The following is a 288,358-nucleotide window of genomic DNA, read 5'->3' as shown; positions in this document are numbered from 1 at the left end:
TCCCTTTTATTCTGAGCCATGTGGATGACAGGGTCTTGGTCCTCCGGCCGCGTGTCAGGCCTGTGCCTCTGAGGTGGGAGAACCGACTTCAGGATATTGGTCCACCAGAGACCTCCCAGATCCACGTACTATCAAATGGCAAAAATCTCCCAGAGATCTCCATCTCAATGAGAAGACCCAGCTCCACCCAATGACCAGCAAGCTACAGGGCTGGAAACCCTATGCCAAACAACTGGCAAGACAGGAACACAACCCCACCCATTAGCAGAGAGGCTGCCTAAAATCATAATAAGGTCACAGACACCCCAAAAAACACCATTGGATGTGGACCTGCCCACCAGAAAGAGAAGATCCAGCCTCAACCACCAGAAAACAGGCACTAGTCCACTCCACCAGGAAGCCTACACAACCCACTGAACCAACCTTAGCCACTGGGGGCAGACACCAAGACAACAGGAACTACGAACCTGCAGCCTGAAAAAAGGAGACCCCAAACACAGTAAGTTAAGCAAAATGAGGAGACAGAAAAACACACAGCAGATGAAGGAGCAAGGTACAAACCCACTAGACCAAACAAATGAAGAGGAAATAGGCAGTCTACCTGAAAAAGAATTCAGAAAAATGATAGCAAAGATGATCCAAAATCTTGGAAATAGAATGGAGAAAATACAAGAAATCTTTAACAACGACCTAGAAGAACTAACGAGCAAACAAACAATGATGAACAACACAATGAATGAAATTTAAAAATCTCTAGAAGGAATCAATAGCAGAATAACTGAGGCAGAAGAATGGATAAGTGACCTGCATGATAAAATACTGGAAATAACTACTGCAGAGCAGAATAAAGAAAAAAGAATGAAAAGAACTGAGGACAGTCTCAGAGACCTCTGGGACAACACTAAATACACCAACATTCGAATTATAGGGGTCCCAGAAGAAGAAGAGAAAAAGAAAGGGACTGAGAAAATTTTTGAAGAGATTATAGTTGAAAATTCCCCTAATATGGGAAACGAAATAGTTAGTCAAGTCCAGGAAGCGCAGATATTTCCATACAGGATAAATCCAAAGAGAAACACACCAAGACACATATTAATCACACTATCAAAAAGTAAATACAAAGAAAAAATATTAAAAGCGGCAAGGGAAAGACAACAAATAACATAAAAGGGAATCCCCATAAGGTTAACAGCTGATCTTTCAGCAGAAACTCTGCAAGCTACAAGGGAGTGGCAGGACATATTTAAAGTGATGAAAGGGAAAAACCTACAATCAAGATTCTCTATCCAGCAAGGATCTCATTCAGATTTGACAGAGAAATTAAAACCTCTATAGGCAAGCAAAAGCTAAGAGAATTCAGCACCACCAAACCAGCTTTACAACAAATGCTAAAGGAACGCCCCAAGGCAGAAAACACAAGAGAAGGAAAAGACATACAATAACAAACCCAAAACAATTAAGAAAATGGTACTAGGAACATACATATCAATAACTACCTTAAATGTAAATGGATTAAATGCTCCAAGCAGAAGAGACAGCCTGGCTGAATAGATACAAAAACAAGACCCATATATATGCTGTCTACAAGAGACCCACTTCAGACCTAGGGACACATATAGACTGAAAGTGAGGGGGTGGAAAAGATATTCCATGCAAATGGAAATCAAAAGAAAGCTGGAGTAGCAATTCTCGTATCAGACAAAATAGACTTTAAAACAAAGACTATTACAAGAGACAAAGAAGGACACTACATAATGATCAAGGATCAATCCAAGAAGAAGATGTAACGATTGTAAATATTTATGCACCCAACATAGGAGCACCTCAATATATAAGGCAAATGCTAACAGCCATAAAAGGGGAAATTGACAGTAACACAATCATAGTAGGGGACTTTAACACCCCACTTTCACCAATGGACAGATCACCCAAAATGAAAATAAATAAGGAAACACTAGCTTTAAGTGATACATTAAACAAGATGAACTAAATTGATATTTACAAGACATTCCATCCAAAAACAACAAAATTCACTTTCTTCTCAAGTGCTCATGGAACATTCTCCAGGATAGATCATATCTTGGGTCACAAATCAAGCCTTGGTAAAGTTAAGAAAATTGAAATCATATCAAGTATATTTTCTTACCATAACGCTATGAGACTAGATATCAATTACAGGAAAAAATCTGTAAAAAATACAACACATGGAAGTTAAACACTACACAACTTATTAACCAAGAGCTCACTGAAGAGATCAAAGAGGAAATCAAAAAATACCTAGAAACAAATGACAATGAAAATACAATGACCCAAAATCTATGGGATGGAGCAAAAGCAGTTCTAAGAGGAAAGTTTATAGCAATAAAATCCTACCTCAAGAAAAAAGAATCATCTCAAATAAACAACCTAACCTTACACCTAAAGCAATTAGAGAAAGAAGAACAAAAAACCCCCAAAGTTAGCAGAAGGAAAGAAATAATAAAGATCAGATCAGAAATAAATGAAAAAGAAATGAAGGAAACAATAGCAAAGATCAATAAAATTAAAGCTGGCATTCTGAGAAGATAAACAAAAGTGATAAACCATTAGCCAGACTTATCAACAAAGAAAGGGAGAAGACTCAATAGAATTAGAAATGAAAAAGGAGAACTAACAACTGGCACTGCAGAAATACAAAGGATCGTGAGAGATTACTACAAGAAACTATATGCCATTACAATGGACAACCTGGAAGAACTAGACAAATTCTTAGAAAAGCACAACCTTCTGAGACTGAACCAGGAAGAAATAGAAAATATAAACAGACCAACACAAGCACTGAAATTGAAACTGTGATTAAAAGCCTTCCAACAGGGCTTCACTGATGGCGTAGTGTTTGAGAGTCCACCTGCCGATGCAGGGGACACAGGTTCATGCCCTGGTCCGGGAAGATCCCACATGCCGCGGAGCGGCTAGGCCCGTGAGCCATGGCCGCTGAGCCTGCGTGTCTGGAGGCTGTGCTCCGCAACGGGAGAGGCCACAACAGTGAGAGGCCCGTGTACGCAAAAAAACCAAAAACCAAAACAAAACAAAAAAACCCTTCCAACAAACGAAAGCCCAGGACCAGATGGCTTCACAGGTGAATTCTATCAAACATTTAGGGAAGAACTAACACCTATCCTTCTCAAACTCTTCCAAAATATGGCACAGGGAGGAATACTCCCAAACTCATTTTACAAGGCCACCATCACCCTGATACCAAAACCAGACAAAGATGTAACAAAGAAAGAAAACTACAGGCCAATATCACTGATGAACACAGATGCAAAAATCTTCAACAAAATACTAGCAAACAGAATCCAACAGCACATTAAAAGGATCATACATCATGATCAAGTGGGGTTTATCCCAGGAAAGCTAGGATTCTTCAATATACGCAAATCAATCAATGTGATACACCATATTAAGAAATTGAAAAATGAAAACCATATGATCATCTCAATAGATGCAGAGAAAGCTTTCGACAAAATTCAACACCCATTTATGATAAAAACCCTCCAAAAGTAGGCATAGAGGGAACTTACCTCAACATAATAAAGGCCATATATAACAAACCCACAGCCAACATCATCCTCAATGGTGAAAAACTGAAACCATTTCGACTAAGATCAGGAAACAAGACAAGGTTGCCCACTCTCACCACTAATATTCAACATTGTTTTGGAAGTTTTAGCCACAGCAATCAAGAAGAAAAAGAAATAAAAGGAATCCAAATCAGAAAAGAGGAAGTAAAGCTGTCGCTGTTTGCAGATGACATGATACTATACATAGCGAATCCTAAAGATGCAACCAGGAAACTACTAGGGCTAATCAAAGAATTTGGTAAAGTAGTTTACAAAACTAATGCACAGAAATCTCTAGCATTCCTATACACTAATGATGAAAAATCTGAAAGAGAAATTAAGGAAACACTCCCATTTACCATTGCAACAAAAAGAATAAAATACATAGGCATAAACCTACCTAAGGAGACAAAACACACGTATGCAGAAAACTCTAAGACAGTGATGAAAGAAATTAAAGATGATACAAACAGATGGAGAGATATACCTTGTTCTTGGATGGGAAGAATCAACATTGCGAAAATGACTCTACTACCCAAAGCAATCTACAGTTTCCATGCAATCCCTATCAAACTACCACTGGCATTTTTCACAGAACTAGAATAAAAAATTTCACAATTTGTATGGAACACAAAAGACCCCAAATAGCCAAAGCAATCTTGAGAAAGAAAAACGGAACTGGAGGAATCAGGCTCCCTGACTTCAAACTATACTACAAAGCTACAGTAATCAAGACAGTATGGTACTGGCACAAAAACAGATATATAGATCAATAGAACAGGATAGAAATCCCAGAGATAAGCCCATGCACATGTGGTCACCTTATTTTTGATAAAGGAGGCAAGAATATACAATGGAGAAAAGACAGCCTCTTCAATAAGTGGTGCTGGGAAAACTGGACAGCTACATGTAAAAGAATGAAATTAGAACACTCTAAATTACCACACACAAAAATAAACTCAAAATGGATTAAAGACCTAAATGTAAGGCCAGACACTATCAAACTCTTAGAGGAAAACATCGGCAGAACACTCTATGACATAAGTCACAGCAAGATCCTTTTTGACCCATGACCTAGAGAATGGAAACAAAAATAAACAAATGGGACCTAATGAAACTTAAAAGCTTTTGCACAGCAAAGGAAACCATAAACAAGATGAAAAGACCACCCTCAGAATGGGAGAAAATATTTGCAAATGAAGCAACTGACAAAGGATTAATCTCCAAAATTTACAAGCAGCTCAATATCAAAAAACAAACAACCCAATCCCAAAATGGGCAGAAGACCTAAACAGACATTTCCCCAAAGAAGATATACAGATTGCCAACAAACACATGAATGAATGCCCAACATCATTAATCATTAGAGAAATGCAAATCAAAACTACAATGAGGTATCGCCCTCACACCAGTCAGAATGGCCATCATCAAAAAATCCACAAACAGTAAATGCTGGAGAGGGTGTGGAGAAAGGGAACCCTCTTGCACTGTTGGTGGGAATGTAAATTGATACAGCCACTATGGAGAACAGTACGGAGGTTCCTTAAGAAACTAACAATAGAACTACCGTACGACCCAGCAACCCCACTTCTGGGCATATACCCTGAGAAAACCACAATTCAAAAAGAGTCATGTACCAAAATGTTCATTGCAGCTCTATTTACAATAGCCAGGACATGGAAGCAACCTAAATGTCCATCGACAGATGAGTAGATAAAGAAGATGTGGCACATATATACAATGGATATTACTCAGCCATAAAAAGAAATGAAACTGAGTTATCTGTAGTGAGTTGGATGGACCTAGTGTCTGTCATACAGAGTGAAGTAAGTCAGAAAGAGAAAAACTAATACCATATGCTAACACATATATATGGAATCTTAAAAAAAAAAAAAATGGTCATGAAGAACCTAGGGGCAGGATGGGAATGGAGATGCAGACCTACTAGAGAATGGACTTGGGGACACGGGGAGTTGTTTTGTTTTGTTTTTTTTACAAAGTAAACTGTGATTTTATTGTGAAAATCTCATAGATGGAACATTAAATTGAATATTTATTCTGTCCATTTCATTTTACAATAATCTTACCACTTATTTTTGTACCGTGTATTTCAATTGCCTGTTTAGTGAAAATAAAGAAACCTATAGTTTTGGGCTTGTTTTAGCTTAAATTTTACCATTGAATTAAAGACCGCACCATGAAATGCGTTGCCAACAGCCACATCCCAGCCCCTAAGTAAAGAATGTTTTGGCTGCTAGTTCAACCCCAAGAAAACAATCTTTGACTTCTATCACCTTAAAATGCCAGTGTTACTAGCAAAAGATTTTTGTTCCCCACAATAAAAACCAACCCTAGGATCTTTAAGGTCCTAGTTAACAAAATTTTCACGTGTGCAAAGTTCGACTGAAATAAATATATTTCTCTCATTTATCCTTCCCACCCAGCATTCCTGTTTTCAGCTAATTTTAAGGGATATAATTTCTAAAATTAGGGCAAAGAGTAAATTTCCTGCTTTCTACTTCAATGCTTTAACTCTCCTCCAACCTACACAGTTGTGGAGGATAAAAGAGCTGACATCTGACGCCAAGCATGAAGAAACAATATTAGCACATGTTAGTCTAACCATCTGCCAATTAGGGAAGGGTAAGCTGGGACAAAGTGAGAGAGTGGCATGGACATATATACACTACCAAATGTAAAACGGAGAGCTAGTGGGAAGCAGCCGCATAGCACAGGGAGATCAGCTCGGTGCTTTGTGACCACCTAGAGGGGTGGGATAGGGAGGGTGGGAGGGAGGGAGACGCAAGAGGGAGGAGATATAGGGATATATGTATATGTATAGCTGATTCACTCTGTTATAAAGCAGAAGCCTACACACCATTGTAAAGCAATTATCCTCCAATAAACTGTTAATAAATAAATAAATAAATAAAAAGAAGAAGTAAAGTGGAATTCTTCCACTTGGGGGAGAAGAAACAGGAAAGAAAATAGTATCAGAGGGAAGATCCCAGAATCAGGAAATGGCATTGCTTCTAAAACACACCAACTGGGGCACAAGGTCAATTTCACGAGGTCAAAATGCCTGGCCCTTAGAAGGGCAATGTTAATGTTATTAATTTACTTAATATTTTCCCATCCTTCTTAGTTCTCCCTTCCAGCCTCTTATATCAGTTCGCCTGAACCACTGTTGTCTTCTTCCATTTGACCTGACTTTCGTTTGCTTGGTTTCTGATTTATTCTTTCACTCTTTCTTTTACTTTTTTTAAGAAAAAAATATTTAAAAAATAATAGAGTACTTATATATGTAGGTTACAGAAAATACATACATAGACGCAAAAGAAGATAAAAATCAAGGAAATGTACCCAGCTCACATGGCTAATAAATTGGTTAGCATGCATTCTTCTAGATGTTCTTCTTTGTAAACATATATAAGCATATAAACTGCATTTAAAAGTCACACAATTATAACCTACTTTTTTCACTTTTTATATGTTGATCATCTTTCCATATTACTATTTATACACCTACAGTGAAAAGTACACTAAGTAGAGTAAGATGGTTTGGATTCAAATCTTGACTGTACCAGCTACTAGCTGTGTGATATTAGACAAGTTATTCAGGTGCCTGGAGTCTCAGTAAAACCACATAAATAGCATCCTCAAAAGTCTGTTGCCAAGTTTTAGACAAATCAAGTAATGTGCCTGGCACAGAGTAAGCACTCAGTAAATCCTAGCTATTCTGCATCTATAGTTTTCGTGACTCCATAGTAAACCCCTGTATGGGTGTAACTTATATGTTTAAATTTCTGATTAGTAGCCATTTAAGTGCATCTGAGGTTTTCACTGTTATAAGCAGTATTGCAACATGCATCCTGTCCATACATCTTTCCATACTCCTGTAATATTCCCCATAAAGTTTAGTTTGTATGGGCCCTTGGACTTCTGACACTTACGTGGACTACTCTGTATCCTCCTTTGTCTCCATGACCACCATAGTCACTTTCTAGAATATCAGCTCCATTTATGACTTTAAAGTAAGGACAACTGCAGGCACAAATTCTCCTCTGAAAAGTGAGGAATAGCTCCGTGTGCCAAGGAGTCTGAATCACCAACTTCAGTCATTTATTTGAAATGATTATTTTCAGAGGATGGATTCCCCACTCCCACTCCATCCAGCCAATGGAAGGAATGAAGTAAGTGGTCTCTATTGACCCTCCTTGTGTATAATTCCTCATACAGTCCTAATTTACCAACTGGCACTCATGGGAACTAGTATCAGAGAGGCTACTTCCACTGTTAACCTGTGTTTTGTTAGATCTAATATAAGGAAATCACTTTTCGGTAGAATTTAAATGCATTAGAATTAAGGTTGCTAGCTACAATTATGTTGACATGATTTCACCTGGTGCTATTTGCTAGGGTCACCAGTCGGCAGGTCAGAGATAAACTCTTCTCATTAGAGTGAAATTTCTCAAGTTTGTAGAATAAGCTGTATGAATACTGAGTATTGCTAATCATATCTCAAAGGGAGGTGGTAAAAGACGTCAACAGAAGTATGGGACTCCACTAAGGATTAGAACTTCCTCATTTCTCAGCATCCTCTTTACCATGGTCCCTCCCAATATCTTCCTATGTCTCTCCTCTTTGCTCATTTCTTTTCTTCATGCATCCTTTTCCACATTCTGTCTTCCCTTTATCATCCCTCCCCCACCCCTTCTAACCTTTCTCTTCACCCTGCCTTTCTCTAGCTCCCACACCGTTTCAATACTGTCCTCCATTCTCACCCTTCTTAAGAGTGGTCCTTCATTTCTACTCCTCTCCTTAGCCTCTTATCTCTTTAAGCCCCTCCTGAATGTGGCTTCCATCCCCAAGACTATAGAAACTGCGTTCCCAGAATTCACAAATGGTAAATAAATGGTCATGTTTGACCCTAGTTTTCTTCCTAATTCTGGCTGATTTCTTTTCTTGGCTTGTCTTGGGCTGTTGATGTCAGGGTCCCTAGGGCTCTCCCTTCTATCCATTTCTTCACTAGCCCTTCCCACTCACCCTGAACAATTTTACCTAATTCCACAGTCTGCTGATGCCTCCTAAGCTGACCTCTCAGCCGAGCTGCACCCAACGGTGGCTTGCTGCCCGTGCCCGAATTATGACCCTCAATGCTTCTTTACTTGTACTATTACAGCAACATTTTAACTGCACTTTTTGCCTCTGTTTTCACCCTCTTCTAGTCAATTTTCCACTCTGACGCTATGATTTTCTAGCACACAGGTCTGACCATTGTCAGGTCCCTTCTTAAAACAGCAAACAGACCTCAGGATGTCCATCAAAGCCTTTGCTCTCTGTCCACAGTCTTTCTCTCTCTCATTCTGCTTCACATATCATATACTACTTTAGCACGTGAGACTACCTGCTCCTTCTAGAAAATACCTTCTAATTCCATGGTGGTTCTGAGATTTTCTTCTTGCTGTTAGCTCTTGCTGTAACATATTTCTTCCTTGTCATTTTCCTAGTAAAATCCTGCTCAGGCTTCCAGTCCCAGATCTGATCTCCTCACTTACTTTGCTAGGCAAATATTTTCTCTCCCTTATTCATGTTGCTATTCACATTTGCTCATACTATTAGTATGGTTGTTATGACCTTGTATTACCATCTAGATTATGATCTTCTGAATGACAGGTCTGTATTTTATTAAATTTTTGAAACTTAGTTTTTAGAAAATAGTTTATTAATAAACATTTGGTAAATTGAATTCTCTCCTCTCTCTTAGCCCTGGGTTTCCAACTATCAGGAAATAAAAAATGAACCACAAAAAAGGATAAAAGTAATTTGCAAAGTTAAGATAATATCTGATTTACATGAGTTGGCCAGCATTTGCTTTGGGAGTAATTATATTCAGTTGAGGCAAAGAACGGAAATAAATGTGTGTTTTTAGTAAGAAACCTGAGTACACAAGTACAAAGAATTTTGTCTCTGTAAGTTATGAAAAATCTGAAAAATGTTAAAACATTTTCTCCCCAGATGTGTATTAAAATTCACATGGATTTCAAAACAATTCTATATCCAGATGTACTCAACCTGCTTCTAAAACGTCAGGAATTAGTGGAGAAGATTTATTTTCTTCTCTCTGTGTTTCCATGCAGAGGGACATCCTTAGATAACAATCCCAGCTTCTCTCTCCACCCCTTCCTTACTCCTGCAGGGTGAGTTATTTGATTGGTGAGGTTAGGAAAATGCACTGGTCACACTCATCAGCTCTCTTCTCTCTCCTGGAGAAAACATGAGTCATGTACCACTCTGTGCCATGCTCTAAGTGTCCTGCCCCAGCGGGGGTCAGGACTGCACTTGAGCTGCTGTGACTAAATGCGTTTGTAAAATTCAGGGTTAGTTATTAGCAATCACACTAGGCTGCAGACCTGAGGCACATTCTTCACATAGCTTTATCATTTCTATCTGTTTGACACCTGTGTCTATCTTTCAATTGGTTCCTAACTGGGCCTGGGAATGTCAACGTCTGGAAAGAATGTAGTTCAAAAATTTCACTTAATAAACTTAATAAACATTCACTGAGGGATGCCAATGTGCAATCCACTGTGCAAGGTATGGGGTGTACAAAGGTGAAATGAGAGATTAAAAATGGTGAAATGCAATTACTTCCAGATGGAAGCCCAGACAAAGCATCACATCTCTGACGTACCTTTCCTAAATACCAGGTTCCTATTAGATGTGAGGGCACAGATGGTATGATTTGGATCACAGTTTTCTTTGGCTGTATTATTTTTCATTTCAGTGAATGATGTTTTCCAAGCAATCTGATTAATTTCACCATCACTCATGCTTAAACCAAGGAAAGCAGTTATTTTCTTTATGGTTTTAGAAGGATCCTGAGCAAAAAGCAAATAAATACATTATATATATATATATATATATATATATATATAAAGTATATCTCATCAAAACACTAAATTCATTCTCTGAAACCTGAAAACGGAATTCATTGATTGATTTCCTGTTTTAACTTAATTCTACTTAAATTTTCATCATTGAAATGGTAGAAAGGACTTACTTTCTTCATTTCTTCATAGGATATAATTAGAATGTTCTTAGCATTTTTGTGTTCTTCCCAGCTTAAAACGTGATCAAACCAGGATCCATATACGACTAGAAGAAAAGTGAATTGTTGTGCTAATATTAAATGTTATAAAAAAGCTTTCATTGAACATTATAACTTTGCATCCCTGGGTTCTTCGCACTTCAGTGAAGTAGTCAAAGTAAGGCACACACATATTAGACTCCGGAGGGCAAGAGTTTTCCTTCAGAGAGCTCAATTTCACTATTTCAAATAAATATAATATTGTGAAATGAAGCTGGATGGCCCCCTCTTTTAATTAGGCTGAGGTGTTTTTTTCTTATTTTTAGTAAATATTCTTTTATCATCAGAAGTGACAGCAGAGGGACTTCCCTGGTGGTCCGGTGGTTAGAACTCTGTGCTTCCACCGCAGGGGGCGCGGGTTCCAGCTCTGGTCAGGGAACAAAGATCCCGCAAGCCACGAGGCCAAAAAAAAACAGTGACAGCAGGACTACAAAGATACATATTTTCCCAAGAATTGTGTTTTGATATCTACCTTGGATCTTGGGAGAAATAGGGAAACCATAAGAATTTATCATTTTCTTCCTGTAAAATGACATGCTTTTCATAATGATAAGTTCTTAGTACAGAAAGTTTATAAACATCCTCAAAACAAATTTTGTTCACTTACCTTAGCTCAAGGCTGAAAAATACAGTCTTAGAGATTTCTCTGTAGTTGATATTATTCCTTTATCGTTTCATTAAATTGACAGCCTTAAAAATCTCCAGGGTTTAAAAGTAAAATATTAAAAATGGGACTTCCCTGGTGGTGCAGTGGTTAGGAATCCACCTGCCAATGCAGGGGACATGGGTTCAACACCTGGTCTGGGAAGATCCCACATGCTGCAGAGCAACTAAGCCCATGCGCCACAACTACTGAGCCTGCGCTCTAGAGCCCGCAAGCCACAACTACTGACCCCACGCACTGCAACTACTGAAGCCCAAGCACCTACAGTCCGTGCTCCACAAGAGAAGCCACCACAGTGAGAAGCCTGCGCACCATAACAGAGTAGTCCCAGCTCGCCACAATTAGAGAAAGCCCACTCACAGCAACGAAGACCCAACACAGCCAAAAAAAAAAAAATTTTGTATGCCACAGCAATAACCAAGTTTCTTTGTCAATTGCATTGTAATCAGATCTTTAACTGTGGCTTCTTAAATCTTTTGTCATTTGTAGACAGTTATTGTTTGTACTCTGATGCTTTTCCCAAAATGCTTCATCTTCAAGATTCACAGGAGGAACCTTCTGACAAGTACAGGTTTCTGATAGCTTTCAGATTATACTGCTGAACTGAAGAAATTAAAGAAATCTAATGGAAAATCTGATAGCTTAATAAAACTGTTAACAGAAGATTAAGATCAAGGATTAGTCACATAGGACTGAACAAATTGATGAATATGGTTATAATTTTTTAGTTTTTGTCTGAAATATTACTGGTTTTCAATCTGTGTTTTGAGCTATAAGGAAACCCTTCCCTTCAAGCTAATTATGACTTACAGCAATTTGGTAAGTTGTACCTTTGTAAGTAGAATTGAAATACTTATCTTTTCTCTCTACATGACCCCTCCAGAAATTGGAAACTCTTAGGTTCCCAGCAGCTTTATCAGGTGAATATGAAAGGCTGCCTCCTGGCAGGTGTAGGAATCTTGGGATATTTGGGGGACTTAGAGAAGAGAGGAGTCCATCCAAATCTATAGATATCATAGGTGGAATCTGACGTCAAGCCCTTGGTGTGGCTTTCCTGGGCTTGAGAGGCCTTTTTAAAGTTCAATTTGATATTCTTTATAAAAAGTTCCAGCAGAGCCACCTTAAAAGAACCTGTATGATCAATTACACTTATGTAAATAATCAAGCTGAGTTTATTAAAACCAGACTTATTTTGCAAATAAATTAGTCTTAATTTGGCTACATTTGGTAGAAATGAAGGTAATTTTAGTAGACATAAAAAAAAATCATGTTGGGTTTCCCTGGTGGTGCAGTGGTTAAGAATCTGCCTGCCAATGCAGGGGACACAGGTTCGAGCCCTGGTCCGGGAAGATCCCACATACCGTGGAGCAGCTAAGCCTGTGCGCTACAACTACTGAGCCTGCGCTCTAGAGACTGCGCACCACAACTACTGAAGCCCGCACGCCTAGGGCCTGTGCTCTGCAACAAGAGAAGCCAGCACAGTGAGAAGCCCACTCTCTGCAACTAGAGAAAGCCTGTTTGCAACAAACAAGACACAACACAGCCAAAAATAAAATAAATAGAATAAAATAAATTTACAAAAAAAATCATGTTTTAGTGGACATTAAGTTCTGTGGTTGTTGTCTTTGAGATTTTTTGTATTTACCACCTAAGACTCACTTCTCAGACGGCTCCTTCTTGCTGTGTTACATTACCAGAAAGACTTTTTTCTGAAACTTACTATCACAGTAACCTATCTTTGGAAGAAGAATAGATGCCCCATGACCTGCAACCAGGACACTGTGCACGCTGGAAAAGACGTCAGTTAAAGGAATCTTTACAGCCACGTTGGGAAGAACCCTATCAGGCCTCCTCTCCTGAATGAACTGCAAATCCTGTTTCTAACACCTGACTAAGACCATCACTACCAGACCAGGATGAGAAGACAACATCTTAAGTGGACAGCTGACCCAAGATGCTGGACAAGGCTCATATAGCAATTACTCTGATAGCTGTTCATACTTTTACTGATGAACCAAATGTATTTCTTCCCTGGACTCAACTGTTTTCCAGTTTGAAAAAGTCAATCCAATTGCTGTGTTTGTGGCCAACTGCCTGTGTCCAATACTCCTAGTTTACCTTGGTAGATTTATCTTCTCCAGGATTCTAACTGGATGGCTCTTAGAAATTTTATTTTAGAAGAAAGAAATTCTAGTTTCATGCAAGCTAATGCTACCACCAGTATCAATAAGTGAGACCCTCTTACCTGACCAACTAATGACACTTGTTCTGAACCTGGCCATAAATACTCCTTTACACTAAATGTTAAATACTGGGTAGCAGTGGATTTATGGAACAAGTTTATGGCCTTGGCTTTCCCCAGGTTGGTTAGGAAGATGCACAATTGATTTCTTTTGGGCTCAAGGTCACTTACAGGAAGCCTTGAGACAGCCCCTGCCAATCTGCCTTTAATGTGAGCATGCTGGGTTTCAATGAGTTTTCCAATAGTATGACCATTTGGCTGTGACACTCTTGTCTTCACTAGGGATAGAAGATATCATTAATCACATGTAGGCTTTAACAAAATTTACTCAGCAAGCTTTGAATGATAATAATCAAGCCATTAGCTTGCTCAATTTGGAAGTCTCCATGATGAGAAAAGTGGTCCTACAGGATTGCATGGCCCTGGATATTCTAACTGCTTCTTGGGGGGGAACTTGTGCTATAAAACATACTAAATGTTGGGTTTTTATACCTGATGGGTCTTCTAATGTGACCTGTATTATGACACATGAAGAATCAAATTTCCCCTATGAAAGATCCTCTTCCCAATCTAAGTGAAATACTAGGGAAATGGTTTGGTTTAGGAAGATCTTGGCTTCAGTCTTTACTAATGACATTGTTACTCCTATTGGCAACTTTGACTACAGTTTGTGTGATTTATAAAGCGATAGTTTCTTGCCTCTCAAGCTGTGTATCAACTTCTACTAAGATAATGGTATCTAAACTTGAAACTATCATATCTATAGTTCTCTATAACTTAATGAATGTGCACAGTGCACATGCAAGGTAAAATTGGCACCAGTCCTATTGGACAACTTGGAATTGACTGTTACTCTTGACTGTCATATACCTTACTAGTACAACCCCCTAAAAGGAAAGAAAGAACCGAGCTATTAAGACCTGACATCAAGGGACATGGTGGACTCAGGCTAGGTAAGCAACCACCCTGGCATCAAGGGACCAAATATATGATTACCTAATGCTTTCTATTAAAAGATTAATGATCAAAAGCAGGAAATTGATGAATTAAAATTCATATTTTATGGCAAGATGAGAAAAATTTAAACATAAAAGTTTTCTCTGCCTGTTTGGAGCTCCTCCCTCCCCTTTAGAGTGTCTGCATTAACCAGACATCCTTAGGAGAAAACATTCCTTCTTAATCTTGTAAGAAGTCATGATGACTCATGACTCACTTTGTACGTGTAGATCTGGATCTGTAAACTATCAATAATACGTCATTTGACATATAACCCCTTGTCTCAAAACTTATATAACTGTGCTTTGACCTCTAACGGATGGAACTGTCCTCAGAGCTTTCTGAAAGACTGTCTCCTGGGTTTTAATCCTCAGATTGGCTTAAATAAAATTTTCCATTTTTTCTTAGGCTATTGACTAATTTTTTGTCGACATCTCCTTATCATCCAAAGATTTAATACTAGCTAATGCCTCAATCATAAAAGAGCTACTCTACTAGTGATTTCCTGAAGATCTGCTGACTGTTGATTCATTTTAATAAACATTTATTAAGCCATTATTGTCTTCCAAACATTGTGCTATACATTTAGGACATTAAATCTTTGAATAAATTGAAGTATAATTAACTCCAAACTAACTGCAGTTTTTCATGACTTCAGCTCCTGGGGAAGCAAAGGGCAAAAAAATAATGTATTTTTTTTGGCTGTATCATATGGCATGCAGGATCTTAGTTCCCTGACCAGGGGTCGAACCTTTGTCCCTTGCACTGGGAGCACAGAGTCTTAACCACTGGACCACCAGGGAAGTCCCATAATGTATTTTTAAAACAAGAATTTCCAGGACTACAGTGGTATCATTATAGTGTTAGCCCAATTTTCTGCTCCATGGGCCCAGAAGACTATGTAATAAGAATCGGTGCCAAGAGGAGCTGCCCTGATACAATCTTCAGTTACTAGCAATCTCACTGCTATTTCAATGACTTACATAATACTTTATCTTAGAATTACCCAAATTACCATATCAGTGGTAAGAAGTTTATCTTCTAAGAATGGCCAACGTTTTCTAAGGCACAAAACACATGGTAGGAGAAAGATTGATTTTCTCTCAAATTTAGGAAGTCTCTAGAACCCCAGACTATGCTCATAGTCTCAACCCGCCTCTCCACCTCCGCTCAGCAGCTACAGCCCAGCCCTGGTGATTAATGTCACTGCCTAGAGTTGCTGATGCTATGGAAGCTCCCAATACTGTCAGGGGAGCCCATGCTTCTATAGCCAGGAGGCTGAGGAGGGATAGAGACCCAGTGCCATACCCAGTGATTAGATGTAATTGACCTTGTTTTTTTTATGGTTTTTGGTTTTTTGGTTTTCGGTTTTTGGTTTTTGGCTTTTTATGGTTTTATGACCTTGTTTTTTTTATGGTTTTTCAGTAGGAAATATATTCCAACATGCCCGAAATAGATTTAAGAATAAACTTTGCATAATAGCCTGATCATAATTTGAGACCCAGCTATTCTACTGACTAATTAATTTATTCTCCACCTTGTTCCAAAAGGACTTAAGCCAGCCAAAAGAATCTAAAGAAATTCACTGCCTGTGGCTTCCTTACTAATATAGGGAATTACAGTTTTGGTTCATTTTTTAATCAGAATCCTCATTGTCTAGGTCATGAGTAGACCTATGGCTTTAAAGAAAATACAGCTTCTAAAACAGATTTGAAATATTCCTTTAATGAAAAATGTTTTTCTGCACATTGTTCACGAAATTACAGAATTATTCCACCACCTCCTGGCCTTAACATATGCCTGGATGGCCCCTCTTCTGCTATCCAAAATTACTCATTCCTCTGAAATGCCCCTAAATAGAAGTTGCTCTTTCTCAACCAACCCGTGTCTCTTAGGGTCTGGAGAGTGAGTCAGAAATCTCACTGCTTCCCACCCACTTCTAGAACGCCTCCCTCCTACAGAATCCAGGCTCCTTTGGGAATCATGTTTTTGAATATACTACTCTTGCCATCCTTGTCTCAGTCAGAAATCAGCCTTGGGATCTCTCTCCCACAGTCACTGAAGATTCTGATTTTCGACCAAAATCTTAATGGGTAGCTTCTACAATCTCCTATTCTGACCATTTTTTTCACTTCCTTCCTTTTATTCATCCCCTCAACAACTGACTTGCCAATACCTTCTTATTTGCCCTCTAATTGTTTCTTTCAACCACCAAAAAGCACCCAGTGTTAAACTAAAGCATTTCCTCTTCTCTTCCTCTCTCTCCTTGCTGCTGAGTTCTGCTGAAGAAATTTACACAACTCTATGTATTTATACCACTGCAAATTCATTTTTCCAACTTGAAGGGCTCCAGAGCTGCCTGGCAAACCTATTTGTCCTGCATGAACACATTCTCTTATTCTTCACATCAGCTATTTCAAACCTCCCACATTTCCTGCAAACCCTGTGCCCTACTCTTATATCCAGTTATAATGAGGATCTTAGTTTCTAGTTTCTAGAAAGTACTCTGATGATCGATAACTGTGCAGAAAACAAAACTCGCTGGGATGAAGTGGCCTAGGAAATATAAAGTTCTAAAGTTGTCTCCAGTTCTAATATAAAACTGGACAGGGGGCCGTAGGGGGAAAAAGTAAAATGCTAATACTGCATTGAGAGATTAATCTGTCAGGATGTTGCCAGAACGCAATTCATAGTTATTATGTAATTTGAAAACCTAAAACGTATTTGTAAACTGAAAGAGAAAATTAAATGATTAGACAAATGTGTAGCTATGCATACCTTTACTGTCCTGTCTGGTCATATCATGTGTATTTATGTTTACGGTTTGGAATTGGGTACAGGGTGTCATGATGCCTCAGTCATAAGGTAATCTTTCTGGATAAATATCTGCTTGTAACATTTCCACCCTAATGTGAAACTATGTAAGTCTGTGTGTGTTTAAATGTCTACGTTTAATAGAATAAGTGAGTAGGTTTCTACAGGAAACTTTAGCCATCACATAATTATAACCTCTAAATAATTCTACAAAATAGATAGTTTTGTTAGTCCTATTCTACATTAGGAATCTGAACCTCAGAACAGCTAAGCTACTTGTCCAAAGCCATACAGGGAATAAAATAGAGTCAGGACTTCATCCCAGTTCTTCTTGTCTCCGTAGCCTGTTCTTTCTAATATATCATGTCATTTGCACGTAACCCTCCCCTCAAATAGACACTGAAGAACATCCCTGACACGCAATCACATACATACAAACATCCCCTACCCCGCACACACAGGAAAACAAATACCCTATCTTATAAATAGTAAAAAGGGAAGCTACCACTCAAATAAATTTAACTAAAGCTTTAGCGGTTCAGTGACTATTCGTCTTGTGACACAGTTGGCCTAGATTGGATTACGTGACTGTAGAATACTTACAAGTCAAATCCCTATGAACTCAGCGAAGAAGGTGTGAAAGAATCATCTGAAATACTTTTTCTGACTACACTCTGCCCTTCCCAGATATTCTGCCAGGACTCCTGACAATGGTAGCAAAGGTGGATGCTCCGTGGTCGCTAGTTTGCTTCCCTGCGTGTGGCCTGGGTTGTGGCTGCCCTCATAGACAAACACTCTCTACAAGAGGAGCAGGCCCTAGTCAGACCATACCCAGAGGAAGCTTTGCCTTCCAGCACGACAAAATAATAGAGATATCGCCAAAGGAGAGCTCATGCAGTGCTAAGGGGTGGTGAACCAGTCTGTAATAGTTGGAGATGAACACAGCTTTTCTTTTTTTGAGGAAAAGCAGACTCAAGATCTGTTTTTTAAAAAATAATTTATGTATTTAAACTCTGCTTATTCCAAAAATGGAATTGAGGCAGAGTGAGGCATGCTAACTATCTTCAAATATTTAGAAGGCCATCAGGTGGAAGATGAATTAATGATCGGGGACAGTTTTTTTGCTGGACGAGTTAAGGCACAGCGGTCAGAGCAAAGATTTTGGAGCTCACACTTGAATTATATCTTGGCTCTCCTCCTTATTAGTTATGCATCTGTGGATAAGATATTTGGCCTCCCAAGGCCTGCATTCCCCTCACCTGTAAAGTGAGGATAATAAGATCTACCTCATTTGTTCTAGTGAGGATGAAATGAGATCGTGTTTTCATAGCACTTAGCTGAATGGCTGTATCACATGGTACGTGCACAATCTATATCACATGGTAAGATTTTTTAAAACATCTTAGCAGTACCAATATTGAATGTGTTGCTTTGGGGCAAGAGGGAAGGGTGTGAACTTGTTGTCGAGGGTAAGAAGTTCAAGCTTAGCCTCTACAATTCCTGGGGATGTTGTAAAGGTGATTCAAACATCAGGTGGGTGTTTTAACCAGATGACCTATAATATACCTGTCATTTCTGAAATTTGATGGTTCTATCAAATATGTGCCATTAGATAGGGAGCAAAATAGAAAGAGGAGTTGAAACAGTGTGAGCACAGTATATTCTTCCTTAGGGATTACAGCAAAACAAAATATTAAACCCTGTAGCTGGGACTTCCCTGGTGGCGCAGTGGTTGAGAATCCGCCTGCCAATGCAGGGGACACGGGTTTGAGCCCCAGTCCGGGAAGATCCCACCTGCCACGGAGCAACTAAGCCCATGCGCCACAACTACTGAGCCCGCGTGCTGCAACTACTGATGCCCATGCACCTGGAGCTCGTGCTCCGCAACAAGAGAAGCCACTGCAATGAGAAGCCTGCACACGGCAACGAAGAGTAGCCCCGGCTCGCCGCAACTAAAGAAAGTCTGCGCAGCAACAAAGATCCAACGCAGCCAAAAATAAAAACAAACAAAAAAAAAACCCAGTTGCTGGTGAGTTTCCAATGTCCTCATGTTAAGGTTATGCTTGCTGTGGCCTCTCTTAAATTAACAAGTAAAAGCTTAACAATTTGCAAGTAAAACAGTGAAAGTAGCAATTAAGTCCAGTGAGAGATAAGATCCTCAAGGAACACACCATTTCTAAATCATGTCTCTTCTAGATTCTGAATCATCTTGGTATATTATTTTTGTTTAATGAAAGCCTTGGGAATTCAGAAGAGTTTTTGTTTTGTTTTGTTTTCTGTAAGTGCTCCAGACACCACTGAGTCAGGGAAAAAAGAATAAATCCAAAGGTCACACATGGTGGCAGGCCCAGCATGTGCTGCGCAGCTCAATAAATGATGTATCACTGTGGTGTTTTCAGAATAAATTACTTTCTGCCAAGTGTTAAGATGGCAAATTCTTTGTTATAATTGGGGAATTGGGTGTGTGTGTGTGTACTGTTTGACTTGTTTTATTTTCTGTGCAGGTATATATAAGGCATGTTTCAAACTACCTGTCTAGCTTTCAGCTGTATCTCACTGTACTCTAATCAGTGAATAATTACTTCACTGAAAAGACTGATGGTATATGAAAAAAAGAAATGCTTGATCAGAATTAATCTGTTCTGAAGACATTAAAACCAGCTAATAAGTCATTGCTCTTATGTACTTACTACCCATTGGTGATTAGAAAAACTGTGAGGGAGCAAAGTGAGAAAGAATTTGCTTAGAAGAAGCAAAAGAATAATCTATTCAAATCTATTTCTGAAAATAGGCAGTTAGGATTCATTTGAACTTTTGGAAAATGCTTTCATTTTGGGCAGAAATATTCCCTGTATATTATGAATAAAAATCATTGTTGTATTTACCATCTCCTCTTAGGAACAGCTCAAACAATTCATGCCACGTTTCAATGCCAGGGAGATTAGGGTTCTCTCTGTAGTAGTGGAAGAGTGAAACAGCTGTATCTTTTGGATTCCTAGTGATGTAGATAATCTGTTAAAAAAATATATCCATTTATTTTTGGAGGGAAATAGCCCCAACACAAAACATTTCCTAAAAGAAAGTAGCAGCCAAACTCACCTGTGCAAGTCACAACTTTTTGGTAGCTTCAGCTGATTATTAAACACAGACTTAGACCAGTGTTTCTCAAAACTTAAGGTGCAAAAGGTGCATAAAAATCACCAGGGGATCTTGTTAAAATGCAGATTCTCATTCCGAAGTTCCAGGATGAGGCCTGGCATTCTGCATTTCTAACAAGCTCCCAGGCGATGTTGATGCTGCCAGCCCACTGACCACACTTTTTGAATTTATGTGACAAAATTTGTAGTAATATTTTAGGGGCAGACTTGGAGAGACCCTACTCATTTGAAGGACGAGATTAATTTTTTAATATCCATGTATTACAAAACATGATTTACATACAAGAAGATTTCTTACAAATTGTTCATATTTATAGGAAGAAGAATGCTTTGGAATTCCTTTTTGTACAATTTGATCCTCCAAAGAGCAGGGAATCTGTGATACCCTCCCACTTTATACAAATACTGCAACTGCAAGTTAATTTGATTCAATAAATATTAATTTAGTACCTATTATATACCAGGTAGTGTGCAGTGTTCCAGAGGCAAGGAATAATGAGCAAGACAGAAATGATTCCAGCCCTCTCAAAACTTGCAGTCAAGTGAGGGAAGCAGATAATTAAACACACTCTTGACAGTGCAGTGTTACGAAGGCTATAACAGCGAAGTACAGAGAGCTTTAGGAGCATGTAAGAAACCTCTGGAAACCAGTGTGAGAAGTCTGGATGTAACAGGACTGTCCTCAATCATGGTCAGCATCGCTTGAGTACCAGATACTCTACTTGCTTTTTAAGTGAAAATCAAGGTGGACGCATTTTACTTAGATAAGGAGGTTTTCACTGAGTCATTTTTAATACATATCTTTCCCTACTGTGTTCACAGTCCAGGTTGTGACCCTAATGCACAGCATCTGCTGCTCTTTACTTGAAAGATACACAAAGACCATGACACGCAGGAATGAAGAGCCACCTTTAACCCCACCATTATCTTCTCTTCATCCCAAGAGATAATTGTGGAGTAACCCAGCACCTCAGGCTTCCTCTAAATGCCCTAAGCTTCCTGAGCAGATTCACAAAACCCCAAGGCCCAGAGATGACAGTTTAAAAATCCACTGCCTTAACAAAAAGGAATAAATGGCCAAATTTTAAACCTTAGACATCCAGATGGAGACTTTTTTTTTTGGTAGAGAGAAGAATTTTTTAGGGCCTTTGGAGAACCCTCCCTCAAAGCTGCATGTCAGTACGATCCAGTGGGAAGGGCAGCACAACCCATTAACACATATTTTACCAAAAGAGGTTAAAAGAATGTGTTCTGTAACTATGCATGGTGACGAATGTTAAGTAGACAGTGTGGTGATAGTTTCGCAATACACATGAATATGGAATCACTATGTCATACATCTGAAACTAATATACTGTTATATGTCAATTACACTCAATAAACACGCAGATGTAGAGAACAAGGTATGGACACCAAGGGAGGTGGGGAAAGCGGTGGGGGCGTGATGGGATGAATTGGGAGATTGGGATTGACATATATACACTAATATGTATAAAATAGATAACTAATAAGAACCTGCTGTATAAAAAAATAAAATTAAATTAAAAAAAAACCACACACACACATCAAGGATGTACTCTAAGAAACTGTAAGAAACATTAGGGGGAGGTTGAGGGATATGAAGGGAAGGCAGAATAGTACTCTGGAGAAAAAATTAAATATTAACTAAATATTTAAAAAATTAAATTTTTTTAAAAATTAAAATTCTATTTAAAAAATTAAATATTAACTTATCATGAAATGAGCTGAAAACATAAATTTCACATAAGAAAGTTGGGAAACATTATTAAAGGAGAGACAAAGGTTAGAAATAAAATATAGGAGGCCAAGTAGGGTCAAGAGCTGATAGGGAAAGATCGGAGGAGGAACTTACTCTCTGACTGGCCCTCCTGGGGCATTTAAGGCTTGTCCATCCCCCAAGCTCTCAGGGCGTGGCCATCAACAAGAGGGGACAGGTCATCCTCTACGGAGACCAAGGGCAACCAGACAGTGTCAGTCCCCATTAAGGGTCACACTGAAATGATTGTACCTTCAGGCTGTACTGTTAGTGTGGTGGTTTTAAGACACACCCTAACCTATCTGAGTTTCTTTACTTATAAGAGGAAAAATACCTACTCATGTCATTGTTGTAATGTTTATAAAGCACAGCTTAATCCCTGGTAGCATTTTTTATCAGTTTTACTGTATTGCCCTGAGTAAGGGTAATTGAGCTTATCAGACTCCTTTCCTCCCCAAACCTCTCTCTCCTTGTCTTAGGGACAGTCTGTTTGAAATGAAGATGCTCCGTTGAGTCAAAATGTACTCAGGTTAGTATACTTTCACCTGTTCTGATAGATTTGCTTGGGATAAAAACAAAACTTCACGGCATTTGCCTCTCATTGTGTCTACTTTATTTGGGTGGAAGAGTAGATATGATGCACGTGGAAACACTGTGGTCGCAGAGTTATAATCATCAGAAGATCTGCTTCAATTTATGCACATTTGGTAGGGTTTTTTTTGTTTTTCTGGGAATATGGCTGACATTGTATAAAGAGGCTTCATTACTGGGAAATTGTTCACAGTGGACACATGTATCTTGCCTTTGCTTTACAAATATTATTCTCTTTTTTTTCTGATCATGCATTTCTCCATGAAAACAAATTTGAATAAGAAGTATATGAAGATAGAGATATTCTTTAAAATTAGAAGTAACTTCTTTGGTTTTTTTTTGGCTCTGTTGGGTCTTCGTTGCTGCACGCAGGCTTTCTCTAGTTGCGGCGAGCGGGGGCTACTCTTCCTTGTGGTGTCCGGGCTTCTCATTGCCGTGGCTTCTCCTGTTGTGGAGCACAGGCTCTAGGCGCGCGGGCTTCAGTAGTTGCAACACGTGGGCTCAGTAGTTGTGGTGCACTGGCTTAGCTGCTCCACGGCATGTGGGATCTTCCCGGACCAGGGCTCAAACCTGTGTCCCCTGCATTGGCAGGCAGATTCTTAACCTCCGCACCACCAGGGAAGTCCCAGAAGTAACTTAAAATAATAATGTGGGGACTTTAAAAACGGCTTGAGGTAAATATTCTTTAGTGTTTTATATTATAGTTTTATTTTTTCTTTTCCTATATAATCTTTTGCAAAAATTATAGATAAAATAATTAAAATAAAATTATTAAGGCAGTTTTTCTTTCTCTAGACATCAATATTTAAAGTAAAATGACTCAAACCAGATTCAGAATAGAATAAGACATTGTCTAGCGTAATTACAGTTGACATACTGATTCAGATTTCTTTCATTACTGAAAGATAATAATTTTTTATGAGCTAGATACTGTGGTAACACCTATACACTCATTATCTTGTTTCATCTTCATCACACTATATGAGATGAATATTATCCCTGTATTAAATGAGGAAACCAAAGCTCAGAGAGCATCAGCAATTTTCAAAGGTCATATAGCTTGAAAGTGACACAGCAAGAATCCAAGTGCAGGTTTGTGTAACCCCGAGCCCCTGCCCTTAACCATTGAACTTACCTTGCATTGTTTTTGTTTAATATTCATTGGTAGCACGTTGTAGTTCAAATGCGGTGGGATAACTCTTCTCACAGTACATTTTTAGCTCTTCAAATTTAGAAATGTCTCCCAATTCAATAGAGGTGTTAGGGTTATTCTAGCCTTGGTAATATTCTCAATGGTTTTTGCAATCCAGTGAGTGCCTTCATAAGAAAATAAAATGAAATGTATTTTATAATTAAGTGATACTCGAAATGAATATAGAAAATTAGTATGAGGTTATAAAAGCAATGAATGCATTAATTTTATTATAAATAGTTATCACCTCTTGACACCAATTGAAACCTGTTGAAACCTTTGAGATGTTAATTCACTTTACAGGAGGAATCACATTTTAAAGAGCATGAAGAGTTATGAAAATTGTATATACTGTTTCCTCAGCTTGAAATACTCTTCTATGTTACCACTCACTTCTAGTACCTTCTCTAATTCACAAACACACAGATCTTTTTCATTCACGATTCCTACCGGTCCTGCAAGCTCATGCTGTATTAAAATCTGTCTTCTGAATCCCCACTCCCCTCTCAGAATTGCTCTCTCTTTCTGTCCCTTGGAAGCAGCATACACCAGAAGAGAGCTGCCACTGCTTGCATTCATGTCGGTCTCCCTATTTCCCCCTTGAATATAGACACAGAATCTTATCTTTGTTTGTATGCAAATACAGAGTAGTTGCACAAACAAAGCATTTGAACAATGAACGAATGCCATATTCAAATGTCATGGAGATGCATACCTACTACCATGAAGTCTGGAAGAAATATCACTTTATGTTTACCTAAAGCAAATGAAGATATGCTCCAGTGCTGTAGACTATAGTAAATTGGAGCGAAGAGGTAGAAGTTTGGCTGGGAGGGTGTTTCACTAATTTGAAAGCAATGCCCATAAAGGGTTTAAATGAGGCCTAGTTTCCATTTATCTCATTGTAAGTCCAATTAGATACAATATCAACAAATTTACAATTGACTAAATATTTAAACAGTGCTCTCTTTAACACTATATGTTTTAAATTTAAGAAAATTTTAGATTATAATGTTAATAAGTCTTAAATATGTATAATTATAATAGTCATATAAATGTGACTCATATAGTAGTGATATTTGCATTATTTTAATTAAACATACTGATTTATTCTGATGAAGAAGAAAGAATACACAGCTTTGTGTTGTTGAAAGGGACCTCCTGGCAACTAGTGGAAGATGTCAATTTATAGGCACCAATACTTCCAGTGGAAGCCTTAAATATGGTTGTTTGTATATGGTATAAATTAGCCACCTGTTCTTATCAGCCCAGAAGAAAACAATTATTTATAAATCAATCATTAAGTACAAATTGAACAAAAACTATTTATTTATCACTATGCCTGGCTCAAAGTATGAAGAGAATTCATAATGTTATAGATATTATGCTTATTATATGTATTAACATCTGTATGCCTTCATGAATAAAATAGAAACGAAAGTGTAGTAAAGCTCTAATTTCTCCAGTTGAATTTTCTCAAAGCACATCTTTTGGCTTTCTAATGTCAAGATTTTTCTTTAAAATAAGCATTTAAGGTACTCTAATTTCCTGTGGAAAAATTCTGAAAAATAAATGTTTGATAAAATTTATTATTATGTGTATTATTATTATTGTTTTTCTACATTATAAAATATATTAAAATAAGCTTTACCAGATTTTGGATAGGACACCAGAAACACATCATCTTCTCTTGTCTCAGAAGAATCCAGGGAATTTAAAAGTTCTTCTGAAGACATGGTAGAAAAGAGGATTCCCTTGAATTTATGAAGAACACTTGACTGGCTCTCGGATGTCATGTTTCATCAAATCAATCAAAAAGTATTTACCAAACACTAACTTTACACAAGGCACAGAGCAAGGGTTGTCCTTGATTTTAATCCTAGCTCACTGGCAATGTAATCACTGAGCTGATATTCCAATCAGAGGAACATATATATACCTTTTGCAATTCTTCACAAGAGTAATTTTTAAATGATAACTGAGCCAAAGGCTACTGTGAAGATGATGTTATCTGAATTTTGCTGACAACACATGTTACAAAATATTCCCTCCAACTTGACTCAGATAGTTTACATACACAGCTATCAAGTTATCAGAGTGTTATCATTATATTAAGGGACTAAGGTTCATCAAATCCTTTGTCCTAAATAAGGAGAGACTTTTAGTGGCTATATGGATTATATCATTGTGGAAGTGACTGGAAAAATTGAGCTTCTTCTGGCTAATATTAACACACAGTAGAGGAAGCAGCTAGTATTGCATTTCAGGAAGAAAAGAGGAATGGAGTAAGAAAATATAAATTTTTCTAGGAATTGGCAGATAAATTTGTGACTAAATATAAACCCCACAGGAAATACTTTAAATAAAAAGTACAAAAGATAATATGGGAATCAGGAAACCCAAGCAAAAAACAAACAAACAAAAATCTTGAGCTTTGATGTACACAGGAAGTTTTCTGGTTGAACTAATAAACTCTTGTTTGAGTCATTCTTAGCTTCTGTCACCAATATTGTTATATTCTGGATTGAATTAGATATAGCAATGAAGTGCCCAGTTACTTCAATGAACCACATTTGAATCTTTTTTGTTTGCTCGTCTAAACATTAAAAAGAAATGTACACCAACGAAGAAATAATCAGCATTTTAGTTGAGCACAAAAAAGTAGAGGTCAATTGTCAAAGAACTAATTGAAGAAGATAAAAATGGAGTTGAGGAAGATGGCGGAAGAGTTAGACGCGGGGATCACCTTCCTCCCCACAGATACATCAGAAATACATCTACACGTGGAACTGCTCCTACAGAACACCCACTGAACGCTGTCAGAAAACCTCAGACCTCCCAAAAGACAAGAACCCCACCACCACCACGTACCTGGGTAGGGCAAAAGAAAAAACAGACACAAAAGAATAGGGACGGGACCTGCACCAGTGGGTGGGAGCTGTGAAGGAAACTAGAAGCCCCTTCCCTGGCAGAGACTGCGGGTGGCAGAGGGGGTAAGCTTCGGAGTCCCGGAGGAGAGCACAGCCACAGGGGTGCAGGGGCAAAGCGGAGAGATTCCCGCACACAGAGGATCGGTGCCGACCGACACTCACCAGCCGAAAGGCTTGTCTGCTCACCCGCCAGGACGGGCGGGGCTGGGAGCTGAGGCTCAGGCTTCGGTCAAATCCCAGGGAGAGGGCTGGGGTTGGCTGCCTGAACACAGCCTGAAGGGGTTAGTGCAACACAGCTACCCCCCAGGGAGTCCGGGAAAAGTCTGGAGCTTCCAAAGAGGCAAGACACTTTCTGGTGTCGTAGTGCGCGAGGGGAGGGGATTAACAGCGCTGCTTAAAGGAGCTCCAGAGACAGGCGCGAGCCGCGGCTAAAAGTGCCAACCCCAGAGACGGGCATGAGACGCTAAGGCTGCTACTACAGCCACCAAGAAACCTGTGTGCGGGCACAGGTCACTATCCACACCCCCTTTCCGGGGAGCCTGTGCAGCCCGCCACTGCCAGGGTCCCGGGATCCAGGAACAACTTCCCCGGGAGAACGCACGGCGTGCCTCAGGCTGCTGCAACATCACGCCGGCCTCTGCCGTCGCGGGCTCGCCCCGCACTCCATGCCCCTCCGTGCCCCCCCTGCCCCTCGCCCCCCGGCCTGAGTGAGCAAAAGCCCCAGAATCAGCGGCTCCTTTAACCCCATCCTCTCTGAGCGAAGAACAGATGCCCTCAGGCGACCTACGCGCAGAGGCGGGGCCAAATCCAAAGCTGAACCCGGGAGCTGTGCGAACAAAGAAGAGAAAGGGAAATCTCTCCCAGCAGCCTCAGGAGCAGCGGATTAAAGCTCCATAATTAGCTTGATGTACGTGCATCTGTGGAATACATGAATAGACAATGAATCATCCCAAATTGAGGAGGTGGACTCTGAGAGCAAGGTTTATGATTGTTTTCCCCTTTGCCTCTTTTTGTGAGTGTGTATGTGTATGCTTCTGTATGAGATTTTGTCTGTATAGCTTTGCTTTCACCATTTGTCCTAGGGTTCTGTCCGTCCGATTTTGGTTTTGTTTTACATTTTTTAAAAAAATTTTTCTTAATAATTATTTTTTATTTTAATAACTTTATTTTACTTTATCTTACTTTATTTTATTTTATCCTCTTTCTTTCTTTCCCCTTCCTCCCTTCCTCCCTTCCTCCCTTCCTTTCTTCCTTTCTTTCTTTCTTCTTTTTCTCCCTTTTATTCTGAGCCGTGTGGATGAAAGGCTCTTGGTGCTTCAGCGAGGAGTCAGGGCTGTGCCTCTGAAGTAGGAGAGCCAACTTCAGGACACTGGTCCACAAGAGACCTCCCAGCTCCACGTAATATCAAACGGCAAAAATCTCCCAGAGATCTCCATCTCAACACCAGCACCCAGCTTCACTCAACGACCAGCAAGCTACAGTGCTGGACACCCTATGCCAAACAACTAGCAGGACAGGAACACAACCCCATCCATTAGCAGAGAGGCTGCCTAAAATCATAATAAGTCCACAGACACCCCAAAACACACCACCAGACATGGACCCACCCACCAGAAAGACAAGATCCAGCCTCATCCACCAGAACAAAGGCACTAGTCCACTCCACCAGGAAGCCTACACAACCCACTGAACCAACCTTAGCCACTGGGGACCGCCACCAAAAACAATGGGAACTACGAACCTGTAGCCTGAAAAAAGGAGGCCCCAAACACAGTAAGATAAGCAAAATGAGAAGACAGAAAAACACACAGCAGATGAAGGAGCAAGATAAAAACCCACCAGACCTAACAAATGGAGAGGAAATAGGCAGTCTACCTGAAAAGGAATTCAGAGTAATGACAGTAAAGATGATCTAAAATCTTGGAAATAGAATAAAGAAAATGCAAGAAATATTTAACAAGGACCTGGAAGAACTAAAAAGGAAACAGGCAACAATGAACAACACAATAAATGAAATTAAAAATACTCTAGAAGGGATCAATAGCAGAATAATGGAGGCAGAAAAACGGATAAGTGACCTGGGATATAAAATAGTGGAAATAACTACTGCAGAACAGAATAAATAAAAATGAATGAAAAGAACTGAGGACAGTCTTAGAGACCTCTGGGACAACATTAAACGCACCAACATTTGAATTATAGGCGTCCCAGAAGAAGAAGAGAAAAAGAAAGGGACTGAGAAAATATTTGAAGAGATTATAGTTGAAAACTTCCCTAATATAGGAAAGGAAATAGCCAATCAAGTCCAGGAAGTGCAGGGTTCCATACAGGATAAATCCAAGAAGAAATATTGCAAGACACATATTAATCAAACTATCAAAAATTAAATACAAAGTAAACATATTAAAAGCAGCAAGGAAAAAAAAACAAATAACAAGCAAGGGAATCCCCATAAGGTTAACAGCTGATCCTTCAGCAGAAACTCTGCAAGGCAGAAGGGAGTGGCAGGAAATATTTAAAGTGATGAAGGAGAAAAACCTACAACCAAGATTACTCTACCAGCAAGAATCTCATTCAGATTTGATGGAGAAATTAAAACCTCTATAGGCAAGCAAAAGCTAAGAGAATTCAGCACCACCAAACCAGCTTTACAACAAATGCTAAAGGAACTTCTCTAGGCAGGAAACACAAGAGAAGGAAAAGACCTACAATAACAAACACAAAACAATTAAGAAAATGGGAATAGGAACATACATATCGATAATTACCTTAAATGTAAATGGATTATATGCTTCCACCAAAAGACACAGACTGGCTGAATAGATACAAAAACAAGACCCATATATATGCTGTCTACAAGAGACCCACTTCAGACTTAGGGACACATACAGACTGAAAGTGAGGGGATGGAAAAAGATATTCCATGCAAATGGAAATCACAAGAAAGCTGGAGTAGCAATTCTCATATCAGACAAAATAGACTTTAAAATAAAGACTATTACAAGAGACAAAGAAGGACACTAAATAATGATCAAGGGATCAATCCAAGAAGAATATATAACAATTGTAAATATTTATGCACCCAACATAGAAGCACCTCAATACATAAGGCAAATAGTAACAGCCATAAAAGAGGAAATCGACAGTAACACAATCAAAGTAGGGGACTTTAACACACCACTTTCACCAATGGACAGATCATCATAAATGAAAATAAATAAGAAAACACAAGCTTTAAATGATACATTAAACAAGATGGACTTAATAGATATTTATAGGACATTCCATCCAAAAACAACAGAATACACATTTTTCTTAAGTGCTCATGGAACATTCTCCAGGATAGATCATATCTTGGGTCACAAATTAAGCCTTGGTAAATTTAAGAAAATTGAAATCGTATCAAGTATCTTTTCTGACCACAACACTATGAGACTAGATATCAATTACAGGAAGAAATCTGTCAAAAATACAAACACATGGAGGCTAAACAATACACTACTTAATAACCAAGTGATCATGAAGAAATCAAAGAATACCTAGAAACAAATGACAATGGAGACATGACGGCCCAAAACCTATGGGATGCAGCAAAAGCAGTTCTAAGAGGGAAGTTTATAGCAATACAATCCTACCTTAAGATACCGGAAACATCTCAAATAAACAACCTAACCTTGTACCTAAAGCAATTAGAGAAAGGAGAACAAAAAAACCCAAAGTTAGCAGAAGGAAAGAAATCATAAACATCAGATCAGAAATAATTGAAAAAGAAATGAAGGAAATGATACCAAAGATCAATAAAACTAAAAGCTGGTTCTTTGAGAAGATAAACAAAATTGATAAACCATTAGCCAGACTCATCATGAAAAAAAGGGAGAAGACTCAAATCAATACAATTAGAAGTGAAAAAGGAGAGGTAACAACTGACACTGCAGAAATACAAAGGATCATGAGAGATTACTACAAGCAACTCCATGCCAATAAAATGGACAACCTGGTAGAAATGGACAAATTCTTAGAAATGCATAACCTGCCGAGACTGAACGGGGAAGAAATAGAAAATATGAACAGACCAATCACAAGCACTGAAATTGAAACTGTGATTAAAAATCTTCCAACAAACAAAGGCCCAGGACCAAATGGCTTCACAGACAAATTCTATCAAACATTTAAAGAAGAGCTAACACCTATCCTTCTCAAACTCTTCCAAAATATAGCAGAGGGAGGAACACTCCCAAACTCATTGTATGAGGCCACCATCATCCTGATACCAAAACCAGACAAAGGTGTCGCAAAGAAAGAAAACTACAGGCTAATATCACTGATGAACATAGATGCAAAAATCTTCAACAAAATACTAGCAAACAGAATCCACAGCACATTAAAAGGATCATACACCATGATCAAGTGGGGTTTATTCCAGGAATGCAAGGATTCTTCAATATACGCAAATCAACGTGATACACCATATTAACAAATTGAAGGAGAAAAACCATATGATCATCTCAATCGATGCAGAGAAAACTTTTGACAAAATTCAACACCCATTTATGATAAAAGCCCTGCAGAAAGTAGGCATAGAGGGAACTTTCCTCAACATAATAAAGGCCATATATAACAAACCCACAGCTAACATTGTCCTCAATGGTGAAAACCTGAAACCCTTTCCACTAAGATCAGGAACAAGATAAGGTTGCCCACTCTCACCACTATTATTCAACAGAGTTTTGGAAGTTTTAGCCACAGAAATCAGAGAAGAAAAAGAAATAAAAGGAATACAAATCAGAAGAGAAGAAGTAAACTGTCACTGTTTGCAGATGACATGATAATATACATAGAGAATTCTAAAGATGCTATAAGAAAACTACTAGAGCTAATCAATGAATTTGGTAAAGTAGCAGGATACAAAATTTATGCACAGAAATCTGGCATTCCTATACACTAATGATGAAAAATCTGAAAGTGAAATTAAGAAAACACTCCCATTTGCCATTGTAACAAAAAGAATAAAATACCTAGGAATAAACCTACCTAAGGAGACAAAAGACCTGTATGCAGAAAATTATAAGACACTGATGAAAGAAATTAATGATGATACAAATAGATGGAGAGATATACCATGTTCTTGGATTGGAAGAATCAATATTGTGAAAATGACTCTACTACCCAAAGCAATCTACAGATTCAATGCAATCCCTATCAAACTACCACTGGCATTTTTCACAGAACTAGAACAAAAAATTTCACAATTTGTATGGAAACACAAAAGACCCCGAATAGCCAAAGCAATCTTGAGAAAGAAAAACGGAACTGGAGGAATCAGGCTCCCTGACTTCAGACTATACTACAAAGTGACAGTAATCAAGACAGTATGGTACTGGCACAAAAACAGAAAGATAGATCAGTGGAACAGGATAGAAAGCCCAGAGATAAACCCATGCATCTCTGGTCACCTTATCTTTGATAAAGGAGGCAAGAATATACAGTGGAGCAAAGACAACCTCTTCAATAAGTGGTGCTGGGAAAACTGGACAGGTACATGTAAAAGTATGAAATTAGAACACTCCCTAACACCATACACAAAAATAAACTCAAAATGGATTAAAGACCTAAATGTAAGGCCAGACACTATCAAACTCTTAGAGGAAAACATAGGCAAAACACTCTATGACATAAATCACAGCAAGATCCTTTTTGACCCAGCTCCTAGAGAAATGGAAATAAAACCAAAAATAAACAAATGGGACCTAATGAAACTTAAAACCTTTTGCACAGCAAAGGAAACCATAAACAAGACCAAAAGACAACCCTCAGAATGGGAGAAAATATTTGCAAATGAAGCAGCTGCCAAAGGATTAATCTCCAAGATTTACAAGCAGCTCATGCAGCTCAATAACAAAAAACAAACAACCCAATCCAAAAATGAGCAGAAGACCTAAATAGACATTTCTCCAAAGAAGATATACAGATTGCCAACAAACACATGAAAGAATGCTCAACATCACTAATCATTAGGGAAATGCAAATCAAAACTACATTGAGGTATCACCTCACACCGGTCAGAATGGCCATCATTAGAAAATCCACAAACAGTAAATGCTGGAGAGGTTGTGGAGAAAGGGAACCCTCTTGCACTGTTGGTGGGAATGTAAATTGATACAGCCACTATGGAGAACAGTATGGAGGTTCCTCAAAAAACTAAAAATAGAACTACCAAATGACCCAGCAATCCCACTATTGGTCATATACCCTGAGAAAACCATAATTCAAAAAGAGTCATGTACCACAATGTTAATTGCAGCTCTATTTACAATAGCCAGGACATGGAAGCAACCTAAGTGTCCATTATCGGACGAATGGATAAAGAAGATGTGGCACATATATATAATGGAATATTACTCAGCCATAAAAGGAAACGAAATTGAGATATTTGTAGTGAGATGGATGGACCTAGAGTCTGTCATACAGAGTGAAGTAAGTCAGAAAGAGAAAAACAAATACTGTATGCTAACCCATATATATGGAATCTAAGAGAAAAAAAAAAAAAAGGTCATGAAGAATCTAGGGGTAAGATGGGAATAAAGATACTAGAGAATGGACTTGAGGATATGGGGAGGGGGAAGGGTAAGCTGTGACAAAGTGAGAGAGTGGCATGGACATATATACACTACTAAATGTAAAATAGATAGCTAGTGGGAAGCAGCTGCATAGCACAGAGAGATCAGCTTGGTGGTTTGTGACCACCTAGAGGGGTGGGATAGGGAGGGGGGGAGGGAGGGAGTCGCAAGAGGGAAGAGATATGGAAACATATGTATATGTATAACTGATTCACTTTGTTATAAAGCAGAAACTAACACAACATTGTAAAGCAATTATACTCCAATAAAGATGTTAAAGAACAAAAGAAGATACAAATGATGGGAGCAGAAATAAAATTTTAAATGATTATACACCAAAAAACCCCTCAAAGAATCTACAAACAATTAAAATGAATATGTAAATTGATCATGGTTGCTGGATTATGAGGGCAATACATGGAAGTAAATTGTATTTATGTATTCTAGCAACAACCAATTGAAAAATAAAATTTGAAAAACAATACTATTTATAATAATATGAAAAAATTAAATCTCTAGAAATAAATCTAATAAAATATGTGAAAGGCACTGAAAACTACAAAGCATTAATGAGATGGGTTAAAGAAGACCTAATAAAGAACAATATCATGTTCATGGACTGGATGACTCAATATTATTAAAATGTCAAGGGACTTCCATGACAGCCCAGTGGTTAAAGCTCTGTGCTTCCAATACAGGGGGCGCCGGTTCAATCCCTGGTCAGGGAACTACGATCCCACATGCCGCAGGATGAAGCCAAATAAAAACCCCCAAAAAACCAAAAAATAATCAAACAAAAAAATAAAATGTCAAAATTCTCCTTATTGGTCTATGAAGTCCATTTAGTTAGATCAAAATCCTAACAGGCGTGTGTATGTGTCTTTGTGTCTGTGTGTGTGTGCATGTGTATAAATTGACAAGCATTTGTATGGAAGTGCAAAGGTCCCAGAATGGTCTCTTAAAGAAGAACAAAGCTATAAGACTTAGATGGTCAGATTTCAAGATTTACCATAAAACAGCACTAATTAAGATAATGTGGTCTGAGCCCAACGTTGCACATGTAGATCAACGGAACAAAGTAAAGAGTACAGAAAAAGATCCACACATAAATGTTCACTTGATTCATGACAAAGGTGCAATTCAGTAAGGAGAAAAAAACATCGTCTTTTTTAGTGAATGGTGCTTATTCAATGGGATCCATATTGGGGGAAAGAATGAATCTTACTTCTTATCATACACAAAGAAAAATTCAAGATGGATCGTAGAATTAAACTAAAAAAAAAGTTTCTAGAAGAAGATGTAGGAGAATATCTTCATGATTTTGGGAAGGCAAAGATTTCTTAAACATGATTCACAAAAGAACTATCCATTAAAGAAAAAAATTATACCTTGACTTCATTAAATTAAGAACCTTTGTTGATTAAAAGTCGCCATTAAGTGAGTAAAAAAGGTAAGCCACAGACTGGAAGAAAGTGTTGTGATACATATATTCAACACTGTACTCAGTTTTAGACCCTTTAAAGGACTCCTACTAATCTTTTTTTAATCATCAAACAACTCAACACAAAAAAAAGAGCAAAAGACCTGAATAAGCCTTTGAAAAATTTTCAACATCATTAGTTGCTGAGGAAATGCTAATTAAAATGAACCTCGTGGGACTTCCCTGGTGGTCCAATGGTTAAGAATCCGCCTTCCAATGCAGGGGACATGGGTTCAATCCCTGGTCAGGGAACTAAGATCCCACATGCTGTGGGGCAAACTAAGCCCAGGCTCCGCAACTACTGAGCCTGTGCTCTAGAGCCCACACACCACAGCTAGAGAGAAGCCCACATGCTGCAACGAAAGGTGCCGCATGCTGCAGTGAAGATCCTGTGTGCCAAAACTAAGACTCAACGCAGACAAATAAATAAATAAATGAATAAATAAATAAATATTTTTTTAAAAAACGAACCTCGTAAGGGGATCCACTTCCAGAATGTTGGCATGAGGAGCTCTGTAGATCCACTCCCTGAAAAAACAACCATGAATGGTGACAATTATTTTTAAAATAAAATAAATAGGGACTTCCCTGGCAGCCCAGTGGTTAAGACTCTAAGCTTCCAAAGCAGGGGGTGTTGGTTCAATCCCTGGTCGGGTAACTAAGACCCCACATGCCATGCAATGTGGCCAAATAAATAAATAAATATTTAAAATCTCTAGAAATTGTCCTAAAAGCATACAGCAAATGAAAAAATAGTTATTCAAGAAAAATGCACTGAATATTTATAAGAACAGCCAGACTCTATCACACTTGAGCAACAATTGGTTCCCTACCTCCACTGCCCCTGCCAGCTAAGCATCAAAGCTCCACTCCAAGAAGTTATGGCCAAGAAGATGGGGCTTCCTCTTCCCCTGGCTTCTAGGCAATAATTTGAAAAAAAAAAAAAAAATCCCTAAAAATACCTCCCCAGTACTTCCCTGGGAGGAGCAAGCCACCAACATTTCTCATCCCTTCCAACTCTATCTAAATTCCAGGTGACTGCAGGCAAGAGGTTGAGGGCTTCCTTTCTCCATTCAGTTCCCACTCATAGGGTGGAGGCCCTCCTGCTGGTGTGTCAGGCTAAAAACATTGGGGCCCTGATTGCCTTTGGCCCAGCTTGCTTATAGGTCAGAGCTTCCATATCAGGAGAGGAAAGTCAAGAAGACCAGGGGCTTTCATCATTTACCAAATCCCTGCACAAAAAAAAAGGTGTGTCACTCCAAGAGAAATGGACCACTGTCCTCACACCCAACTCCACAGTAAATGGTTCAGAGATTTTTTTTCCCCAAAGCATGAAGCTGGGCATTAGAACAAAGAGCTCTGAAGCTCTTCCTAAAGAAACTGACTTTATTTAGAAAAGAATGAGGGGGAATTCAAGGATAAAAATGCTCTAGAAAACAACAGAGATTTCTGTAGTAAGCAATTAGCTCCACGAAAGCAATAAAATAAATTGTACACTAACTTGTTTATCATAGAGAACCAGGGAAAGAGGTTAAAAAAAAAAAAAAAAGATCTCCTGGGATAGAAAAACTACCTCCACAAGTGGCCCAAATTTAATTGGGTTAGACTGTGGATCAATTTATATACTGAGGCATTGCTGAAAACAATAGAGCAACCAGCCAGCAGTTATTGGAGTCAAATAGCTGGGTGTGATGCCAACAGAGGCAGACAGCTTAACAGAAAGATCAAGGTAAGAGACAGTCAAAAAGAGCCCTGCTGAAACCATTGTCATTCCAGAGTGACTGTGTACATGCCCAAGGATGCACCCTCTGAGGAGTGACATCATAGAAGGTTTGAACAACACTATATACCAACTAGACTTAATGCACATCCATACAACACTTAACCCAATAGCAGCAGAATACACATTCTTCTCAAGTACACCTGGAACATTCTTCAGTATAGACCATATGCTATGCTATACAACAAGCCTCAATAAATTTTCAAGTATTAAAATCATACAAAGTATGTTCTCTGACCACAGTGGTATTAAATTAAAAATCAGTAATAGTAGGAAAGCTGGAAAATTAACACATATTGGAAATTAAACAACACATTCCTAACTAAGCAATGGGGCAAAGAAAGTTGGGTCAAAAAAGAAATTAAAAGAACATTAGAAAATAATTTTTTTAAATACCAAATTTATGGGACTCAGTTAAGGCAGTGCTTACAGGGAAATTTATTGCTATAAATACATATTGATAAAAGAAAAAAGATCTCAAATCAGTAGTCTAAACTTCTACCTTAAGGTGCTAAATAAAAGAAGGCAAACTAAACCTAAAAGAAGCAGAAGGAAAAAACTATAAAGATTAGAGTGAAAATTAATGAAATAGAGAATAACAAAAAAATGCAGAAAATCAATAAAAACAAAACTTGCATATTTTAGCTGAACTGATGGGGGGAGGGGTGGGCAATGGCAGGAACAGAACGTTACAACTGACTTTAAAGGAATAAAAAGGATTCTAGGGGAATACTATGAAATTGTTTTCAGTCAAATTAGTTAACTTAGATAAAATGGACCAATTCCTAGAAAGACACAAACTACCAAAACTGACTCAAGAAGAAAAAGAAAATCTGAGTAGACTATAAGTTAATAGATTGAATTTGTAATCAAAAATTTTCCACCAATAAAATTCCAGATGGCTGCAGTAATAAACTTTACCAAACATTTAAAGAAGACTTAACACCAATTCTTCATAAACTCTTCCAAAGAACAGAAGAGGAGGGAATACTTCCCAACTATTCTATGAAACCAGTATCACCCTGATACCAAAATCAGATAAAGATCACAAGAAAACTACATACCAATGTCCCTTAGTAAAAGTTCTCAATGGAATATTATCAAATCAAATCCAGCAAAAGAATTATACACTGTGACAAAATTCTTGGTAGCTATCCCAAGAATGCAAAATTGATTTAACAACTGAAAATCAATTAACCTAATACCCCATTTAAATAGAATAAAAACAAAAACCATACGATCCTCTCAACAGATGGAGAGATACATTTGACAAAGTCCAACATACCTTTATGATAAAAAAGAAAAACAACCTAGGAATAGAAGGGAACTTAAGCTGGCAAAGGTCATCTACAAGAAAATGAGCAGCTAACGTCATGTATAATAGTGAAAGACTTAATGCTTTCCCACAGAAACAAGAAAAAGATGTCTGCTCTTGTCACTTCTATTCAATATTGTACTGAGGTTTTTGCCAGGGCAATTAGGCAAGAAAATTGAAAAAAAAAAAAAAACTTTCCAGATGGAAAGGAAAGAAATAAAACTATCTCTATTTAGAGATGGCATGATCCTGTATCTAGAAAATCCTAAGGATGTGAGAGCCAATGCAATCTGGAAATACTGATCATGTCCTAAGATTCTCAAGTGTTGCTAGTGAGTCTGTGTCCAAGGACTATAGATTAAGTATAAATATTGAACATATTTATATATTTAATACAGATGAATATTAAAATAGCCCTGCTGGTTTCAGCTTAGAGAGGCAGTTCATCAGCTTAGTGGGAATAGATCTCTTCAGAGTTTTGGTAATTGGGTTCTAAGAATGAAATCCCAGGGAAAACTACAGTGATTAGATGTCATTAGAGCTATGCAAAGTTTTCCTTATTGTAATGACAACAAAGCAGAGTTTTCAAGTGGTCTTTTACATTTGGCAATAGACTGGGTAAATAACTATTGAAGAAAATCTTGATGGTAGAACAGTTTGTAATTCTGAAGTTTTTTTGTTGTTTTCTCTCTGGACTGATGGAATATATCTGAGACCAGAATTTCTTTGTGCATTTGAGTTTAGATTTCAGTTTTATATTTGTTGGGACTATTATGCTTTGAAAATATGAAGAATTTGGGAACCTAGTTATACACAGAGGGCAAAATTTTAATTACTTAGAGAAATATTTTTAAAGAAAACTAACACAGGAAGAATCTATTTTTAATTTTACAATGTATCCTACATGTTTAAAAACACAGAATATGTTTGAAAGAAAAACAACCCTTTTCTTTTCTAAATACAAGTAATATGTGTTTATCAGAGAAATTAAAAAATGCTAAAAAAAACCCCCAGAAAATTATCTCATAATTTTATCATCCAAAGGTAACAGCTAGAAGTTGATATACACCTTTGAGACTTTTTTTTCCTATGGCTATTTGTAATATGTGTGTGTTTACAAAAATGTTACCATTCTTTTTTGCAACCTGTTTGACAAAACTATAAATATCACTATAAATATGGAAATACAAGTAACATACTATAAATATGGTAAGCACAATCTTTAGTGGAGCCTTAGTATTCTGTTGTATTTAATTAATGTATTTAATCAATTCTCACTGTAGAAACTTTGTTTCTAATTTTTTGTCATAATAAATGAAAAAAATTTGAATAGACATTTCACCAAAGATATACAAATGAATAATAACTACGTGAAAATTGGCTCAACATCATTAACCATCAGTGAAATACAAATCAAAACCACAGTAAGATGACTTCACACCACCAGGATGCCTATAATAAACAAGGCAGATAATAACAAATGTTGACAATTTTGGAGAGCATGGAACCCTCAAACACTGCTGGCGGGAATATAAAATGGTACAAAGCTTCGGGAAACAGTCTGGCAGTTTCTTAAAATGGTAAACATAGAGTTATCATATAATGCAACAATTCCACTCCTAACTATATACCCCCAAATGAAAACATGTCCAAACAAAAATTTGTAAACAAATGTTCACAGCAGCATTATTCACAGTAGCCGTAAAGTGAAAACTACTCAGATGTCCATCAACTAATGAATATATATATATATATATATATGAATATAAACGTGTGTGTATAGAGATAGATGTATACATGCACATATATGTATGATGCTGTATATCTGTATGTATTAGTTTCCTGTTGCTGCTGTAACACTGTAAACAGTGTCTTAAAGCAACACAAGTTTATAGTATTTTAATTCTGGAGGTCAGAGGTCCTAAAATGATGTTCTCAAGGCTGTGCTCCTTTTTGGGGCTGTGGGGAGGAATTCCATTTCCTTGTCTTTCCAACTTCTAAAGACTTCCCTCGTTCCTTAGCTCATGGCCTTGCATCTCAAACCTTTTCCCCCTCTGCTTCTATAGTCACATCGCTTCCTGTCTAATTTTGACCCTGTAGCCTCCCTCTTACAATGTTCCTGTGATTCTAGTGGGTGCACCCAAATACTTCAGGATAATTTCCTCATCTCAAGATCCATAACTTAATTATTTCTTCAAACTCTCTTGTGCCACATAAGGCAACATATGCATAGGTTCTGGGGATTAGGATATGGACATCTTTTGAGTGCCATTATTCCATCTATCACACTATAAAATGGAATATTATTCAGCAATGAAAGGTAACTAAATACTGACACATGCTTCACCGTGGGTAAACACTGAAAACACATTAACTGAAAGAAAGCATTTGCAAAAGACTACATATTTTATGATTCCATTTATAGGAAATGCCCAGAACATGCAAATCTACAAAGACAAAAGTAGGTTAGTGGTTGCCTTCAGCTGGAGAAGTTGGAGGGAAATGGGGCGTGACTACTAATACATATGGGATTTCTTTTTTTGAGATGATAAAAATGTTCCAAATCTGACTGTGATCTGCTTGCACAACTCTGTGAATATACTATAAACCATTGAATTGTGCACTTTAAACGGCTGGATTCTGGGGTATGTGATTTTATATAAATAAATCTGTCATATTAAGAGAAACAACTAGGACTGTACATCCCCTAGAATCACCCGCCAGCAACATGTAAGAATCCTAGTTGATTCATACCCTTGCCAGCATGTGATACTGTCACACTTGATTGGGAGTATGTCAATTGGCTGCAAACACATTGGAAAAGTGTTTGGTTGTATTCTATTTGCCTATTTCTGGTAACAAACCACTATGAATTGTAATGAGTTAAAGGCAACCATTTGTTGTTGGTTGACCATGTTCAGCTGGGTAGTTCTCGCTTAGGCCTCTGGTGTAGTCGCTGTCAGATGGCAGTAAGCGCTGGGTTTCTCTGAAGACTTAACTGGGCTTGACATAGAAGACAGCTTGCTCGCATGGCTGGCGGCTGATCTGGCTGTTTGCTGTAGTTTAGCTGGGGCTCTCTATCACAGTGCTTATATGTGCTTTTCGATGCGGTTCAGGCTTTTTACAGCATGGCAGCTGGATTATAAGAGACAGCATTCCAAGAATGAGTGTTCCAAGAGACCAAAGCAGAAACTACAAGGCTTCTTATGACAGACTCTTGCGAGTCATGTGGCAACACTTCAACAACATTCTATGAGCTACATAGGGCCAGCCCAGATTCAGTGGGGAGAGAACTACACAGAACTTGAATACTGGGAAGTGTAGTTCACGGGGGCCGTCATGGGAAACTGGTTCTTACCGTCTTCCTCTAACCTCCATGATTCATTTCCCATCTAGCAACAAAATGCTCTCACAACCTTCCTAAGACCTCCAAATCCTCACTCTATTAAGTCATCAAGGTCAGGCTTGAAGCCTGTGATCTCATTACCCAAATCAGGTCTAAATATAAATGGAGCTCCTTGGGGACAGCTCCCTCTACTGAAGGTCCCCGAGTGTAGCTCCTAGAGCATGATTCTCTTAATCTGAAGACCTGTGAATTAAAGAGACAGGTTATCTTCTGATACACACCCAATGTACAATGCTAAGACAGGGAGAAGATAACTGTAGGAGACATTTCTATGTAAAAAGGAGAAGAATAGGAAGCACATAAGTGTTAGTGAGCTAGAGAAATTTTGTTGAGTCCAATCCTCCTCCCTATAAGTGATTCTTTGAAGTTCTGGGCTCTGCTTCCCGGGCTCTCGGTTCTGCACTCTGAGCCATCTTTCCTCCTTAAGAAATAGCACTCTTCACAGCTGAGCATATTTCTCAGACCGACTCGTGCCTGTAGAAGGTCAGGGGTTATAAGGGCTCTTTTTCTTGAACTGTCTCTGTCCCTGAAGTCTGAGTAGGTGGTTGTTTTTGTTTGGTTTTGATTTTTTTTTTTGCCAACGTAATGCTCTTAAAAAATGGTGTAAGCTTTCTGTGATTATTATTGTTGCTCTGTCCATGTGACAAAAAGACACACCCATAAATATCTCCGGGATAGGCCCCATTCTTCTTTGGAATGAGGAACAGCGCGCTTTGAGATGATGTCTTTGAGATTCTTAGAAGCCTTTTTGTCTAGCAGATAAGAGAGTCACGCCCTTAAGATTCTTAAAAGCCTATTGTCTACCTCTACCTCTACCTTCCTTCTTTCTCCCTTCCACCTTCTTTCCTTTCTTTCTCTCTCTTTGATACTTTGAGACTTTAGTCTTTGCAGTGAGGAAACTTGGGAGGAGAGAGGCCTCATCCTGGTGTCTTGATCAGATGTTGACAATTTGTCAGCAGGTGTGTTTCTGGCCCACAGGAGCAGAGCATGATGCATCTCCCACCACTGGTAGGTTTATGCCACATGGGATCCCTAAAGCTTGGTTTGAGCCCTAAGGCTGTAAAACCATGAATAAGTGATGGATAATTACAATCCATCAGCCAGCAGCCAGAAAGAAGAATAACGAACAGAACTCCCAGACTTGGAAGAATTTCATGGATTAGAATTGCTGGTAGAGATAATTGACAACTTAAATTTAGAAAATAAATAATAAGAGCATTTAGGGAGATTCTATTAAAACCTTTTTAAAAAGACCTTTAAAAATGATTTACAATTACAAAGTCAGCAAGTAAATCAAAGGAGAGATTGGCTCCTGATGAATACCCAACAGGTGACCTGTAAGAGCCACTCGAAGAAAAATCACAAAACGCAGAGCAAAAATTAAAAGAAATAAAGCATTAATAATAAAAATGGAGGGCAGATCCAGGAGGCTTAATAGTTTACTACAAGATGTGAAAGAAAAAGTAGACATATTTGACTAGATAGAAAATGTTTAATGGGAAAAGGCATCATAAATTACAAGATAAATTAAGATAGTGAAAAATATTTCCAAACACTATGGCTGATAGCATTTTTATCTATAATAAAAAGATTTTAAATTGATTTTAAAAAAAGAAAAATTGACAGAAAGCATGAGACAAACTACAGATCCAAATCAAAGTAAATATATAATAGAAGCCTTACTTCCATCAAAAAGGAAGTGGTTGTATAAATTTGGATACAGTCATACTGTGAAATATTATGTTACCTTAAAAAGATACATTAAAGGCATAAGCAGCATAAAAAGAAATGTACACATTATGATCCCATTTTTATAAAGCAAGCAGTTTCCCCAAAGCCTTACATTTCTACACATGTATGTATGGGTACACATATGTATGTCTGTATATGACAATATGAGCCAAAGACACATATGAAAATTTATGACACATGGACGTTATGACTGCATAAGAAGAAAGAGGGAGGGAGAAGTAATTAAAAAAGAACAAGAAGATTGTTTCTGAGAAAAACAGCAAACATGACATGATATAAATTATGTAAAATTATATAGACATATATGTGTGTCTATATGCAGAAAGAGATATATGAAAGGAGAAGCATTAAATTTCAATTGTAGTTATCTCAGTCTGGAGGAATTTCAAGTATCAGTTTCTTACTTACATACATGTTAATGATGGCTTGAATTTTTTTTTTTTTTTTACAGACAACATCCTCATATCCTCAAAATTGAGGAGATGAAGGCTAAATTTTGAATGAACACATCTTGAGATAGAAAAGGTCTGAAAGGTTGCCCGGTTGACCATCAGGAAGAAATGTGCTTGGATGCAGTACTGAGTGGTCCTGCAAGAGAGCCTTGATAGCTCAAGAACTGAAAGTTGGCCAAAATAGCTCTTAATTGTTTGGGAAGGTAAACCCCTTCCAGCATCATACTGAGGAATGCTTTCCTCTTGCCTGAGAGAGGGTTGGGAACCCTTGTGGGTGTGATGGCTGAGCCAATAGCAGTATTGGAATGAGGGGAGGGAGAGTATCAGTGTGTGTGACAGTGATGACTGAGAAATGACAACTGCCAAAAGCAACACATGTCAAACCCTGAACTCCTCTCTCACTCCCTCTCCTTCCTCCCATAATCCCTTGGGGCCAGAAAGGGGCAGACCCTCTTCCTTAGTCTTCTTGTCTAGATCCCCTTAAGGAAGACCCTAACCTGTAAGGCTTGGTTAGGAAGATAAAGAAGCTAGCCTTGGGAATTCCCTGGCGGTCCAGTGGTTAGGACTCTGCGCTTTCACTGCTGAGGGCACGGGGTTCGATCCCTGGTTGGGGAACTGAGACACTGCAAGCTGCATGGCCCAGCTGAAAAAAAGTGGGGAGGGAAGAATATTAAGGAAACGTTTAAGCCTTCTTCCAAAATGATAATCTGGTTCACTAGGTTATGTCTTAATGCATAATTCTATTTTCAATGTCGAATGTGGAAAATGATCTTTTATTTGCTTTCTTTTGTAACATAGCATAATTCTCTTTTCCTACCTCTGAGAGCACTGAGGTAAAGTTCATGTGCATAGAAAGTCAAAAGAGGAAAGTATAGAAATTATTTTTTAAAATGTTACCCCTGTCACAAGTACCATTTACAGTGTACTTATTACACGCCAGGCACAGTACTGTGTTCTATGTGCACACCGTTACAACAACACTATAAAAGAAATATTATTAAACTCATTTATTTTAGTGAAAAGAAACAGACTCAATGGGATTAAGTAAGGATACACTTAGTCAGAATAGCACAGTCAGTGGTAAATATGATTAACTTGAAAGCACATGCTCTGAATCATTGTGTAATAGCCCTCCTAGTCGTATCCATGGAAGAGAGAGTGTGTGTGTATATGTGTGTGTGTGTGCACGTCTGTGCTCATGTATGAGTAAAATGTCCTCAGTAGTCTGTAAATATCAGAATTTTGGTCTGCTATTTAATATACTAATAAGTAACTTCTCTTCATTCTCTCCATTTCTGAAAGCAAGATTTGCATCTTTGGGGCCTTCCAGAAGCCTAGACATGACCTCCAGTGGGGAACTAAAACCAAGAGCAGATCCAGGCTCCATAAGTGAGGGAGAAACACGGTGCTCTGTCAGCTGAGTTAAGGGAGAGCACATCTGATGAACAGTCAGTAACGGCTCCTGGAGAGGGTGGCCTTTGACCAGGGACTCGAAGATTTTCACAGACAAAGGGTAGGTGGACCAGGATTTCGGAAAGGAGGTGGGGTGGGGGGTACTGAGGATAAGAGGGAGATTTAGGCCTAGAGGACAGTGGCTGAGAAGTGCAGCTACAACAACTTGGGCTGGAGATAGGATAGGAGCAGTAGAAGATGAGGTTAAAAGTCAGACTGTCCAGGTCTCTGCCCCAGACAGTCCTGGATGCCCAAGTGAGGAGTCTGTTCTCAATCTGAAATATAACAGGAAAGGGTCTCAAATTCTCACCCTCACAGAGGCCAGGTAAGTAAAGTATGTGGGCAAAGAGGGCCAAGTATAAGACACAGACATATACTTAATTTATATTAAACACTTAGAAATTATCTTCACTTCCCTAAGCAAATATGTTGCCTTTCAATTATAATTTAAATATGTAGCTTCTCAGGTTATCTTTCATCTTCTTATGTTTGAAATCGATATGAGGAAAGAGAAATATTTCTCCGCTCTAAGAAAAACAACAGCACAAACACAACCATAAATAACAAACTACACTTGGTCCCAGCATCAGGAATAGATAGGGAGAGCGAGGACTCAGACAAACTGGAGTGGATTTGCTTTGTCTCTGGAGGTACTCAACACTCAGCTCCTTACTGCCTCATGAGAGACTGGGCCCAGTACTTGCAGATCTTTTAGGTTTTCGTGAAAATTAGAAATTCTGATTTTGATATAAAATCCTTTGATTATTTAACAATGGCTAAAAAATGTGTTTTAAAAACTGAGTAAGCCAAACAAACAAAACATATATCCCATCTAAATTAGAACCGTGGGCTCCTAATTTGCCACCTTGCTTAGGAAATAATTAATGTTTTTTGAATAGAAGGATAATACATTTAGAATTTACTTTAGGAATATTATCTGGGGGTCATATATGAAATTAACTAAAGAAAAAGGAGAACTCGAAGCAGATAGACCAATTAAGGCATCTTTCAAAAAGCTTGGCTTGAACTGAGCAGGAAGCTGAGGAAATGGAAATGTGTTTTCAGGTATAGGACTGTGAAAGAGAGAAGGTCTGCAATTTGGTAGCAGGATATGGGGAGTAAAAAAAACAAAAAACAAAACACAACATGAAGTGCAGTGGCTGTTTACAGTAATAAAAATCTCAAGGAAAAAGATTTCTTTTTCTTTCTCCCACGATGTTGATACCAAGGGAGGGTATGACAGTGACTTCAAGTGCCAGGATAAAACAAACCCCAGAACAGGAAATGTGAAGCAACAGGAACAGTAACAGACAGAAAGATATCAGATAAGAATAAGATTTCAGGAAAGGTTCACAGGTAATACAAACAATGAAGTCACAAGGAATGTGGACGTCAGTGAATATGGAGCTGCCTTGTGATATTAATTTTTTTTATGTTGCCTTTTCTTTTAGAACACTTTCTTTTAAAGCAACAGTTGTTCCAAGGTCAGAGTCAGAAAATACTCCTCTGACATATTTTATCAAGTACTTCTAATGCACCAGACATTATTCTGGCTACAGGAAATAGAATCTGAATATGATTGTAAAGTATATACTTTCATGGAGAGAATTCTAGTTCAGAAGACCGATAATTTTTTTTAAAAATAGACAATGAGGGCTTCCCTGGTGGCGCAGTGGTTGAGAGTCTGCCTGCCGATGCAAGGGACACAGGTTCGTGCCCCAGTCTGGGAAGATCCCACATGCCGCGGAGCTGCTGGGGCCGTGAGCCATGGCCACTGAGCCTGAGCGTCCGGAGCCTGTGCTCCTCAACGGGAGAGGCCACAACAGTGAGAGGCCCGCGTACCGCAAAAAAAAAAAAAAAAGACAATGAGAAAATATCAAGTTATGATAAGTAAAATACAAATAACAAAACCACAGTGATGCAATATAGAATAACTAGGGGGTTACTTTAATTTGGGTGGTCAGGAAAGGTTTCTCTGTGAGGGGCCAGTTTCCATTTTCCACATTCAAGAGGAGGTCCTCATCTAGAGTCTAAACCCATACTGTTGTCTAAGTGAAAAGAAAATTATCTTGGGCCAAGGAGTACAGATACTGAGGAATTTGCTGAGAGAGTTCTGACACTGTTAAACTGTCCTCACTGGTAGGACAAATTCTCAGCTGATCTCAGATTATTACAGTGCAGTATTAGCACATGAATATTTGTTTTTATTTGTTTACTTCATTGTTTTATTTTTCTCTCATGGAGCATTTTCTTGCCTTTAATATAAGTTGAAGGAGGCTTCTGGCAAAGATGGAGTTAATGGGAGCTGGCTTACTTTCAACTTGAAACAAAAGAACAAAATATGACTTTCCTGGCAGGGGTTAAGAATCTGCCTGCCAATGCAGGGGTCACAGGTTCAATCCCTGGTCCTGGAAGATCCCACATGCTGCAGAGCAACTTAGCCCGTGCACCACAACTACTGAGCCTGCACTCTAGAGCCTGTGAGCCACAACTACTGAAGCCCGTTTGCACTAGAGCTTGCACGCCGCAACTACTGAGCCCATGTGCTTCAACTACTGAGCCCACGCGCTGCAACTACTGAAGCCCGTGTGCCCTAGGGCCAGTGTTCTGCAACAAGAGAAGCCACCACAATGAGAAGGCCGTGCACTGCAATGAAGAGTAGCCCCCGCTCGCCACAACTAGAGAAAGCACGCAAGCAGAGTGAAGACCCAACACAGCCATAAATAAATAAATAAACAAATAAATATTCTTTTCCATTATGAAAAAAAATAAAGAACAAAATAGTAGATCTAAGAAGCAATGGGGATGTAAAACAGTTTGGTAGTTTCTTAAAAAGTTAAACATATTCCTGCTGCATGACCCAGACATTCCACATGTAGGTATGAGAAATGAAAACAAACATCCACACAGACATATACATAAAGCTCATAGCGATTTGATTTGTAATAGCCAAAAACTGAAAAACAAAACAACATATGTCCATCAGGAGGCAAATGCATAAACAAACTATGGTATAGCCATATGACAGACTACTATTCACCAATAAAAAGGAACAAAGAACTGATACATGCAACTACATGGATGAATCTCAAAATAGTTTTGCTAGATAAAAAGTCAGAAAACAAAGGGTATATACTGTGTGATTTTATTTCTAGAGAGTTCTAAAAAATGTAAATTTGTCTATAATAACAGAATATAGATCAGTGTTTGCCTGGGGCTGGGAAGGAGGTGGGGAGAGGCAGGAAGCAGCCATAGAAAGGGGTACAAGGAAACTTTTGGGTGTGATTAATATGCTTGTTATGGTGATGTTTTTCACAGGTGTGTACATATGCCAACTGTATACTTTAAATATGTGCAATTTACTGTATACCAATTGTACCTCAATGAAGCTGTTAAAATTATCGAGGAAAATAGTTCTATATCCAGAATCTGAAATCAAAGATTACTGCAAACTCTTTCCTATTTAATGTGAGTGTGTTTTCAATATGAAGTGTGTCTTGACCCAATGCTACTGAAATTATTTGATAAATCACTTATCTTTATAAGTTGTTTAAAAGTTTTTTTATTTAGAAATTTAATTAGCAGTTTTAAAATTAATAAGGCCATACTATTGGAATATCATGTAATTATGTTGGTGTCTTTCTTGCTAAAGTTATTATTATTTGCACAGTTAAAAGCTTTTTAAGTAAATGATGAATATGCAGTACAGTATGGGGGATGAAAGTTCATCTGGAAATAAAATACAACAAATTATTCACAGTGGTTCTCTCTGGGGTAGAATTACAAGCTCCATGGCTGATTTAATACATGGCCCTACTGTTTTTATTTTTAAAAATTAACATGCTTTATAATCTCCAAAAACGGATCTTTCCATTTTAAGAGAAAACAAAGAACTTCAGGTAAAGTTCCTGACACAGTGACTGGCACAAGACACTCACTGAACTGTAGCTATTACCTAAACCTCAGGTAACTGGCAGCCTTCCTGGGAACGCTGGAGCATCTTCAAAGAAACCCTATTCTAGTTCTCTACACAGACCCAGAGGCAAGACAACATGGAGAGTCTATTTATTCAACAGCCGCTTTGAAGACAAATACATCCCCTCAGTAGTCTGAGGGGATATATTTCCCCTATTTCTACTTCAGTCCTTTTCCACAAATTTCTGTCCTTTGCGGGCTAGATCCTGACGCAAAAAAAGACAGTTGTCCTAGATATACACAATCTTTGAGGGCACAGTTTGGAGATGCACAGGACCCTTGTAAAAGTGGGACAGCAGAGTCTCACCGTAGCCCACAAGGAAGTAGAACCTGTGCACAGGCAGTTACCTCAGGACCAGAGCACAAACCTCCACCTGGTTAGCCTGGCGCTTTAGAATAAGCTGGTCAGGGAGGCAGCCGGGGAAGACCCCAGCAGAAACTGGCGAAGGAAAACATCTTCCACCGTTCGCTCCGTAGCCTGGCCCTCCCCATCCAGGTTACCTGTGTGCAGTGATAGCCAGTCCTTGCGGTGGGTGACGTGGTGTGGCGCGTGCGTCTCCTCGCAGCTCACTAGCTTCTTCCCCTTGCCCAGTCGGACTCGAGCCGCCCGGTTCTCGGCGCCGACCTCGCTGGTGTTCAAGTCTCGCGAGACGCCCGGCAGCTTCCAGTTCTAGAGTGCATGTGGGCGCCGCCATCTTGGACCCTAAAGTTATCGATTTTTTAATGTTTGTCTTTTCAGGGGCTAAATATGCCCTTATTTTCTCCACCTTCCGGGTCTGCCACGCTCCTCTCCTCCCCGTGTCCTTTCCGTGTGTTATTTTCTATCAACCAAAAAAAAAAAAGTACCATCTGAAAAGCAAACTGAACCAAAGCATCACTGACTTTAAATATCAGGGCTTTATTTCCTCATTTAGCCATTGAATCAGAGATAACACTTCATGCAGATGAGGTTCAGTTTTGGAAAGTGTTTTATACCGGAACAGTGAATATCTCTCTAGTACTGACGATTAATTGCTGTTCTCTCACATGTATTGATTCTTTTGAATCTCTCACATGTATTGATTCATAGCAACCAAGAAGCTTAGCTTTTTTTTTTCTTCTTTTTTTTGCGGTACGCAGGCCTCTCACTGTTGTGGCCTCTCCCGTTGCGGAGCACAGGCTCCGGACGCGCAGGCTCAGCGGCCATGGCTCACGGGCCCAGCCGCTCCGCGGCATGTGGGATCTTCCCGGACCGGGTCACAAACCCGTGTCCCCTGCATCGGCAGGCGGACTCTCAACCACTGTGCCACCAGGGAAGCCCAGAAGCTTAGCTTTGAATACAAGTATGGTAGGGATTGATTTGTGCCAGGGTTATTAGATGTTTCAATCACGTGGATCTTCCTTTATTTCATCAGCTCGGTTTGTACACCGGGCTCATACACAGAGTCTCAAAGGTTGCTAAAAGTAGCCATAACACAGAGTGAAATCAGTGCTAAATTAAGTATCAAAGATGCAGTTACTTTTTTTTCTCCTAAACCTTGGAAGAGACACCTATGACACAGTGAAAAGTTAAGACGGTATGGGATCAACTCTTTAATAAAATCATTGGCGCGATGTGCCCCCTGACAAATCAAGAACCCAGAGAGAAAAGACAATTTAATAAATGACGGCATTTATACCCCTCCCCTATATAACACTTACAACACTTGTTCAGAATACATTTATTTGGAAAGGTAGAGTTAAACTTTGTACTCAGAGTTCTTTTCTTTTTAAGAACTAACCACTGATCCCAATATAGCTTTCCAAGGGAGAAAGAAGCTTACTCTAAAATGGAGAGTAATTTCTTTGGAAGGTACAGAATCCTTGTCACAGAAGGTTTACAAAAAGTTATTTGACAGTAAGGATAGAACTTATAAAAATGATGTCTTGCGATTCCCACAGATGCTATAATTCTGCCATTCTTTGGGAATTAGTACATTGGCATAGTAAGAAGACCAATTTTAAACGTCAAACTAGAAATTGCATTTTATTTAAAATTAGAGGAATTCAGTTTTACTTATAATCTATATATATTCAGGCCATTTATCCTGAATTGGATTATATTAAAAATGAGAAATCTCTAATCTACCACAGGGATACTACCAGTATTTTCTTCCTTCCAAACACAAATGTGTACATACCATATGATTCCATTTGTGTGAAATTCTAGAGTACAAAAACCTAACCTATAGTTTCAGAAAGCAAACAGTGTTTTTCTGAGGCCAGGATTGGGGGAATTTACTGAGAAGGAGAACAAGAAACTTTTTAGAGTGATGGACATAGTCTATACCTTACATCATGTGTCAAAAACTCATCACACTGTGCACTTAAAATGTATTCATGTTATTACTTTTAAATTCTACTTCAAAAAAGATTTTTAAAACTATATTAAGATACCATTTTTTACCTATCACATTGGCAATAAATTCAAAAGCTTGACAACACACTTTTTTGGTGAGGTTGTGAGGTAATGAACACTCTCACATTGCTTAGGGAAGAAAAAAACTTTTGAAGCCCTAAGAAGGGGAATCATATGCCTCTTGATACAATAGTTGCAGAATATGTAGCCTTCCTGCCAAGAAATGCATTAACAGAATCTAATCATGTAAGACTATCAGACAAACCCAAATTCAGAGACATTCAATTGATCTGAACTCTTAAAATTTTTCAATGTTAAAGACAGAGGAATAGTTCCAGATTGAAGGAGACTAAAGAGTTATGACAACTAAATGCAATATGTGCTCCTAGATTGGATCTTAGAACAGAAAAAAAAAAAAAAAAAAAACAGTTATAAAGGACACAAATGGGACAATTGATAAAATATGAAGAGAAACTTATGTAAGATAATGCTGTTATATCAACATTAAATTTCTGAAATTATCTTTACACTATGGTTATGCAGGAAAATGTCTTTGTTGTTAGGAGATATACACTGAAGAATTTGGGATTAAAGGATTATTGTGTCTGCAATTTACTCTCAAATATTTCATCAATAATAATAGTGGCAATGATTAGAGAGATAAATAAAGCAGATATGGGCAAAACATTAATGACTGTTGTCTCTGAGTAAAGGTTATATGGGAGTAGGATTTTTAAGTTCAACTTAAAACAACTTTTTAAGTTCGATGGTTCTTTTAAATTTGGATTTTTAAATAAATAATTAAAATGAATCTTCAAATAGCAGTTTCTCAATTGAGAAGGAAAGCCAAAAGAGAAAGGAGAGAATTTTTTTTCCTTGGGCTCTTAGAATTGAGTAGACCTCTTGGATTCTCGGGAAAAACTTCAAAATGTCCCAAAGATTATAGCTTTGGGGTGTGTCTAGGAGCTCAGAAAGTAAGGCCAGAAAATAGCCTGGGTAGAAAGTGGGCAAAAATGCATATGCATGATGGTAATGGAAGGAGGACAGTATTTCTGCAGGATTATTTCTGCTCCTGCTTTGCCAGTTTGCTTCTCTAATTCAGGGGGCTATGAACATTTCATTGCAATTTTGGCAACACTGGAAAATGTACATACAGTAATATTAGTAAGAGGTGTTGATGGCCACAATAATTCCCTGGGAAGAAAAACATGTTACAGAATTTACCTTGAAACTGGGGTGGACAACTTCTTTAGTCCACAATGCAACCCTTAAGATTAAGACTGTATATTAGAGTTGCTGACAGATCATTATGGTTTGGAATATCCCAAGAAAGAAGACAAAGATAGAAGGGAATTCTGTGAAAAAAAAAGGGAAGAAGGGAGAGAAAGACAAGAATAAGCACGTGCTGCCAGCACTACCTCAGCTGCCCCTCGAAGGCACTAGCAAGAGGTGGTTGCTTCTGCTCTTACCCCTCCTACAAACCTCAGAGAGGACGATTGCCTGAAACACAGGGGCTGGCTACTGCATTAGGGAGATGACACTTTTTTCAAGTCAAAGAAATTTAAACTGGGCAAGGGCTCACTACTCCTTTGAATTTTTATACTTCTTTGTTCTAGTTTGTCAACACTTGTCTCATGCCTCCCTTTATTTTAATTTTTTTTTTTTTTTTTTTTTTTTTTTTGCGGTACGCGGGCCTCTCACTGTTGTGGCCTCTCCCGTTGCGGAGCACAGGCTCCGGACGCGCAGGCTCAGCGGCCATGGCTCACGGGCCCAGCCGCTCCGTGGCATGTGGCATCTTCCCAGACCGCGGCACGAACCCGCGTCCCCTCATCGGCAGGCGGACTCTCAACCACTGCGCCACCAGGGAAGCCCTATTTTAATTTTTATACATGTTTTATCTCCCTTATCAATAGATCTCCTACAGGCTGAGTACAGAACATAGTAATTTTTATGCTCCTCAAAAAGTTCAGTAAAATGCCTAACAACTCATGCTCAATAAATATTTATTGAGGGAACATGACATTAAAAAAAACAAAAACAGGGCTCGAAGGGAAGATGGCGGAAGAGTAAGACGCGGAGATCACCTTCCTCTCCACAGATACACCAGAAATACATCTACACGTGGAACAACTCCTGCAGAACACCTACTGAAGGCTGGCAGAAGACCTCAGACCTCCCAAAAGGCAAGAAACTCCCCACGTACCTGGGTAGGGCAAAAGGAAAAAAGAATAAACAGAGACAAAAGAATAGGGACGGCACCTGCACCAGTGGGAGGGAGCTGTGAAGGAGGAAAAGTTTCCACACACTAGGAAGCCCCTTCGCGGGCGGAGACTGCGGGAGGCGGAGGGGGGAGCTTCGAAGCCGCGGAGGAGTGCACAGCAACGGGTGCGGAGGGCAAAGCGGGGAGATTCCCGCACAGAGGATCGGTGCCGACCGGCACTCACCAGCCCGAGAGGCTTGTCTGCTCACCCGCCGGGACGGGCGGGGCTGCGAGCTGAGGCGCTGAGGCTAGGGTTTCGGTTTCGGACGGAGCGCAGGGAGAGGACTGGGGTTGGCGGCTTGAACATAGCCTGAAGGGGTTAGTACACCACAGCTAGCCGGGAGGGAGTCCGGGGAAAAGCCTGCACCTGCCGAAGAGGCAAGAGACTTTTTTCTTCCCTCTTTGTTTCCTGGTGCGTGAGGAGAGGGGTTTAAGAACGCTGCTTAAAGGAACTCCAGAGACGGGCGCGAGCCGCGGCTAAAAGCGCGAACCCCAGTGACGGGCGCGAGCCGCGGCTAAAAGCGCGGACCCCAGAGACGGGCGCGAGCCGCGGCTGAAAGCGCGGACCCCAGAGACGGGCGCGAGCCGCGGCTGAAAGCGCGGACCCCAGAGACGGGCGCGAGCCGCGGCTGAGGGCGCGGACCCCAGAGACGGGCGCGAGCCGCGGCTGAGGGCGCGGACCCCAGAGACGGGCGCGAGCCGCGGCTGAGGGCGCTGACTCCAGAGACGGGCGCAAGCCGCGGCTGGAGGCGCGGACCCCAAGGCGGGCGGGAGACGTTGGGGCTGCTGCTGCCGCCACCAAGGGGCCTGTGTGCGAGCGCAGGTCGCTCTCCACTCCCCTCTTCCGCGGAGCCTGTGCAGCCCGCCACTGCCGGGTTCCCGGGATCCGGAGACGACTTCCCCGGGAGAGCGCACGGCGGGCCTCGGGCTGGTGCAGAGTCACGCCGGACTTTGCCGCCGCAGGCCCGCCCCGCATTCCGTGCCCCTCCCTCCCCGCCGCCGGCCCCCGTACGCCAGAACCCCCGAATCAGCGGCTCCTTTAACCCCGTCCTGTCTGAGCAAAAAACAGACGCCCTCCAGCGACCTACACGCAGAGGCAGGGCCAAATCCAAAGCTGAGCCCCTGGGAGCTGTGAGAACAAAGAAGAGAAAGGGAAATCTCTCCCAGCAGCCTCAGAAGCAGCGGATTAAAGCTCCACAATCAACTTGATGTACCCTGCATCTGTGGAATACATGAATAGACAGCCAATCATCCCAAATTAAGGAGGTGGACTTTGGGAGCAAGATCTATGATTTTTCTCCCTATTCCTCTTTTTGTGAATGTGTATGTGTATGCTTCGGTGTGAGATCTTGTCTGTATAGTCTTGCTTCCACCATTTGTCCTAGGTTCTATCCGTCCATGGTTTTTTCTTAAAATTTTTTTTCTTAATAATCAATTTTAATTTTAAGAACGTTATTATACTTTACCTTCGTCCTTTCTTTCTTTCTTTCTTTCCTTCCTTCCTTCCCTCCTTTAGACAACGAATCATCCCAAATTGAGGAGGTGGTCTCTGACAGCAAGATTTATGATTTTTCCCCCTTTACCTCTTTTTGTGAGGGTGTATGTGTACGCTTCTGTGTAAGACTTTGTCTGTACAGCTTTGCTTCCAACATTTGTCCTAAGGTTCTATCCGTCCTTTTTTTTTTTTTTTTCTAATTAAGAATTTTTTAATTCAATAACTTTATTATACTTTATTTTATTTTTACTGTATCTTCTTTCTTTTTGTTTTTCCTTCTTTCCCTCCTTCCTTCCTCCCTCCCTCCCTCCCTCCTTTCGTTCCTTCTTGCCTTCTTTCCTTCTTTGCTTCTTTCTTTCTTTCTTCCTTCCTTCCTTCCTTCCTTCCCTCCTTCCTTCCCTCCTTTCCTTCTTTCTTTCCTCATACGTCTACTAATTCCCTCTACTTTTTCTCCCTTTTATTCTGAGCTGTGTGGATGAAAGGCTCTTGGTGCTCCAGCCAGGAGGCAGGGCTCTCCCTCTGAGGTAGGAGAGCCAACTTCAAGACACTGGTTCACAAGAGACCTCCCAGCTCCAGATAATATCAAACGGCGAAAATCTCCCAGAGACCTCCATCTTAACACCAGCACCCAGCTTCACTCAACGACCAGCAAGCCACAGTGCTGGACAACCTGTGCCAAACAACTAGCAAAACAGGAACACAACCCCACCCATTAGCAGAGAGGCTGCCTAAAATCATAATAAGGCCACAGACACCCCAAAACACACCACCAGATGTGAACCTGCCCACTAGAGAGACAAGATCCAGCCTCTTCCACCACAACACAGGCACTAGTCCCCTCCACCAGGAAGCCTACACAACCCACTGAACCAACCTTAGCCACTGGAGACAGACATCAAAAACAGGAGGAACTACGAACCTGCAGCCTGCAAAAAGGAGACCCCAAACACAGTAAGATAAGCAAAATGAGAAAACAGAAAAACACACAGCAGATAAAGGAGCAAGATAAAAATGCACCAGACCTAACAAATGAAGAGGAAATAGGCAGTCTACCTGAAAAAGAATTCAGAATAATGATAGTAAGGTTGATCCGAAATCTTGGAGATAGAATGGACAATAGAATGGACAAAATGCAAGAATCAGTTAACAAGGACCTAGAAGAACTAAAGATGAAACAAGCAACGATGAACAACACAATAAATGAAATTAAAAATACTCTAGATGGGATCAATAGCAGAATAACTGAGGCAGAAGAACGGATAAGTGACCTGGAAGATAAAATAGTGGAAATAACTACTGCAGAGCAGAATAAAGAAAAAAGAATGAAAAGAACTGAGGACAGTCTCAGAGACCTCTGGGACAACATTAAACGCACCAACATTCGAATTATAGGGGTTCCAGAAGAAGAAGAGAAAAAGAAAGGGACTGAGAAAATATTTGAAGAGATTATAGTTGAAAACTTCCCTAATATGGGAAAGGAAATAGTTAATCAAGTCCAGGAAGCACAGAGAGTCCCATACAGGATAAACCCAAGGAGAAACACGCCCAGACACATATTAATCAAACTGTCAAAAATTAAATACAAAGAAAGCATATTAAAAGCAGCAAGGGAAAAACAACAAATAACACATAAGGGAATCCCATAAGGTTAACAGCTGATCTTTCAGCAGAAACCCTACAAGCCAGAAGGGAGTGGCAGGACATACTGAAAGTGATGAAGGAGAAAAACCTGCAACCAAGACTACTCTACCCAGCAAGGATCTCATTCAGATTTGATGGAGAAATAAAAACCTTTACAGACAAGCAAAAGCTGAGAGAGTTCAGCACCACCAAACCAGCTTTACAACAAATGCTAAAGGATCTTCTCTAGGCAAGAAACACAAGAGAAGGAAAAGACCTATAATAACGAACCCAAAACAATATAGAAAATGGGAATAGGAACATACATATCGATAATTACCTTAAATGTAAATGGACTAAATGCTCCCACCAAAAGACACAGATTAGCTGAATGGATACAAAAACAAGACCCTTACATATGCTGTCTACAAGAGACCCACTTCAGACCTAGAGACACATACAGACTAAAAGTAAGGGGATGGAAAAAGATATTCCATGCAAATGGAAACCAAAAGAAAGCTGGAGTAGCAATTCTCATATCAGACAAAATAGACTTTAAAATAAGGACTATTAAAAGAGACAAAGAAGGACACTACATAATGATCAAGGGATCGATCCAAGAAGAAGATATAACAATTGTAAATATTTATGCACCCAACATAGGAGCACCTCAATACATAAGGCAAATACTAACAGCCATAAAAGGGGAAATTGACAGTAACACATTCATAGTAGGGGACTTAAACACCCCACTTTCACCCATGGACAGATCATCCAAAATGAAAATAAATAAGGAAACACAAGCTTTAAATGATACATTAAACAAGATGGACTTAATTGATATTTATAGGACACTCCATCCAAAAACAACAGAATACACATTTTTCTCAAGTGCTCACGGAACATTCTCCAGGATAGATCATATCTTGGGTCACAAATCAAGCCTTGGCAAATTTAAGAAAATTGAAATTGTATCAAGTATCTTTTCTGACCACAACGCCATGAGACTAGATATCAATTACAGGAAAAGATCTGTAAAAAATACAAACACATGGAGGCTAAACAATACACTACTTAATAATGAAGTGATCACTGAAGAAATCAAAGAGGAAATCAAAAAATACCTAGAAACAAATGACAATGGAGACACAACGACCCAAAACCTGTGGGATGCAGCAAAAGCAGTTCTAAGGGGGAAGTTTATAGCAATACAAGCCCACCTTAAGAAGCAGGAAACATCTAGAATAAACAACCTAACCTTGCACCTCAAGCAATTAGAGAAAGAAGAACCAAAAAACCCCAAAGCTAGCAGAAGGAAAGAAATCATAAAAATCAGATCAGAAATAAATGAAAAAGAAATGAAGGAAACAATAGCAAAGATCAATGAAACTAAAAGCTGGTTCTTTGAGAAGATAAACAAAATAGATAAACCACTAGCCAGACTTATCAAGAAAAAAAGGGAGAAGACTCAAATCAATAGAATTAGAAATGAAAAAAGAGAGGTAACAACTGACACTGCAGAAATAAAAGAGATCATGAGAGATTACTACAAGCAACTCTATGCCAATAAAATGGACAATCTGGAAGAAATGGACAAATTCTTAGAAATGCACAACCTGCCAAGACTGAATCAGGAAGAAATAGAAAATATGAACAGACCAATCACAAGCACTGAAATTGAAACTGTGATTAAAAATCTTCCAACAAAGAAAAGCCCAGGACCAGATGGCTTCACAGGCGAATTCTATCAAACATTTAGAGAAGAGCTAACACCTATCCTTCTCAAACTCTTCCAAAATATAGCAGAGGGAGGAACACTCCCAAACTCATTCTACGAGGCCACCATCACCTTGATACCAAAACCAGGCAAGGATGTCACAAAGAAAGAAAACTACAGACCAATATCACTGATGAACATAGATGCAAAAATCCTCAACAAAATACTAGCAAACAGAATCCAACAGCACATTAAAAGGATCATACACCATGATCAGGTGGGGTTTGTTCCAGGAATGCAAGGATTCTTCAATATACGCAAATCTATCAATGTGATAAACCATATTAACAAACTGAAGGAGAAAAACCATATGATCATCTCAATAGATGCAGAGAAAGCTTTTGACAAAATTCAACACCCATTTATGATAAAAACCCTGCAGAAAGTAGGCATAGAGGGAACTTTCCTCAACATAATAAAGGCCATATACGACAAGCCCACAGCAAACATCATCCTCAATGGTGAAAAACTGAAAGCATTTCCACTAAGATCAGGAACAAGACAAGGGTGCCCACTCTCACCACTCTTATTCAACATAGTTTTGGAAGTTTTAGCCACAGCAATCAGAGAAGAGAAGGAAATAAAAGGAATACAAATCGGAAAAGAAGAAGTAAAGCTGTCACTGTTTGCAGATGACATGATCCTATACATAGAGAATCCTAAAGATGCTACCAGAAAACTACTAGAGCTAATCAATGAATTTGGTAAAGTAGCAGGATACAAAATTAATGCACAGAAATCTCTGGCATTCCTATATACTAATGATGAAAAATCTGAAAGTGAAATCAAGAAAACACTCCCATTTACCATTGCAACAAAAAGAATAAAATATCTAGGAATAAACCTACCTAAGGAGACAAAAGACCTGTATGCAGAAAACTATAAGACACTGATGAAAGAAATTAAAGATGATACAAATAGATGGAGACATATACCATGTTCTTGGATTGGAAGAATCAACATTGTGAAAATGACTCTACTACCCAAAGCAATCTATAGATTCAATGCAATCCCTATCAAACTACCACTGGCATTTTTCACAGAACTAGAACAAAAAATTTCGCAATTTGTATGGAAACACAAAATACCCCGAATAGCCAAAGCAATCTTGAGAACAAAAAAAGGAACTGGAGGAATCAGGCTTCCTGACTTCAGACTATACTACAAAGCTACAGTTATCAAGACAGTATGGTACTGGCACAAAAACAGAAAGATAGATCAATGGAACAGGATAGAAAGCCCAGAGATAAACCCATGCACATATGGACACCTTATCTTTGATAAAGGTGGCAGGAATGTACAGTGGAAAAAGGACAGCCTCTTCAATAAATGGTGCTGGGAAAACTGGACAGGTACATGTAAAAGAATGAAATTAGAACACTCCCTAACACCATACACAAAAATAAGCTCAAAATGGATTAAAGACCTAAATATAAGGCCAGAAACTATCAAACTATTAGAGGAAAACATAGGCAGAACACTCTATGACATAAATCACAGCAAGATTCTTTCTGACCCACCCCCTAGAGTAATGGAAATAAAAACAAAAATAAACAAATGGGACCTAATGAAACTTCAAAGCTTTTGCACAGCAACGGAAACCATAAACAAGACCAAAAGACAACCCTCAGAATGGGAGAAAATATTTGCAAATGAAGCAACTGACAAAGGATTAATCTCCAAAATTTACAAGCAGCTCATGCAGCTCAACAACAAAAAAACAAACAACCCAATCCAAAAATGGGCAGAAGACCTAAATAGACATTTCTCCAAAGAAGATATACAGACTGCCAACAAACACATGAAAGAATGCTCAACATCATTAATCATTAGAGAAATGCAAATCAAAACTACAATGAGATATCATCTCACACCAGTCAGAATGGCCATCATCAATAAATCTAGAAACAATAAATGCTGGAGAGGGTGTGGAGAAAAGGGAACCCTCTTGCACTGCTGGTGGGAATGTGAATTGGTTCAGCCACTATGGAGAACAGTATGGAGGTTCCTTAAAAAACTACAAATAGAACTACCATATGACCCAGCAATCCCACTACTGGGCATATACCCTGAGAAAACCGAAATTCAAAAAGAGTCATGTACCAAAATGTTCATCGCAGCTCTATTTACAATAGCCCGGAGATGGAAACAACCTAAGTGCCCATCATCGGATGAATGGATAAAGAAGATGTGGCACATATATACAATGGAATATTACTCAGCCATAAAAAGAAACAAAATTGAGCTATTTGTAATGAGGTGGATAGACCTAGAGTCTGTCATACACAGTGAAGTAAGTCAGAAAGAAAAAGACAAATACAGTATGCTAACACATATATATGGAATTTAAGAAAAAAAAAATGTCATGAAGAACCTAGGGGTAAGGCAGGAATAAAGACGCAGACCTCCTAGAGAACGGACTTGAGGTTATGGGGAGGGGGAAGGGTGAGCTGTGACGGGGCGAGAGAGAGTCATGGACATATACACACTAACAAACGTAGTAAGGTAGATAGCTAGTGGGAAGCAGCCGCATGGCACGGGGATATTGGCTCGGTGCTCTGTGACAGCCTGGAGGGGTGGGATAGGGAGGGTGGGAGGGAGGGAGACGCAAGAGGGAAGAGATATGGGAACATATGTATATGTATAACTGATTCACTTTGTTATAAAGCAGAAACTAACACACAATTGTAAAGTAATTATACCCCAATAAAGATGTTAAAAAAAAAAAAAAAAAAAAAACAAAAACAAAAAAAATCTAGGCCATCAATATTTCACTTGACGTGTTGTTGTGTGTGAGAGCCCCCTAGTGGGCAAAAAGAGCTGTGTGAAGGAGCCCAGATCAACAGGAATTTAAGCAAGTTTTCAAGGGAATGATCTTGGACTCACTTCTTTAATTCAAGATGCTTTTCTTTTCTTATCTCTCTGATTTATTCTTCTGAGGGGAAAGATCAGTTTCGAATATTAAAACTCATTAATTCTCCAGGACAGCAGCACTGACTGTGCTTCTGACTCCTTCCCAAAGGCCTTTTCATTCAACCCATTAATGGAAGATAAAGTGTGGCATTGATTCTAAGATGTCTTTTCACATTTTAACATTTCTGACAAACAACGTCTTATCGATGCCTTTCAAGGTCACTCTTTGCTAAGCAGTCATCATGGCATTGTTGCCACTGCCTACATGTGTGCACACTCGGTTATGGCACTCCTCACATCAGTTATGAGCATTGTTTCTAGCAAGTCTGTTAAATTTAACTGTCGCTTGAATATATTTTAAAAGATATATACTAAGATACACTAACTGCATATCTATATCTATATTTATACATGCACACACATACACATACACATAGAAAGACAGAGCCATACTTGGCTTTAAAACACAAAGCTATTGTGTATGCAAAAAAGGCAAGAAAATTATGTAGTGAGATGTAAATCAGTTCGTGTAAATTGATTATTTTTTGAAAGAATTCCAGATTGTGCTGCAAAACAACAAGTTTCCTACAAGGCCTAAGAAGGGAAGAGACCCAGAAATCGATAGAGCTGTGTTGCATTCTATTACTGAGATACATGCAAAAAGATTGCTTATTATGTGCCAAGCAATGCAGCCAGAAGTGGGAAAATGTGCAACTCTCCCTCTGAATAGATAAAAGAAACTCCAAAGTAATGAGTGACTGATGTGACCTATTTGCGCATTGCGCAGACTATCAGTAAGATGTTAACTTGTCAGCACCTTCCTGATTTTTTGGAACAGAAGTGGTTTACTTGTAATGATACATGATTCATTTGAGGTAAAAATGGAAACAGTAATAATGGTAAATTGAAAATCCTGGTGAATCTCAAGGTAGAAACACTTCTCAAAATCATATTGACAATGTTAGAAGTATTAAAAAGATCAAGATAGTGAGCACAAGTAATAAAAATCAGCGTATCTACAGCCACTATGGAAAACAGTGTGGAGGATCCTCAAAGAATTAAAAATAGAACTACCATATGATCCAGCAATTCTGCTTCTGGGAATATACCCAGAGGTGACAAAAGCACTAACTGGAAAAGATATTTGCACCCCTGTGTTTATAGCAGCATTATTTACAATAGCCAAGACATAGAAACAACCTAACTGTCCATCAATGGATGAATGTATAAAGAAGTTGTGATATATTATATATATATATATATATATATATATATATATATACACACACATGTATATATATATGTATGATGGAATGTTATATATATAATGTTATATATATACATATATATATATATATATATATATGATGGAATGTTATTCAGCCATAAAAGCAACAACAACAAAAACGAGGAAACTCTACCATTTGCAAGAACATGGATGGACCTTGAAGGCATTATGCTAAGTGAAATAAGTCAGATAGAGAAAAACAAATACTATATGATCTCACTTACATGTGGAATCTAAAAAAACCCCATAAAAACCTAGAAAACTAAACTCTTAGAAAAAGAGATCAGATTTGTGGTTACCAAAGGTGGAGGGGAGGGGGAGGGGGAATTGGAGGAAGGTGGTCAAAAGCTACAAAGTTCCAGTTATAAGATAAGTAAGTACTAAGTATGTAACATATGACTATAGCTAACACCATTGTATGATATATAGGAAAATTAAGAGAGTAAATCCTAAGAGTTCTCATCACAAGAAGAAAAATTATATTCTTTTCTTCTTTTCTTTTTATTGTGTCTATATAAGGAGATGGATGTTAGCTGAACTTATTTTAATTATTTCACAATATATGCAAATCAAACCATCATGCTGTATGCTATACACTTATACAGTGATGTATATCAATTATTTCTCAATAAACTGAAAAAATCAGCATGTCACTATGATAATATGCATAATTACTGATGACCGAACAATTATCTCCATATATTTAAGCCACAACATGAAATCTAACAATGAGATCTTCTCCAAAAGCGCATTATGTATAAATGGCAAAATAATTGGATGGATAATGGTTGAGTTAATGGTGGGCTAGCTAAAAGTTACTTGGAATTGGTGTCAACAGCTACCCATAACTCACACAGTAGTTTGATTTCTGATGCATTTCATGCCCATGTATCTTAATGGTTAAAGGAGAAGCTCATTGAAAACTACTTCAGTTGCTTTGGCTATTCTTGATTCTTTCTTTTTCCATATAAATTACAAGTTAAGTTACACAACAAACTCTCTAGGTCTAGATCAATTTTAGGAGCAATGACATCTTTAAGATATTGAATCTTTTTGTTCATGAATATAGTGCATCTCTCAATTAATGTAGATCTTCTTTACTGTCAATAAATTTTATAATTACTTTGTAAAAGACCTCAGAAATTTTTGTTGTATTTGTCATGGATTGACATTTCATTATTTTTGTTGCTATGAAATAAAGTAATTTTATTTTTCAAATTGTATTTTCTAGCTGTTAGAAAGTAGTAGTGATAAAAAATAAAATTGACTTTCATATGTTGATCTTATATCTGGTAACCTTGCTAGATTTCTGCATTAATTTTTAAACTTGTCAAATATTGGTAGGTGAATTTGGTAATTTTGGGTTTCCTGTCATTTTTTAAAAGAAGAGTTTTGTTTTTCCTTTCAAATTATTTTATTTGTATTTATTTATCTATTTATTTATTTTAAACTAATTTTTATTGGAGTATAGTTGACTTACATGTTGTGTTAGTTTCTGCTGTACAGCAAAGTGAATCAGTTATACATATATCCACTCTTTTTTAGATTCTTTTTCCATATAGGTCATTATAGAGTATTGAGTAGTGTTCCTTCTTAGTTATTAAGTTCTTATTAGTTATCTATTTTATATATAGCAGTGTGTATATGTCAATCCCAGTCTCCCAATTTATCCCTCCCCACCCCTTTCCTCCTTGGTAACCATAAGTTTGTTTTCTACATTTGTGACTCTATATCTCTTTGGTAAATAAGTTCATTTGTATCATTTTTTTAGATTCCACATATAAGTGATATCATATATTTGTCATTCTCTGTCTGATTTATACATCACTCAGTATGACAGTCTCTAGGTCCATCCATGTCACTGAAAATGGCATTATTTCGTTTTGGTTTGTTTTATAGCTGAGTAACTTTCCACTGTATATATGTACCACATCTTCTATATCCATTCATCTGTCAATGGACACATAGGTTGCTTCCATGTCCTGGGTATTGTAAATAGTGCTGCAATGAACACTGGGGTGCATGTATCTTTTCGAATTATGGTTTTCTCCAGATATATGCCCAGGAGTGGGATTGCTGGATCATATGGTAGCTCTATTTTTCGTTTTTTAAAGAACCTCTGTACTGTTTTCCATAGTTGCTGTACCACTCTGCTTTCAGAAAGCAGAGGTAGAAACACATCCTAACTTATTTTATGAAGTCAGTTTTACCCTAATATCAAAGCCAGACAAAGATATCACAAGGAAGCAAACATCCAAATGAACGCATTCTTCATGAACATGGAAACAAAATTCTTACTAAAATATTAGCAAACCAAATCCTGAAACACATAAAAACTTTAAACGACATGAGAAAGTGGAGTTTATCACAGTTATGCAAGGTTGGTTTAATATCTTAAAACTTGATTCATTTAATACACCACATTAATAAAATAAAGAAAATAAAGTTGTTCATCTCAATAGGTACACAGTAATGCATTTGTAAGTAGCAATAGTCATCCATGGTAACAACTCTCAAAAAACTAGGAATAGAATTCAAATTTTTCATTCTGATAAGTAGCATATACAAAAAAAAACTAGAGCTAGTATTGTATTAATGCTGAAAGATGAAATGTTTTTATTTAAGATCAGGAATAAGGCAAAGATGTATATTCTCAGCATTTCTATTCAACATTGTGCTTGTGGTTCTAGCCAGTTCAGTAAGGCAAGAATAAAATTAAAGACATACTTATTGAAAAAAAGAAATACATGTGTCTTCACTTGCAGCTGACATCAAAAGCACTATCTTTAAGGAAAAACATAAAATCAACTTCGTAAAAATGAACATTTTTTATTTTCAAGAGACATTAATAAAATGAAGAAATAATTCAAACAAGGAAAAATATTTGCAAATATTATACCTGAGAAAGGATGTGCATACAAAATATTTTTTAAATCTAAGAACTCAATAATAAGAGGAAACACTCCCCCCTCCAAATGTGCAGTGCAAAGGATTTTAATAGACAGTTCACCAAAGAAGATATATAAGTGACTAATAAGCACTGAAAACATACTCAATTAGTCATTAGGGAAAAGAAAATTAAAACTCCATAGAGATACCATTACACACTAAGAAGGATATTTTTATTTATTTTATTTTTTATCATTATAATTTTTTACTATGGTAAGAACCATATAAAATGATATATACCCTCTTCACAGAGGTTTAAGTATGCAGTATAATATTATGAACTATAGGCACAATGTTGTACAGAAGTTCTCTAGAACTTTTTCACTCTATACCCATTGAGAAGAGGGATATTTTTAAAAAGACTAACAATACCAACTCTTATTGAGTATGTGAAGAAACAATCATACATTTATGTTGGGTGTGTAAAATGTGTATAACTACTTTGAAAAACAGTTTTAGTAGTTTCTTAAAAGGAAAATCTTACCATGTGGATCAGCAATATACACACAAGTGTTTATAGCAGCATTATTCAAAATAGCCAAGGGCCTAAACTGGCCCAAATGTACATCAACTGTTGAATTAATAAGCAAAATGTGTTAAATGAATGCAATGGAATGCTATTCAGCAATAAAAAGGAACAAACTATTGATACATGCAATGACAGGGATGAATCTCAAAAACATTCTAATAAATGAAAGAAGCCAGACATAAATGACTGAATACTATATTATCCCATTTATATAAAGTTTCCAGAAAAGGCAAAACTGTAGAGGCTGGAAGCAGATCCACAGTTGTCTGGGGTTAGGGCTGAGAGCCAGGGTTGACTACTGGAATTAGGAAACTTTGGAGGATGATAGAAGGGTTATAAAATTGGACTCTGATAATGGTTTCACAACTATAAATTTTGCTAAAAATCATCAAACTGTACATTTACAACGGGTTAATTGTGTGGTACATAAAATACCCCAAAATAAAATAATAAAATAATAAATAATAAAATAATAAATAAAATAATAATAAAAATAATAAAAAAAATAAATAAATAAAATAATAAAATAATAAAATAATTGTGTGGTACATAAAATACCCCAAAATAAAAAATTTTTATTAGCAACCTAATTTATTAGCAACCTAATTTTGTTTTAACTAAAGTGTAATGTTCATGTCCCACACAGATCTTGGGTAGCTTGTCTATTAAATAATAATAATGATAACAACAATAATAATAAACTTGTCAAGCTATTAGCAAGCGGAGCAGAGGGGACTGGAAAAATCCTCAGGTGCAACAGGGGACTGGAAAAATCCTCAGGTGCAACAGTAATTTACTTGGCCTGACATCTCCCTGCTTACTAAACCACCATAAGAACCATTTTGATGTGAAAAGGTTAGTTAAGCTGGGCCTGAAAAACACAAGAACTTACATAGTTTTGCACATTCTGGTGATGCCTAGAACTGGAGACTGCTGCTGCTAAATCCAAAGGTAAAACCTCTGTCAAGGTGCTGAAACTCAAAGATAAAAAAATTCTAAAAGAACTAGAGGGTGAAAAAGAAGCTGAAATCACATATATGACAATAATTTTAGCAAAATCCTCATCAAGTACAAGGCAAACCAGAAGACAATGGAATGACATAGTTTAAATGTTAAAGTAAAAACTGTCAAGCTATATTTCTATACCCAGTAAAACACCTTTCAAAAATGAAAATGAACTATAGACATTTTCAGATAAACAAAAGCTGTGAGAGATTTTACTGCCAGCACTACCAGAAAAGCTAAAGGAATTTCATCAAGCTGTTGAGAAATGATACCAGTTCTACAGAAAGGATGATAAAGCATGAAATTAGTACATGGGGGTAAACAAGCAAAGTATATTTTAATATCCCAATTTCTTTGAAAGACTAAGCAAAACAACCATACTGTATTACAGGGTTTATAAAATACATGGTAATAATACACATGTTGTCTTCATGTCAGTTTGAGCTGCTATAACAAAGTACCATAGACTGGGTGGCTTTTTTAAGCCACCACTGGGTGGCTTATAAACAACAAAAAAATTACACACAAAAAATCTCACATTTCTGTAGGCTGGAAGTCTGAGATCAGTGTGCCACCATGGTCAAGTTCTGGTGAGGCCTCTCTTCCAGGTTTCAGATTTCTGATTTCTTGTTGTGTCTTCATATGATAGCAGAGAGAGGAAGCAAACTCTCTGGTGGCTCTTATAAGTGCACTAATCCCATTCATGAGGGCTCTACCCTCATGACCTCATTGAATCCTAATTACTATCAAAAGCCCCACGTCCTAATACCATCACATCGTAGGTAGAGTTTCAATGTATGAATTTTGGGTGAATGTAAACATTTACTTCACAACACACAACAATAGGAAAAAAAAGACAGGAGAGACAGAGTAAAGTGACTTATACTATTGCAAACTTCTCATATTATATATAAGGTGGTATATTAATTCAAGTTATGCTGTGATTAAAGGTACATATTATAATTCCTAGAGCAACAACTAAAATAAAAGCATAGATTGAAATCCGATAAGGGAGATAAATAAGACACTAAGAAAACACATGATTAATCTAAAAGAAAACAAGAAAGCAACATGGAAGGAAAAAAGGAACAGAGCAAGCCAACAGAAAACAAATAGCAAGATGGCAGACTTAAACCCACCCATATCAACAATTACGTTAAGTATAAAGGGGTTAAACATTCCAATTAAAGGATAGAATTGTCAAAATAGATACAAAGCTAAACAAGACCCAACTATAAGTTGTTTACAAGTGATGCATTTTAAAAATAAATATAACAATAAGGAAAGTAAAAAAATGGATAAAGATATACCATGAAAATAGCAATCATAAGGAATCTTGTGAGTCTATATTAATGTCAGACAGAGTAGACTTCAAAACAAGGTTTATGACCAGAAGTAAAGGACAACATTTTATTGATATATTTATCTTGATATTTATTTAGAGCATAATATTTATATTGTTATAAATGTTAATACAGGTATCCTCCACTTTTCAAAAATTTGCTTTACACCATTTTGCTTCTATGAAAGACATATATTAGTACCTGTTTTCGCTAATGGAGGGAATTCTGAAGAGAATTTTTGCTTTTACAAAAAAAAAAGGCAAAAACTAAAAATAACATTCAGTTTTTGTCTTTTTTTTTTAAACATCTTTATTGGAGTATAATTGCTTTACAGTGTTGTGTTAGTTTCTGCTGTATAACAAAGCGAGTTAGCTACATGCATACGTATATCCCCATATCCCCTGCCTCTTGTGTCTCCCTCTCACCCTCCTTATCCCACCCGTCTAGGTGGTCGCAAAGTACCCAGCTGATCTCCCTGTGCCGTGCAGCTGCTTCCTTTTGTTTTGCAGTGAACTGTTATAGAGGCTGCCCACACCCCAGGCACTGACAGTGGCACCTCCAAGATCCTTCTCCAGGAACTACACTCAACATCTCAGCATCAAGCTGCCATAGCTTTGAACTATGTCTGTGAGCATCTGAGCTTTATCTCAATTTATTTTGTGCATCTGTTTTCAAGATGTGTCCTAAGGGAATTGCGTCTTCACTTCATGCCATTTCTGATTACAAAAGGTTTCGTAAGAATGCTCTGCTTTTGGAGAGCAGGGGAAGCCTGTAATAAAGGGTCAATTCATGAAGAAAACATAACAGTCTTAAAAACTTTCTCAAGCAGTCAGCTGCCGAGGTGATCAATTAGGACAATGAACCAACTTGTAAGTAGCAAGCAAGCCTTTATTCACTTATTGTGTCATCGCAAACAAGAGGCAAAAACAAGTACCAGTTCCTAAGGGTTTCACTTTTCCTCATGGGACGGCACTGGACGAGAGTCGGATGGATGCAGTGCAGATGGGGGAGTCATCTCACTACCAAGGAGCCCTAAGCAAAAGGCTTCTGCCTCTTTATGTCCCTATGGGCCCGGAGGAGGGAGAGAGAGAAGGGCTAGGAGCAGAAAGGCACTGAGTTAAAGTGGAGAAAAGTGCCTTAACCCAGACCCCTGATTAGGAGGATATGTATTGGGCTAGGAATGCAGACATGCACCTGAGAATGGTTGTCCCAGGAGGTCCTGAGCCCCTGACTGCAATTCACTCCAGAAAATCAATGCATCAGCTCTGTACAAACCTGGTGTGGCCGGGACAGCTTTGTCCCCACGAGGCCTGCCGGGCAAAGCCTTGGAATGACCTGTGGTCAGGGCATGAAGGATCAGACAGTCATTTGACCTGGAGTCAGACTCCTCAGGGTATGTAGTTTACAAGAGAATGGGCATACACTTGGAGAATTTAACGTTTCTTTTTTCTGTAATTGAAGGAGCAAACCGAAAAAACTGTCAGTAAGGATACACTTGACCTAGTAAACATTTTTAGCACGCTCCTGCCAACAACTGTGCTCATGGAAGCTGGGCCATAAGACAAGGCTCAATAAATTTCAAAAACTTTAAATCATACGTAGTATATTTTCTGATCATGACAGAATTAAGTCAGAAAGAGATACCAAAAAGATACTAGTAAACACTACACATATTTGGAAGTTAAAATATACACTTCTAAAAACCCATGGGTTAAAGAAGAATCACAAGGGAATTAGAAAATATTTTGAATTAAACAGTAATACAAGCACTACATATCACAACTGCGGCGGCCACTTCTACTTCCATTCCTTGGTTCCCCAGATCCAAATATTCTAAATACAATCCAAATATCTAAATATAAAAGAAACTGGTTACTGTCCAAAACATACACCACGTCTTGTAAGATGGTACCACAACTTCCTAAGATACTGTCTCTCAGATGGTCCTTAAAGTGAATCTCTATTAGGCCCTGCCAGCTTTCTGTAAGGCAACTGCTTTTAGGTCAGTGTTTCTCAAACTTTTTTCATTATCCCCCCGACCCTTATTCCAAGGAAATTAAAAAAATTTTTGCCCCTAATCATTATAATATCTACGATTTTTTGGCCCCTTAAAACAATCTTTTGCCTTTTGTGGAGGCAGTGTCACTCCCATTGAGAATGAGTGTTCCCCATGATATGGTAAAGAGCAATACTTGTTAAGTCCATGGGCAAAAGCTCATTTCTATACTTCTTTTGCTGTAAAATGTGTCCGTGGTCAAAAGGATGTTGTGTGTTGTATATGCCAATATGGTACATAAGTCCTTCTGTAGATGGTGGTGTACATAAGTCATGGTGGTGATGGCAGAAGCATTGAGGACAGGAAAGACAAATCCAGAATAAGTGTCTATTTCAGTGAGAACAAATTGCTGCATCTCCATGATGGAAAGCACTGATAACCACTCTTGACCTTTCAAGGCATTAACTGTCCTATCTCAGTCTTAACCTTTATAAGAGATCGAGGCAAAACAGTATGTTGAATAGATACCAGTTAATCTCTTTTCTCAGTTACCCCACTACTTTCTCTATAGGCTTCTACACAGAGTTGTTTTGCTAGCAGGTATGGACGTTATGCATGGAATCAATAACCTGGCTTCCACCACTGCTGAGTGCCCAAGCAGTAATAGCATGCACCAATATAAAGATATACAGATTGCCAACAAACACATGAAAGGATGCTCAACATCACTAATCATTAGAGAAATGCAAACCAAAACTACAATCAGGTATCATCTCACACCAGTCAGAACGGCCATCATCAAAAAATCTACAAATAATAAATGCTGGAGAGGGTGTGGAGAAAAGGGAACCCTCTTGCAGTGTTGGTGGGAATGTAAATTGATACAGCCACTATGGAGAACAGCATGGAGGTTCCTCAAAAAACTAAAAATAGAACTACCGGGCTTCCCTGGTGGCTCAGTGGTTGAGAGTCCGCCTGCCAATGCAGGGGACACAGGTTCGTGCCCCGATCCGGGAAGATCCCACATGCTGCGGAGCGGCTAGGCCCGTGAGCCCTGGCCGTTGAGCCTGCGCATCTGGAGCCTGTGCTCCGCAATGGGAGAGGCCACACAGTGAGAGGCCCATGTACCAAAAAACATATATATATATATATATATATATATATATATATATATAAAAATATAAATAGAACTACCATACGACCCAGCAATCCCACTACTGAGCATATACCCTGAGAAAACCATAATTCAAAAAGAGTCATGTACCACAATGTTCACTGCAGCTCTATTTACAATAGCCAGGACATGGAAGCAATCTAAGTGTCCACCAACAGATGAATGGATAAAGAAGATGTGGCACATATATACAATGGATATTAGCCATAAAAAGAAACGAAATTGAGCTATTTGTAGTGAGATGGATGGACCTAGAGTCTGTCATACAGAGTGAAGTAAGTCAGAAAGAGAAAAACAAATACTGTATGCTAACACATGTATATGGAATCTAAAAAAAAAAAAAAAAAAATGATCCTGAAGAACCTAGGGGCAGGACAGGAATAAAGACGCAGACATAGAGCATGGACTTGAGGACACAGGGAGGGGGAAGGGTTAAGCTGGGATGAAGTGAGAGAGTGGCACTGACATATATACACTACCAAGTGTAAAATAGATAGCTAGTGGGAAGCAGCCGCATAGCACAGGGAGATCAGCTCGGTGCTTTGTGACCACCTAGAGGGGTGGGATAGGGAGGGTGGGAGGGAGACTCAAAAGGGAGGGGATATGGGGATGTGTGTATACGTATACTGATTCACTTCGCTATAAAGCAGAAACTAACACACAATTTTAAACAATTATACTCCAATAAAGATGTAAAAAAAAAAAAGACTGGGGTTACTCTGAAATATATTTTGTATGAGAGACTGCCAAGTAAACTTACACTGTTATGTTCTTGAGTTTATCACTCACAATAAACTTCACAAGATTCAATTCAATCATCCTACATCTTTAGTCTTTCATACCATCAAGAATCTAACTGTATATTCAAATAATAAGTTTTCAAACAAAAATATAGACTGTGACTTGTAATTACACTTCTTTTAGGTTTAGGAATTCTTGAGTAATTAATGCCTTTGGATTCTTAATATCTGTTTTGAACGCTTAAACCAAAATAAAGTAGAACAGCAGGACTCAGTAATATCTGGATTTTTTTACTTAATGATAGTTGGTGAAAACAAGTGAGATCTGTTTTCCTCATGTGATCTGAGAATAGATTAGAGCAACCCACATTTATGCTGGAGCTGTGCCCTTTTCCCCCAAATGATTCAGCTAAACCTCATGAAGATTTAACATTAGGTAATAGAATGTCCTTTCCTAAAATAGCTTTAGTCCAAAAAAGCTGTTATGTGAGAATGAAGTTCAGAGAATTAATAAGGAGATCTGCACAAAGCACCATGACCAATTTCTGAGGAGAAATGTGTGGTAAAGGATGGACAAAGGTGACTTTTCCTGATATCTCTCCCTCTTGAGAAAGTGGCAGAATGGGGCCACGAGAGTTCAAGGTAAATGGGAGTTTGAAGCAATTATCTAAATAATTCAGACAAGAAGGCACACTTGGGCTTGTCAAAGTCACTGAACCTAAATATTTTGAATCCTGTTAGAAATTTGTTAAAGTATCTCTAGGGCACACATACCGATATTGACTCATTGCGTGAAGGAAAAATGTTATCCCTGGAAAAAGTAGGCTCATGTACATATACCGTGTTAAATAAACGCTCAGTTTTCTTTCTGCTTTACTTTGCCCGGTAGATAGTGCCTTTCACCTGCATAAGAAGTACGAATAATGTCCTTATATCCTATTCATAGCATTTATACTTCCGTATTTCTAAAATAATTTTATAAGTAGTATGAGTGTTCACCCAGAAGAAAAAAAATCAGTGTAGCTGATATGAATACAAAATAAAGGAAGAAAAGAAAAGGAAATAGAATTACCCACACGCTTCTGGGAAATAAAAAGACTTCACAAGCTATAAAAAAAATCATTTTATTCACAGGGTACATTTCCAAAATTTCTCCAAGTAAGGGAGGTAGAGAAATTGAGACTTACTGAACCTTCCCAGTACCAGCCATAATTACAATGAACACAGCAAAGAAAAAGACATGTTTTTACAGCAAACCTCCTCCTATGACATTGCATTTAAATTCTGTGGAAAGAACAACTCAGCAGAACCAACAGAGATACTGTTTTTCTCAAGTCATATTATAAAAAGTACCAATTAAAGTTCTTTCTTACCTGCTACATATTCTATGAAACTAAAAAAAGAAGAAATGAAGAGCACAGATTTTCCCCACACCTACTGCCAGTGGAGTTTGGTTTTATTAGGAAGAAGTAACTCCAGGTACACTTCAAAAGTGATTTCAATTTTATGGTCTAATCTAACATCTTTTCTAGAATTACTGCATCTATGGACTTTTAGACTACTGTATGAGGAAGAATATTTGAATTTTTCTATATTTTCTTAGCCCCAGTCTCTGCAAGTTTGCTCTTGAAAGACAGCCTGTATACATGTGGAATACTATATAATGTGCAATCATTGAGTTAAGGAGAAACTTTCTTTTTCAAAGCTTGTCAGACTAACTATGCTGTATGGTTAACTGGAGTTCTAATCATGTTCCAGACTTTTAAAAATTTAGGCAAGTTTTCAGTGGAGCTCTCCTTGTCTGTTCTCGCCCCCTTCCTTCTAGTGTTTCTGTCTTTGACGTACCCCAGTGGCCATCAACCGTCACAAATTGTGAATTCTATATATTATGAAAGAGTTGTCTCTAGTAACCTACCAACAAGAAAGTCCAAAGGATTGGTGCTAAAGAATGAATGAGAAACAGAAAAAAATTGTTTCCTTGATTCCACGAATGCTAGAATTTGCTGGAAAAACAAATATTTTTAGTCTATGTGTCCCCCTGTGGCTATCACCTAAGGCGTTCCCTATGAGAAGGTTCTACTACTTCAACAAAGGGTATTTACATACTGTTATCAGACGTCTCCAAGGCCTATATACTATTGTGCATTTATATAAAATAGTCACATTCACTACACTTACAAGAGTTCTTGCTGATGATAAAGATACAACTTGGAACAAACATGGTTACACCTCTAGAGTGATGGGGTACATGAAGGAAATACACAAGGAAGTGGGAGCCAAGCCAGAAAAAGTTAAGGCACCCTCTGCCACCCCCCACCAGGTCAGCCATCTTTTTCTTTTCAATGGGCATAACTAATGCAAGGGGTGTGTGTGTGTTTACACTAGAACACAGGGGAGAAAATACATCTATGTCTGCCTAAGTAATCATGAATATAAAAGCCTTTTACTGAGGTATAATTTTGGAAGCAGTGGACTAAAGCTAACTCTGTGCATAGCATAGGGTGATCGTGTTTCAAAGGGTCAAGTTCAAGGTAACACTTCCTACTATCGCTGCTGCATCATGACCAAAGATCTAAATAATCTTAGTGGAGATGGAAGAGGGGTGTGAGAATGGGAGTGTTTGCATATTCAGGCTCAAACACCAAGGAAAGCCCAACTTGGAGAAGGCAGAAAGGGGGGTAGCATTTAGACCGTGAGGGTCCAAGTAGGTAAATAAGCGCCACTTCTGCTTTCTTCCCTAAGCGTCTCACAGTCTCACGTTGCTTTCTCTAGTGTCTCTCCGTCATTAGCCGTAACAACCGCATGACAATGTATTTCTTTTAAAATGTTTTGAAAAGGTTCTTGAGGCTGACACAAGGACAGCAGCCTCTGTGCTCTCTCTTTGCTGCACACTAAGATCCTTCCCAGTGGCCCCTCTCCATTAAAGCCCTGATTTTTATCTGTATCTTTTTCCTTCTGGTTAAACCACTTTTTTAAGATTATAATTTTCCATTTCTCTTACTATGTAGAGAAAAACAGACATATCTATCTCCTGACTTTCTCTGCCCTGGATAAAAATCACATCTCTTAGATGTTTATTGGTATCATGTGAAACGTAAGCTTTTAAAATGACAAATAACTGGAGAAAATCTAATTACACAGAAGCAGAAAGAGACACGATCAATATATTTAGACACTATTCTATAAAACTCCCAGATAGCTTCGTATCATTGATTCTATCCCACAGCTTCAATAGGAAAACAAATCAGAAAGAATTTTAGCACAATGTAGAGATCAATACAAACACAGGAGGTAGGTAAATTAGTGACCATAACCAAAATATAATTCCTCTTTTGTGCTTTAAAAAGTTATAGTTATGGGTTTTGGCTATCATACAAATGCTCACAGGTATTGTAAGTCAATTTATAGTAAGTTATTTACTCCTTATTTGTTAGAGATGGAAGAAATCAGAAATGCTGGCACCAGAAAATCAGAAGAAGGAGACAGAAGCATATATTTTTTCTTTATTGCAATGACAAGCAGAATTTTTGTGTTATGTTTGAATGAACTTTCCATTCATGTATTCATTTCAATCTCTCACCCCTAGGATGTAGGTAAAAACTTCAGAGAAGCCTAGGCTGGGGGTAAAGGCAGTAGTATCCATTTTCTTATGCTAGGAAGGAAAAAGGTATAGCAATTGCAGATTCACACAAATCTCCTTTCACTTACAGAATAGGAATTTTATGATGCTCAACCTAAACACTGTGGCTTCACATTTAGGATTTTATAAACAGACCGTCTAGGCTTCAGGATGCCTTTGGAGGAGTCTCCAGGGTTTTCAAAGAGGCTACAGAACTTTCTCTAGGCTACTAGAGAACTAGTAGGATATGTGCTATCTTCCCAGCTTCAAGAACTCAGAAAATGCATCAGAGTAGAGAAAAAAAGCTCTATTTTTAATAAACACTGGCAAAGCCATAATCAGGTCAGGGATGACCAGAATTCTGTCACAAGACACCCAAATTTAGAAAGCACAGGTTTAAGCATCTCAGCAAATTTCCACACCAACTCTCTAGTCTCAAGGCTACTAGTTCGACCCCGGAGCCAGGCCAGCTTCCTTGGTAGTGGACAGAGATAGAGAGTGCTGGAAAGCCAAGGCCAAGGGCAGAGACTTCTCTGACCCTTTGTATCCGGAAAGCGTGGGGACTGTGGCGTTGTTCTTCCTTCCGACTTGCCTCTTCCTTGTCCCAGCACTCAATTCACTGAAGCTGTCAAAATTGCTCCTTGTGTTTAGTTGTTGTTACTGCTCACTTTGTAAGAGGCTTGACCTATGTTGCAGGTGCGTCGGAGTTGTCTGCACACTTCCATCCCTGCTGTGTGCCCACTAAAATCAGATCATCGCAGAGGAGACCTCTACACTGGGAAGATGAAGAAATAAAAAGCACAGTATTGGGGCTTCCCTGGTGGCGCAGTGGTTGAGAGTCCGCCTGCCGATGCAGGGGACACGGGTTCGTGCCCCGGTCCGGGAAGATCCCACATGCCGCGGTTCGGCTGGGCCCGTGAGCCATGGCCGCTGAGCCTGCGCGTCCGGAGCCTGTGCTCCGCAACGGGAGAGGCCACAACAGTGAGAGGCCCGCGTACCGCAAAAAAAAAAAAAAAAAAAAAAAAAGCACAGTATTGTTCTCAACACTTATTCCTCTACATGCTCATCCTCAAGTTCCCACAAACGTCCTTACAGCTCTTGATCTTTGAAACTCTACAGACAGAGAGCAGTTATTACCTGGTTCTGGTGGGAAAGTTTTTATACAACACAGTAAGAATTTCCTGAAGCTTTCAGTGGACTGTGATATTTTTTCCTCTTAGGTCCCTCCTAACAAGGATTTATCAGTTAAAAATTTCACAAAGTCGGTATTTTTAAACATAGAAATGAAAACTCTAGGTGGCTGATTTTCAAAACAGAGAAATAGGAGGTGGTATAGAATAAAATTACAACCTACCATAGTTGCCAAGAAGAAATGTTACTGATATCATTTCTATTTGAAATTATCTGTAACATTCCTGTAAATCTTTTGACTAACCTCAGAATACTTTTGGCAAATTCAGAGTCCTAGGATTTTCCCAGTTATTTTCCATGTAGATATTTAAGCCATGTTGCCCATTGCTTCAGGTACAAGTTATATTTAACCGAAACAAGGTTTTTAACCCAGAAAAGGGCATAAATCATCACAAAGCCAAACACAGAGTACTGTTTGAACATCTGTCACTTTGGATCATTGGATCATTTTGGATCATCTGCCCTTGTTAAAATAGCTAAAAGTGAATTCTATAGAAACAAAATCCAGGAAGCACTCCTTAACTTCCTGTGTTACTTACAGTTTAGATGCACAATGTTGTATAAACTTGGTCAAATACTCTATATAAAGCACATGTGTCCAGTGTCCTCTTCCATATAAAAATCTTTCATACTTTCAAAATTTCATAAAAAATCTTTCATACTTTCAAAATTTCATAAAAAATTACTTTTGTTATGGAATGACTTAATCCTTTAGCCATCTTTATTTGACCAAAGTCTAATTAAAATCAAACAGAGGTCATCCTTACTCATGATCCTTAACATCAGTGCAATTCTCCAGTTGGAGCTAATAAAAACAAAAATTCACAACAGGTCCTCATTTTCAGTCTCTTCAACCCCTCTTTTATCCCCATGGAGCAACCTAATTTTTGTCACTAAAAAGCAATTTAAAAATTACACTGATGTCAGAGGGTGACACCTTCTCTTGGCAGATGTATCAAAAATGATGAAATACTTTCATATTAAATGTGTCTGCCATAACTTGAATCTCTTCTGAGCTGCATCTTAAAGGTCAGTAATATTAAAATGTAATCAACCAAATTTGACAAAGAAAGAGGTCCAATGCTGAAGGTCTCAATTTCAAATAAACAAAATAAAAGAATGGGAGTTTAAATTCAACTTCTTGATGTGGCACATATATACAATGGAATATTACTCAGCCATGAAAAGGAACGAAATTGAGTTATTTGTGGTGAGGTGGATGGACCTAGAGTCTGTCATACAGAGTGAAGTCAGAAAGAGAAAAACAAATACAGTATGCTAATGCATATATATGGAATCTAAAAATATGGTACTGATGAACCTAGCGGCAGGGCAGGAATAAAGACACAGACATAGAGAACAGACCTGAGGACATGGAGGGGGTTGGGAGGGGAAGATGGGACAAAGTGAGAGAGTAGCACTGACATATATACACTACCAACTGTAAAATAGATAGCTAGTGGGAAGCAGCTGCATAGCACAGGGAGATCAGCTCGGTGCTTTGTGATGACCTAGAGGGGTGGGATAGAGAGGGTGGGAGGGAGACGCAAGAGCGAGGAGATATGGAGATATATGTATACGTATAGCTGATTCATTTTGTTATACAGCAGAAACTAACACAACATTGTAAAGCAATTATACTCCAATAAAGATGAAAAAAATAAAAAAGAATTCAACTTCTTAAGAGTAATAGAGTATGCCAGAGTACTCTGAAAGATAATTCTAGAAAGATCCTCACTTAGGAAAACACATATTTCAATAAGGATGGGTATATATAACTTTATGCTACACACACGTACACACACACAGACACTCAAAACTCCTAGGTTTAGATACATCTATCTAACCACAGAAAAGGGAATATGTACGCCATACCTAAGGATTATCACTATAAAATAATGCCAAACTGTAACCTACTCTAAGAAAATATTCTCATTAAATTGTAGTCCTGCTTTGAGTGATGTGAGCATGTATGTGTATCCTTAACTGAAGACAATACAGAACAATCAAAATATCACTTTGGTCTAATCCAGGGTTTCTCAGCCTTGGCACTATTGGCATTTTCAAGTGGGGAATTCTTTGCTGGGGGGGCAGGGTGCGCTGCTCCGTGCATCGTAGGATGTTTAGCAGGATCCCGGGTCTCTAGCCACTAGACGCTGGCAGCACCCTCCAAATCATGAAATCAAAAATGTCTCCAGGGCTTCCCTGGTGGCGCAGTGGTTGAGCATCTGCCTGCCAATGCAGGGGACACGGGTTCGAGCCCTGGTCTGGGAAGATCCCACATGCCGCGGAGCAGCTAGGCCCGTGAGCCACAATTACTGAGCCTGCGCATCTGGAGCCTGTGCTCCGCAACAAGAGAGGCCGCGATAGTGAGAGGCCCGCACACCGCGATGAAGAGTGGCCCCCACTTGCTGCAACTAGAGAAAGCCCTCGCACAGAAACGAAGACCCAATACAGCCATAAATAAATAAAAATTAAAAAAAAAAAACGTCTCCAGACATTGCCAAGTGTCAGCAGACGGGGGAGGGGAATCACCCCATTAAGAAGCCCTGATCTAATGACACTTTATCGATTTGGGCCATTTCTGTGTTGCCTTTCAGAAACCCAAAATGTATAGACTAACCACTGTACAAACCTATTGCATAAACATAGCCCAGGAATCATAAGATGTAAAATTTCCAGAAGGCGTCTCCAATGGAACTGTGACACGTGCGTTCTATGGAGCTCATTAGTTACACCTGAACAGTTTTAATACTTAAAGCACTAATCTGAGTGATACATATTTTATTAACTTTTATGTACGCTTTTTGTTAGGCCTTTTATATTTTGATGAAACATATACCTAAAAATATATTTCTTTTTAAGGTAGTTATTAAGTAATAACAATAGCTCAAAAGAGGAAATATATTCAGGGTTGTACACACAGTGAATATTTAATGCAACTCCCTCATAGTACATTCTCATTACATTTTTGCTGCCAAATAGGATCAAAAGAGAAAATGAGATCTGCAGAGAACCAATACTCTCAAATTCTTAACTTTCTAAGTATCAACAGACTCTGTGTTACGTCAACCAGCTGTATTTTAACTGCTGATCTCTATAATAATCTCAATATTCAATCATCTTTAGAAATTGGCTATTCCAATGATGTAGAATTTTTCCAAGGGCTTTGTTACCTTGGTATCTTTTAAATTAACCCACTAAAAACTGCCACCTGTTTAACTGTTTCAGTCTATATTGTATACCAAGTCTCTACCTTTAAAAATGAAGCAGAACTTTTGGGTACAGTTTACCTACATTTTGGTGACACTTAAAAGTAAAGTTAGTGATTTCTACTGTCTCCTTTTAGATTAAGGCATCCCAAAGCCCAAAGACCATGTGAGGTTTCTTTTCCCTTTCTCTTATATGTAAACACATCTGACTGCTTGTAATCTGTCAACAGAGTTTGTGTGCAGTTGTGTCGAAGTTGAGGTAACAAGCCTTCTAAGCAGTCCTACCTGTTACTAAGGGAATAAACAGCTACTAATTCACATCCCTTTACTGGTGTGAACCATGCCTTGATGACCATGCTTAACACAGCACTTACTCATGAGATGCTGGGAAGAGTCACATTGACTAAACCAATTCTGCTCATTTGGAGTGATTTGGGGGTAAGGCTTGCATCTCATACTGGTTTGAGCATTACAGCAGCATGCAGTAAGCTGGCTTCTCTCCTATCAAGGTGTAGTAGGTAGTACCTAATGCATTTGTAGCTCTCCAACACCAGTTACAGATTTTTGCCACCCAGGTCATGTGGGTTCGGCTTTCATAGTCACACAGGAATGAGCTTTGTTTAACAGTGTGTGTGTGAGAGACTATGTATGAGGGTACGCAAATATATGCATTCTTTTATGTGTGCATGCATATTCTTTATCTTGGAGGGAACATACCATGGCAGATAGAAAAGGATATGCCTTCCGATCTATCTTCCAGAGACTAAGCTTTATGTCATTGTGCTTTACTTCATCTCCAAACATTAAATTATGAAGACAATTCTGCCAATTTGCAAATAAATAATGCACTCACATTTGCAGTTTTGGGCACTAAAATAATAATAATGCAAACAGGTTACATAATGCACACCTAAAATTGAGTTTATGCCCTAAATTCTGAGGAGGGAAAGTGGCTCTTCATCCTGACAATGAATCAACCCAGACTAAATTCAACAATGCTTCACATTGTCTAAGTAGACCTGACAAAAGGGGAGGAGGTCATTCTTACTTAACGTTTTTTAAATGGAAGGGAAGGGAACTCTAGTTAACATAGACTTGGTTCAACAAATCACAATAATCAGCTGTAGCATTTTGGGTCCATATTATTCAGTAAGGGATTTTTAAAATCTACCCCATCACCTACTCACTGCCCTTAAACAAGGCAAAAATAAATAATAATTTTTTAAAAACCTATAGCTCTAATGTTAGTCTTAATAAGATAGCTTTTTTTTAATTAAGCCAGTTCATGTTGATAATCACTAACACTTTGATCCTGGCATTTCGTTTACTATACCTTGATTAATTCCTCAGCTTCAACCATTAGAGTTTTGTCTTGTTTGTGAACTGGGTCATCTCTATTTGAAGCATGAAAATGTGCTTTACCAACATCATTTCATCAGCAGGTTACTAGGTGCATATCCACCATGTGCTATAAAAGATTTCATAGGACATTTCACTTCTTTTTTTTCCTTCCAGCCAACAGTAAAAGTAGAGTTCCCCTTGAGTTTTTGTTGTCGTTTTTACCAAGTGGCCCACGCAAATCCATGAAACGACCTGACCATTCCCTATTGGAGTCACGTAGAAAACCTAACAAAAATACCCTGGCTCAGTCCTTTCTTTTTCCACAGTCCCTAGGAAGTGGGTGGGAGTGAGGTGTCCTCACATGGGTCTAACTGCATTCTCAGTGCACCAATTTTATGAAGATACCAGAGTTGGAGAAATTCCTCCGGCATGGCATGGAAGCCAGAAAAGGGCAGGACATTATCATAGTAGTGGTGGCTGATGGGTTGTTCATGCATATTCACAGAGAAGGGCCAGAAGCCATAGATGGCCACCTCTTCACAGAGGCCCAGGGCCGCGCTCACCAGAAAGAGTCCTGTGGACAGGCGCTTGGCATGAATTCCCCTACTTTTCCAGAACTTCCCAATGCTACGCAGAAAGTTGGGGTTGGCAAAGAGCACTGTTTGATTGGCACCAACATCTGACAGTGTGTAATAAACCCGGAGGGATGGCTCTGTTCCCGTCTTCATAGAAAAGGCAGGCATGTAGATGTAACTGTGGTTATACACTTTCATGTGGTCCACAAACGTCTTTCTGGACCATAGCAGGTTCTGAAACCTATCAAAAAGAAGAAGCTCAGTTAAACCTGGAGAAAAGAAACTCATCAATACCCACTCTATTGTTCTTCTGATGGCCCTGATAGCTCATATCATCTCAGCAAAAAACAAGAAAAACACTTCTCTTGTATTTAAAATCCACCTTGAACTTACCAGTTCTCTCTCATCAAGTAGCCTGACTTTTCCCCACCGCAACATCTTAAACTCCAGTTAAGATTCTTTAATGAGATGCCCTCTGAACTAAAATGCATTGTACATTTTTGTTCTCTTTTAGAATTTACTTGCCTGGAATGTAAAAATGATTTAATATTCATGAATTCACAAAGATTGTTGGTTGTTGCATAGGCTTTTGATAAAAGCTATTTGTGTGGTAGACGTAAGCACAGGACTGGTTTTCTCATCTGCAAATCAAAGGAATCACTTCTAAGATACTTCTTACCATTGAAATTCTATAAGTATGCAGCTTAATCAGTGAATGCTATATTATAATAATACATGGAAAAAGAAAGACTTGTCTCTATTATAAAATGCTACTAAGCGTTGCCCATATTGCTTGCTCCAATGCTTTCCTATGTTCTTTCAGTTTGGATTACATAGAAAGAGGATCTCTGATTCAAATGTATTCAGCTAAAATTAATGATACACATCCTATGCATCAGGCATTGGGGAAGTAAGATTTTAATGACCCAATTTTTGATCTCAGGAAATTCCAGTCCAGTTGTGAAACAAAAATATAAGTGAGCACAATATAATGTTCTAAGTACAACTGCTGATATTTGTATAAATTACTATGGAATACAGATGAAAAAATAATTCTGCCTTGGGAGACAGAGTGGGTTCCTAGAAAGCTACAGACAGGGAATGACATTTAAATACATCTCCTTAGGGGAACAACAGGAAGAACAACCACTAAACTATAAAGGACACTTTGGTCATAGGCAAGGGTGCAGTGTCCTGAAACAATGATGAGTATTCTGTGTCCCTGGAACGAGCGAGACAGGGATTGTGGAGACAGTGATGGGAGATGAGGTATGTTGCAAAAACCCTTGTGTCTCTAATTTGTTTGGGCTGCACTCTGTGATGACTGAGAACCTTCACAGAAGTGAGTACTTAGAGCACTTACTATCTGGATTATAAATATTTCATCATTTGTTTAGTTGTCAATCTGTGTCAAAAAAAGTGACTCTGGTGATCTGGGGAAGGAAGAGGCTGGTGGCCTGGAGACCAGTTAAGAGGCTGCTGATGTAGCTCAAGTGAAAAAAGACAAAAAGACCGTGAGTGCCTTGTAACTTCTTGTTCTTTCACAAACGGAAGTCACCTGTCTTGGGTTACGTGCAGGTGAAGAAGCAGCATTTGAGAATGGAATTGAGCCACTACCAGCGGAGGGAAGTCTGGCCTGACAGGTTGGCAGGGCTCATCAGAAATATGTGAAACTGAAACTCTGAATACACAAATCCACAGGATTTTATGTCGCATTCAGTGTTATGAACTCTGCCTGCCAAGAAAGATGTTCTTCTTAAGCCCAAAGGAAGGGAAATTCCTCAAGTTTTCTTCATGTCCTCGATTCAGCAGCCTGCCTTAGCAATTTTCCCTGGGCTCTGACAGAGAAGCGACAACAGGGTTTTTAGGTGCAATAACTTTACCCTAAAAGAAGGCATGGAAGACACTGATCCCTACTGTGGAGCTGGGCGAGCCTCTCCAACACAGGCTCCTGCTTCCCAACTTCAATAGGCTCTGCTTAATAATTCTTTTATTCTCTCCACTGCCCACCCACATTTGCTGCTCGCTAACACTTTCCCAATCGTGTAGATACACCCTGCAGATAACTTCCTACTTCATCTGAACTATGGTTCTCAAACTTTAGTTAGAATAACCTGTATCACCGATTCCTAGATTCTGATGAGAGTGATACAGGGAGTTGAATTTTTACCCAGCATTCCCTGCTGATTCTGATGCACGTGTCCGGAGGCTATACTTATTTAGAAGATCGACACCATCAATGTAAGCTATCTAACTCTCTGCACCTTTCCCTCAGCATCTCTTTCTTTACATCTTCTAATTTTGTCCTTGCTCCTTCTTCCTCTCTGAGTCTTCTCCTCTGTGAAACAGGCTGTTTCACACTCCCTAGTGGGTCTCCCCTCTTTAAAACAATCAACCTCTCCATCTCTACTGAATTATTCCCTTCTATCTTCTAAACATGGCTCTAACTTAATAAAAGAAAATTCAACATATGCCTAGAGTGTTCCCAGAGCTACCCTCTAGTTCTCTCATTTCACCATCAACATCCTAGAACAGTTACTACACTTCTGCTTATTCCCTTTCTTGCTTCCATTCCCTCCTTACTGCTGTGCAGAATGGTTTCTATTCCACAGGGCTCTTCTGGCTGAAGGAACTTCTCCTTATTTTTGTAGTGGACTACATACTAATGAGAATTACAGACAGCTCCAATAAAATCAAGGCAATTGATTTTATGTTCCCTGTCTTAAAGCTGACTGATTATTCTTAAAGAAGGTAGTTTTCCTTCCTTGAGTTTTAACTTTGAAAAGGAACACACATCTTGGATTTACTGTACTCCTAATTTTATTGGCATGGTTAAAAAACCAGCTTATATATTATGTTTTATTATTTTTATCTACCTCGTTCTTCAGAATAGCTCAGAATTGTTGTATACTGTATGAATGGAAAACTATTAAATAATAATTGAAAAAGAAGAAAAATGAAACTGACCAGTCAATAAAGTATTAAAAATAGAAGTGATTAATATATAAAGAATATGGGCACACAATAGAAAAATATAACACAAAGTACATTTTACAAATGAATTTAATATGTGATAATAGAAACAATGATGAAATTTTTTAAATTAGTTAATAAACAACATCAAGATAACTAGTTAACAATTTGAAAATTTGAGGGGGGACAGATTCATACTTGACAAGAAATTTTTTTTAAATTTCAAGATACGTAAGATAAATATTTAAAGTCTACATAAAGAAAACAAGAAAAACTAACGAAAACAATTGTGAACTTATCATTTACAAAATATCTTCTACAAAGGAAACTATTGACAAAATTGATTATGTTAAGATGTGAAATTTCATTACGACAAAAAAGAACATAACTGAAATAAAAAAAGGAAATGACTCCAAAAAATATTTTCAGCCAACATGACAACAGAATGTTAATACTGACAACATTATAGTCTAAATATATTGGTATATTGACATGAAAATGGACAAAAATACAGACAATAAAAGGGAATTGTGATTAATAAAAGGTTAAAATGTTCAGCTTCAGGTTGCCAGTCAAGGTGCAAACTGAATAGAATCAGGGAAGGTAAGGGCCCAGCTCTCCCCCCAGCAAATCTCTAGAAATAAGAGAAAAGATGTTTTTTTTAAAAAATCTACCTTTATCCTAAAAAAAAGAAAAGAAGGCAAACCTTCAGTCAATCCCCACATCTGGAATACTTCTGAAAACAGAAAGCTTATAGAAGGAAGGCAGAATATAAACTAAGTTGCCAAGCATTACTCTAAAAGGTAGCTGTGCCCTATTCCTTAAGGCAGGAGATACTGGAGAAGGTGGGTGTCTTGGAACAATCAACAAGGTTATTGTTCAGATTATAGGGCAGCAGGAACATGCAGGTGGGTCGAACCCTAAAATCCTGCACTGGCCAATTATCACTGTGTGTGGTGGAGAGGTAGTGTCAGCCTCTAGGGAGGAACAGTGGCTGTGTGCCCAGATGATACCTGGCCCAGCCAACAGGAAACTGGGGATTCTTTTCAATTCATACAGTGTTGGCAGCCAGGCCAATGGAGGGCCCAGAGAGAGACCTGTAGATTATGACACTTGGGAGTCACCCAAGAGAAAGCCACCTTGCCACCTTCTGTTCAACTGAGAGTGAAGCCCACCTGTCAACAGGTCCAGTCCCTGCACAGAGCTTCCAGTCTCCAAACAAGAACAGATAGTCAAGATTAGAAGACATTGAAGGAAAGCCTCCAACACGAAAGTCAGAGAACAGAATGGAAGAATGAAAGAACTCAGAAAAAAACAAGATCATTAAAGAGGCAGAAGAAAACTCTTAAAAGTCTATAATTAGTTTGTTTAGAAATATTAATTATTAATTAATATTTGCACCCATGAACTAAGACTTAGATGCTATAAAATGAAAAAAAAATTTAGGTAATAAGAAAGAGCTGTTAGTAATTAGAACATATAACAACAGATGGATTCTGGTAAAGGAAATCTCCAGGAAGACAGTTTACACAGCAGGCTGAGAAAGCCATCAATCAGATTCTATGAGAGAAAAAGATAGTTTCTAAAAGGATGTTTATACATAGAGAATCCTAAAGATGCTACCAGAAAACTACTAGAGCTAATCAATGAATTTGGTAAAGCTGCAGGATACAAAATTAATGCACAGAAATCTCTTGCATTCCTACACACTAATGATGAAAAATCTGAAAGAGAAATTAAGGAAACACTCCCATTTACCACTGCAACAAAAAGAATAAAATACCTAGGAATAAACCTACCTAAGGAGACAAAAGACCTGTATGCAGAAAACTATAAGACACTGATGAAAAAAATTAATGATGATACAAATAGATGGAGAGATATACCATGTTCTTGGATTGGAAGAATCAATATTGTGAAAATGACTCTACTACCCAAAGCAATCTACAGATTCAATGCAATCCCTATCAAACTACCAATGATATTTTTCACAGAACTAGAACAAAAAATTTCACAATTTGTATGGAAACACAAAAGACTCCAAATAGCCAAAGCAATTTTGAGAAAGAAAAACAGAGCTGGAGGAATCAGGCTCCTGGACTTCAGACTATACTACAAAGCTACAGTCATCAAGACAGTATGGTACTGGCACAAAAAGAGAAATATAGATCAATGGAACAGGATAGAAAGCTCAGAGATAAACCCACACACATATGGTCGCCTTACTTTGATAAAGGAGGCAAGAACATACAATGGAGAAAAGACAGCCTCTTCAATAAGTGGTGCTGGGAAAACTGGGACAGCCACATGTAAAAGAATGAAGTTAGAACACTCCCTAACACCATACACAAAAATGAACTGAAAATGGATTAAAGACCTAAATGTAAGGCCAGACACTATCAAACTCTTAGAGAAAAACCGAGGAAGAACACCCTTTGACATAAATCACAGCAAGATCCTTTTTGACCCAGCTCCTAGAGAAATGGAAATAAAAACAAAAATAAACAAATGGGACCTAATGAAACTTAAAACCTTTTGCACAGCAAAGGAAACCATAAACAAGACGAAAAGACAACCCTCAGAAAGGGAGAAAATATTTGCAAATGAAGCAACTGACAAGGGATTAATCTCCAAAATTTACAAGCAGCTCGTGCAGCTCAATATCAAAAAAACAAACAACCCAATCCCAAAATGGGCAGAAGACCTAAATAGACATTTCTCCAAAGAAGATATACAGATAGCCAACAAACACATGAAAGGATGCTCAACATCACTAATCATTAGAGAAATGCAAGTCAAAACTACAATGAGGTATCACCTCACACCAGTCAGAATGGCCATCATCAAAAAATCTACAAACAATAAATGCTGGAGAGGGTGTGGAGAAAAGAGAACCCTCTTGCACTGTTGGTGGGAATGTAAATTGATACAGCCACTATGGAGAACAGTATGGAGGTTCCTTAGAAAACTAAAAATAGAACTACCAAATGACCCAGCAATCCCACTACTGGTCATATACCCTGAGAAAACCATAATTCAAAGAGTCATGTACCACAATGTTCACTGCAGCTCTATTTACAATAGCCAGGACATGGAAGCAACCTAAGTGTCCATCGACAGATGAATGGATAAAGAAGACGTGGCACATGTATACAGTGGAATATTACTCAGCCATAAAAAGAAACTGAGTTATTTGTAGTTAGGTGGATGGACCTAGAGTCTGTCATACAGAGTGAAGTAAGTCAGAAAGAGAAAAACATATACTGTATGTTAACACATATATAAGGAATCTAAAAAAAAAAAAAAAAAAAGGTTCTGAAGAACCTAGGGGCAGGACAGGAATAAAGACGCAGATGTAGAGAATGGACTTGAGGACGTGGGGAGTGGGAAGGGTAAGCTGGGATGAAGTGAGAGAGTGGCATGAACATATATACACTACCAAGTGTAAAATAGCTAGCTAGTGGGAAGCAGCCACACAGCACAGGGAGATTGGTGCTTTGCGACCACCTAGAGGGGTGGGAGAGGGAGGGTGGGAGAGAGACGCAAGAGGGAGGGGATATAGGGATGTGTGTATACGTATAGCTGATTCACTTTGCTATAAAGCAGAAACTAACACACCATTATAAAGCAGTTATCCTCCAGTAAAGATGTTAAAAAAAATCAAAAATAAAGAGGGCAAAAAAAGAAAAAAAGGAACAAAATTGAGTTATTTGTAGTGAGGTGGATGAACCTAGAGTCTGTCATACAGAGTGAAGTAAGTCAGAAAGAGAAAAACAAATACCGCATGCTAACAAAAAAATAAATGAATAAATAAATAAAAGGATGTCTCAACAACAAAATAGTGACTCTGACAGACCAGCATGTAGGCAGTAATGAAAGAAGATTTGCAGCTCTAATGGGAGTCTGGAGATGAATTAGTGACTGTTGCATGGAAAGCCTTTATTTACTCTGGGGAAAAATTAAAAGTTGAAGTGGATATTAAATACTTGTAATAGACTTTTTGTCTCAGATGTGAACAGTACTTAGATAGACACTAAGGTAAGCACTGACTATTGATTTGATTGTGATATATCTGTACTGAGAGAATAAGAAAGTGTAAGTGTGTATGGGGGAGTGGTGCTGTGAGGAGCACTTTAAGAGAGAAAAATCTTAATTTTTTCATAAAATATCTATAGATAAATGGAAAAAAAATTTAATTGCAATTAAGCATGCTGCTTTAAAACGTAACAAGAGAAACATCAGCTAGAGAAGTTGAACGCCTTGAAACATTTCTTGCAGGAGTGTATGACAGGAGATTCCTGCTTTCTATTTGAAAGCAGTCATATTATTTGATCTTGAAAACTATGTATTATACACATAATATTTTGGTAAAACAGATATTAAATTTTTTAAATCATAAAAATAGAAAATAAAGAATATATATATGTGTATAACTGAATCACTTTGCTGTACAGCAAAAATTAACAAAACATTGTCAATCAACTATACTTCAATAAAATAAATTAAAAATATAAACTAATGTCTACTGATCCAATGAACAACACCACCCAAAAGTGTAACAGTCCAGAAACTTTATGCACCTAACAAGATAGTTTCAAAATATATTTAGCGGGCTTCCCTAGTGGCGCAGTGGTTGAGAGTCTGCCTGCCGATGCAGGGGACACGGATTCGTGCCCCGGTCCGGGAAGATCCCACATGCCGCGGAGCGGCTGGGCCCGTGAGCCATGGCCGCAGAGCCTGCGCGTCCGGAGCCTGTGCTCCGCAACAGGAGAGGCCACAACAGTGAGAGGCCCCCGTAAGGCAAAAAAAAAAAAAAAAAAAAAAAAATATATATATATATATATATTTTTAGCAAAACTGCTTAAAATTCAGATAGATAGGTGTTCACAAACCCACAATCATAATTAAGTCTTTAATTTTAAATGTCTATTATTTTTAAACATGAATAGAAAGTTTCTAAAATGACCACGTTATGTCACACAAGAAAATATATATATATATACATAAATATATTAAAACAATTATTATCATAAAGTCCAGATCATCAACCACATAAAAATATACATACTGCACTGGAAAACATATTTCAAGTATGTTTACAAGGGGAAGTCAATATTTACAGATGATATAATTACCTGTCTAGAATATATAAGAGAACCAACTGAAAAAGTATTTATTAAAACCAATAAAGTCTAGATCAACTTCTAAAAATCCATAGTTAAACTAGGAGAGAACTTCCTCAGCTTGATTAAAAAATATCTATAAAAAACCTACACCTAACATAATACTTTATGGTGAGAAACTTGAAGCCCTCCCACTAACGTTGGGAACAAGCCAAGGATGTCTCCAAGTCAAGGAGCTCACCACTACTTTCAACATTATACTGGAAGTCATTGTTAATACAATTTAGATATGAAAAGGAAGTGAAAGGTATACAGATTGAGAAGGAATAAATAAAACTGTCTTTTCAGATGACATGTAGAAAATCTGAAAGAATTGAAAATGCTCCTGGAACTAATAAGGCTGCAGGATACAGGGTTAATATACAAAAGTCAATTGCTTTCGTATACATCAGTAATAACAAGTGGAATTTGAAATAAAAAACACAATACAATTTATACTAGCAACCCCCCAAATGAAATACTTAGGCATAAATCTAACAAAATATGTACAAGATCTGTGTGAGGAAAACTACAAGACTCTAATGAACTAAATAAAAATCGAGGAACTAAATAAATGGAGAGACATCACATGTTTACAAATAAGAAGACTCAATATTCTCAAGATGTCAGTTCTTCCCAACTTGATTTATAGATTCCGTGCAACCCCAATCAAAATCCCAGCAAGTTCTTTTGTGGATATCAACAAACTGATTCTAAAATTTATATGGAGAGGCAAAAGACTGAGAGTAGCCAATAAAATATTGAAGGAGAAGAATGAAGTTGGGGGACTGACACTACCCAACTTCAACACTTACTATAAAGGCACAGAAATCAAGACAGTATGGAACTGGTAAAAGAATAAATAGATCAATGTAACAGAATGGGGAGCCCAGAAATAGACCCACATAAATACAGTGGGTCTTTGACAAAGGAGCAAAGTGATCTTTGACAAAGGAGCAAAGGCAATACAGTGGAACAAAGACAGTCGTTTTAACAAATGGTGCTGGAGCAAGTGGACATCCACACGCCAAAAAATGAATCTAGACACAGACTTTACACTCTTCACAAAAATTAACTCAAAATGGAACATAAACTTAAATGTAAAATGCAAAACTATAAAACTCCTAGAAGACAATTCAAGAGAAAATCTAGATGACCTTGAGTATGGCGATAACTTTTTAGATAAAACACCAAAGGCACAATCCATGAAAGAAATAATTGATACGCTGGACTTCATTAAAATTAAGAACTTCTGCTCTGTGAAAGACAATGTCAGGAGAATGAGAAGACAAGCCACAGCCTGGGAGAAAATATATGCGAAATACGCAGCTGATAAAGAGCTGTTATCTAAAATATACAAAGCACTGTTAAAACTCAACAGTAAGAAAACAAACAACTCAATTAAAAAATTGGGCCAAAGACTCTGACATCTCACCAGATGGCAAATAAGCATATGAAAAGATGTTCCACATCATACATTATCAGGGATAGTCAAATGAAAGCAACAATGAGATACCACTACCCATCTATGAGGACGGCCAAAATCCAGAACACTGACACCACCAAATACTTGTGAGGACGTGAAGTAACAGGGATTCTCATTCACTGCTGTTGGGAATACAAAATGGTACAGCCACTTTGGAAGACAGTTTGGTGGTTTCTTACAAAATTAAGCGTACTCTTACCACACCATCCAGCAATCATGCTCCTTCAACTCAAAGATGTTGAAAACTTATGTCCACATAAAAACTTGTACACATGTACTTATAGCAGCTTTATTCGTAATTGTCAAAACTTGGGAGCAACCAAGATGTCCTTCACTAAGTGAATGAATAAAGAAACTGTATTATTTCAATCCAACAGAATATGATCAACACTAAAATGAAATGAACTACGAAGCCATTAAAAGACAGGGAGAAACCTTAGAGGCAGATTATTAAGTGAAAGAAGCCTATCTGAAAAGGCTACACACTGTATGATTGCAACTATATGACATTCTGGAAAAGGCAAAGCTACAGATACAGTATAACATAAAGATCAGTGGTTGCCAGGGGTTGGAGGAGGAGAGAGGGATGAATAGGTAGAGCATAGAGGATTTTTAGGGCAGTGAAAATATTCTGTATGATACTGTAATGATGGATACATGTCACTATACATTTGTCCAAACCCATAGAATGTACAATATCAAGACTGAACTGCAATGCAAACTATGGACTTTGGGTGATTATAATGTGTTAATGTAGGTTCATCAATGGTAACAAAAGTACCTCTAGTGGGAGATGTTGATAATGGGGGAGGCTAGGCATGTGTGGGGTTGGGGACATATGGGAAATCTTTGTACTTTCCTCTCAATTTTGCCGCAAACCTAAAACCGCTCTGAAAAAATAGTCTTTAAAAAATCCATAGTTTCCCTACACAAGAGCAAGCACATATTAAAAAAACCCATAGTATCAAAGGTTTTATTTGTAATAGCAACATGTCCCCAAACACCTTGAAAGAAACCTAAAAATAAATATATAACATTTTTATGGAGACAATAATGAATACTGAAAGATGTCTCCCCAAATAAATTTATAGGTTCAATGCAATCTCAACCAAAATTCCAATATTATTTTAAAATAAAATTTTATATGATGAATCTAAAATTCACATGAAAGGTAAATCAAGTATACATACTCAAGGCAATTTTAGATAAAAGAAGAATACAGGAGGGACTTAACTTACCAAATATCAAAACTGATTATAAAACTATAGTAATAAAAACATAACAGAATCCATGAAAGAGCAGACAATCTATAAAGAGTCTAAAAATGGAACTAGGCATATTTAGGGATTTCCTATATGATGAAAGTGACATTTCAAACCAATTCATAAAAACTGACTTCCATAAATTGTACTGGGACACCTGGCAAGCCAAATAATAGAAACTAAGATAAATGCCTCCCTCATAGTGTTCAGAAAATTAAGTTCCAGATGGAATAAAAATATATTCTAAAATTAGAAGAAAATATAAGAAAATACTTTTAAGACCTTGGGATACAAATGGCCTTGTTAAATAAGGCACTAAAAGCAAAATCCATAAAGGAAAAGATGGATAAACATGACTGCTTCAAAATTAAATATTTCTATAAGATAAAGGTTATGTAATTAATAAGACAAGCAACAGATTGAGAGAAAATGTTTACAACATGCATAACAAAGGATTAGCTGCATGCTAACACATATTTATGGAATCTAAGAAAAAATAAAAAGTTGTTCTGAAGAATGTAGAGGCAGGACAAGAATAAAGACACAGACGTGGAGAATGGACTTGAGAACACGGGGAGGGGGAAGGGTAACCTGGGACGAAGTGAGAGAGTGGCACTGACATATATACACTACCAAGTGTAAAATAGATAGCTAGTGGGAAGCAGCTGCATAGCACAGGGAGATCAGCTGGGTGCTTTGTGACCACCTAGAGGGGTGGGATAGGGAGGGTGGGAGGGAGACGCAAGAGGGAGGAGATATGCGGATATATGTATATGTATAGCTGATTCATTTTGTTATACAGCAGAAACTAACACACCATTGTAAAGCAATTATACTCCAATAAAGATGTTTAAAAAAAGCAAAAAACCCCCCAAAGGATTAATATCCGAATACAAACAATAAAAATCAATAATATACAAATAACACAATAGACAAATGCACAATGAGCTGTCGAGTCTGAGACGAGGAAATTCAAAGGGCCAACATACATATTAACATATGCACAACCTCACTAGCATTCAAATCATACATTTATATCAATTTTTAAAAACTGTAACAATTAAAACTACAGTGAAATAACAGTTTTCTACATATCCAATCGGTAAAAGTTAAGGAACATGATAATAACAAGTATTAGAAAGAGTATGAAAAAGGGGTACTTTATGCTTCAAATGGAAGCATGAATTGTTACAGTTTGGAAGGTGATTTGGCATCTTCAACATGCACACCTACTGATCCAGCACTTCCGTTTCTCTGAGGGTGCTTCTGATATTTATAGAACCTCCCTCACTTCTCTTTTAAGTCTTGGCTCAAATGAAAGCACATCAAATCAATCTTTCCTGACCACCCCCATCTCTCTCACATTTGTTGCATTTGTCCATTATACCTATCACTACATGACATTTTACTACATATATATATAGTAAACAAAGATATATATATATCTTTGTTTATTGTTTGTATCCTCTTGAATGTATATAAAGGGGACTTTATTTTGTCTACCCCTAAATCTAGAGCACAGGGTGTCTGGCACATGGAACCAAGGTAATATTCATGAATGTTTGCTGAAGTATGCAGAAAATCAGAAACAACCTAAGTGTCCATCACTCAGGGAATGGCAAAACAGTGGTATGTCCATTCTATGAATACAAGGCAATTCTTTAATAACATGACTCTATTTGTAAGGAAGCAGAAATATTTCCAGGACAAAATGTTACATGAAAATGATGAAGATGCAGAATTACTACAGCAATTTGTATAGTGGATTATCATACAGGATAAAGATATATATTTTCACATATGTATATAAATGTATGGGAAAATGTTGGAAGGATACACAATAAACTCAAAACAATGGTTACCTCTGGGGAGAGCAGTGGGTATAGGGCAGTAAAAGAGGGTCCAGCCTTATCTGGAATGCTTCTGTTCTTTAGAAGCTGAATATATTTATGTGTTACTTGTGTTATTAGATATTTCCTTTTGAAAGGTCAGGCAGCTTAATATTCATATAAATGTAAAGTAAGACAATTGTGAGTTTTTAGTTTACTTTTTTCAACACACCAGTAAATTAGGCCTAGGGTGTAATTTTATTCTTTTTAAGTTTTTAATATGATTATAATGTTGTCTGTACCATATAAACCACATTTACAAAAAGAGTCACAAGTTTTCAAGTTAATTTATCTTTTAAGTATATTTCATTTTAAAAGTTCACTTCTTTTACACAGAATATTTGTTCTAATTTTCTTCTCTGTAACTTTTATTTGAACACTTTTCTTATTAGTTACTTCCTGTTCAAATGTTTCAGCAATTTTCCAGTATGTTAACTCATTTCCTCCTGTTATTTACTTGCTTTTTTAATATTTTGGACTATCTGCCATGTTCATGGTTGCTGTCATTTTTCTGTCTCTTTGCCCAGCTGTTTGTTTACCCAGCTGTTGCTTCCTTTTCCTCTGTCAAAGAACAGATTTTTGTGTTGATTTACTATACTTTCCTCCTCTGGACCTTCTCATCCTACAGGGGTGCCTCTTCCACAAGAAAATATTTTACCAGATTGCAAACAACACTTCATACCAAGCTATTCCCTTCATACATAGTACATATTAAAACGTGCCCTAAGAATGCAAACTTTAAAAAAATATTTGCAAGATGAAGCTTCCAAACCTAAACTGGGGATGTGGCTAAGAGGAGAGAAATTTAGGACAGGCCTTTCAGAGACGGATATATCTGAACTGAATTTTGAAGACTGAGCAGAAGTTGGCTTTGTACATGGAACTGAGGAGAAAGCATTCCTGCCTGAGAGAGCAGCGTGGGCAAAGGCACAGAGGGGAGAGAGGAGGACTTCTGGAAAATGCAAATAATTTAATATGGTAGAGCTTTAGCACCTTGGGAGTAGCTAGCGATGAGGCTAGCTTGGTGCACAGGGCAGTATAAAAGATTGACTTACTGGGCTTCCCTGGTGGCACAGTGGTTGACAGTCCACCTGCCGATGCAGGGGACACGGGTTCGTGCCCCGGTCCGGGAAGATCCCACATGCCGCGGAACGGTTGGGCCCGTGAGCCATGGCCGCTGAGCCTGCACGTCCGGAGCCCGTGATCCACAACGGGAGAGGCCACAACAGTGAGAGGCCCATGTACCGCAAAAAAAAAAAAAAAAAAAAAAAGATTGACCTACTGCCAATCAAGGTTGAGATTTTACTCATAAGGAAAAATGGAGAGCATTTTTCCTCTGTGAGGGAGATGATAAGGGTGTTCCCTCAGGGGCTATAGGAGAGGAAAGAGAAACTGACTTTGGTGACTGGGAGGACCAGGGCTTAACGTCACTAGAAAGCAGTGGTGAGGTCTAGGGGCAGTGTCCATGATGATTTAGTATGAATGCTGCACCAGTTGTTAGATCTGTGTCCCTCTTAGGTGCGAGGGTGTTTTCAATTCTGGTGGCTCCTCTCATCATGATATAAAACACAAGAGAAGGTGGTTTGAGGGGAGAGATTATTACCCAATTTTGGACCTTCTGAGCTCTGGACATAAGATCACCCAGAAGAGCAATGGCCAACATATAAAACACTGACAAACTATAGCATTTAAATGGTGGGCAAAGCGGGTAGAATTCTAGCAAAAGGTAGATGGGCAGCGAGGTGAGGGGACACCAGGAGAGTGTTCAATAACAGAAGAGAAAAGAGTTTCAGAAGTTTGTCAACAGTGCTAGATGCTGAGAAGAGATCTAGTGAAACGAAGATAGAAAATGTTACCTGGAGATTCAGTAACACACGTGTTTTCAGTGGCATCGGCTATTTTAGTAGAAATCAATTTAGATCATGAGTTGAAAACTCAAGTGTGTCCAGGGGCTAAGCTGATTAGGAAAATATACGCAGGGGCCAAGGACAGGACAAGAGAGAACGGATCTAGAAATAGAATGTACGTGTCCCATCTAAAGGATTTCAAATTAAAAAGAAAAAGAATGGCTAAGTTAAACAGTCATGCAGACCAGGTCTGGCCCGCTGACAACAAGTCAACCCTCAAAACTTAATCAAAATTCCAAATGACAATGAGACCATGAAACCACAAAATCCCTTTGAAGCAGATGAAAAAACAAATGTAGTAGATTTGGTCTCTTGTTTATGAAATTAGTGATAGTCTCAGATAAGAAATTGGAAGACCTATAATCAAATTACAGAAATAATCAACAAATTCTATTATAATGTTCTTGCTTAACACGTGTTATCTTATTTAAGCCTTGTAGTAACTCTATGAAGAGGGCATTATCTCTTTTCTGCTGAGGAGGAAATTGAGGAACAGAGCAGTTAAGTCTTTTAGAGAAGCTTCATAGCTGGAATGCATATAGTAGACTCCAGATTCCAACTCAGCTCAGTCTGACTGTGTAGCTTTTCCTTAAGGGGAAGATGTATGCCTCCCGCCCCGTATGAATTCACTCACCTGTGATCTGGGATACACTCCTTCTCACCTTCTCAGAGATCTGGTCCATGTTACCCTCTTTATCGCCTTTATCTTCATCCATTCCCTTCCACTGGCCCATTTCCCCCATGTGAGCTCTTGGCCAAGTCTCCCTCACTTAAAACAAACTAACAACAAACAAACATTTTCTCAAAAGTACATCTTTCTCTAGCTGCTTCCTGATCTCTTTCTTTCCATGCATAGCTGATTTCTTCTTATCTCAAGTCACCCATACTCTCTGGGAGATTTCATTCACTTTCATTTCCCAAACTAGGACCCAAACTGGTAATGGGTGGAAAACACTATTTTAACAACTGATGCCAGAGTCCTTTTTGGAAACAGAATTCCCTTTGTTTAAGTGTAGAGGGTGCTTTGGGTGTTGAAGGTGAAATTCTAAGAGTATGTCCTGGGAGTAGAAAGGGAAATAAGTGATAACTAACCACTCCTGCATACGTAATTAATGGGAATTTGGGGGCGGGGAGAGCCAAAGGGTGAGATGAAGGGAGAAAGAAAAGAAATGAGGAGTAACAACATCCCAGGATACTAGAGAGTAGCGGTAACACACCAAGTGAGACCTTCCCAGTGACATGGTGGTCAAACACTTTTTTTTTTTTTTTTTGCGGTACGCGGGCCTCTCACTGTTGTGGCCTCTCCCGTTGTGGAGCACAGGCTCCAGACACGCAGGCTCAGCGGCCATGGCTCACGGGCCCAGCCGCTCCGCGGCATGTGGGATCTTCCCAGACCGGGGGCACGAATCCGTGTCCCCTGCATGGGCAGGCGGACTCTCAACCACTGCGCCACCAGGGAAGCCCCTGGTCAAATACATTTAAGCACAGAAATGTCAGATGTTCCATCTTTATATTCTTTGCTTGATAGTTTTTCAGTGTCTCCGCTCTCGTACCTCAAACCTTCTATACATTTTGCTACAGATGCATAATGCCTTTGGGAACAGTATTTTGGAAAAGTTAAGGAAAGAAAGCTTTAATCCATGTCTACACTGATGTGGAGCAGCAAGAGACCAGTCACAGGAGATGAGATGAGGTGACAAGTAAACTGAAGGAAACAGGTAATTGCAATAAACAATGATCATGTAAATTTAAGCTTATGGAAATTCCCCAAATATTGGGGACAGCATTGAACTCTCTGGCTGATACAGGATAGGAGTTGCAGGTCAGTCTGAAAAAAAATCTCAAGGGATAGGTTGACCTCTACTCACATCTAAATTCATGTTGATGATTTCCTGATCTCTGGCTCCAGCCCGGTACTCAAACATTCCAAAATTATGTGGCAGAATAGCATAATGGTTAAGAGCGTAAACTCTGAAGCCCTAACACCTACATTGGAATCTCCTCTCTAACTAACATTGTGAGCATGGTTTAGTTTCTTCAGCTGTATATACTTCAGTTTCTTCATCTGTAAAACAGAGATATTAGTTGTATCTAGCTTATAGGGATGCTTTATCACATGAATTAATACTTGCAAAGTATTTAGAACCGTATCTGTCCCATTGTCAACACTCAATAAATATTAGCATTTATTATTACAACCAATAGACTGCTGGTCATTTCCACTTTGATTCATTTACACACTCAACAATTATTTATTGAGTACCTGTTATGTGCCAGGCGTTGTTCTATGCAATATAGGATAGAGCAGTGAACAACATAAACAAAGTCTCAGCTCCCTAGGATCCTTCATTTGAGTGAGAAGAGATACCCAATAAACAAAAATGAACATGATTTGGGGAGTTCCATGAAGAAAATAAAGTAGGAGGATAGGAAAGAGAGGGTGAGGTGTTGCTATTTTATTTAGAGTGACATTTTAGCAGAGGTCTAGAGAAAATGAGGCAGCAAGTCCTGTGGAGATCTGCAGGAAGCATCTCAAACTCAGCATCTTCCCTCTGTTATCTTTTGCAACAACCATATTCCTTAACTGAACAAATGGTACAACCATTCAGCAGTGACTGAACCCAGCCTTAAAACATGTATTCTTCCCCTTCTCACAGCTTCTGTACCCAACTGGTCACTAAGTTTCCTTTTTATAACATCTTTTGAGTGTACTTTCTTGTCTCTATTACTTACAGGTTGAGCCACATGAAACGGACATTTTACAGATCAAAAACAGTTGAACATGGGCATGTGCTCACCAAAACCATCTTGTTTTCCTCCAGAGCATGCAAGAGGACTACTTATCAGAATTCCTTGTGGCTGGGCAGAGCCATGCGATGTGTTCTGGACAGAACTGCTGTATGACACTTCAGCCTGGACCCTAAAATCTCTCTCCCCAATATTCAATATCCACCTGCCCTAGTCCTTCCTCTGTCAGTAACACAAAATAAAGCAGACACAGTCAAGGACCCTATGGCCCCAGGGGAATGGTGGAACCACTGGATAGAAGAAGTTTAGGTTCATAAATGACAGCACGGAGCAGAACCCTTCCTCTTCCTCAGGTGCCCTCAAATTACATGTGAGTGAGAAAGGATACTTTATTGTATCAAGCCATGAAGATTTGCAGTAGTTTTTTATAGCAATTAGCCCACCCTCACTAATGCATATCCTCAATGCCACAGTTTTATTTCAGATCATCATCAATCTTCCTCTGTATCATAGCAACAACATCCAAATTGATCTCTCAGTCTCCAACACATCCTTCTCAAGGCTCCCCAAGTCATTGTCCCAAGCCCCAACCTGACCATGTCAATCCCCCGTCAAGGAGGAGCTCTTCAATGGCTTGCCCTCAACTTGTCCAGGCAATTCTGGATAACCCCTGCCTACCTCTGCAGCCTCTCTTTTTTGCTATTGCTCATCAGCACCCTCTGCCTTTGCCCGGCCCAGCCCAATTGCCTGCTGTTCCTCAGATGGGCCATGCCCACTCACGCCTCCAAGCCATTGTACATGTTATACCTTCTGTCTAAAGTGAACACCCCCATTGCCCTGTTAATTCCTAGTGATCTTTCAGGAATCAACTCATGGCATCTGCTAGAGAGTTTTCCATGACCCCAAGCCGGGATTAGGTAGCTAACTTTGTGCCTTTTAGCACTTTAGTTTTATCAAGGTACTTACTACCTTGTCATGTAATTTTCTCCTTACGGCTCCTTTACTGATTCCTTCAAAAAAGGCTAATTCCTTTATCTTTGTATTCTCTAAGCCAAATACTGTGCCTGACACAGTGTAGGCATTCATTCTGTATAAATGCATACAGGAATGAGTGAATTTTTAAGCATTTTTGCATCTTTGTCACAGAATGCATTCCAAAATATGCTACAGGACAAAACACAAAATTTTTCCCAGGAAATTTTTTTTTCCCAGGAATACTAAGAAACTACAAGAGATACTTTTGATTGCCTTCACATTTGTCAAGCAACATCTTCTTTCACTGGTTTTTATGCAAACCATCCCCGCCTCACCCCAGTCTTAAACCAGAAAATGGGTAATTAGAAAATGAATAGCACTCTTAAATACAAATCTCTCATTAGAAGCTAGGTCATTTTCTTGTAAACAGAATATGATCATTTTCAACAAACATCAAACCCTCTAAGAATCATATAATCATTTTTCAATCTCACGAAGCATTTAGAAAAATTTCATTGTTTTTCGAGACAAATAAAACTGTGCTTGTTTTTCTGACCATAGGTGTTCTTCTTTTGTGGTTTCTCCCTTTTGTAGTTCTCAGAATAGCAATTATATTTATTTCTTTAAAATTCCATATGAAATTAAAGCCACAGTAAACTTTAAAAACAGGTATAGATTTATTTTAAGACATATAAAATTAGGTGAGGTATATTCTAATCTGTGGAATGTCACCTTTTAGGTAAAAAAATAGGGCAATGTTGGCACAAAGCAATAATCTTATATTTTAAAAAACAGATCCCATTTTAGAAGCCAATAGATATTACCATATTCGTATCTCACAAAAAATTTTAATATAGATGGTGGTCTCAAATGTGGCTTCCAATGGTAGAGAGGGTACTTGGAGAAGACTGAACATTCAGCCTCTTCCACAGGCAAACTACGCAACCTTAAGCAAGTTACTTCATCTCTTTATGCCTCAATTTTTCTCCTCTGGAAAAAATGGAGATAACAAGAGCACCTAGTTATACGGTTGCTGTGAGATCTAGGTGAGTTCATACGCGTGATGCACCTTGAATAGTGCCCGGCACATAAGAATTCTTATAATTTTTGCTTTAACATCATCATCACCACCATCATCGCCATGATCGCCATCACCATCATCATCATAATCACCATTATCATCATCATCACTATCAACACCATCATCATCATCACCATCATCAGCATCTTCACCATCACCATCATCATCATTCTTCCTCTCCTCTCTGCAAGAACAAGTAATGAGAAACCAATTCTTAATGAACTCTAGAGAAGTAGACATTACTGTCAAGGAAACAAGTTATAAATGAACAGAAAAGCCACTTCCTAGGCAGGATATGGCTAGCACGTGTTTATCCAGGCATTGCTAGAATACTGAAATGAGTATAACTGTACATTTGTCATTTTTCTTTATTTTGTGAAAAAAATTAAATATGTGACTGATATTCCAAACTATCAGTGAACACTTAGAAATAACAGAATAAGGGTCAGTGAAAATGGTCAATTTCATGTAGTTTGCCAGAGATTTATGGAGAGCAGAAAGGGACTATCAAAGAATCGTTTCTATAATAAAAAAGAAAAAAGCTAAATATAATCAAAGTTTTATAAGAGAATGATAACTCTCCAAAATATTATAAAATTATTTTATCACAAAGAATTTATCTGTGCCCTCCATAATGTAATATAAAACAATTAATGGAAGCATTTGCATTTGCATGAACATTTTTAATGTACTGGACATTTATTCTAGGTATCACATTTATTTAATGATATATTCCATTATTCAATTATTATTCAGTTTAGAATTTTGCCAATAAAATCATTATCATACATCTAAATTATATGTTTTAATGTTATTAGAGTCTCTATTTCTTTGATTACTTCACAATTGAAAGGTTGTGAAGTAATGCAAGAAAATATGCAAGAAAATAACTTGCATTTCTCTTCTGTGGCATAAACTCAACTCAAACTGAAAATGTGGGGAGGGTGTGAATGAAGGGATCCTTTTCCACTAGGTTCTGGAAAGGGGGTGGTGAGAGGGATGAGAGCCAGGAAAGAGCTGAGGACAAAGGGCACTTGCTATCACTGTGCAGCCCACTGACTGATCTGAAGAAATGGAAGAATAAATGTTCCACCTGCCTTTAGCTGGATGACTAGGCAGGTTGAATGCTTGATATTGCCTCAAAAATATGACTAATCTGGGGAGACCTCTTGATGAGAATTTTTAAAAATGAAATCATTATTAACTAATCATTTACAAATCCCAAAAGCCACTAGAGAGTGTATTTGATAATCATGGGAAAGCATATGGAAATATCTCACTAGATGTGCCACCTGTAACTTGCAAAGTCTACTTTTGCAGGCTGCCACAAGACACATCAGGGTGTCCATGACTCATCTGCAAAGAACACCCATTGCATTTGGTGTGGTCATTATATAGACAGGTCATTATCTCAAAAACGTAATCAACTATCAGATTTGACTTTCACTGAACCTTTCTAATCCATTTTTGGGTACGATCATTTGAGCATGCTACTTGGCAAACTTGCTCTGCTTCTGAAGATCAAGACAGAACGCTAGTTTGTATATAATTGCAACACGGTAGGTCTTAAATTGTAAATAAAAAGGTCTGCTTGAGAATTAAGCTCTATATAAACTCAACAAAATGATTCCTGAGATGCTTGGAATTTACAACTAACCAACCTCAAAAGCATATACTTAAGGAACAGAAGAATGAACTCCAAGGCCTTACTTACAACTCACAGGGTGGGACATGGATCATTCAAACACCACAATGAGTAAACTGGACAGACTTATTTTTAAATAGCATTGAATTATGGTTTCCTCTTTACAAAACCAATACATAGTAATTCTATAATTGTAGAGAAATTAAGAAATGAAGATAAGCACAAAGAAGTGTGTTTGGCATATAGTAAATGTTCAGTAAATATATGCTGAATGATAGAAAGAAGGAAAAATAAAATAATAATCACACAATTCCACCAGAGTTGACCTCTATTAACATACTGATTTCCATCTTTCAACACACACACACACACACACATCCCTAAAAGCAGGATTGAAATTTACACACAACTCAGAACTCTCCCTTCTTTTTTCCCTCTACAGTTGCCTTCATCTTGTTCTGGTGTTCCCATTCTTACTAATGGAGAAAACCTTCCATTTGTCAGTTTAAAGTCATTCAGTGTCTTTTGAAGTAAAACAGTCTTTGGACTAAATGTTTCATCCATTTAAAATGCAAAACTCCTTCAGAGTTGGGGCTTCCCTGGTGGCGCAGTGGTTGAGAGTCCCCCTGCCGGTGCAGAGGACACGGGTTTGTGCCCTGGTCCGGGAAGATCCCACATGCCGCAGAGCGGCTGGGCCCGTGAGCCATGGCCGCTGAGTCTGCACGTTTGGAGCCTGTGCTCCGCAACGGGAGAGGCCACAACAGTGAGAGGCCCGCGTACCACAAAAAAAAAAAAAAACCAAATAGAAAAAAACCAAAAAACAACTCATCCAGAGCTGTTTTTCCTCTTTTCAGGAGGTCTCTCCTCCTACTCTTCCCTCTGGATCCTCATAAAATTGGTGGATCCTTTGGCCATCTCTAATGCACTGTAGTTTATCTTGTCTGGTCCTTGGGGTCTAGCTCTGGTGTCTCTGAGATATGGTCAGTATCTCTGGTTTTTTTGGACACCAAGCTGGCCACTAGTACTCAAGTCTGTGGTCCCCTCTGCTGTCCCGGTAATCCATGGTTGCCCTTCCCCAACCTTGGGCCTCTTCTTCTCTATCGGTACTCTTTTTTTTTTTGGCTGGGTCGCACGGCATGCGGGATCTTAGCTCCCCAACCAGGGATCGAACGCATGCCCCCCTGCAGTGGAAGAGTGGAGTCCTAACCACTGGACCGCCAGAGAATTCCCCCTCCATCGGTGCTTTTAATGTTTTTGTATCTTCCTACTGGAAATATGGAAATGTTGTGATTCTCAAAATATCACATGCAGGCTACAGAGAACTGGAGACATCATCTCAAGCCCACCCCTGGGCCCTCTCTTTTAGCCATTTTTTATTTACCTCCCAGCACCGAGATGGACTCCACTCGGGCTCCCAGTCTCCTTGGAGAGACACATAGTCCTTTCAGACACACACCCTGCTCATTCACACTATTAATACCCTAACTCTCTAATTTATATCATCACCTGGAAAAAAGAAGAGGAGGCATGAGGACAGATGGGGAAGAAAGGAAAAAGAGAGAGAAAACAGAAGAATAGGAAACAAAGGGACACCAGGAAGAGGAGGTAAATTAAAAGTACTGTCAAAAACAAATGGAAAGACAAAATCAAAAACTTGTGTGGTACAGAGTTTGAGAAACAAATAGAGAAAAGGAACAAAAATCATTTCACTTCTTTCCCTGTCACCGACTCCATTCTCCATCTGCCACAGTGAACCAAGTTGCAGAGGGAAATAGCAAAGTGAAGAAAGTAACTAAGAAGAGGAGATGAGGTGTGTCTCAGTTGCTCTGTTCAACTCCAAGGACTAATTATACACCCATTTCCTCTCACCTCCAATTCTTTCAAATCATGAACTGCAAACAGCCCCAGACAAACCTCGGTAGGCTGCAAAACAGTTGATTCTGTGGCTAGGTAAAAACAAAGGCTAAGAGTTAATTATATTACAGTTGTTGAAAACAGAACATCTATTTTTATTTCATGTTGTGATTCAAGTGTTAGTGGATTACATCAGCTTTTAAAGTAAACCGTCTTCCCCACTTACACTTCTATTAGATGTGCGGGCAAATAGCGACTCCTTCAATTTCTATCTGTCCTCAGTCACTGCCTGTCTACACTAGAAAGTATTTTGATAACAAATTTTATATGTTATATATACCCAGAAGCCATTCTCCTATCTCTCTAAACATGGTTAATACCAACCTTCTTCTCCCACTGCTCAAAAATGGAAAAGAAAGTTGAAAAAAAAAACAGAACAGCACATATATTGGAATCTTCTTAGTACCATGCTCTATAATCACAGTGTGTTAGGATAACAGACAAAATATATTTATAGGAAGGATGAATTTGGGGAAAAAAGTTCATTGACTTATTATATCTGTTATTGGATTAATTTATTTTTAACGTGAGAGTTTCTATCTTTCAGCATCATCCTGCAGGGGTTTCCTGGAACTAGGTGGGGCAGTTAAGTTCCTCCTTAGAATCTCTGAGAAAAGCCTTCTGCTAGGTCATATGCTAAGTTGGAAAAGCATGGTCCAGACAGATGTTCAGCAGAAGAAGGTGCCTCACAAGAAGGAACTGTAGAAAAAAAAAACAACAACAACTTTTTGCTCTTCTTGAGTAATTTTATTTCAGGAATCGATTTACATGAGAAAATCCTTAATTTTCCAGAAAGAATATCTCTAATACTTAAGGAGGAGAGAAATGATACCGAAGAGTTTATGTTTTTGTCACAGTTGGTAAAAATTATTCAAAATACCAAAGGAATTTTAATTAAAAGTAGAGCACTCTGTGTGAAAGAAAAGTAAGTAATATTATTGCTAGTTAACGAGGAAAAGACCATATACATACTGTCTTTCTGGGTTTTATTTTTCTTTGCAAGCAATTATTACAGCTCATTGATTTATTTATGACTGAGAACTAAAATTAGCTTATTTATATATTAATAGTAAATAAGTCTACATAGTAGTGATGGCTCATTTCATGTGTCAACTTGATTGGGTCACGGGGTGCCCAGGTGTCTGGTTAAATGTTATTTCTGGGTGTGTCCGAGAGGGTGCTTCCAGAGGAGATTAGGATTTGAATCCATCTGAGTAAAGCAGGTAGCTCTCCCCATCATCCAAGCCACTGAGGGCACGAATAGAACAAAAAGTCAGAGGATGGGAGAACTCATTCTCTCTGCCTGATTACTGTAGCTGGACATTGGTCTTCTGCTTTTGGATTGGGACTTAACACCATTGGTTTTGAGGCCTTTGGACGGGGAGTAGAACCTAACTATGTATTCTTGGTTCTCAGTCCTTCAAACTTGGACTGGAAATAAACCACCAGTTTTCTAGTCTCCAAGCTTGCAGACAGCAGAGGATGGGACTTCTCAGCCTCCACAGTTGCATGAATTGATCCTCTGTAATAAGCCTCTTCATCTATCTATCTATCTATCTATCTATCTATCTATCCTATTGGTTCTGTTTCTCTGTAGAATCCTAACTAATACAATAGTCATATACTTTAACATAAATAACATAAGACAAAGACATGCGCACGTACCTAAATTTATATCTAAACGGCTAGACGATGTTACCCACACTATTGTATCAGCAGGCAGAACTCACGGCTGCTCTGAAAAAGCCAAGTTTAGAGGGACATTAACAAGCTCTTTCTTATTTCTTTAAAGCCTAGAAGAGCAAAACAAATAGTCTGTTCATTCATGTCACTAATTCCAGCATTTATTTAACAAATGTTTGTTGACTTGTGATGGGGAATGAGGATTATAAAATTAATTATGGTCACTGTAGAAAAGGTAAAAGGTATACTTAAGAAAAAGAAATCCCTCATAGACTCATGCAAGTGCTGAATGCACTGGCATATTTCTCCAGAGTGTTTTGTCCCCTATATATTTTTCACAAGTTGAGATCTTACATATATCTTGTATTCCATGCTTCTTAAAAAAATGTTAAAGCAAAAGTATTTCCAAAATCATTTAAAGCCACTGAATGGGGACTTCCCTGGTGGAGCAGTGGTTAAGAATCCACCTGCCAGTGCAGGGGACACGGGTTCAATCCCTGGTCCGGGAAGATCCCACATGCCGCGGAGCAACTAAGCCCGTATGCACAGTTACTGAGCCTGCGCTCTAGAGCCCGCGAGCCACAACTACTGAGCCTGAGTGCCACAACTACTGAAGCCCGTGCGCCTAGAACCCGTGCTCCGCAACAGAAGTCACCGCAATGAGAAGCCCGTGCACCGCAACGAAGAGTAGTCCCCGCTTGCCACAACTAGAGAAAGCCTGCACACAGCAATGAAGACCCAACACAGCCAAAAATAAATAAATAAAATAAATAACTTTATTTTTAAAAAGCTACTGAATGCATTTCTTACATTTTGCATGTTTAGGGTGTGGCAATTATATCAACGTCCTCACATAGTATCCATTCCGACCTCTTTCTGTGCCTTCTGCTCAGAAGCTGGGATACTAAAAACTGCATTTCCCAGACTTCTTTACAGCTAGGGTTCCAGCTGTGATGTAGGTTCAGCCAATGAAATGCACCTGTGTGTCTTGAATTCTGAACTGAGTTGAATGAATTGTTTTTGAAATTTTTGTTGTAAAACATTTAATATTAACCTATAGTACAATGTAAACTTTTATGAAAAAAATTTAAAGTACACTAGATTTCTTCAGTAAATGATCACATAACTATCCAGGTGCGGTACAAGTTGGGGCACTGCATCCTTTGTGGATGGATTTCCTGTGGCTGCATCCCTCACAAGTCCTAAAAGAAAAATGGTTGTTAAGTGGAGCTCCTTGTTCGAGCACCAGATAACACTCCTGTGATTTTGCATTCTGGGGGTGATCACTCCTTCCCACACTCATTTTCTGTGACTTTTTCCTTGGCCTTGGCACCATTAGCAATTTTCATAAGGACTGTTCAGTTGAAGATTCTAGGTTCTTTTTAGCTTGTTTAGTTTTGTTTTTGTTTTTAAGAGACAAATATTCTCCACTGGCCATCTCTTATCCAAACATCATAGTGAAGGCAAGCAAGGAGAAAGAAGTATTTGTTGCAGGAAATTCTGCAGAAGTGGAAGAAAAGACTGGAAGGGCCCCCACTGAGGCTGCAGAAACTCAACTGACTCCAATTGGGTGTCTTTGCTTGATCATTTCCTGTGGAAATGCAGCCAAATCTATAACTTCAGTCTTGAGAGTGCAGAATGAAACTGGAAACAAGTGTTTTTGTTTTAAAGTCAGATTCTGACTCAAGTAGCATGCGTCTGGAGCTAGCAGCTGACGTGTAGTTTCTCATTGTGGCAGATGGCTCCCTGCTCTGCCCTCTACTGATCACAGTAAGTTCTGCAGTGCGGCCTTTGGAGTCGTTCTCTGTTTCTTCAATGTTTCATCAACCTCCCAACGATTTTAAAATCCAGTTAAATCAATCCCTTTATGCTTAAACTACCTAGTATGGATTACATTCTCTACCATAAATCTCCAACAATAGAGTATTTGTAATTGTTCAAGATAATACTTAATTCTTTGATACCCCTCTTTTTTTTCTTGCTTTCTACTTTATGCTATACAGATTTCAAGATTACCATTGTAAGATTGACTTTCAGAGTGTTATTCATAATTCAAAAGGTAGGAACATTTTTAAGGTTCTTGATACATGTCAATTCTTCTGTTTTTCTAGAAGAAAAGATTGCACTAATTTAGTGCCCCATTATTCTCCCATAAGAATGTACAGTCATTGTTATCTTTTCTCTTTATTTTTGCTACTTCGATGGTTAAAAATAGATAACTTGCTATTTTAATGTAATTGTATTTAATTATTAATATTGTTGAATACTTACTCATTTCATGAGCCATCTGCATGTACTTCTTTGTGACTTTTCCACCTTTATATCCAATTATCTCCTGGGCTGTAATATTTTTCATATCTATTTACATACTATCTTTATATATGAAAAACATTTACCATTTTTCTTTTCATAGCTGATGTAATTTTCCCCTAAATTATCGTTGGATTTTCAACTTTATTCATGTTTTGGGCAAGAAGAAATTAAAAATTTTTGGAGTCAAATAATCACCCTCCTGTGGTTTCTGTCAGCACAAAGTATTCCATCCTCGGAACAAATAGGTATTCACATCAATGTTATTTTTTGTGTGGTTTGTTTCTTACGTTTTGTGTTCATTCTTATACTGGGTTGAATAGTGTTCATCCCCAAATCCTTGTCCACCCAGAAACTCAGAATGCAGCCTTATTTGGAAATAGGGTCTTTGTAATGTAATTAGTTACTCTGAAATTAGGTCATAGCAGATTAGGATGGGCCCTAATCCAATGACTGATATCCTTGTAAGAAGAGAAAACAGACACGGCCACACGGAAACACACAGGGAGAATGCCATGTGATGACGAAGGCAGAGATTGTAATGATGAGTCTACCAGCCAAAGATTGCTGGTGCCTCCAGAGGCTAGGAAGAGGCATGGAAGGATCCTCCCCTAGAGACATAAAGAGAGCACGACATTGCCAATACCTGGACTTCACATTGCCAGCCTCCAGAGCCGTGAGACGGTAAACCTCTGTTGGTTTAAGCCCCTCAGTTTATGGTCATTTGTTACTGCAGCCCAAAGAAACTAATACGAGGAGTATACAATTGGTTTGGGTATATGGTCTCAGATAAAATGTTTTATTTTTTTTCTCAAATTGCAGATAACTGGTCCAGCTGAAGCCAGCTCCTAAAGGCATGTGAGAGTCAATTGCACTTCTCAATTCCACACTGGCATCACACTGGTAGCTTGAAATTGGACACAGTAGCTGTTCTTACACCATGAACGTTGGCAAACTCTACAAATCATGTTGCTCCCCCACAGCCCTACAGGTGGTTTTAAAACACTGACCAGCATACCACTGGTCAGTCCCTACATTTTTAACAGCTTTTGGATTTTACTATTAGTACCTTATACTGCAAATTTCCTTGAGTATTTAGCACTCAGCTCTGGTATGTGTGTGTGCGTGCGTGCGTGTGTGTATATATATATATATATATATATACACACACGCACGCACGCACGCACGCACACAAACATATTATATAATCACGTAATTCAAGAAAGGTATTTGAGAAATATATTTTCTGAGCCCTTGTATTTTATATGAATAGACAACTTGGCTGGAGAAGGAATTCTGCTGTTCAAATCTCTGTACCTACTGTGACACTACTCCTGAAGTTCAATGATATGGAGAAGTCTTAAACCACACTTATTCTTACTCCTTTGTAAGTGAACCATGTTTCTCTGACTCGGTGCTTGTAGAATTTTTCTCTTTATCCTTGAAATGTAAAAATGTTGTCAGAATATGTCAATGGGGGTCTTTTCCCATTAAGTTGACCTTGGAATGTGACAAGGGCCTTTAATCTGTGGACCAGGTCCTGTTTCAGAAAAGATTTTTTAACATTTTTTTTGATTGGGTCTAATGATTGCTTATTTTTGTTCTCTCTTGATTCTTCTTCAGAAAACCTGAAACTTACATGGCTCTCCTTTCTTTTTCCTCCATCTTATTTCTTTTTTAAAATTTCTTTTAATTTTTAAATTTTTATATTGAAGTATATATTTATTGAAGTATATATTTTTTATTGAAGTATATATATATATTATTTTCAGATCCCTTTCCATTAAGTTTATTACAGGATATTGAATATAGTTCCCTGTACTATACAGCAGGACCTTGTTGATTATCTATTTTATACATAGTAGTTTGTATCTGCAAATCCCAAACTCCTGATTTTTCCCTTCCTCCCCTCCATTTCCCCTTTGGTAACCATAAGTTTGTTTTCTATGTCTGTGAGTCTGTTTCTGTTTTATAAATAAGTTCATTTGTATCATTTTTTAGATTCCACATATGTGTTATCATATGATATTTATCTTTGACTTACTTCACTTAGTATGATAATCTCTAGGTCCAACCATGTTGCTGCAAATGACATTATTTCACTCTTTTTTATGGCTGAGTAGTATTCCACTATATATATGTACCACATCTTCTTTATCCATTCACCTGTCAATGGACATTTAGGTTGCGTCCATGTCTTGGCTATTGTAAATAGTGCTGCTATAAACATTGGGTTGTCCTCAACCTTATTTCTTGTCATGTACATCTCTGTTTTTCCCCTCTACATTCAAGTTTAAATATTACAGACTTTACTGTCTGCACTCTTTGCTGCATCCAATGTGAAACATATTGCTTTCTTTGCAATTCTGCCTGCTCTCAGCCATCTCTGTTTTCATCTGTACTTTCAGCTCATTCTCTGTTCTCCTAAATACCCCTTGTACCCAGTGAGTCAATTCCTGTTAAGTACATCAAGCTAAGGTTTTGAAAGTTTTTTTCTTATTTCCTCCGGAAAAATTTTTTTCTGTTTTTTTTCTTCTGAGCCTTTAAGTCACTTTTCTCTGTGCTGCAGAATATTTGGGGAGATCTACACCAAATATTTTAAAATTATTTTCCATAAACAGTAAACACACATGCACGTATGCATGCACACAACCACTAACCTGATCCAGAACAATATCTGGCTGCAGAATGGGTGCAGGATGTCCTCTTACCCTCTTACTGGTCATTTAGGTGTTTGTACATTGTCTTTTTTGGATCTATTCCTAGAGAGAATGCTGGAGTGCTGAACCCTGACCTTGTTTCCACTGTCTTGTAAACATTCATCTCTTGTTTCTACTGGACTGAGGGGGGATGTTCCACTCCAACTGGCCAGTTGACTGACTGCTAGGAAGTCATAGGCAAGCTCTAGTTCTTCTTCAGTCAATGACAGAAGTAAAAATTGTACTTCAAGCTGCACTATTCTTAGGGCTCTTCCTCCCTTCTTCATCTTCCCTCTGTAAACATTTTCCTGAAGCTTTTACACATCTCAGCCTGCAAAGTGCTACTGTCTCTACCCATGTCAGCAAATGTATTGTGAAGTATGGTTTCCAAGTGGACGAAAAAGAGAACTGACAGGGAGAAGGAAGGGCATGACAATATCAGTCTAAAAAGAGTTCACATGGCTTTGGAATTTTTCTGTTTCTTGGCTAGTGGATAGAATGGGGTTGAGTCATAGTCTTTTCCCATCTTCTTCCCAGATTTCTGTGCTCCTCTGGTTCAGTAGGATTAGTTTAGGATTATGACTCTCAACTCAACGTTCTCCTCCCTACAGTTAGTGGAAATTCCATAAAGATGTTAGCATTTGATTTCCTCTTATCCTTATTTTTCAGTTACCATGTAGATTTTTTTGGTTCATTTATTTATTTATGGTGATTTAATTTAAAATTTGGAATAAAGTATTTCACCAGAATGGCACATATTAACTTATATGTTATATGTTAATATATGTTAATATGTTAATATGCAGAATGGCACATATTAACTTGCTGAAGATTCACTCTCTGTGTGTCAAACACTCTGGTTATAAAAAGATGAAAGAGACCGTGCCCAGCCTTTGGAGAGCTAAGCCTTGTAAGGGAAAATGAGGAGGACCATCCAGGCAGAGGGCACTCCATGAGTGCAGCAGTGCTGGTGAGCGCAGTCTCTGGGGAGTGATGAATGACGCTGGAGTCTGAGGCAAATGGGAGAGGTGGTGAGGGATGGATGATGAGCTGCAACTTCATTGAGAAAGTGATGGGGATCCAGTCAAGAATTTTCATTTTGGATTTCAGAAGATGTATCTGTACTGTAGGGGAAAACAGATTGAAGGAAGGTCTTAGGACACTGTCTGAGCTCTGACAAAGGCTCATCCTTTGAACAAGGGCAATGGCATAAGAAATAATGAGACAGTACAAAGTTAATGAATAATGTGAAAGTAACACTGTCAGGGCTTTACAGGTAGAGGATGAAGCCAGGAGGTGCAAGGAAGACTTAAAGGTTAGTCACCTCAGTGACTGGCTGGATGGGGCTAATAACTGTAATAGGGATACAGGGACAAGAAAGATGTGATGGGAAAGATCATTAATTCACCCTGGGGATATATTAAATGTGAGATACCTATGGGACTTCTCCATGGAGGCAGCCAGTGGACACATAGCTGTCTGAAGCCAAGAAGAGAATTGCGGTCTGGGACGGATCTACGCTAGTGGCGGTTATGGCTGATGGAGGAGGCTGTGGATGTTTTCCCCAAGAGAAGGCAAATCCAGTGAGAAAAAAAAAAAGAGAGAGAACTAAGAGGTAACACTGGGAAGCACCAACATCAAGGAGGGAGGGTAGATGAAAGAAAAACCAGCAAAGGAAGCTAACAAGAAACAGGAAAAAGAGATGTGTTGGGACCCAAGGGAGCAAAGAATTTCAAGGGTGGGGAGAGGGATAAACTAGGAGTTTGGGATTAACATATACACACTACTATATATAAAATAGATAACCAACAAGGACCTACTGTGTAGCACAAGGAACTATATCCAATATTTTGTAATAACCTATAAGGGAAAAGAATCTGAAAAATATATATATACATATATTTATATATTTATGTATAACTGAGTCACTGTGCTGTACACCTGAAAGTAACACATCGCAGCATTGTAGATCAATTATACTTCAATTTTAAAAAAAGAAAAAAATTTCAAAGAAGCAGAAAAACAAATAATAACTGAAAGCGCTTGTATAATAACACAAGTGTTTCTAATCAGAAAACTTTTCCATCTAATGAGAACTTGTATTAGGAAGCCTCTGCCTTCTGGGCTTTTTAGCTATATCAGGCACAGGTTATTATCTAGCAAAGATTTGAGAAATGTAGCCTTTTTGTTTCACAGAATTTGTTGCAGTGATGAGCTGAGAGGTAACCCAAGAAGGATACAACTTTCCAAGAGCCTCTGGTCTTAGAAGACAGCAGTAGAGTTTGAATCCTGCCCTCTACGGGGCTTTGTGATACAGAAAAGTGGAGTCTGTTTCCCATTAGCTCTCCGAACGCCATCATTAATCTTGTGGGCAGCAGGGTCAGCTCTAAGAATAACTAGCCACATACATGGTGTGACATAAACAATACTAAAGATTCCTTTCCAATCAATTACTGAAAATACCTCCCCAGCCCCTACCCCTAAGACAGCCAAGGTGTCTGCAATTTCTCTAGTTAGAGAATTATTCTAATTTGCTAAAGCACTTCGATTCCTCCAGGTGGTTCCATAAAAACACTGAGAGGAGTAAAACATTAACTCATTATCAGCCATTAATATGTCAACAGAGAAACCTGTTCATCAAATGACTTGTTACTGTCTTAGGAAAAAAAGAGTTGCTATAGGACATTGAGAAGACTTGAGTCATAGGGCCCTGCCTCTAGGACAGGGCTCTTGTAAAGAAGGAATACCATGTCACTGGGAATGGGAAATAGGATGCTTAAATAAGGGAAAGGGACAATGTAAAGCAGAGTTTCTCAGACTTTTTTTAACCCAAATTTCTCTTTAATAAATATTAAGATCTCTTATGTTGCTGTCCCTCCAGAACCCAAATTTCTCTTTAATAAATGTTAAGATCTCTTATCTTGTCGCTGTTCCTCCAGATTCTGATGTACTTCCCAAGGTGGCTGTGACCTCCCCTAAGAATCACAAATCTGTAAATCCCAAACAACCAAAAGAAAATGTTGCTGAACATGATTTCCTATAATTTGTGAAAACTATAAGGAAGTTTCTTAAAATTTCCAAATATAAATATTTCAGTATATAATTATATTATAATACTGCAAATGTTTTTCCAAAGACCCATGTCCTGCCGGAGATCCTGACTTAACGTACCGTCTGCGTTACCACCACTACCCCTGTCACTAACACGTGCACTCCAAGACAGGCAAGAGGCAAGCAATTGGTCAAATTAACTAATATTGGCCATTTTTCCTCCCTGAGCTGGAGAGCATCATAGAAAAGAATTGTTATAGGCTGAAGCAAAACTTTAAACCAGAAAAGCCAGCCCATGTGTTAAGAAAATGCCTGAAAAGAGAATAAGGAAACAAGAATTTGGGATGGCCAAATACAGACTAATTCTTCTATTTTATGTTAATATTTACAACAGGCTTTATTGCTTAGATTGGGTTGCTGTGGTTTTACAAATGCCAAATTACTAGAAGAATAAGAATTTCTCATCTGTGTGTTGACTGTTTTAAATGTGTTGGAAAAAACTGCCAGTTGGATTGAGCTACTGCTATGGAAAGGGACTGTTGCTAGGGTGATGCCGTAAGACCCATAAAGAGACAGGAAACCCACAGGATGTAGACAGGAAATCCACAGGATGCCAATAGGAAGCAGAAAGGCCCCCTTCCTCTTCCGCCAGACTCCGTCTAATGCCCCCTATTGGAAAGCCTCACAGGGAACCAGGTGGCAAAGGAAAAATGTGATTTGTCCTGGTTCCAACATCACAAAACACCGTAAAGGAAAGTGTGTTTGTAGCTGAGCGACAACAACCTACTAAATGGCACAAGCGGTAAGAGCGGAAGCATAAAAATTTGTTGGAAGACTATTGCAGTAATTCAGGAGAGAGATGATGATGGCTTGGACCAGGGTAGTGGCCGTGGAGAAGGTGAGAAATGGCTATAATATTTGAGAGAAGGTTCATCAGAATTGGCACTGGATTTAATCAAATATAAGGTATGAAAGAAAAAGATAAGCCAAGGTGGACTCCAAGGTTTTTGAACCAAACAACTGGAAAAACAGAGTTTCCATTTTTTCAGATGGAGAAGATGGCAGAACCCATGAGTTTTAAAGGGGAAAAAAATAGGAGTTCTGTACAGATTATTTTAAGTTTGAAATTCATATTTGATATCCTAATAGATTAGCCAAGCTGAGAGTTGGGTATACGAGCATGGAGATAAAGAATTATGTCCTGGCTGCAGTATAAATTTAGGAGTCATCAGAGTATATATAGTATTTAAAGCCATGAGACTGGAAGAAATCCTGTAGGGAATAAACAAATAGAGAAAAAGAAAAGTTAGAGGGTAGATTCCTGGAGCACTCCAATGCTCACAGGTTTAGGAGTTGAGATGCCAGGAAAAGCTACTAAGAAGCAGTGGCTTCTGAAACAGCAAGAGAATCAAAAGAGTGTGGATTTGGAAGCTAAGTGGAGAAAATGCATTAAGAGGGAGAAGGATCAAGTGTGTCACATGGTACTAATAGGTCAAGTAAGATAAGAACTGACAATTAACAATGAGGAGTTAAAGAAATAACCCAAGAAAATTTCCCAAAGTGGGAGGACATGTGCTTGCAGATTAAAAAGGTCCACTGAGTTCTAACATGATAAATGAAAATAGGCCAATAATAAGGAACATCATTGTGAAATTTCAAAATACTGGGGGTGCAGGAAGAGAAGGAGGTAAAGATAAGACCAGTTTGGAACGCAGGGGGAAACAGAAATCCAGGTCACATACAAAGATCAGGAATCAGAATGACATCACTTTTCTCAAAAGCAACTTTGGAATCTAGAAAACACTGGAGAAATGTCTTCAAAATGCTAAAAGAAAAGGATTTCCAAACAAGAAGTAAAATCCTACCAAAAATATCAATCAAGTTTGAGGGTAGAATAAAGATAATTTCAGACACACAAGATCTCAAAACTTTTAATTCCCTTGTACCTTTTCTTGGGAAGCCATTGGAGGATGTGCACCAGTAAAATGGAAAAAAAAAAATCCAAGAAAGAAGATGATACAGGTTATGTGAATTCAGAGATCAATACAGGTGAAAGGGGAAGGGAATCTCTAGGATGATGGTGAGGGAAGATTCCAGGATACCAGTCTTGCGCCTGGTAGGTATTAGAACACGTGAGAAGATTCCGAGACTCATTCTTTAAAAAGCTGAAATTGACTGTTTATACAGCTGAGTGTCATTTCAACAACTGGTTAAGATTTGGGAAGTTGTACTACAAACACGTACATTTAGAAAAAAAAAAAAAAAGAAGAAGGAATAAGACATGAATTAACTCCAGGCAGGAGGGATTGGGATTGTGGAGTGAGAGCAGGGATGTTTCTTTTTTCTCACTTCTATTTTCTCTGGAAAGTGGAAAGCAAGGTTATCACCTCAGAGAAGAGGGATGAGCAGGCGATGTTGGAAGTTTGAGAGAGAAGACAGCATATAATCATCTAGAAGTGGGAGAATGAATGGACTTGAAAAATGCCGTGGAACTGTCTACCAGTTCTTAGTGGCATATGAGAGAGCTGGTTTCTTTGGCCTGATAAACTTAGCTAATGAAAGGTGAGAGCAGCCAGAAAGAACAGAAACTACTCCAATATGAGAAAAAAAGACACCAAGCAGAGAGCGTGGCTCACAAGCCTGAGTGGTCATTAAGAACAGCAGAGGTCAACTCCAACGGAGAATTGGCAGGAGTGGTCTAGAGCAGGCGGTGCCCAGTGTTAAGAGTATTCCCAAAACGCACACTGCAGAAGTGGTTTGAAATAGAAGGTGATGATGCCGCCTCATTTGAAGGAAAGCAATTTGAAGAACTGAAAGAAGGTGTCACAGTTAAAATATCACATGGCAATTTGGCTGTGAGAATTGATCGTAAAAAGGTGGAAGATAATAGAAGCAGAGAACCCGGTAAGGGGTAATCACAATTTATCCTGAAAATGAGTAATCAATTACCTTTTACCCAGAAGGGAAATATTATACTAAGGGGTGAGTTTAAAGCTACTACAACAAGCAAGTATTTAGTGATGGGATGCTTCTCTTTTAAACAGCTCCAAAAAAAACAACTGGAAATAGGAGTGATGGTAAATTCAACTTTAATAAAAAGGTTTTCTGTATTAACTTGCAGTGGCCTGGGTCTTTTTCCTGCTGACTCTTCGTGTTTCAGTAGTAATCTGTGGCTTCCTCTGTTTTTCGGTTTGGTTTTGTTTTTGTTTCTCTCTTCCATTTCCTCCTGCTGTCAGAATCTTGGCAATATAGTATTACAAAGTCATAAATCACTTTTTTTGTCTCCTCAGGAGTTTCACCCAATTGTCTCTTCATCAAAAATTCTCCCTTTCCCTTTTAAATGGTAGACTCATTATTGGCCTCTTGGAGTTTTCTCTTCTCTTCTCTCCCAGAGATAACAACTAAATATAAGCTGTGATAGCAACTGTAAACCCCTAGGTGATAGTTCTCCCAACTACTCCCCAGGAAAAGAAAAGAGAGTCTAAAGTCCTAGGTTCAAGCCAATTCTGACACAATATCTGATTGAAGCAAATCACTTAACTTGTCACAAAGACTGTCACAGAAAAATCAGGATGATGCTAATACCTGCATTACTAGCCTCTCCATATGTCGCTCCCGTGTACATAATGGTTACACAACGCTTAGTGTTTCTTTCTTTTATGTGTCACTCTGCCTCCAAACATTCACTCTTTTTTTCTACCTAATTATTTTTATTTCTGGGTAATTGGCAGGTATTACTTATTTAAAAGAAATTATATGCCATCAGATCTAAGATGCTATCATACAATTTATCAGTAATACGGAAAAAAAGAATACTGCCAATGAAACTATGACTCAATGATTTTACAATAGTGCTATGGACAGTCCTGCACTAGCCTCTTCTTGCTTTGACATTTCTTTCATCCATTCCAAGGAACTGATCAATTTTTCCTACTTTCACATGCACTGTTTGACTTTTGAAATGGAGACGATCATTCTGCACACATCTTAGAAACTATTTATAATACTGCTTCATCTACTAGTGGGTATTTTCTTCCTTCATATTTATTTTGCTGCCTTACAAGAAAATATAGAGTTGCTTCCATCATTTCTCTGAAATAATTTGTTTATAAGTCAAATTGGCACCCCACTGCTGTTTCCGTGCCTTTCTTTATACACAATAGATATTCCATCATTATGGTTATATTTTAAATGTCAATCAAATTTAACATGTGCAGTACCCACAATGCACAAACCCTGCTCAGGCAGTGTCAACTATGCCTCAGCTTCTAACTGGTCACCAGAGGCTGTAAAAGGCAGCTCAGTCTCATAAATGCTATAATATGAAACTACTCCCCTGATCAAAAGAATATGTTACTTTTATCTTGTAAGCATCTCTTCCTTCTGCCTTTCCCTTCATTAGTACTTGCAATAGTCTTTATCAAATATGTTATCTGACCCACCGATTTATATTCTTCCCTCAATAATTTACATCCTGACCCTGATCATTAAGATGCCTGTCCTCCTGGGTTGTTGTTTTGTGGGCAGGTGTGTGTCATATAGAAATACAGATATGAGAGCATATCCAGATATGCATTTAAGTTAAAATGCATATCACGATTTATAGATCCAATCAAACAGCAGAGCTCTTATTTTTTTAAAAAGTTCTAGTAAACAAATTAAAGCAATTTAGTAATAGAAACTTAATAGAGACATGTTCTTTTTTTTTTTAACATCTTTATTGGAGTATAATTGCTTTACAATGGTGCATTAGTTTCTGCTTTATAACAAAGTGAATCAGTTATACATATACATATGTTCCCATATCTCTTCCCTCTTGCGTCTCTCTCTCTCCCACCCTCCCTATCCCACCGCTCTAGGTGGTCACAAAGCCCCAAGCTGATCTCCCTGTGCTATGAGGCTGCTTCCCACTAGCTATTTTACATTTGGTAGTGTATATATGTCCATGCCACTCTCTCACTTTGTCACAGCTTACCCTTCCCACTCCCCCTATCCTCAAGTCCATTCTCTAGTAGGTCTGCGTCTTTATTCCCATCTTGCCCCTAGGTTCTTCAGGACCTTTTTTTTTTTTCCCTTAGGTCCACATATATGCGTTAGTATACAGTATTTGTTTTTCTCTTTCTGACTTACCTCACTCTGTATGACAGACTCTAGGTCCATCCACCTCACTACAAATAACTCAATTTCGTTTCTTTTTATGGCTGAGTAATATTCCACTGTATATATGTGCCACATCTTCTTTATCCACTCATCTGTCGATGGACACTTAGGTTGCTTCCATGTCCTGGCTATTGTAAATAGAGCTGCAGTGAACACTGTGGTACATGACTCTTTTTGAATTATGGTTTTCTCAGGGTATATGCCCAGTACTGGGATTGCTGGGTCGTATGGCAGTTCTATTTTTAGTTTTTTAAGGAACCTCCATACTGTTCTCCATAGCGGCTGTATCAATTTACATTCCCACCAACAGTGCAAGAGGGTTCCCTTTTCTCCACACCCTCTCCAGAATTTATTGTTTGCAGATTTTTTGATGATGGCCATTCTGACTGGTGTGAGGTGATATCTCATTGTAGTTTTGACCTGCGTTTCTCTAATGATTAATGACGTTGAGCATTCTTTCATGTGTTTGTTGGCAATCTTTATATCTTCTTTGGAGAAATGTCTATTTAGGTCTTCTGCCCATTATGGGATTGGGTTGTTTGTTTTTTTGATATTGAGCTGCATGAGCTGTTCGTAAATTTTGGAGATTAATCCTTTGTCAGTTGCTTCATTTGCAAATATTTTCTCCCATTCTGAGGGTGGTCTTTTCGTCTGTTTATGGTTTCCCTTGCTGTGCAAAAGCTTTTAAGTTTCATTAGGTCCCATTTGTTTATTTTTGTTTTTATTTCCACTTCTCTAGGAGGTGGGTCAAAAATGATCTTGCTGTACATCATCGCTTTTTAATGGCTATAAGATTTTCCTTTTTCAGGATAGTTAATAATTTATTTAAGTAAAATCCACTATTATTGGATATTCACGTTGCAGTTTCTTACCTTTAGAAATAATGCTTTTATGAACATACTTGTGTATACATCTTAAGCATTTGTCCGTTTATTTTCTTAGTATAAATTTCCAAAAGTAGTTTCTTGATGGTTTTTTTTTTCCCCCACCATCAGTTCTTTATAACTGGTTTCTTTGGTTGTTCATAGAAAATCTTTGACTTTGGCTGAGGGCAGATTTGAGGTTTCATATGGGTGAGGTTCATTTAGATTTGTTTATATGTTTACCAACTTCTTTGCCATCCCAGATTTTCTTTCTAAAGTAACATTCTTTTTTCCTGAAATACATTCTTTAGAATTTCTTTCTGTGAAGGTCTGCTGCTAGTAAATAATCTGTTTTTACAGAAAATGTTTTTCTTACTTGAAAGACAATTTGTACACACTCCTGTGTTGATAGTTTCTTCTCTCAGCATTTTGAAGATATTTTCCCACTGATTTCTTTTTTTTTTTAATTTGTATTGGAGTATAGTTAATTTACAATGTTGTGTTAGTTTCAGGCGTACAACAAAATGAATCAGTTATACATATACATATATCCACTCTTTTTTTTTTTTTAGATTCTTTTCCCATACAGGCCATTACAGAGTATTGAGTAGAGTTCCCTGTGCTATACAGCAGGTTCTTACTAGTTATCTGTTTTATATATAGTAGTATGTATATGTCAATCCCAATCTCCCAATTTATCCTCCACCCCCAATCCCCTGCTAACCATAAGTTTTAACATCTGTGACTCTACTTCTGTTTTGTAAATAAATTAATTTGTACCCTTTTTTTTTAGATTATACATATAAGTGATATCATATATTTATCTTTCTATGTCTGACAATCTCTAGGTCCCTCCATGTTACTGCAAATGGCATTATTTTGTTCTTTTTTATGGCTGAGTAATATTCCATTGTATATATGTACCACATCTTCTTTATCCATTCCTCTGTTGATGGATGTTTAGGTTGCTTCCATGTCCTGGTTATTGTAAATAGTGCTGCAATGAACACTGGGGTGCATGTACCTTTTTGAATTATGGTTTTCTCCAGGTATATGCCCAGGTGTGGGACTGCTGGGTCATATGGTGGTTCTATTTTTAGTTTTTTAAGGAACCTCCATACTGTTCTCTATGGTGGCTACACCAATTGACATTCCCACCAAAAGTGTAGGAGGGTACTCTTTTCTCCACACCCTCTCCAGCATTTATTGTTTGTAGATTTTTTGTTGATGGCCATTTTGACTGGTATGAGGCAATACCTAGTTGTAGTTTTGATTTGCATTTCTCTAATAATTAGTGAAGTTGAGCATCTTTTCATGTGCTGTTTGGCAATCTGTATATCTTCTTTGGAGAAATGTCTGTTTAGGTTTTCTGCCCATTTTTGGATTGGGTTGTTTGTTTTTTTGATATTGAGCTGAATGAGCTGTTTGTATATTTTGGAGATTAATCCCTTGTCAGTTGCTTCATTTGCAAATATTTTCTCCCATTCTGAGGGCTGTCTTTCCATTTTGCTTATGGTTTCTTTTGCTGTGCAAAAGCTTTTAAGTTTAATTAGATTCCATTTGTTTTTTCCCATTGATTCCTGACTTCCATTTTTACTGTTGGAAGAAGTCTGCTTTTAGTGTAATGATCATTCTTTTGCAGGTAATGTCGTTTTTCTCCAGCTGCTTTTAAAAGCTTCTTACTATCTTTAGTTCAATTTTACTAAAATGGTCTAGGTTTGCATTTTTTTAAAATTTAATTCATGTTTGATACTTTGTTTCTTGTATTCATAGATTACATTACTCTTTAACTCTGAAGAAGTCTCAACTTTTACCTCTATTTTATAATTCCACAATTCCATTTAAAGAAAGACTGAACTGGTAGTCATTCTTATTCCAGTCTCCAAGTTTCTTTGTCTTGTCTTCATATTTTCTATATCTTTGTATCTAAAAAATTATTTGCTCTATTTTCCAGTTCACTGATTCTCTCTTCAGTTATGTCTAATCTGATGTCTGTCCATTTCAACAATTATATTTTCATTTCTAAATTTCTTATTTGGGGGACTTCCCTGGTGGTCCAGTGGTTAAGAATCTGTTTTCCAATGCAGGGGAGGAGGGTTCAATCCCTGGTTGGGGAACTAAGATCCCACATGCCATGGGGCAACTAAGCCCACACACTCTAGAGCCCACAGGCCACAACTAGAGAGTCCCATGCCGCAATGAAAGATCCCACATGCTGCAACTAAGACACAATGCAGCCAAATAAATAAATAAATATTTTTAAAACAATAAAATAAAATTCCTACTTGGTTCTTTTTTAAAGCTATCTAGGAAATTTTGATATTTTCTTGCTGAATTTTGATTCATATTTATTTTTTCTATAAGAATTTCATACTTAGTAATATATTTCATCTGACAATTTCAGTAAATTCTCAGGCGTGTCTATCCACAATTTTTGTTTACTTTTTATCTCTGAGGACTTTCAATATTGTGAATTTCAGTGTTTCCTTATGAGCTTATATCTGTTTGAAGGTGGTATTCTGAGAGCTTTCCTCTAGAAGAAATTTGTGTTTGCTTGTATTAGAAGCCATAGACTGCTAATATGACTTGGGACTACATTGTCCCTTATCAAGGCTTAATATGGGGCACACATTAACATGGTGAATCCAGGGCTTGGTCTCCTGTTCTCAGCTTTAGTATCAGAATTTTATAGTTCACAATGCTTGGTCTGGTTTTAGGTTCATGATTTTCTGTTTTGTGTTTTGGGGTTTTTTGTTTGTTTGGGGGAGAAGTATGCAGATACTCTTGGAGATTCCCTAAATTCGATGAGCCCAATAATGCATTAAAAATATGCTTTAACCAAGAACAAGATGTATTCCAACAGGAGAGTCCTCCTGAGTAGCTATTCTGGGTATTAATCAAAATAGCTTCTACTGGCCACAACTACATTATTTCATTTACATCTCTCAACAATCCTCAAGGTAAATAATTTTATTCTCAACTCATAAGGGGGAGGTTAAGTAACTAACTTTATATAGCTAGCAAGTATGAAGCACTTACTAGCAGTGGCACTAGAATTTGAACACAAAGTCTGTTTAAAGCCAAAACTTGGATAACTACTTCATCCAGACACAAACTCCATACAGATCTACACCCTTTTAGAGGCATCTCTTCTCTGTCTTCTCCTTGCTCTCTCTAGTTCCAGTTTTAGCATCTGCCTTTTAATTCCCTTCTATCACAGCAGATGTTAGGCAGAATGGCTATCAGTGACTGCCAAACCTTGGTGCAAACACTGATAAACTGCTCTAAGTTTGGAGAGAAAAGAAAAAAGAAGTCAGCGGGCAGAAGAGATGGAGATGTTTAGGAACACAGTCTGAGGTATGAGTCATGTAGAATGTTAAAAAGAAGTTGCTATAAACCCTCTTGGGATCCAAGTCATTCTCCTCAAAGCTCAAATTATTTTTGGAAAAGTACATCAATAAAATAAGCAATTGTTCTCCCAGATAATACCTCTACACTCCCAAGTGCCTTCAGTAAAATTAGAGGTGATAACCATTGGACAGTCTCTTTCACTTGTATGAAAAGAGATTACCCAGTTTCTACCTGATATTAGAAAGTTCAAAATAAATATTTGCATCTTATATCAAGTCCTTCCAGTCAACTAAAAGCTACACACTTACAAATTTTAAAAGGTTAACTCCACCATGATTTGTACTCCATTTCTTCTGATAACTTTTTTGTTCCTTAATTTATGTCAACTTTTTTAAAAAAGAGGAACCAAGTTTTCCCTGCTAAGCATTTCATTAATACTGCTTTGAAATATCTGTTACTAAAAAATTTATCTCCTTAGTTTAAGACCATAGAAACATTTTAACTGACACCAAAAAATTCATTAAATTTCCTTTTTAAAGACAATTTAAACCAGAAATTCAGTTTGAAGGATATTTAAAATATATATATTCACTTCTTCATTCATTCCCTAAACATTTACTGTGCATGTCCTGTATGCCAAAAAAACATGCTGGGGTCTCAAGAGCACAGATAAAAGATTCTTGACCCCAAGCTGTTCACACTGATACTACTGCCTCTAATATGCCCACGTGGAAGCACACACTCAGAACACTGATGCTCTTTTTTGTGGCTGCATAGAATAATCACTGCCCAAGCTGGAGCCTCAAAGCTCAAAAGTAATATAACAACAGGACAATCAATTAAGTTCCAGTTTTTATTTTTTAACCATCATTTGCCCAAATATGTACTGAACACCTGATATGGGCAAAATGGCTAATTGAGTTTTCAATTCTATTGAAAAATTAAGAAACAAGCTTTGAGAACTGTAATCTCTAATTTTACTTGCTAGAATGACTCAGTTTGGGCCAGTGAATTTTAAACCTATTGTGAGTAATGGAAGCCTTGGAAAATCGGATTTAAAAAATATATAATACACATACATAAAACTTTAAAAATAAATTTCAGAAGGGATTCAGGGTCCCCTGGACCCCCTTTATGGATTCCAAGACTACAGAATGTCTGTTGACTGGAAGCAACTTCAGGGTATGAGTTGTATTTTCTTCAACTTTGTACTCTCTGTCTCAGAGTAGATTTCAAAATATATTTGTTGAATGAGCACCTCTGTAACTTTGTTCTTGTGAAGCTCCCATTTTAATCTCCCTCTTCCCCCATGAATTTCCAAATCCTCAAATTCCACATATGCACTTTTCTAAAACATTTACTCAAGACTAATCTGATAGCCTAAACAACTATTTTCCAAACTCTACTTTCATAATTTTCCCTTTTCCACTTCACAAAAGACATACCTCCTATTATCCCAAATATTATAATGATGCAGTGCCCCAGAGTGTAAAAGCCACCAGGCAACCAAACAAAGAAACATTTGTAAGGTACATAGTTTCTGAAGAAGTGTCCCCTGAGAAAAAGCAAAAAGATCTTTATAAGAAATAGATGGAGGCTGTGCCTTATTTTATCCAGGGGACAAACTCTTGGCAACTCCTATACCTTACTTATATGTTGAATAATTAGAACTCAGAAGTGAGATGATTATATGGGGTTACATTTTAGCACTTAATTGAATAAAATGTAGTCTGCCTTTTTCTGACAGAAAGTCAACTCAACTTAATGAACTAATTTGACAAAGCGCACTGGCTTTGCTATGAGGACATGGAACATCCAAAAAGCTAAATCTGCACTTCTGAGACGTTGACAATATGTATTTAAATATGCACAATGTAGAAAGCTCTGAAAGTTCATGCTTGGCAACAATTTAACTTCATGCCAAAAAAAATTAGGTAACTTTTAAAAGATCAAGGAAATAATGACGGATTTTAAAAATTCTTTTAAAGGGTATTTGAACAAAAATGTTTGCGGACCAATGGGTTAGAGCTGGTGCAGGTTAATGAAGGGCAACCCTGTGAAGGGATCCTTGTTGCCATCCACCTACAAAACCCAGCAAAGGAAGGAAGAGGACAACAGCAGTGGGTGTGAAGATCCAACAGACTCTGCTGTCACATTAGAATAACTTCTCTAACCCATAAAAATGCAATCAGAAGTTGGATGAGACTGCAAAGCCCTTTCTAATCTGTGTCCCGGGCACCCTAACTAATCCTTTTGTTCTAGGTGCTGTCAAAAATAGTTCACTATATACCCATTGAACAACAATCTGTTAAGAGAAAAGAACTCATCTTAAGTGTTCTTATTACCACACACTCAAAAAAACAGGGGCACAAGGAAACTTTTGGAGGTGATGGTTATGTTTATTACCTTGATGATGGTGATAGTATCATCGGTGTATGTGTATGCCCAGACTCATCAAATTATACACATTAAACATGTGCAGTTTTTTTGTATATCAATTATACCTCAATAAAGCTGTTTTTAAAAACTGAAAATGTACTCTAGACAAGATATCCTAACAAAGGCTATAGCAGAGCCCCTTCTTACTGAGAATTTCTACTAACTACATCAACGAATATTACCTTCTCTAACCTTATTTTTCCTACAGGCAGAATAATGTATACATTATAAATATATATATATACACATTAATTATACATATATAATGTGTGAATCATCATTATGGGTGCCTCTCGTATATACTGAACTTCCTCACGCCTGTTTTATCTTGATACCGATATCTTTTCTACGAGAATTTTGTAGTGAAAACTCATAGTGCTTATAACTCTCAGTGGAATATTTTGATAAGAATCAAGGATCTGGAGGACAGCCATGAAAATCAGTGGTACTTAGGCATTTCCACTGCACATCTTTGCCCAACGAATTTGATTTTTAGTCACATGAAAGTTCAAGACACTGCCAGCATCTTGGGTGTGCAAAGCTTTGGGAGGAGACTACAAGATCTGAATAAAAAACTTCCTGAATCCAACACTCTCCTCCCCTGAGAAGGAACTACTTGTTGGTCCTCCGAATTGTTATGGACGTGTCTCTAAACCATCCTGTTAATTAGTTTTATTTTTATCTTTATATGAACATCCTACTGTATTTTTTTTTTTTTTTTTTTTGCTGTATGCGGGCCTCTCACTGTTATGGCCTATCCCGTTGCAGAGCACAGGGTCCGGACGCGCAGGCTCAGTGGCCACGGCTCACGGGCCCGGCCGCTCCGCGGCATGTGGGATCTTCCCAGACCAGGGCACAAACCCGTGTCCCCTGCATCGGCAGGCGGACTCTCAACCACTGCGCCACCAGGGAAGCCCCCTACTGTATTTTTTATGACTCCCTTCTTTTTGTCAATATCAGGTTTTTGAAGTTCACCCACTTTATTGTGGGTAGTCATAGTTGGTGGCGGTAAAGCATTCCACTATGTGAACATACCTGAATTCATTGATTCATTCCACCATGAATTCACAATCAACTATTTTAATTTTTAGCTACTATAAACGTTATTATACATTTCTCTCTTATAAATACTGTTTTTCTCTAGGGTATATACCTAGGAGTGGAACTGATAGGGCATGGAGCATGTGTATCTTCAACCCTACTACATAACGTCAAAACACATTCCAGAGTGGTTGGAACCATATTCCCTCCAAATAGCATATATGGTACTTTCGGGTCCACATCCTCACTAACAGTTGGAATAAGTTCTGCCAACCTGATGGATGTGTAATGATATCTCCTAAGGATTTTTATTTGCATTCTTTCTGATTACTAATGCAGTAGAGCATCTATTCATTCATTTATTGGCTATTTGGAGAGTTCTATGAAGTCTGGTTCAACTCTTTGACTCATTTTCCTACCAGTTTTCTGTTTTTCATATTCAATTAATTTATTTCTAAATTACACGTAAAAGAATTATTTGTATATTCTGGATCCAAGTCCTTTGTTAGTTGTCTTCCTCTAAAATGTGGTTGTATTTGCCCTACTTCTACCACGTCTTTTTATGAATAAAAGTTCCCAATTTTAATAAATCAAACTTATCAGTCTTTTCCCTTCTATTTAGTGCTATGTGATTCTTATATAAGAAATCACAAGACCTGTGTTATTTTCTACAAGCTTGCTTGTTTTGCTTTTCAAAGTTAGGTCTTAAGCATCTGGAAATGATATTTGGTATAAGGTATGAGGTAGAGGTATAATTTCATAGACACCTCTGTCTATGGTGTCATAGACACCACTGTTTCCACATCATTTTGGAAAATTCGTCCTTTTCTCTCTGATCTACAATATTACCTCTGTCATATATTAAGGGTCTATATATACGTGAATCTGATAACTACAGAAGGAGAAAGGAAAGGGTCAAAAATTAAATGTTTAAGAGGCAAAGTAAACCTGTTCGTTAACATTAAGTTCAATATGAAGAATTAGCGCAAGGTCAAGCAAGAATCATTAGAATTAATATTATTTGACATTTAGGTTGTCCAAAATGTCCCTCAATAAAATTCCGTAATTTTTCTATAGAGGGTTTGCTTTTTTGTCTAATTTGTTTGCTTTTTTGGCCGAGCCATGTGGCTTGCAGGATCTTAGTTCCCTGACCAGGGATTGAACCCTGGCCAGAACAGTGAAAGCGCCGAGTCCTAACCACTGGACCACCAGGGAATTCCCATTGTCTAACTGTTAAGTATATAAAAGTATCTGATGTTACTGGGATGTATTTTTCCATATTTCACAAAATGGAACTGTTATATGCATTTTGATTTTGTATTCAAAAACCTTGCAACATTGAATATACTTTGTTAAGTGAAAAAACCTTCACTCCCTTTTCCAAAATGACTTATCACTTGTGGAAACTCAATTGTCTCCTTGTGCAACATATGGATCACCTGGAAAGATGGGGTGTGCGATGGTCACTGGTTAAGAGTATGGGTTTTGGATTGAGACAAGTCTGGGTGAAGTCCCAGACTGATGACCAGCAGCTGTGAATATAAGCAGATGACAAAACTTATGTCACGTTTGTTTTTCTGTAAAAACACACGTTAAAATACTTCCTTATTAGGATTATTTTGAGATTAAATGAGGTAATGCATATAAAGAACATAGAACCTAGCACATAGAAACACTGACTAAATGTTGACCCAGCATTAATCATAATGACTCTTGCTTGCCTTGCATTAATTCTTTATATTGAACTTTTTTCCCTTCAAACAATTATTGATCCTTTCCTTTCTCCTTCTGTAGTTATATTTTTTCTCAAAATCACAATCTCACTTTCTCTTTCCTCTTGCTCTGTCTTGTTCTACATAAATACTCGTTTTCCCGAGCTTTTTAAATCTTACCACCAACTCCACATATTCAGGTAGAAAAACAGACTCTTTTGTCCTTCAGTGTAATGTACTGAATGTCTCATCCCCCTCCAGGAACGGAGAAGTATTATACTATGGTTATGCAAGACATTACCAATGGGGTAAACTGGATGAAGAGTACAAAGGACCTTCCTGTACTTTTTTTTGTTTTGCAACTTCTTGTGAATCTGAAATTATCTGAAAAAATTTAAATAATCAAAGAAAAATATTTCTGTAAGTGTTCTCTTGACCTTTTGCTCATTCTCTTGAATCTGATATGAACCCTTCCCAATTTTAAAAATTGCACATTTTTATGACTTCCAGAACCCCAATCCACTTAATTGAATTAAAGAGACATCATCATCATTGTTGATTTTCTGACATCTTCCTGATCAGACCCCCAAGCCCTCTCACAAAACCCCACAAAAGTCCCAAGACTGAGTGAGAGTCAATAACTAAACTGTAAAAGAGAACTGTTTTGTTTTCTTATTCTTCCCAACTCCTTGCTATGCTACATTAGTTTATGTCAGCAAACAAATCACACTAAAAATTAAATATAGAGCACTGATTTTTGGTCATTCATTTAAGTTATTCAATACTAACTCACAAATTTGACTGACATTTTTGGTTTTCAGTGACATTTTTTAAACGAACTGTTTATTATGAAAGTAATATACCTATAAAACTATATTCACTGACAGCAAAAAGGCTTACCATACAAAAATGGACAGAAAACTAAAGTACACATTTTGGAAAATGTCAAATCATACATGTAGCATTAAGTCCAAAAAATAGGAAGAATAATCTGAATATAGAAAGAACAAAAATACAAAACTTTTAAGTCCATTTATACAGTCTTGATGAAACCTAAGAGGATATTATATCCATAAAAAATATGCTGCTATGAGAAAAATAATTTAGCTCACAAAAAATAAAAATACAATTAAGAAGTGGAAATGGTAGACTACATAGCAGAATGAACACAACTAAAATACGATTTACTGAGCTGAAAGGGGTTATCCTTGGGACACAACACACATATACACACACAAAGCTACATGGTACAAGGAAAGGGTTAGAAATATATAGAAGTTCTAATATCCACTTAATAGGAGGACTAGAAAGAGAGAGCAAATATAATGAAGAAGAGGAAATAATCAGGCATATAAGAGAGAGAATGTTCACAAAGATGAAAAGCAATACTAATGATAGCTAACGTTTATATAGTGCTTACAATATACCAGGCACTGTTCTAAGCATATATATAATATACATATATACACACACACATATTTACACATATATACATCTACATATATATGTAGTTTAATTCATTGTAAGTAGGAATTAAACTAAGTATTATTATCCCTGCTTTACAGATGAGGAAACTGAAGGAGGAAGTGTTAAGTAACTCAGTCAAGCTCACACAGCTGCGAGTGGGCGAGCAGGAAGCAAAAACCAAGTCATCTTGCTTTAGAGGACAGACTCATAACCACTACACCTCCACGTCTTCCAACTCAAAAGGCCTCTCATTAATGTGCCAAGCAACATTAATGAAAAAAGAGACCCACTCTGAGATATATCTTGGTAAACTTTCTGAATTCAAATGGTAAAAAGAAATGTATAAGTTTTAGTGGAGGAAGGAAAGAAAGATTTCCCTCAAACAAAGAAATGAATAAATTTCCATTAGATTTTTGGTTGGCAACTCTGGGTGCCAGAAGATAATGAAACAATATCTTCAAAGTTCTGAAGAATATATGGAATATCTGAAAAAAGTGTACCTCGTGTTAGTTATAGTTATTCACAAATGGTGAGGTTTGGGGTGATTCTTTTTGTTACCATCTTCTTTGTATTTTTCTCTCTTACTTTCTTATAACGAACATATATTTTTGTGGAAAAACATTAAGATCAGTGTTATAAAAATAAAGATAGTCGCATGGATTAAATTCCTTAAGTATGAAAGATGAAACTATAAATGCACTAAAAATATACAGGATAATATTTTCTCATTGGAGGAGATGTGGGTAAGGAAGATTGTCTAAAGATAGTTGTTTTTTTTTTAAAAAGGAAAAGACTAACAAGTTTCATTGTACAAAAATGTTGAGTTCTGATAGGACAGAAGCTAAACAGACTAGAAGAAAATATTTGCTCCATATATAGCAAACAAAGACTTAATATCTATACAGTTCTTATAAATCAACAGGAAAATAGTTTGTAAAAAGAAAAAAAGTATGAAATGAGCAAAGAATGCAAACAGGCAATTCACAGAAGAAAAAATACTAATAGTCAATACCCACTCAGCCCTTCTTATATTAAAAAAAAACCATATTAAGTAAAAAATAATGTATCATTTTTAACTCAGCAAACTGACAAAAATTTAAAAGATGAACAGCACATAATGTTTTCAGTATTGGAAAACAGGCAGTCTGAGCCATGACCGAAGAGGAAGTAAATGGTACATTTTGGAAGTGTAATTTCACAGTATCTGTCAAATTAAAAATTGGTTGTGTTTCCCAACATCTATTTTGTGGGAATACTTATGAACCAAAACAAGTAGTGTAGCATTGTTTATCAAGTGACACACAAGCGCTGTTCACTTGGATAAGACTTCCTTAGGTGGCAAATGCCTGAGCTTAGAATATCTGGGTATTTCACTATTAACTGCTAGTGTACATGGGAGAGCATAAGGGCGATGTTCGACTCTTCTTTTGACAGAGATTGAGTCATTCTCTACGATGAACAGTCCTTGGATAAACAGCTCACAGCTTACCGCTGGGCTTCATCAACTAGAAACTGACGACCCCCAGAAGCTCCCACAGCAACTGCCAAGATTTCTGGAATCGATACTAGAGTAAGAATTTTCCATCTGCTTTCCCAAATCTGACTGAATATCATGTGATGTACTATATTGTAACATCATATGATCACACATTCTTGTACATTCCCACAATATTGCTACTTTCATGCGTGCATATGCAGTAAAGTGGTCACTTCTCTGTTTTTACTCTTTAATAAAGTTGATATGACTTCTGTTCACCAATCAGTGCCAATCAATGAGTTGGGACTGAAGCCAACAAATTGGAAAGTAGTAGTAATGAGTAAGCACGATATAATATTACTTCTTTGAGCAAAATGATGGATTCACATGTTATTTTTACCATCTCTAAAGGCAAGAAACGGAATCCCAGAGGAAGCATGAAATAGTGTTTGGATTCCCATAATCCTGTCTAGTTTATTTACAATTCCCTCCTTCATCCTTCCTGCCTGTCCAGATGGTTTTCTTCTTTGTTTCCCAAACTGAATTATGTTCACTGCCTTTACGATGTTAAATATTTCGAAAGCCTTCCTTTTAATTCCTCACAAAGAGAAGTCATAAACTCTTACCTTTGCCGAATTATGCTGGGGTTAGCCGTCACTAAATGACTTTTGGATCCAACATCCTTAGTGTATTCACTTGACAAAGGAGGAAGATTGCATCTAGAGAAACAAGAACAAGCAGTTCAGAATGATTTACATACTTTTAAATCAGGTCAGTTATCATGGCAAATAGGAATTTTACTAAGTCTAGCTCAATTCACAAATAACTGTTTTTATCACCTCTCCCTTTTAATAGACATTAGATGACTAACTCTTAGCATCTTCAAAATGCTGTCATAAAAACTATTTCTGTTTTAGAAGAAAGAAAATGTCAGCTAGAGAGGTAAGGGATTTACTAAAGGAAAGAGATATAGCTAAAATGAATTTATTCCATTCAAAATATTTTTGAGGTGATAAGTCAGGGTATATATGAAATTAGTGCTCAGGAGGGTGTAGTCCCCTAGAAGACACAGGACCTACAGTGTTCTCTGTGGATACCAACAAACTTCAAGAGAAAAGGAAGAATTGTATTTGCTTGTGTTTTTCATTCTTTTCCCAAATTCTAAATTATAATAGTACATTCAAGGCAAACTCTGCCACCTAAATCGATGCATGTGCGACTTCTGGGTACATGACCAACGTATGGTTGCCTACTGGTGAAGACAAAATAATCTGTCATTTAAAGAAATGCAATGATTCTCCACCATCCCAGTCTAGGCAAGGGAAGAGTACAGGTGACAGAAATAGCTCCTCCTCCCTTGTACACACACACACACACACACACACACACACACACAACACAGCCCTGGGTGCTCTCCTCTACCGCAACATCTTATGAATGCTTACAACGGAAAATATTGCAACTGCAAATCCAAATCCCATGGCTTTCTGCCAGTGAGACATTAGCCAAGTTGTCAACTGCCTCAGTTTCCCCATTACACAAAATGAGGATAATGGCTTTTCCTCTCCAATAAGGTGGTTGCAAGGATTAAAGTAAGAAATGTATAAAAAATCCCTATCTTGATGCCTCATACATAGTAAAAGCTCAAATATGTCACATATCAGAAATATCATATAACTAAATATATATCTATTACTTCTGACCATCCCAAATGAGTCTATAGCTTCCATTAGATTTTCTTTTATTACTGAGTCCTAAGTGCTCCTGTCCACCCATGTCTTGACTCCACAGCAGGGCACCTCTAAGTTTTTCTTACTTCAGCAAACCAAAGCATCGTTTTTTTGCCGGTAGACATCTTACAAATATTAAGGTCTCGGCCATTCCCCAACTATTAAAATTTCCCTACAAATTTCCCCCAGGACGTGGACTTGTCTGAGCACCGACTCAGCTGATCAGCACAAGTTCCTTGATGTCGTCTCGTATTTACCCTGTATTTGACTCCTACCACATCAGGGCATCCCAGGCAGAAACTTGTCTCAGTTGATTTGGAATCTTCCTTCCACCTGTTCTTTGGTAACAAGATTCTGGTTCTTCTGGCAGCTCCCCACAGATTAATGTCAGCCAGTTGAGTGCCCATTGGGAACAAACACAACAGGCATGGTGGGGAGCCTGGGGGAAGCCAAGTCACAGAGCCTACTTAAGGCATCTCTAGTCTAGTGGTCGCACCATATCCCAAAAGGTTTCCGAAGACCATGTCGGGGAGCGAGCTTATTAACCGCCAGGCTCATCCGGCCATGGTGCTGACTGTGCTCTTGTGATTTAACCGACCTTCGCAAAGATGGAAAGGACTCCCAGGATAAAACACAGACTAGAATTTGGGCATCTGTCTCTCTCTTTTTTTTGATGAATGTAATTTTTTTTTTTTTTTTTTTTAGTTTTTATTGGAGTCTAGTTGATTTACAATGTTGTGTTAGTTTCAGGTATACAGCAAAGTGAATCAGTTATACACACATACACACACACATATATAAATATCCATATATATATATACATCTCCATTCTTTTTCAGATTCTTTTCCCATATAGGTTATTACAGAACATTGAGTAGAGTTCCCTGTGCTATACAGTAGGTCCTTGTTAGCTACCATTTTTTTTTTTTTTTTTTTTGGTACACGGGCCTCTTACTGTTGTGGCCTCTCCCGTTGCGGAGCACAGGCTCCGGACGCGCAGGCTCAGCGGCCATGGCTCACGGGTCTAGCCGCTCCGCGGCATGTGGGATCTTCCCAGACCGGGGCACGAACCCGTGTCCCCTGCATCGGCAGGCGGACTCTCAACCACTGCGCCACCAGGGAAGCCCTAGTTATCTATTTTATATATTGCAGTGTGTATATGTTAATCCCAATCTCCTAATTTATCACTTCCCCTTTGATCCTGATGGCCCTTCATAACATTTGAGAATCAACCACATTATATTAAACCTGTAAACTCTGAATATTGCCGGAAAGTGAGGTTAACCTGTTTTGTCATCGTTAAATGAAACTAGTTGGTATTCCTGAAAAAATACTTTTTCTGTGCATTCCTCGTAGATTGATCCATGGCTCATATGTCTGGGTCCACTTCACACCTCCTATCACAAAACAAAAGCTCAGAGAAACACTGCCGGACACTAACTGCCAAATCCTGCAATAGAGGGAAATGCTTAAAACAATAAAGATAATATTTTATACATTCATTTCTGGAAAATAATGACATTGTGTGCTGGTATAAATGTCTGTTCTTCTGGGTAAACTTTCTTCAAGTCCAAATTTCTATGATACTTCCCTGTAGCTCTTCTCTTCGAAAAAAAGCACACTATAATTCTAGCTCCGCAACTCCTAAATTGATAATTACATAGATTTACATAAAAGGCACATTTAATACAGTCAAATTGTTTCCAATTAGGCATATTGTGTAAAAGTGTTTCAAACTCTGCATTAACGCTTGTTGGCTCAATGAACGGATATTAATGGCTGAAGTGCCTTAATAACTATACTCGTGATCCTAGAAGATACGATCACAGAACTGATGAGGAATGAATATTCTTTGAAGTGGGGAGTGGAGGTGGGTGGGTGATGTGGGTCTGGAGAGGAATCTTTAAATAGAATAAATTCTAAACTTCCTTTTTAAGTTGTATGTCCACTTAAATATGTAAAACACATATAATTGAGAATAATTCAAAGGCACCAAAATTATGTTGTCCTCGCTCATATTCCTGACCCACCCAGTTCCTCTCCAGAACACAGTTATCTCTGTCTTGCACAACTCCCAGATACATTTTATTCAACAATTTTATTTTTTAAAGTATTGCTTTTGGTTACAGAGCAAATGTTTACTTTGAAAAACGGGGAGTTGACTTCTAGCATTAGAAGACGTAGTTGAAAATGTCCAAGCAAAGGAAATTATGCCATTGTTATATCCTAATTCTGGAAAACATCTTGAACTGTAACTGGGTATACCACTGTGTACAGGTAAGGCTGTTTTGGGATCTCATCTTTCAATGTAACTGTCCATGGGCCCTATAGTCCAGGAACATACTATGTGCTTTCCAATCACATTTACTCACTAAATGTTTAATTTTGAACATATGATATTACCTCCATTTCCTCAGGGTGCCCCCAAAATGTGTATTAAGCAACCGTGCATAAATAGATATATAAATGGTCAAATAAGAATACTTTATAAACAATTTATCAACATTTAATTACTCCCACATTGTAAACCCTTAATAAGGCTTTTTAAAAATTCAAAGGTGTTATGATAATGGTGCCATTCTTGAAACTGAATCAAAGGCACATGCACATCTAGTTTTGATGCGACCTTCTTTGAATTTTTTTCAGTCCTCACCTCCCTCATCATTCCATGAACATCTGTTTAATCCTGTGCTGTGCACCCTGATCACAAGCACTCATTAATTCTGAACTTGAATATATCAGTATTGATCGTATACAACACAAATGTAGTCTTGCTTATTTGTAATAAATAATATAGGTAACCCCCAAAGATGCTTAGGCCTGATCTCGTGCACATTAAGTTTAAAATATCCATCTTCCTAAATGTAGTGACAAACACACGCCCACTCAGGAATACTAAAAAAATACATTTATTGTACTAATGCCTCCTTCCACATTGCACTCAGACCTCTTGGAATCACTTAACTTTCCTGAGTCTGTGAGTATAATATTTCCACTCTTTCTTCCTTACATAGTTTCTGGAAAAAGCAAATCAGCTTATACTCGAGAGCAATATGAAAATTTAAACTAGACTACGTGAATGTGTGACAGTGGTGTGACAGTCACAGCATCACAGAATCAGAGTTTCTACCATGGAAAGGCTTGTGGTATTGTCTGCAGCCACCTCCTCACATAGATTAGAAAGCTGAGCTGCAGCAAAGGTACAATGGTGCACTGCGGGTCACACAGTGAGTCTGCAGCAAGGGCTGGTCCTCCAACCTCCCTGTTTTCTTTGCTGGCCCTTCAGCCTCCACCTAACACCAATGTATTAGCGGGGGTACCTCTGCTCTTCAGGTAACTGTCCCCACTTCTACAGCTTAAATCCCATCTCAGCGCACTCTCCCCATGGCTCACAACCCTGTGGCAGCACTTGGTGTCCTTCCTACATTAGAGCTTGGACAGGGTGGCCTGTGTCCAGAATGGAATGGAGAAAGGGCTCTGCCCAGATGCCACTTGCCCTCAGAAGGTCCCCACTCACTCATCATCTGCTTCTGAATCACCCCAGTCACAGCACTGGCACATCTCCAGGTTTTAAGTCCATGAGGGGAATTGTTCAACATACCATTCCCAACCCCAGTGAAGACCCGATACAAAGTAGGTGATCACCAAACTGACGTCGACTTGAATTAAGAGAACTACATTTTTATTGTCTCCATGTTTCTATGGTTTGTATCACAAAAAATAAGAATGGCAATGGAGAGGAAAACAGAGTCTTACACTGGAAAAACTAGGGCAGGGCAACTCCATAAAGGAAAGAGAGATAGAAAAGGACCCCACTCCCACTCTGCAGCAGGCTTCACCAGTGAGATAAAGTCTTTCAAGGAGCCCAACCCTTGCTCTCTGAGAGGGAACTTGACCCTCCCCTGAGTACACAGCTTCCTTGAAACACTCTCAGACAGGCTTTACTCTCCCCTACTCCACTTAGCTCAGAGCCCAGAGGTGGTTCAGTGTTCTCTCAGCTAACTTTTGCTACTTCTAGACCATTATCTATTTATCCTTAAAAATGAACACAAAACACAACCGCCACCCCCCTTCGGCTTTCTGCCCTCTTTGTTGCTGGAGACCTCAGCCTTCCTGGCCCCAGAGCGTTTTGGCCCCTGGTTCATAGTCATTTCCACTTCACTGAGACTTCGGGGCGCACCTGAAAGACCCTCCCCAGAACAGCCTCCAGGTTCCTACACCTCTTCAGTAACAAATGTCCTTTTTTCCTACAACACGTCTGCTCATCCCCCAGAGAAGGTGAAGTCACATTCTCCAGTGGGACATTCTTTGACATTAGCTCTCTTTTTCCCACCTTCTCTCATCTTTCCCGCCACCGCCCCCTCCAGCTCTGAAGAACCCCATCATTTGGTCCCACTGGCCCCCTTCCTTTCTCCTTCACACCTCTCAGGGCCCACTTCCCATCCAGCCGAGACTTCAAAGTGTGTCACTTCACACTCTCTCTAGCCAGGACCCTCCATGCTGTCCCTTCCCACCCTTCTCTCCTCTCCACCAGACAATCCCAAGCCTGTGACTATCCAATCACTCACTATCTTCCCTGCTGGTCAAAATTACCCAAGGGTGCATGTTGGTGCCATTTCAGTGTGGTCTCTACTCTTGGCTGGATGTGTCCTAGCAGCTCCTTTACACACCCCTGCAGGATCACGTCACCACTCTGCTCAGTCTCCTTACCAAGCTTCCTCTTCGCTCGAAATGTAATCCCCCTCCTTCCTCCCAGTTTTCTTAGTGCTGCCCAGATCCAACCCCTCTTCAAATCCTACTCACTACTTCCAAATGCTTTTGTGAAAAACAAAGCAGCAGAGTGTGTAGAATGAAATGAATTAATGAAAATGTTTATTCATAGAGAGTTTGTCTTAAGAACAAGTCTTAAAGTTGGAGTCATCCAACTGTATCGTCTAAAATTGAATGAGTGGGGCTTTCCTGGTGGCGCAGTGGTTGGGAGTCCGCCTGCCGATGCAGGGGACACGGGTTCGTGCCCCGGTCCGGGAGGATCCCGCATGCCGCGGAGCGGCTGGGCCCGTGAGCCATGGCCGCTGAGCCTGCGCGTCCGGAGCCTGTGCTCCGCAACGGGAGAGGCCACAACAGTGAGAAGCCCGCGTACCGCAAAAAAATAAATAAAAAATAAAATAAAATAAAGTAAAATAAAATTGAATGAGTGTTTCCACTCTGGGGGTCTCCCCACGACCTCTGAAGCTCTCCCAGCTTTGCACTTTCTTGGGGCCCGTTCCCTGGCTCCCCTGGCCTATCTCCTCAACTCACTTCTATGTGAACTTGAAGGGACGGCTGAAGAGCAGCTACCTCTGATTAATCACCAGTGACTGGTTTCCAAAGGCCCCGGGGCTGGCAGGAGGGGTGGGGGAGAAGAGAGGAGGCAGAAGCCGCGCTGTGGGAGCTCTCTTACCGCATGACAAAATTTGCTTCATCTATTTGACGGCCACAGTCACTCTTCTTCAGAATCCCACCATTTCCCACCACCGCGCATTTCTTCAAGGGCAGCTGGAATGGGGTTGCCTAGCAACAGAAAACAAGGCGGGTTTTCACTGCAGAGAACACACAACCACTCACAAAATCATTGTTTACAGCAGACCCGGCCAGAGAATTTGGCTGAAGACGGGGCAGAGGGAAAAGCGCATGTAGAAAGAAAGATGCCAGAAAGTTTGCAAGGAACAAACAAGCCTATTCCTTTGAAATAAACGGGTTTTTTTTAGCTCCCTGAAGTGTATTTCAATATAACATTTTCTGGTATCAAACTGGCCGTGCACACAGTGGGGAGTGACTGCTAAAGAAAATGGAAAAATCCCCACTAAACATTCTTAGGATTCTTTTTAAAAGCATTAAGCTGGGAACAAACTCAAATGAATTCTATTCCCCTGTTTGGATGCAATTTCATTCATTCATACAATCAGTCATTCACTCAACGTTGCTGGTGCTTCCTATGCTAATTTTTGGGGATAAACAGAAGACAGAGAAACCACAGGTCTCAGAATTCACAGTTTGGGATGTGAGGAGAGTGTGAACACAGAAACTTATGTAACAGACCCTACTGTAATGCTGAACTTGTTGTAGAAGAGGTATGTTTCACATGCTGTGGAGAATCCAGAGAGGGGCAAGAAGACACGTCTGTCAAGCTGATTCAGGGAACGCTTTCTTACTCGAGATGAATCTTTAAGGATGAGTAAGATTTTGCCAGGCAGAGGGAGCAGCATAAACAGAGGCACAGAAGTACGCTGAGAGCAAACGCTGTGTTTATGAGCACGTGAACACTCTGGGCGGGTCTGTCTAGAACTTAGGAGGCACTAAGGGACAAGTGACGTGTGTCCATCCAGACAGCATATGACTTTCTGCAGACATTGAACTGGACTGCAAAGAAAATGTTCCGTGTACCTGAACGTTCCCTGGGGTGCTATTTATAGTCCCAGGGAATATCAAAACCCAGCACTAGCCCCTGGAAGTGAAATGCGACATTCGGTCTCTTTTAGCTGGGTCAGCAGGAACCACCAGACACGGCATTTCCTGCTTGCTGAAACCGAGCACAGCGGTTGGTGTTCTCTGGGGGAACACCTTACATCTGCATAACTGGGACATACAATAACCACGCCGATATTAAGTCAGCCATCCTTGATGAATCTGAAGGGCATAATATGGATTACACCAAAAGAATAAATGAATACCCGAATATATGCACATTAATTAATTAAAGCAGAAAAATGAAATTCCAGGGGTGTGAGTGATCACTGGTAGGTGAGGGGCACTCACTGTAGCACAAGAAGGGAATCGCACTTCCTTGATTTCTATTTTGTAAAAGGACTAGCCAGAGCTATGACAATATAGCTGATGAAGATACAGTACTGAAACTGTAGCGTCTAAGCATTTGCAGATGGGAAAGACTTCCCTTCGTAACACTACAGCAGAGACTGTCCAGTGACCTCTAGATCAGGATACAGAGAGGAGTGTCAGGCAAAGGCCAGCATTCCAACACGCCCAGGATAACCCAGGATGACACATGGCATTTTTCTCAGTCACTCCTGGGAGGCAGTTTTGAAATCAACAAACACATGGGCTAGATCTGTAATTTTTTAGATGTAGATTTAAGTCTTTATGCTCAAATTAACTGTTCTTTTATTCCACGAGTATTTATTAAACACCTACTATGTCCCAGGCACTGTCCTGGGTGACAGGGACATAATAATCCCTGTTCACAAGGAGCTTACATCCTAGCGGGGAAATGGATGATAAATAAGACAAATGAGTAAATAAACAGAGTATCAGATGGTGACATGGGCTGTGGAGAGAAAGAAAATCATTGGCATGAGAAGATGAGGAAATACTTTTGAAGAGGACTTGCCATTGAAATAGGGTGGTCAGGAGACATGGAAGCAAATCCCTGAAGGACAGGGGGTAGTGAACCTTACAGGTACCTGTGGGAACCACCGGGAGGGGACACTCCTGGGGTGTGAAATGAAGAGGAAAGAGCCCAGTGTGTCTGGAGATGAGTAAGCAAGGGACAGAGGAGGAGGGGAGATTAGGTAGGAGTAGGGTGAGCAAAGGAGTGATGCTATAACATGTTTTGGAACAATCACTCTGCTGCTGTGTGAATAGGCTGTAAGATGTCATGCACAGAAAGAAAGAGACCAGTCTCCTGAAACAGCAGACTAGAGATTTTGGTGGCCTGGGCTAGAGTGAGAGCAGTGGGGGTGGTCAGAAGTAATCAGATTCTGGAGATGTTTTGGAGGAAGAGCTGACCGGATTTGCTGATGCAATGGAAATAGGATAAGAGAAAAAGAGAGGAATCAAGAACGATGTCAAAGTCTGGGGCTTGGACAACTGTGAAGACGGACTTGCCATTTACTGAGACATGGAAGATGACAGAGAAGCAGGTTTTGGTGGGGGGGGGGGATAATTTGGGGGGGATAATCAATTTTAAATATGTCAAGTGTGAGATCCCCATTAGACATTTAAGTGGCAATGTCAAGCAGGCAGCTGAATATATGAGAATACAGTCGGGGAACTGGTCTCTCCTGGAGACAGAATGATGGAGGTGATCAGCATATAGGAGGTATTTAAAACCAGGGGACTAGCTGGTGAATGAGTGCAGACAGGAAAGAGAGGAGGTCTAAGAACTGAATTCTGGGAGGCTTCAACAAGAAGTCAGGAGACTGATGAGAAATCGGTAAAGGAGAGAGAAGGAGTGGCCAATGGAATGGGAGAGAAAAACAGGAAAGTACAGTATCTTGCAAGCAAAGTTTAAAAAAGAAATATCTCAAGATACTCAAGAAGGATGGTGAAAAATTGCAGCAAACGCTATTGATAGATTGTGTAAGATAAGTGCGGAAAATTGCCACGGGATTTTGCAACATGGAGGTCACTGGTAACCTTCCTCAGGACAGACCTGTTTCAGGAGTGAGGATGGAAGCCTGATCTGAGTTCAGTGAGTTATACGACTATCTGTATACAGTTTATGTCAGAAGTGTGGGCTCACTCATGCTCTACTAATATTTAGTTCGATTTGTAAAAGCCAGCTTAACCCCCGCTCATTGTTGTTAAAGGAAAGTCCCTGGACCACATTGACTGACAATACCAGTTTTCCAAGCAAGAATCTGGGCACAGAAGAAGCAGAGCTGGGAAGTGGCAGCAGCAGTACCAGCATAAACCTGGGTACATATACTACCTCCTAACTTCCAGATTGTGGGACCCGTGGGCGTTCCGCTTCCTGTCTCTAAAGAGGGATAATGCTGCCCAGGACTATATGAGATTATATGAGATGATGTACATAGAGCATCTCACTGAGCCACTAGCATGGTGGTCCTCCCATTATCCTTCCCCTCTTCTTTCATCTCTTTCCTCCTTCTAGCAGAGTCCACTGATTTGTTCAAGCCACAAAATCCTTAGATTCCATGTGTCTGGGAGAAACATGGTAAGATAGTGATTTATCACACTCTATCTTAACAACTGGAATAATTTTATTAGCAGAAAATTTATCTACTTTATATGGTATTTACCTGTTCTTACATTATATATACATATATATCATATACAACATATGTGTATATATATGTTTTATACACACACACAAACACACACACACACACACACCATTGCACTTTTTTAAGCCTTTGAACAAAAGCCCAGTTGAGGAGGAAGCCATTTCTGACTTTGTGCTGGTAATATTTGCTTATTTCCTCTTCATTTGGTCAATGCTAGCCCTCACACAAGCAACTTCATTTCAATAACTGTTTCTCTGGTATCTGGGTGCATTCTTCTGGGCATTGGTAATATGCCAGTGAACAAAGGAGCTCACCAAAGTTTTACAGAGAAGAAACTTAATTGAGAAAATACTGCGGAATTTTTTTAACTAATTGAGATAATACTATCATTATTCTATTCTAGGCACAAAATATTTTAATTTGGCAATGGTCGATGCTTACCAGAATGATCTGTGAACAAGGCGTCCTCCTTTTGGTGTATATTACATAGAAAGAATTTTGGTCATTCATTTCCACAGAAATATTATGATTCTGTCAAGGAGTATTTTTATTAAGGCACTAACTGCATCCTTTCTTTTCAAAGGTATCTCCTTGCACCCATGTAAGAAAATATCTGCTGGGTCTTAGAATATAGTACTATACTATAACACTCTTCCTGTTAACCTTAAAAAATACTAGTCTAAATGAAAGGATGGATTAGGCAGATTGACTACAGCCATGGTCTCAAAATATTGCTTGACCACCAATTCACCTTATAAATCATCGTCCAGGTTTTTTCACCTATCATTGTTCCATCTATTAATGGCCATCTTCTTAATGACTCTATTATATTAACCATCTGGATTCAGATTATGGTTTACCAGGCCCTGCAAACTCTCAGTGCCTCACTGGAAGCCAGGCATGATAATAACTATCCCATCTGTCTCCCAGTATGATTATGAGAATTAAAATCAGCTGTGTTGAACATTATCAGAAAACTCTGAAGTCCCGTATAAATATATGAGACTAGTACATTATTAAATACTAAAAGAATTAAATTATCTGGGGATAAATTATCATTACATTGCTAAAGCACTACTATTACATACAGTTTACCTTTGTGTGAGATACTTGCAATTTCAAAGGTTTACATAGATTTTGAACAGAATATTTTCTAATCATTGGCCCTTAGAGGGTATATCTACTACTCTGATCAATCAATGCATTTTTAAATGCACATTTTTATATGAATCAATCCAAGTATCATATCTTTTTTGCTCACTGTTCTATATGCAAACTAAGAACAGATCAGATAATCAACAATTTGTTCAATAATTATTTAATTTGCAGATTTCTATTGAGCATCCAATCTATCTTAAGCAGTGTCTGACCTAAAGGTATTTTCTTAATGTTATAATGGATATATTATTCGTTTATTTATTTTTAAAATTTATTGACATAGAGTTGATTTACAATATTGTGTTAATTTCTGCTGTACAGCAAAGTGATTCAGTTATACACATATATACATTCTTTTTTTATATTCTTTTCCATTGTGGTTTACCATGGGATACTGAATATAGTTCCCTATGCTATACAGTAGGGCTTTGTTCTTTATTCATTCTGTATATAATAGTTTGCATCTGCTAATCCCAAACTCCCAATCCACCCTTTCCCCACCCCCTTCCCCCTTGGCAACCGCAAGTCTGTTCTCTATGTCTGTGAGTCTGTTTCTGCTTTTGTTTTGAATTTTATTTTATTTTTTTTGTAAGGAGGCTCTTATTAGTTATCCATTTTATACATATTAGTGTATGTATGACAATCCCAATCTCCCAATTCATCACACCACCACCCCCCCACCCGGCTTTCCCCCCTTGGTGTCCATACGTTTGTTCTCTACATCTGTGTCTCTATTTCTGCCCTGCAAACCGTTCATCTCTACCATTTTTCTAGATTCCACATATATGTGTTAATATACGATATTTGTTTTTCTCTTTCTGACTTACTTCACTCTGTATGACAGAGTCTAGGACCATCCACGTCTCTACAAATGACCCAATTTCGTTCCTTCTTATGGCTGAGTAATATTCTATTGTATATATGTACCACAACTTCTTTATCCATTCATCTGTCGATGGGCATTTAGGTTGCTTCCATCACCTGGCTATTATAAACAGTGCTGCAATGAACATTGGGGTGCATGTGTCTTTTTGAATTATGGTTTTCTCGGGGTATATGCCCAGTAGTGGGACAGCTGGGTCATATGGTAATTCTATTTTTAGTTTTTTAAGGAACCTCCATACTGTTCTCCATAGTGGCTGTATCAATTTATATTCCCACCAGTAGCGTCAGAGGGTTCCCTTTTCTCCACACCCTCTCCAGCACTTGTTGTTTGTAGATTTTCTGATGATGCCCATGAGTCTGTTTCTGTTTTGTAGATAAGTTCATTTGTGTCATATTTTAGATTCCACATAAAGTGATATCATGTATGTGTCTTTGTCTGACTTACTTCTCTCAGTATGATAATTCTCTAGGTCCATCCATGTTGCTGCAAATGGCATTATTTCATTCTTTTTTATGGCTGAGCGGTATTCCATTCTATATATACACCACATCTTCTTTACCTATTCAACTGTTAATGGACACTTAGGTTGTTTCCATATCTTGGCTATTGTGAATAGTGCTGCTGTGAATATAGGGCTGCATGTATCTTTTTTAAGTTTTGTCCAGATATATGCCCAAGAGTGGGATTGCTGGATCATATGGCAACTCTATTTTTAGTTTTTTGAGGAACGTCCATACTGTTTTCCATAGTGGCTGCACCAATTTACATTCCCACCAACAGTGTAGGAGGGTTCCCTTTTCTCCACACCCTCTCCAGCATTTGTTATTTGTAGACTTTTTTATGATGGCCATTCTGACTGGTGAGAGGTGATACTTCACTGTAGTTTTGATTTGCCTTTCTCTAATACTGTAAGTCCCCTACATACGAACCTTCAAATTGTGAACTTTCAAAGATGCGAACATGCGTTCGCACGTCCAGTCACATAAGTTAGTTCACGTGTCTGGTGTACATTGTCACGTACGTGCATCCTTTACGAGTGGTTGTGCTTTTGTGTACTTTACTGTATTGTACTGTATAGAGCACAGTAGTACAGTACCTTTATTTCAAGCCCAGGATGTCTGGCAGCAGGCGTAAAAGCAGCGGTGATGTAGCTAGTGCTGCTAAGAAGCACCAAGAGATAACGATGGAAACAGAAGTGACAATAATTGAGAGGGTAGAGTGACAAGAGGAAGAAGAAGTAACTGAAGAACCGAAGAGATTCACGATGCAGGAAATGGCAAGGGGATTTTCTTTATTTGAGGAGGCACTGTTAGTATTTGAAGCACAGGACTGGAACATAGAATGGTACACGAAGGTTGCAGCAGCCGTTCAGAATGCAATCCAGTGCTACCGTGTCATCTATGACGAGAAAAAAACAGCTACTACCCAGACATCACTAGATCGTTTTTTCAAGAGGGTAGATAGAATTGAATCCAGCAAGGAACCAGGCCCTGTGTCATGAACGTCAGGCGTGAGTGAAATTGCAGCCTGCCCTCCATCTCCTGTTGCTGACGATCCTTCAGCTCTACCATCTCCCACGTCCTCTCGCTCCTCCAGTCAGTAACGCTTCTTGCCTGTTCACTCGATGCCAGCCCGTATACCAGCTACTGTTCTGTACTACTGTACTTTTCAAGGTACGGTACTGTAAGATTAAAAATGTTTTATTTTTCGTGTTTGTTTTTTATGTATTACTTGTGTGAAAAGTATTATGAACCTATTATAGTAGAGTACTACTTAGCCGATTGTGTTAGTTGGGTACCTAGGCTAACTTTATTGGACTTACGAACAAATTGGACTTACGAATGAGCTCTCAGAATGGAACTCGTTCATAGGGGACTTACTGTAATTAGCGACGTTGAACATCTTTTCATGTGCCTCTTGGCCATCTGTATGTCTTCTCTGGAGAAATGTCTATTTAGGTCTTCTGCCATAATGGACATATAATCTCCAAACTTCAAGAACAAACATGAGACCCACCACTCTCTAAACATGAGCCGATTAACGAAGCCATTCAGAATCTTGCTTCTGAGACACCCTTACCCTTATTATGGTCCACAGCCTGCACTGCCTGTGCCTCTTCTTAAATAGCCCTGATGCCTGACTTCCCTTTTCATTCAACAATTATTTGTTGAGCCCTGATATGCGCCAGGAGCTGCTGTGGATGCTGGAAATGTACTGGGGAACAAAATAGACAGATACTCTGCTCCCGGAAGCAGGAAAAACAGAGTTTAACAAATAGGAAAGTACAGAATGCTATAAGGTTAGGAAAAATCTCTCTGAGGAACTGACACTGGGACCTGAGATCTGAAGTTTTTAGGCATAAGAAAGGTAGTTGAGATTTCGGCCTAATAGATCATCTTAGGAAGATTGAGGAAAAAAAAGACAAAAATTAGAGTCTTTGATGTTTTATGGAACGAATGAAAGTGAAAAGACTTGTTACAGGTTGGAAGACTTTTTCAGAAACAAACTACAAATGCCAACTGTGAAAATATTCCTGGCTGAGAATATGCCTTGAAGAAGGCTATTAAAAACTGAAGAACTTAAACCCTGTTCTTTCTGTCTTATGTAAATAGCTCCAAAGCGTCCCAGAATGGCTCTCATAATTAAGTGAATAAAGACCTATTTACCAAGTCATTTCCAAAGCCAAACACCTCACTTCCTTTTCCTTTTCATGGGCAATCCACACAAGACAACAAAGTAGTAAGACCCAGTGACCTTGATCACCTACTCATCTTCCATCACATAGACATAACTAGATGTCCTCAATGATAGTTACACTACCTCTATGAGCGACTGAGTTAACCACCGTCAATCTCTAATTCTTAGAGTTTGGGCTGGCCTTGCAGGGAGGGAGGAAGGACAGGCGTGGGGAAAAAAGAAACGTGCGAACCATTTAGTAAATAAAGAACTGGATTAAACAAAGTTGTGGTAACTATTTTCACAGGAATACACAACATTTTAGTAACAGCACCTCTGATCACAAATTAGAAGTGCATAAGTCAGCAAGGGAGTGCTACACCTCTGGCTAGGGTCTGCGGCCCCTGTCCAGCAGGAGGACGTTTCAGAAGAAGAGACTTTCGGCCCTTTACCCCTTAAGAATAAGGGTGCAGGGCTTCCCTGGTGGCGCAGTGGTGAGAGCCGGTGAGCCATGGCCGCTAAACCTGCGCGTCTGGAGCCTGTGCTCCACAACGGGAGAGGCCACAGCAGTGGGGGGCCCACGTACCGCAAAAAAAACAAAAAAAAAAGAATGAGGGTGTAGAGTCTCTCAGGGGGGAATGAAACAGGCTGGGACCTGGGACCCTTTGCTGCAGTGCTGCAGAGCTTGTACCTGGACGCACCTCTCCTCCAGCAACAAAATACAAAGAAACTGTATGGGACTAAAAATAACTGTGTACACGCCCAGTTGGGGCAAAATTATGGACAAAAAAGAGACCAAAAAACGCAACTGCCACTCCTGAAGAGCCTGGAGCAAAAGCAGAGTAGTGCGCATGCGCCCTGAACAAAACACCACAAGGGGGTGGGCAGACCACCGAAGCCACCACTCCGGCCCAACGCCTGGACACACCCCTACCCTCACCCCATGTAAGGAACAAGCTCGCCCCACCCTGGGGAAGCAAGCAAGCAAGGGAACCTGTTGTTTGTTCTCACTCCCCACCCTGCTGCAGCAGGGGCCCCAATAAAGCCTTGCCTGAAAAAACAAAGTTCCAATATTCTTGGAGAGAGAGGGTATCTTTTAGGCATGTCTAACAATGTAAAAACTTAGCATCAGAACCAAAGAATAAAAAATGTTCTGCAGAATCACTGTAGGACAAAACTGGAGATGAGGGAGAAGGCGGTAATGTCCCTACATCCAGGTAATAAAAATAACTCACCTTAAATCTAGGCTTCCTGGGAGCACCAGGAAGCCAAAAAGTGTGAAATCCTGGAAGCGACCCACTTGGATTCTATCCACGGTGAAGCTCCACCAGATACAACCTAAGCCCCAAACAGATGAGAGGAGGCTCTAAGGTGTCCAGAATTAGGAGAACTGAGTAACAGACTGAATCAGATTAAGCAGACAAGTGGCCAATTAAATAACTTTAAGATAAAGAATTTCTGTAAGCAATGAATTTGTATTTTAAAATGCTCTCCTGCTTTTGAAGATGGTAACAAAAGACTCCATTGTTTTAAATTTAATACAGGACATATCAGATTATTACAACTCTCACCATACTTCACTAATTCAATATGTTTCTCAGATGCACTGGGTGATTTTGGGACCTAACTTGTTCTAGATTCTTCTTCCTCTAGCTCCTTTCTATCATTCTGTTTCCACTGTACCCATAAACTACATTCCTCGCCTTCCTAATTTTATACTTGGGAGGAAGGGGAGAAATGCCATAAATATTGCTGAATAAACATGGTTTCATAAACTAAAAAAAAAGTGAGTCTGTCAAGCTAAGTTTTGCTGGTTTTGTTACACATGTAACTTTATGCTGATACTTTAAGCTGGAAGAGTTGGCAATTCTATTTTCACGCTTCACAATTCAAAGGAAAAATCTTTGTCTTGCTCTGCTACTCCCTCCAGACTTCTCTTTTATAGGAAGGAGGAGTAAGTCTTCCTTGTCATGCAGTTTTCAAGCTAGAAAAATTACCAAACCTTTCAGTACTTAGAACACCACCAAGTGCCATGATTAAGAAGAGGAATCAATGTCAATGTTAGATGTGGGTCTCAAGTCCTAACAGAAAAGCAGGGATTTTGATTTGCAACCATTTAGATAGGCCTGAAAGGCTGTCACTCTATGCCAGTTGCCATTAGTGATGAAGTCAAAACATATGCTCGCCCTTATTGATGAAAATATCAAGTTTTTGTCCATAAGAACATGAGCTCACACATCTAATTGCATCTAACCCATTCATTTCTATGTACCCTCACCCATGTATCCGCATGGACTCCCACACATAATTATGCTTCACCCACACACATAATTTAATTTCTCGCCCATATGTTAATTGTATCCTCAACCTAGGCATCTAAATACACCCCCCCTCCGCCTCACATCTAATTACAGCACCCCTCTTCTGAATGTAATTACACCATTCAGCCACCCATCTAATTATGCCGTCCTGGACTATTTAGTTCCACTGCCCTGCTCAAGGACCTAATTACATTCTAACCAGTGAATCAGTGAAGCCCCCAGCCCTTCAACCATATTCTTCAGATGCACATCTCTTTATCTCTGTATCCCACTTTATTATTTCAACTAAAGACTGGCAAGTTCCCACAAGCAAGTTCCTAGTAAGTATGGCGCCCAACAAAACAGGCAAAATAATGACAAGACGCAGCTGGATCAAAAGCAGCTTTGGTCCTTTCCAGCAAATAAGCTTTTTCCAATAGTTGCTTTTTTGGTTATTTAACCAGCCCCATTGGAAGTCCAAATTAAAATTTTCTTACTTTGCATGTTTAAGCATTTTTATGATGAAAATATCTAGCAATTAATTTATTTCAGAGACAAATGTTTCTCATTACAGATATTTAATTATTGAACCCTTTAAAAAGATATTACCCAAAACTTTACCTGGGGATATATATTTATAAATACTAATTACAGAATATTTGCACATCCCTACCACTCAAAAAAGGTTAACTGTTCTTCAATTATACAAAATGAATTTCCAGAAAGTTGTTGTTAAATCCGTATTCCCCATTCCACTAATAAAATTATGATTTTAAAAAAGATTAGTTCAGTATTAATAGTCTTTCTACATAGGACGCATCTCTGGAAATTGAATGATGTGAATATTTATATATTGGGTACTGTTTCCCTATTAAACTTTCTGACTCAATCCATTATAAAAAAAATAACACTTAAGCATTCCAAGGAATATTATATATTTTTCACATATCTATTATTCTGGACATAACTTTTGGAAGCCAAAAATAAAACATCAGTTCAGACTGGAAGAACAAATCTGATTCCTTATTAGATCTGTTCCTTTTCCTGTGCTTAGTCACGCTGACTCTGCACCTTTTGTAAAAGAATGTTGCCTATAGCCTGAAATATACAGGATGGCCTATTCTCAGGGCTCTAACCTTTAAGAGTCCATTCATACAGAGATAAAAAGATGCAGAACAGAGAATAATCTTTATCTTGTTGGAAGTTGGCAAGAACATCGTGACCTATGTGGACAGCTGCAAGAACAAAGGATTCCGACCCCAAGACGTCTGCAACAACTAACCAAGCCTCTCACTCACCTCAGCCATGAAAAGAAACGAAATTGAGTTATTTGTAGTGAGGTGGATGGACCTAGAGTCTGTCATACAGAGTGAAGTAAGTCAGAAAGAGAAAAACAAACACCATATGCTAACACATATATATGGAATCTAAAAAAAAAAAAAAAAAAAATGGTCATGAAGAACCTAGGATGGGAATAAAGACACAGACCTACTAGAGAATGGAGTTGAGGACACGGGGACGGGGAAAGGGAAGCTGAGACAAAGTGAGAGAGTGGCATGGTCATATATACACTACCAAATGTAAAATAGCTAGCTAGTGGGAAGTAGCCGCATAGCACAGGGAGATCAGCTCGGTGCTTTGTGACCACCTAGAGGGGTGGGATAGGGAGGGTGGGAGGGAGGGAGATGCAAGAGGGAGGGGATATGGGGATATATGTATATGTATAGCTGATTCCCTTTGTTATACAGCAGAAACTAACACATCATTGTAAAGCAATTATACTCCAATAGAGATGTTAAAAAAAAAAGTGCTTTGCTGAAACCCTTTGAGGAGTTCACGTTTTTTGGGCACGAGCCACCCGTCCCCTTGCATGGCCCTGCAATAAACCTTTTTCTGTTCCAAGCACCAACGTTTCAGTTTGTTTGGCCTCACTGTGTGTCAGGCACACAAACTTGCTGTCAGTAACAAGATGACCATTCATCAGATTTATTGAATATTTCATATTCAATTCCTGGTTAACTGAAGTTAGTTACTGATTTTGTTTCTGACCCACGGATGCTAAGGCCATAAGGGGGACTTCCCTGGTGGTCCAGTGGGTAAGACTCCGAGCTCCCAATGCAGGGCGCCGGGGTTTGATCCCTGCTCGGGGAGCTAGATCCCGCATGCTGCAACTAAGACCTGGCGCAGCCTAAATTAATAAATAATAAATAAAATATTTTTTAAAAATAAATAAAGCCGTAGGAAGGCTGAGCCTGTGCTTTGACCACATTTCAAAAATTCTCAAAACTGGGGGGCTTTTTATGGTGGAAAGGAAAGGAAATATGAAGGGCATGCACATTGCAAAGGTAATGGCCAGTGATTCTTAGTAGTGAAGCAGAAAGTGGCAGCCGCAGCAGCAGAAACTATACCTCATGTCATGGCGAGACTTCGTCTTCTCAGCTCCCAAGGTGGAAAAACCACCGAAGGATTCTTTTTCTGCAAATATGCACAGTTCCTCTTCCTGCTGATGACCCTTACCCTAGAGCCTGCCTGCCTGCACCTGAGTCCTGGCTTAACGTTTCTTCTATAACCGCCGGCAAGTTACTTAACCTGGGTGCCTTACTCTTCTCATTCGTCATAATGGTATCCACCTTGTACAGCTGTTGTGAGGATTAAATGAGTTCTGTCTGGCACAAGCTAAGTGATCAGTAACTGTTATTTTTATTTTTAATGGACCCAGATTTTCTCAGCAACAAGCCTAGAAATCTTGGAGTCATGTTTGCTCATCTCTCAATATCACCCTAACATCTACCTCTTCAAAAGCTCTTCTACGCTTTTTCTCTTTCCACTTTCATTGTAAATATTTTTACAATGGCTGGTTACTATTAGTCGGCTTCTAGTTCTTATCCCCCATCCCTCCTTCACTCTCATATACTAATTATTCTTCTAAGACAAAGGTGATGGTATCACAGGTGTTTGCAGTATGTCCGAGTGCGTCAAATAATGCTCATTAAATACATGTATCAATTATCCCTCAATAAATCATTAAATAAACAAAAAAAGGCTAACGCAAGTCACTCCCCTACCAGAAAAGTACAAAATGTACTATGTTGTCTGCCGACAAAAACGTTTGAGATCTTCACAGAGGCACTCAGGACCCACCAACACCCCAAACTCTCTGCTCATCCTTTTCTCAAACCACATCATCTATGCTCACCCCCAATATTCTCTCCACACCATTTTGTTTACAACGGTTGGCCTCCAATACAACCTAAATTTCTTGTCTTCCTATATTTTTGTTGAGGCTGCTACAGTGCCTCTTCCCCTCCCCCCTTCCCTACTCAATTATCCACCAACCAAATTGTTTTTCGCTCTTAAGATTTATGAAGTGTCTGCAGGTATTGTGTCCAATAAGATCCCATACAAATTCAAGGAAATGCTCAAAAACTGAAGCAGATCAGAGGAACGTTAGGATTCACTTATGCTCAATGAGTCATGAGAATTAGGTATTAAAGCTGTGCACGGTGGCTTGTAAGTATATGTGGAATTGAATCAAATCATTTCTTCAATACGTCAGAGACTTCTAAACTTATTACTGTTGATGTCGTTATTCTGCGTGCTTGGAAATGGAAGTCTCTTGTTTTTTGAACAAGGCTGTATGCAGAAAAAAACCGTAAAAAGAAACAAAAATAGAAAAACAAAAGAGAAGATGTTGTTTGAGGTCAAAGTGGGCGCCCTCCCCTCCCCGACCTCTTGGTCTCTCTCATTCCTGAAAGTGACACTGAGACACCCCAAGGAATTTGATGGTGTAGAAAACTACTAACCTAATCAAATTCCCTTCTTTTTTCCCAGAAATGAAGAACCACAAACATCAAACACATTTCAGCTAAGGACATTTGGCAAGTATTTACTGAGTGACAACCAATCATACACCAGTCACTATACAACATATTGGGGCAAAAAGCCTGACCCCCTGGCTCTATGTTTATCCCACTAAAAGGTGGTGGGAATTAAGACATCTGTTTTGTTTTCAATTATAAATAGTGTGCAATTACTCAGTAATGGAGCAGATTGTTAAACTGTTAATCCAATTTAACTGATTAAGTACCTGAACTAGCAGAACCGGATCAAGTGCCTGCTAATTAACTATTAAATTAATTATTAAGTTTAAAGAAAGCAAACCCAGTACTGTCCCACATATAACTATTCCATTAAAAAGTGAAGAAATCACGGGGGAGGGATACATTGAGAGATTGGGATTGACATACACACACTACTATATATAAAACAGATAACTAGTAAGAACCTACTGTATAGCACAGGGAACTCTACTCAGTACTGTGTAATGACCTATATGGGAATAGAATCTAAAAAAGAGTGGATGTATGTATATATATAACTGATTCACTCTGCTGTACTCAGAAACTAACACAACATTGTAAATCAACTATACTCCAATTTAAAAAACAAATTTTTTTAATGCAGAAATCAGAGAATATTCTTTTTGAGATTAACTGGTTCCTGAGGCTTCCCACCTCCCCCCAACTTTATAATAAATTATCTGTCATCCTTTCTTGTGAGAAAAAAAGGAAAAGAAGTTGTTTCCAGAGCACCCCTTTCTTCCCAGCATTGCTCCCTTCATCATCCCCCAGGGCACCGGCATACAAACCTCCAATCAGTTAAATTTTATAGCTTCTACAGTCCCCACTCACACCCCTACTTCTACCTATTTCACCCTACCATCTTCTCCCCTTTTTTCAGTGTGACCCACGTATATCAGAATCACCCTGATATGCATATTAAAGATGAGTATTCTTGGTCCCACTTCTGCCCTCTTGAATCACAATCTCTGAGTAGAGCACGAAAAGCTAAAGTTCTCCTACACAATTCATGTGCACAATAAAGTCTGTGACCCCCCAGATCCTACCAACCCTCAGATACAACCTAAGGTCTTCCTTCCTTAGAACTTTCCCTGACCAATCTCATCTTCTGGGATCGTCATCCACCATCCTGCCCTCTGCCACCAAAGAGCTACAGTGCCGACTGTCACTCCCTCTAACCAAACACTCTAGACACTTAGCATTTCGCACCAATTGCTAGCCTCCATTTTGTGTATATACTCATCCTCCACAAACAGAGAATAAGCTGCCCCAGAGTATAAAGCATGCCTTGTAACTCCTAATGTCCTCAGACATTATATACTGAATGCGATAAGTACATAAAAGTTTTCATTCATTCATTGACTGACTTACCCAGAGATGCTAGGAATATAAGCCAATAAAGCAAATCTGTTAACTTTTCCAGACTACTGGTATAGAGGTTAAGGATACACAGATGAGCTAAAGGAGTCTAGCACACAAGAGTTACAAAATCAAATGCCTACAGAATCCAGGCAGGAAGCACAAGCAGAGTGGAGGGAAGACAACAGGGAGTGCTAAGAACTATGGTAAACAGAGGCCACCTGACCAAACCAAAAAGAGCAGGAACTGATCCATACCCTGTTATGAGCACTGGGACCCAGTGCTGCCAGATATACTGATTTTTTTTTTCTAAGCAATACTAAAAATCCAGATTTTTATATGAGATCTAGTTTTTAATGTTGGCAATATAGTTCAGATGACTTTTTTCTTTAAACAGTAAAAGCCAAACAAAAGACATTTGAGGGCCAGGTTTGGCTTGCTGATAGCATTTTCTCCTCTAGAACCCAGGCAGGGCCCTAGCAGACTTATATTTATTCAAAGGGTAGGAGGTTAGGGACTTCCCTGGTGGTGCAGTGGTTGGGAATCCACCTGCCAATGCAGGGGACACAGGTTCGAGCCCTGGTCTGGGAGGATCCCACATGCCGCGGAGCAACTAAGTCCGTGTGCCACAACTTATGAACCCGTGTGCTGCAACTACTGAAGCCCACACACCTAGAGCCCGTGCTCTGCAACAAGAGAAGCCACTATAATGAGAAGCCCACGCACTGCAATGAAGCAGTAGACCCCGTTCGCCACAACTAGAGAAAGCCCGTGCGCAGTAATGAAGACCCATCGCAACCAAAATTAATAAATACATAAATTTTAAAAATATATTTATATAATCTTAAAAAAAACCCCAAAGAGTAGGAGGTTAAGAGATGAGTGTGAATCTTCAATTATCCAGAAAGATATAGGAAAATGCATGTTTTAGGGAAGTTTTAGCCAAAGACTGGGGAAGACTCTCTTTCCCTTTCCAGGACCTAAAGAAAGAGGTCCTTTTAGAAGGTAGTTTGTGAAAAATTCAGGATTCAAAGAGACAAAGAACAGATCAAAGGTTTTTTGAAAAGTCTCCCTAATATCAGTTTAAAATAATATTAAGTCATATTCAGATAGTCTCATCCTAAACAGTTGTTTTCTAACCAAAATGGGATCATCTTATCCTTGCTGTTGCAACATGCATGTTTATTTAACAAGATATGATGCGCATCTTTCCACCGTTGTTTTAATACCCTCATTCTATTTGACTGGATAGGTGGCTCATAATTTAATTGATTCCTTACTGTGAATGTTTTAGGTGGTTCCCAATTTTTCACTATGATAAACAACACTGCTATAAACATCTTTGGACTGTGGCAAATCCAGGAAGGTGGATGGGGAGGGAGGGAGGGATGAGCCCACTCATTTTCTCCTTTGGTATAAACAATCAGGTTGGCTTAGTTTTATGTAAAGTTCCGTGCAAGAGCCTCTTCAAGACCACTTTTCAGCAAGACTGCCATCCCTAACCCATTCCACGCAGAATTCCTCATGCTGTTACTGACCTGATACATACAACCTTGAGAACCTGATCAGTTATTTTAAGGTAAATTCTTAGATGTGGAATCGCTGGGTCAGATAAGAAGCACATATTTAAGGCTTTTGATATGCACTGCAAAATTTCTCACCAGAAAAACTGTACCAGGTTCACTGACCCCAGTGTGCCCTAACAACTTGGGTCATATCAATAAAAGTTAGCAACTGAGTAAGTATTCATCCATTTCCATAAGAAAAACAGGGTGGAAATCTCCTTATATACTCTCACAGCTATTTCAGACATACCAAGGGAGAGACTTTATTGTGCTATAATCATTCTGTGGTTGATTACTTAATCTGAGAGGAAATGATACTCAAACAGGATCCAAGGTATTAACATAAGTGAACTAGAAAAGAGGAGACAAGAGTCTCCCGGGGAAAGGGAGAGAGAGTCAAGAAGCTCTATAGAAAGACAGAGCTTAGTGTTTACGAGGAACTGAAAGCAGTGTAAAGGGTGAAAGGGAACACTATGGAAACTGATGGTGGAGCCCCAGGCAGGGACCAGACCAGGGTCTTCTTGTGGGCCTAAGAAGGCTGTCTTATCCTGAAATCAATGGGAAGCTAATCAAGGATTTTAAGCAATGTGATGGCATAATCTGATCTGCATTCTAAAACAATAACTCAGGCTGCAATGTGGAAACAGACCGGTGAGGAGGCCAGATTAGATACAAGAAGGCCAACAAGAGACTACCATAAAATTCTAGGCAAGAGGCCACTGTCATCTGGAAGAGGATGGCAGAGGCAATGGTGGAAAATAAGGAATAGAGATAAAGAGAGAGAAACGATCTTCACAAACATCAAAATGTCCTTCAGCAATACCCGGTAACAATTTCTCAAGAATAATGTGTTTGAAAAGTGATTAATAATAATAGCAAAACAAACAAAACCAAAATAACAACTACATACATGTCCGGCACCAATACTGTGGCTCACTTTAAAACTGTATGATCATTTCATCTCGAGACTAGGATGAAGTTCTGAACGCTAAGAAGGTGGTCTCAGACACACCATCCCACACCCTTTCCTTCTCCCAGTGCTGTAGCCTTCATGGGAATGATCTTGGGTCCTTCTAGCACAGGCAGCATCTCCTTCCAAAGGAAGGAGGCTGCTGTCATGTGGTTGCAAAGGCTTTGGAAGAATAGCTATCCATTCTACTGTTCATTCAGCTCGTTTTCATTTACCACCTGCTATGCTATGCGCCAGGCCCTGTCTAGGTGCTGCCTTCAAGGAGCTCACAGTCTGGCGCGCAGAAAGCACGTGAACAAATCACTGCTATTCGATAGTATGGTGACAGATATATACACAAATTTGGGTGGGGTGGGGGGCAGGGGACAGATTTTTAGTTGATATGGCAGGCAATGGAGATTTGGGAGAGGGAACTGGGACAGTTATAGAGACATGAAGATGCTTCAACTGGATCTTGAAAAATAAGAATTCATCAGACAAGGAAAGGAAGAATATTCTGGGCAGAGGGAATAAAAAAAGCACAACTTTTGGGGGGAAATGCAAGTCATGTGGTAATTACAGAGTACAGCTGACCTTTGAACAGTGGGGGGATGAGGGACCCCGACTCTCCGCACAGTCAAAAATTCTCCTGTTAACTTATAATCAGCCCTTCTTATACTCGTTCCTCTGTATTCATGGTTCTGAACCCATGATTCAACCCACAGCAGATGGGACAGTGCTTTAGTACCTACCTCTGGAAAAAATCTGCGTATAAGTGGACCCATCCTTAAACCCATGTTTTTAAGGATCAACTGTATAAAGCAATGAGAAGCAGGAGAAAGAAGGTGGATGGCTATTACTAAGCTTATATTATTTTATATTCTCCGAGAGTTCAGATATTGAAGGCCTGTGTGCCCCCGTATGAAGTTTGAACTTTATCCTGTAGGTGGTAATCAGGCAGGGTTAACTTGACCAAGACTGATTCCCCGTGCTGCAGAAAAGAAAAGTGGCCTCTCCCTCAATCCTGGCCAATAGCAAGACCGGGATCCCTGGCCCTCCCATCATGCCAGGGAAGAGGCTAGCTCTTGCCGAACCATGAGCTGATTGATAAATCCTTTTCTGGCAAGCTATGTCACTCACCTGTGTCTGCAAGGCTTGTCCTCTAGCTGCCAATCATGACTGCAGAGGGCTTTCCATCACCCACAAGCACTGAGCTGATAAAACAGACCAAAGCCAAGGCTCTGCCGTATCTTAACACTTTAATATCACAGTCTTTGAATCACACACACCTAGTTAGACGACTAATATGTCAGCCTAGTTTAAGGGTCCCTCTCCTGGAGTCCAGAAAGTCTAGGATCTCATAATTTGTAATTATGGAAAGGCAGCAGAGTATCTGCCAGCCGCTACTTGGCCTTCTCTGTGAGCTTCCTCCACTGACACTGCTCCAGCAGACGTGGTGAGTGCGCCGTTAGGCCACTTGCTCTTGTGTGCACGGCGGGCAGAGAGGAGCGACCTAAGGGAAGTTACACAAACAGATTTAAGGTTTTTTTTTTTTTTTGCTGTACGCGGGCCTCTCACTGTTGTGGCCTCTCCCGTTGCGGAGCACAGGCTCCGGACACGCTCAGCGGCCATGGCTCACGGGCCCAGCCGCTCCGCGGCATGTGGGATCTTCCCGGACCGGGGCACGAACCCGTGTCCCCTGCATCGGCAGGCGGACTCTCAACCACTGTGCCACCAGGGAAGCCCAGATGTACGTTTTATAATGACAGCCGTTGGCAGCAGGGTGGAGGGCGTTGCAGGGAGGCAAGTTCATAAGAGTGAAACCTGTCAGAAAGTTCATGAATGAGCCCATATAACAGAGGATAAACCCTGAACTACCACAGTGGCAGAGAGGTCAGGGAAGAGGGGATGGAGTCAAGAGATATTTACAAAATAAAACTGCATTGGGTAAGTGGTTAGTACAGAGGACAGATTCAAACATAAGACCCAGGTGTCAGCTCTAGTGATTCGTGGGCTATAGTATCATTACCTGAGGCAGGAAACAGAGAAGAGAAGCCAGCTGGGGAGAGAGGGCATTTAATTTTGAACATGTGGAAGGTAAGGAACCTCTGGGACACTGAAGACAGTAGCCGGTGGGGGGAGACAATGGGTCTGTCTTTACTCACCACTACCTCCCCAGAATTAGCACTGTCCCTAGTACACAGCACAAAGTGCTTAATAAATGCTTGATGAATGAATGGGTGAACTCATTTTATACAGAATCACCAAAATTTTAGGAAAGCATAGTTTCGCTGGCTGCAGGGCGTATTTATTTTGGCGGCAAGTCCAACACATGTGAAAGGGAATTTCTGGTGCATCAGAGCCTTATTTTAAATTTTAACTCACTCAACTCTGACTATATTTTATTGATTCTTGATTTGTACTAAATTTTACGGATCATATAGAAGTACTATATTTTTTAAATAACCAACAAGGACCTACTGTATAGCAAAAGGAACTATACTCAATGTTTTGTAATAAGGGAAAAGAATCTGAAAAAGAATATGTGTATGTATATATATGTATGTATGACTGAATCTCTGTGCTATATACCTGTAACTAACACGATACTGTAAATCAACTATACCTCAATTTAAAAAATCACATTTGAACAGGACCAATAGATACCTGTAAATAAACAAGTAAATACAAATAAAATTAGGATTAAAGCTTATTTTATAAAAACAAAAAGAAGTACTATATTTTTTCTTGAGTCCATACATATCACTGGCCTTTGGGTTTGAAGAAGTCCTCCAATAATCCCCATCTCATCTGGAAGCCAACTGCCAACTGTAGTACCTCAGTTCTTAATGACCTTGTGCGTTACAGTCAAAGTCTATGTCAGGCTTTAACAAGAAAAAGCAATTAGGAAATGTATACGTTTTATGGCTCCAAAATTAACAATACTTTGTGAATGTGCTATCATCTGAATAGTAGATAAGACCCAAAATGTATATAAAAGCAGAGTAGACCAAACCCTAGGGAGAGAAAAATTTAAGCAAAATAATCATATATTTATAAGGAGCTGCTAGCCCACGCTTTATTAACAGCAGACCACCTCAAGTAAAGACACTACTGAGTGAATTTCATTTGCTATTGTCTTTTTCTCAGCACCCTTTTTTTTCTTAGTAAAGAGTTAGAAGGTCTGAGTCTTGGTAAACAGGAAAAATAAAATTCGGCAAGAAACATTTTATGAAAAATAGTTTTCAGAGTATAAAACGTTGGTTATCCTCAAAAAGCACTTCTGTTTCCATTATAGACAGCACACCCACACGCTATCCTGAATTTCTCCACCACACTTATCCCCTCACCTATCTTTCTGTCAAGCTGCTAACATATTGCCTTAATTAACAATTTGCCCAGATTCTCTCCTTCACTTAGCTTCTGCGTCCTCTGTCCTGTCAGCCTCCATAGAGGTGACACAGGAAAGGATAAGAACCTAGCATTTTTGTCTTAAAAATTCTTCTTTATCAGCCCTAATTCTCAGCCTGAACCCACATCGGAGCCACTGCAGATTCGGCCTGAGCCCTGGGAAATGTGGAGCAGCTCTGGCTTCAGGGGGATGATTTGGGGGAGTGGCCACCCAAAGCTGTGGGTATCACCGTCAAGTTACACCTGCAGTCTTCTGACCCTGGCCTTCGGGGATGGCTCTGGGAACTCGGCTTCTGTCTTATTTTCAAAACACAGCCCCAGGTTGCCCTTCCAGATTCCTGGTGCCCAGCTCAGACTCAGTTCCAGAAAGGTGCTTCCGCCTTGTTCTCAAAAATGGTGCCTGATTTTGGCCCCCAGGCTGGAAACTTCCACCTTGTTCCCTTGAGTCCCTGCCTGGATTAAATGATCAGCTTTCCAAGCCTCTAGAAGGATGGAACCCTGCCTTCCTCTGGCCAGTACCTCCCCAAAGCTGCCAGTCGCCAAAACCCCCCGCCTAGTGGCTGGGAACCTGAAATCAATGACTGTTTAACCTGGCTCTCTGGGTATAGCTCCACCCTCCCCCAATCTTCATGCCTGAGCTTTGCACACTACAGGCACATCGGTTTTTTTTTTCTTTTTTTTAATTGAAGGAGTTGATTTACAGTGTTTTGTTACTTTCAGGTGTACAGCAAATGGATGCAGTTATACACATACATCTATATCTATTCTTTCTCAGATTCTTTTCATTATAGGTTATCATAAGATATTAAATATAGTTCCCTATGTTATACAATAGGTCCTTGTTGTTTACCTATTTTATATATAGTAGTGTGTATACGTTAATCCGAAACTCCTAACTTATCCCTCCCTCCCCCCTTTCCCCTTTGGTAACCATAAGTTCGTTTTCTTTTCTTTTTAATTTATTTTATTGAAGTACAGTTGATTTACAATGTTGTGTTAATCTCTACTGTAGAGCAAAGTGATTCTGTTATACATTCTTTTTCATATTCTTTTCCATTATGGTTTATCACAGGTTATTGTGTATAGCTCCCTGTGCTATCCAGTAGGATCTTGTTGTTTATCTACCCTATATATAATAATAGTTTGCATCTTCTAATCCCAAACTCCCACTCCATCCCTCCCCCACTCCCCCCGCCTGTGACAGCCACAAGTCTGTTCTCTATGCCTGTGAGTCTGTTCCTGTTTCGTAGATAAGTTCATTTGTGTCATATTTCAGATTCCACATATAAGTGATCCCATATGGTAGTTATCTTTCTTTTACTCCTTATTATCTTCTGGTTACTGGAAACAGTTACCTAGGGTGAGAATCTTAATAACCCTTTCTGGCTACTAGCTGGACCGCCTTTTACCCTCCACAGCCAAATTAGCTTCCCTATTCTATCCCTACCCCAACCCTTCTTCACCCAGAAGTTCTGACCCTACAGATAAGACGATATGTCAGGCCATGAGGGATGTCAAGAATATTGTGCCAGTTCCCATGGGGTCTAAAGGTTACAGGCCAATTAGCAGAAGAAGGAGAGTAAACTGATCTGAACAAATACAAACATTAAGAAAATGTTCTCTGTACTCATTTTGTATCTTTTTATTCCCTGACCAAACTAATTAAGCCAGAGAAAATTCAGTGTTGATATGATCTAAGTTAATCAAATGTATCTTTATGCAGTTAAGAGATCTCTAATAGACTTAAGGAGTACAAATGAGCATATCAAGAGCAGAGGCCTCCTGGTATGAAAACAAAAGCTCAAAACGAAGTCAAAATCAGATAGAAATGCCTTTCTACACTTGGACATTTGCCAGTAAGAAGGACCAAGATGAAGAAACCAACTGAAGAAAAACAAAGATATACCAGCTTTTTCTCCAGGAAAACACCCTGTCATGTGAACCAAATCTAAGAAGAAAATGTTCTGTGGAACATTAACACCTCCTGAAAAGAGTTATCACTCCCATCAGACCTACGGGATGAGATTTGACTCAGTGGTAATTGGTGTCATGCAACCTTTTCAGTTGTTCCCAGCAAGCTTTAAGCCTGAGCCATAATCAGCCTTTGTACTAAATTTTACACACTGTCACATATGTTAGAAAGGTCCACACCGTGGCGAGACACACCATTCCTTACAACTCATTTTCATTTTGTTCTCAACCATAGACAACCTGTGACAATTTTCTTTAGAGAAAAGTCTTAATTTGTAATTATTTCTAAGTTTGAAAGACAAAGGCGTCTTACAGCTCACTGTCAACTACTCCGTGGGGCAACTAACTTCTAATCGTGTGCCTTCCTTTCCTCCGAGGATAACAGGTATTTGCAAGTCCTGTGATGACCCACTCTCCTCATCTGCTCAGTTACGGGACAATGAGAGGAACAGACGCTACTCATCCATTGTCAAGATACACAATCTTAATTCACTAGAAATTAATAATGTATCTTACATTGCACTTTCAGCGTATCATAATTATTATCCAACTATAATGATACAAATGTCCAACTGGCACAGCCTGAGGCATTCTCCATAACTAATTTATACTTCCCTAAATCCCAGACTCAACAGATTTATCTCTTCTCACCACTCACCAGCATGGAAAATTGATTTGACCACTTTTCTAGAGTTTTCTCCCCCATTGGTTCCCAAAATGCCTAAGAAATGCTTACATGCCATAAATGCTTAAGCAGATAAAAAAAGTAACATTATTGTATGTGTGCACAGTGCATTCATTACAAAGCACTTTTACACCCCAATCTCATTTTAACTTGGTGTCTCATAATAACACTGAAATACAAACACCAGGTATTATTAGTCCCGAACTGAAAATTATAAATGCAGGCTGAGAATAGTTACATGATTTGCCTGGGATCACAAATGTCATCATAGAAAGCCAGGTCTAAAACCCAGAGCTGTAGACTCCATTCCCTACATATTTCTCTAACGTTGCCATTTAACCAAGGATGATAGGAGTAAATGCTCTGAATTATTTAATGGTAGTGGGATCATGTTCTGGATTTCTATAATATAGAACCAGTGTGCAAAGAATAATTTGCTTTCCTTTGAGAACCTGGATTTCTCTATCACGGACGCGATGCTGTGATTTATAAGGAACATTCAGATGACAAAAATATGTTTCCCAAATATATTTGGTCTTCACGCCCAGTTCCTGACTTACTGCTCCCAAAATGCTTGGAATTTCCTGAACAATAAGAGCAAAGGGAACATCTTTTATAACATTTGGTCTCTTGTCCTCAGTTCCTGAAAATCCTTCAGAGCCATAAAGGTGAAAATGGTGTCTTGTTATGGATAACAAGCCCCTTCACACCACATCTGGGTTGATGTTAAGTGACTTTTGGAAACCATCTAAGGATGGGGGCTCGTTGTCAGGGGAACCAATCATGAACAGAGGGTTGGAACTTTCAGTCCCACCCCCCTGATCTCCAGGGAGGGGAGAGGGGTTACAGGTTGAATCAAGCACCAATGGTCAAGGAGTTAATCCATCATGCTGACATAATGAAGCCTCCATAAAACACCCAAAGGATGGGGTTCAGAGAGCTTCCAGGTTGGGGAAACAGGGCGCTTCCACTTGCCACGAAGCAGGGCCTCAAGGTCCAGGAGAACAGAAGCTCCTTTGTTGGGGACCTCGCCCTATGTGCCTCTTCATCAGGCTGTTGATCTGTATCCTTTAATATCCTTTGTAATAAATCAGTAATCTAGTGAGTAAACGGGTTTCCTGAGTTCTGTAAGCCATTCTAGCAAACTAATAGAACCCAAGAAGGAGGTCGTGGAAACCTCTGATTCGGTCAGAAGTACAGGTGACAACTCGGATTTGCGATTGGCATCCTGAGTTGGGGGGAGTCACCGGAACTTCCCATTTGTAGCCGGTTGGTCAAAAGTACAAGTAATAACCTGGGCTCATGAGTGATGTCTGAAGTGGAGCGTGGTCTTGTGGGACTGAGTCCTTTACCTGTGGAATCTGATGCTAACTCCGGGTAGGTAGTGTCAGAATTGAGTTGAATTGTAAGACTCCCAGCTGGTGTGTGAGAAGTGTTTGGTGGTATGGGAAAGTCTCCACATAGTCTCCACACACACACACATTGGATTTGGGTCCAGAACCCATTTAACAGAAACCAAAATAGAAACCAGTTGGAACTGGTCTTATTTCTCCTTCCAAAGTGGGCCACTAGGGCACTCAAAGTCAAAGGGCAACTACAGTGCTGTATAGGATCCTAGGGCCTGCATATCTGTACTCTATTTTTTTCCCTCTCAGATAGCTATGAAAGAATTTCTCCATTTCCTCTAAGAGTATTTATATAAGGGAAGCAAAAACCTTAAAATGGTTTCAAGGTGATTGCGTGATAAAAATTAACAATGAATCCACCAGAACCCATGACTTTTTTGTTTTGTTTTGTTTTTTGTTTTTTGTGGTACGCGGGCCTCTCACTGTTGTGGCCTCTCCCATTGCGGAGCACAGGCTCCGGACGCGCAGGCTCAGTGGCCATGGCTCACGGGCCCAGCTGCTCCGTGGCATGTGGGATCTTCCCGGACCAGGGCACGAACCCGTGTCCCCTGCATCGGCAGACGGACTCTCAACCACTGCGCCACCAGGGAAGCCCCAGAACCCATGATTTTTTAAGAAAAAAATAGAAACAAGATAATAAACAATAACACTTTGGGGGACTTCCCTTGTGGCGCAGTGGTTAAGAATCCTCCTGCCATTACAGGGGACACAGGTTCAAGCTCTGGTCCGGGAAGATCCCACATGCCACAGAGCAACTAAGCCCGTGCGCCACAACTATTGAGCCCAAGTGCCACAACTACTGAAGCCCACACACTTAGAGCCCGTGTTCCACAAGAGAAGCTACCACAATGAGAAGCCCACATACTGCAAAGAAGAGTAGCTCTCAGTCGCCACAACTAGAGAAAGCCCGCACGCAGCAACAAAGACCCAACGCAGTCAAAAATTAATTAATTTAAAATAATAATAATACTACTTTGGAGATCAGACAGGCCACGTTTTACATGCCAGCCCTCCACTTGCGAGCTCTAGAGCCTTGAATAAGATATTTCACCCTCTTCAGTCTCAGTTTCACCCATGAAATGAAGACCAGAGTAACAACCACACAGAGTTGCTATAAGGACAGAGTGAGATAACCTGTGAAGAAACTAAGGCAGGCAGTTGTCCAGGTCAGCACATGGAGTGCATTTGCCTTACAGCTGAAATACTGAAATTTCCCAGCCTCTCTTGAAGCTAGACACAGCCATGAGATTCAGTCCTGGCCACTGACACATCAGCAGGAGTCTGTCCAGATTTCCTCTTCTGTTTCCTCTCTGTCCTACTGGGATCCTGGATCAAAACTAGAAGGTTCCTTGGCCACCAGCTAAAGACGTTCAAGCAGGAGCCTGGGAACTTGATGGCGCTGTGTAGCCACCATCTAGCTCTAAGCTACTCACCTCCTAATTCCTAACTATTGCTTGAGATAAATAAATACCTGTTTGGTTAAGCTCCTGTGTCAGGTCTCAGCCAAACACAAGTCTGACAACATGAACCAACACAGGCTTGGCAAAGATCTATGCCCACCAAACAGTCCCCTCAGTTTCCTTCTAGTTGAAAAGGTATATGTTTGGAAAATGATTACAATCATATTGTTAAGTAAAAAAGCAAGCTACCAAATGATGTAGATTATATAGTAGAATCTAAATTTCGTTAGGAAAAAAAAACTGCTCTGAGACTCGGGAATACCCAGGAGCTCAGAGGATTCTATTAAGCACATTACTGTGAAAAAAAAAATGTGTATTTTCATTCTAACAAAGTCATTTTGACAAAACTACTTCAAAATATCCTGCTGGGTTTCCCCTGGGCCAAGGTCACTGTGGGCCCACGCCAGGTGGAAGATGTCAGGGAGTTTATGGCGACCAGAGCAGCTGGAAATGTCTGTCTGTGGTGCATTAATGATATTTTGTGATTCTTTACATATGGCCTTGGGTAGATATTTTGAGGAAAAATGACTCGTCTAGTTTGTGATGTATTTCACGTGACTATCCAGCACAATGTAAGAGAATGGTGGGCCGACCATGTATTTATTACACCAAAGAAAATATTTATTAAATTATATCAACACAGTTGTGGTTTCTAACATTCCTGCTACTCCCTCACTCATTGCCAAGGAAATTTATGCTCTTTCTGGGTAAAAATATGTCTTAGGCCAAAATAGCATTTATTCGGTATTATATACAAATGTGGGACCATGTAGGCTTCCAAGGGAGAGGCAGAGCAGGAAAGAGCTGATCCCAGTCTAGGGGATGGAGGTATCCTCAAGTATTCTCAAAGTGGGAACACCTACCATCACACTGCCCCCTCCAAACACACACACACACATGCACTGCATATTCTAGAAAACCTCCATGAGGATTCAAATTCGGCCCTTCATGCCTAGTAATATTCAACAAATATTTCACCAAAATACATTTATAGAGCCATTTGAAAACAGCTGCATCAAACTGTCCTGCTTGGTCTCCTATAGTTCAAGCCAGGGCACAGCAGTGGTCCAGCCCAGGTGGGACATACATAGGCAGGGAGAGCAGCTGGAAATGAGCATCTATATTAAGTGTGAAGCACTGCACGAGGCACAAAAATGAGTTTCCTCAAAAGCTCACAAGATGGTATTGAGATCAGCAGATACAGACTTTTAGAAAACTGTGATAGGTGGTTAGGCAAATAACTGCATAGGAGGCAGAACTGAATAAATTTGATAATAAAGCCATGGGAAGTCATAGGAGGTCCAAATAAGAAGCAACTGACTGTAATTACAAAGTATACAGCATCTCACTAGGGCCCTTGTGGACCCTCCAGCCTTGATTCAGGACCTGTTAACTTTCCACATCACACAGAGAATCTTGGATTGCATCTTGGCAACAACAACAAAAGCAGTGATTAAAATAGGCAAAGGAGTAATACCAATAATAATGACAGCTGACATATATGGGGCATTTAGGGGAGAAGTGTAATATATAATTAAACTAAATACATTAAAATATATAATTAAAAGTGTGATATAAAGTTATACATCTGAGTTAGCAAAGGAGTGATTCAGCATTATCTTGCTGAAACAGGGAGTGGAGGGATGCTTTGTTCAACTGACAACACAGAGCCCAGCTCACTCACCTGCATTTCTGCCCAATCAACACACACCACTTTCTTCCCACAGGGAGCATGAATGAAGCCTAACAATTAACTGACAACTTAGCTTCCTGATAACAAGCTAGAAATCTTTCACTGAGAAATAAGAGGGCCCGGGTATAGACACCCTTTGATGCAAACTGATTCTCCAGGATTTCTATAAATTAGTTAGTCATTTCAGAATCTCTTCAGAAGAATACACAGGTAACCTTTTTTCAAGTCTACCCATTGAACTGGTTCAGCCCTTTGTAATGACTGTGCACACACAGAGTGATGTGATGACTTTCACTTTCTAAGAAAAAAGCATTTTTCCTTTATTATTCAGGGATGGTTCCTTGGTCTTGCAGCTGGTACACAGAGACACAAAATTCATGTGCACACACTTGAAAAAGAAAATGTTTCCTGCTATCTTACTGCTGCAACTTACCGGATAAGATGGGAAGTTAGTTTGTATTTCTTTAATCATTTCTTCTCTTCAAACCTATTTTCTAGCACAAAGTCAGTTAGTATGATTGAAAGTCCTCATCTATAAAATCCTATTTTGGGTTTCTTTAAAATCTTTTCTATTTGATGAGCTGTTAAAGGAGATTGCTTCCTTATCTCTTCTTCATTTCATAGCAAGTTGATATCAGTATTTGTACAAAGAAGATGCTGTGAATTGGCTTACTCAACCTCAATTCCACCCTTTTTGTAGCTTCCTGCTAAAGCTTGATTGCTTTAAAAACTGCTCCTCCTGGACTTCTTTGCAACTAGTGTTCTGGATGTAAATTAATCTTACCCACTAGATGCACTTGAGGGAGGTTTGGAGGGAGGAGGTGAGTTGAAACCCATCTTCCTGGCCCTGTTTCTGCCAATGGCAGTGGCCACGGTGGTTTTCTAATCCCTAAACCACAGTTATGGCAGTAAAGTTCTTGGGCTAAGTAATTCCAGGAGCCACCTCTTGACTCCAACTCCTCTATTCGCCTAACGATTTTTTAAGTGCCTAATGCCCAACATGAAATATCCTTCTGCTAAAAACACCTAGGAAGGACTTCCCTGGTGGCACAATGGTTGAGAGTCCGCCTGCTGATGCAGGGGACACGGGTTCGTGCCCCGGTCCGGGAGGATCCCACATGCCATGGAGCGTCTGAGCCCGTGAGCCATGACCGCTAAGCCTGCACATCCGGAGCCTGTGCTCTGTAACGGGAGAGGCCACAACAGTGAGAAGCCCGCGTACCGAAAAAAAAAAAAACAAAAACGCCTAGGAAGATTTCTGACTAATGCAATTATACTCTTCATTCCTCAGTCTAAAGATGCAGTATATGAACCAGGACAACATTAATCAACCTAAAACATTTACATAAGGCTTTGTAGTTTGCAGCATACCTGGACATGCATTATATGACATGTCCTTGACCTCAACTCTGTGAGTGGACAGGTACTGCTCTCGCCACTGCACAAATGAGAAAGCTGAACCTCAGAAGAGTTAGGTGACTTAGCAAGGCATTTAGTTAGGAAGAGATGGAGACAAAATTCAATTCTACATTTTATGACTGTAAATCATTTGCTTTGACATAAGGAAGGCTCCCAAGGGCAAATGAAGAAGAGAGAAAAAGCACAAGGATGCTGGCCATGAATTAAACCTTCTATTTCCTACTTTAAAATAAAGTTTTTCAACTGTATCATTATACATACTCTAAAACCGTTAAATTGGATGAAAACACCTAAGAATGAACTAGCAAATGGGAGCTATTTCATAGAGCACGTGACTTTGGATCTGGTACTGCCTGTGCTTCAAACTTTATAAGATGCCTCCTCTGTAGAATCTTTGCTATTAATACAGATATATGTTTTCCACCTCTGACCATGAATTCTCTTTCTGCACAATCATCTGGCCAAACCAAGAGTAGCGTGAAGACTTGGGGAAGCCGACATTCATTTCTCAATTTCTCCCTAATGGCAATTTCACCTAAGATCCACTTCCCATCTCCAACTACGGCTCCCTAGAAATAAAGACTTCCTTTTCCCCCCCACTAGCTACATAGATATATTTTAGTAAAACATTTGATTTCAATGCTTAGGAAACCACAAAGAAAAACACTAAGGAAGCAAAGCTTGATTCAGACCACTTCAAAAGTGGTCAAATACTTTCTCTCCATCTCCACCACTCCTACACTTTATAGCAGTAATCTAACCACAGGGTTAAGACTCACAAGCTCTAAGAAGCAACTTCTGACCATATGGTCCCCACTCCCTGAGTATCAGCCCCAAGAAAACATTCCAGTGTTGCAAATCTTCAAGATCATACCAGAGCCAACCTCAAAGCACTGGAATTCCACAATTCCCTGATCTTGCTTCCTTCTCTGCTTGCTTTCTTCAGTCTCATATGACTCAAATCAGAAGGGCTAGGAAATCTGTTACTCTGTAATATCCTACTGCTGCCCCTGCATCACAACATTATTTGATTTCTTCACGAAAAAATGACAGTATAAAAGGAAGCATTTCTAATTCAGAAAAGTAAGAAGATGAAAAGAAGTAGATCTGATTAGTTAGGCAAAATCAATTATCCCTTTCCTATGATATCAAGACATAGAAGAGACTATATTGAAAGGCAACAAACTCTGTACTAACCTGGGGGAAGAGAGAATAAGTTGAATTGTCAATGGTGAATGAGTATAAAAACTCCCCATCGTACCACATGCTCTTCCCCATGGGGGAATTCATTTTAGTCATAGCAAAGAGATGGGCGGGGTCACAGCAGTCTTCCATCTGTTTCCTAGGAGAGAAAACAGAGAGAGAAAAGAACAGCAGGTTAAGTGAGCAGCAGACTCATTCACTTGTCATTCCCACAGAGATGTGCAGCCTTACTTCAGTGCCAGCTCACAAAAGCATCTGTGTCTCCAGGGTGATTAGACTACTATTAATTCATTCTTTCAGCATTCAGAATGCATGACTGGAATATTTCATAATTTTTAAAAAGTTAAAAAAAAATACATCAGCTGGTAGGACTGTAAATTGGTTCAGGCACTATGGAAAACAGTATGGAGACCCCTCAAAAAATTAAGACAAGAACCACCATGTGACCCAGCTATTCCACTTCTGGGTATTTATCACAAGAACACAAAAACACTCATTGGAAAAGGTATATGCACCCCCATGTTCACGGCAGCATTACAGTTGTCCCTGGGTATCTGCAGGGAATTGGTTCCAGGACCTGCCTCAGATACCAAAATCCACAGATGCGCAAGTCCCATAATCGACCCCCTGTATCTGAAGTTCTGCCTCCATGGATTCAACCAACCTCAGATTGTGCAGTACTGTATGTATTTATTGAAAAAGTCCATGTATAAGTGAACCTGTGCAGTTCAAGCCCATGTTGTTCAAAGGTCAACTGTATTTACACTAGCCAAGATATAAAATCAACCTAAGTGTCCATTTATGAATGAATGGTAAAGAAGATGTGGTATATATACACCACGGAATACTACTCAGGCATGAAAAAGAATGAAATCCTGCCATTTTTGACAACGTGTATGACCCTTGAAGGTATTATGCTAAGTGACATAAATCAGATGAGAAAGACTGTCTGATTTCACTCATATGCAGAATCTAAGAAAACAAAACAAAACAAAACAAAACAGAAACAAACTCATAGTTGCAGAGACCAGATGAGTGGTTACCAGAAGGGAAGGAGGTTGGAGGGTGGGAGAAATTGGGTGAAGGGGTCAACTGTCTGCTGATGGATGGTAACTAGACACATGGTGGTGATCAATTTGTAGTGTATGCAGATGTTAAATTATAATGCTGTACTCCTGAAACTGATATAACTAAACAAAAAGAAAGAAAAACATCAGCTCTCACATGCAGTTGAAATATGTCCAAAGGCAAAAATAATCATTATAATTACAGATTGATGGATTTAAACATCCAGGAGCAGAAAAGGCTTGGATGGCTAATGCATCTTCATGGTGATTTAACAATCAGATGGTTACATTTGGGGACCACGGACTTTACGTGACCTGTACGGAGTAGGGAATACGCAGAGGAGCCCCAAAGAGGGTGCACGTCCCCCCAAACTGAGGGCATGATCAAAGAACCACCCCTGGGAAATCCTTTTAAATAGAAACAGAATGAGATGAAGGATGTGATTTCAGGCACCGGTGAAGCAACCTGCCTTTCAACTGGTAAATTGCGGGCCTTTCCGGTTCTCGTTTCGTCCGCTCTCTCAGAAGTGTGGGACACAGCTGAGCACCGGGACTTGGCGAAGGTCTCCTCACTCTCTTTGTGTCTGAAACACCAGGGTCTCCTGGGTCTCCTCCCCTTGTCCTGGGCTGCCTCGCTGGCGCTCCTCTGCTTGCCCCTCACGTGGTGGCCATGTTACTATTCCATAGGCTAAGCTTCACATTCTCCTCGAATTCAAAGCCTGTCAGAAACCAATTCCATTTCCTCACTGAGCCTTCAGGAGTAAAAGAACTCATTGCCCAGTCCCACTTCTAGAAGGACCAATAAGACAAATCGCTGACATACACCACTTCTGAATGGCGCCCCTAAATAGACCTGCTTGCTCAGATATCTTTGGCCACGAGTGGTACCCAAGCTTAGATCTGACGGGATGAGGAACTAGAGTACAGTCATCCCTGGTCTCCTCGAGGTTGGTTCCAGGACACCCCCCCATACCAAACCCCATGGATGCTCAGTCCCTTATATAAAATGGCACAGTGTTTGCAGACAACCTACACAATTTCTCCCGTGTACCTTAAATCATCTCTAGATTACTTTTTAGTGCACTACCTAATGCAGTGTGTTATGTAAATAGCTATAACTACAATGCAAATGCCATGTCAATAGTGGCCAGTGTGAGGCAAATTCAAGTTTTGCTTTTTAGAACTTTCTGGAAGTTTTCATTTTTCCAAATACTTTCCATCTACCCATTGGTTGAATCCTCAGAGGCAGAATCTGAGGATGAGGATTTGGGGGCAACTGTACTTGGGTTCAACTATTGGCTCTGCCACTTACTGACTCCATAACCCAGGAATGTTACTGGGCTTCAGAAACGGCCTCAGAGACTGTTCTTGAGAATTCCCTGAGAATGCACAGGCGAAGCATGTAGTACAAGTCTGACCTCATTGCAGAGATGAATAAATCGGGTCAGTGCCTGGAACTCTTCCCAACACCTGGTGCTTTCTCTGGTACTTTCTGGCTGGCTTCCCCTTCACAAAAGTTTCAGCAGAAAGGACAGGGGAGAGGGGCTCGGGAAAATGGCCTTCATCTTTCAAAGTTGCTAGAATGTGCGTCCCTCTTGCTTCTACGTCATCATTCCATCAGCTGCTCTTTCCTTGCCTCCTCCATCTTTGGTAATTTTTATTGTGTTTCATTACCCAAAAGGCAGCCTGAACAGAGGCAGGGAAGTTTTATAGTGAATTGCCTAAATCTTCTCAAAAAACCATCCTAGGTACTATAGTCAGTCAACATAGAACTAGACATGGCTTAAGACTGTCTTTAAAAACGAGGAGAATTATCTTAAGCATGACTCTCAACTTTTGGGGGTGAGTAAATTTTTGAGCCCCTATTCCATTTCTGGTGATATCTTACCACTTTTAGTCCTTACAGTAACCCTAAGAGATAATTAAGGGAATTATTATCATTATTATTCCTAATTCACATCTGAGGAAATGTATTAGGGCCATCACGGGACATGCTTTTTCCTCTCTGCATGCTGCCTGTTCAGGACCATTTTGACTCACCCTTACCTTTCTCTTTCCTGAAGGAATGCTTTCCAAACACCAGCCAAACACCTGCAACACACCAGGTGCCTTCCTAGATCTTTTCCCACTTAATTCTCACAGTGAGTGACCTTGGAGCTACGCAGCTTTAGGATTCTTTTTTTCAGTAATTTAACTTGGGGCACGTCACTAGTGAGGTGGTAGGGCATGATTTTGCTCCCAGGTCTTTTTACTTCATATCTGGTACTTACTTCCAGCCGGACCACAGCTCTCACTTCCAAACCAAACTAAACTTGCTATTGAGCACAAAGTGCTACAGGAAATTCAGAAGAAAAATTTGTCCCAGCCATATAATGACACCCCATTTAATCTTTATTAAGCTAGCAGCTTACATATCACTTTGCACTGGCTTCCTCTATTCATCCCCAAAAAAACTAAGATAGAGCTGATTACATTACCTTAAACTTACAGACAATGGAACTGAAGCTCAGAGCAAGAGACCTGTTCAAGTCAAGTTCATGAGGTTCCTGCACTGTTGGTGGGAATGTAAACTGATTACAGCCTCTATGTAGAACAATACGGAGGTTCCTTAAAAAACTAAAAATAGAATTACCATATGATCCAGCAATCCCACTACTGGGCATATACCCTGAGAAAACCATAATTCAAAAAGATACATGTACCACAATGTTCATTGCAGCACTGTTTACAATAGCCAGGACATGGAAGCAACCTAAGTGTCCATCAACATATGAATGGATAAAGAAGATGTGGCACATATATACAATGGAATATTACTCAGCCATAAAAAGGAACGAAATTGAGTTATTTGTAGTGAGGTGGGTGGACCTAGAGTCTGTCATACAGAGTGAAGTAAGTCAGAAAGAGAAAAACAAATACCATATGCTAACGCATATATATGGAATCTATAAAAAAACAGTACTGATGAACCTAGTGGCAGGGCAGGAATAAAGATGCAGACGTAGAGAACAGACTTGAGGACAGGGCGGGAATGGGAAGCTGGGACGAAGTGAGAGAGTAGCATTGACATATATACACTACCAAATGTAAAATAGCTAGCTAGTGGGAAGCAGCCGCATAGCACAAGGAGATCAACTCGATGCTTTGTGATGACCTAGAGGGATGGGATGGGGGGCGGGGAGGGAGGCTCAAGAGGAAGGGGATATGGGGATATACGTATACATAGAGCTGATTCACTTTGTTGTACAGCATTTACAACATTGTAAAGCAATTATACTGCAATAAAGATGTGGGGAAAAAAGTTCATGAGGTTAATAAATGTTTGCTTAATTATTGATTAAATGTGTGTTAGATGGACTCAAATTCACATGTTTTCCCTCAGCTTCATCATGCTCAGGGCAATCATACCCTGAGTGGGAAAACCAAATACTCGACAGAAAATAGAAAGTGTCACATGTGTACAAAGACTTTTAAAAATCTAAGAGTTACAGCAAATTCAAAATAATCATAGCACCATTTGCAATATGGGAGTGCTTTTCTTAGAAACTTTTGGACTTTTCCCTCCATCCAGAGTGCCTTCCCATCTCCTTTCTGCCATGCGCATGTCTGGAGGGTGGCTGAAAAGGGACCACAACATGGAAGTATGTTCACCCCCCATGCCTGAGAAGGGCCCACACGAGCTCACCAGCTGTATGGGCTACAACCACAGAAGCAAAAGCAGTAGTGGAAATAGCACTCCCAGCAGTAGAAGTGGTAATCATGGTAGTAGCAGTAGCAATGGTTTTTACAGAGTGCTTGCCTAACACTGTGCTAGGTTTGGGAGATATAAAATTGAATTTCACCTCCATCCAACCTGCAGGTGACCCTGGAGAGAAGACACATACCAGCTTTTAGAATGTTTAGAAAATTTGGTTCCCACCCCCTTTCTCATGCTTTGCATTAATGCTGCCCATTATTTGTGGCAGGCAATAAAATCACAGAGTTAAAAAAGTAAACCCATATTTAAATTCAAGTTTAAATCTGCAGATTATTATGTTTCCGTTAAATGTGAGTTGAGTATTGGAGTTAAAATGTAAATGCTTTTTATTATGTGAATTCAAGCTTCAGCAGAGCTCCTGCTAAATGATGCTATAATTGCATCATGAAGGTAAGTATTAGGGAAGCCTGGGAGCCACTTGCTAAAAACTCACTCAGGTTCTCATCCCCTCCCAGTGAAAGCCATGCATATCAACTAAGCCAAGAAGACCTCACTGGCTTATTGTGCCAGGAAGACTGAGGTTCCGGTGAAACGAAACAGACAAATAAGGGTGGAAACCCAACCACTCAGTTAATAATGCCCAGTATCAGCATGAACCTTGCTGAAACTCTCTTGGATGCCATGTTCATCACTTTGGTCACCAGACATGAAGGAGGTTGGGAGGCTGTCACTCCAATGACTGACACTATCGTGCCCCTTCTGAGGACGAACTGAATTTGAGAAAGCAGAGGTGAAGGAGAGTTTCACTTTGGTCTCAGTATTTGGCCAAACTCTGCTGTCACACTCCAGCTTTAGACTCAGCTAAACATCCAATTCAATGCCATTTCTGGCCTCCTTGTACACGTATGTGACAAACGCTTGTGTGATCATTTCCTTCACCATCGTATCTAAATAGGGTGTTGATGTTAGTAACATAAACAGGGAATGTCACTAGAGTCTGCTGTTTACAACTGAATGTGTAATTTAAAATTCTGATAAGTAGCCTAGAAGTAGATGGAGTGAAAAATCTCCTTATATGCTTTATATATTGAATTTCTATCCATCAGGTGAAGTATAAATGTATCTTTAATATGTCAAAAGGAAAATGTTGCAATAATAAACTTATTGTGAAAGCTATTAATTTTATGTATAAAAATTATGAAGGATCTTCAACTACAAAGGAGAATAAATTGTCAGTTAAAGGAAATATTAAGTGTGCTTAGCACAAAACCTTAGGAAAAATACTGCGTCATTTTTTTACCAACAAATAGATATAAAATTTTAAGCAATAATACAAGGAAGAATAACAGAGTTGAGATTACATGAAAATTCTAATCTTTGTAGAATTAGTTGATATACTAGCATTAAAAATATTAAACACATAATCCTTAAGAACTTTATTTAATTTTCAGTTATTTAATTCCATTTAGACAATGAGTTGCTCAGGGGAAAAAAAAAGTCCTAGTTGGGAACTCTTCATATGTGGGATTAATAGTTAAACACCAAATCTGCCCCTAAAAATTTCATGAGAATAGAAAACCCTATAAACAACACCATGAAAAATCATCATGACCCAGTCATAATAGAAAGTTCCTCATATCCTTAACTGCTTTATTCTTCTTAATAGCACTTATGCTATTTATATGCTATATGTTTTATCTATACTTTTATTGTCTGTCTCCCCAAATCCCAGAATTTAAACTCCATGAGGGCAAAGACTTTTGTCTTCTGTTCACTGTTCTGTCCCCATCCCCTTAAATGGTGGCTAAGACACTGAATTGGTGCTTAATAAATGTTGATCAACTGGATGAACAAATTACAAGTTGGAAGAAAAGAAGAACATGTTACAGAACCTCAACGCACGTTTTGTCCTCACTCATCAAAATTCAAATTGAAGAAGTAAATTCCTTACACTTGCAGTCTATGGACACCAACAGACAAAAGACTCTTGTCAAAATAACTGCTATAGGTGGGTAAACATTTTCAGTAGTAGCAGATCCAGGATTTTGAAGATCTGCTGAGTGGTGAATCCCAAGTTCCTTACACTGTGCACTAAACATTAGTGTGATTAAAGCGAGCCTCCCTTTTGGATCGCAGGCCTGCAGCACAGGCACCACAGGAGCGGTCCATCAGCGGATGGCACTGATAAATTCTGTTTCCTTCACCAGTGCCAAACTTTCAAAGTTTAACTTATAAAATTTTAGACAAGTTTTCAGATTAAATCTTGCCTCCAAAAAATTCTTTCTAGTCTAGCGATGCCTGACTTCAGTCAAGTACCGATTTTAACATTTGACTTTTGGCCAAAATGAGTAACGCGTTTCCTCCAGACAGTTCAATCGATAGCTCTTGTCGTAAACCGTCCTGAGTTAAGTTCCTAAAATTCCTGTTAGACTAGTATATGTCAACTCCTTGGTTAATGTAACTCCAGATTCACTGTTGAAAACATGCCCACATACCACATCAGAGGATAATACATATAAAGTCCTTAGCACATTGTATGGTTTCAATAAGTATTCATTTCATTCTCCTTCATATTCAGGCACCATTCGATTCTGCTTGCCTCCCACCATCCTAGGTTATGACTGTTGCCCAGATACAACTATTAATAGTTACCTCGCCCCTTCCATTCCCAAACATGTCCCTATTTGGATGATAAATTATACGTTCACTCCATTAAGAGTAGAAGATAAACAGAGGGCTCTTCTTTAAGTGAAGAATCTGGTGAGAAATTCCTTATTCTAAATATGGAAACGGCAGATTTCACAGAGATTATGGCAGGTAGGGTTTGTACCATCCTGAAGTTGGTTTTCACCCTAACTTAAAGGAATCTTTGTCTTAAATCACCCATTTTGAAGCAAGTATAAAAGTCAGGAGTCACAGTTGACTGAGGGCCCAGGATCTAGAACAAGCACTAGCAGAAGCTGCTCTGAAGTGAATGAACAGCAGGGCCCTGCCTGTAGGAGACTTGGGAGCAGGTGGTGACAATACCATCTCTGTGGCAAAGGCCACACCTTCTGTCCACAGTATTGTCCCCTCAATGGCTTACATCCCTGACCTAAGAGATTCAAAATACACACTCGATACAGGGTAGAGATTTGTATTCACCTTATTTCTCTGTAAAACTCCCTTGAATGGTATGGAGGCGAATTAGTTTCATGAGATTATCACTTAAAATAATGTTTTCTACAGATATAATAAAAAAGGCTTTTCAAAGATTAATCTCTGGATCATTTGCCAGGACTACAGAAACAGAGAAAAACAACTCTTGCATACTACTTAAGACAGCAAGTAATCTTTTATTTAGTGGCATTTTATTCTTCACATTTGAAATGACTGTATTATAAGGAAAAAGTATTCCAAAGAGAGGTCGATCTGTGCCCCGTGTAATTTGCATTTCTCTACCACGGGCAGAGCAGACTTACAGGAGAAACTTTTGGAAAACAAGTATTTCAAAGATGATCTGGTTTTCCCTAACACATATTTCTTTTGTAGTGTACTTAACAAGTACACTTGATTGTTTGAATTGAAGAGCATAAATTTTTCCAGGAAGGATTTCAATAAGCACTTACCTGCAGTCTTCCTACTTATGCTTATCTGTCCATACAACTAGAAAAGCTCTAGTGTTATCCTTTGAGAATCACCGGTTTGCTTTTTTGGTAACTGAAACTGACTGGGCTCCTTTGAACAGTGCTCATTATTTGATTCACTCAATAAATATTTATTGAGAACTTTCTATGTGCCCAGTGTTGTTCCAGGCACTAGGGACAGAATGGGGGCCAGGAGAAGGAGAGCCTGGAATACTTTGCCCTCTTAAATTCTAATGGAGAAGACAGACAAAAGATGAAGTATGTGAGTAAGGGGTGGGGGTGTAATTTTCAACAGGAGGCTGGGTAAGTCCTCACGGGGTAGGTGACGTTTGAGTTTACTCAGAAGGAGGTAAGGAAGTAAGCAATATAGATATCCAGGCTATCCCAGAGAAAAGCATTCAGGGAGAACAAACAAGTACAAAAGCCTTAAGGCAGGAGTGACCCTGGTATGTTCAAAGAACATGGAGAAAACCAGCGAAGCTAGAGTAAGGAGAGTGTGGCATGGTGCGGGGAAGGCGGGTCGCAGGGAGAGGATCATGCAGGACTGCGCACATGTGGTTTTTACTCCAGTGAAATGAGTAGAATCTGCCCTCACCATCAAACTTCTTGTGGCATCATCCATAGACCCTCAAGGATAAATCCAACTCCAAAATCACACAAAGACATTTGGATTTTCCTGAAATTGTAATGGAGGGGGTTGGGTCACCACACCACAAAAACTTCTTAAAGTCTCCCAGTGAGTATCTGCCTTTTCCCTGGATACAATTCTATCATTTCCTCTAACCATCCCCAAAGCCAGCCTTTTCTCCATCACCTCTCTCTCTTATCCTGAGAAACTTCACTTGATGAAGCCCTCTAATTTTGACTCCCTTTCTAATCATTTAACATCAAACTTAGGTATGAAAAGACCAATTATACATACTCCTTTTGGATTTTTTTCCCCTCTTTTGAAGAATGGAAGGATTTGAAAGACAAAGAAAATTTTCCTGTTGTATATGTTTAATTATATGAATAAAGATATTTCTCTCTTGGTCTCTTACCAGGATCATGACAAAACAGCTAAATGGATATATACCAAATTTGGATAATATATTTTTAGTGGTATGAAACTTAAAAACATGGGTTTGGAGGAATGCAACAAATTCACTTTTGGAGGCTTGGGTAGGAGCATAGGGAAGGGGCAAGTGCATCCCCTCAGAGAAATAAGTGGGCAGTCATCCATGAGAACATGAGGTTTTGAAAATGAGGTCTAGATCAGAAGCACCAGTACCCACGTAAACCACCACACTCAGTATACTGAGTTTTAAACTTCTGCCCAAGTGGCAGATGCCAAATCTGCCACTCAAATCACGAGTTACACTGATTTACAATTGAGCTGTTTCTCCAATGCACAAGTTTACACGGTAAAGGGGGATGCAGCAGGGATTTCTTTATGTAATCATGGTTAATGATGTTCCTGAATAGCACTAAGAGAAATTATGTTTTAAATATGGGAACTCTATTCAGCTGAACCACACATTAGACCAGATGAACTTAACAGATATACATAGAACATTCCATCCAAAAGCAGCAGAATAAACATTGCTTTCAAGTGAAAATGGAACATTCTCCAGGATAGATCACATGCTATGCCACATAACAAGTCTTAGTAAATTTAAGAAGATTGGGATTACATCATGTATCTTTCCCAACAACTATGAAACTAGAAATCAACTACAAGAAAAACACTGCAAAAAACACAAACAGTTGGAGGCTAAACAATATACTATTAAACAAGCAATTGGTCACTGAAAAAATCAAAGAGGAAATAAAAAAGTGCCTGGAGACAAATGAAAACAAAAAAACAATGATTTTCAAAATCTATGGGACACAGAAAAAGCAGTTTTAAGAGGAAGTTTATAGCAATAAAGCCTACGTGAGGAAATGAGAAAAATCTCAAGTAAACAACTTAATCTTACACCTAAGGGAACAAGAAAAAGAAGAATAAACAAAATGCAAAGTTAGTGGAAGGAAATAAGTCATAAAGATCACAGCAGAAATAAATGAACTGGGGACTAAAAAATAAAAACAACAGAAAAGATCAATGAAACTAAGAGCTGACTCTTGGAAAGATAAACAAAATTAATAAATATTTAGCCAGACTCATCAAGAAAAAAAGAAGGACCAAACAATTAAAATTAGAAATGAAAAAGAAGTTACAACTGACACCACAGAAATACAAAGGATCATAAGAGATTACTATGAACAATTATAGGCCAGTAAAATGGACAACCTAGAAGAAATAGAAAAATGCCTAGAAATGTACAATCTCCCAAGACTAAACCTGGAAGAAATAAACAATATGAACAGACCAATTAACAGTACTGAAACTGAATCAGTAATTTTAAAACCCCAACAAACAAAAGTCCAGGACCAGATTGTTTGTTGAATTCTACCAAACATTTATAGAAGAGTTAACACCTATTCTTCTCAAATTGTTCCAAAAAAATTACAGAAGAACACTTTCAAACTCATCCTATGAGGCCAGCATCACCCTGATACTGAAACCAAAGATATCACAAATAAAGAAATTGCAGATTTTTAATATCACTGATGAATGTAGGTACAAAAATCTTCAACAAAATATTAGCAAACTGAATCCAACAATACATTAAAAGGATCATACTCCTTTTAATGTATCAGTTGGGATTTATCCCAGGGATGCAAGGATGGTTCAATATCTACAAATCAATCAATGTGATACACCACACTAACAAACTGAAGAATAAAAATCATATGATCTCAATAGATGCTTTTGACAAAATTCAACATTTATTTATGATAAAAACTCTCCACAAAGTGGGTATGGAAGGAACATATCTCAAAATAATAAAGGCCATATATGACAAAACCACTGTTAACATCACACTCAATGGTGAACAGCTGAAAGCATTTCCCCTAAGATCAGGAACAAGACAAGAATGTCCACTCTTGCCACCTTTAGTCAACACAGTATTGGAAGTCCTAGCCACAGCAATCAGACAAGAAAAAAAGAAAATCAAAGGAATCCAAGTTGAAAAGGAAGAAGTAAAACTGTCACTGTTTGCAGAGGACATGATACTATACATAAAAAATCCTAAAGACATCACCAAAAAACTAATAGAACTCATCAAAGAATTCGGCAAAGTTGCAGGATACAAAAGTAATATACGAAAATCTGTTGGGTTTCTAAAAACTAACAATAAATTATCAGAAAGAGAAATTAAGAAAAAAGTCCCATTTACAATCATATCAAAAAGAATAAAATACCTGAGAATAAATCTAGCTACGGAGATAAACGACCTGTACTTGGAAAATTATAAGACTGTGATGAAAGAAGTTGAAGATGACACAAATTAAGAGATATACCATGTTCATGGATTGGAAGAATTCATAATGTTAAAATGACCACACACCCCAAGGCAATCTACAGACTCAATGTAACCCCTATCAAAACACCAATGGCATTTTTCACAGAACTAGAACAAATACCTCTAAAATTTGTATGGAAATACAAAAGATCCTGAACAGCCAATGCAATCTTGAGAAAAGAGAACAAAGCTGGAGGTATCACACTCCCTCACTTCAAACTATACTACAAAGCTGCAGTAATCAAAACTGTTTTGCACTGACACAAAAACAGGCACATAGATCTATGGAACAGAATAGAGAGCTCAAACATTAACCCACAGTTATATCATCAGTTAGTCATGACAAAGGAGGCAAGAATATACAATGGGGAAAAGACAGCCTCTTCATTAAATGGTGTTGGGAAAACTGGACAGTTACACGTAAAAGAATCAAACTGGACTATTTTCTCACACCATATATAAAAATAAAGTACAAATGGATTAAAGACTTAAATGTAAGACTCAAAACCAAAAACAACTAGAAGAAAACAGGCAGTAAACACTTTGATACCAGTCTTGAGCAGTATTTCCTCACACAAGGGAAACAAAAGCCAAAATAAGCAAATGGAACTACAGCACACTAAAAAAAAAAAAAAAAAAAAAAAGCTTTGCATAGCAAAGGAAACTATCAGTGAAACAAAAAGTCAGCCTATTGAATGGTAGAAGATATTTTCAAACAATATATTTAATAAGGGGTTGATATCCAAAGTACACAAAGAACACATACAACTCAACATCAAAAAAAAAAAAAACCCAATTAAAAAATGGGCAAAGGGGCTTCCCTGGTGGCGCGGTGGTTGAGAATCCGCCTGCTAATGCAGGGGACACGGGTTCGGGCCCTGGTCTGGGAGGATCCCACATGCCGCGGAGCAACTAGGCCCGTGAGCCACAACTACTGAGCCTGCGCGTCTGGAGCTTGTGCTCTGTAACAAGAGAGGCCGCGACAGTGAGAGGCCCGCGCATCGCGATGAAGAGGGGCCCCCGCTCGCCACAACTAGAGAAAGCCCTCGCACAGAAACCAAGACCCAACACAGCAAAAATTAATTAATTCATTAATAAAAGGTGTTGTTATAAAAAAAAAAGACCTGGCACAGCCAAATAAATAAATATATTTAAAAAAAAAAAAAATGGGCAAAGGACCCAAATAGACATTTTGACAAAGAAGACATACAGATGGCCAACAGGCACATGAAAAGATGCTCAACATCACTAATTGTCAGGGAAATGCAAATCAAAACCACAATGTGATATCACCTCAAACCCGTCAGGATGGCTATCATCAAAGATACAACAAATAGCAAGTGCTGGCAAGGATATGAAGAAAATGGAACCCTCGTGCACTGTTGATGGGGAAATAAATTGGTGCAGCCACTATGGAAAACAGTATGGAGATTCCTCAAAAAATTAAAAATAGAACTACCATATGATCCAGCAATTCCACTCCTGGGCATTTATTCGAAGAAAATGAAAACACTAATTCTAAAAGATATATGCACCCTTATGTTCACTGCAGTCTTATTTACAGTAGCCAAGATATGGAAGCAACTAAGTTCCCATTGATGGATAAATGGATGAAGAAGATATGCTGTATTTATACAATGGAATATTACTCAGCCATAAAAGAGAATGAAATCTTGCCATTAGTGAGAACATGGATGAACCTAGAGGGTATTATGCTAAGTGAAACCAGCCAGACAGAGAAAGACAATACTGTATTATTTCAATTATATATGGAATATAAAAAACAAAACAAATGAACAAACACAACTAAATAGAAACAGACTCATAGATATGGAGAACAAACAGGTGGTTGCCAGAGGGGAAAGGGGGTCAGCAGAAGAGAGAAATAGGTGAGGGAGATTAAGATGTACACACTTTCAGTTACAAAATAAATGTCACAGGTATGAAATGTACAGTGTGGGGCTACTATACATAAAATAGATAACCAACAAGGACCTACTGTACAGCACAGGGAACTATACTCAATATTTTGTAATAACGTATGAGGGAAAAGAATTTGAAAAAGAATATATATATATATCTGAATCAGTTTGCTGTACACCTGAAACTAAAACAACATTGTAAATCAACTATACTTCAATTAAAAAAAATTTGAAAATAATGTACAGTGTGGAGAATATAGTCAATAATTATGTAATATCTTTGTATAGTGACAGATGGTAACAAGACTTACCACGGTGATCATTTTTAAATGTATAGAAATATCACATCACTATGCTGTGTAACAGGAACTAACATAGCATTGTAGGTCAATTATACTTCAAAAACAAGCAAACAAACAAAGTCATATAAGAAGAGATAAGATTTGTAGTTTCCATAGGTGATGGAGTAGGGGGCGGGGGGAACTGGATGAAAGTTGTCAAAATGTACAAAGCTCCAGTTATAAAATAAATAAGTACTAGGGATGTAATGTACAACATGATAATTAACACTGATGTATGTTATATATAAAAGCTTTTAAGAGAGTAAATCCTGAGTTCTCATCACAAGGAAAAATATTTTTTCTGTTTCTTTAATGTTGTGTCTCTATGAGAGGACAGATGCTCACTAAACTTCTTTTTTTTTTTTTTTTGGTACGTGGGCCTCTCACTGTTGTGGCCTCTCCCATTGCAGAGCACAGGCTCCGGACGCGCAGGCTCAGCGGCCATGGCTCACGGGCCCAGCCGCTCCATGGCATGTGGGATCTTCCCGGACCGGGGCACGAACCCGTGTCCCCTGCATCGGCAGGCAGACTCTCAACCACTGCGCCACCAGGGAAGCCCGCTCACTAAACTTCTTGTGATAATCATTTCATGATGTATGTAAGTCACTATGCTGAAAAAAATTAAGAAAAAAAGAACTCTCTTTAGAACGATTTTTTCTTTTCTTGTTCTAATAACACCTAGGTGTGAGATTATTTCTGTGGAAGATGAAAAGTTAGTGGAAAGCAAAACAAACAAAAAGGAGACAAATGTGATAGAAACCACATGGGTTTTCCAAACTATACAGATTTCTCTAAACTAGGAAACTGAACCAACAAACATAAGATGACCTAAGTGGTAAATTTTAGAGGTTCAAACCCAGGAGTCAAGTTTGTTGGATTCAACTCAGCTCTACTGCCTACTCAATGCAGGACTGGAGCATTAGTCCTGAAATTTTTTTGTCTCTTCCATGATGTATGGCACACACTTCTGGTATTTATGTGAGTAACCATTCCAGTATTTCAACATACTCAAAATTATTTTCTGGGAAAAATTTTGGCTTTTCGTTATGACCCATTTTCACAGGATAGAATTCTGTGCAACAAAACAAACCAGGGATTCTCAATTTTCTTACCAGAATATTAACTGTGCCACCTGCTTGTCTAAAACATATGGGTCTCTCTTTACTCAGCAGAGTATCAGCCATTCAGGTTGTCAATAACCTTTAATTTACTGTCATCTAGTTCCCATTAAATGTGTGGTTAAAGGAACGGGTATTTGGGAGAGACAAAGGGATGTCTTAGTGGATTTTCTCCTAGGAGTTCGACTCTTTATTTTCTTTCTCTGTATCAAATCCAGGAACAACTCAGCTATTCGCATAACTAGTAGCTATTTTAAAATGCCCATCCTATAAACTTCCATAGATGAGAACACAGCTTATTCTCCAGGTCAAATGTGTCAATTCAGTTTACCCCCAACATGTTGTGAAAACAATCAGGCAGGTATTCTCAGTTCATCCACCTATCATCCCTCACCCTGTTTGTTATGTTCGCTACATTTGTACTTAATTTTGAATTGTTTTGTGAATATCACTGATCCCATCCAGATAGAAAAGTATTGAGACAGTTGACAGCAACAATTAAGGAGAAGAGTAGGCTTAAAAAGGAAACAAAAGTGGAGATGAATTTTAAAAACTGAAAGCATTGAGAAAATAAAGGATATTACAAGTGTAGATGGAATGAGTCATTTGACAAAGAGTGAATAAAGAAACAACAATTGAAAAAAGAGAAGAAAATAATAGATGAAAGGGAATTTTTTTTGTTTTTAGTTTGTCAATAAAGGATAAACAGAAGCTGAAAACTAGAGACCTGATAAGCCTACTATGATGTCTTCAGTGCTTAGAGATAAACAAGACTGCATTCAACTGGGGGAAATACAAAAATGTATGTTTCCTGATGTTCAAGGCCACTCTGAATCTGCCCATTAAAGGGGACAAAGGCAAGTGTTTATGGGTTACCTGCTAAGGAATCCCTCACAACATCAGAAGAGATCAAGGAAAATGCTTAGTTACCTCAAAACCCTTCAGTGCAGACAAAACCTAACCATTTGGGGAAACTGTAACTTAATTGGCTATAAAACCAAAAAGCAGAATAACATACTTTCAAAGGACAGACTCACACTCTACTTGGTAGAAATGTATTGAGGAATGCAAGGTCAAAAATTCTCTTGGTCATTTTGGACTTGAAAACAACTTTTGGAACAGTAACCTGTGAAAAGTAGAGAGGTCTCTGAATAAACTAACCATCCTGTAGAAACGCCTTCAACCAAGTTACATTACAAAGCTATGCCTTTATTGAGGGTCAGTATAAGAAACAGTTACATCAAGAATAGCATCCAGGACTTCCCTGGTGGCGCAGTGGTTAAGAATCCGCCTGCCAGTGCAGGGGACACGGGTTCGAGCCCTGGTCCGGGAAGATCCCACATGCCACAGGGCAACTAAGCCTGTGCGCCACAACTACTGAGCCTGTGCTCTAGAGCCCTCGAGCCACAACTACTGAGCCCGTGCACCTGAAGCCCGTGCTCCACAACAAGAGAAGCCACTGCAATGAGAAGCCCACGTACCACAACAAAGAGTAGCCCCTGCTCTCCGCAACTAGAGAAAGCCATGTACAGCAACAAAGAACCAAGGTAGCCAAAAATAAATTAATTAATTAAAAAAAAACAGAATAGCATCCAACTTTCTTTAAAACTGAAGTTGAAGGTAATGCCTGTTACATATTCATGGTCTCATTTATTTATGTGATAACTTTCTCCTTGAATTTAGTGTCAGGAAATTTTTTTTCTAATTACATAAAAATGTTATGTTTCTACTTATCAAACAGTAAGAATTACTTTGACCCATCAAGTGGTCCTTTGGACTGAGTCATCAGGAAGTTCAGAAGCAAATACAGTGCAGTTATAAGACCATTTCAGCCTCAAGCCTATGAACTGCTCTCTTGATTGGTGGTTGTTTTTAAAATATTAATGGTTGTTTTTTAAAATGTACTATATTTTTAAATTATAGAAATTTATAATTTAAAAATGTTAATCTTAGAAATTTTCAAAAATACAAACTAGAAAAATAGGCAAAAATAAATATCACAGATAATCCCTCCACACAGAGATAACCATTGTTAATAGATTGTTTGGTGTGTATTTTTCCTATGCATTAATTCAATTATTCCCTTAGTCAGTAAATATTCAGTAAATATTTATTGAGTACCTAGTATGTGTCAGAGACTGAAGACACAGCAGTAAACAAAATGAGCTCAGTGCTTGCCCTCTTGAAATGGGAATTTAGTCTGTTTACAATTTGTTGATGCTACAAACAACACTGTGGTAAACATTCTCATGCTTAGATTTGTGAACATATTCATGATTGTTTTCCTGGGATAAAGTTTTAGAAGTATTTCCTGAATTAAAGGGTATATACTAATGAGGTTCCTCTTGCTTCAAAAAAGTATGTTATACAAAATACAAACAGAGTTTAAACTACTAAGTGTTTCCTTTCATATTCCCCACACCCACGTCTAGACCAAAAGGCAATGGTTTCATTCATTCAAATAGCGCTATTTTTATTTTCCAACTATTTGTACTATCAATTGACTTACTACTAAGGAAGATGAAGATATCACTATCCAATCCTACCCCAAACAGACACGCACAGACTTTTCTTCATTCCACATTCCCCAAAGAATTACATAAAAAATTTTAGTTGAACCAACATTATTTTAGTATTATGAGTCCTAAGTATGATTTCATAGCTGAGTACTATCACTGTATTTCCTTTCTTGTAGGCTTTCTAAAATTTGCTCTTCCTGGAGTTAACTATTGCCTATTTTCATTTGCTTCATTTGTCATGTGCCTTCCAATAATTCCCCTTCTAATTCTTCAAAGAACTGTAAAATTTTCTCAGTGTGGTCAAACACATCAAGAGATTAATCAGTTTGATTTTTTTTCTTGGAAACATCTCTTCTGGAGCCTTTGTCCTCTGGCTGTAATCTGGGCTGCCTTCTCTCTAGCCTTGATGAACACCTGTCATCTTGGGAACTGCCTTCACCTCTTTTCTGTATTGTATTACTCAGTTTCCTTTATCCATATTGTCTCTTTCTTAGTATTCTCATTTGGGTACAGCATATACTCTATTTTCTTCTCGAGAAAGGGTGCAAGCAAAGTACATTTTTTGAGTCTTTGAATGTTGAAAATACTCCCAGTTTGGCTGGGTATAAAATTCTAATTTAAAAATGATTTTTCTCAAAAAAAAAGATAAATTTTCTCAGATTTTGAAGGCATTATCCATTGCTTTCTAGCTGCCAGTGTTTTGTTGAGAAATCTGGCATCATTCTTATTTCTAATCATTTGATTTTAATCATTTTTCATCATAAAAGGTTTTTAAGATCTTAAATTAAGGATTCTGAAATTTCACAATCATATGGCTTGAATAGGTCTTTTGCATTCACTGTGCTAGACACTTGGTGGTCCCTTGTAACCAGGAAACAGGTCCTTCAGTTCTGGAAACAACCTTCTATTATTTCTTTAATAACTTCCTTTTCTTCTATATTTCTCTTTCTGAAATTCTTATTATCCAAACTTCTCACCTTTTTTTCCATTTTTTCACTGTTTTATTTTTCTTTTCTATTTTGGGAGGAATGATTTCCTAAACATTATTTTACAAATCCACCTATTGAACTTTTAATTTCCACTACCATATTTTTAATATCAAAAAGTTCTTTCTGATCTTCAAAAAAATCTTTTTATTAATTTTTATTGGAGTATAGTTGGTTTACAATTTTGTGTTAGTTTCTACTGCACAGCAGAGTGAATCAGCTATACATATATATATATCCTCTCTTTTTTTGGATTTCCTTCCCATTTAGGTCACCACAGAGCACTGAGTAGAGTTCCCTGAGCTATACAGTAGGTTCTCATTAGTTATCTATTTTATACATAGTATCAATAGTGTATATATGTCGATCCCAATCTCTCAATTCATCCCACTCCCCCCTTCCCCTCTTGGTGTCCATACGTTTGTTCTCTACGTCTGTGTCTCTATTTCTGATTATCTTATTTTCAAAAAGTTTTATATTCATAGCTTCCTAACCTTTGTGAATGCAATATAATTTTTTGTGAGAATCGTAGCCATATAATTTGTTATATATTTTTCTGCTTTCTTATTGTCCATTTCATGTGTGTTTTTTCTATTGGTTTACTTTGGTCTCTGTCTTTCACGTTAGAGGCTTTCTAAAAATATTTTAGAAATATTTTTATTTCTAAATAAAGTTCTATAGCTCTCTGTTTATGTTTAAGAATGCGGTACTAAACAGATGAATAAAAGCTCTGTGCTTGGGTAGTAATTACCAACTGCTGGGCCTCATCAGAGTGTAATCCAACAGCCATTTCATGACAGGATCCCCAAATGTCAATATCCACATCTTTTTCTCTTGTACTAGTCAGTTTTCCCATTGAGGAATCTTCCAATTTCTTGATAAGGTATAAGCCTGGTTGATAACATTCTGGGAGCTAAGTGAAAAGAGAAGGCTGAGGTCTCACTCTTCAGAATATAACCTTTCTCTTAATTTCCCTGTTTTCAGTTGATGTCCCAAGTCCAGAGTCACTCTGTGTCATCTCCAGTCTTCTAACACGTGGACAAAGACAACTCCTTGTGTCTGTGGGTAAGGGGAGATCGGGAACACTTCCAACCAATCTTCCTGCTTTTAGTGTCATCAGCACTCACCTCTAATTGCTGCGTCTTTTGGGAATTCTGCAACATAAACTGGCTTCCTTCTTGCTGGCTTACCCTGTTGCAAACACTCAAGTTTCCAACTTCTGTACTCTACATGTTGTCAGACGTGACTGAGCCATCTGCTTTTCATCTCCTAAAATTCTGTTGATGCCTTTTGTCTGCTATTGTAGCCTCTTCCATTTTCTTCGTTGTTACAAGTTCATTCTTATTTATATTCCTCTATTATTATTTATTAGTCTTTCAAGAGGAGTCAGAAAACCAGAAGCCAGGTGGTATTATCCTTTTCCAGTTTAACTTCTTTACTGGTGATTTTCAATAATGTTTTCTGATTTGAAAACATATGTGTGTAAAACTAAAAGGCTGCCAGGAAAAACGATTCTGATGATGGCTGCTTTAAAGAAATGGAAATGGAGGGTATTAGGATATGTAGGGATTTTAATATTCATCTTATATGTTTCTATACCTTTTTAGTGCTGTGAAAGTTATCATTTTTATTATTTTATCAATTTATCACTTGTCATATTTATTTTTATTCATTCATTCATATTATGTATTTATATTTACCATTTTATTACTTTATCATATTAAATTTGATAAATTTTTTAGAACTATTAAAAACTTAATGTAATAAATGCTTGTTATAGAAAATCTGGTAAATATTTAAAAGGACAGAGGAGAAATTAAAAGTTAAAAAGCAATACAACCACACTGAGAAAAGTACAATTAATATTTTTTTCTGCCAGTGATCTTAATGCCATCATCTCGGGCTTTCTTTAAAATTAATTTACACTTACTAAACACCCCTTCTCTCCAGCATCCTGAAAGTCTCCTTTTTACCTAAATCCTTAATTTCTGACCATAAAAATACTTATATTTATCCTAAGCCAAAGAAAAATTTCCTCAAAAATGCCACCTTCTTTAAGATATGCTAAAATCTCTCTGAGGACTTTTACAAACAAAACATCTCAAAGCACTTATTGCTTCTATTTCCTCATTAACTTTTCTACTTGCTTCCAATTCATCACCTTCACTGAAACAGCCCTCTCCAAGGGCTTCAAATACATCCAAATGACCAAATCAAATCAGATGGTCTTTCCTCATTTCTTACTCATCCAAATGACCACTCTGGCCTTCGGCATTGTTGACCAACTGTTTCCTTCTTATAAGCTTCTCTGCCCTGGATATCCATGGCAGTGTATCAACCCACCTAACCACCTCCTATTTGCTTTTTCTCTCTTTCCTGACAAAACAGCAGTTCTTCCTCCCGTCACCTAAATGTGGTTATGTCCCGAGGCTCAACTTTGGTTTGCAGTATTTTTTTCTCATGCTAATAGTAATGAAACATTGAGTCACAGTCACATTCCTTACGCTCAACCAAAAAAACTAATAATATCTCGTATAGAGATACAAAAGAGAAAAAACCTAGAACAGACCATCAGGAGATATCTAAAACTGAGTGGCCAGGGTTGGGCTAATGGAAAAAGGAGGATACGGAGAAAAAAGAAGGAATTAAGAAAAACACTCAGTTCTTGCAATGCACAAGACATTATGCCAGGTCCTTTCAAATATATGCTGCCCCATTTAGTTCTTGACACAATCCCGTGAGTCACGTACTTTATTTCCCTTTACAAGAATTAAGCAGGGGCACAAAAACCACATAGCTATGATCCAGGTCGTCTGATGAGGAAAGAAGCACAGTGTAATGTAGAGAACAGAGACTCTGGGGTCACATGGCTTTAACTCCACCGCTTACTGCCATGTGGTTTTACCCAAACCACTTAACACTCTGGCTTTCAGGTTTCTCATTTACAAAATGGGGACAAACTTAGTTGATGACTAATGAAAGGATTGTAAATAAGATGTATAAGGTACTTAGTACATAGGAAGTGCTCGTAAGTAGTTGTGGTTATTATTATTCTGACTCTATTATAAAGACGGGATATTTTTATAACAAAAGAGAATGCAATGGGAAGCAAAGGAAGAGAGTTTCAAGAAGAAGAGGTAATGTTTTTTCTAAAGCATAGACCCAAGCCCAGACGGAACTCTAGGTTTCTCATGGCTGCACAGTTTTAGAGAAGAGATCTCAGCAATTCGCCATCAACAGAGAGCGTCTCTGTGAGCAGCGCCAAGAAGTGGGTCCCACTGTGACTGAGCAAGAATCAGTGAAATAACACGAGTCAAAGTCATTTTGTGAGCTGGAAAAATGCTCGACCTAGGATCTCCTACTGACTAGAGATCCTATGCCCCCAAGAGAGTGCTCGCATCACTAATAAATCTTACGACAAGCTGTGGCTATCCTTTCTGGATAAATCGTTTTGACAAAATTTAAAAAAAAAAAGGTATGTATTTTTTAAAGGAACAATAACAAAAAGGAAAAGCATCATAAGCCCCTGTGGAGTTAGAAATATCAGACTACAATAAATGCTGAATATTCTCCATACCTCCTTTATAGCATGCCTTAACATTCCTTTGCCATAAAAATACATAAAAATGTGATGATCAACCTGGTAAACCAAAAGTGAACAGACTACAAGAAAAAGACAAACTGACCACAAAAGCTGAGAGAAGCATTATAGCCCATGGAAGTATTTCAGACAGCAGCTGCAGACTGTTCCCAGACACTCTGATAATGGAGAACATAATTAGTTTTCCTTGACAAAGAAAAATAGAAGAACCAATGAGGTCAAAAATCCATAAATTAATTCAATTCAATGAGCGCTTGTGTTTGTTTGAATAAATCCTCTGTGCTTGAAACTGCAGGCCACAGAAGACGAACAAGACACAAGCCAAGGTCATGAAGGGGACCCAGATATTTATTCATTCATACATTCATTCATCGATTAAATGCGTATTACACACTGTGCAAAAGACTCTATGCTAAACCTTAGGAATGCGGGTGAATAAGAAGGGTCTCTGTCTTCTAAAATCTCATGGTCTTGTGGTAAGAGAGAGCAGCAAATAAACAACCTTGTCACCATTTATCAGTGTCTGGAGGAAGAGGCACAGAACGCCACCGAGGGGAGATAATTGGAGGGCTGGCTCGGGTGGGAGAGAACAGGTGGAGGGAGATGGGAAAAGATTTTCTAAAGTCAACATGTAAACTGAGAATGGAAGGACTAAGAGGATTTAGCCAGACAGGCCAAAAGCTAGAGGCATGAGAAAAATAAAGAATTCCTGACCAAGAAAACAGCGAGTACAACGGCACCAAGTTCCCAAATCCCACAGGCCAGGGCCAGTCCAGAACAATTTTTTTCAACCATCTCTGGTAAAATGAGGAGAATGCAGGCAATGAGTGAGGCTTTCATATTTTATTTTCATTAGTAGCCTTTTTTCCTGAGATTATGTCCTTCCTACATTTTGATGGTAACGTGTAAAGTCTTTAATGAAATGGTGGTATCTTATAATTTCCTTTCTTGCCACAATACAAAATTATCCATTTATTAATGTCCATTTCTTAATTTCTTTGGTAATTTTCTAGCCCGTTAGATCCTAAATTTGGGAAAGCAGGAACACGATGAACAGAGCCACAAGTACTTGGCATGATGAGGAGGCAAAACATACATGGCAAATAAGCATGAATTTGTTTCCAGAGGAGATTTGAATTCAAAACGTAGGCGAGGACCAGATTATGAAGGGCTTTATACAGCTGGTTAATAAGTTTAGACGTTATCCCATAGGCAAAAAGGAGGGGAGTGACATTCAAAAGAGAAAGGAATTAGCAAGTGTGATGCTGGACAAGTCACTTACTCTCCTTCTCTGTTGCTTATTTGGAAAATGCTGATGCTGGTAACCACACCACACCTACCAGATTCATGGGTGCTTAAATCAAAATAAGACAAGTTGATGAAATACTCCATAAATTCTAGGGTATATTCCAAAGGTAAAGGGTTAATATTAATAAGATCCACCCTCTTCTCTAAATAAATATTTAAACTAACCAGTTTTAAACTCCCACCCCTACCCCCATCACTTTTGGCCGAGGTTTTGAACCAACAGGTCTTACTGATAGGACATGAAGTGTCAAAAACAGTAAGACGCTTCTTGAGTTCTAACTGACGGATGACACGTCTCTGCACGGACTCTGATTTTTATGTGTGACAAAGGACCACCTCTTAACAATCTACCAAGTTAATTTTTTAGAGTTATGAAAAATTTAGTATTCAAATACTAGAATTACAACATTTTTAGAGTTTACCAAGAATTCCCACTCAACATTCTACAAAGAAGCCTGGCTGCTGTGCCACACTTGGCTACAGGACAATGCTTCCTTTGTGCCTGACACATGCAGTTTTGAAATTCCCACAATTGTTAGAAAAGACGTGTTGTATCAGCGCATCGTCAGTGTTGTGGGGAACTGGTTGTGATTTTCAACCGCTACTGCTCTTGTTTGTACATATAAATTACTTTAGTCATTGCTGGATTCACCAAAAGGCAGATATATTTGTATATGGTGTGACAACCAAGTAAGGGCATCACAGAAATGGAAAAAAAAATTTTTTTAATAACTTGATACTTGAATTCCTATAAAGCATTGAAATAATCATCATGGGCAAATTCAAAAAACTTTGCTAAACCAAGTATCCCATATTCTTTTCAATGGTTACAGCCTCTAAAAGTTTTAAGCAGAACTTTTGATTAATTTCACAAACAATTTTAGTTTCTTATGCATTATTAGACTAACTCTTTGGCAGGTAAGTGATGAGTATTTACATTGAGAATGTTGCATAATTTTCGAGTAACTTTAATTTGAGACATATCTGTATTATTTACAGTTCAAATATGAACCATCCATCAATGTCCTGGTATAGGCATAGCTCGTGGTTAGTAAGCTTTGGGAGCAAGCTAACCTGAATTTGAATTCTGGTCCTACCTCTTAATACATATGAGACCTTGGCTATATTCCGTAAACTCTCTCAGCTTCATTTTTCTCAACTGGAAATAGGAGTAAAACAGTATCTACCTGATAGCTTAGTAGAGAAAATGAAATAAGATCAATCATAGAAATTCCTTTGCATGGAACCTGTCACATTGCTCAAAGTTAGCCATTATTATTATTACTATTTTAATTCACTTTTCTACATAAAGTAAAACTAGGTTATAAAGAAGGACAAGAAGACTTCATGCATTAAAGCGACCAAATAAACACACTTGAGTTTTGCCAACAAAGAAAACAGGAAAAATGCAGAACAAATGATGGAGGAGTTATTTCCACACAGAAACCATCAGGAATAGAAAATGGGATAATATCCAAGGGAGGAGAAAATGAGAAGCAAGAGAATTCCAGCCTGTGCCAAAGGGCTTGGGTAAACACTTGTCCACAAATGTCACCCTATTCCAGTGAATATAGACAACTAAGCCAGATACCCCTGATGATCAACAACAAAATAGAATTACTGAAATGTACACTAAATTGTACCAAAATTGATGAATGTATATCTAAGCGCAAATTCTCAATTTTTATGGAAAATACTTTAAACTTCTCACACAGGTGCTTTTATATCCAGAATATGCTAGGGATGTCCATGAAGCCAAGGGCATGTGTTGCCAGCAGGAAGGTCCTAGGCCATATGGGCTGACCAATTAATGGTCAGATACCTGGCACCAGCAGACATGCTCTATTTATGCCTTGGTATTTGCTATTTCTCTGGCACTTCAAATCCCACTCATCCTTCAGGCATAAGTTCAGCACTCTTCTCTTCTCCTAAACATCATTACTTAGTTGTCTGACCCACTGCCTACAAGCACCTGGAGGTCTGGGACTATGCCATTCCCTTTCTCTGTATCCCGCCTCAAAGCCGTCATTATAGTAAGAGCTCCACAATGATTTAATGGATAAAAGAAGAGGGACTAAGCAGAGTTGAAATTCTCTCACTTGAAAGCAAGAAGTTTCTATTTTTGCCATTTTTCCTACCCCAGCCCCATCCTAACCACCCATGATAGACCTGAGCTCCACTAACAAAAAACTTGGTTTAGAGCAGACAATCTGTCTCTGAAGTAAGATACAGGCAGAGAAAATATAGCAAAATTAACACACACCAGTTTTTAAAACCTATCATCAATTTCCTCTCTTCTGAACTGAACTTCTGTTTTGGCTCTTGCTTTCCATTTCCCCACAAAAATCTAAACTATTTTCCTGCCCGCCCTCCTATGTGCCCTCCTAAAATAATGACATTTCCAGAAACCAGATTCATTTAAGCCTCTCACAGTGAGCTGTGTTTCCCTCTCAGACTGAGGACCTTACTGTAGTGAAGGCTAAGAGGAGAATACGCAGCAAGAGTCCTTGAAGGAGTGAAGAAATAAGGACTTTGAATAATCTGGAAAAGATGAAACTGGTTATGGCAAATAAACAAACCAACTCAGAACCCCCCTCCAAAGAGACCTTCACAGAGAGGCAATGGTATATGATGAAATCTGCTGTTTCTTCAAGCCGGAGGTCCATCTTACCTTGTTTCCAGTCACCATAATGGTTTATCAAATGCAGATTTATTATAGCAAATGCAGATTTATTATATCAAATGCAGATTTCCACCACAATTATTCCAACAGAATGCAATCTGGGATGAGGTTTGGTGACTATATTTAGAGGATCTATAAGCAAATAAGCAGGGGGGAGGGAGGGACAGTGGAAGAGTGAGAGGGAGAAAGGGAGAGAGAGAGAGGGAGAGGGAGGAATGAGAGGAGGAGAAGGAGGAGGAGGGGGAAGAAGAAGGAGGAGGAGAGGAAAAAAAGAAGGAAGAAGGGGTTTCCCTGGTAGCGCAGTGGTTGAGAGTCCGCCTGCCGATGCAGGGGACATAGGTTCGTGCCCCTGTCCAGGAAGATCCCACATGCCGTGGAGTTGCTGGGCCCGTGAGCCATGGCCGCTGAGCCTGCGTGTCTGGAGCCTGTGCTCCACAACGGGAGAGGCCACAACAGTGAGAGGCCCGCGTACCACAAAAAAAAAAAAAAAAAGGAAGAAGGAGGATGACAAGGAGGAGGGAGAGGGGAGGGGAGGGAAGGGAAGGGGAGGGGGGAGGGGCGGTGGGGGGGAGGGGCGGTGGGGGGAGGGGCGGTGGGGGAGGGGAGAGGGAAGGGGAAGAGAAGAGACAGACAGGCAGCAAACAAGCTTCCAAAATCATTTCTGAGGCCATGTATAGGGATAGTCTTAGAGAGTAGTCCTGAAGTCAGATTCCTGAGTCTGCATCCTGGCTCAGCCACTCACTACCCCTCTGAGCCCCACTGTCTTCACACATCAGAAACTTGCCCAAGGTCACAGAGCTCGAAACTGATGAGGGGTAAGATTGAAATGAAGAGAGAGAGAGAGAAAGAGGAGAGGAACGATAAAGAAGTCCAGCCCTGAACTCATTAAATAAACACCGAAAGCAGGCCCATTAAAGAACACCAATCACAAGAAGTAAATATAAAAAATGAGAGCAAAACTATCATTATTTATAAGATATATAAAAATGCAAGTGCATATATGGAAAACCCAAGAGGATAAACCAAAAAAATAAATAAATAACACACACTAAGAAATTTAAATAAGGTGGATTATTATAAATAAAAATTAATAACTTTCCTATATATGAACAATAATCACAGAAATAATTATGAAAAGAAAATACTACTAGGCATAAAAAAGAAGCATCAAAAACATAAAATAACTAGGAGCAATCTCAATAAGAAATGTATAGAATCTAAGAGAAAACAACTAAATACTCTGTTTTGGGAAATAAAATGAGGATTGAATTTATAAGTAAATATATCTTATTCTTGGATAGAAAATGTCAGTTTTGTAACAATATATCAATTAATGAAATTCAAATGAAAATATCAACAGGAATCACTTGAACTTGAAAAGCAATCTCAATTGCACCTAAGAGAAAAATATGAAAGAACTGCAAAGAAAATTCTGACACAGAAATGGTGACTAGCCTTTCAAGATACTAAAATTTACTAAAAAGCTACAGTATTTGAGACAGTATGTTTATAGAACAGAACTACTGAGACAAAGCTATGCAAAGAAAGTGGAACTTCCAAAATAGACCTGAATATACAGAATTATCTAGCATGGATAAACTTGACATTTCAAATCCATGCAGTGAGGTAAGTTTTTTGTTTTGTTTTTAAGTAATGATGCTAGAACATATGGGGAAAATACAGGCTCTCTACCTCATTATACTAAAATAAGTCAAAGACAGATCTAAAATTTAAAGCAAAAAGTTAAATCAGAAAAAACCAGATTAGGAGGAGGAACCAAGATGGCGGAGTAGAAGGACGTGCTCTCACTCCCTCTTGCAAGAACAACAGAATCACAACTGGCTGTTGGACAATTATTGACAGGAAGACACTGGAACTCACTGAAAAAATACCCCACATCCAAAGACAAAGGAGAAGCCACAATGAGACGGTAGGAGGGGCGCAATCACAATAAAATCAAATCCCATCACTGGTGGGTGGGTGACTCACAGACTGGGGAACACTTATACCACAGAAGTCCACCCACTAGAGTGAAGGTTCTGAGTCCCACATCACGTTTCCCAACCTGGGGGTCCAGCAACGGGAGGAGGAATTCTTAGAGAATCGGACTTTGAAGCCTAGTGGGAATTGACTGCAGGACTTCGACAGGACTGGGGGAAACAGAGACTCCATTCTTGGAGGGCACACACAAAGTAGTGTGCGTATCGGGACCCAGGGGAAGGATCAGTGACCCCGGGGGGTGACTGAACCAGACCTACCTGCTAGTGTTGGAGGGTCTCCTACAGAGGCGGGGGGTGGTTCTGTTTCATCCTGGGGACAAGGACAGTGGCAGCAGAAGTTCTGGGAAGTACTCCTTGGCGTGAGCCCTCCCAGAGTCTGTCATACCCCACCAAAGAGCCCAGGTAGGCTCCAGTGTTGGGTTGCCTCAGGCCAAACAAGCAACAGGGAGGGAACCCAGGCCCACCCATCAACAGTCAAGTGGATTAAAGTTTTACTGAGCTCTGCCCACCAGAGCAACAGTCAGCTCTACCCACCACCAGTCCCTCCCATCAAGCCTCTTAGATAGCTTCATCCACCAGAGGGCAGACAGCAGAAGCAAGAAGAACTACAATCCTGCAGCCTGTGGAACAAAAACCACATTCACAGAAAGATAGACAAGATGAAAAGGCAGAGGGATATATACCGATGAAGGAACAAGATAAAACCCCAGAAAAACAACTAAATGAAGTGGAGATAGGCAACCTTCCAGAAAAAGATTTCAGAATAATGATAGTGAAGATGTTCTAGGACCTCGGAAAAAGAATGGAGGCAAATCTCAAGAAGATGCAAGAAATGTTTAACAAAGACCTAGAAGAATTAAAGAACAAACAAACAGAGATGAACAATCCAATAATTGAAATGAAAACTACACTACAAGGAATCAACAACAGAATAACTGAGGCAGAAGAATGGATAAGTGACCTGGAAGACAGAATGGTGGAATTCACTGGTGAGGAACAGACTAAAGAAAAAAGAATGAAAAGAAATGAAGACAGCCTAAGATACCTCTGGGACAACATTGAACGCAACAACATTCATATTATAGGGGTGCCAGAAGGAGAAGAGAGAGAGAAAGGACCAGAGAAAATATTTGGAGAGGTTACAGTCGAAAACTTCCCTAACATGGGAAATGAAATAGCCACCCAAGTCCAGGAAGCACAGCAAGTCCCATACAGGATAAACCCGAGGAGAAACACAACAAGACACAAGTAATCAAACTGGCAAAAATTAAACACAAAGACAAATTATTGAAAGCAGCAAGGGAAAGACAACAAATAACATACAAGGGAACTCCCATAAGGTTAACAGCTGATTTCTCAGCAGAAACTCTACAAGCCAGAAGGGAGTGGCATGATATACTTAAAGTGATGAAAGGGAAGAACCTACAACCAAGATTACTCTACCCAGTAAGGATCTCATTCAGATTCGATGGAGAAATCAAAAGCTTTACAGACAAGCAAAAGCTAAGAGAATTCAGCACCACCAAACCAGCTCTACAACAAATGCTAAAGGAACTTCTCTAAGTGGGAAACACAAGAGAAGAAAAGGACCTACAAAAACAAACCCAAAACAATTAAGAAAATGGTCATAGGAACATACATATTGATAATTACCTTAAATGTAAATGGATTAAATGCTCCAACCAAAAGACAGAGGCTTGCTGAATGGATACAAAAACAAGACCCATATATACACTGTCTACAAGAGACCCACTTCAGACCTAGGGACACATACAGACTAAGAGTGAGGGGATGGAAAAAGATATTCCATGCAAATGAAAACCAAAAGAAGGCTGGAGTAGCTATACTCATAGCAGATAAAATAGACTTTAAAATAAAGAACAGTACAAGAGACAAGGAAGGACACTACATAATGATCAAGGGATTGATCCAAGAAGAAGATATAACAATTATAAATATATATGCACCCAACATAGGAGCACCTCAATACATAATGCAACTGCTAACAGCTCTAAAAGAGGAAATCGACAGTAACACAATAATAGTGGGGGACTTTAACACCTCACTTACACCAATGGACAGATCATCCAAAATGAAAATAAATAAGGAAACAGAAGCTTTAAATGACACAAGAGACCAGATAGATTTAATTGATATTTATAGGACATTCCATCCAAAAACAGCAGATGACACTTTCTTCTCAAGTGCACACGGAACATTCTCCAGGATAGATGACAGCTTTGGTCACAAATCAAGTCTCAGTAAATTTAAGAAAACTGAAATCATCTCAAGCATCTTTTCTGATCACAACGCTATGAGATTAGAAATGAATTACGGGAAAAAAATGTAAAAAACACAAACACATGGAGGCTAAACAGTACGGTACTAAATAATCAAGAGATCACTGAAGAAATCAAAGAGGAAATCAAAAACTACCTAGAGACAAATGACAATGAAAACACGACAATCTAAAACCTATGGGATGAAGCAAAAGCAGTTCTAAGAGGGAAGTTTATAGCTATACAAGCCTACCTCAAGAAACAAGAAAAACCTCAAGTAAACAATCTAACCTTACACCTAAAGGAACTAGAGAAAGAAGAACAAACAAAACCGAAAGTTAGCAGAAGGAAAGAAAACATAAAGATCAGAGCAGAAATAAATGAAATAGAAACAAAGAAAAAAACAGCAAAGATCAATAAAACTAAAAGCTGGTTCTTTGAGAAGATAAACAAAATTGATAAACCATTAGCCAGACTCATCAAGAAAAAGAGGGAGAGGACTCAAATAAATAAAATTAGAAATGAAAAAGGAGAAGTTACAACAGACATGCGGAAATACAAAGCATCCTAAGAGACTACTACAAGCAACTTTATGCCGATAAAATGGACAACCTGGAAGAAATGGACAAATTCTTAAAAAGGTATAATCTTCCAAGACTGAACTAGGAAGAAAAGAAAATATAAACAGACAAATCACAAGCACTGAAATTGAAACTGTGATTAAAAATCTTCCAACAAACAAAAGTCCAGGACCAGATGGCTTCACAGCTGAATTCTATCAAACATTTAGAGAAGAGCTAACACCCATCCTTCTCAAACTCCTCCAAAAAATTGCAGAGGAAGGAACACTCCTAAACTCATTCTATGAGGCCACCATCACCCTGATACCAAAACCAGACAAAGATACTACCAAAAAAAAAATTATAGACCAATATCACTGATGAATATAGATGCAGAAATCCTCAACAAAATACTAGTAAACAGAATCCAACAACACATTAAAAGGATCATACACCACAATCAAGTGGGATTTATCCCAGGGATGGAAGGATTCTTCAATATACGCAAATCAATCAATGTGATACACCATATTGACAAATTGAAGAATAAAAACCATATGATCATCTCAATAGATGCAGAAAAAGCTTTTGAAAAATTCAACACCCATTTATGATAAAAACTCTCCAGAAAGTGGGCATAGAGGGAAACTACCTCAACATAATAAAGGCCATATACGACAAACCCACAGCAAACATCATTCTCAAATAGTGAAAAACTGAAAGCATTTCCTCCAAGATCACGAAGAAGACAAGGATGTCCACTCTCACCACTATTATTCAACATAGGTTTGGAAGTAGGTTTGGAAGTCCTTGCCGTGGCAATCAGAAAAGAAAAAAAGTAAAAGGAATACAAATTGGAAAAGAGGTAAAACTGTCACTGTTTGCAGATGACATGATACTATACATAGAGAATCCTAAAAATGCCACCAGAAAACTACTAGAGCTAATGAATGAATTTGGTAATGTTGCAGGATACAAAATTAATGCACAGAAATCTCTTGCATTCCTATACACTAATGATGAAAAATCTGAAAGAGAAATTATGGAAACACTCCCATGTACCACTGCAACAAAAAGAATAAAATACCTAGGAATAAACCTACCTAGGGAGACAAAAGACCTGTATGCAGAAAACTATACGACACTGATGAAAGAAATTAAAGATGATACCAACAGATGGAGAGATATACCATGTTCTTGGATTGGAAGAATCAATATTGTGAAAATGACTATACTACCCAAAGCAATCTACAGATTCAATGCAATCCCTATCAAATTACCAATGGCATTTTTTACAGAACTAGAACAAATCATCTTAAAATTTGTATGGAGACACAAAGGACCCCAAATAGCCAAAGCAGTCTTGAGGGAAAAAATCGGAGCTGGAGGAATCAGGCTCCCTGACTTCAGACTATACTACAAAGCTACAGTGATCAAGACAATATGGTACTCGCACAAAAACAGACACTTAGATCAAAGGAACAAGATAGAAAGTCCAGAGATAAACCCACGCACCTACTGTCAACTAATCTATGACAAAGGAGGCACAGATATACAATGGAGAAAAGACAGTCTCTTCAATAAGTGGTGCTGGGAAAACTGGACAGCTACATGTAAAAGAATGAAATTAGAACACTCCCTAACACCATACACAAAAATAAACTGAAAATGGATCCAAGACCTAAATGTAAGACAGGACACTATAAAACTCTTAGAGGAAAACATAGGAAGAATACTGTTTGACATAAATCACAGCAAGATCTTTTTTGATACACCTCCTAGAGTAATGGAAATAAAAACAAAAAGAAACAAATGGGACCTAATGAAACTTCAGAACTTTTGCACAGCAGAGGAGACCATAAACAAGACGAAAAGACAACCCTCAGAATGGGAGAAAATATTTGCAAATGAATCAACGGACAAACGATTAATCTCCAAAATATATAAACAGCTCATGCAGCTCAATATTAAAGAAACAAACAACCCAATCCCAAAATGGGCAGAAGACCTAAATAGACATTTCTCCAGAGAAGACATACAGATGGCCAAGAAGCACATGAAAAGCTGCTCAACATCACTAATCATTAGAGAAATGCAAATCAAAACTACAATGAGGTATCACCTCACACCAGTTAGAATGGGCATCATCAGAAAATCTACAAACAACAAATGCTGGAGAGGGTGTGGAAAAAAGGGAACCCTCTTGCATTGTTGGTGGGAATGTAAATTGATACAGCCACTATGGAGAACAGTATGGAGGTTCCTTAAAAAACTAAAAATAGAATTACCATATGATCCAGCAATCCCACTACTGGGCATATACCCCGAGCAAACAATAATTCAAAAAGATACATGTACCACAATGTTCACTGCAGCACTGTTTACAATAGCCAGGTCATGGAAGCAACCTAAATGCCCATTGACAGACAAATGGATAAAGAACTTGTGGTACATATATACAATGGAATATTACTCAGCCATAAAAAGGAATGAAATTGAGTCATTTGTTGAGATGTGGATGGATCTAGAGACTGTCATACAGAGTGAAGTAAGTCAGAAAGAGAAAAACAAATATCGTATATTATCCCATGTATGTGGAACCTAGAAAAATGGTACAGATGAACTGGTTTGTAAGGCCAAAGTTGAGACACAGTTGTAGAGAACAAACGTATGGACACCAAGGGGGGAAAACCGCGGTGGGGTGGGGATGGTGGTGTGCTGAATTAGGCAATTGGGATTGACATGTATACACTGATGTGTATAAAATTGATGACTAATAAGAACCTGCTGTATAAACAAACAAACAAAAAAAAACAACTAATAGTAAACTTTCTTTGGGTTATTTGTATGGAAATATGTTAATAAAAATGTTTCCGACATTACATGAAATTTCTAAAAATCTTATATGTTCTGGTATAATGTTATAAGTCTTAATTCTAGTTATTACTTTAAAATATATATCTCAGGAATAATTAAAAGAAAATACCAAATGAAAATATCTTGGGCTGCAGGATTCATGACACAAAGGTTCAAAAGCCATAAAAGAAAAAACTGATGAAGCTGATTGCCTGATTATTCTTTAAGTCTTTACAGAAAAAAAAACTTTTACCTATTTCTTTTTTTGCAAAAGGTAGACATTTATTACAGCAGACTTTAAAACCTTTTTAAAACATTAACATAAGCAAAGTCAAAAGACAAATTGGGAAAAATATTTGCCGTAGATATGACAAAGTCAAAAAAGAAAAAATGACCACCTCAAGAAGAAAGTAGGCAAAATACATGAAGTACCCTTCCCTGGAAAGGAAATCCTCAGGAATAAACTTTAAAATTTAAAAAAAAACAGTAAAATGAAGCTCAGTCTCACTAGTCATTAAAATTATAATTTTTCACCCACATATCGCAAAATGTTTTAAAGTTAATACTATTCAGTTTTGGACAGACCAACAGTCTCCTTTTAGTCACAAAACAGATGACTTCCGTTGGACGATAATTTGTAAATATCAATCTGTCTAAAATCAAATGTGTTGCTTCATGACCCTGAAATTTTCAGTGTAAGAAGCTATCCTGTGGAGATAATTGCTGAAGCAGAAACCTCTATTTCCAGGATGTTTGTTAAGGCAGTTTTGGTTTAAAAAGCAAAGGAAAAAACTCACCATGGTCAATTCTAAAATGCAATTTTATATTCTCTCCATCTTTTTTGTTTAATGAGATAATACTGCTTTGTGCTACACACACTAAATGAGGTATCTACTGACAGATATGTTGTGAGTAGGAAAAGACGGATGTTGTTAAGAATACTTTTTATGTGATTTGATAATTACTTGATAAATGTTAGCTATTTATTACTATATTAACAAATTACTCCAAAACTCAGCAGCTTCAAACAACAAAGACATGCTTCTCACACAGTTTCTGAGGGTCAGGAGTGTCTGAACTGGATTGGTCTGGCTCAGGGTCTCGGATGAACTTGCAGTCAAGCTGTCGGCTACTGTCACCTAAAGCTGGAGGATCCACTTCCTAGCTCACTTCTGTGGTTGTCAGGGGCCTTGGTTCCTCACTCGCTGTTGACAAAGCACCTTGGTTCCTTGCCATGTGTCCTTTACCACTTTCTTACCTCAGTTCCATGAACTGCCCAAGTTCCTTATAACATGGCATCTGGTTTCTCCCAGAGCAAGTGACCCAGTGGAGAGAGAAAAAGAACACCCAAAATGAAAGTCATGGTCTTTATAACTCAATCTCTGAAATGATATACCATCACTCCTGCAGTAATTGATTCTATTCTAGAAGTGAGTCACTAAACCCAGCCTACACTCAAACGGAGGGGATGGCACATGAATACCAGGAGGTGGGGACCATTGGGGGCCATCTTAGAAGCCATCACTATACTATATATATATATATATATATATATGAAGTATATCTAGATGTTTATATAGATATGGATAAAAACACTTATAAAGTAGGGGGATTGTATCAATACATCCAGTTCGTTTGAAATAGTCCTATTTTATTGCTGCTGCCTTGGAGTAATGATAGTATTTTACTTCAAGTATCCCAGTTTGAACACTAAATTATACTCTGAATAGAAGAAACATCTGAAAGGATACACATCAAAACATTAACACTGTTTACCTCTTACAGGGAATGAAATTGAGAAGACGCCTATGTTTGCTTAATACACACTTGTAAGTTTTGATTTTTACACTAAAAATGCATTACCTTGATGAAGACTTTTCAAGAAACAGAAATTACACATTAGATCTCTATATGATCTTTTGGAATAACGCAAAATATTATCACATGGCTTCCATTTCAGGCACAGAGACTGACGCCGAAAGAAAAGCCTCTGGGGATTTCAGCTATGGAGAAAAGAGAGAGAATAACTTCCTTTTTCAGGTGACACAGGAAAGGTCACCATGCAGCTAGCTGTTCCACTCTGGTTTCTTGCAGTTTTACAGACTTCAGTCTCCTGATACCCCACAGTTGGTATCATTTCTTAGCATCCATCTCGCAGGTATAAATGAGAATTAAGAAAGTGTGTTACGACAGCTAGATAGGAGAGGAAAAAAAAACAAACAACCCTAAAGCTAAGCCCCTGGGGTGAATAAGAGATGTAAGGCAGAGACAGAAAGGATGGAGACACCTTCCCACTGACTTGAACCCAAGATCTTTGCTTGATTTGCAGGATCTTTGAGGGGTGGGTGGTAAAAACAGCCTTGGATACTTGGATAACTAAAAATACAGCAAGTGTTAATTCACCTTCACAGACTGAAATTTTACCATTTGAGATTCTTTCCTTTGTGTTAAAAAAGGTAGCAGGCTTTAACTTGAAGCCCTGAAAGTCAATGTTGGTCCTACAGCAAAGGGAGCAGTCCACCATAATAAGGAGGCTTAGAGCCCTAGATCCCATGAACCCTAGAGCCGGACAGATTTTTTACTAACTTCATAAGCCTGAGCGAGGTCCGTAAGCTCTCTTTGTTTCAGTTTCTCCATCAGAAAACTGGACTATCTTAGTCTATTCAACAAATGGTGCTGAAACAACTGGACAATACACCTGCAAAAAAATTAATCTAGGCACAAACCTTATACCTTTCACAAAAAATAACTCAAAATGGATCACAAACCTAAATGTAAAATGCAAAACTATAAAACTCCTAGAAGATAGCACAGGAGAAAACACAGATGACCCTGGATATGGCAATGATGTTTTACATACAACACCAAAGGCACAATCCATGAAAGAAATAACTGATAGACATTATCAACTAATTGACTGGACTCCATTAAAATTAAAAATTTCTGCTCTGTGAAAGACAATGTCAAGAGAATGAGAAGATAAGCCACAGACTGGGAGGAAATATCTGCAAAGACACAGTTGATAAAGGACTATTGTCCAAAATATACCAAGAACTCTTAAAACTCAACAATAAGAAAATAATAACCCAACTTTTAACTAAAAAAAATAAAAATAAAAATCAACTCATAGATACAGAGAACTGATTGGTGTTTGCCAAAGGCTGGGGGGTGGAGGTGGGTCAAATGGGTGAACGTGGTCAAAAGGTACAAATGCCCAGTTTTAAAATAAATAAGGCCTGGGGATGTAAGGGACAGCATGGTGACTACAGTTAGTAATACTGTATTGTACATCTGAAAGTTGCTAAGAGAGTAGAGCTTTAAAGTTCTCATCACAAGAAAAAAATCTTTGTCACTATGTATGGTGTTGGGTGTTAACTAGACTTACTGTGGTGATCATTTCACAATATACATAAATATTGAATCATTATTTTATATACTTAAAACTAATATAATGGTATATGTCAATTAGATTGCACGTTAAAAAAAATGGGCCAAAGACCTTAACAGACACCTCAGCAGATGGCAAATAAGCATATGAAAAGATGCTCTACATCATGTCATAGGGGAAATGCAAATCAAAACGACAATGAGATATCATTACACACCTATTAGAATGGCCAAAATCTGGAACACGGACAACACCAAATGCTGGTGAGGATGTGGAGCAACAGGAACTCTCATTCATGGCTGATGGGAAAGCAGAACGGTGCAGCCACCTTGTAAGATAATTTGATAGTTTCTTACGAAACTAAACATGCTCTTACCATACAATCCAGCAATCACACTCCTTAGTATTTAATCCCTGAAAGTTTAAAACCTATGTCCACATAAAAAACCTGCATGCACATGTTTACAGCAGTTTTACTCATAACTGCCAAAACTTAAAGCAACCACGATGTCCTTCAATAGGTGAATGGATAAACTGTGGTAGATGCTCACAACGGACTATTACTCAGTGCTAAAAAGAAATGAGCTATCAAGCTGTGAAAAGACACGGAGGAACCTTAAATGCATATTACTAAGGGAAACAAGCCAATCCGAAAAGGCTATATACTGTAGGATTCCACCTATAGGACATTCTGGGAAAGGCAAAACTATGGATTCAGTAAAGGATCAGCGGTTGCCAGGGTTAGGGAAAAGGGCAGGGATGAACAGGCAGAGGATTTTAAGGGTACTGAAAACACGTTGTATAACACTATAATGACGGATATGTGCGATTATACATTTATTCAAACCCATAGGATGTACAACACCAAGAGTGAACCCTAATAAGATAAACTATGGACTTTGGGTAATTATGTCAAGGTAGGTTCATCAATTGCAACAAATGTACCACTCTAGGGGGCGATGTTGACAATGAGGGAGGCTCTGCATATGTGTGGGGCAGAGGGTATATAGGAAATCTCTGTAACCTTCCTCTCCGTTTTGCTGTGAACCTAAAACTGTTCTTAAAAATAAAGTCTTAAAAAAGGCACAGGGAGGCAGAGGTCCAGTGAGGGGCCTAACCGGCCCTTGGGAGCTTTTAAGAAGGAAGACAGGAAACATGAGCGAAGGAATGAGGGTGGCCTCCGGAAGCTGAGGACAGCCTTCAGTTGGCAGCCAGCAAAGAAACGGTGACCTCCATCCTTCAGCCACACAGGAGTGAATGCTGCCAACAACACGGATGAGGAAAGAAACGGACCCTCCTCTAGAACCTCCAGAAAGGCATGCAGCCCGCAGACACTTTGATTTCAGCCCACTGAGATGAAGCCACGTTAGACTTCTATTCTGCAGAAATGTAAAATAATACATTGGTGTTGTTTGGGGGTGGGGAAGGACTATCTTACAAAACTCCTGTGATGATGGTAACATACATCAAAGTATTTAAAAGAGGATCTGACACATAGTAAGCATTCATTAAACGCTAGCTCTCAGAACCACCTACAACCTAAGCGGCCTTAGGCAAATAATTACTCACAGCCCGTTTCTTTATAAAATAAGGATAATAATATCTCCCTCACAGAGCACTTGTGAATGTTAAATCATAACACTGCGTAAAGTGCTTAAAACAGGGCTTGGCATATGGCAGACACAAAATAAATAACTATACTACTAAAAATATCATCATTATTGTTTGAAAAATGGAGCTGATGTTAAAATCCAGGGTTAGATGGATATATTGCACATGGAGACCATCTAGCACAGTGCTTGCAGGTAACTGGTGCTCAATAAATGCTAATTAAATATAAACTTAATTTTCCGTATTGCATCTCTATTTTCAAAATGTAAAGAACATTTTTCAGAATGCTTAAAAGTTATAAATCCTGAAATCTGATATGCCAGGAGCAATCTTCTGGCTTCTCTACAGGTCCTTTCCTTTCGTAACAGGATTTTCAGTGGGATTATATGCTGGAATTACGGTTGAAGTCCAAAGTTGGAGACAAAGATGCTAAGTACATCATATTCTGAGTTGAGAGAGGCACTGGATATGCGGTCAGTCCCCCAGGAGGGCTTGAGGGGGGTTCATTAGCGATCGAGACCCCACCACCACTATTATCCCCCAATCATGGTCATAAAAAGAGAAAACTGGTGGGGGGGGAATAAATTAGGAGTTTGGGATTAACATATACACACTACTATATATAAAATAGATAACCAACAAGGACCTGTACTTGTTGTATACTGTGTACTGTATAGCACAGGGAACTCTATTTGATATTTTATAATGACCTATAAGGGAAAAGAATCTGAAAAAAGAATATATATATATATATATATATATGTATATATAACTGAATCACTTTGCTGTGCACCTGAAACTAACACAACATTGTAAATCAACTGTACTTCAAGAAAAAAAAGAGGGCTTCCCTGGTGGCGCAGTGGTTGAGAGTCCGCCTGCCGATGCAGGGGACATGGGTTCATGCCCCGGTTCGGGAAGATCCCACATGCCGCGGAGCGGCTGGGCCCATGAGCCATGGCCACTGAGCCTGCGCGTCCAAAGCCTGTGCTCCGCAACGGGAGAAGCCACAACAGTGAGAGGCCCGCGTACTGCCAAAAAAAAAACTAAAAAACAAAAAAAAAAAAAGAAAAAAACGAGAGAGAGAGAAAACTGGGAGCTGGAGAAGTCTGTTGAGGAGTGGGGATTCTCCCCTTCCCCAAAGAAGAGGGAGAACCCAACAGAATTAAGACTGGGGGTACCTGGCCAGCAGGGTATCCTTCCATAGGGTTGGCTTAAGGCACCACCCTTGTCGGTCTGTCCCCCAAGCTTCCTAAGTGGAAAGAAAAGGAAATGAGAATGAATCAGCGGTAGGAAAGTGACCCTAAATGATGAGGCAACAGTTGCAGACACTCATGGTAAACCCCCAAAATGGGGTTGTGGGGAGCATGGATGACTTTTGGGGATGTAAGACCTTGATCACCTGCTCAAGATGAAAGTGAACTGACTCAGTTGAGCATTTCACTGATCCTAGGGCCCATAGGGATCCTTTAAGAAACAGTGCACAATGACAGTCTTAGAAGGATACAAAAACTCTTCCAGGGGATAAGTATAACAAAATATGAGGGGTTTTTTTCTTACATCTGGGAACTGTGGTCATAGCCCCAAACTGAGACCAATATGTGCTAAGTACCCCATCTTTTAAGTTCAGAAAGCTGCCAGAAGTTGGAGCCAGCCACCTCTCTGCAAGTCTTCTAAGTGGTGGTACACGACCTGAGGAACAGTCCCCCGCCACCATACAGCTGATCCATACTAAGAAGGCCTGGGAGGAATGAGCATCCCTGGGAGATACTATTGCTTCTCCATCCTGCGGAGAGAGGAGACAGTGCTCTCCCTCCCTGCCAACTAGGGAAGAAGGGGGATGGGGTAAGTTCCAAAAGAACCCACTTATAAAAGCGCTGAGGGTCTGCGTTAAAGAGAAACAGTTATTGAATCCTCCGGTGCTTTGCTGTGCTGGCCCTGCACTGTCTGGGAAGAAGAAACAGACGTGGAAAGAGATGGTGAGGCTGAGGCGATGGGCAGTGAAATTCCCTTTGGTGAGGCAAGGACAGCATCTTTCCTCCACCTGAGAAGGCTGCCCAGCAGGCCAAGGAACCAGGACAATTTGCTCTTAAAAAATGTGGGCAGGCTGTCAGGGTTCACCTGAGAAGCAGTAGTCACCAAGGGAAAGACTGTGAGTGGTCTCCGTCCTCCCTGCCCAGTGGGGAAGGAGCAGGCGCCCTTCACACTTCCAGCCCAGGTGCTGGAGACGCATGCGGGGTCACACACACGAGAGTTTTCACTGTGCTTTAAAATCAACACAACTGAGCTAAGTACCAAGATAAGACTATCCCAATAATCAAGGTGGAGATAAAATCTGGCCAAGTTGGTCACAGACCCATGAGTATCAATAAAGGGGAGGAAGGGGTGAGGGTCAGGAGGTAGGTTTGACAAGGCATAGTTGGAGCAGTTACCAGGAAGAAATAAAATGACTGCATTTTTACCCCAAAATTGAGGCTCCCCAGTTCCCGGTGGATGCGTCCTATTTCCCGCCTCTCTGCTTCCTGTTGAGCTCCCTCTCACTATGGCAGCCTGGCTGGGGGAGTGCAGAGCAGTAGCTCACCAAGTGAGAGATCCCCCTCCAAACCGGGCTGGCTTCTCCGTCTCTTTTATTCCACTGGTAATTGAGTTTTGCTTTCCCCCAAGGACTCATGTATCTTTTAGCAATGCTTTAAAGGGCTTTTTCTCTCTAATATCTCACATATTGCACAGGTTACCCAGAGTCGAAAGATATTATACCACTGAGCTGCGTGGAGTCCCCGTGCAGGCCAAAACCTCAATGGACCAAAGGAGGGACCTGGGTCCTCTCTGGACTCCACCAAATACAGACACACACAGCTCAGTTCTGAAAGTGAAGGTCAACCTGTGCTTGGTTTTCCTCCATAAAAAGGAGCTGAGAGGCTTTTTGGAGCACATAACTGTTCCTATAAATACTGTGTGCTTCTATGTTCTCTGCAGGAAGGCCCGTGTCCTCCTGGCTACCCGCTTTATTCCCAGGGCCTAGCAACAGTGTCTGGCACATAGAAGGCACTGAAGAGATATTTGCTGAATGAAGGAATGAGTGGAGGAGGGAATGAATGAATTGGGAGTGAATATTTATGGCACGGAGTCTTAATATTAGGCAACAAAAGAAACTACCCCTGAAAGGTATTCCAACAGCTGTGGACAGGCCTTTCAGATAATCCAGTGTCTTTATTCAGACAACAAATACTCCTTAGACACTTAGTAATAAGACTGTGATGAGGGATCTAAAACAGACAAAAACAAGACTGAATCTTTGACCCTAAAGCACCAAAGCAACAGTATGTATAAGCTGCTTCAAACAGCTACAAGGGGAGAAGGACATAGGAAGAAATGACATAGGCCAATGTCAACACAATCACCAACACTCAACCTCCAAAAACCCAACCCAACAAAATATCATCATGGGATTTTTGTGCCTTTTTACTGCACCTTCACCCCCCACTCAGTGGGTACAATCTGTTCCAGAGTCAAGCTCAAGAGTTTTAATTTCAGTAAACAGGAAAAAGACTCTTTTTTTTTTTTTGTGGTACGTGGGCCTCTCACTGTTGTGGCCTCTTCCGCTGCAGAGCACAGGTTCCGGACGCGCAGGCTCAGTGGCCATGGCTCACAGGCCCAGCTGCTCCGCGGCATGTGGAATCTTCCCGCACCGGGGCATGAACCCATGTCCCCTGCATCGGCAGGCGGACTCCCAACCACTGCGCCACCAGGGAAGCCCGAAAAAGACTCTTAACGGAGTCAGAAAACACAATTTTTAAATTTAGAACAGTTGTAGTTTTCCTTGAAATCCCTACCTTATAGTGAAGCATAGTTCATTTTCCCTTTTAAATTACAGTTTTATTTAATTGCTTAAGTCCTGGGAAAATGATGCAAATGGTTCCATAAAGGCACTGCTTTTTTTTAAAAAACTGAAGTATAGTTGATTTATGATCTTGTGTTAGTTTCAGGTGTACAGCAAAGTGATTCAGATATATATAAATATATAGATATATTCTTTTTCAGATTCTTTTCCATTATAGGTTATTACAAGATATTGAATATAGTTCCCTATGCTGTACAATAAGTTCTTGTTGGTTATCTATTTTACACACAGTAGCATGCATCTGTTAATCCCATACTCCTAATTTATCCCTCCTCCCACCTTCCCCCTTTGGTAACCATAAGTTTGTTTTCTATGTCTGTGAGTCCATTTAGTTGAAAATACGAAAACTCTAACTGAAAAAGATACATGAACCCCAATGTTCACAGTAGCACTATTTACACTACCCAAGATGTGGAAGCAAACTAAGTGCCCATCGACAGATGAACGGATAAAGAAGATGTGGCACATATATACAGGAATATTACTTAGCCATAAAAAGGATGAAATACTGCCATTTTCAGCAACATGGATGGACCCAGAGATTATCATACTAAGTGAAGTCACACAGAGAAAGACAAATATTATATTATATCACTTATCTAGGGAATCTGAAAAAAATAACCCAAATGAACTTATTTACAAAATAAGACACTGCCTTTTTTTTTTTTTTTTTTTTGCGGTACGCAGGCCTCTCACTGCTGTGGCCTCTTCCGCTGCGGAGCACAGGCTCCGGACACGCAGGCTCAGCGGCCATGGCTCACGGGCCCAGCCGCTCCGCAGCATGTGGGATCTTCCCGGACCGGGGCACGAACCCGCGTCCCCTGCATCAGCAGGCGGACTCTCAACCACTGCACCACCAGGGAAGCCCGGCACTGCCTTTTAAATGTAGATGACAGACCATGCCAATGGGGAGGATAACCGTGACAGATAAAGGTACATGTTACATAGCACTAAGTAAATTCCTCATAGCTAGGTCTCTGCAATTGAGGGGAGACTGCCACTGTACATATCCAGTTTTATGGGAATCTTTCTTAGTTGTTCTGGCTTCTTGAACAATTTCATCATTTAATGCTAACAATCATTGCATGTCTGACTATTTACGCAACCGCTATCCGCACTGAAATGGAGGAAACCTCAAATCTGCCCTCAGCCAAAGTCAAAGATTTTCTATGAACAACCAAAGAAACCAGTTATAAAGAACTGATGGTGGGGGAAAAAAAAACCATCAAGAAACTACTTTTGGAAATTTATACTAAGAAAATAAATGGACAAATGCTTAAGATGTATACACAAGTATGTTCATAAAAGCATTATTTCTAAAGGTAAGAAACTGCAACGTGAATATCCAATAATAGTGGATTTTACTTAAATAAATTATTAACTATCCTGAAAAAGGAAAATCTTATAGCCATTAAAAAGCGATGATGTACAGCAAGATCATTTTTGACCCACCTCCTAGAGAAGTGGAAATAAAAACAAAAATAAACAAATGGGACCTAATGAAACTTAAAAGCTTTTGCACAGCAAAGGAGACCATAAACAAGGCAAAAAGACAACCCTCAGAATGGGAGAAAATATTTGCAAATGAAGCAACTGATAAAGGATTAATCTCCAAAATTTACAAACAGCTCATGCAGCTCAATATCAAAAAAACAAACAACCCAATCCCAAAATGGGCAGATGACCTAAATAGACATTTCTCCAAAGAAGATATACAGATTGCCAACAACACATGAAAGGATGCTCAACATCACTAATCATTAGAGAAATGCAGGTCAAAACTACAATGAGATATCACCTCATACCAGTCAGAATGGCCATCATCAAAAAACCTACAAACAATAAATGCTGGAGAGGGTGTGGAGAAAAGGGAACCCTCTTGCACTGTTGGTGGGAATGTAACTTGATACAGCCACTATGGAGAACAGCATGGAGGTTCCTTAAAAAACTAAAAATAGAACTACCAAACAACCCAGCAATCCCACTACTGGGAATATACCCTGAGAAAACCATAATTCAAAAAGAGTCATGTACCACAATGTTCATTGCAGCTCTATTTACAATAGCCAGGACATGGAAGCAACCTAAGTGTCCATCAACAGATGAATAGATAAAGAAGATGTGGCACATATATACAATGGAATATTACTCAGCCATAAAAAGAAACAAAATTGAGCTATTTGTAGTGAGGTGGATAGACCTAAAGTCTGTCATACAGAGTGAAGTAAGTCAGAAAGAGAAAGACAAATACCGTGTGCTAACACATATATATGGAATTTAAGAAAAAAAAAATGTCATGAAGAACCTAGGAGTAAAACAGGAATAAAGACACAGACCTACTAGAGAATGGACTTGAGGATATGGGGAGGGGGAAGGATAAGCTGTGTCAAAGCGAGAGAGAGGCATGGACATATATACACTACCAAACGTAAGGTAGATAGCTAGTGGGAAGCAGCCGCATAGCACAGGGAGATCAGCTCCGTGCTTGGTGACCACCTAGAGGGCTGGGATAGGGAGGGTGGGAGGGAGGGAGCCGCAAGAGGGAAGAGATACGGGGATATATGTATATGTATAACTGATTCACTTTGTTATAAAGCAGAAACTAACACACCATTGTAAAGCAATTATACTCCAATAAAGATGTTAAAAAAAAAAGCGATGATGTAGATCTACATATATTGTTACTACAAAAATATTCACGACATACTGTCAAATTCATTATATACAAACACGGAGGCGTTGAATGGTCTGGAAGAATATATACCAAAATATTAGCAATGTTTCTCTCTGGGTGAATAAATGTCAGTCACTTTTACAAATGAAAACAGTATTGGTCTTATATTAAATGCCAACTTTGAGAAAAGAACTCTTTAAAGAAGCTCTTTGATTTCTCTTATTCAGTATTTGCCAAATATTGGGTTGGCCAAAAAGTGCCTTCAGTTTTTAAGTAAAAATAAAAGACACATTTTTTCATTTTCACCAAGAACTTCTTTGAACAACGTATTCACCCTTTTGTTCCACTACCTTCTGCCATTTTTTAGGCAACTTCATAATTCCATCTTCCCAAAACTTTTTATCTTTTTGAGCAAAGAACTGTTCCAGGTGCCTTTTACAATCTTCCAGGGAATTGAACTTTGTTCCATTAAGGGAATTTTGTAAAGACTGAAATAAATGGAAATCCGAAGGTGCAATGTCTGGTGAATACAGTGGGTGAATCAGAACTTTCCAGCCAAGCTGTAACAGTTTTTGCCTGGTCATCAAAGAAACATGCAGTCTTGCATTATCCTGATGGAAGATTATGCGTTTTCTGTTGACTAATTCTGGACGCTTTTCATGGAGTGCTGCTTTCAGTTGGTCTAATTGGAAGCAGTACTTGTTGGAATGAATCATTTGGTTTTCCGGAAGCAGCTCATGATAGAGGACTCCATTCCAATCCTACCATATACACATCACCACCTTCTTTGGATGAAGACCGGCCTTAGGTGTGGTTGGTGGTGGTTCATATCGCTTGCCCCACGATCTCTTCCCTTTCAGATTATTGTACAGTATCCATTTTTCATCGCCCGTCACAATATGTTTTAAAAACGGAATAATTTCATTGCATTTAAGTAGAGGATCGCAGGCAGAAATATGGTCAAAAAGGTTTCTTCTGCTTAACTTATGTGGAACCCAAACATCAAAGCAATGAACATAACCAAGCTGGTGCAAATGATTTTCAGCTCTTGATCTGGGTATTCTGAGTATGCCAGCTATCTCCCATGTGGTATAACGTTGACGGTTCTCAATTAATGTCTCGATTTGATCACTATCAACTTCAACTGGTGCACCCGATCGTGGAGCATCGTCCCGTGAGAAATCTCCAGCACGAAACCCCGCAAACCACTTAAGACACGTTCAATCAGTCACAGCACCTTCTCCATGCATGGCACAAATCTTTTTTTGCGTTTCGGTTGGATTTTTACCTTTCTTGAAATAATGAAGCATAATATGCCGAAAGTGTTGCTTTTTTTCTTCCATTTTCAATATTAAAATGGCTACACAAAAATTCACCGGTTTTTATAAGTCTTTTTTAAAATGCATGCTGATATGACAGCTGTCATATACAGTCTAATAAAATTGCTTTGAATGAGGTTAAAGGCAACTAAGTGCTACTAGAGCCATCTTATGGGAAAAAACGAATGAACCTTTTGGCCAACATATCTTTTCAATATCCTTTTTAAGGATCCTTTTGAAGAAAGTAATTTGTTCCAATGGGGTAACATTTTTTTTTAAAAAAGAAACTCATGGTAAATAATTTTTTTTCCAAAATGAAAATCATAAATCTATTTTATCACAAGCTTGTAAGTTAAAAATGAATTATATGAGAAAATGTTAAAGCTATAATGTTGAATGATTAAAAAGGATATAAAACTAAATACACAAAATACATAAAATTTAGTAATAATACACATGCAAACAAATACACAAAAAGAAACAGTTACAATGAGCACTTCTGAGGAGCAGAATTATGAGTGATATTTTTTTTCTCCTTTTTCCTACATTTAAAATTTTCCTATAATAGGTATCTATTACTTCCAAAATCAGACAAATAATAAACACTATATATTTTTTAAATAAGCGTGAGGGACATAAAATCATGTACATATTTGTTTTATCAATAATCAAAACAAGCACTTTGTTCAAAACAAGCCCTTTCTCATCACACTCACTTGGAAATAAATCTCTGGTTTTTGGTCTGTTACTCAAGCCCTGAATAATGGAGACCGTGGAACTCTGAATTCATTTCAGCTTCCTTCTGGCACCTAATTAAAGGAGTGGCACAACTCTTATGGCTTTGGCAGCTTCCCTCTCATGCAGTGCCATTGCTAGGAGACGGTCCAACAGAAAGGGGGAAAATCGGTTGCTTCGAAACTCAGCATGATTATCTAAAACAAACTCTCACCCTTGGAACACAGAACTCAGTTTCTTATTGACTCAACTAATCACACTAGACTCGACAATAAATTCTATAAAATCATGAACCATGTCTAACTTTCATCACTGTATCCCAGCACCTAACTGGCACACAAGAGGCATTTACTAAATGTAGGTAAATGAATGATTGAATGAATGAATGAATGAATGGGTGATTTATGACTGGGGTCTGCTCTCTTCCTTAAAATTCTGCTGGCCATTTTACAGCATCCTTAGTACTAACACTGTGGAGGAAGAAGTGTGTCATAAGGTCACATTTCATTGTCATACATTCCATTACTAAAAGTACAATAATAGGCATAGGATGTGTCCCAGGAAGCAGCTTTTCTCATCATTATGGCTTAATAATTAGCAATTATTCAGCACCTAATCCTCCCAAGGTAAGAAATGCCACCCATAGCTAAGGCTCAGAAAAGCCAGGTAAATTTTTCAAGGTCACGAAGTTAATAAATGACAGAACCCGTATTAACACCTGATTCTATGGGGCCCTGAAGTCCAGGCTCTTCCTAGGTGGGAACAATCATCTTGTCATCTCACCAATCCAGCCTGAGAATGACGATGGCTTGCACACTAATCATCTCCCTTAATCATCATCATAAACCTAGGAAGTGAGTTGGCATATTATACCATGTTTCAGATGACAAAACAAAGGAACAGAGAGGTTAAGCAGCTTGCCCAAGGTCACAGAGCTCCCAAAAGAGCCAAAATAGAATGAAAAGCTAGAAAGTATTTGACTAGAAATCTATCAACTTCATCATAAGGGACTGCATTAAGATACACAGTCAGCATCACTTCCGAAATGATTCACAACTACGATGAGAAAAAACAAGCTTTGAGAAAAAAGCTTGCTTTCCTGAGTTGCTGCCTAGGCATTTTACAGTATGATAACCCTGCTCACACCCAGAGTCCGGACATTTTGCTGAGGACTCGCATTCAGGACGCCCGCCCTAAGTTCCCTCTTTGCTTTTCCCCAGGCACCTTTTAAAATAACAACTTAGAGTTAAGCCAACAAAAAGTTCCAGACCTCTGCCCCAACCACCTTATAAGTAATAGGTGTTTGTTACCTTACTTTCTGTCTCCCACTCTTGAGCTCCTGGCCTGGGACGGAGGGCTGCCCCTCCCCAAACTCACTGTTCCCCCTTGCTTCTGGGATCTGTAAGTAACAAATCCTAGACTCCACTTCTTTTGTATGAGCATATTAAAACCGAGTCTTCAATCAATACGACCATGGGTTTCACCTCCCCAAAGTGGACGCTGGACGCTGAGGGAGGTACCTATCCCCACAGTGGGGAGCTTGGGTCTCCTGATTCAGCATGTTTTTAGTTTGATATAACAGCTCTGGCTTCCTAACAGAACTTTGTCAAAAGACAAAGTGGCCATACTCTACACTAACATATATAATTATTCAGTTGATCCAACCAGCTGCCTTAACACTCCTTTACAAAACAAAGACAAATAGGCTCCCACATGGTAAAAAAAAAAAAAAAATCCCTACTGGCAAGGCAGAAGACAAAAGTGCAAATTAACAAACAGATAAAATATATGTTCTCTCCTCCTATCCTTCTCCCTGGACAAACAGACCTGTATAACAATCTGGAATGCCTGATTCAAACTGAGGCTTCTCCAACTCCAGCAAGTTTGGTACTAGAACATGGCAACGCAGAAAGAGCCACCCCTCCCCATGTGTACACGTGAAATCCACCCAATCCCACACCCAATCTCCTCTCACTGCCTCCCATTCTCGCAAAGAGCTGTTCCTTGGCCAACCCTTGGGCCTAGGAGTGCACACAGCAGTGGGACAAGCCACCCCCAGGAGGAGGAATTAGGGGAACACTACATAAAGGCAGGCAGGCTACGGAGTGGGCTTGAGTCATCTGGGCTGGGAAGTCCAGGGTCTACAAAGGCCCCATTGAGCCTTGCCTGATTGACAAGGGGTGAGACCAGAGGAGGAGCAAAGTGAGCTCCCCCCTAAAACACAGGACACAAAGCATGGGCTTCTCTTGCCAAGGTCTAAGGGGGGGCACTGATCAGCTCACACACAAGCTTTCAATAGAAACTTATCATAAATCTCTCCAAATGCATCCCCTCTCCCTACCCTTCCCTAGAACCAAGACCTGGCCATCTATCAAAGTCAATTCATCCACTCCTCTTCCAGTCATCAAAGCATTTACAGTTTGTCGTTTCCAAATGTAGCTGTTAATGGCATGATATTTTCTGGGTGTTTTAAATCCTGTCAATTGGACTGATTTTGTTTCTCTAAAGCAGTGATTCTCAACCAGCAGCTACTTTGCCCCCTGGGAGCTATATCTGGGGACATATATGGTTGTTTCATTCTGTGGATGGTCACTGGACAAAGGCCATGGGTGTTGCTGAATATTCTACAATGAACAGGACAACCCTCCACAACAAAGAATTATCCAGCCCAGGATGTCAGTGGTGCTGAGGTGAGGAAACTCTGTCCTAGAGTAGGAACTCTTGGAGAGGATGCCATTTACTCCTTCGGTCCCCAAACAGCCAAGCAGAGTGCTGGACCTCGATAAATCCTTGCTGGCTGACTAGCTAACTGGTCCCACTCCATTCTAAAACGTGCAGTCACGCAGTAACTCAACAAAAATGAGTGTGCCAGGAACCACAGCTCAGCTCCGGGGATGCAAATATGAATGAGTCGGCATGAAAGGCAGACAAGTAAACCGGTACTTTTAACACAGCTTGAGAAATGCACCTGTCATTACCAGCTATTTCTATATTTACCTGTTTATTATGTCTCCCCTCGTTAGCCTATAAATTTCAAGAAAGTAAGGGTTTTGTTAAGTTCACTGTTATGGTTCCAGCCCCTTTTACGATAATAGTGGTAGATACAGTAGTAGATATTTTGGATCAATGAAAAAATGAAATAATATGCACAAGGCTTTTTTTTTTTTTTTTTCCCTGAAGGAGGAGATTCTAACACATCCTGGGGAGGAAGGAAGGAAAGCTGCCTTGAGGAAAGCTAATGCAGATTAAGCACTAATTACACTTGGCCCTCGGTGTCCGTGAGGGAATGGTTGCAGGACTCCACCCCATCTCCCCACCCTCCCACCCCGCACAGACACCAAAATTCCCGGATGCTCAAGTCCCTTATATAAAATGGCTAGTATAGGATGCCCTCCATATCCGTGGGTTCTGCCTCCGAGGAGTCAACCAGCTGCGGATCTCGAATTTCCATCCTAGGCTAGTTGAATCCGCGGATGCGGAAACCACAGATTCGGAGGGCCGACTCTATGTGCCAGAAACGGTTCTCAGCATTTTCAACGTATTACCTATTCTAATGCTCACAACACTCCTAGAAGAAGCCACATTTTACATACGAGGATATGAAGTCTGATTTTCTCCAGAACACAACAAATAGTGGTAGTAGGGTTTGAGGACAGCTAACTTTGGAACCTTTGTTCTTAACCACTGCAACTGCACTGTGGAGAGATGAGCAAGGATTGACCCCGTGAAGGGCGGGCCCTGTGGCCTTGAAGGAAAAGCATTCGGGCAGAGGGAATGGCGCAAGCAGAGCCAACACAGCGTGGCTTATTTCAGGGACTATTTTCAGGTAACTTATTTCAGGTAACTTTTACCAATACGACTAAAGCATAAGGAGGAACACTGATGAAAGATGATGGTGGAAAAGTAATCATGGCCAGATCATAAGAGACATCAGCAATGCCTCATTTCCCCGAGATGGTCAGGGAATGAGCGTAAGGCTTCGAGTCTAACAGCTGTGGGTGGAAACTCAACCCAATCACTTTGTTAGTGGTTCTCTCTGAACCTCCATTTCCTCAACTGTAAGACAAAGAACATACAAATATCTACTTTATAAAATAGCTATGGGAACAAACGTAACTAATACAAGCACTAAGAACTGGACCTTGTACATGTCATGAGTCCAAGCAATGTTAATGACTTACTTTTTTTACTGCATTATTGCTGGTGGAGTTTTTTCACATGTGTAAATCTGCAGCATAATGGTAGCTTATTTTCGTAAGCACCACATTAAACCAGCTTTTTCCTAAACTACTTTTACAGTGAATTCCACAAATTCCCCACTTAACAAACATAAAACTTACATCCCATATACACAGATGGCTGCACCGCTCCCCCTCCCCCCCGCACCCAGCGCCCTTCTGCAGCCACCAGGGCAGCTGTGGAAACACCCGAAGCTTCTGGTAACCACAGATTTAAAATAGGGACAGAAAGGAAGCTACATAAAACTAGAACTGCTTAGAGGAGTGTTTTTCGTTCAGAATTTAGAAAGGGAAAGAGAAACAGGACTACTTAGACTGATGGCCCCCAGCCAGTGAACAGACAGGATGCTCACAGCACTCCGGTGTTATCCCCTTTCTCCAGATCCACCAGGAACAGTGATGTACCACCTCTGCTGATGTCGACACATGGCCAGTGCCCTTGGATACTTGACGTCTGTTCATTTCTCATGAGCTGCACCTTAAGCCCATTCAGAGCTTGTGACCTGGCTCCCCCCTGCCTCCCAGTCTGCTTACTGCTGTGCTCGCTGTGGGCGACTTAAGAACTTTCCCACAGGAAGCACACCAGACCCTTGCCCACCTCCCTGTCTTGGCTGTTGCTGTCCTGTCTGCCTAGAACATCCTTTGCACTCCCCTCTCACTACTCCCCCATCTTACCATCCTTCAAGGCTGAGTACAAATGCCACCTCCTCTCCAACTTCCCTCCTTCCCCAGAATCAAGTGCCACGTTCTATGAATCTCCCCAGCCCTCTGTTTGTGGTTCAATTGTGTAAGGGCCACATATTAAACAGAGGTACGAAGCAAGCACCCTTTTAAATGCTATCTGTACGCTACCATATGATTTTCACTATAAACTTGTAAAAAATGATAACAAACCCCATTTTACAAATGGGGAAGGTGAAGCTCTGAGAGTCGAACTTGCCAATGGTCACACAACTAGAAAGGGAACTCCAACCATGTACTGACAGGTCTCCAATTCCTAAGTTTTTCACTCTGTTGTGCTGCCTCTATTTAACGACCCTATTGCCAGGTGGTTAGTTGATTACATACATATACACTTGTCACAGGGACCAGGGCATAGTCATCTTTGTAAACGCGGATAACAAGGTACCCATACAACGTTCTTAGAAGAATTAAATCAGACAGTACATTTAAAACACTTAGCATAGTGCCATGCACATAACAAGAGCCTAATAATTTGTTGGTTTTGTTGTTGCTACCATGTCAGGTGCCTTGCACATAAACTGTGAACAGGAGTTTATTTCTGAGGAACAACCAAAATGGGGAAGGACCTGACGGAAGAGACAAATGCCACTTTGGTTTGGCATTTCCTTGTACTACTTGATTACTCAATCAGAAGCAGCAAGAGTTTTATAATAATTTTAAGTTTCTATGATAGGGTGAATTGACTTCTTTATCTTTCTTAGACTATGTGGGTGATAGGGAAACTTCCTACTTAGCAAAACCCTTGCAACTTTGTTACTTTCTTGCTGCCCCCCCCACCCCAAGCAATCTGTCAAAATTCCCCTCTGAGAAGTCAGCACTTCAGTTCTAAGGTTGGAGAAGAAGAAAATCACAAAAGTAAAAGGAAGCACTGACGGCAAAACGGAATCTGAAATTCTGATGCTTATAAACCTAGTGAAACACTTTCTTTTGTCCTCACAGGATTTTACAAGACTTTAAACCATCACATTTCCTTACTCATAGGTTTTTATCAGTCGCGCCCTAGGAGAAGGTAAGCTGTCTCAGGGGAAGCAATCCATGCATCCTGTTTACTGCTATCCCCCAGGGCCTAACTCATACCTGGTACATTGTAGTCACTCATTAAATATGGGTTGACTGACTGGCTGCAATTATTTGTATGTATGTATGTATGAATATACATATATTTATACATATACATACATCATTCCGTGGTTTATGGATAAGTGTGTATACATCCCCACACGTAAGTGCACATTGTACATTTATGTATGTGTGTTTGTATTTGTGAAGAAGATATTTCAGACTGGCAAACACAAATACCTGTTTGCCAAAGTTGTGTCTCCTTAACACAATAAAGGCCTCTGGCTGACCTAATAGCTAACAATCATACTCTGTTACCCACATACTAACAATCTAGATGTTAAAAAACAATTAAGCATGCAGAGTAAAAAAAAATTTTTGACTTAACAAACCATGATACTTTGACTATCTTTTAAAATCCTCAACAAACCATGATACTTTGACTATCTTTTAAAATCCTCGTCCCTGTTCATTAGCTTCAGTGGGGAGGCGTGCGGACGGGCAAATTTGAACCACTAATGATTCGCTGCAAACCTGGCAAGTGAAACATTCCAAATTCCTATGGCCTGGTCAAATGTCCTTATTAAAGTTGTAACATATATTAACTTATCATTTACACTGTCTAACAATTAGAATGACACCACTGACTAGTTATATGTGCCAGACACTTGGCATCAGTTTTTTTATTTAAACTTTGCACCAACCCTACAAGGTAGATGCTATTATCTCTATCTATACGTAAGGAAACTCAGACTCAAAGAGATAGAATAACTTGCCAAAGATCCTCTGCTGTTCCGTAGTCATGGCACGGTCAGTCTAAAAATTCAGGATTCTCCTCCAAAGCCCAAACTCTTTTCCATGCGCAATGGTGCCACTCACACAGTCTTACGGACACTGACTTTGAGGGGTATGTGTTTAGGCAGTTTGGGGATTTTCATAAGTATTTCTCTGCACGGAGAGACTAGACCAAATGCCAGCCAAGCACACTGAAGATTACCCCCAGGCTATAGACAACAAGAGGCAAGTGTGTCTCAGAAACAACCAGCCTGGGCTTCTCAGAATGTGAAGCATTTTCCACTCAATTATGTCCTCCAAAAGAAATCTATTCTCTAAAAGAGCTTCATTATTGCTCCTCCTATAAAAAAAAAATGTACTCTTTCATTGCAAACCAATGGGAAGCTCTTAACTCATTTCCTTACATTACTTGAAATGAAAGTACCTTCTGTCTCTAGAGAAAAGAATGGGGGCACGCTATGCCTTTTGAGTAGAACAATCAATACCATGAAGGTAAGAGAAAATTAGCTCTTATATACTTTTAAGTGGAGTGGGGTTATTTTTAAACTTAATGATAGCAGAATTCTAAACAGAGAGACAGAAGGAACGTCTTCCCTCGCAGTTTAAAGGCGAATTCAGCTGCCTTTCCCTGCAAAGTTTGGCTATTATCTCTTTGACCTTTCCAAGAGCAGGCCTGAGAAAGGGAAGGAAACCATATGTTTTAAAAGTTTGTTTTTTTAATTTACAGATATTTCTGAACATTTGTAACTAACAGTAGTGAAGTTGGCTCTCACTTGGCCATATACGGCTTGGAAAGATCCTATGCAGAGCAAAGGAAAGCACTCCGTACCCCCTCTGCACCTCCAGACCACAACCATCACAGGAAGCGCCAACCGCAGCATCTTCAGCTGAAGGGACTGAAGGTGAAAGGGGCTCCTGACAGCGGGAGAAGCACCAGGGCGCCCCTTCCGCACGATCAGGAAGGCAGAGAAGAAGCGGAAGCAGCTTTGCCTCACCTCCAATCTCACCGCACAACCCCTGCCAAGAACTCATCTTTAGACCGTTAAACTGAAATTCCCAGAAAAGAAGGGAAACTACAACCTCTGAGTGATGCTCAGAGGTTGATTTCCAACCTGGTTTTGGTTTTATTGTTTGTTTTCTGATTTCAAGTCCCCACCTAAAGTACATCTCCCAGCCTCCAGAAGGCATCCACTGTAAGCCCAGCAAAAGAGCTGGGAGCTTTAGAGCTTTATGTGACCAAAATCCCAGCTCCGACCCTGCAAAGGTACATGACCTTGGGGAAGTAACTTCTCTGAAGATTCAGTTTGTGGTTGGTAAGATGGGGATATTAATGTCTGTTATTAGAAAGTCGGTGAAACTCCAGTAAAAATCACTCAGTCCCCGGCTCTTTAGGAGGGCATCAGTAAGTGCCTTGCGTTTGTTATGGGCATACTGCACAGAGCAGCGGCAGCCAGGCTGGATGTCCATGTTTTCACTGCCCATGACTCCCTCATTAGTGACTTATGTTACCAACCATGCACCAAACCCCAGGAAGACGCCTGGTACCTGCTTCTAGTTCTCTACAGCTTCGACTGTCTGCAGAGCCCGAGATAAATTCTCATTAAGTTCAAGGGACAAAGTTAGCCTAGATTCTTCTTCCCACCGGTTATCGGCAAATCGTTGAATACAACTCAGGCTTGGGAAGAAATGCGTACAGACTTTCCACGGCCAAAGCAGGTGTCTGCACATCTCCCGGGGTAAGGGCTGGGGAAAGGCCCCTGACTAATGTCTCCAGGTTGGGAACGACAAAGAAAGGGAATAGGACAAGAAGGACGGGATGAAAGGGCCTCTGCAAGGCGGTCCTCGCCGGTGACCCTGTCCTCGGCGTCCCGGGAAGAAAGGACACGAGAGCTGGGTGGAGCCGCGAGAGCAGGAGTACCTGAAGACTCTGGCCGCCGTCTGGTTCCTCCTCCACGCCGTGCCTTGTTGCAGCACCCCCTGCACAATCTCCTTCTCGTTGGGCAGTCGGTAGACGGGAAAGATGTAGAGCCAACAGAGGACCACGACGCAGAGGGCACTGGCTCCCACGGGCAGCCGGGTCCGCGGGAACTTCCACGCCAAGACGGCCATGGCCCCTCTGGACGTGTGTCGCCGGGCCCGCCCGCAGGGGCTCATCGCAGCCCCCGGGGCCCAGGGTGGCGGTCGAGGGCCGGAGCCTCAGCACTAGGCTAGGCGCAGGGGCAGCGGAGGATCCCCCCACCGCCGGCCCCCCATGCACACACACCTTTCGCTTTCGTGCTCGCACTCGCACGCACGCTCCTTCGGCGCCCACAGCTTCAAAGGTCGGCGCAAGGATTTTTTCCAATGCAACTTTTTCGAGGATTTCTTTCTAGGGGAAGTGCCCCGGCAGCAAGTCACAAGCTACAGCCATGGTCGCTCCCCCTGAAGGCGGGCGCCGGGGTCTCCGAGAGCGCGGGGAGCGGCGGCGGCGAGTCGCTCCCGCCGGTTCTGCAGCGTTACCGTCGCCCTCGGCGTGGGGCCGGGGAGAGTCTCAGCTCCCTCGCAGACATCTGGTCCGCGGCGCCCCCTTCTGAGCGATGCTCCTGCGCCCTTCGCCGCCTCTCCCCGCCTCCCGCGCTACTGCGCTGCCAGGCACCCCCCCCCCCCCCCCCCCCGCCAGACGCGCTCCCCGCGCCGCGCCAAGTCCTTGGAAATTTCCACGGCGGCCCGGGACCGCTAGCCCGCCCCGGGCTTCTCCGCCTCCCCCGCCAGGACCCCTGCTTCCCACCCCTCCCGGAGAAGAAAAGAACTCGCTTTCATCAGTTAATTCAGCGACGCGCCGCAGCCTTCCGCGGCGCCCGGGACTTCGCAGACAAACGCCCGGGGATTGGTGGAAATCAAGGTCTCCCCTCCCTCCCCCACCCGCGAAATTGCCTCCTTCGACCCGTTCAGATGCGCGACGCTCGGCTGGAGAGCGCGCCCCTCTCTCCCGCCCTGGTCCCCCGGAGACAGAGGCAAACAATACAATAATGATAATAACCCTCCCCTAAAATGTGTATACACAAATCCCTGAGTGTGGCCGAGACTGGCTGAAAGCCTGACCCTCCGACACGCAGCCGGCGCGCCGGGGCTGTCACCCTGCCGCCGTCACCCTCGGCTCTCTCTCTAACTGGTTGGTTATTAACCCGCAGTGAGGCGCGAGGAGGCCGGCGGAGATTGATTCCTTCCTGGGCCCCCACCCCCATTCCCCGGTCCCGGAGCCGCGGCTCCAGCGACACCCGTGCGCGCGCGCGCTCGCGGGCACACACGCAGACACACACGGGTACACACGCTCGCGGGCCCGCACGCGCGCGCACGAGGAGGTGCGTGCACACCGGGGTCCTCCGCCTCGCCTCCGCCCTGCAGGGAAAGGCGCTGCTGCATCCAGATGTGCAGGCAGCTGGTGGCCCAGCAAACAGACCTCGGGACGTGACAATGCCTTGGAGGCGCTGTCGCCTCCTCTGCCTTTTAGATGCAAGGGCCGCTTGTTCTTCGACGTCCTTCTCTCTCCACCGACCAGCTTATCGCAACCCCGACCTTGGAAAAGCGCCACCCGCCTGGACCGGCCGAGCCCAGGGACACACAGTTAGCCATTTCTGCTACCCCGGCGGCCGGCGAATAGCTCGGCTACCTCCTAGCGGTTGCCTAGTCTATTTGCTTAAGCGTCTCGTCAAGCATGATGTGTGCAGGGACAAAGAAATCCAGCAGCCTACTAACCAGGTCGCCTTCATCATCACGAAACCAAAATTTAGGGCCATAACTTCAATTGCTCAGCCGACCAAGCTGCAGCTCCCTCGGACCTACACTGAGTTTTATGTGGCCTGGTGCATCTTTCTCCACTGAGAGATGGGACTTGAGAAGTTGATGGAAAGTTATTTACCGAAAAAGACCACCAAAGTCTCATTCCTCCCTCTTAGGAGAACGGCCCACTGCCCTCCGGCCTGCAAGCATGCCCCTGGAATCCCTCCTACTTGGGTGAATCAGGGGAGATGAGAAAGCATAAAATCCCAAAGTTACATCCTATACAGTGGAGCTTAATTGAGATTCTTTGAAATAATGATTACCTGCAAAGTAGTCCTGCAAAGTACCCAAACCAACTTCTTCTGTTCTGGGAAGAGGATTGTTAGGGACGGGGGGTGGGGGAGTGGGGGGGGAGGGGTGCAAGAGGCCAGGGAAATCTTTCCCATAGTTGCCAGGCTGTGGATAAATCATCTGCCTCCTTTGTTCCAGTCATTTAAATAGAACACAAACTATCTAATTTCTCTTTTATTCCCCTAGTCCAAGGGGTACTCCTGTCCCAGTCCAAGAGATACAAATAAATAAGACAACAACCAAAAATATTGCAGTTAGGAAGGGTTATATAAATGTTTCCCCATTTAATGTCATAAAAAAATGCAGCAAAGTTGGGCCTTAAACCAAGGGTTTTCCGTGATGCAATGTGCTGTTTTTCCTTCTTCTGAAAACTAAGATTCTCTTACCCTTGTTGACTCCTGCCCTACCCTACAATCCAACTTCATTCCCTGCTTCTCCAGTCAGACCATTGCCCTTCCCCTTCCAAGTCACACAGGCATCACTTTTGTCACTGTGTTTTGTGGTCCACATTCTTCTTTCATGAGATACCTTTTTTCTCCCTCCATACAAATCCAGCACATGATTCAAGGCCAAACCAAGTGGCTAGGAATTTCTCCCTCCATGTGTTCCCAGACCACCTAAAACATAGGCTTCATAGGTAGGAACTCAGTAAATGTTTCTGGTTTCTGCTTCTATTCCCTTTGACCTCCTGATCTGAATGTCTATCTATAGTATTTGCTGGCTCTGACAGATGATTAAACATTTAGATGTGCAGTGCTGTGTTGCTAGCATTTTTTACATGTAGCTTTGCCTCAGCAACGGGGCAGTAAGATATTTGGTCCCATATGTCAAATGACAAGCCTGTGCTTTTGATCCAATGGAGGACTCCACATGACATGCCTCCATGCCTGGGGGAAGAGCAGGAACAATATTTTATGTTTTTTTCATATTCCTCCAGGTACCGTCTCAGGCTAGAGTACATACGTACTCAACAAACAATTGTTGCTTGGTTGTTTGCTTGAGAATTTGAGCGTCTCAAATTTATTTGGGCTGTTGCTCAGGCAGCACTGCTAAGGACATGTATAAACCCCCATGTTTAATGTTTTAAATAAAATATGTTACCTGATATTTAGCTCTCTGGTTTATACGACTTTTAGTAGGTAGTTTAGGTATTGTTTTATAGTTCTGCATCTGAGTACACAAGCAGGGTTTGCTCTATAAATGTCTTTTGCCGGACCAGTCAACATGATGTGCAAAACTACTTGATACCATAAGTAAATTCGATGGGCAGCACTTTTGTGACATCAGAGTTGTGGGGAAAGCTCATCTAAGAGATGAAGCCACCACAGAACTGAAGCTTTGGAAAAGAAAGGAAAAGGAGCCCCTCACACTGAAAAGTTGAGAGAAACCAAGATGCAGGGAGATGATCAGAGTGAATGGGTCACACGCAATTTATAAGCTAGCTAGGATGCTGACAGTGTAGACAAATATTAATAGTCACGTAGAAGTTTCTCATTAGAAGACTAAAGAGAATTGTCAATGAGCTGAGATTACAAAATTCAAAAATATCACCCTTTCTTCAGTCTCCTCTCAAGTTCTTGTTGTCAGAATGACTTGGAATTGAGAGGTGAAGGAAAAAACCATGCCCTTTTCACAACCAGTTACAATACTAAAGCAATAGGGTTGTAAAATGAGAAAGACTCTGAATATAGATTATCTGAATAAATGCATTTGCTTATCTCCATTCCCTCTTATGACCCCACTTAAAGGACAGTAAAGGAAAAAAAGAGGCAAAAACTCAAAAGAACAAGAGAAAAGGAAAGCACGCATAAGCAGGCAAGTTATGTCAAAAAGTGCACAAGCAGGTAAGTAACTGAAGAGTGATAACTGATTGATCAGAATGGAGAAACCCCTGGGCCTTCAGGTGATATTGTGTGTTTGTGCGTGTGTGTGTGCGTGCACTCGCACAGGATGGGGGAGTATAAATTGAAGCCAACAAGAATCAAGCTAATTTGCACTATGAAGCTCTCAAAAGGCTCAGAATTTAGAAGTATCTGGTTCCTCTGAAGATGGAGGTGATGGATGAAAGAAAATAAGAGGTTTGTCTGAAAGTCTTTAGAAGGAACAGTGATATCTCTAAGAACAGTGTTATCCTCTAGCCTGGCTTAACATATGAGATTACCTCTCTAGAGAGACTGACCAGCACAAAGGAGAAAACCTACAGATTGTGATATATGCAGGAGGTCTCCATCCAAACAGCCATATCCCTGCGTCACACCCTATGGTGAAGCCCATCAGTGACAAGTTCTACTCACACAGGCCCACTGGCCTGTTTGTTAGGCCTCAGTCTTAAATAAGAGTGGGGAGTCAAGGATCCCAGACAGTTGAAGAGTCTTCAACATGAAAGCAAAGAAAAAACAAGCAAACAAAAAATTGCAAAAAAAAATAAACCCAGATGGGGGAAGAATAATGCAGAAAACATAAGGTATCTTGAATAAAAATTATAATGAGGAGATTGGTTCAACATGGCAGAGTACAAGGATGGGCTCTCACTCCCTCTTGCGAGAGCACCGCAGTCACAACTAACTGCTGAACAATCATGGACAGAAAGAAACTGGAGCTCACCACAGAAGGTACCCCACATCAAAAGACAAAGCAGAAACCACAGTGAGATAAACCTATGCACTTATGGTCAGCTAATCTATGACAAAGGAGGCAAGGATATACAATGGAGAAAAGACAGTCTCTTCAGTAAGTGGTGCTGGGAAAACTGGACAGCTACATGTAGAAGAATGAAATTAGAACACTCCCTGACACCATACACAAAAATAAACTCAAAATGGATTAAAGGCCTAAATGTAAGGCCAGACACTATAAAACTCTTAGAGGAAAACATAGGAAGAACAGTCTTTGACATAAATTACAGCAAGACCTTTTTTGATCCACCCCCTAGAGTAATGGAAATAAAAACAAAAATGAACAAATGGGACCTAATGAAACTTCAAAGCTTTTTCACAGCAAAGGAAACCATAAACAAGACGAAAAGACAACCCTCAGAATGGGAGAAAATATTTGCAAACAAATCAACGGACAAAGGGTTAATTTACAAAATATATAAACAGTTCATGCAGCTCAATATTAAAAAAACAAACAAGCCAATCCCAAAATGGGCAGAAGACCTAAATAGACATTTCTCCAAAGAAGAAATACAGATTGGCAACAAACACATGAAAGGATGCTCAACATCACTAATCATTAGAAAAGTGCAAATCAAAACTACAGTGAGGCATCACCTCACACCAGTCAGAATGGCCATCAACAAAAAAAATCTACAAACAATAAATGTTGGCGAGGTGTGGAGAAAAGGGAACCCTCTTGCACTGTTGATGGCAATGTAAATTGATACAGCCACTATGGAGAAGAGTATGGAGGTTCCTTAAAAAAAACAAAAATAGAACTACCAAACGACCCAGCAATCCCACTACTGGGAATATACCCTGAGAAAACCATAATTCAAAAAGAGCCATGTACCACAATGTTCATTGCAGCACTGTTTACAATAACCAGGACATGGAAGCAACCTAAGTGTCCAACGACAGATGAATGGAAAAGAAGATGTGGCACATATATACAATGGAATATTACTCAGCCAGAAAAAGAAATGAAATTGATTTATTTGTAGTGAGGTGGATGGACCTAGAGTCTGTCATACAGAGTGAAGTAAGTCAGAAAGAGAAAAACATATACCATATGCTAACACATATATATGGAATCTAAAAAAAAAAAAGTTATGAAGAACCTAGGGGCAGGACAGGAATAAAGACGCAGATGCAGAGAATGGACTTGAGGACACAGGGAGGGGCAAGGGTAAGCTGGGACAAAGTGAGAGAGTGGCATGGACTTATATATACTACCAAATGTAAAATAGATAGCTAGTGGGAAGGAGCTGCATAGCACAGGGAGATCAGCTCAGTGCTTTGTGACCACCTAGAGGGCTGGGCTAGGGACGGTGGGAGGAGACACAAGAGGGAGGAGATATGGGGATATATGTATACATATAGCTGATTCACTTTATTATAAAGCAGAAACTAACATACCATTGTAAAGCAATTATACTCCAATAAAGATGTTAAAAAAAAATTCTATGTCCAGTCAAAATATGACTCAAACCTGAAGGTAGAATAGACTTTTCAAAAGCAAAGTCTTAAAAACTTTACTCCCATGCACTTTTTCCTGGGAAAATACTGGAAAGACTCCACTAAAATAAGAAGTTTACCAAGAAAAAATGAATGAAGGATCCAGGAATTCAAGGCTCTCATGCAGGAGAGGGACAAAGGAAATTCCTAAGGAAACAGCTTAGACTCAGATCAAAAGAATAATCAATAACTGCTGATTTTAGGTCAATATTAATTGAAAATTGTAACTCCCATCCTTCCAGGAAAACTGAGCAAGCTGTAAATCAACAACTTTTCTTGCACCATCAGAGAACTGAGGTCACAAGGTAAACCACCAATCTTGAAACATAGTCCGATCCAGAGCCAGAGCTGAGATCTGTTTATTTGGAGCAGAAGATGTGGAGCCATAAACTGGTAGGAACAGTTCAGAGTAACCTGGAGTCCCACCAGGTTCTCAGGGTGACAAACTGAGAAAGATCCTCTTAGGGCTCTGGTTAGGGTAAAGAAGAGTAATCATTGTAAGATATGCTCAGAAGATCCTGCATAGCAAAGTCCTACTTTCTAAGGAAAAAGACCTTATAATAACCTTATCCCATCTGGAGGAAGGGCATTTCTCCTATTTTAACCCACAGGTGTCTTCCTGCCTCAATTAATTTGAGAAAATAAAACTATGAAACACCTATGAAGTTCACAGCCCAGGAACACAGGCCTTCTAAAAGTCTGAAATTTAACCATAGTATCATGGAACACTTCTCTTCTTACATACATTACCTCCAGGCTAATAAGTTTCCAATGTAATAACAGAGGATTACAGCTGAAAAGTTACAAGATGCATATTCTCTCTGAGGAAAGCACTTAGGAAGCCCAAAGTCAATAGATGAGTCAAAACAAGTGATATTAGAGAAATTTGAAGCTTATGGAAATTTGGAGCTACTATGAGCATTAAACACAGGCAAACACCCAGCCAAATTAACATAAAACTTTACACTAAAGGCCTAATTATCTTTATTTCTATTACTCAATACATCATGTCTGGCTTTCAACAAAAAATTGTAAGACAAGAAAAAAAAAACTGTGTGAATTGACGAAGCAAGGATCAGAACCAGACACAGCAAAGAACATATGACCCAAGTGTAGGAATTATCAGACAGAATTTAAAATCACTGTGATTAATATGTTAAAGGCTTTAATGAAAAAGGTAGACAACATGCAAGAACAGATTGCTAATGTAAGACGAGCAATAGAAACTCTAATAAAGAATCAAATGGAAATGCTGGAAAACAGAAACCATAATGAAAATAAAGAATGTATTTGATGAACTCATCAGTACTGCATATGGCTGAGGAGAGAATCAGCAAGCTGGAAAACAGGTCAATAGAAAATTCCCAAGCTAAAATGTGGGGCAGTAAATAGTTAATTCAAAAGGTGTTAACAGAGCTTCCTAGAGGATGGCCAAGACTGCGGAGTAGGAAGACTGAGCTCAGCTCCTCCCATACTCATACCAAATTTACAACTATATACAATATTATATACATATATATACATATATTAAAAGTATACACAATATTCTATTGATAATAAAGACTAGAAGACTAGCAGAAAAGATCTTCTATAACTAAAGGCATAATGAGGGAACCACGACAAGATGGGTAGAAGGAGTGGAGACACAATATAGCCAAGACACCTACCCCAGATGGGTGACCCAAAAACAGGAGGATGATTACAATTGCAGAGGTTCCTCCCAAGGAAAGAGGGGCCCAAGCCCCACATCAGGCTCCCTAGCCTGTGGCTCCTGCACTGGGAAGATGAGCCACCAGCACATTTTGCTTTGAAAGTTAGTAGTTCTTACTCCTGGGAGGGGAGACCCAGAGGGCTGTGGGAAATACAGACTCCACTTTTAAAAAGCACACACAAAGTCTCACATGGTCCAGGACCCAAGTCAGAAGTAGTCATTTGAAAGGAGCCTGGGTCAGACCCACATGATGATTTTGGAGAGTCTCCCAGAGAGGCAAGAAGATACTGAAGCTCACCCTGGGGACAAGGACACTGGTGACAGCAATTTTGGGCAGCTTGTTCTACCATGAGAAAAATGTTGCCGTGAACCACCATTTTGGAATCTTCCCTCTAGCTTTTTTCTGCTAAGACATGGTCCCACCCACTGCCCTATTGGCACCAGCACTGAACCTCCTATGGCCAAGCAACTAGGTAGGTGGGGACATAGCCCCACCACCAACAGGCAGACATCACCACCACCAGGCAGACATCAGCCCCAGGACTATGGCAGCCCTGCAGCCTGCCATGTTAGGATCCAGTCCACCTACTAATAGGTCAACACCAGCTCTGGGATACCTTGGGTCCCTCAACCACCCACCTTGGGATCTGACCCCAACCACCAGGAGAGGAACACAAGCTTTGGGATACCCCAGATGCCACATATATATATTTATATATATCATGAGCTTGACCCATCCACCAGCAGGACAAAATTAAATCCAGAACTCCTGACCCCACAGCTACTTACTGCAGAACCTGGCTCCAACCACCAGTGAGCCAGCACTAGCCCTGAGATGCTATAGGGCTCTGCAGCAAGCCACCTTGTGCCCCAGCACCACCCACCAGGGTCCAGCAGTCTCTGCACAAGATGGGACCTGGCAATCAACTGAACCAGAGCCAGCCACACGTATCAGACAGCCCATGGTAGTCAGCCCACCACAAAAGAGGGACACACACACACAGACCACACAGAGAGCACCTCTAGAGCATATACTTTTGATGACCAGAGGGGAGTACACTGCTGGGGTGCATAGGATGTCTCCCACAAAAAAACCACTTCTCCAAGGTTGGGAAACATAGCCAACCTATCAGATACATAAAAATAAAAACAGCAAATTAGGCAAAATGAGGCAACAGAGGAATATATTCCAAAACAAGGAACAAGATAAAATCCCAGAAGAACTACAGTGAAGTGGAGATAAGCAATCTACCCAATAAAGCGTTCAAGGTAATTATCATAAAGATATTCAAAGAACTCAGAAGAAGATTAGATGAACAGAGTGAGAAGTTAAAAGTTTTTAACAAAGAGTTAGAAAATATAAAGAGGAAACACAAGAGATAAAGAATATAATCACTGAAATATAAAGTACACTAGAAGGAATCAACAGTAGATTAGATGATACAGAGGAATGGATCAACAAACTGGAAGAGAGAGTAGTGGAAATCACTGAAGCTGAACAGAAAAAAGAAATGAGGATGGTTTAGTAGATCTCAAAGACAACATCAAGCAGGCTAACATTCATATTATAGTAGTACCAGAAGGAAAAGATGGGAGAAAGGGGCTGAGAATATATTTGAAGAAGTAGTAACTGAAAATTTCCTTAACTTGGGAAAGCAATATCCAGGTCCAATAAGCACAGAGAGTCCCAAACAGGATCAACCCAAAGAGGACTGCACCAAGACACATTGTAATTAAAATGGCAAAAGTTAAAGATAAGAGAGAATATTAAAAGCAACCAGGTAAAGACAATAAGTTATATACAAAGGAACTCCCATAAGGCTATCAGCGGACTTCTCAGCAGAACCCTGCAGGCAAGAAGGGAGTGGTAGGATATATTGAAAATGATGAAAGGGAAAAGCCTACAGCTAAGAATACTTGGCAAGGCTTTCATTCAGATTTGATGGAGAAATCACAAGTTTTACAGACAGGCAAAAGTTAAAAGAGTTCAGCACCACCAAACCAGCTTTACAAGAAATGTTAAAAGGGACTTCCCTAAGCAAAAAAAAAGAAAAGGCCAAAATTAGAAATATGAAAATTACATGAAGAAAAACTCACTGGTAAAGGCAAATATACAGAAAAGGTAGTAAGTCAACCACCTATATAGCTGGTAGGAAGGTCAAAAGACAAAAGTAGTAAAAGCATCTATACCCACAACAAGTAGTTAAGGAATACACAAAACAACAGGATGTAAAATATGTCATCAAAAACAGTAAACATGGGTGAGGAAGTAAAAATACAGAATTTTTAAAATGCATTTGAACTTAAAAGATCAAGAACTTAGGGCTTCCCTGGTGGCGCAGTGGTTGAGAGTCCGCCTGCCGATGCAGGGGACACGGGTTTGTGCCCCGGTCTGGGAAGATCCCACATGCCATGGAGCAGCTGGGCCCGTGAGCCATGGCCTCCGAGCCTCGGCGTCCGGAGCCTGTTGCTCCACAACAGGAGAGGCCACAACAGTGAGAGGCCCACGTACCGCAAAAAACAAACAAACAAACAAAAAAGATCAAGAACTTAAAATAATCACGCATATGTAGAGATTGCTATACATAAACCTCATGGTAACCACAAACCAAAAATCCATATTAGATAACACACAAAAAAAAGAACAGAAATTGAACATAACTCTAAAGATAGTCATCAAGTCACAAAGGAAGAGAGCAAAAGAACAAGAAAGGAATAAAAAAGAGCTACAAAAACAAGCCAAAAACAATTAACAAAAATGGCAATAAGTACATACCTTTCAATAATAACTCTAAGTTTAAATAGATTAGATGTTCCAATAAAAAGACATAGACTGGCTGAATGGATACCAAGACAAGACCCATAAAAGAGACTCCCTTCAGATCTAAAGACACAGCACAGACTGAAAGTGAGGGGTTGGGAAAAGTTATTCCATGCAAATGGAAATCAAAAGAAACGTAGGGTAGCAGTACTTACATAAGACAAAATAGACTATAAAACAAAGACTGTTATAAGAGACAAAGAAGGACATTGTGTAATGATCAAAGGATCAATCCAAGAAGATATAAGAATTATAAATATATAGGCACCCAACATAGGAGTACCTAAATATATAAAGCAAATATTAACAAGCATAAAAGGAGAAATTAAGAGTAACACAACAATAATACAGGACTTTAACATCCCATTAATGGACAGATCATTCAAACAGAAAATCAACAAGGAAACACTGGTCTTAAATGACACATTAGACCAGAAGAACTTTATATATATAATTTATATGATATATATAATTTTATATATATATCACATATATATATTATTCCATCCCAAAGCAGCAGAATACACAACATTTTCATGGGCACATGGAACATTCTCCAGGATAGATCATATGCTAGGACACTGAACAAGTCTCAGTAAATTTAAGGAAATTGAAATCATATCAAGAATCTTGGGACTTCCCTAGTGGTCCAGTGGTTAAGACTCCATGCTTCCAATGCAGGGGGCACAGGTTCAATCCCTGGTCAGGGAACTAAGATCCCACATGCCACACAGCCAAAAAAAAAAAAGAAGAATCTTTTCTGACAACCTTATGGCACAAGAAATCACCTACAAGAAAAACACTGTAAAAAAACACAAGAAAGTGGAGGCTAAACAGTACACAACTAAACAACAAATGGATCACTGAAGAAATCAAAGAAAAATTTAAAAATTCCTGGAAGCAAATGAAAACAAAAACATAATGATGCAAAATCTAAAGGATGCAGCAAAAGCAGTTCTAACAGGGAAGTTTATAGCAATACAAGCTTACCTCAGGAAACAAGAAAAATCTCAAATAAAAACCTAACCATATACCTAGAGGAACTAGAAAAGGAGGAACAAACAAAACCCAAAGTTAGTAAAGGGAAAGAAAGCATAAAGATCAGAGAAGAAATAAGTGAAACAGAGACAAAAAAATTAGAAAAAAATCAATGAAACTAAGAGCTTCTTCTTTGAAAAGGTAAACAAAATTGATAAACTTTTAGCCAGACTCATCAAGAAAAAGAGAGAGAAGGCCTGAATCAATAAAATCAGAAATGAAAGAAGTTACAGCCAACACCACAGAAATACAAAGGATCATAAGAGATTACTACAAACAATTATATGCCAATAAAATTGACAACCTAGAAGAAATGGACAAACAGATGGAAAGATATACTGTGTTTTTGGATTGGAAGAATTAATTCTGTTAAAATGGCCATACTCCCTAAGGCAATATACAGATTCAATGCAATCCTTATCAAAATACCAATGACATTTTTCACAAAACTAGAAGAAATAATTCTAAAATTTGTATGGAAGCACAAAGACCCCAAACAGTCAAAACAATCTTGAGAAAGCTGGAAGTATCATGCTCCCTGATTTCAAACAGTCCTACAAAGCTACAGTAATCAAAACAGTATAGTTCTGGCACAAAAACACACACATAGACCAATGGAACAGAATAGAAAGCCCAGAAATGAGCCTACACTAATATGGGTAATTAATCTACGGCAAAGGAGGCAAAGACTACAAAATGAGGAAAAGACAGTATCTTCAATAAGTGAGACTAGGAAAACTGGACCACTACATGCAAAAGAATCAGACTGCACTACCTTCTCACACCATATACAAAAGTAAACTCAAAATGTATTAAAGACCTAAAATGTAAGACACAAACATAAAACTTCTAGAATAAAACATAAGCAGTACAGTCTTTGACATCAGTCTTAAGCAATATATTTTGGATATGTTTCCTCATGCAAGGGAAACAAAAGCAAAAATAAGCAAATGGACTACATCGAACTAAAAAGCTTTACACAGCAAAGGAAACTATCAACAAAATGAAAAGGCAGTCTACTGAATAGGAGAAGATATTTGCAAACAATGTATCTGACAATGGGTTAATATCCAAAATATACAAAGGACACATACAACCCAACAACAAAAAAATAAAAAACTCAGTTAAAAAAATGGGCAGAGGATCTGAATAGACTTTCTTCCAAAGACGACATAGAGATGACCCACAAGTATATGAAAAGATGCTCAGTATCACTAATCATCAGGGAAATGCAAACCAAAACCACAATGAGATATCAACTCACACCTGTCAAAATGGCTATTATCAAAAAGTCTACAAATAACAAGTGTTGGCAAGGATGTGGAGAAAAGAAAACCCTCGTGTACCATTGGTGGAACTGTAAATTGATGCAGTCACAATGGAAAACACTATGGAGATTCCTCAAAATATTAAAAATATAACTACCATCTGATCCAGCAAATCCACATCTCGGTATATATCCGAAGAAAACCAAAACAGTAATTAGATAAGATATATGCTTACCTATGTTCATTGCAACTTATTTACAAGAGCCAAGATATGGAAGCAACCTAAGTGTCTACTGATAGATGAAAGGATAAAGAAGATGTCATATATATATATATATATATATATATATATATATATATATAAAATATGCATATACACAATGGAATACCATATAGACATAAAAAAGAAGGAAATCTTGCCATTTACAACAACATGGATGAACCTAGAGAGTATTATGCTAAGTGAAAACAATCAGAAAAGAAATACAAATACTGTATTATTTCACTTGCATGTGGAATCTATAAAACGAAATAAATGAACAAATGTAACAAAACAGAAACAGACTTATAGATAAGGAGAACAAACAGGTCATTGCCAGAGGGGAGGTGGGTGGGGGAGGAAAGAAATAGGTGAGGGAGATTAAGAGGTATAAACTTCCAGTTGCAAAATATATGAGTCACCAGTATGAAATGTACAGTGTGGCAATTATAGTCAATAATTATGTTATCTTTGTATGGAGACATATTGTAACTAGATTTATCAAGGTGATCATTTTGTATAGAAATGTATAGAAATATCAAACCACTATGTTGTATAACAGGAACTAACATTGTTGTAGGTCAACTATACCTCAAAAACAAACAAACTCATAGAAAAAGAGATCAGATTTGTGGTTACCAGATGCGGGGGTAGGGGGGAGAAAAATTAGATGAAGGTGGTCAAAAATGTACAAACTTCTAGTTATAAGATGAGTAAGTATACTAGGGATATAATGTACAACATGATAAATATAATTAACACTTCTGTAAGTTATATATGAAAGTTGTTTAAAGAATAAATCCTGAGTTCTTATCACAAGGAAAAGTTTTTTTTCTATATCTTTAATTTTGTTTCTGTACAAGATGATGGATGTTCACTAAGCTTACCGTGATAATCATTTCATGATGCATGTAAGTCAAATCATTAGGCTGTACACCTTAAACTTATACAGTGCTGTGTGTCAATTGTATCTCAATAAAAACAGAAGAAAAAACAAACAACCAAAAACAACTTTTAAAAAGATGTTAAGTATGTTTAATTGGAATATCAAAAAGAAAATTAAGAGAGAAAGGAACAGGAGAAATATTTGCAGTAATAATAGCTTAGAATTTTCCAAAGTAATAATAGACACCAAACCACAGATCCAGAAAGCTCAGCGAACACCAAGCAAGATAAATACAAAAAAAAAAACTGCACATAAGCTTATCATAATCAAACTACAGAAATCAAAGACATTTTCTTATAAAATCTTGAAAGAAGCCAGTGAGGGGAAAAATCACCTTATCCAAAGAGGTAAAAGGATAAGAATTACAACCAATTCCTCATCAGAAACTATGAAAGCAAGAAGATAATGTAGTGAAATATTTAAAGTGTTGAGAGAAAAAAAAATCACTCACCTAGGATTGCATTTCCAGTGAAAGTATTCTTGAAAAGTAAAAAAAGAAGGAGAGACTTTCCCAGACAAAAACTGAGAAAATTCATAATATTTTTTGCCGATCTACCCTGCAAAAAATATTAAAAAGAGTTCTTTGAGAGAAGGAAATGGTATAAGTCAGAAACTCAGAGCTACATAAAGAAAGGAAGAGCATCAGAGAAGGAATAAATGAAGGTACAGTAAAAATCTTTTATTTTCTTATTCTTAATTTATCTAAAAGATAATTGTAAAAGTAAGAGCAGTAACAATACATAAGGTAATTATAGCCAATAGATATGCAAAATGAATGACAGCAATGTCATAAGAAGGATCAGGAGGGAGGAATTGGTATAGGGTACCTGCACTACACATGAAGCATCATAGCATTATTTAAAGGTGGACTGAGACTACCCAAAAATGTATATTGTGTCTCTGGGGTAACAACTAAAGAATTTTTAGAAAGAAATATAACTGACATGCCAAGAGAGGAGAGAAAATGCTCAATTATAACCACAGAGGGCTGGGAAAGAGAAGGAAAGAGAGCAGTCAATCTATACTGGAGTAGGAAGACAGAGAGCCTGAGAAAGGAGTTCTCAAAAAAAAAAAAAAAGAAAGAAAGAAGGAGAAAAAGAAACTGAGAGACCTTCTGTTATGTTTGAATGTGTTGAGATTAGACACTTGTGTTAACTAGTTTGGGACTGAAATACTAACAGGTATGTAAAAAACTAAATCAATGTGAAAATAAGGCAATAACTAACTCCTGATGAAAACAAAAAGTTACACAGGAAAAGAAACATTTTGATACATTCAATCCATAATCTTAATAAAATAAATACTAAATACTAATTTAACCCAAAAAGTGGTACAATGATATTAAGGTTGAGGTAAAATGGGGGATGTAAGATAACAAAATCCTCATCTTTCTTAGAGAGAATACAACATATACCATTTTTTTTAAGATCAAGAAAAGGCAACATAAGTACGTTATTTAGAATTATGGAGTAACTATCTAAAGACACAACCAAAAAAAGTTGAAAGTGACTTACTCTGTGGAGTAAGGAATAACAGATTGAGCACGGAGCACTATTTATTTATTTGGTTGTTTGTTTGTTTTTTAAATTTATTTACTGTTTTAAGCTACTACCTGATGTTTTAAAGTATGTTTTTATTCATTTTGTAAAGTGGAAAATAAATTTTTGAAAGAAAGAAGATAAATAGTAGAGGAGCCAAAGGATGTTCAGGGAGATCATTGAGTCTGGGATGCGTGCAGCAGAGATTAAGAGAGCTGATTAGAGAAACATTTAGGAGATAAAATCGATGGCAGTTGGCAATGAATTTGAAAACAGACATGAAAGCGATGTAAGTGTTGAGGGCAGCTCCTAGGTTTCTGGCTAAATAATAAAAGGTGCTATTTTTAAAGACGGCAGATACTAGAAGAGGAGCAAGTTGAGTCTGAGGATATGTTTTGTTTTGGACATGTGGATTTGTGGTGCCTTTGAGAAATCCAAGGAGAAATATCATCTAGGCAGGGACCCATTTGTATCTGGAATTCAGAGGAGAGGTTTGGGCATGATATATACTTGGGAATCATGGACCTGTAGACGCTGACATAGATGAAACTGTTTAGTGAAGGAAAACACAGGAAGGAGAGAACTGTGTCCAGGATTGAGTGATGAATACTCTGCATTCAGGCGGCCGATAGAAGAGAGTGAGTGTGTAAAAGAGTTAGAAAAGGAGCCGCCAGAGAGGTGCAATGAAACCCCAGAGAGTCTGGTATAGGAGAATAAAGTATGCGAATAGAGGAAGACCTGATCAGTAGTGTACAAAAAAAGAATACATTTTCCTTCACGTGGTAAGTCCTTTTGAGGTGGTCCAAGAAATCTGGTCATGGAATATCAATATTTTGTGTATTGATAGTTAATCCTTTTGAAACTATACAATTTTAGCAAATTATATTTGGGAGGAAATGTCCACTTTGGTGTACAGCAACAGTTGCGTGGTTTCAAAAATGGCTATTTCAGATGCATTAAACATAATAAGGAGGAAGAGCATGGGAGGGGAGCTAAGACTTCCTGAGACACTTTGTGTGACACTTCACATGTTTTAACTCATTTAATACTCGACAGCCCCTGTGTGTTGTTATCCCCATTTTTCAAAGGAGCAATCTGACGCGTGTAGAGGGTCAACGATTTACAACATTTTATTCTTTTTCAAGGTCTGCCTAGAAATATCTTGAGAAAAACTTTTAAAGAATGGGTCGTGGGCTTCCCTGGTGGTGCAGTGGTTGAGAGTCCGCCTGCCAATGCAGGGGACACGGGTTCGTGCCCCGGTCCGGGAAGATCCCACATGCCGCGGAGCGGCTGGGCCCGTGAGCCATGGCCGCTGGGCCTGCGCGTCCGGAGCCTGTGCTCCGCAGCGGGAGAGGCCACAACAGTGAGAGGCCCGCGTACCGCAAAAAAAAAAAAAAAAAGAATGGGTCGTTCCCTCGTGGAGTAACCCTAAGCAGCAGAACTGAAGTGTCTTGGGGGTATTATTCTTCCTACATATATTCAGAGATTGCTTAATAAAACGTGTTAATCTGTTCACACTGAAAAGACTATATTATTGTTTAACTTTACGTACGGTAAATATCCATCTTTACTTTAAATGAAGAAAATCCTAAGTCCATAGGTTATGGGAAGAAAGCATGAAGCATTAGTGAATGTATCCCATCTAATGAGTGCTAAGTTCAGCCAATTCTTTTTGTGTCTTTAGAATGCAATCTTCCTGTGTTGCTACCATCTCAAGTCTGCTTCTGATTTTCTTTTATCTCCGAACATACTCCTTGCCTGAAATCCTTTTGCTCATCCATTTTGTGTACCACTGACATATTTACCTTTCTAAGAAACTCTTTTAATTGCATCATCTTGCAGTTAAACAAGGACTCCCAGTTTCCCACATATGTGTGACTAAATCCATAGTCTGTCAGGCAGGATGTACCACAGTCTCACCAATCCTTCTCAAGCTTATATCCCCATACAAGCCATGCCTCCAACCAAGTCATTCTAGTTCATGACCCTACCTTTCTTGTGCTTGCTTCATTTATATAAGCCTTCGTTTGACACTCTGCCTGTACTGATCTCACCCATCTTCAAATCCCATCCTTTTTGTGAATGCTTATTTTTCCCCACAACATTCCAAGCCATGGTCATATCTCCCCTCGTTGATTTTATGCCAGTATCTATAGACCTCTTTTAGCAGAGCTTATAGAATGATTGCAACAGGGTTTGAACTTTTACTTTGTTTTCCTCTCTGTATATTGAATTTACATGATTTGCCTTCTAAGTTAGATTTTAAACTACTTAGAGTAGGCACCATCAAATACAACTAAAAGGCCATCTTTTAAAGCCAAACCACTATGTAGGTATAAAAATACAACTATGGGCGAGACAGACGCAGTCCCAGTTCACACATTGCTTAAAGCCCATCCTTTTTTGCACTAATCGTCTTTTGTGTATTAATGGAGATAAAACTGTATTTAATGACTATGCCTACCCATAATTCCTCTAGCATATCACAAAACAGACTTTTATGTCGTACAAAGTGCCCATGGAACATGAAATAAAAAGCTTATCAAGACAAGCCTGTATTCCCAAATTCACAGCCTAAAGCAAAGAAATTTCCTGTCTTTCACAGTCAAATACCTTACAGCGTTGGTGGTATAGTAGTGAGCATAGCTGCCTTCCACAGTCAAACACCTTTGCTCCTGTCAGTAAAAATATCCAGAAGCAAACCTGTATTGAATCCGGTTTCAGTGGCCCAGGGTGATTTTTATCATAGAGCCATGTTCAAATAAATTCTTTGTGTACTTTGTAAAATAATCTATTTTATGAGACCCAGGGGAGACTAAAAGCCCACTCCATCTGGCATAATATATTTATTTTTCCCAAATGTCAATATGTATACTGTACGAAATTCCACCCACAGTAGACTACAAAGTCACTTAATTTTTCTAGGCCACGTACTTCTCTCTCCTAAAATTAGAGAATTATGCTTGATAATCTTGAAGTTCCCTCCAATTATAAAATTCTACAATTATTCTTACATACACACCACCTAGAGTTAGAATCAGAGTGATGAATGTAAAAAAGGATGGGAAACAAAAAAATTTCTTTAGTTGTGTGACGGTTCATTTTCCTTGTCAACCTGACTGTTGCCAACAGGGTGCCCAGGTTAAACTTTATTTCTGAGTGTGTCTGTCAGGGTTTTTCTCCATGAGATTAGCATTTGAATCAGCAGAAGTGTATATATTGCCCTCCCCCGTATGGGTAAGCATCGTGCAATCCACTGAGGGACTGAATAGAACAGGAAGCAGAAAAAAGAGGAATTTGTCCCTTTTTCTTCCTGCCTACTTGCTCGAACTGAAACATTCGTCTTCTCCTGCCCTTGCAGTGGTATTTATACCATCAGCTCCCCTGGTTCTCAAGCCTTCAGATTTGAACTGGAATTACACCACCAACTTTCCTGTATCCCCAGCTTGCAGATGGCAGATCGCGGGACGTCTCAGCCTCCATAATCACGTGAGCCAATTCCTCATTTTATATATATTTATATATGTATGCATGTATTTCCTACTGGTTCCATGTCTCTGGAGAGCTCTAACTAATACAGGTTGTAAAATGAAAATGAAACGCGGGAAGATGAGGTCAAGGGGGCCAAGAGGGGGATTTAGATGTAGCTCCTATTATCCTTACTGGAGCTGCCCCCAGCCACCTACTGATAGAAATGTTTGGGTGCAAATGAAGCAACAAAAACTTAACCTGGGGGTTGTGGGTAAACATTTGGCATTTGACAAATGTCTTTTATGCAAGATAATATATTTGTAAATATCAAAACCAGGCAAAGTCCCTAGTTATTCTTTCAGATCTACTGACAGAAATAGAGGCAATCCTGCACCATGAGAAGGATAAAGAAAGCCTATTCCAGTGTTTCCCAAACTTTATTGTACATACGACTCACCTGGCAATCTCATTAAAATGCAGATTCTGATTCAGAAGATTTGAAGTCGGGGCCTGCTGTTCTGTATGGCAAGCAATGATCCTTGACGTGTCAAAACCTAACCAATTTGTGCCATAGGGAATATAAATACCTTTTTTTTTTTTTTTTTTTTTTTTTTTTGTGGTATGCGGGCCTCTCACTGTTGTGGCCTCTCCTGTTGTGGAGCACAGGCTCCGGATGCGCAGGCTCAGCGGCCATGGCTCATGGGCCCAGCTGCTCCACGGCATGTGGGATCCTCCCATACCGGGGCACGAACCCGTGTCTCCTGCATCAGCAGGCGGACTCTCAACCACTGCACCACCAGGGAAGCCCTATAAATACCTTTTTAATTTATGGCACTGTGGGTGTTATGGAACCAAAACAAAGAACCCACTTACCAGCGACATTTTGCCATAGTCTGGCTTCAGCCACATTTTAGGCTGGTTTCAGTTTTTCCACAAATGCACCCTCCTAGCCTGAGCCTCCATTGTACCTGGGCACTGCCCTTTTAAGTATATCAGATTCTGTTGCAAGCAATATGTCAGGGCTCATGCCTTTCCCCAGAGATGTTAGCAAGCCCAATCCTCTATCAGTTTAGTAATAGGTTAAGTTCATTCTCCTATTGCTTCATCATCTTTCCAGACACACCAACAAGTCTGCAGCTATCTCACTAGTTGTCCTTTTCTGGTTTAACAGGTCTTTTCCACCATGATGGTGAGACTCCAAAAAAGCTATCTATCTCCGCTTGTCTTCATATACCAAGTCCAACTCCCCAGACGCGCCAAGTCCCTCTTAGTATATTGTGGCCAATGTTGATCAAGGCACAACAGATGTTCTCACTGTGTATTTGTGGCTTGAGTGAAATTCAGAAGTTGTGCTAGTTGAGCCTATGAAACTCCTAGATGCAGTTCATTTTGAATAAGCCGTAAAACTTCCCATAATTTTTCTTTTTGAAGTTCCAGACATGAATTACCAATCATATATGATAATCATATCAAGCCAGTATTCAACCTCTGGAGCACCATCCTGATTCCATCAAGATGGGCTTGTAAGGCACTTGATCTCATTCACATCTGGCATTGTCAAAAGAGCAAAGTAGATCCTGACATCCAAGGCAGGCAGCATTGCAGCAAATCATCTCCCATCACACCCAGTTGCCTTAGCAGGCTGTCATCTTGGTTCACAGCAAGGCACAGTATCAGCTACAGATGCCAAATCTGCAATCTCCCCTCCAGTTCAAAGCTAGGATTCTTCTAGAAACTGCAGAAGAATCAATACGATAAGCACAACCAACAAAACATTACCCAAATGGCAATTGCAACCTGCTCTTATTCAAGTGAGTCATCATGAAATGCTGTTGATTAATATCTTTTCTCTAAGTTTCCCAAGTACATTTTTCAGATGAATCTTATAGTAGGGCTTCAATCCAGTTCTCCTTCTCAGGGGAAAACAAATCTGGGGGCTTTGCCTAGCATTGGCTATAACTCAACATCACGTCTGAAACAGCCTAAAGTATTGATTCTCTTGTTCTGAGATGTTCTCTCGGGAAAATGGGATGGTGCCCTTTCCTAGCACCATCACCCAGTTACATACTCCCTTCCCATCTCCCACAGTTTCCACTTGCTTCCATTTATTACCTTGTTTCAGACTTCCAGGCTGAGAGTCTCTGCCTAACCACAGAGCAAGCTTCAGGCCCAGCCTTGCCAGAGTTTCCTCTTCTGTCCCTGCCCAGGAGACAAGACTAGCATTTTGAAAGATTAAGGACGATGAGACTGTTTCCACCACTAGGCAGTGAGACAGCACTGACCGTCAAACCTAGTTTAGGCACATGACATGCCATCCAACTCACTGTTCCCTTAAGAATACACTGAGTCAAATTCAGAAGAATTAAAATAGTGTTCTGACCACTGTTTTCCTCTTCCAGACACACAAGGGCAGCCCCAGAACCAGCACATCTGAACGTGGGAAAACAAAAGAAAAATTATGGGAGATAGGAAGAATACAGAATTGCTGTGATTGCATCAAACCCCACTCCTTTCTTCGCAATCCCCATTCCAGAAACCTGTCCAAAGATGTGTCCCCTCTACTACCCATATAATCAGATGAAACTTGCATTCACCCAAGTGAGTCAGCCATCATCTCCTGCCTTATCATCCCCCAGGCTTATTGATAGGTACTTTAATTGCTCATTGTAGCTAGTAACCAAACTTCTCCTCTGCATGTGGTCAGGGATATTTGTCCATATGTTATTACTCTCTTTAGTCCAGTTTTGTACCTAACCAGCAGCTAAATGCATACCTTGGTCCAGTGAAATCTGGGGGACCAATTAATGGACAACTCGTGCCTCATACCTTAAATGATCTTCTCAGCCATTGTTGAGGTCACTGGGGAAGCACAGACCAAAGTAAATTACATGTCTACTCCAGGCAGGACTCATTGGAAGCCAGCTAGGGCTACTCATATTATCCACTTGCCGGCTAAATGCTGGCTCTTAAACTTGAAGACCCTTATGCAAAGCCATCTTTAGTGATTCTTTTCTTCTTGACATTGTCTACAGTCTTTTACCTCATTAGCAGCTTCAGCAGGAGGCAAAGGAATCTGTCATTTTTTCACCAGCGTTTCATAATTTGAGCATCTTCATGCAGCTCAGTTCAAGTACCTGGGTAACTATTTCCAGTGGCTGGACAAGGACAGTCTCTACATTCCCAGTCCCCTTCTGAGCCACCCACTGGGCTTTTCTGGTTGGCATTACATAGCTCACTTCAATTCATCCTTGGAATTCCTACAGGTTTTTCTATAATTGCATTCTCTGTGAAGCGTTGCCTGACTATGCATTAAGAACTTAGTAAGGTCAAGTTCTTGTTGTACTATAGATACACTGCCCTCAATATTGACCATTGTTCAAACTCACCCTTGCTTCTTCAGCCAAGGTTTTATGACCCACGGATCAAATGGGGTAAACTTCTAGACTGCAAAGCATTCTCAGTTTGGGAACTTCTATCAGTAAACCAGGAAACTCACTTTGCTTTAATAAGGAGAGGAATCTATGATTCAAACCATTTAGCACTAAGAGCTGCCAGTTTGGGGGGTTCCTGTGGTTGGCCCTAAGGGCAGGGTGGAGCTATAACTATGGATACAATATACATCTCCAGGGCCACAGCCTGTGGTATATTCATATATATGTATAATTTCCACTTTTACACTGAGGTCTTCTGAGCTGCTCCTTCCTTATGGGAATGAATGAATCTGACATTGCCCAAGACATAAAGGTATTATGGATCTCAGAATTATTTTAAATCCCTGAGCAGTGGGAGCAGTATCTACTGAAGCCCAGTAAAAGGCCAGTAATTGTTTTTCAAAGGGGTCATATCTCTTCTCAACATCAGGGAACTTTGAATCCAATATTCCAACAGCTGCTCCTTGGGGAGGGAAGGATAGTGTTAAACACTTCTGCAAGAGACTCCAGTCTGTGTGTCCAGTTAGCAAAAGCCTTCACAATAATTTATGCATTAGGCCAACCTAAATGGTACTATTTGAAGCTACAACAAGTCTCTCAAAGCCCGTTTTTGTTTTGGATCTCATTCAAGTTCAGATTTTTTTCTTGTCACTCAATATATTAGTGCTTGCAAGATGCCCAGGAATAGTGTATGGTGTCTCCTAAACCCAAAATGCCCCACAAGTTGTATCTCTCTTATTAAAAGGGCGTGGCAAATACATCAGTTTATTCCCTGCTTTGGGTGGCCTGTCTCTCATGGTCCCCAACCCAAGTAATTCCCAAGCATTTAGCTGACTGAACTCAGCTCTTTATCTTAGCCATACATATAAACCATCATCAACTAGTCATATGGACCAGTGTTGCTTTCAAATCTTGGGGGCTTCCTCCTCTGAGAGGGAAACTTTCATACTATCATTAACGCATATGTTAACTTTGCATTTGACTGTGATCCGGTCTAAACCTCACCAGGTTGTCAAAAGACACTGGAAAACTCAACTACCCTTAGGAGAGGATGGTGAATGTTTACCAGTCATTCCCACGAAAAAGGAAAATTTTGCCTGACTTCCTTCTAAGATTGGGACAGTATAGAAAGTATTAGCCAAGACTATCACAGCATCTCAGTCATCTTAGCTTACTGGATCTTCTGAACAGCTGTCCCCATGTGTGACGTGGTAGCAGTGATCAGTGGAACTACTTGATTTAAGCACAATAAATAGCATTTCATTTCCATGAATCACCTACTTTTCCCCACAGGCCAGAGAGGAGAGTTGCAGAGCAAGCTGCTGGGAATTAGTATCCTTTTAAATATTTAAATTACATTAAAAAAAATTAAAACTAAAATTTCTTGTTATTTTCTTGGGACTTGGTACTGTTTAGTATTCGGTAGGGAGGAGGGGGCAGGCAATTCTAAAAATTCCTAATTGATATGACCAATTAAAATCAAGCAAAAGATATTGCCCACAATGGCAAAGCACTCCATTCACAATCACATGTATTCCAACTATGCACTCAGGTATTATAGGTAATGCCACTACAAGTTTTTTGCATTTGGGAGGCTTTATTGGGGTTTTTTTTGATATTGTTCTTTACCTTCTCGCTTTCCAAATAATGGTTTTGCCATAACGCTAGTACTTCACATCATAACATCACCATACCCCTAAAGATTTGCTTTAGGTCGCCTGAGTTTTCCTACCACTCTATGGCAGGTGTTGCAGTACATTGATCACCAGTATGCTATAACTCCATCACCCCAAGGCTATTCAGTTTAGACATAGCATATAGCCTTCAATCCCCCCACCCGTGGGATTCAAGTCAATCATCTTTTCTTTCACCACCTTAACAGATGGAGTAAACTCAGCACCCTCCTCACACATCCTTCTTCTACTCCCCATCAGTACTACTGGATTTAAATTCATCCAAGCTGGAATAAATAAAGTAAAATTTGACAAGACCGTTTAGGCAAGGTGGTCACCTGTACTGAAGGAGTTTTTCTTCCTCCCAACTAGCAATAATGTGCAATCTGGTAACGTGCAAAGTCGACACATTTTTCTTTTGTTTTCGGATACCTACTTTAACTTTATGTGGTCTGATATTATTTTTCCTTAGCCCCATCAGTGATTTAATTTTTATGAAAGCAGTTTGCTGTAACCAGAGGATTGTATTTCTGTCCACGTCTTCCTCACTTTACCTCTCCTTCTCAATGCATTTTGCCAATTCCTCAAAAGTCAAAGTTTTAGCATCCAAATTCCATTGATAACATTTGTCCCTGGTAATTTGTCACAGATCTTTCACAACTTCAAACCTAGGGTGGGTTGACTAACACCCTAGCTTCAAAATGTTGTTAGATTTCCATTCTGGCCAGGAGGGTGTAAGTCTACTTTAGCCTAATTACAACTCTGGACAAGATACAAAAGCACCTGAGAGCTTTGAAAATTAAAAAGTAGCAGGGAGATTGGGAAGAGAAATCAAATAATCAGTGTGGTAGTGAATCTTCTGATTTTTTCCTCTCCTTTATCACCATACTTTGACCCAAGGCTGGCCCACAGCACATCAGGGAAGATAACAGAAACTCAAAGAGAAATCCTCTTTTTCTTGCCAGAGGACCAGAAAAATAGACCTTTACTTATACCACCTATTTCTTTCTCAGACTTTCTATTTTTTCATTTATTTCAAACATGTTTGTAATTGTTTGTTGAAGACTTTGTATGATGGCTGCTTCAAGTTCCTTGTCAGATAATCCCAATATCTGTATCAGCTCGGTGTTGGCATTGGTTAATTGTCTTTTTTCATTCAAGTTAAGATTTTCCTGATTCTTAGGATGATGGGTGATTCTGATAGTATCCTGGACCTTTTGAGTGTTGTCATGAGACTCTTATTTAAATCTTATTTAGCAGACATTATCTGACACCATGCCAGTTGGAGAGAGGGGGAACTTTCCCATTACTCCCAGGTGGGCATTGAAGTCCACATTCCCCATGTTCTCTACTGATACCACTGGGAGTGGAGGGAAGAGGGAGTGTCATTACATCTGGATAAGGGTGAAGACTAGCCTCCTCAGCCTTTGAGAAAGGGGATATGGCCACTATTTATTATGAGTTCCAGTGGTTGCATTAGGGTGGTTAGTGTCTAAAAGACTTCCTTCTTGCTAGTCTTCCACTTTCCTGGTCCTGTAGCTAGAGAGAGTCAGTTTTTCTTGGGATGTTTTTGGCTATGCCAATTGATGTTTCCAGGTTGCCTCTTTCAGCGTCCAGTCCAGGGTGTATAAATCAACAATGACAATAACAATAACAAAAGGGAACTCTGCCAGGGACTCTGCCAACTCCCTAGTTTTTCTTTTTTCTCTCTATCTTTCAAAGTCTTCTATGTTTGATTTAGATATACTGTCTAGGGTTTTTAGCTGTACTTATTAGAAAGACTAGGGTGAAGTTTGTCCACTCCATATTATCTTACAACCAGAGGAAGCCTAGTTGTCTTTTAAAACAGAACAATCAAGTTTCTCTGGAGAATTTTAACAGGACTCAGGATTCCATAACATAATTTTCAAAATGTCCAGGGTACAATCTATAATTACTCAAAGTACCAAAATCCAGGAAAATGTGCCTAATTACTGAGGGGAAAGACAATCAACATATGACAACCCTGAGATAACTTAGATATTGGAATTATCAGAAAAATACATTAATGTAACCATTATAACTATGCTCTATGAGGTTAAGGTAAAAATTCTTGAAATAAATGGAAAGACAGAAGTTTTCAGCAGAGAAATAGAAACTATAAGAACAAACCAAATAAAAATTTTGTAACCAAAAACCACAATATTGGGAATAAAAATATCAGTGGATGTGCTCAATAGCAGAATGGAGATGACAGAAGGAAGAGTGAATTAGAAGATAAATTTAGGGAAATTATCTAATTTGAAGAAAACAGAAGGAAAAAGGGATGGAAAGTACATTAACAGAATCTTAGGGACTTGTGAAACAGTATTAAATGGTCTAGTATTCATATCATTGGTGTCACAGAGGAAGACAAGAAACAATTATTAAAGGAAAAAATATCTAAATAAATTACACTGAAAACTTCCCAAATTTGAAGGCCTGAATCTATATATTTAAGTACCTCAGCAAACAACACACAAGTAAACTCAAAGAAAAACCAAGCCCAAATGCATCGTAATAAAACTGCTGAAAACCAAAAATTAAGAAAAGCTTTAAAAGGAGCCATTAAAAAAAGGACACATTGCATATAAGGAAACAACAATTTGAATGACTATGGATTTCTCATCAGAAACTACAGAGGCCAGAAGGCAGTGGAACAATATCTTTAAAGTCCTGAAAGAAAAGAACTGTCAATCCACAATTCAATGTCCAGTGAAAATATCCTCCAGAAATGATGGCAAAATAAATCTATTCTCAAATGAAGGAAAGCTAAGAGAATCTGTTGTTAGCAGACTTGCTTAAAATAAATAGTAAAAGATGTTCTTCTGGATGAAGGAAAATAACACCAGAGAAATATTTGGGACTACTGGAATAAAGGAAGAGAAACATAAATAGGTATATATCTAGATAAATATTTTAAAAATATTTTCTCATCCTAAGTTTTTAAAATATATATAGCCATTGAAAGCAAAAAAAAAAATTGTTACATTTTCTAGTGGTGGGCTTTCACTTAATTAAATGTAAAACGTATGACAACTATAACATAAAAGGAAGAGAGAGTTTCTTTGCTTGAAGTGCTAAAATATTAACTCTAAGTAGACTGTGACAGGATAGGTAGGTATACTGTAATCCCTAGAGTGCACGCACACACACACACACACACACACACACGATATATATCCAATAACAATATGGCATCCAAGATACATATCAAATAATAAAATAAAATTAATGGAATGTTAAAAAAATGAAACAATCCAAAAGAAGGCAGAAAATGGGAAACAGAGGAAAAAAAATAAAACTCCAAGCATATTAATATGTACATCAAACATAAATAATATAAGCATATCAGTTAAAATATAAAAAATTTCATATTGGATTAAGAAAATGAGGCCCAACTATAAGGTTGTTTACAAGAAATTCACTTTAACCATAATGATATAGATATTTTAAAAGTGAAAGGATGAAAAATTATATACCATGCAAATATTAATCAACAGAAAACTGGAATTATTATATTAATATGAGACAAAGTATATTTCATATAAAGAAGGAAAGTGTGGATAAAGAGGGCCATTACATAAAGATAAAAGGTCAGTTCTTCAAAAATATATAGCAATCCTAAATTGTTTTGCACCTATTAATAGAGCTTCAAAATATATGAACACTTATAAAACTTAAAGGAGAAGTAAACAAATCCACAATTATACTTGGAGACTTTAAAAGTCCTCTTTTAGTAACTGATATAACAAGAAGACAGACAAACAGCAAGAATATAAAAGACTTAAACAAACTACCAACCACTTGACCTAATTTACATTTATAGACATTTACAGACTATAGAATATTCTGCCCAACAAAAGAATATAGAATATTCTACACAACACATTCATTTCAAGTTTACCTGTGCATTCACCAAGAAAGACCATATATTTGGTCATAAAACAAACATTAACATACTTGAAAGAAGTTACATTATACAAAATATGTTCTCTGACATAACAGAATTAAATTGTAAGTCAATAATAGAAAGATATATGGAAAATTTCCTCATATATTTGGAAATTAAACAACTTGCTTCTAAATGCCAAATGGGTCAAATAAGAAGTTGTGGGAAAGTTTAAAAGTCATTTAAACTGAATAAAAATGAAAATGCAACATATGTAAATCTGTAGCGGGCTGCTAAATCAGGGATTGGGGAAAATATATACATACACAATTTGCTTATATTATTAACATGTATATATAATTAATTAATTAATTTAAAATTTGTATTAGAAAAGAAGAAAGGACTCAAATCAGTCATTTAAGATTCCACTTTAAGAAACTAAAAAAAGAAGAGCAAACTGAATTCAAAACAAAGAAAATAACAGCAACAACAACAAAAAGCAGAAATCGATGACATAGTTGTTTCGGGTTTTTCTAAGAGAAAATAAATGAAACCAAAGCCAGTTACTTCAACAGAATAATAAAATTGATAGACTTCTCACGAGTCTGGTCAGGAAAAAAAAGAGAGAAGATACACATTGCTAACATAAGGAAAGAAAAAGGGATATCACTACAGACCATGTAGACACTAAAAAGGTAATAAGAAAACACTACCAAGGAGACCTTCAAGATGGCGGAGGAGGAAAACGTGGAGATCACCTTCCTCCCCACAAATACATCAGAAATACATCTACATGTGGAACAACTCTTACAGAACACCTACTGAACGCTGGCAGAAGACCTCAGATTTCCCAAAAGGCAAGAAACTCTCCACGTACATGGGTAGGGCAAAAGAAAAAGGAAAAAACAGAGACAAAAGAACAGGGGCAGGGCCTGCACATCTGGGAGGGAGCTGTGAAGGAGGAAAAGTTTCCACACACTAGGAAGCCCCTTCACTGGTGGAGACGGGGGTGGGGGGGGGGGGGCGGGGGTTGGGCAGGGGGGGAAGTTTTGGAGCCATGGAGGAGAGTGCAGCAACAGGGGTGCAGAGGGCAAAGTGGAGAGATTCCTGCACAGAGGATCAGTGCAGACCAGCACTCACCAGCCTGAGAGGCTTGTCTGCTCACATGCTGGGGTGGGTGGGGGCTGGGTGCTGAGGCTCGGGCTTCGGAGGTCAGATTCCAGGGAGAGGACTGCGGCTGGCTGCATGAACACAGACCGAAGGGGTCTTCTGTGCCACAGCTAGCTGGGAAGGAGTCCAGGAAAAAGTCTGGAACTGCCTAAGAGGTAAGGTACCACTGTTTCGGGGTGCACAGGAGAGGGGATTCAGAGCACTGTCTAAACAAGCTGAAGCAATGGATGCGAGCCATGGCTATCAGCGCAGACACCAGAGATGGGCATGAGATGCTAAGGCTGCTGCTGCCGCCACCAAGAAGCCTGTGTGTAAGCACAGGTCACTATCCACACCTCCCCTCCCGGGAGCCTGTGCAGCCCGCCACTCCACTTCCGGGGTCCCATGATCCAGGGACAAGTTCCCTGGGACAACACACGGTGTGCCTCAGGCTGTTGCAGAGTCACACCAGCCTCTGCCACCACAGACTCGCCCTGCATTCCATACCCCTCCCTCCCCCCAGCCTGAGTGAGCCAGAGCCCCCAATCAGCTGCTACTTTAACCCCGTCCTGTCTGGATGGGGAACAGATGCCTTCAGGCGACCTACACACAGAGGCAGGGCCATATCCAAAGATGAACCCCAGGAGATTTGTGAACAAAGAAGAGAAAGGGAAATTTCTCCTAGCAGCCTCAGGAGCAGCAGATTAAATCTCCACAATCAACTTGATGTACCTGCATCTCTGGAATACCTGAATAGACAATGAATCATCCCAAAATTGAGGTGGTGGACGTTGGGAGCAACTGTAGACTCTGGGTCTGCTCTCTACATCTAATTTGTTTATGGTTTTATGTTTATCTTAGTTTAGTATTTAGAGTTTATTATCATTGGTAGATTTGTTCAGTGATTTGGTTGCTCTCTTCCTTTTTTATTTATATATAGATAGATATATATCTTTTTCTTTTTCTCTTTTTGTGAGCATGTATGTGTATGCTTCTTCGTGTGATTTTGTCTGTATAGTTTTGCTTTTACCATTTGTCCCAGGGTTCTGTCTCTTTTTTTTTAGTAGAGATTTAGCACTTGTTATCATTGGTAGATTTGTTTTTTGGTTTGGTTGCTCTCTTCTTTCTTTCTTTTTTTATTACTTTTAAATTTTTTTATTTTTAATAATTTTTGCAATTTTTTATTTTAATAATTTTATTTTATTCTTTCTTTCTTTCTTTTTCTCTCCCTTTTCTTCTGAGCCGTGTGGCTGACAGGGTCTTGGTGCTCCAGCCGGGTATCAGCCCTGTGCCTCTGAGGTGGGAGAGCCAAGTTCAGGACATTGGTCCACAAGAGACCTCCCGACTCCACATACTATCAAAAGGGAAAGCTCTCCAGGAGATCTCCATCTCAACGCTAAGACCCAGCTCCACTCAATGACCAGCAAGCTACAGTCCTAGACACCCTATGTCAAGCAAATAGCAAGACAGGAACATAGCCCCAGCCATTAGCAGAGAGGCTGCCTAAAATCATAATGAGGTCACAGACACCCCAAAACACACCACTGTACGTGGTCCTGCTCACCAGAAAGACAAGATACAGCCTCAACCACCAGAACTCAGGTACCAGTCCCCTGCACCAGGAGGCCTACACAACCCACTGGACCAAACTTAGCCACTGGGCGCAGACACCAAAAACAACAGGAACTACGAACCTGCAGCCTGCAAAAAGGAGACCCTAAACACAGTAAGTTAAGCAAAATGAGAAGACAGAGAAACACACAGCAGATGAAGGAGAAAGGCAAAAACCCACCAGACCAAACAAATGAAGAGGAAATAGGCAGTCTGCCTGAAAAAGAATTCAGAGTAATGATAGTAAGTATGATCCAAAATCTTGGAAACAGAATGGAGAAAATACAAGAAACGTTTAATAAGGACCTAGAAAAACTAAAGAGCAAACAAACCGTGATGAACAACACCATAAATGAAATTAAAAATTATCTAGGAGAAATCAATAGCAGAACAACTGAGGCAGAAGAACGGATAAGTGACCTGGAAGATAAAATAGTGGAATTAACTGCCACAGAGCAGAATAAAGAAAAAAGAATGAAAGAATTGAGGACAGTCTCAGAGGCCTCTGGGACAACATTAAATGCACCAACATTCGAATTATAGGGGTCCCAGAAGAAGTAGAGAAAAAGAAAGGAACTGAGAAAATATTTGAAGAGATTATACTTGAAAACTTCCCTAACATGGGAAAGGAAATAGTCAATCAAGTCCAGGAAGTGAAGAGAGTACCATACAGGATAACTCCAAGGAGAAACACGCCAAGACACATGTTAATCAAACTATCAAAAATTAAATACAAAGAAAAAATATTAAAAGCAGCAAGGGAAAAACAACAAATAACATACAAAGGAATCCCCTTAAGGTTAACAGCTGATCCTTCAGCAGAAACTCTGCAAGCCAGAAGGGAGTGGCAAGACATATTTAAAGTGATGAAAGGGAAAAAACTACAATCAACATTACTCTACCCAGCAAGGATCTCATTCATATTTGATGGAGAAATTAAAAATTTTACAGACAAGCAAAAACTAACAGAATTCAGCACCACCAAACCAGCTTTACAACAAATGCTAAAGGAACTTCTCTAGACAGGAAACATAAAAGAAGGAAAAGACCTACAATAACAAACCCTAAACAATCAAGAAAAAGGCAATAGGAACATACATATCGATAACTACCTTAAATGTAAATGGATTAAATGCTCCAACCAAAAGACACAGACTGGCTGAATGGATACAAAAACAAGACCTGTATATATGCTGTGTCCAAGAGACCCACTTCAGACCTAGGGACACATACAGACTGAAAGTGAGGAGATGAAAAAAGGTATTCCATGCAAATGGAAATCAAAAGAAAGCTGGAATAGCAATTCTCATATCAGACAAAATAGACTTTAAAATAAAGACTATAACAAGAGACAAAGAAGGACACTACATAATGATCAAGGGATCAATCCAAGAAGAAGATATAATAATTGTAAATAATTACACACCCAGCATATGAACACCTCAATACATAAGGCGAATGCTAAGAGCCATAAAAGGGAAAATCTACAGTAACACAATAATAGTAGGGGACTTTAACACCCTGCTTTCACCAATGGACAGATCATCCAAAATGAAAATAAATACGGAAACACAAGCTTTAAATGACATATTAAACAAGATGGACTTAATTGATATTTATAGGACATTCCAACCATAAACAACAGTATACACTTTCTTCTCAAGTGCCCATGGAACATTTCCAGGATAGATCAAAGCTTGAGTCAAAAATCAAGCCTTGGTAAATTTAAGAAAATTGAAATCATATCAAGTATCTTCTCCAACCACAATGCTATGAGACTAGATATCAATTGCAGGAAAAAAAAACTGTAAAAAATACAATCACATGGAGGCTAAACAATACACTACTTAAAAACCAAGACATCACTGAATAAATCAAAGGGGAAATTAAAAAAACCTAGAAACAAATGACAGTGAAAACACGATGACCCAAAATCTATGGGATGCAACAAAAGCAGTTCTAAGAGGGAAGTTTATAACAATACTATCCTATGTCAGGAAACAAGAAAAATCTCAAATAAACGACCTAACCTTACGCCAAAAGCAATTAGAGAAAGAAGAACAAAAACTCCAAAGCTAGCAGAAGGAAAGAAATCATAAAGATCAGATCGGGAATAAATGAAAGAGAAATGAAGGAAATGATAGCAAACATCAATACAACTAAAAGCTAGTTCTTTGAGAAGATGAACAAAATTGATAAACCATTAGCCAGACTCATCAAGAAAACAAGGGAGAAAACTCAAATCAAGAGAATTAGAAATGAAAAAGGAGTAGTAACAACTGACACTGCAGAAACACAGGGATCATGAGAGAGTACTGCAAGCAATTATAGGCCAATAAAATGGACAACCTGGAAGAAATGGACAAATTCTTAGAAAAACACAACCTTCCTAGACTGAACCAGGAAGAAATATAAAATATGAACAGACCAATCACAAGCACTGAAATTGACTCTGTGATTTAAAATCTTCCAACAAACAAAAGCCCAGGACCAGATGGCTTCACAGGTGAATTCTATCAAACATTTAGAGAAGAGCCAACGCCTATCCTTCACAAACTCTTCCAAAATATAGCAGAGGGAGGAACACTCCCAAATGCATTCTACAAGGCCACCATCACCCTGATACCAAAACCAGACAAAGATGTCACAAAGAAAGAAAACTACAGGCCAATATCTCTGATAAACAGAGATGCAAAAATCCTCAACAAAATACTAGCAAACAGAATCCAACAGCACATTAAAAGGATCATACACCATGACCAAGTGGGTTTCATCCCAGGAATGCAAGGATTCATCAATATACACAAATCAATCAATGTGATAAACCATATTAACAAATTGAAGGAGAAAAACCATATGATCATCTCAATAGATGCAGAAAAAGCTTTTGACAAAATTCAACACCTATTTATGATAAAAATAAAAAGTCTCCAGAGAGTAGGCATAGAGGGAACTTTCCTCAACATAATAAAGGCCATATATGACAAACCCACAGCCAACTTCGTTCTCAATGGTGAAAAACTGAAACCATTTCCTCTAAGATCAGGAACAAGACAAGGTTGCCCACTCTCACCACTATTATTCAACATAGTCTTGGAAGTTTTAGCCATGGCAATCAGAGAAGAAAAAGAAATGAAAGGAATCTAAATCAGAAAAGAAGAACTAAAGCTGTCACTGTTTGCAGATGACATGATACTATACACAGAGAATCCTAAAGATGCTACCAGAAAACTACTAGAGCTAATCAATGAATCTGGTAAAGTAGCAGGATACAAAATTAATGTACAGAAATCTCTTGCCTTGCTATACACTAATGATGAAAAATCTGAAAGAGAAATTAAGGAAACTGTCCCATTTACCATTGCTGCAAAAAGAATAATACACCTAGGAATAAACCTACTTAAGGAGACAAAATCCTGTATGCAGAAGACACTGATGAAAGAAATTAAAGATGATACAAACAGATGGAGAGATATACCATGTTCTTGGATTGGGAGGATCAACATTGTGAAAATGACTCTACTACACAAAGCAATCTACAGATTCAATTCAATCCTCATCAAACTACCACTGGCATTTTTCACAGAACTAGAACAAAAGATTTCAGAATTTGTATGGAAACACAAAAGACCCCAAATGGCCAAAGCTATCTTGAGAAAGAAAAACGGAGCTGGAGGAATCAGGCTCCCGTATTTCAGACTATACTACAAAGCTACAGTAATCAAGGCAGTATAGTACTTGCACAAAAACAGAAATATAGATCAATGGAACAGGATAGAAAGCCCAGAGATAAACCCATGCATCTATGGTCACCTTACCTTTGATAAAGGAGGCAAGAATATACAATGGAGAAAAGACAGCCCTTCAATAAGTTGTGCTGGGAAAACTGGACAGCTCCAGAACATAGGCTATGTTCTGACATAAGTCACAGCAAGATCCTTTTTGACCCACCTCCTACAGAAATGGAAATAAAAACAAAAATAAACAAATGGGACCTAATGAAACTTAAAAGCTTTTGCACAGCAAAGGAAACCATAAACAAGATGAAAAGACAATCCTCAGGATGGGAGAAAATATTTGGAAGCGAAGCAACAGAGAAAGGATTAATCTCCAAAATACACACGCAGCTCATACAGCTCAATATCAAAAAAACAAACAATCCAATCCCAAAATGGGCAGAAGACCTAAATAGACATTTCTCCAAAGAAGATATACAGATTGCCAACAAACACATGAAAGGATGCTCAACATCACTAATCATTAGAGAAGTGCAAATCAAAACCACAATGAGGTATCACCTCACACCAGTCAGAATGGCCATCATCAAAAAATCTAGAAACAATAAATGCTGGAGAGGGTGTGGAGAAAAAAGAACCCCCCTGCACTGTTGGTGGGAATGTAAATTACTACAGCCACTATGGAGGACATTATGGATGTTCCTTAAAAAACTAAAAATAGAACTACCAAACGACCCAGCAATCCCACTACTGGGCATATACCCTGAGAAAACCATAATTCTAAAAGAGACATGTACCACCACAATGTTCATTGCAGTACTGTTTACAATAACCAGGACATGGAAGCAACCTAAGTGTCCATGGACAGATGAATGGATAAAGAAGATGTGGCCCATATATACAATGGAATACTACTCAGCCATGAAAAGAAATGAAATTGAGTTATTTATAGTGAGGCTGATGGACCTAGAGTCTGTCATACAGAGTGAAGTAAGTCAGAAAGAGAAAAACAAATACCATATGCTAGCACATATATATGGAATCTAAAATTTAAAAAAAGCTTCTAACAAAGTAGGTTCAGGACAGGAATAAAGATGCAGATGTAGAATATGGACTTGAGGACATGGGCAGGGGGAAGGGTAAGCTGGGATGAAGTGAGAGAGTGGCATGGAAATATATACCCTACCAAATGTAAAGTAGATAGCTAGTGAGAAGCAGCTGCACAGCACAGGGAGATGAGCTCGGTGCTTTGCGATGACCTAGTGGGATGGGATAGGGAGGGTGGGAGGGAGACGCAAGAGGGAGGGGATATGGTGATATATGTATACATATAGCTGATTCACTTTGTTATACAGCAGACGTTAACACAACATTGTAAAGCAAGTATACTCCCGTAAAATGTTAAGAAGAAAAATAAATATACAAATGGACAATAAACACGTGAATAGGTGTCTGTCGTGTATTATGAATAATGAGTAACTATTTAAAACTATTGTAAATATCACTACACATCTATTAAAATATGTTAATTGATTAATTAACTAATGAAATTTAATTAATAGCCATTAACAATACTAAATGCTTTTGAGGATGCACAGCAATGAAAAGTTTCATACATGACTGATGGGAATGCAGAATGATACTGTTCCTTGGGAAAACAGCTTGCAGTTTCTTATAATGCTAAATATATAGTTACTGTATGATTCAGCAATCCCATTCCTAGATATTTATCCAAGAAATATAAAAACTTATGTTCACTCAAAATCTGTACAGTATGTTTATAGCAGTTTAATTTATAACTGCCAAGAGCTGGAAAGAATCCAGAAGTCCTTTAACTGGTGAGTGATAAACTCTGTTACATCTATAAAAAGGAATATTACTCAGCAATTTTTTAAAAAGGGCTATTGATACACAAAAACAGGATTGAACCTCAAATGCATCATGCTAGGTTTAAAACACCATACTCAAGAGGCTGCACACTGTACAATGCCAAATATATGATACTGTAGGAAAGGCAGAGCCGTAGGGGTAGAGAACAAATCAGTGGTTGCAGGTTTGGGGACTGGAGAGTGCTTGATTACAAAGGGGTAGCATGAGAAACCTTTTTTTAGGTGATGAAACTGTTATGTTTCTTGATTGTGATGATTATACAACTTCATGCATGTTTCACAACACATAGAACTGTACACAAAGAAGTGTAAATTTTGCTGTATGTAAAATCAAAAAATTACAATAAAAATAAATTTTAAAATAAAACCTTGTTAGATCCCATCTCCAAGTATTTTTTATTATGCCTGGGTGCTTGTTTCTAGCAATAATTGTTATAAGGGGAGAACAGACTTATGTGCACAATCAGTAGTGTCCACCATAGAAAGTTTAATTCTGCATGGAATTCTTCGCTAGTGAAAAACCTTTTTGTACAGACCCTAAAAAGAAATGATGAGAGGATTAAAAATTTGCAGACAGTAGAATTGAACAATTGCTGCCTTTCTCTCATCCATATAGAAACTCAGTAAAGCCATTGCAGGCTGTTCAATAAACTATTAAGAGATGAAGAAACTAAGCCAAAGGAAATAGGCAGAAAGGAAATGAAAAGTACAAGGCAGGGTAAAAGAAGAATACAGTGTAAAAAGGGAGAAGAGGTAGAGTTGGAAAGGGAAGAGAAGATAAGGGGGGAAAATAAAATGGAATAGGGAGTGTATGAGATCTTTATATCTTTCTTATGCAGAATACATTTCCCATAATGTAGATACAAAAGCAAAAACATCAATTGGGTACAAAGTGTTACCGATTTTTGGCTTTGAATTAAGCTTCTCACACACTAAAAGAAATTGCTAAAGTCTTCTTTTTTATAAAAATATTGTCAATTATTCTGCCTTAGAGTTGGTGTATAAAATATCACTGTGTTTCTCAGAAAATGAAATTGTCTTACTGTTCTCTTATGAGTATCTCTGTTGCCGTTCTCATATTCTTTAAACATAGGAAAACTGCTTTCTCCATAGATGTTAAGTTGAAAACAACATTAAAATCAACTTATAAGACTGCCAAAGTTATCAATAAACTATGTGGTGTTTTAACATTTACAGTAGTGCAATGTGGCATGAATATCTTCATGGCATAAGGGAATAACCCCTTTCCTTAAAATAAAACATCAAGCCCTTACAAAGCAATCAAATTGTATTCATTCATTAAAATGCCAATGAAAATGTATACAGAGAGACTGCCAAGAGCACTATAAATTAAAGCTAAGAGAAGACATATATCAAATTCTGAGAAGTTCTGCTAAATACATTGTCTATCAGGATGAATTATTAAAAGTCTTGAACCTTGGACCCAAACACACCAGAACCTTCTTCCTGGCATTTCCAATGAGCACAATTAGAATGGACATCTTAGGTTTTTTGCCTTGCCAGCCTCTAATTCCCCTTCTTCTGGTCCTAGCACAGTGAGAGCCAAACATTCTTTAATATCTGTCCATGTAACTGCAGTGAAGCTGACTCTCCCAGGTCCAGGATTAGGCTTGTGAAGTAAGTATGGACAGTAGGAACTCTGAGGCTCCCCTTACTATGGGGATTGGTTCAAGAATGGGCACCTGACCCAACCCGGGCCAACCAGAGGAAACAAGACTGTATTTTAGGACTTTAAAAAAAATTGTTGGGAAAGTGAAGCTCTTTTTCTACTAAAGTGGAACTAGTAGAGTATACATCTTAAGATACTGGTATCCATCTGACTACCATATGGAGAGGGTTGAGAGAGAAGCCAACACAGAGAAAGCAGAGATTCCAGATATATAATATGTGGAAACTGAGGCCCTGACGGTATCACGTATGGCTCTGGATCTATTTCTGTAGCTCTACCTTTGAACCTTTCAGTTTTTGAGAGAATAAATGTACTATGTTTATTAGACCGTTTGAGTTAATGATCTGCCAAGTCTCATGGAAAGCACCCAGGCTAATAAAGTTTATAAACTAGTTTTTCTCTCCATTTATCATTCAAATTCCTGAAAAACCAACAGGAAGTAAAACCAGCAGGAAGAGTGAAGGGCCAGTAGATAGGGCAGCTAATTGCAAAAGTGAGTAGGGAAAGAGACAAGAAGAGTATGGAGAGCCTCTGTTCCTCACCTCCAATCAGCAATATCAAGCTGAGAGAAGATTTTTAAAAAGCTTCTACTTGGATCTGATTCTCCCTTCAGCAGCCTACATTGGATTATGACATATGTATATCAGTAGTCTTCAACCAAGGAGATTTTATTCTCCAGGTGACACTGGGCGATGTCCGGATGGAGACATTTTTGGCTATGATAATTGAGAGAAGGGGGCTACTAACATCTAGTGGTGGAGGCCAGGAACAGGGATGCTGCTAAATATTCTACAATGCACAGGACCACCTTCCACAATAAAAAATTATCCAGTCCAAAATATCAAGAGTTCCAAGGCTGGAAAACTCTCATCTATATCTATCAACATCTACATCCTTATCTATTTTTAGACCGAGTACTTGTTTGGGTTTCTGGTGGCTTTTGTAGCTTTGGATGTTTGGGGTTTTCTGATAAGCATCGCTTGTTCTGGATAAGAGACCACAGGATCCATTAGCAGACTTTTCAGAAACCTTAAGAAAAGATGTTTTCAGTACTATTGACCATTGGCAGTCAGTTTCTGACTCGAGCGGCAGAGCCCTGATTTATGTAGCCACATAAATTCTGAAGAGGAACAGATCCTGTGGCTGGGAATGGAAACTCCCACAGTTCTGAAGACTGCGCAGCTGGCCTCCACTCGGGAAGGAATAATATTCCTGTGGCGCTTCTTAAAAATAATAGCAAAAGGGAGAAAAAATAGACACTAGCTTTAGGTGTGAAATACCAGCATAATTTCAAATGCTTGGAAAATGGGTACTTCTTTACCAGGAATGATAGTAAGTTAGCAAATTCAATTTACTCTTAAATGGATCTCCAGACTCAGGTAATACTGTTCATCTCTGAGAGGCACTGAAAGTATAAAACTTAGGTTCACCCTGACAAGTGGACAGATGATTTATATATGAAATAAATCAGAGAAAAATCTTCATTTTTTTAAACTGAGAAAGTCTAAATAAATAAAACTTTTACTCTAACAAAAGAGCTATAGTATGGGGGAGGGAGTTAAAGCTGAAAAATTCTCTAGTTTGCATGTAGCAAATCCTCTCTGTAAGAGTCAAAAGATAAAGCTACATTTTGAGCCACGATATTGATATTTAAAAACTGATTTGGGTATGAAAACAAAGAAAAAAATTTGTAATCATTTTGTTGTTTTAAGTGCATTTTTAAAAGACTTTAAAAGATTTAAGAAAATTTGCTGTGTTAGACTTATGAAAACATTACAATTACAATCTATGTTTAAGTATTTGGAAATTTTAATTGACTACATAAATAAGTTTCTATTTTTGGTTGTAAAAAAAGTTTGTGAATATTTGGAAAATTTTGTGTTAAGGATTAAACAAACATTAAATGACATACAAATAAAAGTGAAGTTTCCTCTACATACATGAAAAGCCCTCCCGAAAACTGCTCACTTCCCAAATTATCACTTGGTATCTGTCTGCCCTTACTTTAGGTCTCTCTGATTATAATGTCATAAGAAGAGAAAACCCACTGAGAGAAAGCACCTGTCAGGAAAGATTAAATTACCCCATTATAAAATCCCTCCTCCAAATCATAACAGTACGTTTAAGAGTCCATGTTTGAGAACCAGACTTCATGGATTCAACTCCTGTGGCTCAGCCATTTAACAGCGGTGTCACCTTGGACAAATTATTTAACTTATTCAACCATTCTCTGACTCAGTTTATTCATTTGTAAATGGGAATAACAATAGAAGCTACCCTATAGGGTTGCTATGAGGATAGAATGAGATAACATTTTTAAGGACTGGGCATAATACATGAAAGATGGATAGCATTATTATATTACTCGAAACACTGTAAACTTTCTCCCTGTCTCCTAGAATTGGCAGGGGTTTGTTGTTGCTGTTGCTGTTTGATTATTTTTACATTTGAGACCCAATCCCAAAAATCAGGAGGGAAACTGGCCAAAAAATTTTCGAAATATTTATTTAACTTCACCGAACTGTGAAAGAAACATACTGTTACTTTTAGTAAAATGTTCTAATAGTGCATTTCACAAATACAAAATGTACAGGGTTGAAAATAGAACATAAGATATATCAATGAGTTCTGTTTAATAACTGACTGGATCAGAATGAGATAAAATTTAGAATGAAAGGAGACATACGGACATTCACAGTGATGGTGGCAAAGATGTGGGGATGGTTCTCATTTGTTGGGTGCTTACTGTACACCACACCCTCTTTTGGGTATTTGTTCACTCATGTTCACTCAACTGGTCCTCAGAACATCCTTGTAAGTGGGCACTAGTGTGATTTCCATTTTTGTGAATGAAGAAGCTACACACTGGGAAGTTGAGAAGCTTTCCCAGGACAGTGACAGAGACGTCACCAAAAAGGCTGAGACCTGTGGCTCTGAGTGTATAACATATATTTTTTATTAAAGTACAGTTAATTTACAATGTTGTGTTAGTTTCAAGTATACAGCAAAGTGATTCAGTTATACATATATATATTCTTTTTTCAGATTCATTTCCATTACAGTTTATTACAAGTTATTGAATATAGTTCCCTGTGCTCTACAGCAGGTCCCTGTTGGTTATCTGTTTTATGTATAGTAGTGTGTATATGTTAATCCCAAACTCCTAATTTATCTCCTCACCTCACCTCACTATCCCCTGTGGTAGCCATAGAATATAACATTTTTAAAATTACTTTTATTACAGTAATAATAACTTGCTTATATGAAACAATAAGGTTAATAAAATGCTTTTTTATGTTAATAATTGTAGCAGGTAACACAATGCTTACTATACCAAGAGCTGTTCCAAATGCTTTACGTATGTTAGCTCTCTTAGCATTCACAACACTAGGAAATGGATTACTGTTATTTAACCCAATTTGTAGATGAGGAAACCCAGGCACAAAGAAAGCTAAGTGACTTCCCAAGGTGTATACATGTCAGGGAGAGGAAAATGGTCAGGTCACACCAGAAATCTGCCTCCAAGAGGAATACTGCCTCTTACTATGAAAAAAGTAGTCTTTCTACTTTAAAATGTTAAATGACAAATACATATTATATATCTGAAAATAATGAAAAAAGGCTAATTATGGGGAAAATAGTTTAGTTCAAATGCTGGTTCATAAATTCATATTTTCAACTAACTTCTTTCAAATGTGTACTAAAATTGTTCTCCTTACTGGCAATCTTGGCTTGAGTCACTAAGATTTAAACAACCAAATTAGATTCAAAGAAAAATCTGTTGCTTAAACACAGAGCCTTAGAAATATTTCTCTCTTTGAACTAGATATTAAATAGATCCCTGAAACTTTCATTGCCATCGTGTACAGAACATCATTTCCTTTTAATACTTTGCTTTTACATTATCTGGGCCAAGCAAAATAGTATATTATCTGATTAAATGTCTTTGAGACATTTATAAGCTTCATCATTTGCAGGGAGATCCATCTTACTAAATTAAAAAATGATACTGAGACACTAAAGTGTTAAAATTTTCTATTATTTTACTCTTTTATTATTTCAAATATTTCTATTTTATTGCTTTTCTATTTCAGGTATAAATCTGGTTATGTAAGGATGGTCTTCATAAACTATAACAGAAATCATCTGAATGAACTTATTTACAAAACAAAAACAGACTCAGACTTTGAAAACAAATTTATGGTTACCAAAGGGGAAAGGTGAGGGGGGGGGGATTAATTAGGAGTTTGAGATTAACACATACACACTACTATATATAAAATAGGTAATCAACAAGGATGTACCATATAGCACAGGGAACTCTACTCAATATTCTGTAATAATCTATACAGGAAAAGAATCTGAAAAAGAATGGATATATGTATATGTGTAATTGAATCCATTTGCTGTATACCTGAAACTAACACAACATTGTAAATCATCTATACTCCAATATAAAATAAAAATTGAATTAAAAATTAAAAAACAGAAATAATCTGGCATCATACCCAGACCTCACTGACATTTCAAGCAATGAGGAAAAATAATATGGCTTAGGTAGTTTGGCTTGAGGCCACACCTTCTGTAGCTTCTGAATTGTTTAGCAAAAAATTGAAGTTTGAATTCTCCTCTCCTACATTCATTCATAAAAGGAGAGAGGGATATTAAATGAGTGATACTAATCAAAGAAAAATATATATTTTCAGAGTTAGTCAACATGCATCAGAAGCTCAGATACCAGGAGTCTGGAAGAAGTGAGGGGTGAGAGAGTGATCTTCAAACTGAAAGTTGATGCGTGATACCCAAACTCCAGCAAAACTGTGAGGTTCCCACATCCCTGCACATACAGAGCCTGTACACAGCCAAGCTGGGAGAACCAATTTAAAAAGAGAGCGTCAGAGAAAAACTGAAGAAACAAAGCAGTGCCCAAGAGTGAGAGAGGCAGATGCAGGCTAGAACGAGTAATTGTGATTAGCCTCATGGAAAAACAGATCATCTCTCCTGCAGGTAGATGGACAGTAAGACCAGGGGTCTTCCTCATTCACCTAGAAAGACAAAGTGGCCCTCCTGAAATTGATAGGATGAGGCTTAGAGATGAGATCACTTAAACCTTATGTAATGTTACTCTATCTGCAGACATGTGCTATTTACGTGCAAAACAAGAAACTAATAATTACGAGCTCCAAACAAATAATTTAGGATAGTTAAGCTCCTGGAAATCACATCCTTAAGGGTAGCCCTAAAAAGCCCAGGCAGTGCAAAATGCCCACATTCAAAGGGTCAGTGGAAATGAAGAGGTTTTTGATACTCTTGTTGAGGCAAAAATAGAGATCCACAAAAGACCTGGTAACTGGGATTGCAACCATTGAAATGCCTGCATTCTTGAGAGAGAACATAATATACACAGGTGGATTTTTTTCCCCTCAGGTGCAAACACACATTAGCAATAATAACCTCTGGTGACTTGACATTGACAAACCATGGAATACAAACAACTTACTTGGATGGACCGGCATCCTGATGAGCCCGAAATCAAGGTTTTCTCTTCTCCACTGATGTCTTTCATTCAGTTACCACAGAGGTCCCATTTTGGGAGTTTACCAAGTACTAGGTTTGGGGAACATCATTTTGCTTGGGATAGCTCTTCTCTAGGAACTTGGGATTTTTAAAAAATTTTATGGCGTGGTAAGTGTGGGGGGCTGAAACTGTGATTATCTTGTGTAGCCTGTTATTTAAACATGAGGCATATGTAACTTTCTGAGATCCTGAAAGAACCACACCCATATCCGCTAAAGACAGTACCTGCTGAAGATTTTTCAGTGGTTCTCAGCCTTGGCTGGCATTAAAATCAACTCAGAGCTTTTAAAAACTGCTAGTTCCGCAGCCCAGTGATTATCAGAGTGTGGTTCCCAGACCACTACCAGAATCATCAACATCACCTGGGAACTTGCTAGAAAAGAAAACCGGGGGTAGGGTGCAGCAATCTCTGTTTTACTAAGCCTTCCAGGGGATTCTAAGGCACACAAAGGTTTGAGAACCACTGCCCTAGCTCATCTCAAGCAAATGAAATTAGAAATTCTGGAGGAGAAACCTGAACATCAGATTAAGGACCACTGTTTTAAAAAAAAAAAACAAAAAATGCTATATCTACTTAAGCAATTGGAGTGAGATTCACCTGGCTGAGACTAAGCAGAAAAACGACTGGGAAATTTGGGGGTTTAATTTAAGAAATTTGGATTATAATTTCTTTGGACTTTCAAAGATCAAGAAAATTTGATTAGGACTTAATTTTTTTTAATTTATAACTCACAAAAGCAAAATAATTTGGTTTCAGATTTTAAATCCCTTGGACTTAAGTAACTTGCAACAATTAAAAGAAAAACCTGTTAAGATGAAAGTTCTCAAGCATACACAAAAGTACAGATAATAGTATAACTGACCTGCATATTCCTCAGACTAAACAATTATCAACATTTTAAAAGATATTCTTTTCAACTGATCTTTCTTTTCTTCTTTCTTTCCTTCCTCTTTGTTTTGTTTTGTTTTGGTTTGGTTTGGCCAAACCAAACATTTTGTTTTGGTTTGGCCAGGGGCTGGGGGGGATGGAGTTGGTGCTTTAGTATTTTTGAGAGAATCCCTGGTATTACTTTATTTAAAATCACAAGTACGTCCATAGGTGTCACTAAAAAATAGGAGCATTGTCTTACATAACCACAATCCTATTTTCTTTTGTAACAGAATTAATAATAACTCTTTGGTATTATCTAATACCTTGTTTGTAATAATATTTCCTCAATTTTCTTAAAAATATCTTTTGCAGATTCATTTGAAACAGGAACAAAACAAAGTCCACACATGGCATTTGATGGTTACATTACATCTCTTAGGTCTCTGTTAGTTTAGAACAGTCACCCTTCCCTTTTATATTCATCTCATTGACTTATGGATGAAATAAGATGGTTCTTCTGTAGAATGCCCCCCTTCTGAATGTGCCTAATTGCTTCCCCCTGGTGCCATTTAACTTTTCCCCTATTCTTCTCCTTCCATTAAACTGGAAGTTAGATTGATAACCTCGGTTACAGTCAGGTTCAAGCTTTTTTGCAAGAATACTTCATATTTTGGGCTGTGTACAATACTTCATAATGTCTGCTTGTTTAGCTGTGTTGCTGTTAAGACTAACAAGTAAATTCAAGAGTGGCTGTCTGATCCTTCTATTATAATCATCAACATTCCTCTTGATGTTTTGACATCCATTAATGATTACTGTTTGAATCAGTTATTACTTTAGAAGTCATATAATGGTGCATTTATAATGCTATCATCCTTCCTATGTTTTCATCTGGAATTCTTCTGTAAAACCAACTACTTTTGTTACCGAGTCCAAACTTGTACTGCTCACTGCACAACAGGCCAATAAATTGAGAGACAAGTTGTTGGGGCAAGGAATAGTGACTTTATTTGGAAAGCCAGCAGACTGAGAAGATGATGGACTAGCGTCCCAAATACCCATCTTACCCAAGTTAGAATTCAGGCGTCTTTTGTACTGAAGAGTGAGTGGGTGTGGCTGGTTGCTGTAAACTCTTTGGTGTTGTTCTTGCAGCTGTCCACGTAGGTTTAGTCACAATGTTCCTGTAAACCTCCAACAAGATAATTGTTATTTTCTGTTCTGCAACTTTTTATCACTATATGAATGGAAAAGTGTTTACATTTAAATGTCAGAGTCTTGAGAATGGGCTATCATGTATATTTCAGGCTATAGACAACATTCTTTTGCAGAAGGTGCAAAGCCAGCATGACTAAGCACAGGCAGCAGAGCTCAAAGGTTAGAGATAAAGGAATAGATACAATATGAGTCAGGTTTGTTTTTCTCTGTTACACTCTCATCAACTAGGGCTCTTTAGTTAGCTTGAAATGGTGCACAGAACAAGATGAATAAATGCTTAACTCTTTCTCTCTTTGATAACATTTATCAAAAAGTTTAAGGAACATATCTTTCTACTCAGCAATTATGCCTCTAGAAATTTTTTCTACACATATACAATTCTGGAAAGAAATATGTACAAATATTTTTGATGTGGCTTTTTTTTTGTAATAGAAAAAATAAAATTCTGAAAATAATCCAAACGTTTCTCAGTAAGAGATTGCTTAAATGGATTATGATGTATTTTTGCAAAAGAATGGTATGCAGCCATTAATAAGTGTGCTTCTCTTAGAAAACTAAGAAAAGGAACTTCCTTAATTTAACAGAATCTGCCTACTGCAATGCCACAGCAATCATATGATTTCATGAAGAAACTTTAGATACATTCTGTTTAAAATTGTGACTAAGACACCATCTACTATCCCATCTATTCGTTAAAATGGTATTAGAAGTCCTGGCCAACATAATGAGACAAGAAAAATAAATAGTAGGTATAAGAATTGGAAGGAGGCGGTAAGGGAAGATGGCGGAAGAGTAAGACGCGGAGATCACCTTCCTCTCCACAGATACACCAGAAATACATCTACACGTGGAACAACTCCTGCAGAACACCTACTGAAGGCTGGCAGAAGACCTCAGACCTCCCAAAAGGCAAGAAACTCCCCACGTACCTGGGTAGGGCAAAAGGAAAAAAGAATAAACAGAGACAAAAGAATAGGGACGGCACCTGCACCAGTGAGAGGGAGCTGTGAAGGAGGAAAAGTTTCCACACACTAGGAAGCCCCTTCGCGGGCGGAGACTGCGGGAGGCGGAGGGGGGAGCTTCGAAGCCGCGGAGGAGTGCACAGCAACGGGTGCAGAGGGCAAAGCGGGGAGATTCCCGCACAGAGGATCGGTGCCGACCGGCACTCACCAGCCCGAGAGGCTTGTCTGCTCACCCGCCGGGACGGGCGGGGCTGCGAGCTGAGGCTCTGAGGCTAGGGTTTCGGTTTCGGACGGAGCGCAGGGAGAGGACTGGGGTTGGCGGCTTGAACATAGCCTGAAGGGGTTAGTGCACCACAGCTAGCCGGGAGGGAGTCCGGGGAAAAGCCTGCACCTGCCGAAGAGGCAAGAGACTTTTTCTTCCCTCTTTGTTTCCTGGTGCGTGAGGAGAGGGGTTTAAGAACGCTGCTTAAAGGAACTCCAGAGACGGGCGCGAGCCGCGGCTAAAAGCGCGAACCCCAGAGACGGGCGCGAGCCGCGGCTGAAAGCGCGGACCCCAGAGACGGGCGCGAGCCGCGGCTGAAAGCGCGGACCCCAGAGACGGGCGCGAGCCGCGGCTGAAAGCGCGGACCCCAGAGACGGGCGCGAGCCGCGGCTGAAAGCGCGGACCCCAGAGACGGGCGCGAGCCGCGGCTGAGGGCGCGGACTCCAGAGACAGGCGCAAGCCGCGGCTGGAGGCGCGGACCCCAAGGCGGGCGGGAGACGTTGGGGCTGCTGCTGCCGCCACCAAGGGGCCTGTGTGCGAGCGCAGGTCGCTCTCCACTCCCCTCTTCCGCGGAGCCTGTGCAGCCCGCCACGGCCGGGTTCCCGGGATCCGGGGACGACTTCCCCGGGAGAGCGCACGGCGGGCCTCGGGCTGGTGCAGAGTCACACCGGACTTTGCCGCCGCAGGCCCGCCCCGCATTCCGTGCCCCTCCCTCCCCGCCGCCGGCCTCCGCACGCCAGAACCCCCGAATCAGCGGCTCCTTTAACCCCGTCCTGTCTGAGCAAAAAACAAACGCCCTCCAGCGACCTACACGCAGAGGCAGGGCCAAATCCAAAGCTGAGCCCCTGTGAGCTGTGAGAACAAAGAAGAGAAAGGGAAATCTCTCCCAGCAGCCTCAGAAGCAGCGGATTAAAGCTCCACAATCAACTTGATGTACCCTGCATCTGTGGAATACATGAATAGACAGCCAATCATCCCAAATTAAGGAGGTGGACTTTGGGAGCAAGATCTATGATTTTTCTCCCTATTCCTCTTTTTGTGAATGTGTATGTGTATGCTTCTGTGTGAGATCTTGTCTGTATAGTCTTGCTTCCACCATTTGTCCTAGGTTCTATCCGTCCATGGTTTTTTCTTAAAATTTTTTTTCTTAATAATCAATTTTAATTTTAAGAACGTTATTATACTTTACCTTCGTCCTTTCTTTCTTTCTTTCCTTCCTTCCTTCCCTCCTTTAGACAACGAATCATCCCAAATTGAGGAGGTGGTCTCTGACAGCAAGATTTATGATTTTTCCCCCTTTACCTCTCTTTGTGAGGGTGTATGTGTACGCTTCTGTGTAAGACTTTGTCTGTATAGCTTTGCTTCCAACATTTGTCCTAAGGTTCTATCCGTCCCTTTTTTTTTTTTTCTAATTAAGAATTTTTTAATTCAATAACTTTATTATACTCTATTTTATTTTTACTGTATCTTCTTTCTGTTTTCCCTTCTTTCCCTCCTTCCTTCCTTCCTCCCTCCCTCCTTTCGTTCCTTCTTGCCTTCTTTCCTTCCTTGCTTCTTTCTTTCTTCCTTCCTTCCTTCCTTCCTTCCCTCCTTCCTTCCCTCCTTTAGACAACGAATCATCCCAAATTGAGGAGGTGGTCTCTGACAGCAAGATTTATGATTTTTCCCCCTTTACCTCTTTTTGTGAGGGTGTATGTGTACGCTTCTGTGTAAGACTTTGTCTGTATAGCTTTGCTTCCAACATTTGTCCTAAGGTTCTATCCGTCCCTTTTTTTTTTTTTTTTTTTTTTTTTTAATTAAGAATTTTTTAATTCAATAACTTTATTATACTCTATTTTATTTTTACTGTATCTTCTTTCTGTTTTCCCTTCTTTCCCTCCTTCCTTCCTTCCTCCCTCCCTCCTTTCGTTCCTTCTTGCCTTCTTTCCTTCCTTGCTTCTTTCTTTCTTCCTTCCTTCCTTCCTTCCCTCCTTCCTTCCCTCCTTTAGACAACGAATCATCCCAAATTGAGGAGGTGGTCTCTGACAACAAGATTTATGATTTTTCCCCCTTTACCTCTTTTTGTGAGGGTGTATGTGTACGCTTCTGTGTAAGACTTTGTCTGTACAGCTTTGCTTCCAACATTTGTCCTAAGGTTCTATCCGTCCTTTTTTTTTTTTTTTTTTTTCTAATTAAGAATTTTTTAATTCAATAACTTTATTATACTTTATTTTATTTTTACTGTATCTTCTTTCTTTTTGTTTTTCCTTCTTTCCCTCCTTCCTTCCTCCCTCCCTCCCTCCCTCCTTTCGTTCCTTCTTGCCTTCTTTCCTTCTTTGCTTCTTTCTTTCTTTCTTCCTTCCTTCCTTCCTTCCTTCCCTCCTTCCTTCCCTCCTTTCCTTCTTTCTTTCCTCATACGTCTACTAATTCCCTCTACTTTTTCTCCCTTTTATTCTGAGCCGTGTGGATGAAAGGCTCTTGGTGCTCCAGCCAGGAGGCAGGGCTCTCCCTCTGAGGTAGGAGAGCCAACTTCAAGACACTGGTTCACAAGAGACCTCCCAGCTCCAGATAATATCAAACGGTGAAAATCTCCCAGAGACCTCCATCTTAACACCAGCACCCAGCTTCACTCAACGACCAGCAAGCCACAGTGCTGGACAACCTGTGCCAAACAACTAGCAAAACAGGAACACAACCCCACCCATTAGCAGAGAGGCTGCCTAAAATCATAATAAGGCCACAGACACCCCAAAACACACCACCAGACGTGAACCTGCCCACTAGAGAGACAAGATCCAGCCTCTTCCACCACAACACAGGCACTAGTCCCCTCCACCAGGAAGCCTACACAACCCACTGAACCAACCTTAGCCACTGGAGACAGACATCAAAAACAGGAGGAACTACGAACCTGCAGCCTGCAAAAAGGAGACCCCAAACACAGTAAGATAAGCAAAATGAGAAAACAGAAAAACACACAGCAGATAAAGGAGCAAGATAAAAATGCACCAGACCTAACAAATGAAGAGGAAATAGGCAGTCTACCTGAAAAAGAATTCAGAATAATGATAGTAAGGTTGATCCGAAATCTTGGAGATAGAATGGACAATAGAATGGACAAAATGCAAGAATCAGTTAACAAGGACCTAGAAGAACTAAAGATGAAACAAGCAATGATGAACAACACAATAAATGAAATTAAAAATACTCTAGATGGGATCAATAGCAGAATAACTGAGGCAGAAGAACGGATAAGTGACCTGGAAGATAAAATAGTGGAAATAACTACTGCAGAGCAGAATAAAGAAAAAAGAATGAAAAGAACTGAGGACAGTCTCAGAGACCTCTGGGACAACATTAAACGCACCAACATTCGAATTATAGGGGTTCCAGAAGAAGAAGAGAAAAAGAAAGGGACTGAGAAAATATTTGAAGAGATTATAGTTGAAAACTTCCCTAATATGGGAAAGGAAATAGTTAATCAAGTCCAGGAAGCACAGAGAGTCCCATACAGGATAAATACAAGGAGAAATACGCCAAGACACATATTAATCAAACTGTCAAAAATTAAATACAAAGAAAGCATATTAAAAGCAGCAAGGGAAAAACAACAAATAACACATAAGGGAATCCCCATAAGGTTAACAGCTGATCTTTCAGCAGAAACCCTACAAGCCAGAAGGGAGTGGCAGGACATACTGAAAGTGATGAAGGAGAAAAACCTGCAACCAAGACTACTCTACCCAGCAAGGATCTCATTCAGATTTGATGGAGAAATTAAAACCTTTACAGACAAGCAAAAGCTGAGAGAGTTCAGCACCACCAAACCAGCTTTACAACAAATGCTAAAGGATCTTCTCTAGGCAAGAAACACAAGAGAAGGAAAAGACCTATAATAACGAACCCAAAACAATATAGAAAATGGGAATAGGAACATACATATCGATAATTACCTTAAATGTAAATGGACTAAATGCTCCCACCAAAAGACACAGATTAGCTGAATGGATACAAAAACAAGACCCTTACATATGCTGTCTACAAGAGACCCACTTCAGACCTAGAGACACATACAGACTAAAAGTAAGGGGATGGAAAAAGATATTCCATGCAAATGGAAACCAAAAGAAAGCTGGAGTAGCAATTCTCATATCAGACAAAATAGACTTTAAAATAAGGACTATTAAAAGAGACAAAGAAGGACACTACATAATGATCAAGGGATCGATCCAAGAAGAAGATATAACAATTGTAAATATTTATGCACCCAACATAGGAGCACCTCAATACATAAGGCAAATACTAACAGCCATAAAAGGGGAAATCGACAGTAACACATTCATAGTAGGGGACTTAAACACCCCACTTTCACCCATGGACAGATCATCCAAAATGAAAATAAATAAGGAAACACAAGCGTTAAATGATACATTAAACAAGATGGACCTAATTGATATTTATAGGACACTCCATCCAAAAACAACAGAATACACATTTTTCTCAAGTGCTCACGGAACATTCTCCAGGATAGATCATATCTTGGGTCACAAATCAAGCCTTGGCAAATTTAAGAAAATTGAAATTGTATCAAGTATCTTTTCTGACCACAACGCCATGAGACTAGATATCAATTACAGGAAAAGATCTGTAAAAAATACAAACACATGGAGGCTAAACAATACACTACTTAATAATGAAGTGATCACTGAAGAAATCAAAGAGGAAATCAAAAAATACCTAGAAACAAATGACAATGGAGACACAACGACCCAAAACCTGTGGGATGCAGCAAAAGCAGTTCTAAGGGGGAAGTTTATAGCAATACAAGCCCACCTTAAGAAGCAGGAAACATCTAGAATAAACAACCTAACCTTGCACCTCAAGCAATTAGAGAAAGAAGAACAAAAAAACCCCAAAGCTAGCAGAAGGAAAGAAATCATAAAAATCAGATCAGAAATAAATGAAAAAGAAATGAAGGAAACAATAGCAAAGATCAATGAAACTAAAAGCTGGTTCTTTGAGAAGATAAACAAAATAGATAAACCACTAGCCAGACTTATCAAGAAAAAAAGGGAGAAGACTCAAATCAATAGAATTAGAAATGAAAAAGGAGAGGTAACAACTGACACTGCAGAAATAAAAGAGATCATGAGAGATTACTACAAGCAACTCTATGCCAATAAAATGGACAATCTGGAAGAAATGGACAAATTCTTAGAAATGCACAACCTGCCAAGACTGAATCAGGAAGAAATAGAAAATATGAACAGACCAATCACAAGCACTGAAGTTGAAACTGTGATTAAAAATCTTCCAACAAAGAAAAGCCCAGGACCAGATGGCTTCACAGGCGAATTCTATCAAACATTTAGAGAAGAGCTAACACCTATCCTTCTCAAACTCTTCCAAAATATAGCAGAGGAAGGAACACTCCCAAACTCATTCTACGAGGCCACCATCACCTTGATACCAAAACCAGGCAAGGATGTCACAAAGAAAGAAAACTACAGACCAATATCACTGATGAACATAGATGCAAAAATCCTCAACAAAATACTAGCAAACAGAATCCGACAGCACATTAAAAGGATCATACACCATGATCAGGTGGGGTTTGTTCCAGGAATGCAAGGATTCTTCAATATACGCAAATCTATCAATGTGATAAACCATATTAACAAACTGAAGGAGAAAAACCATATGATCATCTCAATAGATGCAGAGAAAGCTTTTGACAAAATTCAACACCCATTTATGATAAAAACCCTGCAGAAAGTAGGCATAGAGGGAACTTCCCTCAACATAATAAAGGCCATATACGACAAGCCCACAGCAAACATCATCCTCAATGGTGAAAAACTGAAAGCATTTCCACTAAGATCAGGAACAAGACAAGGGTGCCCACTCTCACCACTCTTATTCAACATAGTTTTGGAAGTTTTAGCCACAGCAATCAGAGAAGAGAAGGAAATAAAAGGAATCCAAATCGGAAAAGAAGAAGTAAAGCTGTCACTGTTTGCAGATGACATGATCCTATACATAGAGAATCCTAAAGATGCTACCAGAAAACTACTAGAGCTAATCAATGAATTTGGTAAAGTAGCAGGATACAAAATTAATGCACAGAAATCTCTGGCATTCCTATATACTAATGATGAAAAATCTGAAAGTGAAATCAAGAAAACACTCCCATTTACCATTGCAACAAAAAGAATAAAATATCTAGGAATAAACCTACCTAAGGAGACAAAAGACCTGTATGCAGAAAACTATAAGACACTGATGAAAGAAATTAAAGATGATACAAATAGATGGAGACATATACCATGTTCTTGGATTGGAAGAATCAACATTGTGAAAATGACTCTACTACCCAAAGCAATCTATAGATTCAATGCAATCCCTATCAAACTACCATTGGCATTTTTCACAGAACTAGAACAAAAAATTTTGCAATTTGTATGGAAACACAAAAGACCCCGAATAGCCAAAGCAATCTTGAGAACAAAAAAAGGAACTGGAGGAATCAGGCTCCCTGACTTCAGACTATACTACAAAGCTACAGTTATCAAGACAGTATGGTACTGGCACAAAAACAGAAAGATAGATCAATGGAACAGGATAGAAAGCCCAGAGATAAACCCATGCACATATGGACACCTTATATTTGATAAAGGTGGCAGGAATGTACAGTGGAAAAAGGACAGCCTCTTCAATAAATGGTGCTGGGAAAACTGGACAGGTACATGTAAAAGAATGAAATTAGAACACTCCCTAACACCATACACAAAAATAAGCTCAAAATGGATTAAAGACCTAAATATAAGGCCAGAAACTATCAAACTATTAGAGGAAAACATAGGCAGAACACTCTATGACATAAATCAGAGCAAGATTCTTTCTGACCCACCCCCTAGAGTAATGGAAATAAAAACAAAAATAAACAAATGGGACCTAATGAAACTTCAAAGCTTTTGCACAGCAAAGGAAACCATAAACAAGACCAAAAGACAACCCTCAGAATGGGAGAAAATATTTGCAAATGAAGCAACTGACAAAGGATTAATCTCCAAAATTTACAAGCAGCTCATGCAGCTCAACAACAAAAAAACAAACAACCCAATCCAAAAATGGGCAGAAGACCTAAATAGACATTTCTCCAAAGAAGATATACAGACTGCCAACAAACACATGAAAGAATGCTCAACATCATTAATCATTAGAGAAATGCAAATCAAAACTACAATGAGATATCATCTCACACCAGTCAGAATGGCCATCATCAATAAATCTAGAAACAATAAATGCTGGAGAGGGTGTGGAGAAAAGGGAACCCTCTTGCACTGCTGGTGGGAATGTGAATTGGTTCAGCCACTATGGAGAACAGTATGGAGGTTCCTTAAAAAACTACAAATAGAACTACCATATGACCCAGCAATCCCACTACTGGGCATATACCCTGAGAAAACCGAAATTCAAAAAGAGTCATGTACCAAAATGTTCATCGCAGCTCTATTTACAATAGCCCGGAGATGGAAACAACCTAAGTGCCCATCATCGGATGAATGGATAAAGAAGATGTGGCACATATATACAATGGAATATTACTCAGCCATAAAAAGAAACGAAATTGAGCTATTTGTAATGAGGTGGATAGACCTAGAGTCTGTCATACACAGTGAAGTAAGTCAGAAAGAAAAAGACAAATACAGTATGCTAACACATATATATGGAATTTAAGAAAAAAAAATGTCATGAAGAACCTAGGGGTAAGGCAGGAATAAAGACGCAGACCTCCTAGAGAACGGACTTGAGGTTATGGGGAGGGGGAAGGGTGAGCTGTGACGGGGCGAGAGAGAGTCATGGACATATACACACTAACAAACGTAGTAAGGTAGATAGCTAGTGGGAAGCAGCCGCATGGCACAGGGATATTGGCTCGGTGCTCTGTGACAGCCTGGAGGGGTGGGATAGGGAGGGTGGGAGGGAGGGAGACGCAAGAGGGAAGAGATATGGGAACATATGTATATGTATAACTGATTCACTTTGTTATAAAGCAGAAACTAACACACCATTGTAAAGTAATTATACCCCAATAAAGATGTTAAAAAAAATAAAAATAAAAAAAAAATAAAAAAAAATAAAAAAAAAAATAAAAATATAACTCAATTTAAAAAAAAAAAAAAAAAAAAAAAAAAAAAAAAAGAATTGGAAGGAAAGAGACAAAATAACCAATATTGATACAGAGAATCTCATTAGAATAAGGAAGCCAGTTTGCTCAATACAAGGTCAACAAATAAGAATCAACAACATTCCTCTACAGCAGCAATAAACAACTAGAAAATGTAAGAGGAAATATGATACCCTAAACAATAACAATAAAACTATAAGATGTCTAGCAAAGAATAAATCTAACAAAGAATATATAGAATTACATGAAGAACAACTTTAAACTCTATTAAGGACTTAGAAAAGGAACTAAATAAATGAAGAGATAACCAAGTTCATCTTGAAAAACATGAGATTGCAAAGATATTTTTCCTTACACACAAACACATAAAGAAAAATAATCCATAAATTCCTCGTGGTCCCAAATAAAATTCAGGAGGACTTTGAGAAAATATGACAAACAGATTCTCAAATTTAAGTGAAAGAATAAACGTTTAAGGATAACTGACACAATTTTGAAAAAAGGAGGGTAAAAATATAACTGACATATTTAGTTGCCTACACAGCAACCATTTCCCCATTCTTTCTTATTAGCAGAGCTCCAATTGTGTTCACCTCCTTCTATGTGACTGAAGGAATGCCCCATTCTCATGTCATTCCTAGGGCACATGGTAAATGGTCTTAGGCAATCACTGTGGTCCCACTCTCTTTGCTTAGATGTGGGCATTTGGTGTGATCTGGACAAAGATGTATGAGGGGGAACCTACTACAGGCTTTGGGTGAAAAGTTTCTTCACTCTTTTTTTTTAACTGAAGTACAGATAATTTCTTCACTCTTAAAAAAGACAAGAAAAGACAGTCCCTCTTCTAATTCTCTGCTTTGCTATATCAGAATACATTTCCAGCTACTACTACTGCCATTGTGTAACCTGGAGGGGAAAGCCAACTTGCCAATGATAGCTGAGTAAAGCCTTGGAGATTTCTTATCTCAGGATTTCTGGTTTGCCTAACATAATAAACGTCCCTCATTTTATAAAAATGGGGTAATATTATATATATTAATTCAAAGAGATCATGAAACATATTTTAAGTAGGGAAATAATACAAAATAGTACATAGAGTATGATTCTGTTTGTAGAAAACAAAACACATATGTATTATTTACACTGTAATATGCATAGAAAATTTATCCAAGGAAACAAAAGAAATTATTATCAATATTTACTTCTTTTGCATAATATCAGGCTTTTGCTTTATAATACTTTTCTAATGTTTGAATGTTTTTTATCATGAGCATGTATTATTTCTGAAAAAAATGAGATGGAAAGAAGAAAATGGTGATTTGTCAGGTCAGGGAAGAGATAAAAGGAATAGAGCACAGAGCAATGGAAAGAGCTATGAATAAAGAACAAGAAAACAAAGGTTCTACCAAATAACAATAAAGTCTGACGTCAACATTTGGATGATGACATAGGTTGGGCTGGGCTTATACTGCTGCTAAGTTTCAGTTTCAGTTATAGTCAAATTCTAGCTGTTGCCCCGTGTTCCAGGACAATGAATGGAGAAGAATAAATTCCAGGTGGCAAGGGCTCTTCATATATCTGCTCTCAGCTGGCTGAGGAAGACTTTATGTTCAAAACCTTGGCTCATCTCATGGAATGCCCACCTGCCTTATCTGCCAAGCAATGGATTTTGTGCTAAAAGAGGCAAGTTTCACAAATCGTTAATTATACCAGATGGTGGTGGAAGACTTAATAGACAACATAAATCTTCTGGGGAAACAAACATTTGTTTGTACAAAAGGTACTTCCCAGCCAAGCTGTACAAAAGGTACTTCCCAGCCAAGCTGTCACATTTTTTGCCTGGTCATCAAAGAAGCATGCAGTCTTGCATTTTCCCAATGGAAGATTATGCATTTTCAGTTGACTAATTCCAGATGCTTTTTGTCTAGTGCTGTTTCAGTTGGTCTAATTGGGAGCAGTACTTGTTGGAATGAATCATTTGGTTTTCCGGAAAGAGCTCATAATAGAGGACTCCCTTCCAATCCCACCATTTACACATCACGTTCTTTGGATAAAGACTGGCTTTTTGTGTAGTTGGTGGTGGTTCATTTCACTTGTCCCATGATCTCTTTCATTCCACATTATTGTACACTATCCATTTTTCATCACCCATCACAATTTGTTTTAAAAAGGGAACGTTTTTGTTATGTTTAAGTAGAGAATCTCATGTGGAAACATGGTCAAGAAGGTTTTTTTTGCTTAACTTATGTGGAACCTAAACATCAAAGCGATTAACATAATCAAGCAGGTGCAAATGATTTCAACACTTGATTTGGATATTTTGAGTATGTCGGCTATCTCTTGTGTGATATAACATTGACTGTTCTCAGTTAATGTGTCAATTTGATCACTATCAACTTGAACTGGTCTACCCAATTGTGGAGCATCGTCCAGCAAGAAATCTCCACCACAAAACTTCGCAATCCACTTTTGTCACGTTTGATCAGTCACAGCACCTTCTCCATATACTGAACAAATCTTTTGCATTTCATTTGGGTTTTTACCTTTCTTGAAATAATAAAGCATAATATGCTGAAAATGTTGCTTTTTTCTTCTATCTTCAATATTAAAATGGCTACACAAAAATTCACCAATTTTGATGTTTTTTAAAATTAATGCTGATATGACAACTGTCACAATACAATCTAACAAAATTGTTTCAAATGAGGTTAAAGACAACTAAGTGCTACTAGAGCCATGTTATGGGGAAAAAAAAAAACGATTGAAGGCTTTGGCCAACCCAATATGTCATGTGGAAACTAGTAACAATTTAACTCACACCGAAAACTGTGTATTCTTTGGAATTTCCCTAGCTCAACATTAAACATTAAAGGAACTCACCATAGTAGCTCATGGAGAAGAAATATATTCTAATGATTTTGCCCTTGATATTACAAAATGTCATTCTGTCTGTACTTTTCCATAACTCTTGTCATTACAATACTTTTAGCATTTGACTTTTCCTTTGTGAGTTAAAGAAATAACTATTAAAAAGTGAATAACAAAAAATTTAATAATAATAGTAATAGTGTAAATACTATTACCACTAGTATATAAATATCAGTATAATAAAAGTAATAGTATTTATTTATTATCTTTAGTGATGGCTCATTAACTGGGATACCTTGAAGACCTTTGCCAATTTGTCCAAATTGCTACTAATCAAATTTTTCAAATGTAGATGTTTAAATTAAAAAATGAACACTGAATCTAATTAAACTGAAACCTTGATGCTTGTATTCTAGTCATAATTTTTGAGAAAAAAAAATTACCTTAGAAAAAATGGGTACTTTCTTTAGTCTAAAAAATATAGCCCCTGGCTGCTTATCAAATGTAGATAGAGAAAATGAAGCATATGGAAAGAGGCAGAAAAAGAGGAATTACTGCTAAATTTCTGGGATGAGCAAGGAAGGTTCTTTCCAAGTGAATCCATGTATCAAGTAGAATAGGCTAACTGCAACAGCAACCCAAGATCTCAGTGGCTTAACCTTGCAGAAGTTTGTTTACTACCCAGTCCTGCCTGGACTGTGAGAATCATTGCAAGTTTCAGCTAGTCATGTCAAGACCCTGACATTCTTTACCAGGGCCATTCCCAGGGTTATAGTTACTGTGATCAGCCTTGAAGGATGAAGTAACGTCTTCCCCATGGGCAAGGACAGGCTTGCTTCTGCTTACAATAAAAGTGGTGAATTCCCCAAGCTCAGTGGTCCTCTCCTGTAATATAGCCCACTGCCTGTGGAGACATCTCTCCTGTGTCCTGAGTTGACTGAATGGAACTTGGGAGACAAGACGAATAGATGCAAACCAACATGAAGCTCTGGCTACCACTTTTGTCAGGAATAATAAAGTCTTCTGTTTCTGACTCAGGAGTTTTGTGTCTTCTTCCAAGGTCCATGAAACCGTAACAGGTACACATGTTATCTTATGAGTAGAGTAAAATCCCAGATCCTTCATAATTCTTGACAGGTGGAAGTTGGGGCTCTGTTCCACAAAATCATTCAGGGATCCAGGCATATACTAGCTATCAGCTCTTCCAGCCAGAGTCCTCACCCACCTATTCAGCATCTAACTGACAGGTGAGGGAAGGACCAAGAGGGACTGCATAGGAGGTTCTAGGGCCCAGGCCTGGAAGCAGCATAAATCACTTCCATCCACATTCCATTGACTCAGATGTAGTCGTATGACCCCACCTTATTAACAGGAAGCTGAGAATTATTTAACTGTGTGCTCAGGAGAAAAAGGAAACAGGTCTTGGAAAGGATATAGGGATCTGCTTGTCAGAGTCCACCAGTCTGGTGTGATAATGAAAAATAGAAATCATTTTTGGAATTTTAGAATTTACTCAATTGGAGTTAGTGCCTGGACCATATAAGGTTAACAATTACATCTAGAGCTTTGTATTTTGTGTGTGGAGGAATCAGCATTTCTACATTACTGTCAAATGAGGGAAAGAAACAAGAAAGGTGTAGCATTCACTATTTTTCTAGAGAATGAAGAAGGCTTTCCCATCTTGATCTGCAAAGCCTTGAAACCAAAGGACAATTAAACTTGCCAGTTAAAGATAACTTGGGCTCCCCTAATTTTTAAAAGTCTACTTGGGTTTAACTTCTTTTATTTCAGG

General features: G+C 39.1%; 1 protein-coding gene across 2 annotated transcripts; it reads right to left on the bottom strand.

The window, feature by feature from the left end:
• Positions 1–77,461: 77,461 nt before the first annotated feature.
• Positions 77,462–228,804, bottom strand: ST8SIA1 (ST8 alpha-N-acetyl-neuraminide alpha-2,8-sialyltransferase 1). Of its 2 annotated transcripts, none has more exons than XM_019936508.3 (5): positions 228,133–228,804; positions 171,793–171,937; positions 140,215–140,324; positions 133,671–133,763; positions 77,462–82,990 (listed from the first exon to the last, which is right to left on the bottom strand). In XM_019936508.3, exons 1-5 carry the CDS (start codon positions 228,366–228,368, stop codon positions 82,504–82,506), a joined length of 1,071 nt encoding a protein of 356 aa, XP_019792067.1. In that variant the 5' UTR covers positions 228,369–228,804; the 3' UTR covers positions 77,462–82,503. The 2 variants fall into 2 exon arrangements, with proteins under 2 accessions (XP_019792067.1, XP_073645070.1); XM_073788969.1 differs by lacking the exon at positions 77,462–82,990 and adding an exon at positions 101,270–102,416 and having other exon boundaries at positions 228,133–228,793.
• Between the last annotated feature and the right edge of the window lie 59,554 nt (positions 228,805–288,358).

The sequence above is a fragment of the Tursiops truncatus genome, chromosome 11, assembly GCF_011762595.2.
Source record: "Tursiops truncatus isolate mTurTru1 chromosome 11, mTurTru1.mat.Y, whole genome shotgun sequence".
Taxonomy (NCBI): Eukaryota; Metazoa; Chordata; class Mammalia; order Artiodactyla; family Delphinidae; genus Tursiops; species Tursiops truncatus.
The sequence above is the reverse complement of the archived record's forward strand: the minus strand, read 5'-3'. Positions and strand labels throughout refer to the sequence as shown.

Excerpts from the sequence above, each read along its gene's own strand:
- ST8SIA1 (XM_019936508.3), bottom strand. The coding sequence starts at position 228,368 with ATGAGCCCCTGCGGGCGGGCCCGGCGACACACGTCCAGAGGGGCCATG. Across the intron at positions 171,938-228,132 it reads ACGGCGGCCAGAGTCTTCAG|GAAACAGATGGAAGACTGCT; the intron begins GTACTCCTGCTC and ends TTTCTCTCCTAG. Across the intron at positions 133,764-140,214 it reads GAAGCAAATTTTGTCATGCG|ATGCAATCTTCCTCCTTTGT; the intron begins GTAAGAGAGCTC and ends TTGTTTCTCTAG.